Source organism: Nycticebus coucang, chromosome 7 (assembly GCF_027406575.1).
Source record: "Nycticebus coucang isolate mNycCou1 chromosome 7, mNycCou1.pri, whole genome shotgun sequence".
In the NCBI taxonomy this organism is placed as follows: Eukaryota; Metazoa; Chordata; class Mammalia; order Primates; family Lorisidae; genus Nycticebus; species Nycticebus coucang.
The window spans coordinates 67,548,869-67,805,673 of record NC_069786.1 but is presented as its reverse complement, the minus strand read 5'-3'; the positions used below and the strand labels follow the sequence as shown (position 1 = coordinate 67,805,673).

General features: G+C 39.9%; 4 protein-coding genes, 1 long non-coding RNA gene and 2 pseudogenes across 12 annotated transcripts; 4 read left to right on the top strand and 3 right to left on the bottom strand.

Annotated features, from left to right (window-relative positions):
- Positions 1-8,912: 8,912 nt before the first annotated feature.
- On the bottom strand, positions 8,913-13,327 carry LOC128590686 (uncharacterized). The gene is made up of 3 exons (XR_008381310.1): positions 12,070-13,327; positions 10,231-11,268; positions 8,913-9,811 (listed from the first exon to the last, which is right to left on the bottom strand). It is a non-coding gene; the product is annotated as an uncharacterized LOC128590686 (long non-coding RNA).
- Positions 13,328-30,753: 17,426 nt separating this feature from the next.
- On the top strand, positions 30,754-32,617 carry LOC128589720 (ras-related protein Rab-14-like; annotated as a pseudogene).
- Positions 32,618-44,122: 11,505 nt separating this feature from the next.
- Positions 44,123-92,946, bottom strand: DCAF17 (DDB1 and CUL4 associated factor 17). The gene is made up of 14 exons (XM_053598074.1): positions 92,613-92,946; positions 92,097-92,200; positions 82,372-82,462; positions 77,431-77,567; positions 76,420-76,498; positions 73,181-73,270; positions 70,038-70,142; positions 69,641-69,746; positions 58,252-58,394; positions 52,642-52,751; positions 49,369-49,459; positions 48,518-48,601; positions 45,977-46,132; positions 44,123-45,205 (listed from the first exon to the last, which is right to left on the bottom strand). Exons 1-14 carry the CDS (start codon positions 92,835-92,837, stop codon positions 45,065-45,067), a joined length of 1,662 nt encoding a protein of 553 aa, XP_053454049.1. The 5' UTR covers positions 92,838-92,946; the 3' UTR covers positions 44,123-45,064.
- On the top strand, positions 61,080-61,673 carry LOC128590685 (thymosin beta-15A-like). Its single transcript, XM_053598084.1, has one exon. It carries the CDS (start codon positions 61,148-61,150, stop codon positions 61,283-61,285), a length of 138 nt encoding a protein of 45 aa, XP_053454059.1. The 5' UTR covers positions 61,080-61,147; the 3' UTR covers positions 61,286-61,673.
- Positions 92,947-93,228: 282 nt separating the features above from the next.
- Positions 93,229-218,457, top strand: METTL8 (methyltransferase 8, methylcytidine). 7 transcript variants are annotated; one of them, XR_008381308.1, is made up of 13 exons: positions 93,229-93,460; positions 94,524-94,566; positions 143,373-143,527; positions 148,120-148,182; positions 178,899-178,990; positions 193,433-193,779; positions 195,744-195,793; positions 203,048-203,111; positions 203,708-203,847; positions 209,502-209,608; positions 209,749-209,814; positions 211,132-211,426; positions 218,348-218,457. XR_008381308.1 is itself a non-coding variant. In XM_053598079.1 (13 exons), exons 2-13 carry the CDS (start codon positions 94,540-94,542, stop codon positions 214,120-214,122), a joined length of 1,236 nt encoding a protein of 411 aa, XP_053454054.1. In that variant the 5' UTR covers positions 93,229-93,460; positions 94,524-94,539; the 3' UTR covers positions 214,123-214,303. The 7 variants fall into 7 exon arrangements, 6 of the variants coding, with proteins under 6 accessions (XP_053454054.1, XP_053454051.1, XP_053454052.1 ...); XM_053598079.1 differs by lacking the exons at positions 211,132-211,426; positions 218,348-218,457 and adding exons at positions 213,648-213,746; positions 214,097-214,303; XM_053598076.1 differs by lacking the exon at positions 218,348-218,457 and having other exon boundaries at positions 211,132-212,439.
- On the bottom strand, positions 107,084-108,661 carry LOC128590680 (tubulin beta-4B chain-like). Its single transcript, XM_053598075.1, has one exon. The coding sequence runs from the start codon at positions 108,592-108,594 to the stop codon at positions 107,257-107,259; it is 1,338 nt and encodes a 445-aa protein (XP_053454050.1). The 5' UTR covers positions 108,595-108,661; the 3' UTR covers positions 107,084-107,256.
- A 5,363-nt stretch (positions 218,458-223,820) lies between the features above and the next one.
- On the top strand, positions 223,821-225,205 carry LOC128590684 (serine/arginine-rich splicing factor 3-like; annotated as a pseudogene). Its single transcript, XR_008381309.1, has one exon. The product of XR_008381309.1 is annotated as a serine/arginine-rich splicing factor 3-like (transcript).
- The last annotated feature ends 31,600 nt before the right edge of the window (positions 225,206-256,805 follow it).

The following is a 256,805-nucleotide window of genomic DNA, read 5'->3' as shown; positions in this document are numbered from 1 at the left end:
CATAGTGGTTCTGTTTCTCTGATCAAACCCTAACTAACATACAGTCATAATTCTTTCCTTTGGATAAGTTCCTAAAAGTACAAAAGCTGGGTAATGATGGTTCATTTTTGTGCTTCCTTAAATATTTCTTTTTTTTGTTGATGTTTTGTATTTAGTAAAATCTTTTTTGGAAAAATGTCAGCTTATTTCTACTCTTTTAAGAAGAACCCAAAGAGGGTATTCTTACCCACACTTGTGCTATAATTTTAATGGCAGTCATGCACTACTGGGGCATGGGGCCTGTGGCAATAGCAAGAGCCTAGAGGAGATGAAATTCAAGGGGACATTTTCAGACTTACTTATTGAATCACTCCTTGAAGACACCTCAAGTGAGAAAACCTTGTAAGATTCGATTTTCTGTTAAAGACAGAAACATCTCCTTTAGGGTCCATCTTCTTAGGCTACAGCCCTGTCTCTCAGTCTTTGACCACTGGTAGTCTTTTTCTATTCCAACTTTCTAAATATTCTTATTCAAACAACTATTTATTTATTATTCCTGCCTTCCTAACCTAGGTTTGGTCCATCTGTCAGGCACAGTCTGTAAATGGCATCATCTAGGGTTGTGAGGTGTGTGATCTGAACAAACATATGTGGTAGCCTGGACCAGTTTTCTGATACCCCAGGTTGCATTTTTCTGTTACTAACTTGGTCTTTCTAATCATTATTTGTGGACATAGCTTTTGGATACCATATTCTGTCTGCAGGGTTGGAAGTTCACTCAAAGTCGTCATCAGCTGGGTCTATCCTCTCAGTGTCTTCCTCAACCAGATCATTGCAATTAGCCAGACTGAGTTCAAGTACAGCTGTATTCCAAGGTATGGCAAACCCCACTTCCAGAAATTCCTCCAAGCCCTCCTTCCCATCTCTCAGGTAATAAATTTGCATTTGAGATGTGTCAAGTCAATTACTTACGTCTAAAGTGCTAAGATAAAGTCTTAGTAACCTCTTGACTCTTCTGTGACATCACAAAGGCTTTCTTTAATATTTAATCAAATATAATTCCATCGGTGGCTCAAGCATAGAAAATATAAGGACACATTCTGCTTATGTAAGTTATCAGGTCCTGAAGACATTGAAGTAATGTGAGCATGAATTTGCTCTACTTAGAAGACATTCTGCATTAGATAACCCTCATGTTCTAAATTGGAAAACTTGAAAGACATAAAAATCCTTTTTCCTTATTTGCTTCCAAAGGACTTACTTCATTACTATAATTTCAAAGCAAGAGATGATGCTCAGTTCAACTAATAACGTACTGAGTTAATGATTATTTTTTATATTCTTAAGGTTTAGATTTAAGTTTATGAAGCTGGGCTAATTTTCTACCATAAAAATACCATTGGAAAGTGCTATTAACTTTTCAGTGCAAAGGAAATAAGATAATAGAATCTGTTGCCTATTTTAGCTGTGTACCTTCAATTCCAAAACCTCTAATCTTTTATAGGACTTCAGACTCTCATGCCTATTTAAATTACTTTCAAATAAATGATTCACATATTTATTGACTAGATTAAATGTTTAACATTAATAAATCTTTGTAAAGATTGATCCTTAACAGGGAAAGAAAAATAAGATGTCATTAATATATAAAGAATAGCATTCCAGACACTCATGAAGTACTGAACATGCTTTATAGTCCAGCAATTGATCAATATTGATTAATATTCCATGTGTACTTGGGAAGTACTACTTTTTCTCCAAATCTCATAAAATCTTCTTTTTAACATGTTCAGTGAAATATCCAAAATGTAACACTGCATCAATACTCTGTCAAAAGACAATGTAGTATATATTTTTTAAATTGCATAAAGCAAATGTACAATACACATTTAAGTGTATGTGTGTGTGTATATATATATATATATATATATTTTTTTTTTTTTTTTTTTTTTTTGAGACAGAGTCTCAAGTTATTGCCCTGGGTAGAGGGCCATGGCATCATCATAGCTCATAGCAACCTCCAACTCTTGGACTTAAGTGATCCTCTTGCCCCAGTTTTTTGTATTTTTTGTAGAGACAGGGTCTCTTGCTCAAGGTGGTCTCGAACCCATGAGCTCAAGCAATCCACCCACCTCATCCTCCCAGAGTGCTAGGATTATAGGCATGAGCCACTGTGCCCAGCCAACATTTCAATATTTCTAAAGAACATAAAATGATAAATTGACACAATATTTATGGGGGAAATGGGATCCAATAATTCTTTGTAGGAATTTATAATACAGATACGCAGATAGGAAATGATGCTGCAACATTGCTTGTAAAATAGTAAATGATTAGATAGAATCTAACAGTGAATCATGGGGAAACTGGTTACATTCATTCCATAAAATAAATGATTAGTGAAGCCTTGTAAAAGAATGAAGAAGGTCTGTTTATAATGATCTAGAGCAATATGTAAAATATAGTATTAGAGACCTCCAAATATCATTTTATGTCTGACTAGGTATGTTGAGGCATCCTTCTGCTAAGGAACAATTAGATTTTGGATAGGACTCCTTCCTCTGAGGTATTCTTGGTCTCTTAAGAGGAAGGGGAGGGCAGCGCCTGTGGCTCAAGGAGTAGGGCGCTGGTCCCATATGCCGGAGGTGGTGGGTTCAAACCCAGCCCCGGCCTAAAAAAAAAAACCACAAAAAAAAAAAAAAAGAGGAAGGGGAGATCTCTAAAGACCATTCCCTTCCAAAAAAGAAAACAAAACCAGAGTTTCCCTGCATAAAATGCTGATAGTAGTAGCACTGCTATCAGGATACTGAAGTTTTGGCAAACACAAGCTTGGGAAGGATGAGCTGAACCAAGTCACTAAAGTGGTCCTGGAGGCCAGGTGTGGTGGCTCACACCTGTAATCCTAGCACTCTGGGAGGCCGGGGCTGGTGGGTTGCCTGAGCTCAGGAGTTCAAGACCAGCTTGAGCAAGAGTGAGACCCCCAGCTCTAAAAATAGCCAGTGTTGTGGTGGGCACCTGTAGTCTCAACTACTCAGGAGGCTGAAGCAAGAGAATCAGTCGAGCAGAAGAGTTTGAGCTTGCTGGGATGCCACGGCACAACTACCAATAAATAAATAAATAAAATTAAGAACTTCTGTTCCTCAATGAAACAGCATTATTATTAGGCATTATTATAGTTAAAAAAAAAAACAAAAAAACAAAGAAAAGATGGCAGATGATATTTGCAATACACGTAATCAAAAAAGCCTAACAAGCATTACTATTAAACTGATAAAACAAATGTTAGCCAAAAATAAAAGCTGGTGAAAGACTTTAATGGCTATTTTACAAAAGGTGATACCCAAATGACCAATAAACAAAGAAGAGCTCTACCTTTAGTACCAGAGAAGTATAAATTAAAAGCAAAATGAAACACACAACTATCAGATTGGAAAAAAATTAAAAACATAACCATTGAGAAAATGGAACACAACAATTCTCTTTTCTTTTTCTTTTTTCCTTTCGACAATTCCCAAACATTGCTGAGAGAATTACAAATTTGTACAGTCTTTTTGAAAAATAGTGTGCCTCGGTAAGGCGCCAGCCCCATATACCGAGGGTGGCGGGTTCAAACCCGGCCCCAGCCAAACTGCATCTAAAAATTAGCCGGGCATTGTGGCGGGTGCCTGTAGTCCCAGCTACTCGGGAGGCTGAGGCAAGAGAATCGCTTAAGCCCAGGAGTTGGAGGTTCCTGTGAGCTGTGTGAGGCCACGGCACTCTACCAAGGGCCATAAAGTGAGACTCTGTCTCTATAAAAAAAAAAAAAAAAGAAAAGAAAAATAGTGTGCCATCCAATAAAGTTGAACATATGTGTAACTCCCGACTCAACAATTTATTTCAGGATATAGACCTTAAAGAAACACGTGTCCAAGCACATCTTGTTTTATTGTGCTTTACGGATATTGTTTTTACAAATTGTTTGTGGTAACCCTGTGTCTGACCAAGTCCAATAGCATGTACTCACTTTGTGCCTTGGACACCTGCTGGTAATTCTCAATAATATTTCAGATTTTTTCATTATTATTGTATCTATTATGGTGATCTATGATCAGTGATCTTTGATCTTATTACTATAATTACGTTGGGGTGCCATGAGCCACATCCAATAGAGTGGCAAACTTAATAAATGTTGTATGTGTTCTGAATGTTCCACTGACCGACGTTCCCATCTCCCTCCCACTTCTTGGCCTCCCTATTCTCTGAGAGACAACAATACTGAAATTGGCCAATTAATAATCCTTACTGGCCTCTAAGTGCTCCAGAGAAAGGAAGAATCACATGTCTTTCACTTTAAGTCAAAAGCTAGAAATGATTAAACTTAGTGAGGAAGGCATGTTGAAAGCCAAGCTAGGCTAAAAGCCAGGCCTCTTAGGCCAAAAGTGAGGCCTCGTGCACCAAACAGTTGGGCAAGTTATAAATGTAAAGGAAAAGTTTTCGAAAGAAATGAAAATGCTTCTCCAATGAACACGAATATTAGGAAAATAAGATAGCTTTATTGCTCATATGGAGAAAGTTTCAGTGGTCTGAAGAAAGGATCAAGATGGTTAACTTGGTCTCTCTCATGTTCTCTCCATCATGAGAGGGACCCACTCCCACCTCTCTTTGGAAGTGCTCTAAACTTTCTCTTTGTTCTTCCTAAATAAAATCCCTCTTTGTTACACTAAAACTTGTGCAGGTTACTTTGCTCTCTTTGCACACTGCCTGTGCTGCTCCAGTTTTATTTTCAGTTTCCATTCATTTTACTTTCAATTACTACCATGCCTCGGTTGGACATTCTAGCTCAGCCGAGTAATCTAACCGTGTCAACTGGGTTTCGGGAACCAGGACCACGATCCCCATCTTTTCTGGTGCCACAAAACCTGGGAGCAAAAGCACCAGGAAAAAGACTCCCAAAGGACCCCTGCATTCCCCATATTCCACATCAGATCCCAGAGGACAATGGGACAAGGAGCCTTGATACCCTCTAACTCACCTCTGGGATGCTTCTTAAAGAATTGGAAGACCCGGGCTGTGCCTGTGGCTCAGTCGGTAAGGCGCCGGCCCCATATACCAAGGGTGGCGGGTTCAAACCCGGCCCCGGCTAAACTGCAACCAAAAAATAGCCGGGCGTTGTGGCGGGTGCCTGTAGTCCCAGCTACTCGGGAGGCTGAGGCAAGAGAATTGCTTAAGCCCAGGAGTTGGAGGTTGCTGTGAGCTGTGTGATGCCATGGCACTCTACTGAGGGCCATAAAGTGAGACTCTGTCTCTACAAAAAAAAAAAAAAAAAAAAAAAGAATTGGAAGACCCTTGGATTTGACAGCCTCCCAAAGTCTAAGGGAGAAGACTTAGACTCCCCTATTTTGTAACATGGTTTAGCATCACTATCAGTTACCAGATGGAGAAGTTGGGCCTGTAGATGGGAATTTAAATTATAACATTGTTTTACAGCTGGGTCTCTTTTGTAGACATGAGGAGACGTCCCCTATGTGCACGCTTTCGTGTACTTAATGGATAACCCTCAATATTGTAAGTTCTGTGTAGAAAAATGTCAACTGGGAAGAAAGAGACTGATGGAATCCTTTGACCAAGTGACCAGAAACTTCTGACCCCTGAAACTCCTTTAGAGTAGGGAACCTAAGGAGAGTCCTCAATAGGTAGATCAATGGCCTTTTTTGATGGCAGAAAGTAGCTAAGAGCTGTCTTTGTCAATTTTCCCTTCAAGATTTCAGGACCATATCTCCTCATGGGGGAATGAGAAGGGACACTAAGAACGGGGCTTCAAAGGGGATGGGAGGAAAGTCTGGCCTGCTGTACCAGAGGTAACCTAGGTAACCAGTGACCAATAGAAACAATAATCCATGACCAATAGAAAAGGGCAATACTGCCTGGAGGCACAGAGAGGCCAATGAAAGACTTGTAACCAATTTCAAATGAGGGGGTATTTAGACTCCTGCAAAGTCTTTGCATTTCTGTCTCTCTCACCTTCTCTCCGTCATGAGAGGGACTCACTTCCAGCTTGCTTTGGAAGTACTCTAAACGTTCTCTTTGTCCTTCCTAAATAAAATTTCTTTTTGTTACACTGAAAAAAAAAAAGATGGTTAACTAGACTCAGGTAGTGAGTGCCTCCTCCATGGAGAAGAACCAGAATAGTAACCAGATTCTCACATTCCAAACAGATAATCTAGGAGAGAATGCTCGGATTCACCAGGGAAGCAATGGGAAGAAACAAGTGGGGCAAAACAGTAAGAGAGGAACCCCCAGGCTTCCTCTCACCAAGATGAGCTTTTACAATCTCGGCTCTGAGAGAATTCCCCTGACACGCACAGGGGTTGGGCGTAACATACTCTACGGAGACTGCACAGAGACACTGTTTCAGAAAGGGAGCTGATAGGGAAACCCACAGGCATCCCAGGTTAGTGCAGCTTGAGCCGGTGCCATTTGAGAGCCCAGATAATGGGAAACTGTGGGTGCATCTACAGTCACCGTGAGGCTCTGAGGAGGGACAGAGGACTCCAGGCACTCCTAGGTAACCCCTGCTCCTATGTACCACTCTGCTGGGGGCAGCTTGTAGGACTGAGACAGGGGTAGACAGCATTTCCACAGTGTTTCGCCCATGCTGCCTGCCTCGGTAGGGCCCTAGCTATTCAGGCTCCAGAGGACAATGGGACAAGGAACCTTGATACCCTCAGCCTTGATACCCTCATTGGGCTGTATCCTGGCCTCAGGTTGGCTTTGGGCTTGATGCCACTGCAGCCCCTACCTGACTGGGGAGGGGCAGAGAAACCAGGCTTTCCAGCACACAGCTGGGACAGCACCCACAATCCTGCAGGCAGCTGCTCTAGGAGCAGGCCTTGAGCAAACCATACCCCCTGTCCCCCCCCCCCCTAAGTTTTCTGCCAGCACAGCCTGCTTGAGAAGGGACCCAGCCTCTCTGGTCATAGGCCTAAGGTGTTATTTTGGGGGTCTGAACCTGGACAGCACTCTTCCCTCAGGCTGAGCTGCAACCCTGCCCAGCTGAGAAGGGACATAGGAGCCCAAACTCTCCTACCTAAGTCTAGTACAATCCCCACTACCCTGCTGTAAGCTGCAGCAACACCAAGATGGGATCAGACAACACTCCACCCAGCATCTTGCCTTAGCTGCTTGCTTGGAAGAGGCTCCACTTTCTCAGGTCACATGCCCAAGGCACCACAGAGTTTAAAGCGGGACAGTCCAGGAGGGGGCATGGAGATGGAGACCTCCCTCCCCTCTTCCAATCACCCAATACTGTATATACAGCCACCTCTGCTCCCAACCCAGGGCTTTTGGTGCAAGCGAACTGCAAGACAGCCAATTCTAGGCTTGCAGGGAGATGCACCCCCAATAACACTCTGTTTACTGTGCCCAAGTTCTGTATGAAGGTGTGGCTGATTTCCCTCCCTTCATAGACAGGCAGGGTATTTGCAGCTGTCTTGATTTGAGAATCTCTGTGCCCGGGTCTCTACACCCTGGGATCCACAGCCAACACCAACACCAACACCTGCCAGCACCCACTCAGACCGCTGCAGCCTTGGAGGATGATCAAGTCATCTCTTGGAACTTGGGCATTCAGAGCAGGCTGCTTCCAGCTGAAAAAAGAGTGCAGCACACCACAGGGCCCATCAGGACACAGGGGACCAGCTCCCCTCCATTTGAGGCCTTCTCCTTTCTGCCTCCCACTGCTTCCAAGACACCTGTAATTGTTTTCATTTGGGACAGGTGAGGTTCCACAGGGGCTGATTAAGCAAAGGCACTTTCAAGCAGCTCTCTAACAGATCACCTATTACAGCCAGGATTCCACAGAGCTCGGGGCTCACTCCTTTCCCTCTACAAAGCTGCAACAACTGCTTTTGTGTGCCACAAAGATAAAAGCTACCACCTCCCCTGAGTGAGGGAGGGGCTAGCAACCCTATATTTAAGCTGCCTGTCTCTTCTCAGAGGAGCCTGTTCTCCCTGAAGAGGAGTCCCTGGCACAACACCCCTCCCCCTCATGCAGCATTTCAGCCACACCCTATAGGCATCTGGTAGTCCTGCACACAGTGGGTTGAGCTGTCTCTACCACCTCTGCTTCAGCCAGATCAGGGTGGGAATGGGAAATTTGGGCACTTTTATGCCCCCAGAGGACAGAGACTGCTGCTATTGCCAAGAGAGGAGACATGAGTGGCTTTTGCCTCCCACAGCTGCTTAAAGGGCCTCCTCTTCCTGCCCCAGGATCACAACACATCCACCCTTCTCCTGTAGGAACATTCCTCTGAAGAAACCCACCCCTCTCCATCACAGTCATCACCTGAACTCAAGGAGCTTTTTAAAAATTATTATTTCAGATTAATCTGAGAGTACAAATGATTAGGTTACATAATTTGTGTTTGTTAGGTAAAGTCCAAGTGGTAGTCTTGCCCTTTACCCAGGAGGTGTGCCATATACCTGTCAATTATGCTCATTAGGTGAGCGCACACCAATCCTCCAAACTCAAGGAGCTTGAGGGCAATTTTCCCAGCCCAGTCTCAGTCTGAGGCCCCAAGGACTCAAGCATGCCATCTAGGGACTTGGGGACTGAAGATTACCTAACTTAATCCACCACCGCTAGTACCTAAACACACTTCCAGGAGTCTGAGGTTCAGCTGACCCAAATTGCCAGTGACACCACAGGGAGACTTACTTGTACAAGTCAAATGGCAGTGTATCTCTCTCTATTTATATACAGCAACAGATTTCAAGCAAAGAACAGGTGAGCCACAGAGCTATCTGTTTAAGCTGAGAGAAGAGGTTCCAGATGAGAAGGAATCAACATAAGAACTCTGGTACTATGAACAGACTCTTTGACACCCTCAAAGGATCATACTTGCTCTCCAGGAACAGAATCCAAACAAAGGGGACTTTTTTTTCTTGTTCAATATCACATTTTATTTTCATTTCATTGGGTTTGGGGAAGAGAAGGAGTTATAAGTATGTAGAAGACAACATTTGTGTCTCTCGTGTACAGTCAGGATCCACATCCATTGCCACTGGAGTCTGAGGACTGCCATGGAAAAGGTAGGAAACGGGCATTGAGCTGACTCTGGTGTGCTTATGGCCCAGGAGTTCCATTCAGGTAACTTCGGATTCTGCATGAAGATCACAGATTAGGGAGGCCACAACATCTCCGGAGGGGGTACAAGGATGCCACCTGCCTAGAGCTGGTACTGGGGAGGTGGAAGATTGGCTATTTCTGCAGAGGGAAGACCTGAGACATGATTGTGCTCCCTATTATATCCAAAGTAGAAGGTCTCTCCATAGGACATGGCAAGGGTTCACTCCTAGGTTTCTGGTTGCCTTCATGAATAGTCCACTACAGATCTTGTAAATTTATCATCATCTGGAGACACTGTTGCCGGCTTTTCTTTATGTTTCTCTCCTTGAGATGCTAGGCAATTGCTTTTGCCAGCTTCTGATTTTTCTTGTTCCTCCTAAAGAGCACTTCATGTTCAAGGAATTCCCATTCTTCCAGGAAAGTCTGGATGTCATGGTTACATCATGCCTCCATGGTCTCCATGGTCTCCAACATGTAACTAACTGGCCTGAGAGCCTTTTTGGTCCTCGGGTTTCTTTTTTCTCCTTTATATTCTGAGGACTTTGGTTACTTTTACTTTGAAGTGTCAACGTCTCCATTTTTATTCCTGGTTTTTCTCCCATGATACTCTTCTCTGCCGCTGTAGAACCTAGTCTGTGGTTGGCTTTCACTCCGAGTTTCTGGAATCCCAATGAGTAAAAAGGTCCCAGAGTGAAATATGTTTGTTTCTCTTTGCTTCTGCAGTCTCTGTAAAGGGAAATTTTTGAAATATCAGATATGGAATTCAAAATATGGATCACAAGCAAGCTCAATGGAATCAATGCAAAGCTGAAAACCAACACAAAGAAACGAAAAATAATTCAGAATGTGAATGAAAAATTCACCAAAGGTATAGATGGTTTTAAAAAAAATAACAGAATTTTTGGAAATGAAAGGATCATTTAGGAAAGTACAAAATACAGTGGGAAATGTTTACGACAGTCTAGTCTAAGAATAAGAAAGGATTTAGAGCATGAAGACAAGGCTTTTGAATTAACACAGTCAAAAATAAAGAAAAAAAGAACAAACAAAGTTTTCAAAAATTATGTGACTATGTAAGATGACTGAACATAAAAATTATAGGTGTTCCTGAGGAAGGAGAAAAAGCAAAGAGCATGGCAACCTACTTGAGTGAATAATGGAGGAAAACTTCCCTAGTCTTGCTAGAGACTTAGACATCCAATTACAAGAAAGTCATTGAAGAGGGCAGCACCTGTGGCTCAAGGAGTAGGGTGCTGGCCCCATATACCTGAGGTGGCAGGTTCAAGCCCGGCCCCGGCCAAAAACTGCAAAAAAAAGAAAGAAAGTCATTGAAGAATCATTGCAAATAGGACATCTCCAAGGCACATAGTCATCAGACTAGCCAAAGTCAAAATGAAGGAGGAAAGGCCAGGCACAGTGGCTCATGCCTGTAATCCTAGCACTCTGGAAGGCCGAGGGAGGTGGATTGCCTGAGCTCACGAGTTTGAGACCAGTCTGAACCAGAGCAAGACCTGGTCTCTAAACATAGCTTGGCCTTGTGGCAGGTGCCTGTAGTCACAGCTACTTGGGAAAATGAGGCAAGAGAATTCAAGCCCAAGAATTTGAGATTGCTGTGAGCTGTGATGTCATGCCACTCTACCAAGGACAACAAAGTGAAATTCAAAAAAAAAAAAAAAAACAAATGAAGGAGAAAATCTTACAAGCTGCAAGACAAAATAATCAAGTAATTTATAAAGGAAAATCTATCAGACCAACAGCAATGTTTCTTCTCAGAGGGAACCTTACAGGCCAGAAAGAATCAGGGCCCTATCTTTAACTCAATAACTGTCAGCCAAGAATTTTGTATCCTACAAAACTCAGCTTCATAAATGAAAGAGAAAAAAAGTCTTTTCCAGACAAGCAAACAGGGGATTTGACATCATTAGGCCTGCCTTACAAGAAATCCTTAAAAGTGTTCTACACATCGTACAGAACAATTGATATCCACCAGTGTGAAAACAGCTAAAAGTAACAACTCATGGCTTTTACAAAATAGTAACACAAGGGAGAATTCAAAACAAGTAGGTAGTAATCAACATGATGACTGGTAGCATATCTCACATATCAATATTAACATTGAACATAAATGGTCTAAATGCCCAACTTAAAAGATTTAGATTGGTGGAGTGGACAAAAAACACAACCTAATGGTTGATGCATTGTTAACACAAAGGATGAAATGTCCGGGTGTGTGTGGGGGGGTGTTGTAGCCTCTGCGCAGTGAGTGACCGGCATGTACACCCGTACATTCCTCCGCTTTCCCTGAGTTGCACTGGGTAGGTTGTGTCTTAAGTCCCAAGCTGTCATCCCTCAGTGGTCAGTGAAAGACGGAGGTTTAGTTAAAGACAGTGTAGGATGGCGGAGCACTCATGCTCGACAGGAAGGTCTGAGGATGAATGAATTTTAATTCTCCGCTAAGGTAATGTCATCACCTATTTACAAATACTGCCATGCAAGCAAACTGCTTATTTAGGTCTGGGGCTTAAGCTTTGAGCATATTAAAACACGAGGTTGTGAAGATGTTATACGTAGGTGGGTATAACATAAGGAACCTAAATAATACATAAGTCACCTGTTCATAGTCCACCTTCTACTGATGTCAGATCTTCACGTGGACTTCAGGTACTGAGCATCTGAATAGTGGGTGGTAATGGTGGGCAAGGAGTCACAAGTACTTTACATTCAATAACTTAGAGGGCCCCAAATTGACAGGATTACTAGGGACTAAGGCTGTGAACTTTAACTGGACCTAGGATGTGCAAGGTTATGGTCAAGACTGCCTTGCATCTTTAAGAGGAGTAGGCCACTGATCACTTAGTAAATAAAAGCTATTGCCAGGTGAGGGCCCAAGTGTTCGGTACTGTTTACTTTGTCCATGTTTATCTGAAAAGAATTCCATAGAAATAAATTAGATGCTTAACTAGAAAAAAAAAAAAAAACACAACCTAAGTATATGATATCTCCAAGAAACCCTTTAAGTAGTGAAGATTCTCATAGACTCAAGGAGAAGGGGTTAAAAAAAATATTCCACACAAATGGAAATCAAAAGTGAGCAGGAAATATCTTATAGCAGATAAAATAGTAAAAAACAAAAAAGAAAATGATAAAGGTCATTATATAAGATGAAGAGATCAACTGAACAAGAAGATATAACAATCCTAAATATGTATGGACCTAACATAGGAGCTCCTACTACTAGACTTAAGGAAAGAAATGAACAGCAACATCATAATAGCTGATGACTTTAATACTCCACTAACAGAACTAGATAGATCATCAAGGCAGAAAATCAGCAAACACTGATTTAAATGGAACTCCAGAATAAATAGACCCAACAGAAATTTATAAAACATTCTACCCTCAAACTATAGAATATATATTCTTATCACTACATGGAACAGTTCCCAAGATAGGTCATATATTAGGTCATAAAACAAGCCTCAACAAATTTTTAAAAATCAAAATCAAAATCATAACATGTGTCTTCTCAGACCACAGTTGAATAAAACGAGAAATAAAACTAGAAATTCCAAGAGGAAGTCTCAAAACTACACAAACACACAGAAATTAAACAAAATGCTGCTGAATGATCTTTAGATCAATGAAAAAGTTAAGATGGAAATAAGGAAAAAATTCCAAATTGAATAATAGGAATGACCAGGTTTTCAAAATCTCTGGGGTACAACAAAGCAGTGCTAACGGGAAATTTCATAGCTCTAAATACCTACATCAAAAATACAGAAAGATCATAAATTAACAACTTAATGTCACACCTCAAGGAACTAAAAAAATAAAAACAAACCAAAACTAGCAGAAGAAAAGAGATAACAAAGGTTGGCACAGAACTAAACAAAATTGAAACCAACAGAACAATACCAAGGATCAATGAAATGAAAAGTTGTTCTTGGAAAGATAAACAGAATTTATAGACCACTAGCTAAATTAGTCAAGAGTAGAAGACCAAGGATTGAAATAAGCTCACTCAGAAATGAAAAGGGAGACATTACAACTGTTACCACAGAAATACAAAATATCACCCAAGACTGCTATGAACTGCATACAAATCTAGGGAAATGAATACATTTTGGGGAACACAACCTCCCAAGCTTGAATCAGGTAGAAATAGAAATTCTGAAAGACCAATAACAAGTAGGAAGATTAAAACAGCAACAAAAAATCCCCCAACAACAAAAACATTTCCAGGACCAGAAAGATTCATCGCCAAATTCTACCAAGTGTACAAACAAAAACTAAAACTGAAACTGTTCCATAACATCAAGAAAGAGGGAATCGGTTCAGCGCCTGTGGCTCAAGCACCAGCCATATACACCTGAGCTGGCAGGTTCGAATCCAGCCTGGGGCCCACCAAACAACAGTGACGGCTGCAACCAAAAAATAGCCAGGTGTTGTGGCAGGCACCTGTAATCCCAGCTACTTGGGAGGCAGAGGCAGGAGAATCACTTGAGCCCAGGAGTTGGAGGTTACTGTGAGCTATGATGCCACAACACTCTACCCAGGGCGACAGCTTGAGGCTCTGTCTCAAAAAAAAAAAAAAAAAAAAGAAAAGAAAAGAAAAAAAAGAAAGAAAGAAAGAGGGAATCCTTTCTAACTCATCTATGACACCATTATCACCCTCATACCAAAACCAGGAAAAGCCACAACAAAAACTCTACAGACAAATATCCCTCATTAACATAGATGCAAAAATCCTTAACAAAATATTAGCAAACCAAATACAACAGCACATCAAAAAAATAATTTGCTGTGGTCAAGTAGGTTTCATCCTATGAATGCAAGGATGGTTCAACATAAGCAAATCAATAAATGTGATTCACCACATAAACAGAATTAAAAACAAAAACCATACAATCATCTCAATAGATGTAGTGAAAACATTTGATCAAATTTGGCAATTTATGGTAAAACTCTCAACAAACAGGTATAGAAGTAACATAATCTCAAAATAATAGAAGCCATATATGACAAACCCACATATCGAATGAGGAAAGTTGACGGCTTTACCCCTAAGAACTGGAACAAGACAAGGATGTCCACTGTTATCACTTCTATCCAATATACTAATGATACTGAAAGTCCCAGCCAGAGCAATTAGGCATGAGAAAGAAATAAATCTAAATTGGAGCACCTGAAAAAAGATGGCAGCCAAGTAACAGCTTCTGGACAACCAGGTGCAGTGAGAGTGGCGAGAGAAGACTCCAGGCATCTCTGGCCGGTGGGTTTTGCCCAGAGGCTTCCCTTTGGTGACACAGCAGCTGGTGAGAGACTTCTGGACCCCACAAGGAGGACAGAATTGGTGGAAAACTGGCAATTGGTAGGTGTGTTTGTTCAGTCAGAGGCTGCCCACAGCTGTACCCATAGCAACAGCGAGACTATAAGCAGGAAACGCCTTACCTGTGGGTTGTTTTGATTTTCTTGGACTTGGGCACTTAATTGAACTGCATTGGGAGATCTTGGGCCGGTGTGTGCAGATGACATGGGTCTGGGGCCCAGGTCTGAGCTGCTGAGCCGGAAAGGAGCTAATATAGTTTAGCTGTGGGCTGCCCGCACAGCTGCTGTGGGAGAGCTGCCCCTGTGTGTTGCAGCACGGAGATCAGCCAGGAGACCTTGGGTGAGCAATCTAGTGACTGAGCTGCCCTAAGGTGGGGACTGAGACGCTGGGGAAGTGCGGAGATCCAAGTGTGGCAGATAAACAGTCTTGGCCCTCAGGGGCATAGTGCGAGTCTGGACTTGGCACACTGGATCAGTAGGCAGCCACACCAGGAGAGATCCCAGGGTTAAGTGCTTTCCTTGGAAAGCTTCTACTTGGCCAAGGTTCATAGTTTGGAGTGTCTTTTAAGTGGGCTGAGGAGACTTTTGGGCTCCCAAGCCTGCAGGGTCTGAGAGATCAGCAGAGGCCTCCAGTCTGCACCTCGAAGAGCTGTATCAACATTGTAATTAACATCCTATGCCTCAGAAGATCACCTGTTGCCCATACAATATTCAGCAAGATATATATACTGTTTGGTTCTTTTTTTTTTTTTTTTAATTTCAACATTTTTCCTTGGCATTTTTCATTGTTTTTCTTTCTTTCTTTTTTTCCTCTCTCTCTCTCTCTTTTCTTTTTTTACCATTCTAGTTTAAATAGAATTTTCCATTTTTGCCTTATTTAACAATTAGAATTTCATTTTTGCCAGTATTTCTGCCCCTATTATTTGTTTCACCCCCCCTTCCCCCCAATGTTATCCCATAAGGGTTCTTGCTTGTTTGTTTTGGTTTGATTTATAGTATTTTTGGCTTTCCTCTCTACCTGGTGGGAGGTGGGTACTGTGTCTGATCTGGCTGGCAGGGAATCGGCCAACCCAGCACCCCCAGAGGTTGGGGGTCTTCAAGGTTGGGTCATAGTACCCTACTATACACCTATATTACCCCTGTTTCTTTCTTTTGGTGCCTTTCTTCTTTTTGTCATTTTTTCCTTTTATTCACCCTCTCTTCTTTCTCTTTTTTCTTTCTTCTTTAAATCTTTTTTCCCTTCTTCTTTTTCAATTTTCTCATCCTCTGGTCCCATACCAAAAGAACTCATTAAAACTTTAAAGAGCAGGGTGGTGCCTGTGGCTCAATGGAGTAAGGCACCAGTCCCATATGCCGGAGGTGGCAGGATCAAACCCAGCCCTGGCCAAAAACTGCAAAAAAAAAAACCCAAAAACTTTAAAGAGCAAGAAGTGAAAGGATAATTAGGGTAAGAAAACAGATACAAGAAAGCACTCATGAAGAAGAATCAGCAGAAAAATCCTGGTAACATGAAATACCAGTCCAGAGTAACCCCTTCTAGGGATTGCGAGGTAGCTACAGCAGAGGACTCCTCTTATAAAGAAATGTTAGAAATGACAGAAGGGGAATTTAAAATACAGATGATGAAAACAATGAAGGAAATTGCTGAGAAAGTGGAAAATACCCAAAAGAAAATCCAAAAACAGAATCAAATAAGAGATGAACAATACGAAGAATATAGAAAGGACATAGCAGAGCTGAAGGAACCGAAGCAGTCAATTAGGGAACTTAAGGATGCAATAGAAAGTACAAACAACAGATTAGATCATGCAGAAGAAAGAATCTCAGAGGTAGAGGATAAAGCTCTTGAAATAACTCAGATAGTTAAAGAGGCAGAAAAGAAGAGAGAAAGCAGAATGTTCACTGACGGAATTATGGGACTCTATGAAGCATGCAAACATGCGAGTTATAAGTATCCCAGAAGGGGAAGAAGAATGCCCTGGAGGAATGGAAGCCATTCTAGAGAATATTATAAATGAAGATTTCCCAAATATCACTAAAGATTCTGACATACTCCTTTCAGAAGGATATCAGTCCCCTCTTGCCTCAATTCAAATATAGCTTCACCAAGGCACATTGTGGTGAATCTATCTAAAATCAAGACAAAAGTAAAGATTTTGCAAGCTGCCAGGAGTAAGCGCCAAGTGACCTACAGGGACAAATCCATGAGGGTGACCGCAGACTTCTCTAATGAAACTTTTCAAGCCAGAAGACAATGGTCATCTGTCTTTAATTTACTTAAACAGAACAACTTCCAGCCCAGAATTCTATATCCTGCTAAGCTAAGCTTTAAAATTGACAGAGAAATCAAATCTTTTATTGATATGCAAACATTGAGGAAATTTGCCACAACAAGACCAGTTTTACCAGAAATATTTCAACCTGTTCTACACACTGACCATCACAATGGACCTTCAACAAAGTAAACACCCAGAAATTAAAGGACAGAACCTAGTTTCCATGATGATGCAAAAGACAAAACTAAGCAATGGACTTTTACAAAATAAGTTGAATAGAATGCTACTACACTTATCAATTACCTCCATAAATGTTAATGGTTTGCATTCCCCACTGAAGAGGCATAGATTGGCTTATTGGATTAAAGAACACAAGCCATCTATTTGCTGACTGCAGGAAACACACCTCACATCAAAGGACAAATTAAAACTCAGGGTTAAAGGTTGGAAGTCAATTTTTCAGGCAAACAGAATTCAGAAGAAAAGAGGGGTTGCAATCTTGTTTTCAGATACATGTAGCTTTAAAGCAACTAAAGTGAAAAAAGACAATGATGGTCACTTCATATTGGTCAATGGAAAAATACAACAAGAAGACATTTCAGTTCTAAATATTTATGCACCCAATTTAAATGAGTCCAGATTCTTGAAACAGACCTTGCTTAGTTTGAGCAATATGATATCCTATAACACCACAATAACAGGGGACTTCAACACCCCTCTCTCAGAGCTGGACAGATCCTCTAAACAGAAATTAAACAAAGATGTTAGAGATGTAAATGAGACCCTAGAACAACTGTGCTCAATAGATGTATATAGAACACTCCATCCCAAAGATAAAGAATATACATTCTTCTCATCGTCCCATGGAACTTTCTTCAAAATTGATCATATCCCAGGACACAAAACTAACCTCAACAGAATCAAAAGAATTGAAATTCTACCTTGCATCTTCTCAGACCACAAGGCACTAAAAGTGGAACTCAACTCCAACAAAATTACTCAACCTCACACAAAGGCATGGAAGTTAAACAACCTTATACTGAATGACAGTTGGGTGTGGGAAGAAATAAAAAAGGAAATCATTAACTTCATTGAATATAACAACAATGAAGATACAAGTTATCAAAACCTATGGGATGGGGTGGCGCCTGTGGCTCAGTCAGTAAGGCGCCGGCCCCATATACCGAGGGTGACGGGTTCAAACCCGGCCCCAGCCAAACTGCAACCAAAACCTATGAGATACAGCAAAAGCAGTCCTGAGAGGAAAATTTATCTCTTTAGATTTATCTCTTTTCTCATTTGAAAAACAGAAAGAAAGCACATCAACAAACTCACAAGCCATCTGATGGAATTGGAAAAAGAAGAACAATCTAAGTCTAAACCCAACAGAAGAAAAGAAATATCCAAAATTAAATCAGAGATTAAGAAATTGAAAACAAAAAAATCATTCAGAAAATTAATGAAACAAGGAGTTGGTTTTTTGAAAAAATAAATAAAATAGACAAACCTTTGGCTAGACTAACTAGAAATAAAAAAGTAAAATGTCTAGTAACTTCAATCAGAAATGATTGAAGGATTGTTCCCTGTGAATTCGAATAGTGACTAATTCTCACATAAATTGGATTTAATTTTGACCAAAGTACATTATTTAAACATTAACTTTTAATTCAACTTGTTAATATGTTGTTTAGGATATTGCATCTGCATTTATAAATGACATGTGTTTGTAATTTCCCCTTTATAATAATAATAATATATTTTCTTTAATTTTAATATCAGGTGTACCCAGACCAAGTAGAATAATTTTGAAGCATTTCTTCTTTTTCTATTGTCTATAAGACTTGGCATGATCTGTTTTTTGAAATTATCTTTTACTTTTATTTATAAACATTAGTTGTCTATTTTTTGAGACTTAAAAAAAATAATAAGAAGAAGTTAACTGATGACTCCATACTGCACCTCAGAGTCAAAGCATTCTATGATAGACATACTCTTTTTTTTGAGACAGAGCTTCAAGCTGTCACCCTGGGTAGAGTGCCATGGCATCTTAGCTCACAGAAACCTCCAACTCCTGGGCTTAAGTGATTCTCTTGCCTCAGTCTCCCAAGTAGCTGGGACTACAGGTGCCTGCCACAACGCCCGGCTATTTTTTTTTGGTTACAGCCGTCATTGTTGTTTGGCAGGCCCCAGGCTGGATTCAAACCCGCCAGCTCGGGTGTATGTGGCTGGCGCTTTAGCCGCTTGAGCCACAGGCACTGAGCCGATATACATACTCTTATTTGACAATGTGAATGTTACTTTCTTTGCATTATTATTATTATTATTGCTTAATATTTCGATGTAGCAATTGTCTAATTTCTTTTCTGAATGTATTTATGTTTATTCGTTCTTTATGAGGTTTTTGTTTCTAGTCCTTATTTTTAACATTGTTATTGTTATTAAAATTTAAGCCTTTTTAATTTTATGAAGGCAAAAAAATGGAAACCTAATAAACACATGTATATGTAAAAATAAAAAAAAATATTTGGAGACCAGTGCAAAAAGAAAAAAAAAAAGAAATCTAAATTGGAAAAGAGAAAGCCAAACTAGCTCTATATGCTGATAATATGATTTTATCTCTAGAAAACCCTAAAGACTCCTCCAAAAGAATCCTAAAACTGATAAATAAATTCAGTAAATTCCCAGGTTACAAAATTAATGTACATAAATTGGTAGCATTTCTTTTTGTTTTAATTTTTAATTTTTTTAGAGACAAAAGTCTCACTTTATTGCCCTCGGTAGAGTGCCGGGGAGTCACAGCTCACTGCAACCTCCAACTCCTGGACTTAGGTGATTCTCTTGCCTCAGCCTCCCAAGCAGCTGGGACTATGTATGCCCAGCACAATGCCCAGCTTTTCTTGTTGTTGTTGTTGCAGTTTGGCTGGGGCTGGATTTCGTATACCCTTGGATATGGGGCCAGCGCCTTACCCACTGAGTGTCAGGCGCAGCCCAGCATTTCTTTTTTTTTTTTTTTGTAGAGACAGAGTCTCATCCTATGGCCCTCGGTAGAGTGCCGTGGCCTCACACAGCTCACAGCAACCTCCAACTCCTGGGCTTAGGCGATTCTCTTGCCTCAGCCTCCCGAGTAGCTGGGACTACAGGCGCCCACCACAACGCCCGGCTATTTTTTGGTTGCAGTCTGGCCGGGGCTGGGCTTGAACCCGCCACCCTCGGTATATGGGGCCGGCACCCTACCGACTGAGCCACAGGCGCCGCCCTAGCCCAGCATTTCTTATACAAATAATAGTCAAGCTAAGATCTTAATACTATTTATAATAGCTGTCAAGAAAATACCTAGGAATATACTTAACCAAGGAGGTAAAAGATCTCTAGAAGGAAAACTACAAAATACTGATGAAAAAAATCTTAGACAATCCAAACAAATGGAAAAACACCCCAGGCTCATGGATTAGAAGGATCAACATTATTAAAATGTCCACACTGCCCAAAGTGATTTACAATTTCAATGTAATTTCCATCAAAATACCAATATCACTTTCCCCAGATCTAGAAAAAAACAATCCTAAACTTCATATGATACCAAAAAAGAGCCCAAATAGCCAAAGTAATCTTTAGCAAAAAGAACAAATCTGGAGGTATCATATTACCAGACTTCAAATTATACTACAAGGCTACAGTAGCCAAAGCAGCATGGTACCTGTAGAAAGGCAGACACATAGATCAATGGAACAGAATAGAGAACCCAGAAATAAAACCATATAGCTACAACCAACCAATTTTCAACCAAGAAGACAAAAACGTACACTAAGGAAAGGACACCCTATTCAATAAATAATGTAAGGAAAATTAGAGAGGCATGTGTAGAAGAATGAAACTAAAAAACCTATTCAGTAAGTCTCCACATACAAAAATTAACTCAAGATGAATTGATGACTTAAATGTAAAACCTGAAACCTGAAAATATAGGAAAAACTCTTCTGGACATTTGCCTAGGTAAAGAATTTATGAATAAGACCCCCAGAGCAAATATAGCAACAACAAAAATAAGTGGGACTTAAACTAAAGAAAGAAATTAATCAATAGAATAGACAGCTAACAGAATGGGAGAAAATATTTTCACAAACTACATATTCCACAAAGGACTAATATCCAGAATACACAAAGAACTCAAATCAGCAAGAAAAAATATAATCCCATCAAAAAGTGGGAAAAAGACATGAACAGATTTTTTTCAAAAGAACATATGCAAATGACTAGCAAGCATATGAAAAAATGTTCAACATCACTAATCATCAGGAAAATCCAAATTAAAAACACAATTAAAGATTGCCTTGCCCTTGTCAGAATGGTCATTATTAATAATGACCAAAAAATAATGGTCAAAAAATAAGAGATGTTGGTGTGGATATAGATGTGGTAAAAAGGGAACACTTGTGCGCTATTGGTAGGAATGTAAATTAGCACAACCTCTATGGAAAACAGTATAGAGATTCCTCAAAGAACTAAAAGTAGACTTACCATTAGATCCAGAAATTTTGCTACTGGGTATCTATCTACTCAAAGGAAAAGAAATCATTACATCAAAAAGACACCTGCACCCAAATGTTTATCAAAGCACAATTCACAATTGCAAATATGTGGAATCAACTAAAGTGCCCAGAAATTGATGAGAGGATAAAAACATTCTACTCCCTACATCTCCTGAAATAATAATAATAATAATAATGTCAATCACAAGTTTTATTGAAGTCAGCTGAAAGGCCAGCTGCTAACAATGACGGCACAGAAAAAAATGATTATCCATGATATCTAGCTCTTAAGTTTGTGTTGTAGAAACAGGGGAGGGATAACACCAAGACCAGGGTCGATGACTTTCAGAATGAAAGGACAAGGAGAACACATTTTTATGGGCTGCTAGTTGACTTTGTGCAGAAATCTTTTGTTGCTTCCAGATGACAATTTGAAAAGGTAAATCTGGGGCGAACAACAAAGCCTGGATGACAGCATATCTGTTTACAGCATGGTTTACTAAATATTTTAAGCCTACTCTTAAAATCTATTGCTCAAAAAAATAGATTTCTTTCAAAACATTACAGGTCATTGACAATGTATTTTAGTCACCTAAGAGCTCTTATGAAGATACACAAAGAGAAAAGTCTTTTTTTCATGCCAGCTAGCGCAACACCTATTCTACAGCCTATGGATCAAGGAGTTATTTCCAATTTCAAGTCTTATTATTTAAGAACCATATTTGGGGGCAGCATCTGTGGCTCAGTGGGTAGGGCGCCAGCCCCATATACCGAGGGTGGCAGGTTCAAACCCAGCCCTGGCCAAACTGCAACAAAAAAATAGTGGGGCGCCTGTAGTCCCAGCTACTTGGGAGGCTGATGCAAGAGAATCGCCTAAGCCCAGGAGTTGGAGGTTGCTGTGAGCTGTGTGACACCACGGCACTCTACTGAGGGCGATAAATGAGACTCTGTCTCTACCAAAAAAAAAAGAACCATATTTTGTATGGCCGTAGCTGCTGTAGATAGTGATTCCTTGTTGGATCTGGGCGAAGTCAATTGAACATCATCTTGAAAGGGCACACCATTCTAGATGCCATTAAAAACATTTATGATTTGTGGCAGGAGGTCAAGATATTAACATTAAACGTTTTTTTTTTTCTAGTGTGGCAGTCAATGTGTTAATAGGAGTTTGGAAGAAGTTGATTATAATCTTCATGGATGACTGTGTGGGGTTTAAGACTTCACTGGAGGAAATAACTGCAAATGCAGTAGAAATAGCAAGAGAACTGGAATTAGAAATGGAGCCCGAAGACGTGACTTCAATAAAATTGAAGTCTTTCAATAAAGTGTAATGATTTTTGAGGAGTTGCTTGTGATAGATGAGCAAAGAAAGTAATCTCTCCTTCTCCTTCTTTGCCCGGGCTAGAGTGCCATGGCCTTAACCTAACTCGATCAAGCAATCTCCTCGCTGGGACTACAGGGGGCTACCACAACACCCACCTGACTAATTTTTCTACTTTTAGTAGAGCCTGGGTCTTGGTCTTATTCAGGCTGGTCTCAAACTCCTGAGCTCAAAGAATCCTCCTGCTTCAGCCTCCCAGAGTGCTAGGATTACAGGCATAAGAGAAGTAGTTTCTTGAGATGGAAATGCTGTGAATATTTTTTGAAATTACAACAAAGGATCTAGAATATTACATGAATTTTGTTGATAAAGCAGTAACAAGTTTTGAGAGGATTGACTCCAATTTTGAAAGAAGTTGTTCTGTGGATAGAATGCTACCAAACAGCACTGCATGCTACAGAGAAATCTTTAATGAAAGGAAGAGTCAATTGATAGGGCAGACTTCACTATTGTCTTATTTTAAGACATATTATCACAGATACCCCAGCCTTTAGCAACCACTACCCCCATCAGTCAGTAGCCACCAAGATCAAGGCAAGACCCTATACTAGCAAAAAAGATTAAAACTCACCGAAGGCTCAGATAATCCCTCATATTTTTTTAGCAATTAAGTGTTTTTTTATGTATGTGCATTTTTATTTAGACACGATAGCATTGTGTATTTACTAGACTGCAGTGCAGCATAAACACAACTTTTGCATGCAATGAGAAATGAAAAGGTTTGTGTGATTCACTTTATTGCAATATTTTCTTTTGGATGGTGGTCTGGAACTAAACCTGTAATATTGCTGAGGCTTGTCTGTATGTTCAGGAATGTTCATGGAGTATTGTTAATTGGCCCAACTGGAAGCAAGTAAAATGTCTACCACCAGTAGAATATCTAAATAAATTTGTTACAATCGAATATTATACCATATTAGAAATCACCTAAAATTCAATGGAAAGAAACAAGCTAGACATATAACAACATAAATGAATTTTATATACCTAATGTTGGGTAAAAAAGTAGCACACAAAACAGCATATATGATATAATTACATTTACATAAAGTCTAAACTATTTTGTTTAGAGATGCATACACAGATGGTAAATTTATAAAGAAAAGCAGGAAAATTACTATAATAGAATTCAAGATAATGGCTACATCCTGGGGGAAGGAAAGAATTGTGACCAAAAAGGCACATATGTGCAGTTTCTAGGGTGCTGATAATATTCTATTCCTTGTTCTGGGGGATGGACTATGTGGTTATTTATCAAGAGTCAAACCGTAAGAGAGGAATAGTAATAAAGGGGAAATTTGGGGGAGGAAAGGAGAACTTTTTAAGTACACATAGAAAATTAACAAATTTAATCAAATGCTGAACCACAAAACAAGTTCCAACAGATTTTAAAGAAATGAAATGATACAGAGCGTATTTTCTGCCCGTAGTGGAACTAAGTTAGAAATAAATAGTAAAATTATAAGTAGAAAATTAGCACATTTGTAAATTAAGGAATATATTTCTTGGTACCCATTAAGCAATTTATTTATAAATATAGAATTGTTCAAAAAATCATTGATAACATTAGAAAACACTTTATACTATTAATATGGAAAGTACAATCTGTTATAACTCGTGAGATGCAGCAAAAGCCATGCTGAAAGGAAAATTTATAGGATATAAAATTTATAGGATATAAAGTACATTTATCAGGAAGGAAGGAAGACTGAAAAACTAATGATGTACATATCTATCTCATGAAACTAGTAAAAGAGCAGAAACAAAACTCAAATATAGTGTGTGTGGGGGGGAAGGCTAAAATAAAGCAGAAAGTAGATGTCCATGCAACAAAAACATACACACAATGGAGAAAATCAACACAGTCAAAAGATAGTTCTTGTGGAAAAAAAATAATAAACATGATAAACTCTGGTCAGACTCATCAGGTAAAGAGGAGAAAATACCCCAGATTATCACAGCTTGGACCATCTGTAAACTGAATTTTCAAGTGCTTCATGTCTGCTACCCATTGTTACAAAGACCACAGTGTTAAGTTAATAAAAGGATATTATAAATAACTGATGGTACGTTTGAAAATTTAGATGAAAGAGACAAATTTCTAGCAAGACCTTATTCTCCAAAATTGACACTAGAAGAGAAAACCAGATGAATTCAGTAACTCTTAAATACATTTCATTTAATTTGTAATTAAAAATTGGGGGGAAATGGGGAGAAGGAAAGGGTCAACAGCCTACCTAACAGATACAATGAACCCTTTTTGGGTGATGGGGACACTTACAGTCATGACTCAAGTATTACAAAATGATTCATGCAACCAAAAATATTTATACCCTCTTAATATTTTGAAATTAAAAATAAAACACTCCAGGGGCAGCACCTGTGGCTCAAAGGAGTAGGGCGCTAGCCCTATATGCTGGAGGTAGTGGGTTCAAACCCAGCCCTGGCAAAAAACAAAACAAAACAAACAAACAAAAAAAATAAAAACGCAAAAATAAAATAAAATAAAATGAGATAAATAAAACACTCCCTTTTCGCAAATTCTAGGAATGTAAACAACAATAATAAAAAACCTTCTCAATGAGTGGAAAGACAAATGAAACAGTTCTAGGACAGGGTAGTCACATGAAAAAGAGAACCTTGACCTGTGCAAACAGATTACTACATGATTCACTCCCCAGGTCAAAAAATAGATTATTGTACCCTAAAAGCCACATGTATATGTCTTTCTGATCATAATTCATGATGTTATAATTATCCCGACTTTTATTAGAGTAATTACCCCTTTCTTTATAAATTTACTGTGTATATATCTCTAAGCAAAAGAATTTAGTTTTGCCCTTTCTTTTTCTTTTCTTTTTTTTTTTTTTTTTGAGACAGGGTCTTACTATGTCGTCCTCAGTAGAGTGCTATGCTGTCACAGCTCACAGCAACCTCAAACTCTTGGACTTAAGCCATTCTCTTGCCTCAGCCTCCCAACTATGTGGGACTACAGGTGCTGCTACAATGCCCGGCTATTTTTTTGTTGTAGTTGTCATTGTTGTTTAGCAGGCCTGGGCCGGGTTCGAACCTGCCAGACCTGGTGCCCTATCCACTGAGCTATGGGCACTGAGCCTAGTTTTGCCTTTTCATTAACTTTATAATTCCCTCAGTATACAAAATATAATTTGTGATAGATTGTGGACTTCAATGGACTTAAATGTGAAAGCAACGACCATAAAGTTTTTAGAGGGAACACAGAAGAGAGTAGGGAAGGGCCTTCATGAAAGGGCCATTAGATAAGACACAAAAAGCAATAACCCTATAAGAAAAAATGAAAATCTTCATCAAAACCAAAAGGCACCATTGAAAATAAATATAGGTAAGCCACAGACTGGGAGAACATATTTGCAAAATACATACTAGAAAGCAGTTTGACATAAGGAAATCAATCAATGGAGTATACCACATTAATAGAATGAAGCAAAATTGTTTGAATCGATAAGGAAAAAGCATTTGACAAAATCCAACACCCTTTTGTGGTTAAAAAATATTCAGAAAATTAGGAAAAAAGGGAACTTCCCCCAACAGGATAAAAGGCACACCACCACCCCCGCCCCATACACACACATAAGCTTTCCCTTTAGGATCAAAAACAAGACAAAGAAGCTTGCTTTCACTGCAGTTTTTCAACATTGGACTAGAAGTTTTAGGTAAAGGAGGCAAGAAAGAGAAAAGGCATCTGAATTAGAAAGGAAGTTCACATGATCCTATAGAATTCCCAAAGAATACACACAAATTCAGATACCATCACCACCACTACACCACCAACAAAACTATAAGAGTTAATAAGTTCAAATTTTCAGAATACAAAATCAACAGATGAAAGTCAGTAGTGTTTCTGTACATTAGCAAGGAGCAATCTGAATAGAAAATAAACAAGTGCATTTATAATAACATCCAAAAGAAAAAAATCCTAGGAATAAGTTTAACCACAGAGGTAGATCTTGTACACTAAAAAGTATAAAATAGTGCTGAAAGACATTAAAGAAGACCTAAATAAAGACATCTATGTTCATGGATTGGAAGACTTAGTGAAGATGGCAGTTCTACCCAAGCAATCTACAGATTTGACGTAATCCCTATCAAAATATCAATGACCTAGGCCAGGTGCGGTGGCTCACACCTGTAATCCCAGCACTCTGGGAGGCTGAGGTGGATGAATTGCCTGAGTTCACGGGTTTGAGACCAACCTGAGCCAGAGTGAGACCCTGTCTCTAAAAAACAGCCGGGTATTGTGGCAGGTACATGTAGTCCCAGCTATTTGGAAGGCTGAGGCAGGAGGATCACTTGAACCCAAGAGTTTGAGGTTGCTATGAGCTAAGACGAGTAATCCGATTTTAAAATAGGCAAATGACTTGAAAAAACATTTTCTCAAAGAAGATACACAAATGGCCAACAAGCACATGAAAAGGTAATCAGTATCATTAGTCATCTGGGACATGCAAAGCAAAACCAGATACCATTTCATACCCAGTAGAATAGCTACAATTTTGTAATACAAAGAAAATAATGGGTGTTGGTGAGGATTTGAAGAAATAAGAGTCTTCATATATTACTTGTAAAGTGTGTGTGACTACTTTGGAAAACAGTGTGATGGTTTCTCAAAAAATTAAACACAGAATTACCATATAACCCACCAATTCTAAATCCAGGAATTATCCCCAAATAATTGAAAACAGGTATCAAAGACATAGTTTACATTCTTATTCATAGAAACACTAGTCACAACACTTTAAAGGTGGAAAACAACCCAAATGTCCATCAATGAATGAATAGATAAGTTGTGACGTACTCATATGATGTTAATGAGCCTTGAAAGGAATGAAGTATTGATACATTCTACAACATGGATGAACCTTGAAAACACTATACTAAGTGAAAGAAGCCAGACACAAAAAAGTCACATATTGTAAGAATTTATTTATAGTAAACATCCAGAATCAGCAAATTCATAGAGAAAGAACACGGATTGTTGTGGCCAAGAGCAGCCGAGAGGTGAAAAATGGAGATTAATTGCTTGATCACTATCGGATTTCCTTTTGAGATAATAAAAATGTTTCACAACTAGACAGTGGTTGTACAACATCATGAATGTACTTAAATGCCACGAAATTGTTCACTTTTAAATGGTTAATTTTCTTATATGAACTTCAATTAAAAAAAAAAACTATTTGAAGACATGAGAAAAAAATCTATATATGCTTGGAAAAGTTTTGGTCTCCAGGGTACATAAAGAATAACTACAACTCAATAATACAAGAGCAAACAACTTTTTTTTTTTTTGGAGAGAGAGTCTCACTCTGTTACCCAAGCCAGAAAAGGCTGTGGTGTCAGCCTAGCTAACAGCAACCTCAAACTCCTGGGTTCAAGCAATCCTCCTGCCTCAGACTCCCAAGTAGCTGGGACTATAGGGGCCTATCATTTTCAAACAATGTATTTCTTTAAAATGGGCAAGAGATTTGAATAGATACTTCACCAAAAAAGATATAGGAGTGGCCAGTAAACATATGACTAATGCTTATCATCATCAGTTGTCAGGAAAATGAAAATTAAAACACAATAATATGCCAGAAATAACAGAATTAAGGGACAGAAGAAGTAATAAAATTGAATTCTTTGTATTCCTAGTTGAGCATCAAACGATTAAAAGGTGAAAATTAAAAAAAGATTCCCTCTATAATAGCATCAAAACATATCAAATATCTAAATCTCAAGAAAGATGCATGATACAGAAAATATAAAAATATTTTTAGATTGAGAATTACCAAAATTAATGGAGGGATATGCTATGTTTATGTATTGTTGGAATAGTAAAGACATCGTTTCTCCCTACGCTGGTCAATAGAGTTGATGCAATTCCAATGAAAAGTTTTGTAGAACTGACAAGTGGATTCAAAAATGTATATGTTAGGGTCAAGAATAGTCATGAAACTCTTGAGACAGAAGAATGTGTGAGGACTAAACTAGATGTTAAGACATGTTATAAATCTGCAGGAATTGAGACAGTTCGATGCTGGTGAGAATATTGATAAATAAACCAATGGAACAGAAGAGTCCCCGTGCAGAGAACTGATTTATGACAAAGGTAGCATCTGTGGTGCTGAGCTAATGGGAATTTTTTATGAAAGGGTTAGGGGAAGAGAGTTAGCTCCCAGCCCACACCATAAATAAAAATCAGTTCTAGGTGGATTGTAGTTCTAAACGTAAAAGATGAGAATCAGAAACAGACCCACAAAGGGGGTGAGAGGGTGATTTAATTTTCACTTTGAACATTCTGAATTTTGTAACTACATCGAATTGTGCAGTTCCCTGCCTATCTAAGAGACACTGAGACAAGCTGGCACAGTAACTCTGGGCACTTTAAAGAGATTTTAGATCAGGTAGGGGTTGAGGCTGGGAAATCTTTTAACTCTTAACTGGCTTTGCTCTTTATAGTAAAGAGAGGGAAACAGATTACAGATTTTTAAAAAGTATTAGAATGGCCTTCAAACTGTAAGTAACTATTTTAATATGCTTTAACCAGTCTTGTTGCTCTTACAAATAAAGCTTGAAAAGCTGTGTCTTTGGAGGTTGTGCTTTTCAAAGAAACAAATGGTATTCAAAATAAGATGTGAAAATGATTTTTCCATTTCAATAGATGCCATTCTAAGAGAAAATAAAAATCCTTATTGAGCCATAAAACATTTTTTGTTAAAAGAATTGACAAACAATTTATCAGTTACTATTTTTTGTTTCATTTGTGGCTGGATGTGGTGGCTCACACTGTAATCCTAGCAGTCTGGGAGGCTGAGGCAGGCGGATTGCTTAAGAGAGAGATCCCGTCTCTACTAAAAATAGAAAAACTAGTAAGGCATCCTGGCAGGTGCTTGTAGTCCCAGCCGCTCTGGAGGCTGAGCCAGGAGGATTGCTTGAGCCCCAGAGTTTGAGGTTGTTGTCAGCTATGAGGCCATAGCACTCTCCCTAGTGTGACAGAGTGACACTTTGTTCCCCTGCAAAAGAAAAGTTTCAGCTCTGTGCCCGTAGCATAGTGGTTATGGAGCTGTCCACCTGCACCGAGGCTGGTGGATTTGAACCCTGCCCAGGCCAGCTAAACAACAATGATAACTGCAATAAAAAAAATAGCTGGGCGTTGTGGCGGGCACCTGTAGTCCCAGCTACTTGGAAGGCTGAGGCAAGAGAATGGCTTAAGCCCAAGAGTTTGAGGTTGCTGTGAGCTGTGATGCCATGGTACTCTACCGAGGGTGACAGCTTGAGACTCTGTCAAAAAAAAAAAAAAAAGTTTCATTTGAGAGGTCTATTTGTAGATGTACACTATTTTACCTGGATAGGTAAAGTGTTCTAAATGTGGATACTGTCACTGATAGTATCTTTATTAATTTAGTTAACTATACATTATATCACTTCCGTGGTGATCCAAAGTTTCAAAGTATATTGGGTTCAAGGCATTAACTAGGGTTACAGCAGGTAATAACTGGCATTAGATATAATTTAGACATAGAACTCCAGATACGAGGTATCTATTTTAGATATTTTATGTAGTACATGATCCTATTGAACTGAGATAAGACAGGGAGAGGTTGGCAGTATGCCCAGAGCTTCTCCAATGTTATAAGTCCTGGGAAGAAAAGAATTTGAAGTCTGTTAAGATTCCTGCCTCTGGCCGTGGCTCCTGAAACTTAACCTACCTGCCTTCCACTGCACTTGCAGCCTCCTCTAAGTGCTATGGAAGATAAAAATAGTGTTGGAAAAGGGGGTGGTGGTATAAAATGAAAAATATGAACTGAAGGAAAATCTATTATATTTGAAAAAGTTATTGAAGTTAGCAAACTCTCAGGAGCTCAAGAACTAGGAACACAGGAAAGGAGCAGAAAGCGTGAAAACACCGGCTGGGAGCTGATGGGCAGGCCCCTGCACTTCCTGAACCTACGGAAGCTGAAGAGCAGTCAGAAAGACAGGGAGGAAATATGGGAAATATGGGAAACAGAGGTTGTGTTGCCTAAATGCAGGTGTCAACTGAACATGCAAATGTGAATATTCTGGTACACCAACTCCAAAACAGGGTTAATCTGAAGCTATTCAATTTCCTAAATAGTCTGCTGACTCTGGTCCCAACAGAAAGCCCAGTCCTGGTTATCTTCATGGGACACTGCTAAAACAATGTGTTATACTTGCAGATTTCACTGTTCAGCCTGACCCTCCATCCACCTGATTTCCCTAAAGAAAGCAACTGTTCCTTGTGGTAATCATTTAGCTCTCAATACAACACAACACAATATTGAGACACATGTTTCAATCCATGCAAAAATGTAATGTTTGCACTAAAATGTTTATAACTAACTTCCTACCTTCTGTTTATATGTTCCTGACAAAGAGACGAAAATGTCTGAAAACCATTTGTAAAGGCGAAAAGTCATCTAAATGTAATGAACTGGAAACTATCAATGTGATGGTAAATTTCATGAATTTGTTATTGTGAAAATGACACCATGTGGAAAGAGTGGAACTGCAGAAATTGTCTCACTTTAAATACTGAGAAATCTGGAGGTTGGCACCGAAGAGAGGTGCAAGGAGTGGTAGGGGCAGTCTCTGCTGCCACCACCACTGTCCCTACTGGCCACTCTCTCCCCTCTCCAGCCGCACTCTTCTTCCTCATCCTGAACCTACCTCCCACCCAGCCACCAGCAAACCCCCCAGCGCCACCATGGCAACTGCACCATACCACTGCTGCTACATCTTTAAATATCTTACTACTGGGGACACAGCGGTAGAAAAGTTTTGTTTGCTTCATCAATTTACAGAAAAAAAAAATTACGACTGATTGTCCTTACACAATTGGTGTTGAATTTGGCATGTGAATCCAGGTTAGTGGCTAAAAAATCAAGCAACAGATTTGGGATAGAGTGAGACAGGAGCAGTTTCGCACAATGTCATCACAGAAGAGCTACAGGAGCTCTTAGGGTATATGAAATCACCGGAAGAAATACATACAACAGGTAAGCAGCTGGTTGGCAGATGCAAGGAATCTCACAAATCCAGATACTGTACTAATTCTCAAAGGAAATAAAGCAGATTTGGAAGCACAGAGAACTGTGACCTATGAAGAAGCCACACAGTTTGCTGAAGAAAATGGCTTGCTACTTTGAAGCAAGTGCAAAAGCAGGACAGAACTTACCAAATTCCTTCCACAAGGATGTCAAGAAAATGTATCAGAACATTCCAGATGGAAACCTGGATCTAAATGCTGCTGAGTCTGCACAAAACAACCCCTCAGCTCTGGCGGCACCTGTGGCTCAAGGAGTAGGGTGCTGGTCCCATATGCCAGAGGCAGTGGGTTCAAAACCCAAAACAAACAAACAAACCAAAAAAAAAACAAAAAACAACCCCTCAGCTCCACAGGGAAGCTGGCTCACCAGTGAACCCCACCCCAGAGAGAAGGCTTAGGCTGTCGTGACCTCTTTGCCATGGTTCCCCATTTGACCTTTCACCTTTCTGTCAGAAGTGGTAAGTTTTATTAGGTTTAATTAACAAAAAGAAAAAAGAAACTTTTGTAAAAACAGTTTAACACGGGCGGCGCCTGTGGCTCAGTGAGTAGGGCGCCGGCCCCATATGCCGAGGGTGGCGGGTTCAAACCCAGCCCCGGCCAAACTGCAACCGAAAAATAGCCGGGTGTTGTGGCGGGCGCCTGTAGTCCCAGCTACTCAGGAGGCTGAGGCAAGAGAATCGTGTAAGCCCAAGAGTTAGAGGTTGCTGTGAGCCGTGTGACGCCACGGCACTCTACCCGAGGGCGGTACAGTGAGACTCTGTTTCTACAAAAAAAAAAACAAAAAAACAGTTTAACACAACAGTAAACTGCTAAACAATTACATGTAATCAGCTTATCAAAGGTGGGTAGAACAGTTCCTCCTGCAAGGTAAATTTAGACTTGTCCCTTCTTGTCCCTGTAATAGGTATGTCACCAGTGTGTGATTTAAATTGAACTGGATTTCATGATTTTTACTTTCTCTCTTTTTTCTTTTACAGAGTCTCAATTTATTGCCCTCTGTAGAGTGCTATAGCATCATAGCTCACAGCAACCTCCATCTCCTGGGCTTAGGCGATTCTCTTGCCTCAGCCTCCCGAGTAGCTGGGACTACAGGTGCCCACCACAACGCCCGGCTATTTTTTTGTTGCAGTTTGGCTGGGGCTGGGTTCGAACCCACCACCCTCAGTTTATGGGGCCGGTGCCCTACTCACTGAGCCACAGGCACTGCCCCACCTTCTCTCTTTGATAAGGCCTTATCTCACTACAGTTTAACTTGATACCTGAAGCTTTCTCCCCACCTTTATCTGTTCAAGTATGTCTGTTGTATTCCATATGTTTATTGCCATGAAATGACTTCTGATGGCAGGGCAGAGGTTCAATGACTGTTTTTTTTTGTTTTGTTGGATAAATTCCCTGTTGTGTAGGTGGTATTTTTTTTTTTTTTTGGTAGAGACAGTCTTACTTTATCGCTCTCAGTAGAGTGCTGTATTATCACAGCTCACAGCAACCTCCAACTCTTGGGCTTAGGCGATTCTCTTGCTTCAGCCTCCTGAGTAGCTGGGACTACAGGTGCCTGCCACAATGCCTGGCTATTTTTTTGTTGCAGTTTTGCAGGGGCCGAGCTTGAACCCTCAGTATATGGGGCTGGTGCCCTACCCATGAGCCATAGGCGCCGCCCGGTGGTATTTTTCTTGATGAGATTTGCTTCTGCCTTAGCTTTAGAGAAGGAAGATATACATTTATCTTGTCATTGTTGAAATCACCAAGGGGATTTTGGTGTAGATCTAGCCACTTTTGTCTCAAGGATCCAATTATCAAGACAATGAGGATGCCAAGGAAGAAAGGAATCTTTAGTGCAAAAGATGTCTTGTCCCAGAGAGCTGGCAAAGCTCCCTAAAATCCATCTTTCTGACTAACAGAGAACATAGGCTTTTAAAGGAAGGGCCATGTGCTTTGGGCAGGCTGTGGTGTGAGCATTGGGGCAGACCAAACATTGAGGTTTGGGAATGGTGATTGTTGGCAACAGAAATCTTGCTCAAAGGTCTTCAGAATCTCCACTCCTATGTCTTGCAGAACATCACCATTTCTGGAAAAACACTCAAAAAGTTCAAGTAGTTAGGCTAGAGGATTATATACAGGGGTCACTGAAATTGTTCAAATAGTTAGGCTAGAGGATTATATATAGGGGTCACTGAAATTTGTTCAATGTGCATATACTCTCTTGTACTAAATAAATATCTTTATCCTTTTTTAGTACTATCTTATCCTTTGATTTTTATTCTTCTCCCTTCCCCCCGTTTTGTTTGAAACAGTCTTGCTCGGTAGCCCTGGGTAGAGTGCAGTGGCATCATCACAGCTCACCTCAAACTCCTGGGCTCAAGTGATCCCCCTTGCTCAGCCTCCAGAGTACCTGGGACTACAGGTGTGCACAAGCATGCCTGGTTAATTTCTCTATTTTTAGTAGAGGTGGGGGTCTTGCTCTTCCTCAGGCTGGTCTTGCACTCCTAAGCTCTAGCAATCCTTCCACCTCCCAGAGTGCCAGGATTACAAGCGTGAGCCACCATACCCACTCTATCCTTTTCTCTTCAACAGAAAGTAAATACTAGGTATAAAATTTGAAAGAACCAAAGTAACAATACATTTAGTGAATTTTAATGAAGAAAATAAATTGATTACTGGCATTGAAACAGTATAAAATACCAATTTGTACAGTATGACTTATGTGTGACCATGTTGCTCCCTCCCATTTCACACCAAAAAACAGACACAGCTGCAGTTCACAGGTAGTAGTGGCTTCACTCCTTGGAGCTGGCAGTGTTTGGGGACACTTTTGCTGAAAAGAGCTTGTAGGGTGGTGTTTTTAAACCTGTTTATTTTTTGAGACAGAGCCTCACTCTATTACCTGGGTATAGTGACGTGGTGCCACAGCTCACAACAACCTCAAACTCTTGGGCTTGAGCAATCCTCTTGCCTCAGCCTCCTAAGTAGCTGGGACTACAGATGTATGCCACTATGTTCAGCTAGTTTTTTTTTTTTTTTTCTCTATTTTTAGTTGAGACAGGGTCTTGTTCTTGCTGAGGGTGGTCTTGAACTTCTGAGCTCAGATGATCCACCCTGCCTCAGCCTCCCAAAGTGCTAGAATTACAGTGCTCAGCCACCACGCCCAGCCCTTTTCAACCATTTTTTTTAATTTCACAGCACACTTGAACCAATAGTTAAACTTATATGGCACACTTAAATAACATGGATCAAAAAAAAAAAAAAAGAAGAAAGAAAGAATATATTTCCTGTGCTTTGAAACTTCTTTCAAAAATAGTCTGATTGATGATCTTTAAAAGTTTTCAAGGCACACTTAAGACCCTCTCATGGCACATCAGTGTGCCAAGGTGCACAGGCTGAAAAGCACTGTCCTAGCATCAGAGGAGTAACACTAGCATATTCTGTTTCTTCTCTGCACTCTTGCTTACCTGCTGATTTTCTTAACTGTTTTTGCACAATTGACAATGTGCTAACCTTTTCCCCCCTCTTTTTGTAAAGGTTTTGTAATATAAGCCTCATTCTTGCCCTATTGCATAGAAAAAAAAAAGGTTTAGTTTGATATTATATATTTTAAACTTTTATACCTTTATTTTCTTGGAATGGTTAGATCCTGACCTAAAGAGCCAGAACCACAGGTCTGCTGTTAAGGGATTTTAAGTTGTGCATTTTAAACATTACAGTCAAATAATTTAAAATATCCCTTATGCTCATAGTATAAGGGGCTATTTCATGTTGTGTCAGTGTAAATTATTTTGTAAAACGAAAATTATTTCTAATGGTGATTCAGTGCTTGTTCTGATATCAAGTAAGTTAATTACTTTGCACTAGGTGGTTTGGTTACTGAAAGAATATTATATTGCAAGAAAACCATCTTATTTTTTTAGGCAACAAACTTATGTTTTACCAAGTTCTTCACTTCTTCTTCTTTTTTTTTTTTTCGCAGCTTTTGGCCGGGGCTGGGTTTGAACCCGCCACCTCCGGCGTATGAGGCCAGCGCCCTACCCCTTTGAGCCACAGGCACCACCCAAGTTCTTCACTTCTGTTGATTGACTTCCAATCAAGTTCATGGTTCAGTGGCCGGGCATTGACAAGTTATTTGAAGTAGGATAAGTAAACCTTGGCATATTATATGAAATGCAGTTAGTTCAGCTGCTGTGTTTAAAATACACGTTTTAAACCCCTCTTTACAGACGCTAACTAAAAGTTCATCTTTGGCTCATCCACAGGCAGTGAGTTATCTCACGGGACTGTTCACAGTGAGTTACAGATTGAACTCCTTGTTCTACACTTTCCTCTGTCTCACTACTGCCTAGTCTGTAAATCAGTAAATAAATATTCATCTTTCTGCATTGTAAACATGTGTTAGTACCAGAGTATTATATAATCAACATGAAATAAAAGCCAAAATTGGAATATACAAAAAATAGGATTTGGTTAATCTATAGTCTCATCTTTATTTTTGTCTTTGTTTAACTTTAAAAAAGATCCTAGAGTAGACTGATACATTCTGCTAAAGAATTCATTCTGTTAAAGTGATCCATTTTACTTACGTTGTTGCATCACAAGAGGTTTGGCCAGGGACCACTGCAAAACAAAATCAACCAACCATTGGGATATAAGGCAGCACTTACAAACTACCTCATAGTTTAAGTGTAATACCCTGACCCCCAAAGTTAGTTACAGTGGGTCTTAGTGTTTTTGTAATAGAATGATTTACTTGGACTGCTGTACTCTTCACTTGATGTAACAACATGCTGTTAATCTAAATCTTTGTAAATAAAGTACCTTTATCTAGCTTAAAAAAAAAAGAGGGCGGCGCCTGTGGCTCAGTGAGTGGGGCCGCAGCCTCATATACCAAGGGTGGTGGGTTGAAACCTGGCCCCGGCCAAATTGCAACAAAAAATAGCTGGGCGTGTGGCAGGTGCCGGGTGACAGAGTGAATCTCTGTGTCCCCCTCCCCCCCAAAAAAAGAAACCTAGAGGTCTGAGGTAGGTTAATCCCACGAATGTTGGTCTAACATTAAAAAAAATCAATGTAATTGGTTCGGCACCTGTAGCTCAGCGGCTAGGGCGTCAGCCACATACACTGGAGCTGGCAGGTTCAAATCCAGCCCGGGCCTGCCAAACAATGACAATTACAACCAAAAAATAGCCGGGCATTGTGGTGGGCACTTATAGTCCCAGCTACTTGGGAGGCTGAGGCAAGAGAATGGCTTAAGCCCAAGAGTTTGAGGTTGCTGTGAGCTGTGATGCTATAGCACTCTACCCAGGGTGACACAGTAAGACTCTGTCTCAAAAAAAAAAGAAAAGAAAAGAAAAAGAAATCAATGTAACTTACCACATTAACAGACTAAAACCGAAAAACGATATGATCATTTCAATAGATGTAAAAACACTTCTGGCAAACTCCAGCATCTATACCCAATAAAAACTAAGTGAACTAGGATTAAAAGGGACCTTCTTCAAATTGATAAAGACCATCTATGAAAAGCCTATAGCTAATATCATATAGGTGGTGAAAAACTGAATGCTGTCCCCAATGCACTAGATATCCACATACAAAAAAGAAAGAACTTTGATTCATACCTTGTACCATAGGAAAAAGTTAAAAATTGGGTCATATAATAGATCTAACATAAATCCTAACACTATAAAATTTCTTAGAGACAAGAGTAAAAAGTCTTTGTGAACTTGCTTCAGTCCTGGATAGCTCAACCTTGCCCCTAGTGCCATTTTAGGCTGGGTAATTCTTTCTTGTTGTTGTTGGTGGTGTATAGAGGGTTCCTGTACAGTGTAGGATGTTTACCAGCATCCTCAGTCACTACACACTAATCATCAGCAACATCACAGCTGTGAAACCAAAAATGTCCCCAAACATTGCCAAATCCTCCGTTAGGTGCAAAGTCACCCTCAGTTGAGAACTACTGCATTAGGCAAAAATTTCTTAGATAAAATATCTAAAGTGTAATCCACAAAAAAATGATATATTGAACTTTATCAAAATTCAGAACTTCTCTTCAAACCACACACTAGCAGGAAATATTTGCAATCCATAAAGGACTTGTATCTAGATATATAAGTAACTTTTACAATCAAAATTCAGAACTTCTCTTCAAACCACACACTAGCAGGAAATATTTGCAATCCATAAAGGACTTGTACCTAGATATATAAATAACTTTTATAATTCAATAAGAAGAAAACAAACTCGCTTTATTAAAAGTGCAAAAGACTTTACTATGTCACCAAAAATAATACACACATGACAAATAAACATGAAAATATGCTTACCATCACTAGTCAAGAGGTAAATATAAATTAAAAACACATTGAGGGGCAGTGCCTGTGGCTCAGTAAGTAGGACACCAGCCCCATATACCAAGGGTGGTGGGTTCAAACCCGGCCCTGGCCAAACTGCAACAACAACAACAAAAAATTAAAAACACATTGAGACGTGTGGCGCCTCTGAATAAGGCACTGGCCCCATATACTACAGGTGGTGGGTTCAAACCCGGCCCCAGCCAAAAACAAACAAACAAACAACAATAACAACAACAACAAAAAAAACACAATGAGACAACCACTACTCAACTATTAGAATGTCTACAATTAAAGAGACTCACTACACTGAGTGCTGGCGAGGATAAAGAATAACTGGAACTCTCTTACACTGATAATGGAAATAAAAAATGGGACAGACATTTTGGAAAAACAGTTTGGAAGCTTCTTAAAAAGTTAAGCATACACTATGACTCAGCCATTCCCTCCTAGTATTCACCTAACATAAAGCTTAGGTCCATACAAAGAACTATGCACAAATGTACATAGCAGCTTCTTTTGTAGTAGCCCAAACTGGGAACAACCCAGATGTCCATCAAAAGGTGACTGTACAAACTGTGGTTATCCATACAATGGAGTCCTATTCCACAATAAAAAAGAATGAACTATCAATACATGCAATACACATGAATCTCAAATTAACTGTGCAGAAAGAAGCCAACAAGAGTACTCACTGTACTCTATTTTTAAAAAATTCTAGAAAATGCAACCAAGTTACAGAAACAGATCAGAAGTTGCCTTGGGAAGAGGAAAAAGGGGCAAGAGGAAAGGACTACAAAGAATCAGGAGGAAACCTTTTGGGGTGATGGGTATATTATCTTGACGGTGGCAATGATTCTATGGCAAAACTTATCAAATTGTACACTTTATTTTAATTTTCTTATCCAGGCTGGACTGCAGTGGCATGATCATAGCTCACTATAACCTCAAACTCCTGGACTCAATTGATCCTTCTCTTTGTCTCCTGAGTAGTTACAGCAATAGAAGCATGCCACCACCTGGCTAATTTTTAATTTTTTTTTTTTTATAGAGATGAGGTCTTGCTAAGTTGCCCAGGCTGGCCTTGAACTGCTGGCCTCGAACTGCTGGCCTCAAGCAATCCTCCCACCTCAGCCTTCCAAAGTGCTGGGAATAAAGAAGTGAGCCAGCATGCCCAGCCTCCAAATTGTACACTTAGAACCTCTGTAAGTTGACTGCCCAGGGGACTGTAATAAACCAGTCAACATACAGAGGTGGTCAGCTGTATTGATATGACATGTCTGATCTATGAAAATTAAGTCAATTTAAGGAGGTGGTCATCCCTAGGTGTTTATCCCAAAGAAATATAGACATGTTCACAAAACATTTTTACATGAGTGTTCAAGGAAGCTTTATTCATAACAGTAAAAAAAGTAGGAAAAACAGCCCAGGTGTCCTTCAACAGGAAGATGGTAAAACAAACTGCAACATAGTTACACAAAAGAATACTGGCAATATTAACAAAAAAAAAAGAATACCGGCAATAAAAAGAAATGAACTGCTAATACATGCAAAGCATGAATAAATCTGAAACATGGCATGCTGAGTGAAATGAAGAGGTACATTTGTATCATTTCACTTATATGCAGTTTTTATTATTTATTTATTTGAGACAGAATCTTACTCTGTTGCCCAGGCTAGAGTGTGGTGGTGTCAGCCTAGCTCACAGCAACCTCAAACTCTTGGATTCAAATGATCCTTGTGACTCAGTCTTCTGAGTGACTGGGACTATATGTGCTGGCCACAACAGCCAGCTGATTTTTCTATTATTAATAGAGACGGTGTTTTACTTTATCAGGCTGGTCTCAAACTCCTGAGTTCAAGTGATCCTCCGGCCTCGGCCTCCCAGAATGCTAGGATTGTAAGTGTAAGCCACCACACCTGGCCTATATGCAGTTTTAGAATAGGCAAGTGTAACTTGTGATACAAAAGAATCAGAAGAGTAGTTATGCCTGAGGAGTGGGGAGGGGAGAAAGTTGGAAGGGGAATTGGAAAACATTCTAGGAAGATTATAATGTTCTAAATTTTGAAAAGAGCTTCTGCAAAGACTCAGCAAATTTATAATTAAGATTTGTGAATTTCACTTCATGTAAATATTAAATCAAAAAATTAAAACACTAAATATTAAACTGCAGTTAATGATATGCAGCTGAAATATTAGGAGAAAAATTCTTTCAACTTTACTGTATGTTAAAAATATTTCATAATAGGGAAAAGCTGTCAGTTGAACTTATCTTCTTTTTTTTTTTTTTGAGATAGAGTCTTGCTCTGTTGTCCTGGGTCAAGTGCAGTTGCATCATCATAACTCACTGCAACCTCAAATTCCTGGGCTCAAGCAATCCTCCTGCCTCAACCTCCTACGTAGCTGGGACTACTGGTGAGCGCCACCATGCCCAACTAATTATTTTTCTACTTTTAGTAGAGCTGGGTTCCTGCTCTGGCTCAGGCTGGTCTTCAACTCCTGACTTCAAGCAATCCTCCTGTCTTGGCCTCCCAGAGTGCTAGATAGGATTATGGGCATGAGCCAATATGCCCAGCCAGTCTTATCTATTAGGCATCCTTTGCTTGAAATAAATTATTTTTTTCTTGTCTTTTTTTAAATTTTTTTTTTTTCAGTGACAGAGTCAGTGCAGTGGTGTGATCATAGATCACTACAACCTCCAACTCCTAAGCTCAAGTCATCCTCCTGCCTCAGGCTCCCAAGTGTCTGGTACTACAGGCCTGGGCCACCATGTCTGACTATTTTTGTTTATTTTTTGTAGATCCAGGATCTCACTGTGCTGCCCAGTCTGGTCTTGAACTCCTGGCCTCAAGTGATCCTCCCACCTAAGCCTCCCCAAATGCTAAGATTACAGGCATGATCCACCATCTTATTCTTTCTGTAAGACAGAGATTCTATAGCAACAGAGGGCCTAGACATTAGTACCTGAATTTTCCCTGGAATTCTAAAAGGTAAATGATATATGTAAACCTGGTAAGAAAGAGAATATAAAAATTATTGAACAAGGGGTGGCGCCTGTGGCTCAAAGTAGTGGAGGTGGTGGGTTCAAACCCAGCCCTTGCCAAAAACTGAAAAAAAAAAAAAAATTATTAACAGGAAGATGAATTACATTAAGAGTAATAACTAATCCTGTTTTTATTATGCATATTTAATCATTTAAAAAAATACTTATGCACTTTGCTATGTACCTAATATAATTATGGGATAAAATAATATCCACTGCTTTTTGAGAAGTTTGGAGGAAATTTGGCATAAGTTTTTGTCAAATAAATTTGGATGTGTTTCCCATTTCTGCACTTATTAGTTGTGGGACGCTGGGAAAATTAATTTTGTAAGCCTTACTTTCCTCATTTATACAAAGGAGAAAAATAATGGTGATTCGTCTCTTACTTGTTTTGAATATTAAATGAGACAATGCATTTTACATGTATTATTTTACGATGACTGATAAATAAAGTAATCAATAAATACAAGTTATTAATAGAAAAAGAAGTGTGTATAAGGCACCAAACATTCAATTAGCAGAAGAACATGAAGTGGCTTAATTTTATCATCTCCTCAGAGGTAGTTCAAATAGGAGATGTGATCGATTTGTTTAGTTTTCTCCTAGAGTTGTGAGAAATATTGTAGAAAGTCAAAGAATGGACAGCTTGCTGCACTGATACAGTCGGAACACAGAAACTGAGGTCAAGGAGTCCAATGCAGAAATACACCTCTCTCAGCTTAATGCCTGCACTTGCTGAGAAGCTATTCTGCCACAGCTCAGAAATGTTACACATAATGTTTTGTACCTGTCACTAGCACCAGTCAACTAGGTGGGCACATAGCTGGAGTCTCTGAAATAGTCAGGTGAAGAGGGGGTTTAAGGTAGGTGAGAGGGTATTAAGTACCACTCTCCTCCTCCCCTAAGAGAATAGCAAGAATGTCTGGCAGGTGACAGAAGGAGCGGCCGTGTGACACTGGGGAGCTGGGAAGCCTATACCTTTTGGAGAAGCATGCTGCCCTGTGTCCTTCATGTGTGGTATCTAAACCTCCCGCCTTCTGTGCTATCTTCCATACCTTTTGGTATCTTTTTATCAGCCATCTTACTAATAATCATGCAGCTACATTCCCATCCACTGTCACCACTGGTTTGAAACTAAGCAGTGGTAGTTTACCCTTGTATTTGAAGCTTAGCTCTCTAGTTCGATACGTGCCCACAAGTCCCTGTTGTCTTTCACACCAGGTGTATTTCCTGCCTGGCCAGTATGGGATTTGAACTCTGTCTGGCATTGGTAACACATTGACAGCTTCTTAGTGGTCAGTTCACATATATAGAAGTATTCCATCCCTTAGCCCCACTGAAAAAGCTGTCAAGAAGTTCAGATATTTCTCAAATGCCTATTGTAGTTGATGAGTTTCTATCATTTCATCCAAAGAATAAGATGACTTAAAGGAGAGGGAGAAACTCAAGAACCAAATGTAAAAAAAATCTCTACCAGGATTGAAGTCTAAAAATACCCTATTTTCATTGAAACACTCTTGGAAATGGAGAATAAACATTCTGCTTTTACATAATACTGCATCTGCTCTGAAACCCACACAACATTGGTTTCTTTTTTTCTGGTATTGTCACTTTCCTCTTACTGATCTTGTTTTTTTCAAGATGTAAATTTACTGGGCAGGACTGTTCAGATACAGCTAGCGTCTAATCAAAAGCTTGGGGAAATAGCTTGCACACTGTAACTATTCAAGTGCTTTGTAATCATAATCATGTACCCAAAATGGTCTTAAAGCCTCTGATATTATATTAAATAGCATTATTAAGTATGCATAAGATGAGAATGGATTTTTCAATGAGTAGATATAAAAGTATTAGAATTTACTATATGAATATAGTTTTCTCATCTTGCACACAAAGTAATCACTTCTACTTCCTAAATGGTTATTATACAAAGGATCAGACTCAGAAAGATTTATTTTTAGCCCATATAAAAATATTTTCCCTTATTTTTTCCCAATAATTTTTTCTATTGCACAAAATAGTTTTAGGTTTATTCCCTTTATTTCTTTTAAATTTATAGATTCTGCAATGAAGTCCTTGACTTTTGGAACAAACAGTACCTCAAATGTGAAATTTGTTTGCAAATTTTCAAGGGCAGAATTCACATCATTCTTAACATGGGATCAAGCCAAAACTGAAGGAAAAAACTCTATTTTTAAACTTTATCAAACTTTATTTTTTTTTATTTTTAGAACTAAAAAAAGGATTATGTTTATTGAGGGCAAGCGGATGCAAACAATGTAAAAAACAAAAGCTCATCTAGCATTTAATTAACTTTTTCTTCTCTGCTTGACAAATGGGAGTTGGATTTTATTTGTATATATTCTAAGGATCCTGATCTGCTCATGAAATCCTTATATAGGGAGAAGCTGTGGGGCAGATGTTGAAGCAATCCTTTGAGAGAACACTTTTCAGGGTAGAGTAATTGCTCGGTTCTGCCTACTTTTTTCCCTTCTGCTGCATGTGTACTACAAAATAGTCATTGCACGCAATGGTGAGGGCCCGCAATTAGGGAAAAGAAGCTCTGAAAGCCCACTTTGTCATCTCGGCACTGGTCCAGGTCCTTCATTATTTTGTCTAAGGCCAGAGGGTCTTTTTGATTTTCCCAAAATCCCAGGAACTCCTTTTCCATGAGCACTCTGAGGTCCTCCTTTGTTAAGTAGCCTTTATCCCCGGCAAATTTGTGAAATGTGAACATCATGGTTTCCATGATGTGCTCCATCTGAGATGGCATTTTGGTGAGATCTACTGGGCCGAGAGGGGCGGCAGCCACTAGCTGGCTAGGGCGTGGGGCGTGAAGGACTTTACTGTAAACCATCAAAGCTAAAAATTCCATATTTTAACCTTAAACTTGAATCAGGAATGATTTTTACTGCTGTTTCCTTTCAATCTTTTTTTTTTCTTCTTTTTTAAATTTAATCATTGCTGTGTACTTTTTTTAACTAGTTAATCTTTTGAGGTTGAATCACAGAAATGTACTGAACATGTGTACTGCTTACAAACAACTGGATTTCTCAAACAAGAAGCACAAAAAAACACTTTATCCCATTACTTAGGTAGCCTTTATTTAACAGTCTGAAGAATGATTATTGAAGTTCAAGGACCATATACATATTAAGATCTTTTCTAACAAAAAAGAAAAATATTCATTTCATAACTAAGATAGCCCAAATTTTTCTTTTGGCTAATCAGGTAACTCCCAAACTAGTAAGAACTCCTCCTGGGACTTCATCTAGTCTTCTTCAGGGAACAGAACTGGTGCAGGCAAGGGTACCTTTATCTTACTGCATAGGTATGAAAATATTGCTTAAAAAATTTGGCAGATTGACTTAATAAATGGAATGATGAGAAAACATCCTTAGACATACTAAGAGTTAAATAGGATACATATCTAAAAAAGTTTCATTTACGGTTTCCTTGGAATCCTAAGTTTATAAGTTATGTTTTTAAGCACATATAAGTTTATTTTTTTAAATAAAACTGTGATTATATATTTTGGCTCAAAAGTATGCTTTCACATTATGTATTTCATTTCTCATCCTTAAGCAACGTTTGGTATAGAGGATTTGGGATTTCTTTCTGTAGCTTTCCTATCTTTATTTTTGTTTCTTCTAGCCTTATCAATTAAAATTCCACCTTCCCATCATTGACTCTCTCTTCAACAATTGGAATTAACCTTTCCTTTTCTGTTACCCAGCAAATATTTACCTTATGACCTAGCTCAAAGCTCCAAAACACTAGACTTCATGGGCCAGCATTCTAAAAAAACCTTTACATAAAATGAAGTCCTCATAACCTTCTACAGCAAGAGCTTAAAGAAGTTACAGTCATCTGAAGTCAACATAAGACCTTTTCTGGAAAATACTGGCAAATACGCCATGCAGACAACACAAAGAAGGACTGGACACAGTTGTTAGGGCATTTGGCTAAAAGTCTCTTAAGTTACAGTTATCTCACTCTTTTTAACAATTTCTGTCTATGGTTTCTTCTTCTTCCCCAGTGTCACATACCATCTGGTAAACATAGCAGCTGAAGACCCTGTTGGGTTTCTGTTCTATGTGCAGCACCAAGTCTCTGTCAAAGTAGACTTCATGGCTATATGTCTGTAATAAAAGTACAATCACTTGGACTCTCCTTTTCATATAAGCATATCCACCACTGTGTCACTAAAATGTCACATTATCTATGCTAGTAATCTTCAAACATAAACTTAAAGGTAAAACAGCTGCCAGAAATAGTTATATTTTTCATTATTTGTAAATATGCAGATTACTAATGAAAAAAAATACTATAGAAAATGGAAAATAAAAAGAACTCTGGATTCAGGATCCTAAATACCCAGGTCTTACTGCCAACACTGTTAACTATCTACCTCACTGTGTGATCACATCCAAGTTGCTAAACCTCTCATGTTTTCCATTGATAAAACAAGGCTGGATAAAACAATGTCTACTATTCCTTATAACTTTTATATTCTGTAATAGTAAAGATCAAGTATTTCCAAGAGTACCTGGAAACCCTACATGCCTAGGTACAGTCTCTATTTGTAACTGTGGAGATTTATTACTGTATACTTCCATTTTTTTTAAATGCTACCAAACTTGGGAGAGAATCAAAGACCAGAGTAAGGAAACAGCATGTTTCAGAAAACATACAAGGCTTTATCTTTAAGGCCACTGGTAAGGAGATATCCCCTCATGCCAAGCAAAGGAAGGCACAGGTACTAATTTTGTTCTGTGTATAGGGTAATAAACTGTTCACATGGCCACTGGCATATGTGAATCTGAACCGACATGAACACAGTAATATCTGTTCTAATAAATGGTACCTATAAAGAAAACTCTTAAATTGTATTCTATGAGAACACTACTTACCACATCCCATGACTCTACTAGTGGAATGCTTTTAAGTAAAGTTCCATATTCATTACAGTGAAAGTCCAGGTGAGCTTTTCCTTCAGCATCTATCTGAGTAACAGCTACCACAGAAAGCAAATCCAACTCATCTTCATAATCCACAATTTTAAAAGTCTAGGGGACAGATGGGTAAGATGGAGGGAATGAGGGGAAATTTTTATTCAGTTAGGATTATGCCTACGTTTGTAGTTTAACTATTCTACTACTTACAAAAATATGGGAGGAGGAAGAATGAGTGGGGTAATAGGTAGAGACGTGTCTTTACATATATGCTTAGTAAAACATCAGTCTGAATTTTTAAGAGGTAAGTACTATCCTACAGTTTCAGAACCAAATCTATATAGATCTCAGCCCAAGTATAACTGAATTCTCTACAGTGATAACAAACCAGAACTTCTCCAAATTAAAAAGATATTCAACAGCTGCCTCTGACATGTGTGTTTGCTGATTCCCACGTTAGACAGGATATATAGAGCTCAGTCAGTTCTGAAACCTGAAGAGGTTTCACTGAACTCTAAAAGTTCTCATATAGAAAAAAACAACCAAAAAACTCCAGTCATTTCAATAAGGACTGCCGACCTCTAACATACTATTTATGAGTTTATTTTCCAACTTTTCTTTTGCTTCTTGAGACAGAGTCTCACTCTGTTGCCCAGGCTCACAGCAACCTCAAATTCCTGGGTTCAAATAATCTTCTGCCTTAGCCTCCCGAGTAGCTGCGACTACAGCTGCCCACCACTACGCCCAACTAATTTTTCTTTTTTTAGTAGATGAGGTCTCACTCTTGCTCAGGTTGATTTCAAACTCCAAAGTTTCAAGGGATTCTCCTACCTGAGCTTTCCAGAGTGCTAGGATTACAGGCATGAGCCACTGTGCCTGGCCTCATCCTTTTGGTTTTTATAATAAACCTTTTTCTTATACTTGAGGGAGAATATCAGAAACTGAACTCCAACCCACAGAATAGGACTGGGACAAGAGGAGATTAGCTATGATAAAGTGAAAAACCACAGAACTCTGTCTCAAGGAAGAAAATCTGTAACTTTAAAAACCTCAGGGGAAGTGGATCAGCATCCAGCCATACAGGAATGAACCACAGGAGAGTATACATTGGCTGAATGCCTGGCATAAAAGACACGCATAGCAAGTTTCTTTTAATCACCAAGCACTAATCCTCCATTTACCTCTGGTCAAACTGCTCTTTAATCCATTGACATTTTCTGCCTTTACCACTTTTATTACCTGTGTGTGCTTCCTTTTTATTTACTTTTTTCCCTTCATCTTACCATGGTCAAACTTCAAAGGGTGATTTCCTGCCTGGGTGCCAGTGATTTTACATAAGTAGATTTAAGACACAACTCCTTTCAACTTTTCCTTTATGGGCTAAAAGACTTTGTATTTTAATCTCATGATATCAATCATCTCTCTTTTTGCTATCACCTTTTCCCTCTTAATTATTCATGCTACCTGTTGGTAATTTAGTACATCTTTCTTGAATATAGTTTTATATAAAGATTAGGGAGCTTTCTGTTTTATTCTCAATAGGTTTCCATGGTACAAAAGAATATATATATATATATATTTTTTTTTTTTTTTGAGTTTTAAGGGCAACCATATACTGGGCCACCTCCAGCCTATTTTAAAATATTTCTATCTAAAAATGGTCACACACACAAACAATATAGTTAAGTGCTCTACACGGATTTAGTATTTATGCAATGGTTATATGCTTCAGCATGATCACTGTCAGTTGATTTCGTAAGTACTTCCACTGCCTCTTTAAAGGAAAGAGATAAAAAATAGGCAAAGCTGGGCGGCACCTGTGGCTCAGTGAGTAGGGCGCCGGCCCCATATACCGAGGGTGGCGGGTTCAAACCCAGCCACAGCCAAACTGCAACAAAAAAATAGCTGGGCATTGTGGCAGGCGCGTGTAGTCCCAGCTGCTCAGGAGGCTGAGGCAAGAGAATCGCGTAAGCCCAAGAGCTGGAGGTTGCTGTGAGCCGTGTGACGCCACGGCACTCTACCAAGGGCAGTAAAGTGAGATTCTGTCTCTACAAAAAAAAAAAAAAAAAAAAAATAGGCAAAGCCAAGTGAGGACTCTCCCCTCACACCCTTCTCCTCTGGCTCATGAACATTAACAAACATATCCATGTCCAGTAAGTAAAAAATAAGGCAACAGGCACAAAGTCATTAGGATATAACCCAAGAATTTTCTAATAAGAGATTTCCCTAGAAAGTGTATACATTAACAAAACAAAACAATAAGCTGACAGTGTTTTCCAATTATTTTAGTCCTACAAACAAAATTTTATAAATAATTCCAATATGAAAAGAGAGGACAGTGGGGCTAACTATGTTTAAATAGTATACATAATCGTAATCACTCTGCCTGTATGAAACCCCTGACCCCAACATCTACTCTCAGCTCTGAGAAGCACTAATTTGAAATGCACAATGCAAGTTCACACTGGTTTGGTTTATTATATTTGGCTAAAGTAATACCTCCTGTTCTGGGTCGTCATCCAGAAGGTGAAAACTTTTTTTTACCACTCGTCCGGAAGCTGTAACAGTGATTAAGTTTTCATTCTATCATATGGAGAGAAATAAAAAGATATGACAAGTTCTCTTATATGCAGTAACAAGCAAAATTGTATTAACAAATTAGGTGACGCTAACCAACCCTTCTCCAACATCCATAATTCTTTTCTCAAATGAGATAATTCTGAATCAGACTTCTGATCCTCCACTTAGTAAAAATACTCTACTAAGAAAAGTTTAAATGAATAAAATGCCAGAGTAGGCAAAAATTAAAAAGTTATAGATTTGCTGCTTCTTTTTCTTTCTGACTTTTGCCTTAGTAAAGTACAGCAAATTTAAAAAATTTCCCTCCCCATTTTTTCTGTTCTTAATTTATACACTAAAGGAAAAGTACCATATAGACTTAGAAGTATGGTACGTAAATTTTAAAGATTTATACATACCCCAACTAAACCTAAGTCTGTACAATTAGTTAAACCTAAAGGTTGATAATTCATCAATAAAAACTTAAAGAGAAATCCAGAAAGGAAAGAGAAATAAGATAAACTCAATATAATCAACTTTCTTCAATCCCATGTACACGGCTAACACTGGCTACCAAGTAGATGACATGAACAGACTTTTGTAAGGGTTGTGCTATTGTTTTCAGCCATATTCATTTTTAAAAATTTTAATTTAATTGTATTTGTTTTTACACAGGAAAGGTACAGTAAAATGTTTTTAGCCACATTTAAAGGCAAATACATTTGCTTATTATATTGTCATATAGAAAAAAACAATGACATATGACATATTTTAAAGTATTCCTGACTTACTTTGTTTTTCTCCCTGTTGGCCAAAATGACAAAATCTTCAGAGATCTGATGCTGAGAACTATTATTTTCTATTTCAGTTAGCTTTAAAACTCTAAAAAGGAAAAAAGAATTTTGAGAACCTAAACTTTCAAAACACCATCAAAGTGTCAAAGTTGAACTACTGAAATGAAACTCAACGAATAAAACTTAATAGTAGCAATATTGAGTTAGTTCTATTCTCCTAGTGGTTAGTTTGCAGTACTACTGTATGATCACTCCTTCAAATTCAGATATTTTGCTAAACAGAAAAACATAGTAACTGTAACAACAGGTGCAACTCAGGTAATCAAACAGCTTGCTCAGGGCTAAGCCAGCTTCTAAACTGGCTCAATGACAGTTACTCTGAAGAAACTCACTTCTGCCACCCTACAATAGGTCTTTAACATTTCAGCTTTCACAATGACATTGTAACAATATTTGCATTTTTATTTCTGAACACAGAATAAGATATTTATGAACAACACTTAGAGTTAACTATGAGAGTGAATTAGCAACTAAATCTAAACTAGGAGTTTTCATGATAGAGTAATATTTAAAAACTGCAAATGACAATACTTTTTCTTAAGATTAGTTATAGTTAAAGATTTGGATTTTCGGGCGGCGCCTGTGGCTCAGTGAGTAGGGCGCCGGCCCCATATGCCGAGGGTGGCGGGTTCAAACCCAGCCCCAGCCAAACTGCAACAAAAAAAAATAGCCGGGCGTTGTGGCGGGCGCCTGTAGTCCCAGCTGCTCGGGAGGCTGAGGCAAGAGAATCGTGTAAGCCCAGGAGTTAGAGGTTGCTGTGAGCCGTGTGACGCCACGGCACTCTACCCGAGGGCGGTACAGTGAGACTCTGTCTCTACAAAAAAAAAAAAAAAAAAAAAAAAAAGATTTGGATTTTCTCAGTGCAAACAGACTCATGGATCAAGCTTATTAAGAGAAAGCACAATAATTTTCTCACCACCCACACAAATCCATTCACATCATTAAAAGCTTCAAAAGTACAATATTTTCTAAGCCGGTAGTCTCAGGCACAGGCAAAGAAAATAGTGGAGGGGAGCAGCTACTGTGCCCAACAGGGGCTAGAGGCCTCAGAGTTACCAGACACAAAAAATTTAGACAATCTCTTAAATCACTCAATTAGTTATCTTAATTAGTGCCAATATTTAAAAATACCTATCTTTTAAAACCTGGCAAAAGGGCATATACGCTTTGTATGCCTTATTTTCTTAAGTTCAAACTAACATGGGTGGTAACAAAGATTAAAAGGATAAAGCAATAAACATTTAAAGTAAAGCTTACTAAAGCTGAATCATAGTTTATGATGTTTTGTAAAAGTTAATCATCTTACTTAATTAAATCCTTTCATCCTCTTTCATAACAGATTCAGAGAGTAGAAAGCATACTGATTCATGAAGTATAAAGAATAAAGAAAAGGTACATAACTACAACTTGGACTGTACCTAACAAATGCATACAATGTAACTTAATCATCTGACCCTCATATTAATCTGAAATTAAAAAAAAAAAAAAGAAAGAAACACTTTTCCTTCTACTCTACTGTGTCAAGCATTATGCTCAGCACTGGGGTTCCAAGTCTCAGCCAACCAGACCCTTTCTCTGTCATTATGGAGCTTATGATATTAAACTTAGATATTGAAACAGATGACCACATAAATAATTAACATTACTCTAAGTGCTATAGAGGAAGATCTTACAGTGGGTGTTATGAAAATACTATGGGCAAGCAAATCTAAGAAGGTCTCCGTGAAAAAGTGACATTTAAGCTGGGCCATAAATTATGAATAAAAATTAGGCAGAAGATTGAGTAGGAGAAACAGAATCCAAAAAGATAGAACAAGTCCCTGAGCTTTCTGAAAAACAGTATGACTAAAGTTAATTGCATGGGAGAAGGATCTTTCAGACCTTGCTAACTATGATGGTCTTTATCCTAAGAGCAAGGAAAAGCAATAAAAAGGTTAACGCAATAGAATCCACTTGCTTAGGTTTTTGTATTCATTTTTTCATTCTAGCAGCTGTGAAGAAAAACCAAGAGTACGAAAGTGGATTCTGGAAGTCCTGGAAGGAGGCAAGGACTATAGTCAGCTAATGATGACAGAGGCCAAGAACAGAAATAGACAGATGTAAGAAATATTTAGTAACAAAATAAATTCAATTGATATGGTATATATGTGTGAGAGAGAGAGAGAAAAAGAGAAGGCATATGAGTGTTTAAATGTCTGTATAGATGAAAGGCAAGCTGTAAGAAGGTGTAAAGAATGATTTGACTTCTAGCATGACCTTACATAAAAAGTTCGGGCTAGTATATGGACTTTGGAGTTTTGGCCCATACATGATTTTTGAAGTTAAAGAAATAAATAGAATCATGCAGAAAGGGAATGCTGAGTGCAAAGAGGACCTAAGTCCTGAGGACATCCAATTCTGGGAAGAGGAGTAAGAACATGAAAGGATACGAAAAGAGACAGTTGAGAGAGGGAGGGAAATATTCAAGAGAACTGTGGTGTCAGGGAAGCCAAATGAGTGTTTCAAGGAAGGTCAATTTGCAGGAGATGTGTGTGCCCTGGAAAAAAAGTAAAACAAGGTTTACTTCAAACAATCCACTACCTTTCCTCTGGTAAAGCTGTCTTTCAGAATAAAGTCACATCATCTTTAGTATTAATCCTAGATAATCAAGACCTGATGAAGAAGGACCAATTTCTAATCCCTTTTGCTTACATATCATCCATCAAAGAACTTATTCAATGTAATTTTTATAAACAGTAATGATGAAGCTGAAAGAATAAAGCCAGGTTTTCTAGTTGTCAGTCTCTAAGGAAGCATTGTATAACAAACTTACTATTATTATTTTGAGACAGAGTCTCATTTTGTTGCCCTTGGTAGAGTGTCATGGGGTAATAGCTCACAGCAACCTCAAATGCTTGGGCTTAAGCGAGCCATCCTCTTGCCTCAGCCTCTTGAATAGCTGGGACTATAGGCGCCCACCACAATGCCTGCCTAGTTTTTTCTACTTTTAGTAGAGATGGAGTCTTGCTCTTGCTCAGGCTGGTCTCCTGAGCTCAAACAATCCAGCCACCTGGGCCTCCCAGAGTGCTAGGATTACAGGAGTGAGCCACCACGCCCAGCCCAACAAGCTTCTTATTAATACTTCCATAACTGGCTCATTAGTTAGGCAGCAAAAATAAAGATGCCAATAAATGCTACCTTTAACTTTAAAGTGTTAATGAAATTACTCACTTGACTTGATTTGGGCCAACATGTATTATTCTACCAGAAGCATCAGGATGGAAATAGATCCAGTCAGATTCTAAAGAACAACACTCCATTTCTTGGATCCCATTTTTTGCCTGAAGTGGAAAAAAAAAAAAGAACAAAACTCAAGATTAAAGGAAAATAAAATAATTTTTAAAACCTAACACAGTTATAGATCAGTAAGTCAAACATCCAAGGAAGATAATTGGGATGAACTGGGATGTACGTGAGGGCTGAATGAGGATATTCAAATTCAAGAAATTTAGAACAAATTCAGAAATTTCATGGATTTACTTTTACTATACATTATATTTCACAAATAATATAACATAAGAGTTACTATATCTCAAGCACCTACTTTGTGTCAGAACTGCAACAAATGGTTTACAGTCACTATTTCATTTGATCTTAATAATACTCACAGCAAATATTGTTATCTGCATTGTATGGATAAGGAAACTAACACACAAAGAGAGTAAGTCATTTGCCCAATGTTTTGAACCTACTAAATAGCAGACCTGAATCCAAAGTCTGTGGACTTTCCATTATAAAACTCTGCCACAATTAAGCACGTGTAGCTCCCTACAACTTCTTCCTGCCTTGCCCATTCTCAGCAACCTGTCAATCAGAAGAGCAGGTAACAGTAAAATAAACATGTAACCAAACCTATAATCTCAGACATGGATCATATAATTTCCTGGGATAAGTCCAATGTTAAACTCGAATGTCTGAGGAAGCAGTCTAACATTACTTAGCATTTAAAGCAAGAAGAGAGATCTCACTGTAGTATATTTCAATACTAAATTGAATAAACCTTCTATGATATGTAACCACATATGTACCCAAATGTTTTATTTTGTACACAGGAGCACTGGGAACTAATATCAGCTTGGATATATTAACTTCACTGGCTTTATTCATGCCATTTAATTCCCTTGATTTCTCCAATGTAAAATGAAATTATACCATTTTTCCTATTAAATATTCTCAAAAAGTTTGATATGTTAAGGTTTATTTTTAAGTTTAATTTATGTGTAAGTAAAACATATAGATAGAACAGGTACATTTACCTACCTGCAATAGCCCCCATTCGTAAGTGTGAGTTGTACATAAGTTGGATGTTTGTAACTCAGGGACTGCCTACAGTGACAGGCTACTATGTTCTAGGTATCACACTAGGCATTCATAACTGACATGAATTAAACATAATATTGCCATCAAGAATCTTGTAGTCTGGGGGAGGGAGAAATATAAACAGAAAATAGTAAGGCAGTGTGGAAAACAAAGTGACTGAGCCAGGTACAGGATATTGTCAAGCACCCAAACTCAAGTAAGCAGAATTTTGGGAGTAAAAAAAAGCTTGGACGAGGCTAAGCAGAAAATAGTCAGGAAGAAAAGATGACAAAACTCAAAACACAGAAGTGTTAATTCATAGCATGTACATATACGAGTACCAGATAAAACCAAATTGAGAAGTATATAGTGTCTAGCTGTGAGACTGGAGAAGTAGGCTGGGGTTACAACACAAGTGCTCTATAGAACATGACCTAAAACATTTTGGAAAACATTTTATGTATTGAATTAGTGAGTGAGTTTTAATTTGTCAAGAATTTTTAAGTATCCTAATTATTTCTAATAGGAATGGTGATTTTACATTTTATTAATGCAATTAAACATCTTGACTGTAACCATTGAAATTGGGTACAATCAAGATGTGTCCTGGGGGCATCAGCATACCAAATTTTAGTCTGCACTACAAAGCCATAGTGGTCAAGACAGCATGGTACTGGAACAAAAATAGAGACATAGAGACTTGGAATCCAATAGAAAACAAGGAAATGAAACTAACATCTTACAACCACCTAATCTTTGATAAACCAAACAAGAACATATCTTGGGGGAAGACTCACTATTCAATAAACGGTGTTGGGAGAACTGGATATCTACATGTAAAAGACTGAAACTGGACCCACACCTTTCCCCACTCACAAAAATTGATTCAAGATGGATAAAGGACTTAAATTTAAGGCACAAAACAATAAAAATCCTCAAAGAGGGCGGCGCCTGTGGCTCAGTGAGTAGGGCGCCGGCCCCATATGCCGAGGGTGGCGGGTTCAAACCCAGCCCCTGCCAAACTGCAACAAAAAAAAATAGCGGGGCATTGTGGCGGGCGCCTGTAGTCCCAGCTGCTCAGGAGGCTGAGGCAAGAGAATTGTGTAAGCCCAAGAGTTAGAGGTTGCTGTGAGCCATGTGATGCCATGGCACTCTACCGAGGGCGGTGCAGTGAGACTCTGCCTCTACAAAAAAAAAAAAAGAAAAGAAAAATCCTCAAAGAAAACATAGGAAAAACACTGGAGGATATTGGCCTGGGGAAAGACTTCATGAAGAAGACTGCCATGGCAATTGCAACAACAAAAAAAATAAACAAATGGGACTTCATTAAACTGAAAAGCTTCTGTACAGCTAAGGAGACGACAACCAAAGCAAAGAGACAACCTACACAATGGGAAAGGATATTTGTACGTTTTGAATCAGACGAAAGCTTGATAACTAGGATCTATAGAGAACTCAAATTAACCCACATGAAAAAAGCCAACAATCCCATATATCAATGGGCAAGAGACATGAATAGAACCTTCTCTAAAGAAGACAGACGAATGGCTAACAAACATGAAAAAATGTTCATCATCCCTATATATTAGAGAAATGCAAATCAAAACCACCCTGAGATACCATCTAACCCCAGTGAGAATGGCCCACATCACAAAATCTCAAAACTGCAGATGCTGGCATTGATGTGGAGAGAAGGGAACACTTTTTTTTTTTTTTTGTAGAGACAGAGTCTCACTTTATGGCCCTTGGTAGAGTGCCATGGCATCACACAGCTCACAGCAACCTCCAACTCCTGGGCTTAAGCGATTCTCTTGCCTCAGGCTCCTGAATAGCTGGGACTACAGGCGCCCGCCACAACACCCCACTATTTTTTGGTTGCAGTTCAGCCGGGGCTGGGTTTGAACCCGCCACCCTCAGTATATGGGGCCGGTGCCTTACCAACTGAGCCACAGGCGCCGCCCGAGAAGGGAACACTTTTACATTGCTGGTGGGACTGCAAACTAGTACAACCTTTCTGGAAGGAAGTATGGAGAAACCTCAAAGCACTCAAGCTAGACCTCCCATTTGATCCTGCAATCCCATTACTGGGCATCTACCCAGAAGGAAAAAAATCCTCTTATCATAAGGACACTTGTACTAGACTGTTTATTTCAGCTCAATTTACAATCACCAAAATGTGGAAACAGCCTAAATGCCCACCAACCCAGGAATGGATTAACAAGCTGTGGTAGATGTACACCATACTATTCAGCTATTAAAAAAAATGGAGACTTTACATCCTTCGTATTAACCTGGATGGAAGTGGAAGACATTATTCTTAGTAAAGCATCACAAGAATGGAGAAGCATGAATCCTATGTACTCAATTTTGATATGAGGACAATTAATGACAATTATGGTCATGGGGGGGGAAGGAAAAGCAGAGAGAGGGAAGGAGGGAGGGGATGGGGCCTTGGTGCGTGCCACACCTTCTGGGGGAAAGACATGATTGCAAGAGGGACTTTACCTAACAAATGCAATCAGTGTAACCTGGCTTATTGTACCCTCAATGAATCCCCAACAATAAAAAAAAAAAAAAAAAAAAAAAAAAGATGTGTCCATGATAGCATTAGTTCCAGCTAACTTCTTTAATATAAGACATATACACACTATACATATCTTTCTTCTGGAGATTGTTCTCTTTATTATCTCTAAATAGAACACATACACAAAAATTATCTCTCTTTATGCTAAATATAGGCAGCTTTATTATCAGTTCCTATAGTTTTTATTATTTGCTCAAATGCTAGATTTTAAAGCTCAGTTTAATAAAGAAAGCCACGAGGTTGCCACATGTGACAAGCAAATGAGAAAATGGAAAGGAACAATGCTCCTGCAAAAGAAAACTGAAATTCACTATAGATACTGTGCATGACAATGAGGGAATAATAAACCCAAGACTGTGCTGATCTTCAACAAAGTGAAAGGTGATCTGGGACTCTAAAAGCCACTGGAGTCACAGTGACCGAGCAAGGACCAAGAAAAGACGGGTGTGGAATAAGCTAAGCCTGCCTTAAAAATAGTTTATCTGTTATATCAAGAGGTTGAAAAACTAATCAGCAACACAAAGCAAAAATAGAACCCCACTTCTCTATGGACTCATTTTTGCATAATTCCAACCACTGTACTTAATACACAGCACCTTTTGTTTCTATATGTCGCTTTCTTTAGAGAGTTTAAGCAACTTCAGGGAAGGGAATGTGTCCCCAGCCATGTCTGACATGTGGTGGGCCCTCAATAAATGTTTATTAAATAAAAAACCAATGTTTAAATCGCTTATAAGAAGAAAATGAATTCAAGGGATAAAAATTTCCATTTTCCTATTTTATTTTCTATTTTATCTTGTACCATTTCTCCCTACTCTGCTATAAATAACATAAGAATACCCTTGAAAATTCAAAGTGTTTGAATGCCTACACTGTGACCACCAGAGTTCTATCTGGTTCTGCTCCAGAAGGCAAATAGCAACTATCATGTAGAAGCAAAACAAACAATACATTCCACCAGCACTTTCAGAGGCAGCTTAAACATATTCCATCAAGGATTCTTGCTGTGGAGCTTCAGAGATCTCCCTTGCTGGGAGATTGGTAAGAAAACAAAAACTGAAATATTCTTGGCACTCCAAGAATTTTCAAATGTTAATGTTTTAAAATTATGGGTAATATGACGGGCGCGGTGGCTCACGCCTGTAATCCCAGCACTGTGGGAGGCTGAGGAGGGAGAATCGCTTGAGCTCAGGAGTTCGAGACTCGCCTGAGCGACAGTGAGACCCCGACTCGAGAAAAAAATGGAAAAACCCAGCCGGGCGCCACGGCGAGCGCCTGTAATCCCAGCGGCTTCCGAAGGCTGAGGCAGCGGGGTGCCCGCAGCCCGAGTCTGAGGTTGTGGTGAGCTACCACGCCCACTGCACTCTGCTCAGGGGCATAGGGTGGGACCCTGTCTCAACAACAACAACAAAAAAATTATGGGTAATATACACACGTTTGCAATTCTCTGTATTTGTCTATATTTTAAATTGTTCACAAATTATTTTTTTCCTTTTCTCATTTTCTCTTTTGTTGTTCACAAATTATTAAAACAAATAAAGTATCTTAGAAATGTGGACCTATTAGAGAGGTACAGAATAAGGAACTCTTTTTTTTTTTTAGAAACAAGAGTTTCATTTTGTTGCCCTTGGTAGGGTACCATGGCATCACAGCTCAACAGCAACCTCCAGCTCTTGGGCTCAGGCTATTTATTCTCTTGCCTCAGCCTCCAGAGTAGCTGGGACTACAAGCACCCGCCACAGCGCCTGGCTATGTTTTTGTTGCCGTTTGGCCAGGGCCGGGTTCGAACCGGCCACCCTTGGTACATGGGGCGGGTGCCCTACTCACTGAGCCACAGGTGCCACCCAGGAATTTCTAATACAAATTTACTATTAGAAAGTCTGATTCTTCAGATTTACCAAAGAATTGTCTTTTAGGGCACAAATATGGAAAACTCCTCTTTGTTTCTTCTTATTGGGTGTGATGATATAGTGCCAAGGATGGCCTCCAATCTGAAAAGCATTCTCCAGTGATGACACCTCAAACAGCAGTGGTGGTGGGTCTGCAGAGATGGGAGAAGGAATTTATTAGCTTGTCTATTCTGGTGGCCTTGGACCATTCATTCACTGAATTTCAACCTTTACTTTGCATGCATCAGATATGAATTTCTAATAATGAAAATATTACTTTGTCCAAGAAAATAAAATACAATCAAGAAAGGCTTATTTGTTTTTTTTTTTTTGTAGAGACAGAGTCTCACTGTACCGCCCTCGGGTAGAGTGCCGTGGCGTCACATCGCTCACAGCAACCTCTTAACTCTTGGGCTTACGCGATTCTCTTGCCTCAGCCTCCCGAGCAGCTGGGACTACAGGCGCCCGCCACAACGCCCGGCTATTTTTTGGTTGCAGTTTGGCAGGGGCTGGGTTTGAACCCACCACCCTCGGCATATGGGGCTGGCGCCCTACTCGCTGAGCCACAGGCGCCGCCCAAGAAAGGCTTATTTGTAAGAAGAGAGAAAGCTAGTAGAAAACAAGTATTAGGCTATGTGTCAACTTTCTAGACAGATATCTGTTTTTAGGTAACCTATGTGTGGCCCACAGGCAAGCAGAGATAAAAAGTGGGCTAAAGGTGCTTATGAGGGCAAAAAATGACAAAGTACACTTAACAAAAGCAGCTACCATTTTCTGAGCATCTACTATATACAGGACATTGGGTTAGATACTATTTCCAACTTTCATAACAATATGAAACAAGGTAATTAGGTCTAATAATTTCTTCGAATGGGAGGAAGGGATCTTCTATACCCTACTAACAGGTATACCCAGCAAATTTTATGAGATTTGTCTTGCTTAAGATTTGTAGTACAGAAGTGACAGTAGTCATAATGAATGTACCCACACACAATAGGGCATGTCACAATGGAAGCTTTATTAAAGGGTAGCCATTACTACTGGTATTACCACCAGACAAGTTAACTTTAAAGTGGTTGGTTTGCATATAAGAAATCTGTTGGTGCTTGGTGCTTTTATTCTTCTCCGATGACAGTTTTGTTTTTTTTAGAGTTACGGTCTCACGCTCCATTGCCCTGAGTAGAATGCAGTGGTATCATCATAGCTCACTGCAGCCTCAAACTCCTGGGCTCAAGCAATCCTCCTGACCCAGCCTCTGGACTAGATGGGACCACAAGTACACACCACCCGGCTGGACTAATCTTTGTATTTTTTGTAGAGATGGGCTCTCACTTTCACTTGGGCTGGTTTTAAACTCGTGACCTCATGCAATCCTCCTACCTTAGCCTCCAAAAGTGCTAAGATTACAAGCATGAGCCACTGCGCCCAGCCTTTGATCACAATTTTAAGTAGAGTATAAAAGTTCTACTCTTAGACAAACAAATGGAAGGTACTACAACTTTCAAAGACCAGAATTCCTTTTGGGCAACCCTTAGGAAACACCACATGGTCTGTTTGGGAAGGCCTAATCTATGACTCCCTTATTTACCCCTCTATCTTGAGAGTTTAATTTCTGACGTATGAGGCCACTACTATTAGTGATGGAGTTTATCTTAGGAAGACTATCCATGTAAGAGTCACAGCTTTATTATATCTCTTCATAAAGACAATTTACTATTTAGAGCTATATACACACAAAAAAAATAAGTACAGTTGACCCTTAAACAATAGGAGTGAGGGTTAAGGTCAATAACAAATACCCCACACAGATGAAAATTCACATATAGCTTTTGACTCCTTCAAAACTTAACTACTAAGAGCCTACTGTTGACTGGGGCCTTTTACCAACAATATAATTAACACATAAATAGACTAGTAAATATATATATTTTACACATTCATGACATACTTAACTTCTTTTACTAATTTTTTTTTTTGAGACAGTCTCATTTTAACATCCATGGTAGAGTGCCGTGGCATCATAGCTCACAGCAACCTCCAACTTTTGGACTCAGGTGGTTCTCTTGCCTCAGCCTCCCAAGTAGCTGGGACATACTTAACTTCTTAACTTTTTTGACACTTTTAGACTATGCAATTCATCTGCAAGTTTTTTCAAATTTTGGCAAATCTCCAAAAAATTTTCCAATACATATATTGAAAAAAATTGCATATGACTAAACTCGTGCAGTTCAAACCTGTTTTGTCCAAAAGTCAACTGTAGTATAAACAGATATACAAATCGATAATCTTAGTTGAGGAAAAAATTAAAGATATAAACACATCACATATAGTATTTAAAGTGCTTCCTTTTTCTGGCCAGGTATGGTGGCTCACGCCTGTAATCCTAGTACTCTGGGAGGCCAAGGCGGGTGGATTGTTTAAGCTCACAGGTTTGAGACCAGCCTGAGCAAAAGCGAGACCCCATCTTTACTAAAAATAGAAAAACTGAGGCAAGAAGATCACTTGAGCCCAAGAGTTGGAGGTTGCTGTAAGCTATGACACCACAGCACTCTACCCAGGGCAATAGCTTGAAACTCTGTCTCAAAAAAATAAATAAAGTGCTTACTTTTCTTTGTCTTTTAAGATAAGGGTTATATCTTTACTATACAAAGGTCTTTTTAGGCAATAAGAAAAACAGAAACACCCCAACAGAAAAATGCACAAAGGACATGAGTTGGTAAATTAGAAAGAAAAATCTATCACTAGAGTTTGAATTTGGGGTTAAAATTTAATTATGTATATAATAGAGAATGTAAAATAGAGATTCAAAATAGAAAAATCGAAGCGGTCCAGAGCAAGTGGAGGCCTTATCGACGTAGTCGGTATTTCGCGAGTCTTCAAGCGTTAAGTCTTTCTCTAAGTCAAGATGAGTGATAAGCCAGATTTGTCGGAAGTGGAGAAGTTTGACAAGTCAAAATTGAAGAAAACTAATACTGAAGAAAAAAATACTCTCCCTTCTCAGGAAACTATTCAGCAGGAGAAAGAGGCTGTCCACAAATCATAAAATGGAGATCCTCTCTCAAGAAAAATTTCAACATTGCCTGAGAGCCTTGGTTTTAGGCTTGTTTTTTGTAAACCTGTGTGTTTAGAGATTTTAGGCTTCTTGTGATGTCTTCTTACCTATAGTTCTTGGCTAATAAGTTATGGGTAACCAATGTTTTAAGTTCATTTTAAAATGCCCATTGGTACATAAATTCTAGGTGGCAGATGCTGTCAGTCTCATCATTGAAGACCTTAGTGTGTGTAGTCCTTACACCACCTACTAGATGAGCCGATTTTAACCTTCTACAATGGGTGCCTCCATTGCTTCATAATCTTCATGAGATTTCATGCTTTTGCAGCTTCTTATAGTTTATTTTCATTTTTAATGTAGCAATAAAATATGAATGTGAAGTGCAAAAAAAAAAAAAAACAAAAAAAAACAAAATAGAAAAATCAATATAAACAGATGTATTTAAAAATAAATACTTTTTCTACTATCTGTTTAAAATGACCCAAAGTAATAGTGAGACTGCCCACAACTCTGATGTGTCCTGCCAAAGCTGCCAAGAGCCCAATTTTTTTTTTTTTTGAGACAGTTTCACTTGGTTGCCCTGGGTAGAGTGCTGTGGTGTCATAGCTCACAGCAACCTCAGACTCTTAGGCTCAAGCGATTCTCTTGCCTCAGCCTCTCAAGTAGCTGGGACTACAAGTGGCTGCCATACCCCCCGGCTATTTTTAGAGACAGATGGGGTCTTGCTCTAGCTCAGGCTTGTCTCGAACCTGTGAGCTCAGACAATCCACCTGCCTCGGCCTCCCAGAGTGCTGGGATTACAGGTTTGAGCCACTGCGCCTGGCCCCCGAAGAGCCCAAATTTTGATCTCTAATACTATTCTCAATGAAAAAGGCCTAGAAATTCTTAGAATGTAGCTGATTCCAGTCTTGTGTTAAGAATATTTTAGGATGAATCTGGACCATCCTGTTATTGTTGGAAAGAAAAGATGTTTACAAAGCCTTGAGAGGACAGTGTTAAAAGAATAGGATAACAATTATGATTAGAATACTCTGTGAATGTTCAGACAGTAACATACTTCAAAAGAGTTTTAACATAAAGCATACAAAATGATTATTGTATTGTTTATCAAAGAAGGGCTATGAAATAGGATATGATTTTTCTATAATTTTGATTACATGATTAATGATTTTTCTATAATGTAGGAGATAATTAACCTTATATATTTCCTTTCTTCTTTTAAGACAAAGTCTCACTCTGTCGCCCTGGATAGAGTGTCATGGTATCATAGCTTGCAGCAACCTCAAACTCTTGGGCTCAAGTGGTCCTCTTGTCTCAGCCTTCCAAATAGATGGAACTATAGGTGCCTGCCATAATGTCTGGCTAGTTTTTCTATTTTTAGTAGAGAAAGGGGTCTTGCTCTTGCTTAGGCTGGTCTCAAACTCCTGAGCTCAGGAGATCCATCTACCTTGGCCTCCCAGAGTGCTAGAATTATAGGTGTGAGCCACTATGCCTTGCCAACCTTACCTATTTTTTCTTCTTCTTCTTCTTTTTTTTTTACAGAGACAGAGTGTCACTTTATCACCCTTAGTAGAGTGCTGTAGCATTACAGCTCACAGCAACCTTCAACTCCTGGGCTTAAGCGATTCTCTTGCTTCAGCCTCCCGAGTAGCTGGGACTACAGGCGCCCGCCACAATGCCTGGAAATTTTTTGTTGCAGTTTGGCCAGGGCCAGGTTTGAACCTACCACCCTCGGTGTATGGGGCCGGCGCCCTACTCATTGAGCCACAGGCGCTGCCCACCTTATCTATTTTTTCTACTAAATGTTTCCTGAAAAAATTTAGGTGTGTTTAGTAAAATTATAAGGTATAGAACAGAATATACAATACACCACATTTAGTATAAGAAAGAAAACAATATTTCAAGTTTATATACATATACATTTGCTTATTTTTGCAAGAAAAACAACAGAAAAATGAACCAGAAACTAAAAATAATGGTTACTTATGGGGGCAGATGTGAGATGAAGAGAGGGAAGTAACAGGATATAAGAGTTAGACTTGCAATCAAAATTTCCGAGTATATTTTTTTATATAGTTGTGACCTTTCAATTACATACATATTTCACAACTTCAAGAATAAAATCAAAGGAAGTATCACAAAAATGGAAAAGCAAGAATCCAATGTACTTAATACTAATATGAAATCAAGAGGTCAACAAATACACACCCATACAAGAGAAAAACACAACTAAACTCACATGGAGAAAGAGGGGAGAAGAAGTGGGAGGGGAGAGGGGCGATGGAAGGAAGGAGGGGGGTTACTGTACTCTCACCCAACAGGCACAACTGGGGGAGGGGCACAACTACAACTTGGACTTTACCTAACAAAGGCAAGTAATGTAACCTCATCATCTGTACTTCATACTAATCTGAAATTAAAAGGAATGAAATTGAAAGGAAAAAAATGAACCTCCAAATTAAAAACAAATTGAAACAAATGAGCCTAATTATATCACACTGGTAACCTAATCTACAGAAAAAAATGATTTAAATTACCTTCAAACACATAATTCTGTGTATACATTTACTGGGCTGTACACTAAGGAGAAACAGAACTACAGAGAAATACTAACCTTGGTAAAGTATCTCAGGAATGGAAAAAAAAAAAAGTATCCAATGTACTCAATACAACTATGAAATCAATATATAATCACATTCATATGAATGGCAAAACATCACTATAGCCCAGAAAGTAGCAGGGAAGAGGAGAGAAAGGGGAGGGGAGATAAGGGAGGAGGGAGAGTATTTGGGGGACCTCCCCTAATGTGCATGATGCAATGGTACATTTCAAACTATTAAGAAATGAGTATAATTGTGATGGATGTGTTACTTAGTTCAATGTAAGCATTTCACACTGTATATCAAAGCAGTACACTGAACTCCATAAATGCATCAATGTACAAAAATATGATTTAATAAAAAATAATAATTAAAAAAAAAAACAGAAATACTAACCTTGAGTCTCCATACTTTACTACTTTCAGTAGCAACACCAGTACTGCAATTTTAAGACTATGATACATATACAATAAATAAAGAATAAAGCTTATTAGAAAGCAAGAAGTTCAGTGTGAGTTGAAAGAAATGTAAAATCAGGCTTGGTGCCTGTAGCTCTGAGGCTAGGGTACCAGCCGCATACACTGGAGCACATACAAGTGCCCACCACAATGTCCAGCTAGTTTTTCTATTTTTAATACACACGAGGTCTCATTCTTGCTCAGGCTGGTCTCAAACTCCTGAGCTCAAGCAATCCACCTGCCTCAGTCTCCCAGAGTGCTAGGATTACAGGCATGAGCGCCCAGCTATACCCTTTTCTTTTTCACTTAATACAGCTTGGAGGGCGGCGCCTGTGGCTCAGTCGGTAAGGCGCCGGCCCCATATACCGAGGGTGGTGGGTTCAAACCCGGCCCCTGCCGAACTGCAACCAAAAAATAGCTGGGCGTTGTGGCAGGCGCCTGTAGTCCCAGGTACTCGGGAGGCTGAGGCAAGAGAATCGCTTAAGCCCAGGAGTTGGAGGTTGCTGTGAGCTGTGTGATGCCACGGCACTCTACCGAGGGCCATAAAGTGAGACTCTGTCTCCAAAAAAAAAAAAAAAAAAAATACAGCTTGGAAACTGTTCTATATAATGCAAAAAAATTTCTTCTTTCTTTTTAATAATTTAAAAATTAAACTTTATGATACAGGCTTACAAGGAAATGATACTAGTATAATTTACCAAAGTACGTGTTGTTTCCAAACTTTTGGTATTAGAAACACTGTTTTAATTTTACATTTATCAGTTTCTACATATGAATAAATCTGCGATAAATATCTAGTAGTGATATTTCTGGGCTCAAGGAATTTATGCATTTAAAATTTTGATATGTACTGACAAAATACCATATTAAAAAATTGTTGGGGACTATAAGGGATCTGCCAAATAAATGAAAGTACCTTTTTTACACTTTCACCAAACTGTGTTATATCAAAAGTTCTGAACAGCCTAAGCAACAGAGAGAGACCTCCATCTCTACAAAAAAATTTTAAAAATTAGCTGGGCATTGTGGTGCATCCCTGTAGACTCAGCTAGTCAGGAGGCTGAGGGAGATTTGTGTAAGCCCAGGAGTTTGAGGTTGCCACTGTAGCTTAGCCCAGGTGACAGAGTGAGGCCTAATCTCCCAAAAAGAAAAAAAAAAAAAAAGCCATTTACACTTCCTTTTCTTTTGAACATTAATATCTTTTGATTATTTTTTAACTGTGTTGTCATTCTTTTTCTTACTGATCTGTAGAACCCTTTACATATCAAGGAAATTATCCCTATGTAGTATTTTTATAAATATGTCTCCTGTTGGTTACTTGATATGCTTATGTTGTGCATGTCTATTTTTGGGTTTTGCCATGCCCCCAAAATTTGATTACCTAAGAATTTTATTTTTAGGTAATCAAATTTATCAATTTCTTCTTTTATGGCTTTGGGTTTTGTGTCATACTTAGAAGGGCCTTTCCCACTCTGAAATAAAAAGATTCTCCCAAGTTTTTTTCTAGACTTTTAAATCTTTTATCTACCTATTTATTACTCATTTTGATGGAAATAACATTAAAATGACATGCGACAATATAAATCTCAAAAATAATATCCTGAAGAAGCCAGATGAAAAGGTACATACCATATAATTCTACTAATAATAAAACTCTAAAATATATAATCTATAATGAAAAAAAGTAGATCACTGGTTGGCTAGGTTGGGGGTGAGCGGAGAATTGACTAGGAACAGCAAAGAACTTTTTGGGATAATGAAAAGATTCTAAATATTGATTGTGGAGTGTCCATAGTATACATTTGATAAAACAAACCATATAGTTAAAATGGGTGCATCTAATTACATGAAATTATAGCTCAATTGAGTGGATTTTTTAAAAAGTTAGCTATTAAAAAGGATTTATTGAATTATTCTTTTTTGGTTTTAAATTTACAGAAATATATACATGAAAGGATTAGGAAAAAACTTACAAGGTGGTAATAGGTAACTCATGTAAGAGAAGTGTAAGTATTTTAAATGTTCTCCTTTGCTTACCTTTATTCCCTAATTTTTCTATAATGAAAAGGAGCTACTTTTATATTAAGAAAAAAGTTAAAGTGAATATAGATATTATTTTGTATGGATCTTAATCACACTGAAAAACAAATTTGGAGACAAATAAAATTTCAGTCTCTACAGTATGAAATAAACACTCAATGCTTCCAATACAACATGCTACTTTTCTTAGCCAAACATCCCCTAATCACTGAATTATTATTATTTTATAATTATTCTTTTACAATGACAAATTATTTCAGAGATTGTGTTCTCAAACATTATTATTATTTTATTTTTTTCAGACAGTCTTATTTTATCGCCCTCGGTACAGTGCTGTGGCATCACAGCTCACCGCAACCTCCAACTCCTGGGCTTAGGTGATTCCCTTGCCTCAGCCTCCTGAGTAGCTGGGACTACAGGCGCCTGCCACAACGCCCGGCTATTTTTTTGTTGCAGTTTTGGCCGGAGCCCAGTTTGAACCTGCCACCCTCAGTATATGGGGCCGGCGCCCTACTCACTGAGCCACAAGCACCACCCCCAAACATTATTATTTTAAAGATAAAAAAAAGTGGGGCCCAGAGAGGTTAAGTAATTTGCCCACTAGCATACCACCAGTCAGTAGTGGAGTTTCACTTTTACTAGTATCCAAAATCCTGTCTTCTTTCTTTTTTCCAGCAGTTTTTGGCCAGGGCCAGGTTTGAATCCACCACCTCCTGTTTATGGGGCCAGCGCCCTACTCCTTTGAGAGCTACAGGTGCCGCCTAATCCTATCTTCTTTCTATAAACAGGGACCAAAACCATAGCACAACCCTTCAGGCTCGAGGTGCTTTTTCTTTATCACCTTTGTGCTTTGTTTTACTCACATATCCTCTACATTTTAACAAGATTAATGCTATCATTTTGGGGAACTCTTTTCAAAATACCCATTCTAGTTACTACTGAAGTCTATAGTATTAAAATTTTTAACAGATTCCTGCTAGTATATCTGTATTGAATATAGAAGGTATTGCAGGGGCTGTGTTTTCATAAAACTGCCTAATTCAGCTTCTCTCAAGGCACTGAAACTTGAGTAATTTAAAAAATATTTAGTTTCAACTGCATGGATAATAATTCTTATGTTAAACTCTCTCAGTACTTGGCATTTACTAGTAAAAACATTTTTTCCCTTTCCAACAATTATATCTTTCATTTCTGAAAGAATAATGACAGATAGTTGGGCGTTGTGGCGGGCGCCTGTAGTCCCAGCTACTCAGGAGGCTGAGGCAAGAGAATCGCCTAAGCCCAGGAGTTGGAGGTTGCTGTGAGCTGTGACACCACAGCATTCTACTGAGGGCAACAAAGTGAGGGTCTGTCTCAAAAAAAAGAATAATGACAGAAAAAATTCTCATCTTATTCTGAGTATATTAGAAAAATTTATTGAGTTTGATCAAAAAAATACAATGCTTATTGGCTAGAAATTAAAGGATATGTCCTCAACAGGATAAAGAAGATAGATATTAGGATAACAAAATATATTTTCACTTTTAATTTACTCATGTAATTTTTTCCTACATTTTCTCTTTTAATTTACTTGTGTAAATTTAATATCTACAGTGTCTCTTTTTTTTTTTTTGAGACAGAGTCTCAAGCTATTGCACTGGAATGTCATGGCCACAGCTCACAGCAACCTCAAACTCTTGGGCTTAAGCGATTCTCTTGCCTCAGCCTCCCAAGTAGCTGGGACTACAGGCGCCCACCACAATGCCTGGCTATTTTTTGTTTTTGTTGCTGTTGTTGTTGTTGTTGTTGTCATTATTGTTTAGCTGGCCCAGGTCAGGTTTGATCCCCCCAGCCTTGGTGTATATGGCCAGTACCCTACCCACTGAGCTATGGGAGCCACCCTACATTTTCTCTTTTAATTTACTCATGTAATTTTTATATCTACTATATTTGCAAACATTAAACCATCCTGGATTCCTGAGATGAACTCTGAATAGTCATGGTTTATTTCTTTTAATGTACGCTGTTGACTTTAAGTAGTGTTTGATTTCTTTTTTAATAAATTGAATTTGATAAGCTCGTTAAATATAGAACATCTTTTTTCTTTTAATGTACGCTGTTGACTTTAAGTAGTGTTTGATTTCTTTTTTAATAAATTGAATTTGATAAGCTCGTTAAATATAGAACATCTTTTACCTTACTTATAGAATTGTGTGTAATTTTCTTTTTTGTGCTTTATCAATATTTCAGTATATAGGGAAGTTCTCTCTCTCTTAGTTCTGTCTATGTTCAGATGGTATGGTAATAGCATTTTCCTTGGAAAACGTCTTTCTCAGAGATGGATAAATTTCACAGAATTGTAAAATATTAAGTTATATGAGAACAAAGATGGTATCATTTGCTATAACTCCTCACTAAAGATAAGGAAATCAGGAATCAGAAGGGGAAAGTGACCTGCCAAAGATCTCTGGCCAGGGCGGCGCCTGTGGCTCAGTGAGTAGGGCACCAGTCCCATATACCGAGGGTGGTGGGTTCAAACCCAGCCCCAGTCAAACTGTAACAACAACAACAACAAAATAACCGGGTGTTGGCTCAGCGCCTGTGGCTCAAGTGGCTAAGGCGCCAGCCACATACACCTGAGCTGGTGGGTTCAAATCCAGCCCGGGCCCGCCAAACAACAATGACGGCTGCAACCAAAAAATAGCCGGGCGTTGTGGTGGGCGCCTGTAGTCCCAGCTACTTAGGAGGCGGAAACAGAAGAATGGCTTGAACCCAGGAGGTTGCTATGAGCTATGATGCCACAGCACTCTACCCAGGGCGACAGCTTGAGGCTCTGTCTCAAAAAACAAACAAACAACTGGGCGTTGTGGTACTCAGGAGGCTGAGGCAAGAGAATCACCTAAGCCCAGGAGGTGGAGGTTGCTGTGAGCTGTGTGACGCCATGGCACTCTACCAAGTGCGATAAAGTGAGATTCTGTCTCTACACAAAAAACAAACAAACAAACAAAAACACAAAGATCTCTTGCCAAACAAGGCTCAGCATTCTCAGGCCTTTAGTTCAATAACTGATAGATTTTTTTTCTTGACACTTACTCAATAGCAAGAAATATGCTGTATAGGATATTTCCTACACAGATAGAAATATGCTGTATAGGAATAAAATGAATTGAGTTTATAAATAAATAAGTAAAACATTTGGATGATTATAGTAACTATTTAAATGACTGCTTATTTTTTTAAGGTGAAAAAATACTATAGAATAGCCATACCTGTGATTTTAATATTACAAGGAATGCCAAAAGGAGCCTCTCCTACAGTTCCAGTAGTCCCACCCCATCTGCATGCACACCCTAAGTCAAGTTTCTGTTGCATGAACTAAAAACAAAACAAAACAAAAATGGTGGCTTTAGCACCCATTTATTTGCTGTGTAGAAAGAAAAAAAATAAAATTCACATATATATGACAGAGAACATGTCCTTATTCAAGGGCCTTTTTGTTTATCTTCCTCACCTGTTTTAAAGATTATCTTGTCTTTCTGTGTTTCTACAGTTTTATAGAATTGAAATCTAGACAAATGTACTCTAAATACTGCTCATTAAAAACAAATCATATTTCAGTCCAAACATTATATTAATTATAACACAGCATGTTTCAGTTTTCTTTACCTGTTCAGTGATGGCTTGGAAACTATAGAGTCTGACCAGTCCCGAGCTGTACATCACAATTAGTATTCCATGAGACAAGGTAGCATCGGTTACATTCCCGAAAATCTGGGGGGAAAGGCATATATCACCTGAGAAAAGACCATAAGGCCAATATTCTGAGCATTCACGGAAGTTTGTATTCTTGCTTTATATTCAGTTTACCACTATAGCATTGATGCCTAGTATTAAAATTCAATTATAATTTAACAACTTGAGGCTCACTTTAGGGGTGAGCAGTAAACCTCTGGATTCTCAGACTGCAACACTAATGAAAGTTTAGCATATAACCTTCAAAATGATGCACCAGCATTCATTTGCTTCATAGCTTTGTCAATCAATATCCATTAATAACAAATCCTACTCCTGACGGCATACATTGAGGCCATGCAATTGTAAATGAATATTTAATTTACCATGCATATCTTGTTAGGGACTCATTCATTATGCTAGCCTTTTCTTTATCAAGAGACAACTTTTTTAGCTAATCAGAAGTATAAAAATTGGTTCTAGAAAAATAATTATAAGATGAACAGCCAAATCTAAAATTTCACCATAACTTTGTTCTTTAAATCTCTAGTACTGTTTGCTGTTTTAGTCATGTAAAAACTACACATGTTCAATGATCAGACACCTATACAAAGACATTTATTGGCTCACTGTTTAAACCATCCCCCCCTTTTTTTGTTTGGTTGTTTGGAGATTGGGTCTTGCTCTATCACCTAGGCTAGAGTGTAGTGGCATCATCGCAGTTCAATTCTGCAACCTCAAATTCCTGGGCTCAAATGATCCTCCTGCCTCAGTCTCCAGAGTAGCTTGCACTACAAGTGCATGCCACCATGCCCAGCAATTTTTTGTAGAGATGTGGTCTCACTCTTGCTCAGGCTGGTCTCCAACTCCTGGCCTCAAGCAATCCTCCCACTTCAGTGTCCCAGAGTGCCAGGATTGCAGGTGTGAGTCACTGTGACTGGCCATGTTTCCCCTTTCTGTTTCTGTTCTAGGCACTAGATCCTGTTATGATTCTCTATACAACTATAATAAAGAATTTGATTCTCTGCCTATTTTAATATTTAACAAAAGCCAATGTAAGCAAATATCAGCAATAAAAAGACAACTAGACATAAGGTGAAAACCCAGTTTATTTCTACTAAAGACAGATTACTTAGTGAAGATTTACCACCTCAGTTACTAGTTTAAAGTACATTCTGAGTCTGGCTCATGTTTAATCTTTTTATGGACAGTAAGTGAAAAGTGTATTTCAATCCCAAGTAACCATAATCAAAACCTAATCTCAGGTAATTACCTTGGCCATATTCAAATAAACAGAAAAAATTTACAACTTTGCTAAGTGCTCATTACTGATGTAAACTGAAATAATCACAAATAATTATTCTATAAGCACAAAGAAGATGATTAAATTATGAGTTGTAAATTAAAGTAGCCATTGTGTTTTAAAGTTTGGTTAATGTACCTAATATTACTCTTGAGCCTTTATGCAGTTTAATATATTATTTTACATAATATATAGTTTTAATATATTTACCTCGGTTGTTAATTAATATTAGTGAACCCTCAAGATCTTGTCCTCTATAATACTTCAGGTACTTAATTAAAGACTGGTAGGGCGCAGTGGCTCACACCTGTAATCCTAGCACTCTGGGAGACCAGATCAGGTGGGTAGATCACCTGATCTCATGAGTAGGAGACCAGTCTGAGCCAGAGCAAGACCAGATCTCTAAAAATAGCCAGGCGTTGTGGCAGGTGCCTGTAGTCCCAGCTGCTCCAGAGGCTGAGGCAAGAGAATTGCTTGAGCACAAGAGTTTGAAGTTGTGAGCTGTGATGCCATAGTACTCTATGGAGGGAGACAAAATGAGACTCTGTCTTAAAAAAAAAAAAAAAAGACTAGTAGAATAGCCCAATAAATAACTAATCACTCAAAGTAACATTTTTTTTTTTAAAGTAGAAGGTTACTAATTCTTTTACTCAAGGGATATTTGTCCTTCTTTCTTCCCATGTAACTGTTACACACATCAAGAACAATGGCAAAAACAAAACCCAAAACTAAATGAGTTTATATTTAGCTATAAGGCTTGTTTACATATCATAAAGCAAGTTTTAGAACAACAGTTGTCAATTAAAACAAGACATTTTGTTGGAACCTTTCACCCCCTTTTTTTTTTTTTGAGACTGAGTCTCACCATGTGGCCCTCGGTAGAGTGCCATTGCATCACAATTCACAGCAACCTCAAACACTTGGGTTCAAGGGATTCTCTTGCTTCAGCCTCCCAGGTAGGTACGAATACAGGTGCCTGCCACAATGTCCAGCTATTTTTTGTTGTAGTTATCATTGTTTGTTAGCTGGCCCAGGCTGGGTTTAAACCTGCCAAATTCGGTGTATGTGGCTGGCACCGTAACCACTGTGCTAAGGGCACCGAGCCTTACTTTTCTTTAATGATCATTTTTAATAAGTTTTGAAATATTCTTTCTAAAAAAAAACTTTACTCATTTTATAATTTTATAAAATAATAGTTTGTTAATGACCACAGGCATCCAATAATATCCACTTAAGAGGCATAAAAACATGTAGACATTGATTGCATTATTGTACACAACTATGATTTAATAAAAAAAAAGAAAAAAGCAAACATGTAGACAATTTAGGGATAATTAGGCTCTCTGCCCTAGTCAAATGTGATTTTTTTGTTTGTTTGTTTTTGAGACAGAATCTTACTCTGTCACTCTGGGTAGAGGGCCATGGTGTCATAGCTCATAGCAACCTCAAACTCCTGGACTTGAATGATCTTCTTCCCTCCGTTTTTCTATTTTCAGTAGAGATGGGGTCTCACTGTTGCTAAGACTGGTTTCAAACTCCTGAACTCAATTTATCCACCCACCTCAGCCTCCTAGAGTGCTAGGATTATAGGCATGAGCCACAGCACCTGGCCCTTAGTCAATTGTTCTAACCTATTTTGTTATGAAATAAACCAGGTCAGTGAACCTTTTACAGTTAAGGGAAGATTCCTGCTCAAAAAATTTAATTAAAATTAGATGATGACATTACATCTTACTGTCAATAAAATTCACATTGCAATTAAATGTGTTCGTACCTTTTTGTTGATTTCCAGAATCCCTACAAGGGAAAAAGGTAGAACTCGAAACACTGCAAGATACAGCAAAACAGGTTGTTGAACGCCTGCCTACAAGGAAAGATAGTAAAGTTACTTAAAGAGAAAGGCAAACATATTTAAATTATGTACACTAGACCATCAGTCCTTTAGACACACACAAATACAAAAATCTATGAAAGTAAACTAAATGGTAAACATTTCTTAGCCACAAAATACCACCTGTTTATATTATAAACTGGAGTTCTAACAATAAAGAGCCTAACTGAAAGACACGTAGTTATTATTATGGTAATATTATTTGAAACTAGTATTGCACTGACACTTCTATATGAAATGAGAAACAAGTATCAGCAGTGAAAGCCTGAGTGATTTCTCTTCTTGAAGAGGATAGCTCCTTTACTTTGAAGAACAAGGTCCAGTCAGTTTCTTTCCACTATGAAATGTAAAATAATCTTTTGCACTTCCTCCCCAGTACAAGCTTAAAGAGAATTTTCTACATCTGTGGTAGGCAAAGGAGTCTGTCTGCCCCGTCACAGCCGGGCTCTGTTTCAACAGAAACTTAAAGGCTGGGGCACCAGACAAAACTACCATAATGAAAAGTTAGAAAACAAATAAATAACAAATAAAAAATAGATTGTAATGTTTGAAGGCCAAAGGATTCTCCTTTTGAAAAGGAAAAATTTTACGCCTGTAGTCCCAGTGCTGTGGGAGGCCGAGACGGGTGGATTGTCTGAGCTCAGAAGTTCAAAACCAGTATGAGCAGCAGTGAGCCAGAGTAAGACCCCGTCTCTACTAACAACATCAAAAACAGCCAGCACCGCCAGAGGAAGAAGAAAATGAACAAAAAAGGAGTACTTCAAACAAAGAAGAATGAACAAGCAAACTGAAATTAAAATTTTTTTTTTTTTTTTGGTAGAGACAGAGTCTCACTGTACCGCCCTCGGGTAGAGTGCTGTGGCGTCACACGGCTCACAGCAACCTCTAACTCTTGGGCTTACGCGATTCTCTTGCCTCAGCCTCCCGAGAAGCTGGGACTACAGGCATGCGCCACAACGCCCGGCTATTTTTCTGTTGCACTTTGGCCGGGGCTGGGTCCGAACCCGCCACCCTCGGCATATGGGGCCGGCGCCCTACTCACTGAGCCACAGGCGCCGCCCTGAAATTAAAAATTAAAAAAAAAGGAAAAATTTTTATTAAAATAAGATCTTCAAGGTATAAATCAGACTCCCTCCTTATTCCGTAAAACCCCAAAGAAAGGTATAGTTTATATATCCTAATCAAGAGCTGCTAGTTGTTGGCTGGAGATTGTGGGAAAGTAGTCTAGAATGCAGAAATACTGATAAAATTTTTATTAACATTATTAGACGATGATAAATGAAAAATGATAATAGATGGTACTGTGTAGAATTAAGAGTTAAATTCTTGCTCTTCAGAAATATAAATTCTTGGCTCAGCACCTGTAGCTCAGTGGCTAGGGCACCAGCCACATACACCAGAGGTGATGTGTTGGAACCCGGCCTGGGCCTACCAAACAACAATGACGACTACAACTAAAAAATAGTTGGGCACTGTGGAAGGCGCCTGTAGTCCCAGCTACTTGGGAGGTTGAGGCAAGAGAATCACTTAAGCCCAGTAGTTTGAGGTTACTATGAGCTGTGATGCCACAGCACACTACCGAGGCAACATTATAAGACTCTCAAAAAAAAGAAATATAAATTCTTGAAAAAGTCATGTTAGACAAGATACTGTAATTACAGGTGTAAGCCCCCACATATGGCCTTCATAAAATGTTTTGCTACTTTGCTATACTACTTCACTTTTGTGAATTTTCCATTACCAAAGTGCAGAGGGCAATATAGTGAGTGAGAATATAAGGATAAAAGAGAGATAGCATCTCTTTTTCTTAGATTGTCATACTCAATACATCAAGAAAAGCGTGAGGAAATGCCAATAAAAAGTATGCAGTTACATTATTAATGTGGCTAGACAGGATATAGGAAAAGAGCAGAAAAACATTTAGATAACCATGTTAAAAAGTAAGTAGAAATAACCAAAAAATAGTTTACTTGGCTTCAGGAGTATACAAAAAGAGCAGAGAAGGGAGCGGAAAGAAGAATGAAAAGCCACTGGCCCAGAGTCGATCAGAATATACTAGTGGGTTAACAAAGGAATGCTTTCTGTGTTTATCTAAATAAGGTAAAATGAGAGGATCTACTTAATTTTTCTTTTAAAAAGGCACCCTAGAATTTTATATAAACTTTACCTGCCAGTCGGTGTAACAGAAATTTCAAGAAAAGGTAGTATAATGTAGTAAGACTACCTGAATTGGTGTCTAGGTTCTACCACTTAGCAGCATTATGACTTTGGGCAAGTTATTTAACCAATCTAGGTCTCATTCTCCTCATCTATAAAATGGGATAACAATACTAAGTACCATAAGGGGCATGCTGAAGATTAAATGAGTTAATACATGCATGGGACTCAGAATAGTGTTTGGCTGTTTTCTAACAGTGCAAAAAAGCTAAAAGGATAAACCTAAAAGATTAGCTAAAAATATAAAGAACTAGAACATAGGTTCTGCCAAGAGGAGACAGAAAATAAGCATTTTCTAGATGTCCTAGAATATAAGGAAACAGAAAACAGAAAACCTGTGATAGCAGTTCTTTCGCCCAAGCTGGAGCATAGCAGCATCATTGTAGCTCACTGCAACTCAAACTCCTGGGCTCAAGTGATCCTTCTGTCTCAGCCTCCCAACGAGTTGGGACAACAGGTATGGATCATCATATCTAACTAAAATAAGTTTCTTGATATAAATTTATAGGCTTTACTTTATAAAGTCTAGTAAATCTTGGGTAATTCTTTTAAAAAAATAAAAATAAAAGAAGAGAAAAATAATCTTTGTGTGTGTGTGTTTGTTTTATTTTTTAGATGGAGTCTCGCTATATTGCCCGGGCTGGTCTTGATCTTCTGGCCTCAAAGAATTCTCCTATCTTGGCTTCCCAAGCAACAATTCACACTGGGACTACCAGTGTGAATTGCTACACACAGTGAAAATCATTTTAATAGTGTGCTTTAGGGAAAAAAAAAAAAAATCTACCAATCAATTTTCATAGCATGATTCAGAAATCAAATCACTAATTTGTTCTTTCATAAAAAACTCGCAGACAAGTTGTATGGAAATATATTCTTCATTTTGTTGAATGTTTAAAGACATATACCTGCCGGGCCACTGCTGAGCCTTTGTTCAGAGCTGATTTGACTGCAATGACTTCTTGAGGAGTGTCCCAGCTCAGGTATCTTTTAAAAGAATGAAGAGACATTTATTCATTTGGGTTAGTTTCATTATACTTAAAATCAAAATATCATTGATATTGAAACAGTACACAGTTCTTTCAGTTAAATTATAAAAGCAAAGCAATCTATTAATAAAAACAAATAAATAGCTAAAATAATTTTCCCCATATCCTTCTATGGATATATCCCTATTTTTAAAAATATATATACATATAAAAATTGTAATCTTTCTAGAATCTTTTTTCTTTTTAGAATATAAAAGTGTAAGCTTATATTAGAGAAAGGGAAGAGAGTGGGGGGGAAAGATGAGAAAGAGAGGGCAGAGCAGAGAAAAGGGAGTGAGAGAAGGGAAGATTGGGGGGTGAGGAGAGATGGTGTGGCATCCCAAAGAAAGAAAGGAAGAAGGCCAGCCTCTTTCTAGAGTCTTGGTGAATAAAAATTGTTCCTGATCTAAGACTTCAAAACTTAGAAAATAAAATAACCATTTCTACTTTAAAATGAAAGCTGGAAGCTCTAAAAAGCTCTAAAAATGCTACTTTCCCACTTTCTATGCACGTGCTCAGTTCAAACATTTACATCTAATTTAGTTAAAATGGCAGATAACTGAAACAGACTAACCTTCAGGAAAACCTAACATAAAGTTTATCCTATACAGAAAATACTAATTGTAGAAGTCATAACACAGGGAAATTTTTTAGAAAAAGTTTATCTGCCAACTGCTATAGTTTAGCTACTTATTAGGGATATAAAGATAAACAATACAGGGTCTGTTCTCAGATCTTCAAATGTAGTGATGAAAAGAGAAAAAGAGAATAGGTTTATAAATTTAGATCTGTGTATATATACTAGAAAATTGGAGAGGGGGAAACTTGAAATTTCCTCGGCCACAAATCTCAAATTTTTATAAGATCTTGAATAATAAACTCAGTCAATACCTGAATTTGCAATAAGAAGCAAGATATATTTTCTCAAGGATTTTTCCTGTAGTTGCAGATATACAAAGTAGCCAATTATGAGCAGTCAGTGCTATGAGTGAAGACTTATAATCTGACAGATTGGGAAGTATGTCCCCCTAAAAAAAGAAATGAGATATGAAAATGAAACTGTCCAGGCATGAATAATTTATATTAATCAATGTCCAAAGAAAACAGCTAAATACTTCAAGAAATTGTCAAATAAGTAAACCAAAGAAGAAATACTAAATGTACAAATAAAGAATTAACATAAGCAAAGATAAGATCGTAGATAATTATTTTCATACTAACTTACTGAGTTTATTCACATACAGCACTTAGTGCGTAAAATAATTTATTAGTTATTACTTTTAAGTATTAAAATACTAGTCAATCATAACTATAATAGTAGGAGTATTAATAGTGATTTTGCTTCTAATGGTAATTATAACAATAACAACTCTTAAAATCATCTATAATACATGTAGCATTGTAATTAAGAGTCCTCAGCTAGAAAAGACAGTCTTTTTTCTTTACTACAGGACTTGTTTTCCATTAGATGGAAGTCAAAATGAAAATTATTCCATCATTCATTGGGTTCTGACTTAACCTCAAATGAAAAGCTAACTCTAGAATCAAAGAAACTAAAGAAGAACAGAAGATGGACCCAGTTTTAAAGATGACCTCTGTCATTAATAAATTACCCTTAGCTACTTGGGAGGCTGAGGCAAGAGAATCACTTAAGCCCAGGAGCTGGAGGTTGCTGTGAGCTGTGTGATGCCATGGCACTCTACCAAGGGCCATAAAGTGAGACTCTGTCTCTACAAAAAAAAAAAAATAAAAAAAAAATAAATAAATTACCCTAGAAAAGATAGAGGATGACTGCTTGGGTGCTTCTGTCACTATGGAGTTATCACAAGGCAGAAGTTTAATGCAGTTAAGAAGAAAAAACAAAGGTTTCTACTTTGACTTGTGGAATAAGAAGGTAGTTCTTAGAAAAAGTTAATAGAGAAGTTAAAATTAATCTAGTATTTGTTAAGTCAAAAGGTGAATAGAAAAAAGTGAAGGCATAGTTATTTTATAAATGCTCCCTAAAGATTTATCTTCCCTTTCAAATCTTAGGGGAAAAATAAATTTTTTTTTTAAAGCTTATTACCTCTGGAAGTCTTACACTGAATTCACAGGCAATGATATAAATACTTTTATTCTATGATTTTTTTTTTTTTTTTTTAAAGAGACAGAGGTCTTACTCTGTTGCCCAGGCTGGAGAACAATGCACCATTATAGCTCATTGTAACCTTAAACTCTTGGGCTTGAGCGCTCCTCCTGCCTCAGCTTCCCTAGCAGTTGGGACTACATACACACACCATCACACTTGCCTAATTTTTAAACTTTCTGGAGAGATGGGGTCTTGCTATGTTGCTCAGGCTGGTCTTGATCTCCTGCCCTCAAGCAGTCCTCCTGCCTCAGCCTCCCACAGCCCTGGGATTAAATGTATGTGCCACCATGCCAGGCCTCTTATGTAAGAATCATTTCATGGATATTTTAAAGTTTTAAAAATATGAATACCTTATCTTTCAAAAACTTTTAAGCAGTATATATAATAAGTTTGAACTATTTTCTTAAAAAGTTGTGTTTCATGTACTATTTTGGAAAAGAAGAGCACTAAGTTAAGAGTCGTTTCGCATCACTATTTTTTTTTTAATGACAACTCTAACAGCTTTATTTCTAAAGGTTAAATACCACTCTGGGCTTATGACAGGACAGACGCCTTCGGCCCAAGCAGCAGAGCCATGCAGGACGGGGTGGACAGGAATGGGCAGCTGGCCCAGAAGGCCAGTACAATATGCTTCTTAACTTTTCTTACTGGAAAATTTTGCTTCACTTCAAATGAGAAAAAATGTTGAAAGAGAAGTGAGGATAGGAATTAGGTTACTACAAACTTTATTTTTTGTAAGACTGCTGTAAATTTTGGGAGTTACCAGTGAATTAAAAACTTTCTCAATTAAGAAATCTGTCTAGCTGGGCATTGTGGCGGGCGCTTATAGTCCCAGATACTTGGGAGGCTGAGGCAAGAGAATCACTTAAGCCCAAGAGTTTGAGGTTGCTGGGAGCTGTGACACTACAGCACTCTACTGAGGGTGACATAGTGAGACCCTGTCTCAAAAAAAAAAAGAATTCTATCATTTTCTCCTCCATGCACACACATGAAAATGGATTAAAAGGCTTTAAATTGCTAGAAGTACAACAATTTTTAGCTTTCAATAAGGAGTTGAGGAAGAATAAACAGACTTAAAGTTTTCTAGGTTTTAAAAAGGAGCCCTCTGTGAGCAGACAGAAGCAGTAAGGGAAAAAAGAAAACAGCAGCTCCTGAAAACTATAATTTTATGTAAAATAACAGCCTGAAAGGGGAAAAAAAAGAATTTTAACAATAAATTGAGTATAGGGCGGCGCCTGTGGCTCAGCGGGTAGGGCGCCGGTCCCATATGCCGGAGGTGGCGGGTTCAAACCCAGTCCCGGCCAAATTAAAAAAAAAAAAAAATAATAAATTGAGTATAACCTCCTATCCTTTAAACATTATTTTTGGTCGAATATTTTGAGTTGTATTTTTCCTAAAGAACAACCAACTAGATAGCCTCAAAAACCTGTTTAGTTTTAGTATTTCCTAAGTGGATTTCTTAGAACACTGATGACATAAAAAACTCACACAGGTTGCGTGTCCTTTATCTGAAATGCTTGGGACCCAAAGTGTTTTAGGTTTCAGATATTTTCAGATTTGAAAATATTTTCATATACAAAGGGCACCATAAAAAATGCATACACATTTTAAGAAAGGAAAAACTATTAAAATTGAGTCATGTTTAACTTCTGCAATTATAAGAGATACAAGATACAATATGTAACAAATGTTATTTGATATATATTGAATATTACAATTTTAGTAGTTTTTTCTTTCTTAAAATGTGTATACTTTTTTTGGCACCCTTCGTATATTATTAGATATCTTATGAAGGGGACCCAGGTCTAAGCACAAAATTCATTTATATTTATGTGCACTTTATTCACATAGCCCAAGGGCAATTTTACATAGTATTTTAAATAATTTTGTGCATGGAAAAAAAAACTTTGTTTTAACCCAACACATTATATGAGGTCATGTGTGGAATTTTCCACATGTGGTGTCATGTCAGTGTTGAAAAAGTTTTGGATTTTGGAAAATTCTAGATTTCAGATTTTCACATTAGAGATGCTCAACCTATATTTAGAAATCTTCTTCAAAAAAGTTCTATGATCAAGAGGGTTTGAGAAAATGGTTTGACAGTTATCATGGACATTAGTATTATTGTACTATTAGTATAAAAGGTTCTGGGAAGTAACTAAACATTTAACCTTTTATTTTTATTTATTTATTACTTTTTTGAGACAGAGTCTCATTTTATTGTCCTCAGTAGACTACTATGACGTCATAGCTCACAGCAACCTCAAACTCCTGAGCTCAAGTGATCCTCTTGCCTGTGCCTCCCAAGTAGCTGGGACTATAGGTGCCTGCCACAACACTTACCCAGCTAGTTTTAGAGACCACCCTTGCTCAGGCTGGTCTCAAACTTTTGAGCTCAAGCAATCCACCCACCTTGGCCTCCCAGAATGCTAGGATTACAGGTGTGAACTACTGCCCTTGGCCTATATTTAACCTTTTAAACTCAGAATGTCTGAAACATATTTCTGCACAGCCCAATTCCTCCCAACTTCTCTGGCATCTATATATCCGTTAAAATCCTATTAAAATAATGTCGGTGCCTGTGACTTAGTTGGTAAGGCGCCGGCCCCATATACCGAGGGTGGCGGGTTCAAACCCGGCCCCGGCTGAACTGCAACCAAAAAAAAATAGCCGGGCGTTGTGGCGGGTGCCTGTAGTCCCAGCTACTCGGGAGGCTGAGGCAAGAGAATCGCTTAAGCCCAGGAGTTGGAGGTTGCTGTGAGCTATGTGAGGCCACGGCACTCTACCCAGGGCCATAAAGTGAGACTCTGTCTCTACAAAAAAAAAATAAATAATGTTCTGAAAAATTCATACTAGTGTAATGCTGATCTGATGAAATGAACTAATCCTATTATTTTATTTTTTATCTTATTATTTTCTTAACAACATGCATGGAGGAAACTCCTAAGAATTTGCTTTTCAAAGACCCATGTAACATAGCTGTTGCTCTAAATATTTTATTCAGTATATTAAGTGGAATGATCTCTTAAACACTAAAAGTAGTTTGTATTGTTCATAAAAGTTTTAATCAATTTATAACTTTTTCTATTTTTAAAAATTTAAAAATTGTATCTAATTTTAAAAACACATTCTAGTATTAATTTTTTTTTTTTTTTTGCAGTTTTTGGCCAGGGCTGGGTTTGAACCCGCCACCTCTGGTATATGGGGCCGGCATCCTACTCCTTTGAGCCACAGGCACCGCCCTTAGTATTAATTTTTTGTTTTGTTTTTTTGTAGAGACAGAGTGTCACCACTGTACCACCCTCGGGTAGAGTGCCGTGGCGTCAGCAACCTCTAACTCTTGGGCTTACGCAATTCTCTTGCCTCAGCCTCCCGAGCAGCTGGGACTACAGGCGCCCGCCACAACGCCCGGCTATTTTTCTGTTGCAGTTTGGCTGGGGCTGGGTTTGAACCCACCACCCTCGGCATATGGGGCCGGCGCCCTACTCACTGAGCCATAGGCGCCTCCCAGTATTAATTTTTTAAGACATAAATTATTTCAGGAGAAAAATAATAATCAAAAGACAAACATTCTCATCTTGATTGCTTTCAAGATTCAGGAATCACTATAATTAGTTCTATTTCTTTATACATGATATTAACAATAAACAATTGTTTTAGGCTAAAAATGCTTTGAAAACAAATGCTCTAAAAACAAATCTTACCACTGGGCATTCCCACAATAAAGCATCCTCTATTTTTTCTGACTTGGAACATTTTGGCATTTCATAAAGCTTTCTTGGCTCTGATGCAACACTGGGAAAAAAGAAAATAATTTTTCTCAATAACTGAGACAGTATTTATTCAGGTTTGAGAGATTTTTTTATTGAGAGATCTGGAATTCCAAAATATAATTTCTTCTTTGCTTTCTTCTTCTTAACTGCTAACATTTTTTTTTCCTGACCACATAATGCATAATATACATGAATAGAAAAAAATCTGAAAAATATAAGACTAAAATAATTTATAAAACCATAAACTGCCAAAAATAACTATTATTAACATTTTGATTCATTTCCTTTTAGTTTTTCTATATATATACCTATCTGGACAATGTTTTCCAAAACTGGATCATATTGAATTCTTTCTTTTCCCATGAACATTTATACTATAAATATATCTGTTGAATTCCATCAAATTCATAAACCATCAATTCTGATATTTAAAATTAAAATTAGATAAAAAGGCTCCCATTATTTTAGAATGAAAATTAATGAAGAAAAAAAAAAAAAAAGAAATACCCTTAATGGTTTTCTTACTCCCAAATTACTTTTCAGAACTGTTGAATAAGTTTATACTTCTGTCAATACTAAATACTGTATCATCAATGTGAAAAACAGTCTCTTAATTTATACTTCCTTAATTATCACTTAGATGTGATCACAAATGTTTCCATTTTCTTTTTAGCCTGTAGTCATAGGCTACATACTTGGAAGGCTGATGGAAGAGGATCTCTTGAGCCCAGGAGTCTGAGGTAACAGGGAGCTATGATGGAACTATGCTGTGGGTAAGAGAGCAAGATTATCTCCAAACAGATATCATTTTTTAAAAAATTTTTTTTGACTGACGAATTTTTACATTAAAACTACTGTTGAAAAAAGAAGCAATTTTTCAGGGTGACAATTCTATTCACTTTTGATGTACCCTTATCGATTCAAAGGTTTAAACCAAATAGAACTTGACAGGAATGAATGCAACTTCATGTGATTCTAACCTGTGGCAAAGCACCCCTGGATGTTAAAGAACTCCAAATACTATTTTATAACTGTAACACTAATTAATGTCACTTCTCTAATAAAAAAAACAAACAAACAACATTTAATTAAAGTAGGTATCTCCAAACTGGGGACTCTACAAACCGGATATTAAATGATACCCAAAAATTATTGCTGAGACAAGCCTGGGCAACATGCTGAGACCTTGTCTCAAAAAAACAAAGAAAGGGTGGCGCCTGTGGCTCAGTTGGTAAGGCGCCGGCCCCATACCGAGGGTGGCGGGTTCAAACCCGGGCCCCGGCTGAATTGTAACAACAACAAAAAAAAAATAGCCGGGCGTTGTGGCAGGCGCCTGTAGTCCCAGCTACTTGGGAGACTGAGGCAAAAGAATCACTTAAGCCCAGGAGTTGGAGGTTGCTGTGAGCTGTGTGATGCCATGGCACTCTACCCAGGGCCATAAAGTGAGACTCTGTCTCTACCAAAAAAAAAAAAAGACAAAGAAATAAAAATAAAAAAAAGAATTACTGCTATTTTTGCTAGGTGTGACATAACAACAACATAAGAAAATGTCCACATTTCCGCTTCTAGTATGGCAGCATAAAAAGCTCTGTAAACATACTTTTTAGAAAAACCAGTGAAAATTATAAAAGGACAACCATTTAAACTCTCTGAAAATAGTCCTGGAGACATATAGCACGTGAGAAAACATTTATTCAAGAAAACCTACTATAGCTCAGTAAAAATAGTGAGAATCTCTGGTGTTTGACCAGGGCTTGCTCCCTCTCTGCCTATTCCTAGCTCAGCAAGACGAAAATACCACTCAAGGCTTGGTGCCTGTAGCTCAGCGGCTAGGGCACCAGCCACATACACTGGAGCTGGCAGGTTCAAACCCAGCCTGGGCCTGCCAAAAACAAGAACTGCAACCAAAATATAGCTGGGTGTCGGGGTGGGCGTCTGTAGTCCCAGCTACTCAGGAGGCTTAGGCAAAAGAATCCCTTGAGCCCAAGAGTTGGAGGTTGCTGTGAGCTATGACGCCAGAGCATTCTACAGAGGATAACAAAGTGAAACTGTCTCAAAAAAAAAAAAAGAAAAGAAAATACTGCTCCAGACTGGTGCAACTCCCTTTCTGTACAGCTTTCACTTGGAACGCATCTTGGGGTTGCTCAAGCTGAGCACTGGGTGAGTGTGATCAAAAGGTGGAATTGGCTCGGCACCCATAGCTCAGTGAGCAGGGTTCCATCTACATACACCAAAGCTGGCGGTTAGAGCCCAGCACGGGCCAGCTAAACATTAGTGATAGCTGCAACCAAAAAACAGCCGGGTGTTGTGGCAGGCGCCTATAGTCCCAGCTACTCGGGAGGCTAAGGCAAGAGTATTGCTTAAGCCCAAGAGTTGGAGGTTGCTGTGAGTTGTGACAGCACAGCACTCTACCAAGGGCAACATAGTGAGACTCTGTCTCAAAAAAAAAAAAAAAGAGTGGAATTCTCTACTTCCTCCCAGCCCCCATTCATGAGATGAAGGCTCTACCTTGGATGTGGCACAGTTGAAAAGACTGGGGCCCTGATTTGCCCTGCCCCTCCTTATAAAGCAATGGTCCACCCTGAGAGAGGCAAATTGAGATCTGAGACCAGCATTTCCTCAATCCCAAGTGCTCAGCTTTTAGAATAGAGAAGTAAACTTCCACCACCAGCTCCATAGCCTTGGCTCAAAGATTTTGCCTAAAGAGAGAAGCAAGCCATAATGAATGTGAAGAAGTTCAGGCCTAAAGAGCACTCTCAAAACCTATGGTGGTTGATGAAAGGCAAATTGGTAATTCACTGGAGATGCATGCTAAACCAAAGGCTGGCAAATATGTCAGGGAAAAATCATAAAAAGATAATTGGGAGGAGCCCTCCTGGAGTCAGAACAAACCTCAAATGCTGATTATACTCTCTAAATGCTGGTTTCTGGTCTAATATGCAAAGAACTTGGAAGTTGTCACTCACAATAAGAAAAAGGTTCAACAGGGGCAGCACCTGTGGCTCAAAGGAGTAGGGCGCCTGCCCCATATGCTGGACGTGGCAGTTTCAAACTCAGCCCCGGCCAAAAACTGCAAAAAAAAAAAAATAATAATAAAATAAAAAGAAAAGAAAAAGGTTGAACAAACCAAAGATCACCAATTCTTCTTAGATCCATCAGAGAATTGAAGCAAACTGCTGCTCCCCCCAAACTGGAAAGAGGTAGACAATCATAGCTTACCAGGAACAAGCCACTGGAACCAGTAATGGGAAGACAAAAACAAAGACACATGAGGAATTTTAATCTCTGATACCTACAACTACAGCAAACAATAATCACAGCCTAATTCTATCCAGATAATCTTAAAATCTCATTCCAAACGCTTATTTACCTCAATTCTCTCTATCCAACATATCATAGATAGCTCTAGGTAACATAACAAAAAGAATAACAAGGCATACTAAAAGGCAAAATACAAAGTTTAAAGAGACAAAGCAAACATCAAAACTAGACTCAGATATGACAGATTTTGGAATTATTAGATCGGGAACTTAAAATAACTATTATTAAGGACAGTGCAGTGGTGTACACCTGTAGTGCCGGCTACTCAAGAGGCTTAGGTGGGAGGAACACTTGACCCCTGGAATTTGGGCAGGGAGTGTACTATGACTGTGCCTGTGAATAGCCACTGCATTCTAGCTGGGGCAAGAGAGCAAGACCCCATCTCTAAACAAAAGTAAATAAAATAATTAGTATGCCAAGGGCTCTGATGGAAAAAGTAGACAATAAGTAAGAAAGAATGGGTAAATTATGCAGAGAGATAAAAATTCTAAGAAATAGGGTGGCACCTGTGGCTCAGTCGGTAGGGCGCCAGCCCCATATACTGAGGGTGGCGGGTTCAAACCCGGCCCCGGCCAAACTGCAACCAAAAAATAGCTGGGCGTTGTGGCGGGTGCCTTTAGTCCCAGCTACTCGGGAGGCTGGGGCAAGAGAATCGCTTGAGCCCAGGAGTTGGAGGTTGCTGTGAGCTGTGTGAGGTCATGGCACTCTACCGAGGGCCATAAAGTGAGACTCTGTCTCTACACACACACAAAAAAAAAAATTCTAAGAAATAAATTCAAAAAGTAATGCTAGAAATCAAGAACACAATAAGGGAAACGAAGAATGCCTCTGATGTGTTCATCAGTATATTGAAACTGGACACAGCTGAAGAAAGAATCAGTGAGTTTGAAGATACATATCTCAACAGAAACTTCCCAAACTGGGGGATGGAGGGAAAAGAGGGGAAAAAAAGAAAAAAGTATGACATTAATATTCAAGAACTATGTGACAATTATAGAAGGTATAATATACACATGATGAGAATATTAGAAGGAGGGGAAAAAAGAGAAAAGGAAATTATTTGAATAATAATGGCTGAGATTTTTCCAAAATTAATGAGAAACACCAAACCACAAAAACACCAAACAGGAAAAATAACAAAAAAATCTGTACCTAGGCATATCATGATCAAACTGCAGAAAATCAAAAATGAAGAGAAAATCTTAAAGGATGCCAGACTAAAAAAAAGCACCTTAACTATAGAAGAACAAGGAAAAGAATTATCAAAAATTATGTAAGCAAACAGAGTGGAGTGAAATATCTAAAATGTTGAAAGAAAAAAAAAAAAAAAAAAACTCCACCAATCTAGAATTCTGTGTCCAGAGAAATAATTCAGAAGTGAAGAAAAAATGCCCTTCTTAGATAAACATAAATTGAGGCAATGTGTTGTCAGTAGACTGCCTTGCAAAAAATGTTAAAAGAATTTTTCCAAAGAAGAAAAATGATATGTACGTGTCAGAAACTTAGATCTACATAAACAATGAAAAGTATTAGAGAAGGAATAAGTGAAAATAAAACAAAATCTCTTAATTTTTCATTCTTTACTAATTTAACAGATTAAATTTTGTCCAAAATAATGAAAGTAATAACGTATTTAGTGATTATAGTATAGAGTAAGTAAAATGAATGACAGCTATGTTATAAAAGATGAGAGGGAGGAATTAGGAATACTCTGTTATAAAAGCACCTGCACTACCTATGAAGAGGTATAGTGTTTATTGGAAGGTAGATTTAGATTAGTTGTAAATGCATATTGCAAGCCATAAGGTACCCACTAAAATTCTTTTTAAAGTATAATTGTTATGTTAAAGTGGAAAGAAAATGGAATCATATAAAATACTCAGTTAAAACCAAAGAAGGTTGAAAAAAAGACAAAAACAAAAAACAAAAAACAAAAGAACAAGAGTAAAAGGGGTGTTCAACCTTTTTGCTTTTCTGCTACACCTTAGAATTAGAGTTGTTTTAGGCCACACATTAATACATAAGCACTAAGGAAAGCTGACTACCAAAAGAAAAGGTTCATGCAGACTTTTCCTGATATCTAACACTACAGATAAGCAAACTGTCCTCAAATAATCTATATGTGGCTGGGTCACAGGTTGGGAACCCCTGGGATAGAAAATAGTTACAAATACGGTAGCTATTAAATGAGCTACATCAATTATCACTTTAAATGTGAATGGTCTAAATACATCTAAAAAAAGACAGAGACTATCAGAGTGAATAAAACAAGAAGATCAACTATATGTTACCTGTAAGAAATCCACTTTAAATATAAGTTAAATATAAAGACACAGATAGATTAAAAGTAAAGGAATGGAGAAAGGTAACATCATGCAAACATTAAACAAACAAAAACACCGAAGTAGCCATATTCATTTCAGACAAAGTAGAATTCAACAATGAAAATTATCAGGGGCTCAGCACTGATAGCTCAGCAGTTAGGGAACCAGCCACATACAACAAGGCTGGCGAGTTCAAACCTATCCTGGGCCTGCCAAACAACAATGACAACTAGGACAAAAAAATAGCTGGGCTTTGTGGCTGGAGCCTGTAGTCCCAGGTACTTGGGAGGCTGAGGCAAGAGAATCGCTTAAGCCCAAGAGTTTGAGGTTGCTGTGTGCTGTTACACCACTTCACTTTACCAAGGGTGACACAGTGAAACTCTGTCTCAAAAAAAAAAAAAAAAAGAAAAGAAAATTACCTGTGATAAATAGGGGCATTACAAATGATAAAGGGGTCAATTCTCCAAGAAGACATAATAATTGTTAATGTGTATGATTTAACAACAGGTTATCAAAATGTGATAAGGTAAAAATTGATAGAAATGCAAGGAGAAATAGGCACTATTATAGTTGCAATAATTACTTTGTCAGTAATTGACAGATTCTTTAGGCTGAAAATAAAGATATACTTGAACTAAGCAGTGTTATACCAACCAGATCTAATTGGCATGTATAGAATACTTCAACAATAGCAGAATACATTCTTCTCAAGCTTACATAAAACATTCACCAAGATAGACCATGTTCTGAGCCATAAAACAAACATTACACAAATCTGAAAGACTAGAAATAATATAAAGTATGCTCTCACATCACAATGGAATCAAACTAGAAATTAATACCAGAATGATAACTGGAAATCTCCCCCAAAACCGTTACTGAACAACATACTTTTATATAACACACAGGTCAAAGAGAAAACCTCAAGAAAAATTGAAAAATATTTTCAACTAAATGAAAATGAATACACAACATACTAACATTTGTGGGATGCAACAAAAGCTGTATTTAGCAGAAAATGTATTGCGTTAAGTACAGATTTTAGAAAAAGAGAAAGGCCTAAAATTACTAATCTAAGCTTCTACTTTAGGAAACTAAAGAAGGAAGAACAAATTAAATCCAAAGTAAGCAAGAGAAGAAATAATAAAAAATAGGTCAGAAACAGTAACAAAATTGAAAACCGAAAATTAAAAAAAAGAAAGCATTAATGTACACAGCTATGATTTAATAAATAAAAAATAAAAGAAATAAAAGAAAACCAAAAATCAATAGAGAAATATCAATAAAACCAAAAGCTTTTTTAAAAATAAAGATCAATTAATTGGTAACCTCTACCTAGGCTAAGAAAAAAAGAACACAAATTACTGTAATAGGAGACATTAAAGAGGGGCAATCATTACTGATCCCATGGATATTAAAAGGATAATCAGGAAATATTACAAACAATTCTATGATCACGAATTTGATAATGCAGATGAAATGGGCAATTCCTTGAAAGACACAACCCATCAAAATATACCCAAGGAGAAATGGATAACCTGAATAAGCTGTATCTATTAAAGAAAGGAGAATAATGAATAACCTTCCAAAACAGAAATGCCAGGCCCAGATGATTTCAATGGTATGTTCTACTAGACATTTAAGGAAGAAATGATACCAATACATAACAAATGTAATTAAGTAATTAATAGCAATAATAATTAAGACATTGTGGTATTGACATGAGGACAGACGTACAGATCAATGAAATAGACTTGAGCATCCAGAAGTAGGCCCATGTATTTAAGATCAACTTATTTTTGGGCAGCGCCTGTGGCTCAAAGGAGTAGGGCACCAGCCCCATATACTAGAGGTGGCGGGTTCAAACCCAGCCCCAGCCAAAAACTGTAAAAAAAAAAAAAACCTATGTATGGTGCCCCATGATTGCATTAATGTACACAGCTATGATTTAATAAAAAAAAAAGAACAAAAAAACAACTTATTTTCAATGAGGGTGGCAAAGCCTTGCAATGAAGAAAGAATAATTTTTCAACAACTGGTGCTGGGACAACTGGATAGCCATGTTCAATAAAATAGAGTTGAATCCTTACCTTACAGCATGTATAAAATTTAACTGAAAATAGATCAACTACATAAATATAATAACTAGAACCATTACCTTGTAAAAGAAAACTTAGGGACAAATTTTCATGACCCCAGATTTTGCAGTGGATTTTTTTAAATTCTTTAAGTGATAGGGTCTCACTTTGTCACCTAGGCTGGAGTGCAGTGCAGTGTCATGATCATAGCTCATTGCAATCTCAAACTCCTGGGCTTCAAGCAATCCTCCCACCTCAGCCTCCTTAGCAGCTAAGACTACAAGTACATACCAGTATGTGTGGCTAATTTTTTTTTTTTAATTTTTTTTGGCCAAGCACGGTGGCTTAACCTGTAATCCTAGCAATCTGGGAGGCCAATGCAGGTGGATCACCTGAGCTCAGGAGTTTGAGACCAGCCTGAGGCAAGAGCAAGACCCTGGCTCTACTAAAAATAGAAAAACTAGCTAGGCATGGTGGAAGAGCGGCTATAGTCCCAGCTACTCAGGCAGCTGAGGTAAGAGGATAGCTGGAACCCACAGCACTCTACTCAGTGTGACAGACTGAGACTCTGTCCCTAAATAAATAAGGTCTTACTTTGTCACTCAGGCTGCTGGAGTGGTGGCCCAATCATGGCTCACTGTAACCTCAAATTCCTAGGCTCAGGCAAAAGAAGGTTCATGCCACTACATCAGGCTTTTTTTTCCCCCACAAAGCTGGTCTCAAACTCCTGGACTCAAGAGATCTTCCCACCTCAGCCTCCCAAAGTGGGTATATTCACACAATGGAGTATTAGTTGACTATAAAAAGGAACATTGGTACATGCTATCACATGGATGAACCCAGAAAACATGCTAAGTGGAAAAACCAGTCACAAAATACCACATACACTACAACTCCGTTTATGTGAAATGTCCAGATCAATATACAAATAAAGAAAGTAGACTGATGGTTGCTTAAGGCCAGAGGTAATGGTGGTATTAGGGTAAAAACTAAAGAGTACAGGGTTTCTTTTGAGGTGATGAAAATGTTCAAAAAGTAACTCTGGTTATAACTGTGAACATATTAAAAGTTATTTAAATTGGTAAATAGCATGGTATGTGAAGGGCTCTTAAAAAGAAAATGCCTATATTTTTCAAAGATGCAAAGCAATCTTATTTATGTTTAGAATATGCTTTAAAATACCTAGTGAAGAGGTAAAGGAAAAGGGAGGGAGAAATGGGTTAGATAAAGCAAGTGTGGCGAATCTTGATAGCTTCTGACTCTAGGTAATGGGTATGTGGGGGTTTGCTGTGGCTTTTCTCTCAGGCTCAGATTGGACAATTGTGGATGAGGGTAACTGTTAAATGTTTTGGATCTATGCTATGCATTTGTTTTAAATTTTTTCTCTTAAAAAAACAAAAAAGGCAAGTATTTCAAAAACAAAATAAAGAAATTCTCCTAGCCAGGTGTTGTGGTGGGCGTCTGTAGTCCCAGCTACTCGGGAGGCTGAGGCAAGAGAATCACCTAAGCCCAAGGATTTGGAAGTTGCTGTGAGCTGTGACGCCATAGCACTCTACCAAGGGTTAATAAGTGAGACTCTGTCTCCAAAAAAAAAAAGTAAGAAATTCTTCTCCAAAGCATCATCTAATTGGTAACTGGCTTTCTTGACTTTGATCAATCTTTTAAATAGAGTGAATACTAAATAGTACTTTGAGCAATCATTTTGCCTTAACTATAAAGTAGTTTTGCTTTAAATTGGTATTTACAAAGATGAAACCTGCAACTTTAGATTTAACAGAATTTTTTTAAACAGGCATTTTCCCACAGTCTTATTCTGGATCCATTTTTCCATTCTTTTGTTTCACGAAAGTCTAATGAAGCTATGTGGTTCCATATGAATTATAGTTGAGATGAACAGTGAGTGTATTACAGCAAAATTTATCACTAAAGTTACCTGCTGACACAATACCGATAATTGTCAAAATATATTCTTCCTCTTTCATAGGTTATAGGTGACTTGGAATGAGTTGTCCAAACATTCTTAAATTTAGTACTTTCCTGAAAGACACAAGTAATTTCGGTTTAGGAAAGAACTCATAAGCTTCCACTGTGTACCAATTTGAAGCTGGATAGTTAAACTTAGTTTTCAAAGTAACTTCACACGTTATTTTAAAACATTATTTTGAAGTCTTCCTCACTCTGCTCTCACGTTTTAGTTTAATGGGATGGCCATCTTTTAAAATGTTTGTAGGAAGACATAAGAAGCCTAAAACTAAAAGCATCTGGCAGCCCTGCTAACACAAGTTTACTAATCACCTATGTTCAGGGCTAAAATCATCCTTCTATCACACAAGACCCTTAAAAAGGGGGTGGAGGGGAGGCCTAGCACAGTCAAACTGCATCCCAACAGGAGGCGTGGCTGCAGGAGCCCCGCTGCCCTTCCTCCTGCCCCTGGCCGGCGGGCGATCACCTGGCACACCAACGCCCGCAGGATGCTTAAGTTCGTCCTCTGCACCACGCCTGCGTCGCGGGAGAAGCAGCCCAGTGCCCGACGACTCAGCCGGTGGCACACATTGGGCTTCCGGGTCGAGCCCATGGAGGCACAGGCCGGGTGCTGGGTAGGCTGGGCCGAAGGGGCGCGCCCCACACTCCGATGCCGGGTAGCAGCTGCTCCCTTCGTACGTCGAGGCCTCATCTTTACCAGCGGGCACCCGACGGCGGAGCGAGCAGCACAGAGAAGAAGGAGAAGGAAAAAACACCCCCTTCCCAGACTGCCCTTCAAACCCTCTCTGGCCGGTGACAGTACGACGTAGCGGCCACGCGGCTTGCTGGAGCCACTCCCTCACCGGGAAATGTAGTTCCCAGTGCCTCCTGAGCAAGCAGGTCGTCTTCCCAGAACTACAATTCCCGTCAGGCGGCGGGGAGCGTGGGTTTGCCTCAGTCCCGCCTCAAGTGCTGCGCAGCCCCTCCTCTAGCCCCGCCTCCTTCCTGCCCGGCACTGTCGCCCCGCCTCCTCTCTGTCCCGGCACCGTGGCCCCGCCTCCTCCGGTCCGGCTGAGGCTGCACCTTCCGGCTGGTGTGCCTTTCCGGGTCTGCTAGTGGCACGCGAAGGGGAGTCGTGGTGGCGCTGTGCTGCAGTCTCCTGGTCTCCGATCCTTGTGCGCGCTGTGCACTTGGGGATCGGTCTATTACCTCCCTGCTACCCCCAAGTCTCTCAGTCCCTGACTTTGGCCCTGGAAGGCTCTAGCCAGGAGCTGGGCGCGGCGCCTTGTCAATTGCAAAACCCTCTCTCGGCTAAAGCGGCGTCCTGTGCTGAAGGTACGCCCGGCGGCTTTCCTTTCAGCCGCAAGTTGGACTTTGTGGATTAGGATGATGGTTAAACATTTGGGTGTCTAACACTATGCTTTTATGTTGTGAGTTGGTGTTGGAAGATGCTGCCTTCCAGTCCAACCCTCATTTGGCAATTCAAGCCTAGTTTGGTTTACCAAACTAAGATCGAATTACTCTTTCCTAGAGGCCCACCCTTGTGTGGCCTGCAAGGACAGTAGCTAGTTTGGAAACAATTGCTGCATTTTCCATCCTCTCGCCTCCACCGTTTTTTTTTTTTTTTTCTTTATAGGAAAGTACGAAATGCTTGTATTCTTATTGGACTGCCTAAAATATTCCTCACTGATTCCTATAGGCAAAAGATACAGTTTGTTAACTAGCGCTTCCTGTATATACAAAGAACCAGGACACTAATTTTTCAACAATTATGCACCATTTGTGTCTTCTTGCTTTTCAATTAAATTCCTTGAGGGTAGTGTCTTTGCGTGTTTACATGAGGATGTAACATGCTACCTCTAGTGCTCAAGGAAAATGAGCGATCCCAAAACAAAAAGTATAGTACAAGAGGTCCTCGAATATCCTCAAATAATGTCCTTTTATTATTTGATGAGAAACAAGTTCAATTCCAAATTGGGCTGCTGTTTGTGTAGCGTTTGCATATTCTCCCCACATCTGCCTGCGTTTTCTCTCATTACTTGGTTTCCTACTATATTCAGAGATTTGAATGTGAGTGTGCGAAGGAATAATACCCTATCCAGGATTGGTTCCTACCCTGTGCCCTGAACTGGAGGGATAGACTCTGGCCATCCTCCATCCTAAACAGGAGTAATTGAGTAAATAATTATCTTGTTTTTATTAATCTTTCACATGTTAAATGTATATACAGCTCACATTTATGTCACTGTTTAATATTTCAAGTGTTTTGGTATTTGCTTAGAAGTTTGATGAAGATTTTGTGACCAGAAACAGGCCATAGGAACTTAACTCTTATTTATATCAATTAGCCTACAGTAAAATTGATTTTTATTGTATGTCATTTTGCTTAAAATTGCAGTTTCCAAGGGCTATCAATGACAAATGAGGACTTACTGTACTGGGTAAGTTTGTTGGGTCACAATTTTAGTGCTTAGTAAAAATGTTCAGTATCTCTTTCTAATACTGCTGAATTTTCTTCAGGGCCTGAGCTTTTGCTGATTTTTCATGACTTATTTACAGCATACGGTAGAGTGGTTTGTATATTTTTGGAGAGCCCTACGATAGTTAATTTGGTAATTCATATGAATGCAGCTGTCACTGAGAAAACTGGAACCCAGAAAAGACAACTGGGTTTTCTTTGGCTGAAATGAAATTCAAATCATTGCTGAACTGAATTCATCATCTCTCTCTTTTTCTCCTTCCTCTTCAACTCTGCTTATCTTCCTTCCTGTGTTATCTCACCACCAAGTTACCCAAGGGAGAGTCATCCTAGGTGCCCCGCTTTCCCTCACACACAGCCAAGTCCTTTTGATGCTCTTATCCATCTCATCTTGATTTCATCTGGGTAACTTAGGACCTCACCATTTTTATCACATGATTAAATAGCTTCCTAACTACTCTTTCTGCCTGACTTGGGTATATTCAATTCCAACAACCCCTGCTGCTGCCAGAGTGATTTTTCTAAAGCACAAGCTGTCACTTGCCTGTTATAATCCTCAGTGGCTCCCAGTCACCGATAGCAGAATTTCCCAAACCTGAGTAGAATACCCAGAATCCTCCATCGTTAACTTGAAATATTTTTGGTGTGTCATATATATGAAAATATAAAACTAGGTATTTCTTATGTCATATCTTTTATACAGCTATAACACCCCAACATTTCTAAATTAAATGAAGCCAAACTATAAAACCAATATATTCAAATGAATTCTTACTCATTGTGACCCATGAGATTGTTTTCCTTGACCTAAAGAGCTCTAAAAGTGGACGTACCCTGTTTTCTTCATGGTTTACATTCCTTACAGAAAGGCATGTCCATGTTGCCCGTGTGTTGAGAGATTACTTCATGCCTTCACCTCTTTTCTTTGTTTAAATCACTAGAGAACCTTCCTTTGTCCTATGTGTCATGGCTTCATTTGACCTTGACCTGACAAACAACATAATTTACATATAGTCGTCACCATTTATTTCTTGGTTTATTTGTACCAGTGATAAATGGTACGACTTGTTTAGTGTCCCCCTAACCTTAAATGTTTGAACTGAAATCTTATGACAGGACTCAATTTTAAAAGGTGGTCAGTCACATGATCCAGTGCCCTTTTGTTAATATTTTTTTCCCCATATTTTTATCAAATTGAAAATAAAAAGTTTTCTTTGAGAAATCTCATAGTCTTTATGCACATGTACAAATCTCTAGCCTGTAAATTTCCTTATAGAACAAAATCTGAATCTCTTGGGGTGAGATACAGGGCACTTCATGGTCTTCATCTTGCCCACATTTTCAGTTCATCTCTTTGGCCATCCCTCATGTTTGCTTTTTGTGGTTCTGACATGTTTGCCCAGTTTCTTAACCATTGTGCCCTTCCACTTGAGATTTTCTTTATCTGGAGCCCCCTTTCTCTCCTTTTCTTATCTATTTTTTTTTTTTTTAATTGAGCCAGAGTCTCACTTTGTCACCTTCTATAGAGTGCTATGGCATCATAGCTCACAGCAACCTCAAACTCTCGGGCTCAAGCGATTCTCTTGCCTCAGTCTCCCAAGTAGCTGGGACTACAGGTGCCCGCCACAATGCCCAGCTATTTTTGTTGTTGTTTTTTTGTTTAGCAGGCCCGGGCTGGGTTCGAACCCACCAACCCTGGTGCATGTGGCCAGCGCCCTACCCACTGAGCTACAGTCACCCCTCTTTTCTTATCTATTGATCTCAAGATTCATCTCAGGTATCAAAACCTGACTCCTCTGGCTTTGTTAATAGCCTTGTATGTATTTCATGTCACTTTGCAAACAGTTGTACACTATATTAGAATTGTCCTTTGTCTCCCATCTAATCTGAGCAGTAATATCATTCTGCATCCTTAGTATACTGTCCAAAGTGTGGTTAATGCGTGTGTATGTTAAGGAATGAATGGACTATAAAAAATAATTTGTATAGACTCTATTATTAACAACTAAATACTTTTAGCAAAGATGCAGATTTAGTCTTCTTTTATTCTTTAAGTCAATAGGAAGTCACAGTATTAATAAAAGTACATAACTTTCAAAAAACTTAAATCTTTTTAGTTCTACCTGTAAAGTAGATATTTTCCATTTGTTGAAGGTAAAATGGCCCAAACAGGTGCAATTTTATGATTAGAAAATGATTTGTTTAGTTCGATGCACAAAACAAATATAGGCTCTTTTTTTTTCCTTCTTTGTGTTGTGTTTACAGAATACTTAACCATCCCAGCCATGATATTTTAAAGATAAGGAAGAGGAAATCATGAATTCAGAAGTTAATAAAATGCTTTCTGTTTGTGTGCTTTGTTTAAAGAATCATAATATAGACCAGTGGTTCTCAACCTGTGGGTTGTGACCCCTTTTTAATAATGAAAATACATTGCAGCGATCGGAAGGTTGAGAACCACTGGTATAGACAAATATGTAAAATACTAAGGTTAGGGCTTGGCGCCTGTAGCTCAAGCAGCTAAGGCGCCAGCCACATACACCACAGCTGGCAGGTTGGAATCCAGCCCAGGCCTGCCAAACAACAATGACAACTACAACCACAAAATAGCCAGACATTGTGGTGGATGCCTATAGTCCTAGCTACTTGGGAGGCTGAGGCAAGAGAATCTCTTAAGCCCAGGAGTTGGAGGTTGCTGTGAGCTGTGATACCACAGCACTCTACCCAGGGCGACAGCTTGAGGCCCTGTCTCAAAAAAAAAAAAAGTTAAGGTAGTGCCTGTGGCTCAAGGAGAAGGGTGCTGGCCCCATATACCTGAGGTGGCTGTTCAAACCCGGCCCCGGCCAAAAATTGCAAAAACAAAAACAAAAAAAAAACTAAAGTTATTTAACTTAAACCATTTGTTCAGAGACAAAGAAATTAGAACCAAGGCCATATCATTCATTCAACATGTAATTATTTTTCTTTTTTTGAGACAGAGTCTCACTATGTTGCCCTTGGTAGAGTGCTGTGGCGTCACAGCTCACAGCAACCTCAAACTCTTGTGCTTAAGCAATTCTCTTGCCTCAGCTTCCCAAGTAACTGGGACTACAGGCGCCCGCCCCAATGCCTGGTTATTTGCTGTTGTTGTTGTTGTTGTAGTTGTCATTGTTTGGCAGGCCTGAGCTGGATTCGAACCCACCAGCTCCGGTGTATGTGGCTGGCACCCTAGCTGCTGAGCTACAAGCACCAAGTCAACATGTAATTATTTTTCATTCACAATGTGCTGAGGACAGTTTGGCATAGAGTATAAAAATGAACAGGATAGACAAGGTTCCTACACGTGGGGGGAGACAGACAATAAAAAGAAATAGATAAAAAGTAGGATTTTCAGGTGGCGATAAGTGCTGTGAAGAAAATAAAATAAGGTAATGTGCTAGAGAGTGGCTGGGAGCCCTGCTGTAGCCAAGAGTGGTCAGGGAAGGCCTCTCGGAAGAGCAGATTTTCTAGCTGAGCAGTGAGGAGGAGCCCATCTGCAGCGATGTAAGGTGAGAGTAGTAGTCTGGGCAAGGGGATATTCAGGTACAGCATCTTCAAGGCTTATGATAACAAGCTTGGCTTATTCTAAAACTGTCAGAAGGGCAGTGTGGCTCTTGAAGTGTACAGGAGGGAGATAAAGTTGGAGCTGTGGGCTGGGGCCAAGTCATGTAGGGCTTTGTAGGCCATGGTACAATTGACAATGTACATGTAGTTCATCTGTTTTTACTGCTGAATATTTCATTGTATTAATTGTCTACAATTTATCCATAGTCTACTGGCTGGGCTTTTGTTTCTTTCAGGTTTTTTATTCTTAAAAAAGTGTTGCTATAGATATTCTTGTACCTATATCTTAGAACACACGTTAAAGAATGTATTAGTTTTCCTTTGCCGTGTAACAAATTACCACAAATTTAGAAGCTGTAACCAAACTTGTTATCACACAGTCATGCATATTAGACATCCTGACACAGCATATCCTGGTTCTCTGCTCAGGGTATCACTAGGCTGAAATCTCATCTGTGGTTCACAGTCCTTTTCCACCCTCACTGGTTATTGACAGAATTTGATTCCTTGCAGCTATAGGACTGAGGCCTGCACCTCCTAGAGGTTGCCTACTCTTCCCTGCCACCTGTCCCTTTTCTCAATATGGCAGTTTGCTTCTTTAAGGCCAATGAGAGAATGTTCTGGCTTTATTTAAGACAGAATCTTAAATAGAAGTAAACTATCAAGGACGTGGATTAACCATCAAAGACTATATAGAATGTGAACAAAGCTGGGAGGGTAGGGGGCCAGGAATCTTGGAAAGCATCTTATTATGTAATTCTGCCTTCCACAAAGAGTCCAGGATACATACCTAGGTACTGAGTTACTGGATTATATGATCTATGCATTTTCAACTTTATTAGGCAATCCTATGTTGAGTTTTTATGTAATTATAGCAATTTATACTCTCACCAGCAAAATACGACTTCCTATTACTTTACATCCTTCCCTGCACATGTGTTTTCTGGCTTTCAAGTTTTTGCTGATCTAGTGAATATAAAGTTATATCTCATTGTGATGTGCATTTTTGACATTACAGATACAGTCCAGCATTTTCTTTAGTGTTACTAGCCATTCATATTTTTGCTCCAGTGCAAAGCTTGAACATAACTTTTGCCCATTTTCTACTAGATTGTTTATCTTTTTCTTTTTGATTTGTAGACTGCTTCTGCTGTTTCTGCATACCAGTCTTTCATCATAATGAATGTAATAATAATATGTGTTGCAAATATCTTTTCCCAATTTGCAGCTTACTTTATACTATAAAGAAAAGAAGTTCTTAACTTAAATGTGGTAAAATTAATCAGTATTTCCCTTTATAGTTAGAATTTTTGACTCTTGTCTAAAAAATTCTTAACTTGAGGTCATAAAAATACCTTCTTAATTTTTTCTAAAGTTTTAACTTTTCCACTTAAGTATTTTTAAAAGAATGGAATTGATGTTTAGGAATGATTGAAATTAGGGAATCCTGTTACATTTTTCATACATGAATAATCTCTTGTCCCAGAGCCATTTATTGAATAGTCTCCCATTTCTTCACAGATCTTGCTCTGTTGTAGATCAAGTTACATACATGTAACTTTCTTTTTTTTCTTTCTCTCTCTCTCTTCTGCTTTTGCTTAGGCTGGTCTTTTTTTTTTTTTTTTTGAGACAGAGCCTCAAGCTGTTGCCCTGAGTAGAGTGCTGTGACATCACAGCTCATAGCAACCTCCAACTCCTGGGCTCAAGCGATTCTCCTGCCTCCGCCTCCCAAGTAGCTAGGACTACAGGTGCCCGCCTCTACGCCCGGCTGTTTTTTGGTTGTAGCTGTCATTGTTGTTTGGTGGGACTGGGCTGGATTTGAACCTGCCAGCTCAGGTGTATGTGGCTGGCGCCTTAGCTGCTTAAGCCATAGGCACCGAGCCTCAGGCTGGTCTTTAAGTCCTGGCCTCAGCCTCTCAAAATACAAGGATTACAGGCATGAGCCACTGCACCCAGCCTAAGATATTTTAAAAACTGTAGTTATCTAGTAATTTAGCAGCAGTATATAGCAGAAAGGTTTTGAGGGGTCAAGTACACCCAATTTCTAGGACTAAAATTCCCCTTTTTCATATTTTTAGTGTAAAATCTTCTATTGGTGTAGATGGTTTGAATGATCCCTTACCACTAGTCCTTCCTTCTCATCTTCTTGTGTCTCTGCACAACCACGCTCCTTCCTGCTGAAAAGAGGGAAGAATTGTGTAGTGGAAAGAGCATCACACCAGGAGTCCAAAGGCATAAGTTCTAGTATCAGCACTACCACTTACTGAGATCTCGACCAAGCCGCTTACTCTGAGTTTCATTCAATCATCTGCTAAGTGGGAACACTTAGGATTGAAGTGAGATCACATGTCTTTATAAATCTGAACTTGTTGTGTGGAAAAACTATGAGAAGCAATGATATCGAGTACATTCTTTGTTAGGAAAATGGAACAAATAGGAACTCTGGGAGGTGGAACAGGTTGATTAGTCACACGGATTTTTTTTTTTTTTTTTTTTTAGGGTGATGAAATTATTTTGTATGTACTCTAATGGTAGGTGTATGACATTATGTATTTGTTAAACCCGTAGAGCTTTATAGCACAGAGAATGAAAATTAATGTATCCAACATTTTTAAACCATTGAGAAAGAGTGGGGATTCCAGGATGGAATGCAGCATCTAACTGTATTGCAAATGTATGCAATAACCTCACTGAAAGGGGCTAGGGAAAAGGTGCTGACCTGAGCAACTTTGGAAATGAGACGTTTAAGACTAAAGGCAATAAGAACTATGCATGAACACTGAACTGGAGCTGATAAAGTTTCTCACAGAAGGTAGGTCAACAATTCTGAAACCACCGTTCAAGTATACTGGAAGTGAATAACTAATAACTGGATGATGGTAACAGGAACCAATGTCTTACTGGAGGAGTGGAAGGCGATAGATAAGCAAGAGGTGAAGTCTAAAGGGATCCATGTGGTAAAGGATTAAGGGTGAAGATGTTAAATGACCTCTAGTTTAGAGTGCACCATGAAAGGGGGTGTGACTTTATAGTGAGAAACCTGTCAAGCCCTATGTCAGCCAGCTGATCAAGGTTAACATCAACAGGGATAGTCATGTTGATAGCAAGGACCCTTGATATGGTGTGATAAGAATAGCACTGTACCTCTGTGGTTTTCCTCCATAGAACCCATAACCTTAATCTAATCATGAGGGGACCATCTGATAAGTATTAATTGAGAGATATTTTCTAAGATACCTAACCAGTATCCCTCAAAACTGTCAAGGTCCTCAAAAACAAAGAAAGTCTAAGAAACTGTCAGAACCCGGAGGAACCTAAGAAAACATGGTGACTAAATGTAATGTGGGATCCTGGCAGAAAAAAAGGATATTAGGTAAAAATGAAGGAAATCTGAATAAAGTGAACTTAGATTTATAATATACTACCACAGAGTTGTTAATTATAATAAATATGCCATGATAACATAAAATTTTAAAAGTAGGGAAACTACCTTAGATATGGGAACTTGGTACTATCTACAACTTTTCTATAAATTTAAAACTTATTTGAAATTTAAAATTTACTTTGAAACTCTAAAAATGCAACAGGAATATAGTATTAATAAATATCACCATCTAGGGATAGCACAGATGAACTCAGATGCCAGCCTTCCTGGGTTCAGATCTCAGCCTCACTACTTACTAGCTGTGTAACTCTGGTTACCTTGAGAGAATTACTTAACCTCTCCATGCCTTAGTTCCCTTATCTGGGTTCTTGAGAGGACTAAATGAGGTAATATAGGTCTTAGAGCAATTCCTGGCACAACGCAAACACCATGTAATTGTTTGATTCTATTTATTTTTACTACTTTTCTCTTTAGTTTTGGGGATCTCTATGATGATAGTTCAGTGTTTTCAACTGTTCTTACCACACGGCACACTTGCACCTATAGTTAAACTTCCCCGGCACACTTAAATTATGTTGATAAAAAAAAAAGAGTAAAAATGAATATACTTACTGTGCTTTGAACTTATTTCAAAAATAATTTAATTCTTGATCTTTAAAAATTTTTGTAGCACCCCTGTTGAAAATCAGTGTTTAGTTGAATTTCACTACATCTCTCTTCTCATTTGGTATGCTGATTTTTAGCTTGGCACTCAAACAAAACCGTATCCATAAGGCTTTGTTCATAAGGAGAAATCATCAAAGATTTTAAAGATTCAAGGAGAAATAGGACCAGAACTTAAAAATTCCCAGCCCAGTTTCATGCTTCATGTAGGATAGGACTGACTGACTGAATGCAGACGCTTCAGAGCCTGAGAGGATCTACTTTTTTGTGGTCAGAGTCATGCCATACATTGAAATTCTGAGGTTGCGGTGAGAGGATAGCTTGCGCTCAGGAGTTGGAGACCAGCCTGAACAAGAATGAGAGCCTATCTCTACAAAAAAGACGGAAAAATTAACTGGGTGTGGTGGTGCACTCCTATAATCTCAGCAACTTGGAAAGCTGAGGCAAGAGGACCACTTGAGCTCAGCGGTTGGAAGTCACAGTGAGCTAGGCTGATACCACTGCTAGCCAGGGCAATGGAGTAAGACTCTTGTTATCCCCTCCCCCCTCCAAAAAAAAGAAAGAAAAAAAGAAATTCTGAGCTTAACTTTATTTGGTCTTCAGTAAGTTCCTTTTTAAGATATCCACTTCCACTTCCTTTATTAAATAGCTGTTCTTTTGGGGAAAAGCACTGCCCACAGTGTAAGCCCCTCAGATGTAGGATTTGGCATCTAAAATTTAAGCGATACTTGACACAGAAGTGGGATGTATTATAGAAACATGTATTTTAGGTCCTTTATCCCTCTGCCTAAAACACATAACACCTCTTTGGAAAACTTCTATGGATCAGCGGCTCAGATAGAATCGTGTACTGGGTAGAACTTAGAATTTGGTGTCGGGAGCCTGCTTGGATAGAAGGCTCTCGTGGCTATGTGCCCAAGTTACCTCTGTAAACCCTTTAAGCCTTAGGTCTTTCATCTGTACAGTGGTGATGTTGCAGGGAAACAGTGAATTAAAACCAACAACAGCAACAATATAGAGGAAGGAACCTTTAATTGCCGGTGAGAACTGAGTGCCTCAAGGTGTGAAATGCTGAGTTCCAGGGAAAAGTTTTGGCCCCAAATTCTTTTATGTCTTTTTTTCCTTCAGTTCAATAATTAAAGGTTCCTTCGTCTATATTGTTAATGTAAGTGTCTGTCTGTTTTAATTCGCCATTTTCCTGCCACAGTGGTAATGGAAGTGCTTTTCCTGCCTTCTTCCCTTGCTTACAGGATTGTTGTGAGGACGAGGCATGAAAATGAATGTCATAATTCTGTAAGTTATAAAATCTATACAGGGCGGTGCCTGTGGCTCAGTCGGTAAGGCGCCAGCCCCATATACCGAGGGTGGCGGGTTCATAACCCGGCCCCGGCTGAACTGCAAACCAAAAAATAGCCGGGCGTTGTGGCGGATGCCTGTAGTCCCAGCTACTCGGGAGGCTGAGGCAAGAGAATCGCAGAAGCCCAGGAGTTGGAGGTTGCTGTGAGCCGTGTGACGCCACGGCACTCTACCGAGGGCCATAAAGTGAGACTCTGTCTCTACAAAAAAAAATAAAAATAAAAATAAAAATCTATACAAATATTATCTGTTTTAGTGATTCTCAGATTTTCAACCAGATTAAACTCTAACAGAGCTTTATAGTCATATTAAATGTTGTAGTCATCTGAACATCTTTAATTGTTAAGAAATAAGGTGAAATCATTTGAACTTAAAATGCTTTCAATGGAATATTTTCTCACTGTCTTTAGTTTCCATGCTGTTTTTCTTTGGTGTAACAAAGGAAGTCATTGTTTTAGTCTGAAATTGCCTCCTGTAGCTGGCAATTTGAGGAAATGGTTTCCAAACTCCACTGAAATTAGCTGGAGAACACAAAGATGAATCCCTGTGGTTTAAGAAGTTGTGTCCTTTGGACACAGACCCTCTTGTCCTGGTGTTGAGCTGACCAGCAGAGGGTGCACAAGCTTTCCTAGGAGCTGGCTCCAGCTTCAGCAGCAAGGCTGGGCAGATCTGACTGGTGCCATCTGTGTTTGCTGTCTGATGATTAACAAGTACTATAAATGAAAAGATCCTGGTGCATTAGAAACGCAGCTACCAAATGGAAAGAGGAGCAGCCATGATGTCAAATTGCAGTGTAGCAAAGACCTGCCATAGTTGGTAAATAGGAAGTTTCTCAATAACTGGAATTTGGCCTTCTAGCATGAGCTGTTTCTCTGTTTCCTACCTCCTCCTGCTACTCTTTCCCTTTCCTAATAATTTCTTCCTACTTCATGGTTCTTTGCCCCACTTTCATCAGTATCCACCATCATCTGCCTTACATGCTCTATTGGGGTCTTTTAAGTAACCTTACCCTGGACTTCTTTGGGCCTCAGGTATTTGGGTCTTGAATCCAACTTTCTATTAACTGGGCTCTTACAGATTCAACAGCATCTTTTCCTCCATGTAAATGGGTAACCACCAGATAATTCTAGTGATACTGCCACCTACTGTCCATACTATTTTCACCCTGCCTCCTTAGCATAGATCTCCTACTATGTAGAATGTATATACTTGTGATTTTTAAAATATTTTTATGTGTTGTGGTTATAAAGTTAATTAGACATTACTTAAAAAGAAAGAATATTTTGATTTGTATTAGGAAATTAGAAGGATCATCTGTGACCCTTTCAATCAGCAATAACTACTATAAATTCTTTCAGACTTTGGATATGTATGTTTCTTGATATAAAGTAGAATCTCTGTAAGTTCATAACCCAAGGGGCTATAGCAAACTAGTCAGCATATGGAGTGGTAAGGAACTAGGCCTACTGTACTGACATGCTCATTTGGTATATATCTAGTCTATAAAAATTAGGTTAACTTAAGGAGGCAGTCAGTGTTCAACTCTAGAGGTTCTACTGTACATAGAAATTTAAAAAATTAGACCAATTTTTGGGGTGGCGCCTGTGGCTCAAGGAGTACGGCGCTGGTCCCATATGCCGGAGGTGGCGGGTTCAAACCCAGCCCCGGCCAAAAACCACAAAAAAAAAAAAAAAAAATTAGATCATACTATAGATACTCTTTTTTTTTTTTTTTTATTAAATCATAGCTGTCTACATTGATATATTCATAGGGTATCATTCACTAGCTTCACAGACCGTTTACCAAGTTTCACATATACCCTTGTAAGATGCACCGCTGGTGTAATCCCACCAATCCCCTTCCCTCTACCCACCTCCCCCCTCCCTCCCCTCTCTTTCCCCCTTCCACCTATTCTTAGGTTGTAACTGGGTTATAGCTTTCATGTGAAAACCCTAAATTAGTTTCATAGTAGGGCTGAGTACATTGGGTACTTTTTCTTCCATTCTTGAGATACTTCACTAAGAAGAATATATTCCAGCTCCATCCATGTAAACATGAAAGAGGTAAAGTCTCCATCTTTCTTTAAGGCTGCATAATATTCCATGGTGTACATATACCATTAATCCATTCGTGGATCGATGGGCACTTGGGCTTCTTCCATGACTTAGCAATTATGAATTGGGCTGCAATAAACATTCTGGTACAAATATCTTTGTTATGATGTGATTTTTGGTCTTCTGGGTATATGCCCAGTAGAGGGACTACAGGATTGAATGGCAGATCTATTTTTAGATCTCTAAGTGTTCTCCATATCTCTTTCCAAAAGGAATGTATTAATTTGCATTCCCACCAGCAGTGCAAAAGTGTTCCCTTTTCTCCACATCCGCGCCAACATCTCTGGTCTTGGGATTTTGTGATGTAGGCTAGTCTCACTGGAGTTAGATGGTATCTCAAAGTAGTTTTGATTTGCATTTCTCTGATGATTAAAGATGATGAGCATTTTTTCATATGTCTGAAGGCCGCACGCCTGTCTTCTTCAGAGAAGTTTCTCTTCAAATCCCTTGCCCAGCCTTGGCAAGGGGATCCCTTGTTTTATTCTTGCTAATGCGTTTGAGTTCTCTGTGGATTCTGGTTATTAAACCTTTGTCGAAGACATAACCTGCAAATATCTTCTCCCATTCTGAGGGCTGTTTGCTTGCTTTACTTACTGTGTTCTTGGCTGTGCAGAAGCTTTTTAGTTTGATCAATTCCCAGTAGTGTATTTTTGAAGCTGCTTCAATTGCCTGGGGGGTCCTCCTCATAAAATACTCGCCCAGACCGATTTCTTCAAGGGTTTTCCCTGCACTCTCCTCTAGTATCTTTATAGTTTCATGTCTTAAGTTTAAATCTTTGATCCAGTGAGAGTCTATCTTAGTTAATGGTGAAAGGTGTGGGTCCAGTTTCAGTCTTCTACAGGTTGCCAGCCAGTTCACCCAGCACCATTTGTTAAATAGGGAATCTTTTCCCCACTGAATGTTTTTAATTGGCTTGTCAAAGATTAAATAACGGTAAGTAGCTGGGTTCATCTCTTGGTTCTCTATTCTGTTCCAGACATCTACTTCTCTGATTTTGTGCCAATACCATGCTGTTTTGATCACTATCGATTTGTAGTATAGTTTGAGGTCTGGTAGCGTAATTCCTCCTGCTTTGTTTTTATTTCTGAGTAATGTCTTGGCTATTCGAGGTTTTTTCTGATTCCATATAAAACGAAGTATTGTTTTTTCAAGATCTTTAAAGTATGACAGTGGAGCTTTAATAGGGATTGCATTGAAATTATATATTGCTTTGGGTAGTATGGACATTTTAACAATGTTGATTCTTCCCAGCCATGAGCATGGTATGTTTTTTGTTAACATTTTCAGCTATTTCTTTTCTTAGAGTTTCATAGTTCTCTTTATAGAGATCTTTCACGTTCTTTGTTAGATAAATTCCCAAATATTTCATCTTCTTTTTTTTTTTTTTTTCACTATGAAAATGCTTTAATGGTGATGTCTGTACAGCATATGATGTTGAGACAGAAAGGACAACAAGGGTGCACACAGTGAGACGCAGCTATCAGGGAACAGGTTGTGAGTGAATAAAGAGTTCACACCAATTCCACGCTTTACCTGGTTGCGGGGGCTGGCTCTATGCCACCTCCTCCTCAGCTTCCTCCTCAAACTTGCCCTCCTCCTCAGCTGTGGCATCCTGGTACTGCTGGTACTCAGACACCAGGTCATTCATGTTGCTCTCAGCCTCAGTGAACTCCATCTCGTCCATGCCCTCACCAGTGTACCAGTGCAGGAAGGCCTTGCGCCGGAACATGGCTGTGAATTGCTCCGAGATGCGCTTGAACAGCTCCTGGATGGCTGTGCTGTTGCCAATGAAGGTGGCAGACATTTTTAAACCCCGGGGTGGGATGTCACAGACAGCTGTTTTCACATTGTTGGGGATCCACTGAACAAAATAGCTGCTGTTCTTGTTTTGGACATTAAGCATTTGCTCATCCACCTCCTTCATGGACATGCGGCCCCTGAACACAGCAGCCACTGTTAGGTAGCGGCCATGGCGGGGGTCGCAAGCGGCCATCATGTTCTTGGCGTCAAACATCTGTTGGGTGAGCTCAGGTACCGTCAGAGCCCTGTATTGCTGGCTGCCCCGGCTGGTCAGTGGGGCAAAACCAGGCATGAAGAAATGCAGGCGGGGAAAAGGGACCATGTTAACAGCCAGCTTCCGCAGGTCAGCATTAAGCTGGCCTGGGAAGCGCAGGCAAGTGGTAACCCCACTCATGGTGGCAGACACCAGGTGGTTCAGGTCACCATACGTGGGCGTAGTCAACTTTAGGGTTCTGAAGCAGATGTCATAGAGGGCTTCGTTATCAATGCAATAGGTCTCGTCTGTGTTTTCTACAAGCTGATGGACTGAGAGGGTGGCATTGTAGGGTTCAACCACCATGTCCGACACCTTGGGTGAGGGCACCACACTGAACGTGTTCATGATTCTGTCTGGGTACTCCTGCCGGATCTTACTGATGAGAAGGGTGCCCATCCCAGATCCAGTCCCCCCACCCAGGGAATGGGTCAACTGGAAGCCCTGCAGGCAGTCACAGCTCTCAGCCTCTTTCCTCACAACATCCAGCACTGAGTCCACCAGCTCTGCGCCTTCTGTGTAGTGCCCCTTGGCCCAGTTGTTTCCGGCACCACTCTGACCGAAGACGAAGTTGTCCGGCCTGAAGATCTGCCCGAAGGGGCCGGAGCGCACTGAGTCCATAGTGCCAGGCTCTAGATCCACGAGCACGGCACGGGGCACGTACTTGCCACCGGTAGCCTCGTTATAGTACACATTGATGCGCTCCAGCTGCAGGTCGCTGTCCCCATGGTAAGTGCCAGTAGGGTCGATGCCATGCTCATCGCTGATCACCTCCCAGAACTTGGCGCCGATCTGGTTGCCGCACTGCCCGGCCTGCAGGTGCACGATCTCCCTCATGGCGGCGGCGGCAGGGAAGTAGGCTGCAGGAAGAGGCAGGAGCAGAGGAGCAGGCGCACAGAATGCTCAAATATTTCATCTTCTTTGGCACTACTGTGAATGGGATAGAGTCCTTAATTGTTTTTTCAACTTGACTATTGTTGGTATATATAAAGGCTACTGATTTATGAATGTTGATTTTGTAACCCGAGACGCTGCTGTATTCCTTGATCACTTCTAAGAGTTTTGTAGTAGAGTCCCTAGTGTTTTCCAGATATACAATCATATCATCTGCAAAGAGCGAAAGTTTGATCTCTTCTGACCCTATATGAATACCCTTAATCGCCTTTTCTTCCCTAATTGCGGTGGCTAAAACTTCCATTACAATGTTAAAAAGCAATGGAGACAATGGGCAACCTTGTCTGGTTCCTGATCTGAGTGGAAATGATTCCAGTTTAACTCCATTCAATATGATATTGGCTGTGGGTTTGCTGTAGATGGTCTCCATCAGTTTAAGAAATGTCCCTTCTATACCGATTTTCTTAAGTGTTCTGATCATGAAGGGATGCTGGATATTATCAAAAGCTTTTTCTGCATCAATTGAGAGAATCATATGGTCTTTGTTTTTTAATTTGTTTATGTGCTGGATTATACTTATAGATTTACGTATATTGAACCAGCCTTGAGACCCTGGGATAAAACCGACTTGGTCATGATGTATAATTTGTTTGATGTGTTGCTGGATTCTGTTTGTTAGGATCTTGTTGAATATTTTTGCATCTATATTCATTAGTGATATTGGTCTATAATTTTCTTTTCTTGTTTGGTCTTTTCCTGGTTTGGGGATCAGGGTGATGTTTGCTTCATAGAACATGTTAGGTAGTCTTCCTTCTTCTTCTATCTTTTGGAACAGGTTGAGTAATATAGGTACTAATTCTTCTTTAAAAGTTTGGTAGAATTCTGACGTGAAACCGTCTGGTCCCGAGCTTTTCTTTTTAGGGAGGTTTTGTATGGTTGATGCTATTTCCGAACTTGATATGGGCCTGTTCAACACTTCCACTCGATTCTGGCTAAGTCTTGGAAGGTGATGTGCTTCCAAGTATTGGTCAATTTCCTTCAGATTTTCATATTTCTGAGAATACAGTTTCTTGTAATATTCATTAAGGATTTTTTGGATTTCTGAGGAGACTGTTGTTATTTTGTCTTTGTTGTTTCTGATTGATGAGATTAGAGATTTTACTCTTTTTTTCCTGATTAGATTGGCCAAAGGTTTATCTATTTTATTGACCTTTTCGAAAAACCAGCTTTTTGATTTATTGATCTATTGTATTATTCTTTTGTTTTCAATTTCATTTAATTCTGCTCTAATTTTGGTTATTTCTTTTTTTCTACTGGGTTTGGGGTTGGAATGTTCTTCCTTTTCCAGTTGCTTGAGATGTCCCATTAAGTTATTAACTTCCTCTCTTTCCGTTCTCTTGAGGAAGGCTTGCAGTGTTATAAATTTCCCTCTTAGAACTGCCTTTGCGGTGTCCCAGAGGTTCTGATAGTTCGTGTCTTCAGTGTTATAAATTTCCCTCTTAGAACTGCCTTTGCGGTGTCCCAGAGGTTCTGATAGTTCGTGTCTTCATGGTTGTTTTGTTCCAAAAAGTTGGTGATTTTTTTCTTAATCTCATCTCTGACCCAGCTATCATTCAGCATAAGGTTATTTAACTTCCATGTTTTTGTATGAGTATGCAGATTCCTGTTGTTACTCAGCTCAAGTTTTATTCCATGGTGGTCCGAGAAGATGCATGGAATAATTTCTATTCCTTTAAATTTACTGAGGTTAGACTTGTGACCTAAGATGTGATCGATTTTGGAGTAAGTTCCGTGGGCTGATGAGAAGTATGTGTATTCATTTTTGTTGGGATGAAATGTTCTGTAGATGTCTGCTAAATCCAAACGTTGGATGGTTAGGTTTAAATCTAAGATTTCTTTGCTCAGCTTCTTGTTGGAGGATTGATCCAACACTGCCAAGGGAGTGTTGAAATCTCCGACTATTATGGAGCTGGAGGAAATCAAGTTGCTCATGTCTGTTAGAGTTTCTCTTATAATTTGAGGTGTATTCTGGTTGGGTGCATAGATATTAATAATTGAGATCCCTTCATATTGAGTATTACCCTTAACAAATATGAAGTGACCATTCTTGTCCTTCCTTACTTTTGTTGGTTTAAAGCCTATTGTATCTGCCAATAAAATTGCAACACCTGCTTTTTTCTGATTACCATTTGCCTGAAATATGGATGACCATCCTTTCACCCTGAGTCTGTATTTGTCTTTTAGGTTAAGATGTGATTCTTGTATGCAACAGATATCTGGCCTGAGTTTTTGTATCCAGTCAGCTAACCTATGCCTCTTTAGAGGACAGTTTAAGCCATTCACATTAATGGAGAATATTGATAAGTCTGGTGAATTTTTGGGTATCAAGTTTTTCAAAAGTCCAGTGGGCATTTTTAATCCTTTCGCCAGTGTGGAAATTGGAGTTTGATCCGAAGTTTCTGAGTGAGTTTGCTTTTGTGGTATAGGATTGTGTTGGTCATTATGGAGGATAGGTCTGAGAACATCCTGAAGAGCTGGTTTGGTTATGGCAAATTTCTTCAACATATGAATGTCATTAAAGTATTTAATTTCTCCATCATAAATGAAACTCAGTTTAGCTGGATACAAGATCCGGGGTTGAAAGTTATTTTGCTTTGGGAGATTAAAAGTTGGTGACCACCCTCTTCTGGCTTGAAAATTTTCAGCAGAGAGATCTGCAGTCATTCTAATATTCTTCCCTTTGAAGGTAATGGTTTTCTTTCTCCTGGAAGCTTTGAGGATTTTCTCCTTCATATTAACTTTAGTGAAGTTAATTATGATATGCCTGGGGGATGTCTTATTGGGGTTGAGTTGTGCTGGGGTTCTGAAGCTGTCTGCTATCTGAATTTCAGAATCTCTAAGCATGTCTGGAAAATTCTCTTTCATAATTTCATGCAGAAGGGCCTCTGTGCCCAGCGAGGCCACTTCATCTGTTTCTGGAACTCCTATGATTCGGATATTCGCCTTCTTCGAATTATCCTAGAGCTCTCTGAGAGAATGATCCGTTTTTACTCTCCATTTCTCTTCCTCTGAGAGTTTGGGAGCGTTCAAAGGCTTTATCTTCGATGTCAGAAATCCTTTCTTCTGCTTGCTCCATTCTGTTGCTGAGGGATTCTACTGTATTTTTCATATCTTTGAGGGCTGCAAATTCTTGCTTCAGTGTGTCTAAATCTTTGGTGGTTTTGTCTTTAAATTCGTTAAATTCTTGAGACAACTTTTGAATTTCTCCTCGAATTCCTAATTCCACTTTGTTAATCTTGTCTGCAATCCAAATTCTGAATTCGATTTCTGACATCTCAGCCAGTTGTTTATGAATGGGATCTTCAATTGCATCTGTCATATCTTTCCTTGGGGGGGTTGATCTATTCTGGTTATTCATGTTACCAGAGTTTTTCCGCTGGTACCACCCCATGGTTGTTTTACTCCCTCTGATTTTTTTCCCCTGAGGCTTTGTCGAGGGCCTGTACAGTGTTGTGGCCTGAGAAACTGGGCCCCTGTCTGGTGTGGTGGGGCTAAGTGGTTCTGTCTTGTTTTCAGCTGGTTTCTGTTCCACCCTAGTGAAACAGATACTCTGGATTGAAGTCTCAGCTATGGAGAAATATCAGCAATTAAGTCACCCCACCCTCCACCGGCAAACAATTGGAAAAGAAAAATCAAAGCTTCCTACCATCGTGCACCCAGGGCACCACCTGATTTGTCCTCAGGCGATTGGTTCAGTTCAAAAAGTCCAAATCAATTGTCTCAGTCTGCACCTGTCTTGGGTGAGAGAGTTTAAGAGGTCTCTGGGAACTGGATCAGAGGAGTCTGGTGACTACTCTGGTGTGGCTTGCTCCAGTGCTGCGTGGAGTCATGAGGAGCCACCCAGCCAATAGATCAGTCTGGGAAGGTTGATGCCTCCTTCCCCACCTTGCACCACTGTCACACCCAGTCACTGATAGCCCTGCAGTTGGCTGACCCAGTTGCCTGTAGTGAATGGGTACTCCAGAAGTTTGCACCTGCCTGAATCACAAGAAAGTCTGCCAGGCCGCTGCGCTCTGCGTCTCTCTAGCAGGAGGAGGTGAGACCTGACAACCTCGGGCGCTTGATGAAGGTTGGGGGGTTTTCACTCCGGTCCAGTCTCGCCCCTGATTAATGTTACTGACAGAACAGAACAGAACAACTCTGCGGTTCCCCTGCAGAAGAGAAGCTGAATTAAGTTCCAAATCAGCTTGTCTTTGCTCTTGTATTGTCTATAGGCTGACGATCCTGAGGGCCAGGTGCGTCTTAGGTTTTGTAAAGCGGACCTCTGGGTCAGCCCCGCCCTGGGAGTTTTCCCCTGGTTTGCAAGTTGGAGTAGCCTCAGGCAAATCCTATACTCAGAGTCTCTGGTTGCCCAGGGAGACATGGGGTGTGGCTTCAGAATATTCGGTAGTAAGCGGTATTGCCAGCAAAAGAGGGCTGCTGTTTCATGGCTCAGGCAACTGCTGCTCCGGTGCAGCTCCCTTCCGGCCAACCGTCCTCTCTCCGCTCCTGTACCCCAGAGTCTGCACCAACCGGCTGCAGCCCAGCACTGTCTACACCCCTCGAGCAATCGCCCAAGAGTCTGGACCCCTGGGGGACAGGCCTCCAGACCTTGGAGCGAGAGCAGCGGGGAGTGCGGGGAGCGCTGGGAGCCTGGGGTTGCAGGCAGAGAACACACACAGCTTTACACAGTTTTATGCCTGGCCGTATTGTCACCAAAAGATGGCTGTTGCACTATGCCTCAGTGAACTGCCACTCCGGTGCGGTCCCCTGTCTGCCAACCGGGACTGGCCTCCAGACCTCAGTGTGAGTAAAGGGGAGCGCTGGGAGCTCAGAATTCCAGGTAGAGACTATATACAGTTTTATGCCTGGCAGGAGGACGCCGTGGCACCCTAGTAGGGGAGGTAAGTCCAATTTTTAGAGGGTCTCTCCCGTGGAGTGTAGTGGGAGGAACTTTGAACTCTGCCCGATTGTTTGTGGGGCACTCTGAGTCGTTCTCATGGGGGAGGGGACTCCCATCCGCTTGGTGATGGATTTTGTACCTTTTGTTTGTATCCTTGTGGTTGCAGCTCACCTCAGTGGGGTTGACATGTGTTCTTCAACCTTCTCTCTTAGTACAGCTCAAATCCACCAGGTTACTTGCTGAATTTTTGTCCTTTAACTCTCCTACTGGACGGGAGCCTCTGTGGAAAGCTGGCTTCAGTCAGCCATCTTGTCTCCTCCCCGCAAACTCTGGGACCCAGCTGTGAGCAGACTAGCAGCCATTCCTTCCTCTTCTGTGCTCTCCTCTTGCAGAAGGGCAGTGTCTGAAGAAGGCAGTACTCCTTCCTCCAGCATTTGAGTCCAACCTCGCACCACCTCCTCCCGGCAGTTCTCTGGGTGTCAGCTTAGCTCCACAAAGGTTTTCGCCGGGTTTGCGGAGCTGCTCCAACAGCTCCCAGGCTGAACGCCTCTTCTGCGGCCTCTCCCTTCAGAAGCCCCGTCTCACATCCACAGAGACCAGGTTTCTGTAGTTCTCTAACATCATATCCCTATACAAATTCCGCTGAGCAGGATCCAAGCATTCCCACTCTTCCGGAGTAAATTCTATGGTGACATCCCTGAACGTCAGCAGTTCCATTTCACAGCTTCCACGTTGTCCCAGCTTCCTCCTTTCAGATTTTTCAGTACTTGCAGGTCACAAGGATACAGAGGATGTGGCAGCACATTCAGAATTTCCACAGTGAAAGAGAACAAGAAACGAACACGATTCTAGATACTCTTTTTTTTCTACCTAATAAATCGTGGGCATATTTCCATACCGGTAAATTTAGGTTTTTCACAACATTTCACAGTGGGTACGTTGTTTTCCTTTCCGTGGATGTACAATAATTTAGTCCTCTAAAAAGTATGAATATTTGGACTGTTTGCAGTCTTTCAGTATAATGTACAAACAATGTTGTGACAAACCCTTAATATATTCTTCTGATTACATTCTTAGGATATACTGCATATTTGTAGAATGAAATTTTCTATCACATTCTTTGTCTAAAAATTTTCATACGCATCATCCAAGTCCCCTTAGGAAAAGTCTATTGGTGTATTCTCTCCTCAGTGTGTGAGGATGCCTGTTTCTGCACACTACTGATCATGTTTCACCTTTGCCAAAACGATAGTGAGAAAATTGTATTTCTTAGGACATACTTTCCAGTATCCGTATCACCCCAGAAAAGTAACCTGAGGCAATGGTTCTCAAGCTTTTTGGTCTCAAGACCTCTTGACACTGAAAACTTACAGAGGCCCCAAAGACCTTTTGTTGATGTGAATCATGGCTATAGAAACTAAACCTAAGAAAAAACTAAATTTAAGTAATTAAATATTTCTCAAGTCATTAAAATAGCAATAGTATACCCATTGCATATTAGCATGAATAAAATATATAAAAAATATTTTTCAAAAGAAAAAATAGAGTGGCATTGTCTTATGTTTTTGCAAATCTCTGTAATGTCTGGCTTAAGAGATGACTGGATTCTTTTTTCTGTTTCTGCATTAAGTCTGTTATGATATGTGGTTCTGGTTGATATATGTGAAGAAATCTGATCTTACAGATCTAAGGGGTTAGAAAGGGAAGGGGTACTTTAATAGTCTCTTTAGATGAGTGTGGGTATTCTACTTTCATATTACACCAAATCCCAGTAAGTAGTAATTTCTTAAAGGTTAATTGCAATATAAAATTTGAAGCCGTATCAGTGAACTTTTCATATTTTGCTACATTAACATCCACTGGTCTATCTTGTACTTTGAATGAATCTTTCACCCATGCATGACTTTGTAACATCATATGTTGGTCATCTGGAAAATATTGGTTCAGTGAGTTGTGCATATGTCAAAAATGTTGACATATTTCATTAAATAGTATCAAATATCAGAACAGAGTTTAAGTATTAGAACACTGTTAAACTTACAATAGTAAACACAGGTTTTCCAGAATTCTAATTTTTACTTAAAATTTTGAGTTTTATCAAAGGTAACAAATGGTATTGGTTGTTTTCCTGAGAGGCTTTCTTTATTTTTGATAAAATGCCAAAGTATAAATGGTGTTCAGTGAAAACCACTTTTCTTGCTTCATCAAGGAAATGCTAAATACAAGTATCTTTTTCTTTTTTTTAAGTCCATGGTTGGTGAAAAAGACAGTGACCTTCAGTACAGTTTGGTTCAATTGCTCTGATTCAGGCTAAAGTGCTAACATTTTTATCCACATTGCCTGTGCATCATCAGTGCACAGCCACCACTATTTTTTAAAAAGAGCGAGCCTATAATGGTAGCACTCTAGGAGGCCAATGTGGGTGGACTGCCTGAGTCAGGAATTTGAGACCAGCCTGAGCTTGAGTGAGACCCTGTCTCTAAAAATAACTGAGTGTTGTGGTGGGCTACAGCTACACCCAGCTACTCGGGAGGCTGAGGCAAGAAAATGGCTTGAGCCCAAGAGTTTGAGGTTACCGTGAGCTATGACACCACGTCACTCAACCGAGGGCAGCAGATTGAAACTGTCTCAAAAAATAAAATAATTAAAAATTTTTTAAAAGGCAAATAATGGGCTTGGCACCTGTGGCTCAAGCAGCTAAGGCGCACACCTGAGCTGGCGGGTTCGAATCCAGCCTGGGCCCACCAAACAACAATGATGGCTGCAACCAAAAAAAAAAAAAAAAAAAAAAATAGCCGAGCTTTGTGGCAGGCGCCTTTAGTCCCAGCTACTTGGGAGGTGGAGGCAGGAGAATCTCTTGAGCCCAGGAGTTGGAGGTTGCTGTGAGCTGTGATGCCACAGCACTCTACCCAGGGTGACAGCTTGAAGCTCTGTCACAAAAAAAAAGGCAAATAATGGATTTATATTATCATAAAAATAATTCTGAAAAGCAGAAAATTACAACTGTAATCCCAGCACTTGGGAGGCTGAGGTAAGTGGATTGCCCGAGTTCACAGGTTTGAGACCAGCCTGAGCAAGACCCCCGTCTCTAAACAAAATAGCCAGGCATTGTGGGGTGCCTGTAGTTCAGCCACTTGGGAGGCTGAGGCAAGAGAATCGCTTGAGCCCAAGAGTTTGAGGTTGCTGTGAGCTGTGACAGCACAGCACTCTACCAAGTACCAAGGGCAACACAGTGAGACTCTGTCTCAAAAAAAAAAAAAGTAGTAATAATTCTGACCTTTTAAAGATCCCCTGAAAGGGTCTTGGGAGCCCCCAAAGATCATGGACTACACTGTGAGAACCACTAGCCTAAGGTAATCATAGTAATATATTCCCTCCCCAGAGACTAGTTTGGGAACAGTCTGTGACCTAGTCCTGTCACGTGAACTCTGAGAGCAAGCCTGCTTCAGAGCCTGTGAGAAAGTTAGAAAGAGATGATCCATTTCTTTCCCTGGATGATGCCTTATCAGTGTAATGCTTGAAACTACTGGTGCCATGTTGCACCTGGCAGAGGGACCCAGGCACAGGATGAACATGACGCTGTGGAGAGCAGGATGAAGAGGAGCCAGGGACCTGGATCCTTGATGTTAGAGAACTGCAGATGATCCCTTTCCTGGAACTTGTGCAACATCTAGGCTTCCAGTTATGAGAGAGATTATTCCCTTATTATATAAGGCAGGTGTAGTAGTGCCTTCTTTTTTTTTTTTTTTTTTTTTTTTTTTTTTTTGGTGCCTTCTATTACTTGTAGTCAAAAGAATTCTAAAAAGCCATTAATTATTAGTGTGGCAAACATTTTCAAGTGTTTAATGGTCATTTGCATTTCTTTTGTAAATGCTTGTTCATGGCATTAGCACATTTTTTACCACTATCATTTCTACTTACTATTTTCTAACATCCCTTATATGTTAATAGTATTAACATATTGTAGTATCTTTGGCGGCAATTCCACCAGTGTCTTTTACAGTGCATTTTCCCATACATTTTAATGTAAGCAATTTATTTGTCTTTTTCTCTCTTTTTATATTTTATGGCTTGGGATCATGTTTAAAAGAGTCATTTAGGCTTGGCGCCTGTAGCTCAGTGGTTAATGGCGCCAGCCACATACACCAAGGCTGGAGGGTTCAAGCCCTGCCTAGGCCTACTAAACAACGACAACTACAATAAAAAAAGAAAATAGCCGGGCATTGTGGTGGGCACCTATAGTCCCAGCGACTCGGGAGGCTGAGGCCAGAGAATCACTGAAGCCCAAGAGTTTGAGGTTGCTGTGAGCTATGACGCCATGGCACTCTACCGAGGGCGACATAATGAAACTCTGTCTCAAATAAATAAATAAATGAAAGAGTCATTTATATCCACATTTTAGTAAGTATTCAACTTACATTTTTCTAAGCCTGTTAAGATGTAATTTTTTTACATTTAAAATAAAAAATTTATCAATTTATCTAGAATTCATTAGAATTTATTTTGATATTACATATGAACTTGGGATGTAACTTTTTTTCAAATGAGTAGCATATTTTCTTAATATACTTCTTTGAATAGACCAGTTCTAACTCACTGATTAGAAAGTTTAGTTTTATTACAAATCGAATTCTTATATATGTTTTGACTAATTTCTGGACTTCCTATTCTGTTCCATTTGCTTTGACTTGGATATTCCGGCATTAGAGGCGTGGCCAGAATTTATTTGTTTTAAAGTGTGTTGTAATATCTGGAAGGGCAAGTACCACAGCCCACCCCAACCCCACCCTACCACAACCAAACATCATTCTTTTCTCCTTTAGTATTTTCCTGGCACTTTCTTGCAAGCTTGTTTTTCCAGATGAACTTTTAAATTACTTGTTCAAGTTCCCCAAAAACATTTTTGGAATTACGTTAATTGTAAAGTAAGAGTTTACATTTTTACGGTATTGGATCTTCAGCTCCAGAAATCTGTGTACTGTCTTCTGTTTATTAAAGTTATCAACATGTCCCTCTGCCAAGTTGTATAGGACCTTCACTTAGGTCCTGTACATTGCTGGCTAATTTTATTTCCAAGTATCTCACATTATTTTTTGTTGCATTTGTAAGGGGATCTTTTTCCCTCTGTATATTTTCTTTCTTTTTTCCTTTTTTTTTTTTTCAAAGAGACAAAGTCTTGCTATGTTCCTCAGGCTGGAGTGTAGTAGCTATTCAGAGGTATAACCATAGGGCAGTATAGCCTTGAACTCCGGGCCTCAAGTGATCCTTCCACCTCAGCATTAGCCTCAGCCTCCCAAGTAGCTAGATCTACAGGCATGCACCTCTGTGTGTCTTTTATATTAAAATAAAAACACTTTTTCAAAACATCCAGCTCATATTTCCGGATAGTTTTGGCTTTTAAAAAAAGTGTGCACTAAGGATGCTATCGTTTATGGTGTTACAGTATGTACTATGTGAACTTGACGTATGAGGTATGACTGTTTAAGGGAATAGAATATACCAGCAGCTTTTACCTTATTGAATATGATCTGTTCAAGCTGGTTAAGTCGGAAGTTTATACATTTATGGCAACAAGAAAAGCAGCTTACTCTGAAAGTAAAAGATAACTATTCTAAAGCAAAGAGTTTGCCATCATTGAGGATATGAAAAAGATTAATAGCTTGCTATGAGGGCATTATGTGAAAATAGAATTTCAAAAATGTTTTGCTATTATTGGAGTAAATACTGATCTCTTAAGTTGACTTATCTGAAGGGACAACACTTACTTTGAGGTACAGATCTAATTCTTAAACAATATTACCTTCTAGATACACCTTATGTTGTCAGGTGGCAAGGAGATAGCTGGCGGTTTTTATGTGTTTTGTTGTTGTTTAAAAGAATAATTTAATCATTAACTGGCTTGGTGCCTGTATCTCAAGCGGCTAAGGCACCAGCTACATACACCAGAGCTGGCAGGTTCGAATCCAGCCGGGGCCTGCCAAACAACGACAACTACAACCAAAAACTAGCCAGGCATGTGGCAGGTGCCTGTAGTCCCACCTTCCTGGGAGGCTGAGGCCCAGGAGTTGGAGGCTGCTATGAACTGTGATGCCATGGCACTGTATCTAGGGCGACAGCTTGCTGTCTCAAAAAAAAAAAAAAGGCGTAACTAATTCTATATCCCATACTATGCCATAAACTCTGTATTGATTTGATATTATATTGAAATACACTAATTAAAAGCAAATTCAGACAAACTTCCAAAAAAAAAAAAAAGAATCATTTAATCAGTCTGTTTTTGCATTAAATAAGATTCAAGTCGCCCCAGCAATATGGATTGGTAACGTTTCAACTATTTGGGAAAATGGAATTTGCCAGTTTTCTAAGACCATTTAAAATGTACATACACATTTCTTTTCATGGATTTTAAAAGCATGTGTAGACTAGCCTGATATATTAATCACCATTTAAAATGCTCCTATAGAAAATGTGGTTTTAAGCTGTTAAAAATTATCTTAATGATCAAAGGAGTAAGACCTTTCATAGATTGAAGATTACTAAGGTTTCTCTACATGATGTGTTCCTTGGAGATTAAGAATATAATTAATATTCTCAGTTATTCCTTTTTTTTAGACAGAGTCTCTCTATGTCACCCTCAGTAGAGTGCTATGATGTCACAGCTCACAGCAACCTCAAACTCATGGGCTTAAGCAATTCTCTTGTCTCAGCCTCCCAAGTATCTGGGACTACAGGTGCCCACCACAGCACCCAGCCATCTTTTTTTTTTTGCAGTTGTCGGTGTTGTTTAGCTGGCCTAGGCCAGGTTCGAACCCATCCGCCTCAGTGCATGTGGCCCAGTGCTACAGCCACTATGCTGCGGGCGCTGAGCCTTCTCAGTTATTCTTAAACAGCTTGCTGTGACACTGTTATTCATGGGCTTTTCTAAACTGTTCTTAAATTTATTGTTTTCTTTTTAAGTTTGTATAGTTTCTTGAGATAAGGTTTATTATGTGTTGGGTAAAGAAGGACTGTATTCTTTTTCTTCCTTTGGTGAATAGCATCTGGCTGCATTCAAATCCTATATGTGGTCTTTCAGGCTGACCATAGGCAATTACAAAGCTTTGCCTAGAAGGCCTTGTGGAGAGAAATGGTACACTTTTCTGGAGGGATTGCAGTCCAGACTCAGTCCCCTGCATTCCTAGCCCCAGGGTCTCCATTCGGCACTCTTTCTACTCCAAGATCCTCTTCCTTCCCATTCCCCCCTCTATTTCCACCACAGGGGTCAATAAAAAGGGCAGGAGACTTGCCCCCACCTCCTCGCTGTGTTTACTTGATCTTCAGCCAATGCTGTCCTTCAGTGAGAAGTTGGGACCCTGGGGGTCAGGTACCCCTCTTTGCCTCCTGCTTGCACTTTTGTAGAAAGTGAGACTTAGGTGTTCCTTACAGTTCGGCTTGCGGTCCTAATTGACCACTTCAACACCTGATCCTAGGCAGTGGTGGTGAGGATGGTTTTTCCAATTATTTATTAGTTTTATTCTAATTTTTTTCCCCTTTCAAGGTTTTAAAAGTACCCTTTAGACTCGACACCTGTGGCTCAAGCGGCTGAGGCGCCAGCCACATACACCTGAGCTGGCGGTTCGAATCCAGCCCGGGTCTGCTGAACAACAATGACGGCTGCAACCGAAAAATAGCCAGGCGTTGTGGGAGGCACCTGTAGTCCCAGCTACTTGGGAGACGGAGGTAGAAGAATCGCTTGAGCCCAGGAATTGGAGTTTGCTGTGAGCTATGATGCCATGGCACTCTGCCCAGGGTGACAGCTTGAGGCTCTGTCTCAAAAAAAAAAAGGTACCCTTTAAATGGCTCAGCGCCCATAGCTCAGTGGTTACAGCGCCAGCCACATAGCCACATACACTGGGGCTGGTGGGTTCAAGACCAGCCCGGGCCTGCTAAACAATGACAACTACAATAAAAAAAAAAAAATAGCCAGGCGTTGTGGCGGGTACCTGTAGTCCCAGCTACTTGGGAGCGAAGGCAGCAAGAGAATGGCTTGAGCCCAAGAGTTTGAGATTGCTGTGAACTGTGATGCCACAGCACTCCACCGAGGGTGACATAAACTCCATCTCAAAAAAAAGTACCCTTTAAAAATGTTTCTGGAATTTATTGAATAATAATTCAACTTTACGTTTGTGAAACGCTACATAGCTTTTAATGTTCTTTGTAAGAACTTTGTGACTTAGTAATTATCTTCATTTTACGAATGGAGCCTATAGGCCTAGAAATAGTAAGTGACTTTCCTAAAACTTCAAAATAATAGGTGGCTGAGCCAAGTCTTGAACTTGAGACTTACTCTATTCTTGGTTCAGCACTCCTTCTAAAAATATGACCTCATTGGTAAATTAGTCTTTTACCTTCTTGGGAAGTTGGGACTACTTAGGGATGCTTAAACTAAGAAGCATTTTAGTTTGATTCTGTGGTATTCACAAAGCCCTGTGAAAATTGTAGAGACTGACTAATGATAATAATGGCAATATCAGCTACCATTTATTGAATGCTTTCTATGCAATGAGCATTATACTATAATAAATGACCTCCTTTTGAAGCTTCCTATATTTTAAAATGCTCTTAATAGCCATATTTTATGGAGAAAGTTGAGATTAACAAAGTATCATGCCAGAGATTGTCAAACTAAGACAGTGGTATTAAGTGGCAGAGGCTGAATTTAGTCCAAATCCATCTCTACCTGTAATTGCTTTCCAAGGAGATTTGAAGTTATTCTGCCCTGGGTCTTTCTGCCGTTGGGGAGGAGTAAGGGTAGGATTCTCGGCAACACAGTCTCCTGCTATTATGTTTCTCAATGTTGAGAAATAAGCCTTCATTTAAAGGAAAAAAATCTGGGTTGACTTAAAATATTGTTATTATGTTGCTTATAAACACAAATCTAGGTAGGAGCTCCTTGTGCATAGAATTCCTATTCAACTACAAGATCAAAATAAGTACAACTACAAAACCAGTGAAACTCATATTAGCAGCATTTTAGTGTGATTGCTGATGTTTTACCAAAACTAAATTGGAATTCATTATAATGAAGATGCTGACCATTGCCACAGAGGTTCTTTCAATTTCAGCCCATCTGTGCTGTGTGTATTCCCAATTCCCTCCCCACTTTTCTCTATTCAAAGACTGCAGAATCGTTTTGCAGGGTGCTGTATACTCAGATGTATCGTTTACATATTACCCTGTTTCCCCGAAAATAAGACAGTGTCTTATATTAATTTTTGCTCCCAAAGATGCACTAGGTCTTATTTTCAGGGGATGTCTTATTTTTCCATGAAGAAGAATATGGTACACATTTATTGTTAAATGGAAATAAAGGAAATTTATTACCTGTATATGGTATGGTAGTACGGTAGTTGTCAACACAAACCAGACAAACTGTGAATCCTACCTTCAGTCATCATGAGGGCGGCCGCGAGCATCAGGCAGTGTCACCAGAGACAGACCAGCACTCACCACCTTCGCCACGTCCTGTCCACTCTGATCCTCCTGTTCTTCTACACGCATCTGCGAAAGTCTCCTCCTCTCTCCGGCCCGGCGTTCACCACTCACTCTGACCTCCGCTCCGCCGTTTATGGTAAATTAATTTTCATTCCGAGACAGAGCCTGGGGGGGCCTTATTTTCAGGGGGATGCCTTATATTTCACCCAGAAGGAAACCTGTAAGTAGGTCTTATTTTCGGAGTATGTTTTATTTTCGGGGAAACACGGTACATCTGTGCTGCTTGTTGCCAACAAGATCATAAATGCAAACATAGACAGTGAAATCAAGTAGCAGTTATATGTGTATTCCTAATTTTATTTTTAAGGTAGTAACATAATGAAAATGCAACTTAAGTTATCATAGGATCTTAGTTTGATAAACTTTTAGTAGATGTGGCCCGCAGGGAACTGTTTCTGAAGAGTGAGGACTGGAGGTCTATTTAATCTTCAGAAGATTAAAATAAGGTGATAGATAGAAATCCATTTTTTTTTTTTTTTTTTTTTACCTTTTGTCAATGCTGAAATGTTTCTCTTTCATAGGTGTTATGGCCTTGTGGTTTTAGCCACACTGTAAGAGTTCATCATTCAAAGCAGTATTTCTTTCCCATTGCTTCAGTGTTACTGCTTTGTACTAGGTGGCATGGATTAGAAGGCCTAATTTCTAACTAGTACCTCTGGTCTGTCTTCCCCTTCTCTTGCTTCTATCCAGACTTTGGCCACATCGGGTCTGTCAGCTCCCACCCGTAGCCTCTCCTACTCTCTCTCCTCTGCATTATTTTTTTCCCCTGTCAGCATGAGTTTCATGGGTCCCAGTTATTTTTTTCTCAGTTCTACCATCCTGAATCACCATTACTTTCTCTACTTCAAGCCTAGATCGGCCTAATTCAGATCAAACCAAACTGCTAGGTGGTTAGAGGAAATCACCAACTGCTCTATCTGGTTATTTTTGAACACAGATAATAGGAAACTGAGGCTTGTTTAAACAATTAAGGACCGTATTGACCCAGCAACTGGAAAAAACAGAGATGAAACTGGCTTCATATGAAACTTAATCCATCTACTTAACAATGGGACCTAACTTCTTTTTATCTTCTCAGTTCAGTTTTCTTGCCTCATAATTGGCTTCATCCTAAAATTGTTCCATACCATCCTAAGGTCTACTCATGGCTCCAAGATGGCTTTGGTTATAGACTACATTGTGTCCCCCCACACAAATTCTTATGTTGAAGCCCTTACTCCCAATGTGACTGTATGATAGGAACTTTATGAAGGTAATAAAGGTTAAGTGAGGTCATAAGGGTGGGGCCCTAATTCCGTAGGACAGGTGTTCTCATGAAAAGAGGAAGAGATACCAAAGATAGCTAGCTCACTCTCTGCAAATGTGCAGAAGAAAGCCCCTATGAGGACACAATGAGAAGATGGCTGTCTGCAAGCCAGGAAGAGAGCCCTTACCAGGAACCAAGTCAGCTGGGACTTCTAGGCTCCGGACCCAGGACAGAATAAATTTCTGCTGTCCAAGCTACCCAGTGTATGATATTTTGTTATGGCAGCCCACGCTGACCAATACAGCTTTCAACAGCTTCGGGGCTTCATACATCGTATTTCATATGGAGCAGGTAAAAGAAATCATCTTTGTCCCCAGATCTCTAGTGTGAAAGCTAAGAGGTACTCTGTTGGGCAGTTTTGGTCACACACTCCCCTCTGAACCCATCACTATGTTCAGAGGTTTAGAATGTGCTGATTGTCTTAGCATAGTTTGTACAGTTCCCCTCTGGCTTCACTCAGGACCACTCTGGATTCTCTGCCTACCTACAGATTCCAGGTCTATGAGCTATTGGAACCAGGGAATGGATACTGGGGGAGCACCTAAACTCATTTGAGCTGCAACTTTAGCTGAGCCATGTGCATTAATTTTTTTTTATTATTCAAATGTTGTTAGTTTCCTTTCCCATTTTTTTCCCTTTTCTTTCAAGTCCCCTACCTTGCAACCTCTTAATTCATGAAGAAAACAGCATAAAGATTGGACACTCTTAACCATCTTCTCTTCCACTACACACTTTCTTGTTCTCACCCATGAGAGAATAAGATTGTGCTTGATGCTTTGCGTGACCAATGTGTTTTATCTTGCGGGCACTTATTCTCCCTCTCTTCTGCCCTTTTTTCTCAAAACTTGTTTTGTTAGCAGTTCCATCTATTTTCAGTATCTGTCTCTTTCTTTTAAACATTAGCTCTTTTGTTATACTACAAAGATATTCAAAGATTTTTGTACCTTAACAAATACCTTCTTTGAGCTACATAACCCCTCCCCTCTTTCCTCCCTCTGCCTGTCAGAGTCATCCACATTCATTATCCCTTTAGCCCCACTGACCTACATATTCCTCAAACTATACTCTGTTGGCAGAGCAAGATTTAGAGCACTTTGATAACGGTCATCCATCCTTGATCTCTTATATTTCCAAAATCAATTACAGTAGAACCTTGGTAAGTTGACCACCCAAGGGACTGTAACAAACTGGTCAACATATGAAGGTGGTCCTCATAAGGAATTAGGTCTACTGTAGTAATATGTACGTGTAGTGCATGTCTGGTCTACGCAAATTAGGTCAGCTTAAATTAGGGAGGTGGTCAGTGTAGGGAGGGGTCAACTATGGAGGTTCTACTGTATATATTTTTAGCTTCTTGTCTTTTATATTCTTTAGTATGCATTTCCCTGAACTGACTCTTCCTTCTTTACCTGTCTTCTAAATGTCAATATTACATGAGTTTTATCTGTCTCATTTTTTTCTTGACCTATTTCTCTTGACTTTTATCACTATAAAGATGCTTGACTCTCAGATTTACATCTGTGGTACCTATCACTCAAATGAACTCTTTTTTTTTTTTTTTTTTTTTTTGAGACAGAGTCTCACTTGGTCACCCTTGGTAGAGTGCTGTGGCATCTTAGCTCATAACAATCTCAAACTCTTGGGTTCAAGTGATCCTCTTGCCTCAGCCTCCAAGTAGTGGGGACTACAGGCACCCACCACAACGCCCAGCTATTTTTTAGAGACAGGGTCTCACTCTAGCTCAGGCTGATCTTGAACCTGTGAGCTCAGGCAGTCCACCTGCCTTGGCCTCCTAAGGGCTAGGATTGCAGGCGTGAGCCACCTCACCCGGCCACATATGAACTCATTTCTATTGTTAGGGAAGTCCATTTTAACATATTCTGGGATCCTTAAAATTTGTCAAGGGCAAACAGTTCATTATCTTTCCTTCCCTACCTCCAAGCTACCATTAGCTACCTTTTTTCCTGAATTCTCTTGTGAATGTTATCATCATCTACCCAGCTGCCCAAACCAGAATATTTGTCTCATATTTGACTTCAGACTATTTTTACATCTAGTTGTTACAGAAAGTTCATTGATTCTGCCTCTGAAGTATGCCTTCAAATGTACTTCAGACAGGGCGGTACCCATAGCTCAGTGGGTAGGTCGCTGGCCACATAACCCAGGGTAGTCGGTTCATCCAGCCCAAGCCAGCTAAACAACAATGACAACTGCAACAAAGAAATAGCCGGGCATTGTGGCAGGCGCCTGTAGTCCCAGCTACTTGGGAGGCTGAGCCAAGAGAATCACTTGAGCCCAAGAGTTGGAAGTTGCTGTGAGCTATGATGCCCTGGTACTCTACCGAGGGCGACAAACTGAGACTCCATGTCAAAAAAAAAAAAAAGAAAGAAAGAAAGAAAAAATCAAAGGAGTTTGTCCCCTCCTTGATTGTCACGGTCCATCTCTGACAGACTTTTACTTCTTGTAGCCCTGGGTCTCTTCCTGTTCTAATTAATTCTCTAAAATCAGTGATTCTTTTTTTTTTTTTTGCAGTTTTTGGCCAGGGCTGGGTTTGAACCTACCACCTCCGGCATATGGGGCTGGCACCCTATCCCCTTCAGCCGCAGGTGCCACCCAAAATCAGTGATTCTTAAGCCTCAGTTTATACCAAGATCACATGTGAAGATTTCAAAAGCTACAGATGCCCCAGTCCCAGAGCTTTGATTTTCATTAATCTGGTGTAGGGCCATCATAATCTTTATAAATACACATTCCTTCTTATTTCTTCTTATCTAAACGTTCTGCAGTTTCAGGTTATCCATGGCCAGCCATAGTCTGAAAATATTACAAGGAAAATTCCAGAAGTAAACAATTCAGAAGTTTTAAATTACACTGCCCAGGAAGTGAATCAGTCTTTTGTCTAGCATATGCACACCATGTCCACTACTCTCCTGGTAGTCACTGACATTGTCTGCACCTGACATCCAACCGCTAACGTCATCATGGCTCAATGATCCAGAAGCACCCAAAGCAAATGATCCTTCTGATGTATCATAAGGTCAGCAGTAGCCTAACACCAAGTCACAATGCCTGCATCGTTCACCTTACTTCATCTCATCACATAGGCATTTTGTTCTAATAGTATCTCACATTATCATAAGGAAAAGAAAAGTTGATAATGGCACAGTAAGATATTTTGAGAGAGAGAACACATTCGTATAACTTTTATTACAGTGTAATTGCTACTATGTTGTTAGTTCTTAATCTCTTACTGTGACTCATTTATAATTAAATTTTATCAGAGGTATGTACTAGGTCTGACAGTTAATTTCACAAACTCATCCTAGAAAAACTGCTACATACCTTGTTGCTGAATATCACTACAGCCACCTTTGGAAGTACTCTGCTTGGCCATCTGGCAAAAATAGTGATATTCAGCAACAGGGTATGTAGCACTTTTCCTAGGGTGAATTCATGAATTTAATTGTCCAACCTTGTATGTCTAAGAAAAAAACATGGTATATATAGGGTCCAATACTATTCACATTTAAGGCATTTACTTGGGTGGTCTAGAATGTATCCCCTGTCAATAAGGGGGGACTAATGTACAGATTTTGTCATGTTGCTCACTTGCTTAAAACTCTTTGGTTGTTGCCACTGACTATTAAAAAATGTCCAAATTGCTTAATTTAGAGCCCTGGTGAAATGGCTCACACCTGTAAGCCTGGCACTCTGGGAGGCCGAAGTGGGTGGATTGCTTGAGTTCAGGAGGTTGAGACCAGCCTGAGCCAGAGCGAGACCCTGTCTTTAAAAATAGATGGGCATCGTGGCAGGTACCTGTAGTTCCAGCTACTTGGGAGGCTGAGGCAAGAGGATAGTTTGAGACCAAGAATTTGAGGTTGCTGTGAGCTGTGACCTCAAAGCACTCTACCAAGGGCAACAAAGTGAGACTCTGTGTCAAAAAAAAAAAAAAATGTTTAATTTACTATATATAAAGATACCTCATTATCTGGCCCCTGCCTAACTTTCCAGCCTTATAACCACCTCCCCACTCTACCTTCTGCTTCTCACATGTCAAAGGCACTTGGCACATAAAATTAATTCTGTTTTAAATAACTGTTTAGAACAGTTTTAGATTTATAGAAACACTGTGAAGATAGTGTAGAGAGTTTCCATATAGTTCATACCCCGTTTCCCCTATTATTACCATCTTATATTAGTATGTTGTATTTGTCACAATTAATGAACCAATATTAATACATTATTTTTAACTAAAGTCTATAGTTTATTCAGATTTCATTAGTTTTTACTTAGTGCCCTTTTTCAGTTCCAGGATTCTATCCAGGACACCACATTACATTTAGTCATCATGTCTCCTTAGATTTCTCCTGGCTGACGGTTTCTCAGACATTCTTTGTTTTTAATGACCTTGACAGTTGTAGGGAATACTAGTCAGGTATTTTATAGCATGGGGTTTATCTGATTTTTTTTTTCATGAGTAGATTGATGCTATGGAAGTTTGGGAAGAAGAACACAGAGGTAAAGTGCCATTCTTATCATACCATATCAAGAACACATACTACAAACATGACCTATCACTGTTGACCTTAACCTAGATCACCTGCCTGAGGAAGTGTTTGTCAAGCTTCCCCAGTGCAGTTATTTTTCTCCCTTTCCATACTGTATTCTTTAGAAGGAAGTCACTATTTGCAGCCCACAATTTGGAAATGAGGAGTTATGTTCTACCTCCTGGAGGACAAAGTACTCACGTAAATTATTTGGAATTCTTTTGCATAGAAGATTTCTCTTATCCCATTTATTTGTGTATTCAAACATTAATATCAGAATAGATACACAGATATTTTACATTTTGGGTTATAACCCAAAACTATTTTTTATTTTTTTACTCAAAGAATTCTGCTTTGGCCATTGGGAGCTCCTGTAACCTTTTGCCATATCTTCACCATTGTAAGTGTTTTATTAGGATTTTGTTTTTTTTTTGTTTGTTTGTTTTTTGGAGCACTTCTAACTTGTTGACTATAAAATACTCCAGGTTTACTTTATCTTTTCTGCCTCCATCCTAGAATCAGCCATTTCTCCTAGCAGCCCTGGTTCCTTTTTACTAGAGAACAGTATTGAGATCTGAGTGCTATGTATGTTTGTTGCTACTAGGGTGTAGCTGTTTATAGGCCCTTTCAGCTAACAGGGTAAGTAAATATATGTGTATATAGCAACCCATTTATATACACATACCTACAAATTTTTCTATGTGTAACATCTGTATTTACATCAAGCTAAATAGGAGTACATACCAAAGGCTCCAGCCATTACCATATGTGTTGTTCTACCCTTTTTCCCTTGTTTGTAACCTCCCACTCCACCAGTGAGAAACCTGGCTTCTGCCATATACTATTTACTCACTGTTCAATTCCAGTTGTATAGTGGTTTCAGAATTAACTGTTTACCAACTAAAGTATAATGCTTATTACAGTTTCTGTTGTCTTTAGTCCTGTAGACTTTACTTTTATCCATAGTTTGTTTGGTCAGCACCTTTTTCTAGATTACTTGTATTCTGTGAATATCCTATATGCTTTAATACCTCTTTTGTCTTTATTTGCATTAACCCCTCTCTGCTTGAAATGCTCTGGCTTTCACCCTTATATCCTTCGAATATTTTTACTTATTCTTGTATCTAACACAGATATTGCTTCTCTGAGCCAATATCAGAAGACTTAATTGTTCATTCCTCTGTGTTCTAATAACACCTTATACTTATCTTTACTGTACATTGTGTTGGGACTCTATCTCTTTATTCCTCAATTGAGGTAAGTTTCTGGAGAGCAGAGACCAAATGGATTTGTCTCTGAACTTCTAGGATTTAACAATAATGGACATCATACGTTAGAATCCTCTTATATGAAAATAACGGAAAACCTAATAGTGGCCAAAACACATAAGGATTTATTTTTCTCAAATAGCAAGAAGTGCAGAGGTAGATGGTAACTATCATAGGTTTACCTGCTCAACAATGCCATCAAGAATCCAGCTCTTGGGGCGGCGCCTGTAGTTCAGTGGGTAGGGCGCTGGCCCCATATACCCAGGGTGGCAGGTTCAAACCCGCCCCAGCCGAACTGCAACAAAAAAAATAGCCGGATGTTGTGTCAGGCACCTGTAGTCCCAGCTACTCGGGAGGCTGAGGCAAGAGAATCGCCAAAGCCCAGGAGTTGGAGGCTGCTGTGAGCAGTGTGATGCCACAGCACTCTACCAAGGGTGATTAAGTGAGACTCTATCTCTACAAAAAAAAAAAAAAAAAAAAGAATCCAGCTCTTTTCCTCCTGTACAGAGTATCACACCTAAGAAAGAGGCAGGCTGATATGGTGCCAGCAAGCTATTATCCTCTGGCCCCTTTCCCTTCTCTTATATAAGAAAGCAGAGGCTTTAACTCTTCAGCAAGCTCGTATCATTCTGAACATCGTCACACATCTCTTCCAACTTAGAGAAGCTGCAAAGGTGAGTTTTCAGGAAGGCTTATCTTTTGAGAAAGAACAAGATGTTGGAATTCTCTATTCACAACACCACTACACTATGTAGAAATCAGGGAATCAGGGAACTGATTTCTACTGGACAAAATAGGAATCACCAGGGAATGAGGGAACTGTTTCCTATTGGACAAAAGTCCTGAGCATAGAGAAGGACTAGTCCAAGAGCACTCTTCCAGATAGTAGGAAAGTAGGAGTGGCCCCCAACAGAGGGGGCGTGACCTGCATCTGACTGTTCAGACAGAAAGCGCAGATGCGTCTGATGAGGAACCTGACACACACTGGCTACTCTGTCCATAATATTACAAAATTCTGCATTGCTCCCTTGGAAACTTTTAACTTGTCTGTTCTCATGTAGAAACTATCCTTCCTGTGAATTTTATTTTTCCTTCTCTGGAGTATTTTCTGATTGTATTGTACTACTTGTGACATGACAGTCAAAATTTTACCTGATATTCCACAGTGCAGTTTACCTTGCCTTATTTTTTCAAGTTACAACTAATTGTATTTTTTTAAATAGAATTTACATCAAGCTTTATAATATCCACCTACGTGAATCCCATGTTCTTTTAAAGTTATGCAAATACATCCATTTGGACACCTTTATTCACTAATGTTGTAGTCCAAACTTTGTATCTAACATCCACTTATGACTTGAATTTTTTTCTAATATTTCACTCTCTGCCAGGGTACCCTTATGGATACACTAGTCCAAACATAGCTAAGTAAATCCCACAGGTAAGTACGAGCATCTCCTGCCATCTCTAGTGTAGCTGGAGGTAAAGATCTCTGCAATGAATAGGAAAGCAGAAGTCTCAATAAGGGCAGACCTCCATTAATCTCATCCACGTGAGGTTTTTACCACACTTGGAAGGACGGATAATACAGGAGGTGTGGATATAAGGTAATATCCTTTATTAACCCACCAAATTTGGTTGACAACTACAAAAGTTACTGTAGTACAGACAAGTGGGAAATGACAAATGACTTAAAACTAATTTGATTCTGGTCTGGTGTAATGGTTTTGGAGACAACTTGTAAAGTAATTTGAACAGTATATGCTTCATATACCAGGATATACAGATAGAGATGGCTTTGAGATGGCTTATATGAAATCCCTTAAAGAAATAACCTCGGCATCCCAGTAGCCTATTTTTTGTGTGGAAGCACCATGTAGCCACCTTTCAAGGCAGTCCTGGAGAGCAAACACCACGCATGAGATTTCCATCGTGAAGCTGCAGAGTGACAAAGCCACTTGATGTCATAGTGTGATCAAAGTGTTCTGCAAATACTTACTGTAATTATTGTTGTTGTTCTGTTCTTGCTAATGACTTATTTATACCCCAAAATTACAATCATCCAAAGCAAGATTAAAACAAGATGTGTGAGTTGCTGGAGCTGTTTGCCTCGCACAGTCACCCTCAGAGTTCTCTGAAATTGCTGAAGATAATTGAAGCTTCAGTGTAGTTCATACTTAAGTGTTCCTTACCTGTTGGTGTTCACTCTCTAAAAGAATACAGCAATAGCACTTTAATTTGTTCTCATTAATTCTAGCCTCTCAGGTCATGTTGAGTACAACTTTATCTAGATGTTTGCCCCTCCAATTGAAACCTTTGTACCAGCTTCCCAGCTGAGAAGAAAAGCTAAACAGTTACAAAGGTGAAAACATGAATATTTCACTAATTCATTTATTTAAAGGATGCTCAGAACTCAAGAAACATTGAGGGAGAGCTAACTTTTACATGGTGGACAGGAATTTAGTGTATGATTAATAGCAGTTTCCCTGGGTTTCAGCAAGCTAGGACAACTGGGAATCATTCTTGGGGAGTCTTACAGATAGTTTTTCCCAGAGCCAGCAAAGTGCTCCAAGGAAAAGCATTACAGATTCCCACAAACAACGTAATATTTACTGTTTCTCTTTGGTGTTCCTAAGCAGTATTAAAATAAAAGAAAGCAATCTTAAGATCAAACTTAAAAAGCAAAGGAACTAAGAAGCCCTTCCTTGCCTCTGCTTCTCAGCTGTGTAAAAGCAGAAGACCAGTGAAAAGAACTGGGTGTCAAGATGTTATATTGGTTGGGTGAGCCCTTTGCCTGTGTCTTGAGATTTGAGTACTGATAATGATTGAATGACTGTGCTTTCCTAAATCTGGGCACTTGTGCCTCTCCGTGGCATTGCTTGCTCTTTGATTAAGGCCCAAGAGAAGAAATAGGGAGAGCTGAAAGGAGAAAAAGGAGCTGAAAGGAGGTGGGCCTCCTTAAATTAGTTGCAACAAATAGTACAGACTGGCATTAAGGGCCGAGGTGGTGGCTCATGCCTGTAATCCTGGCACTCTAGGAGGCCGAGGCAGGTGGATTGCTTGAGCTTAGGAGTTTGAGACCAGATTGAGCAAGAGCAAGACCCTGTCTCTAAAAAAAAAATTGCCAGATTTTGTGGCAGGCACCTATAGTCCAGCTACTTGGGAGGCTGAGGCAAGAAAATCACGTAAGCCCAAGAGTTTGAGGTTGCTGTGAGCTGTGACCCCATGGCACTCTACCGAGGGTGACAAAATGAAACTCTGTCTCAAAAAAATAAATAAAATTTGATACATTTGTTTTGGCTTATAGGGATGCAAAATAGCTAGAATCATAAAGAATGCATTTAAAAGTTTTATTTAAAAATAGTTAAAATTGGCTCAGCGCCTGTGGCTCAAGCGGCTAAGGTGCCAGCCACATACATCTGAGCTGGCAGGCCAAACAACAATGACGGCTACAACTAAAAAATAGCCGGGCGTTGTGGCAGGTGCCTATAATCCCAGCTACTTGGGAGGCCGAGGCAGGAGAATGGCTTGAGTCCAGGAGTTGGAGGTTGCTGTGAGTTGTGATGCCATGGCACTCTACCCAGGGTGACAGCTTGAAGCTCTGTCTCAAAAAAAAAAAAATAGTTAAAATTTTTAAAGGTACCAAAATAAAAAAATAATAAATAAAGACTGGCATTAGTACCATGATCCTTTTTATATATGTTGTATTCAAAAGTAGAAAGCAATGAGTCATGAATAAATATGTGGTTAACAAGGCTGTTCCAAAAAAAAAAAAAAAAGAAAAATGAAAGAAAGCTACAGAAAGGGTAGAGCATGAGCTCTCCAGTTAGACTGCTTAGATTTGAATCAAAGCCCATCAGCTTTTACTTGGGTGACCTTAAGCACGTAAGTTTACTTCATCCTTTATAGATTTTTTTTCCTAAAATAGGGAAATGAAAACTAAATAAGATTGGGTGATGCCTGTGGCTCAAAGGAGTAGGTGGCGGGTTCAAACCCAGCCCTGGCCAAAAACTGCAAAAAAAAAAGAAAAGATAACCTACTGTATGTAATATAATATAATACATAATATACTGTATGTAAAGTGCTTATTACAGGACCTCACACATGGTAAATTATTTTTTTAATTGAGATTTGCATGAAGGATAAATTGGAATTGGTAGTTTACTTCCTAAAATATTTTTTTCAGTGTACTTTGGAGTATTTTCTTTAACTAAAATCCTCCTTTTATTAATTAAAGTTCTTAAAACTATTGTTCCACAAAACCACAAAATTGAAGGTTGTACAAGCGACCGACAATTATTTAAGAAATCTCCTCTTCCAGGAGATGATGTTACAGTTTGTTGCTAAGGTGAGGCAGATGTACAAATCCTTGTAAAAAGGGCTCTGTTTCAGTGGAAGACAAGGCTTCTAGGCAAAATTTGCATTTGGGGCTGAGATCTGTTCCCCACATGTTGTACTTCTCTATCAAGACTGCTTCTTTTGCTACTAGGCTGATTGTGGTGGTGGTAGTAGTGGTTGGTTCAGAAAACTGGTCAAGTATTAAAACCGTCTTTTCTTTGAAGTCATTTTATACATTTGTTCTTTTCCTTGTCTTATGAAATAGTCATATCCCTACCTACACCTAGAGCTGGTAGGAAGTCTGTTAGTTCTTCATGGTACTACATAATACCTCTTTATGCTTGGTAAAGTAATAAATGCTGTTAATAATGATACTCTGTCAATCTCAGGCTTGTACAACCTTCAGTTCCTCTCTGAGTCTGCTCTTCGTGATTGCTTTTGTCAGCTGACTATTCATGACTGAGTCTTGGCATTGAGATTCTCAGAGGGCCATGGCCCTCAAGTCTTGCTCATTGTGTTTTATTTTGGCCTTTATAGGATTCAAGAGGAAGAATCACCATAGGATGGTGAGTTGACAGTGGGAACCTATGGGCAAAGTAAGTGGAAGAAATGCTGCTTGATGATAATAGAATTTGATGGCAGAATTAGTTTGGGCTAAGTGACTGGTCAAGACCACATTTTCACATTTTTCACACAGTAAATACAAATGTAATCACCTCACCAGGATTTGTGAAGTGGAGTGGTCTGAACTGGAGTAAGGCAAACTAAATATGAGCCCTCATGATTAAAGCACACCAAAACATGCCAAGAAAACTCTTACCCAGGTTTTCCCTTTTAGATGTCCTCAAGTTTTGTTCTTGAAAAACACTTGCTAACTGGAAACTATTAATGGGAATCACTAAGACTGTGGGAAAACTGCAGCGTAATGTGGCCAATATTTAAACCTTTACTTCATACAAATGTACAATTATGACAGTTATACCGGTCTCATAAAACAAGTTGAGAAGAGTCTGCAGAAATTGGTATTGTTGCTTCCTTAAATGTTTGGTATTCACTAGTGAAGACATCTGCACCTGTAGTTTTCTTGGTGAGAAATATACATACCATAAAGTTTACATTTTAATCACTTTTAAGTATAGAGTTCAGTGACATTAAATAATTTATATTGTTAGATACATATCACCACTATTCATCTCCAGAACTTTTTCATCTTCCCCAATGAAACTATACTTTTTTTTTTTTTTTTTTTTGGAGACAGAGTCTTACTACATCACCCTCGGTAGAGTGCTGTGGTGTCACAGCTCACAGCAACCTGCAACTCTTGGGCTTAAGCGATTCTCTTGACTCAGCCTCCCAAGTAGTGGTGACCACAGGTGCCTGCCACAATGCCCGACTACTTTTTTTGTTGCAATTGTCATTGTTGTTTAGCAGGCCCGTGCCAGGTTTGAACCCGCCAGCCCTGGAGCATGTAGCCAGCACCCTACCCACTGAGCTATGGGTGCCAAGCCTGAAACTATACTTTTTAAAAACTTTTTTTGTCTAGCTTCTTTTTTTTTTTTTTTATTGTTGGGGATTCATTGAGGGTACAATAAGCCAGGTGTCTAGCTTCTTTTTAAAATTGTGTACATTTAAGGTGTACAACAAAATGTTTTAATAGACATGCCCAGTGAAACTGTTAATGATAGTCAAGCACATTAACATATACATCATCTCACATAGTTACTCTTTTGTGTATGTGTGTGGCAAGACATATGAAGTCTACTCTTTTAGCAAAACTCCCCAATACAATACAACAAAACTGACCACAGTCCTCATATGGTACATTACATCTGTAGATTTGTTCATCTTACATATCTGCAATTTTGTACCTTTTGACCTATGTGTCCCCATTTCCTCTCCGCTCCCTGGGTACCAATTACATATGCTTAATTTCCCAGTCTCCCCTCTCTCCAGCCTCTGCCAATCACTACGTAATTTTTTTTTTTTTGAGACAGAGTCTAGCTTTGTCTATACCCTCCACCCCCCAGATTAAAGTGGTATTATCATAGCTCATTGCAACTTCAGACTCCTACGAAGCTCCTGTCTCAGACTCTTGAGTAACTGGGACTACTTTGCCAGCTCATTTTTTCTATTTTTAGTAGAGACGAGTCTCACTTTTGGTCAGGCTGGTCTCAAACTCTCGGGCTCAAGTGATCTTCCTACCTCACCTCCCAGAGTGCTAGGATTAGACATGAACCACCACCTTGATCGTTTTTACATTCTGTCTCTATAAATTTGACTATCCTCAGAACCTCTTATAAGAGGAATCATATAATAGTTGCACTTTTTTTTGACTGCTTTATTTCACTTGGCATAATGACTTAAAGATTCAACCATGTTAGCCATACGGGATGCCTTATGCCTATAATCCTAGCACACTGGGAGTCAAGGCAGGAGAATTGCTCAAAAGTTGAAGACCAGCGTGAGCAAGAGTGAGACCCTACGTCTGTATATTAAAAATGGAAAAATTGGCTGGGCATAGGTCATTGTGCGCACCTGTAATCCCAGCTACGAGAGAGGTTGAGGCAGGAGAATCGCTTGAGCCCAGGAGTTTAATGTTACTGTAAGCTATGATGATACCACTGTACTGTAGCCTGAGTGACAGAGTGAGACTCTGTCTCAAAAAAAAAAAAAAAGTCAGAGAAGGACTCAACTATGTTACAGCATGCATCAAAATTTCCTTTCTTTTTAAGGCTGAATAATGTTTCATACATCACATTTTGTTTATCCATTTGTCTTTCGATGGTTTCAACCTTTCCTTTATTGTAAACCAGTGGTTCTCAACCTTCCTAGTGCTGTAGCACTTTAATACACAGTTCCTGTGGGTCTTGACCCACAGGTTGAGAACTGCTTTTGTAAACAGTGATGCTGTGAATGTAGGTGTACAGATATTCTTTGGTCTCTGCTTTCACTTCTGTGTAGTATATACTCAGAAGTAGAATTATTGGCTCTGATGTTAAGTCTGTTTACGTTTTTTTTGAAGATTCCCCTTCCTGTTTCACACAGCAGCTGCATCATTTGACATTTCCACAGTAATGTATAAAGGTTCCAGTTTCTCCACATGCTCACTAATACTTGATATTTTGTTTTTTTAAATTATACCCCTCCTATTGGATGTGATCTTTGTTTTGATAATTATAATTTTAACTTATTTAATAAATATAGGGCTACTTAGATTTTCTCATGTATCATTTTAAGTTATTACTGGTGACTTGTGGTTTTTAAGGAATTTGTCCTTCTAATGAATGTAATAAAATTGCCCATAATACCCCAGTATAAGCTTGCTGATATCTGTAGGGTCTGTGGTGACATCTCCTCTTTCATTCCTATTACCAGAAATTTATCAATCTTACCAAAGGTTAATGGTTTTATTAATCATTTCAAAAAACTAGCTTTTGGATTTGACTTTCTGTTTTTTCCATTTTCTATTTCATTGTTTTCTGCTTTTTATTATCATTATTATTCCCTTTGTCCAGTTACTTTGGGTCTAATTTACTCTTAGTTTTCTAGCTTAAGATAGAAACTGAGATCACAAATTTAAAATCATTTTCCTTTCTAACAGAGGCATTTAACACTAAATTTCCCACTAAAAACTGCTTCATTGGCTTGGTACCTGTACCTCAGTGGTTAAGGCGCCAGCCACATGTACTGCAGCTGGCGGGTTTGAACCCGGCCCAGGCCTACCAAACGACAATGACAACTACAACAACAACAACAACAAAAATAGCAGGGCGTTGTGGTGGGCGCCTATCATCCCAGCTACTCAGGAGGCTGAGGCAAGAGAATCGCTTAAGCCCAAGAGTTTTGAGGTTGCTGTGAGCTGTGACACCATAGGACTTTACTGAGGGCAACATAGTGAGACTGTCTCAAAAAATAAATAAATAAATAAAGACTGCTTTATTTGAATCCTCCAAATTTTGATATTTTGCAATTTCATTATCATTCAGTTCAACATATTTTCTATTTTCCCTTAAGATTTAGTCTTTGGCCCATAAGTTATTTACTAGTGTGTTGCTTAATTTCTCAATATTTGGGAATTTTCTGGATACTATTGTAAGTTTGGATAAAAAAGCAAAGATAACAATATGCTGCATATAAGACAAGTACTTTATTTATTTATTTTGGAGACAGAGTCTCACTGTGTTGCCCTGGGTAGAGTGCCATGGCATCATTGTAGCTCATAGTAACCTCAAACTCTTGGGCTCAAACAATCCTCCTGCCTTAGCCCTCCAGGTAGCTGGGACTACACTTTCAATGTAAACAAATATATAGACTAAAATTTTTTTTTTTTTGTTTTGGTAGAGACAGAGTTTCACTTTATGGCCCTCGGTAGAGTGCCGTGGTCTCACACAGCTCACAGCAACCTCCAACTCCTGGGCTTACGCGATTCTCTTGCCTCAGCCTCCCAAGTAGCTGGGACTACAGGCGCCCACCACAACGCCCGGCTATTTTTTGGTTGCAGTTCAGCCAGGGCCGGGCTTGAACCTGCCACCCTCGGTATATGGGGCCGGCGCCCCACCGACTGAGCCACAGGCGCCACCCTAGACTAAAATTTTTTAAAAGATATGCCATACATAGTATTATATTAGATAGCTGGTAGGGCTATATTAATATTAGACAAAGTGAACTTAATGAGTCAGTTCACCGAAGTATTAACATTTAATATTGTTAAAGTCAGAAAGCATTCTCTTTATGATCTCAATACTTGGGAAATTATGAGACTTGTTTTATAGCCCAGCATATATGTTCTACCTTGCGAAGTTTCACTTGAAAATAAATGTATATTCTACCATTGTTAGGTATAGTTTTCTTTCTATAAATGTCATTTATGTCAAGTTGATAAAGTTCAAATCTTTTGTAACGTCATTGAATTTTTGTTCTATTTAAACTAAAAGAGGGTTTACTATAAATTTGTTAATAATTTCACCCTTCAGAAGGTTCTGACCATTTTTGCTTCATTCATTTTGCAACTTTCTAATTAGGTACATGCCCATTTAAGATTGCTGTACCGTCTTGGTGAATTGGCTCTTATCATTATCAAATGCCCTCTTTATCTCTGCAATAGTCTTTTTCTTGAAGTCTACTTTGTCTATTAATATAGCCCCACCAGTTTTCTCATGCAGTGTTTGTATCTTTTTTAATTCCAGTATATTTGTGTCTTTGCATTTAAAGTGGTTCTCTTGTAGACAGTATATTGTTAGGTCTTGTTTTTTTTCAGTCCCCAAATTGATAATCTATGCCTTTCAATTGATTTCATTTATATTTAATGGAATTATTGCTGTGATTGAGTTTAATTATTCAGTCTTGAAGTTTGTTTCCTATTTGTTCCATCTGTATTTTTTTTTTTTTTTTGAGACATAGTGTCACTATGTTGCCCTCGGTAGAGTGCTGTGACGTCACAGCTCATAGCAACCTTAAACTCTTGGGCTTAAGCGATTCTGTTGCCTCAGCCTCCCAAGTAGCTGGGACTACAGGCTCCCGGCCACAATGCCCGGCTATTTTTTGTTCCAGTTGCCATTGTTGTGTAGCTGGCCCAGGCTGGATTCAAACCTGCCGGCCTTGGTGTATGTGGCTGACGCCATAACCACTGTGCTACAGGTGCTGAGCCGTTCCATCTGTTTTTAATTCCTCTTTTCTTTTTCTGCCTTTTTTTGGGTGAATGGAATATTTTAAACTGTGTTATTTCAAATAAAATTACTACTTATCCACACAATTTCATTATCCAATTAGTATCTTAAACTCATATTCAGTTAGAGTATGACAAAAGAAAGTTAAGATAAAGGGCAGTGGTTCATTCTGGTGGCAGAAACTACCTTTATTTTACCAGAATTCTATTTGGGGCTGGCCCTGCTCTTCTCTTCTCTCCCATCACAAAATGGAACCATGACCTAGTAAACCTTAAGCTAACATGACAGTCATAAAGTGGATATCTATCTGTTAATCATTGTGGTTAGTAATTGGATAGCTCTACGTATACTGTTGCACTCTTCTGTTACTTCCTTATTTCTCCCTGTCCGGGTCTTAGGAGCTTAGCCTGGAAAATATGAAGTAACCTTCTTGCAATTAAATTTAAAACAGACAACTATTGTCATTTTTATGTAACCATTCAAACAATTCATGAGCAACTTGGTGCCACCTGTAGAGAAGCTTGCAATTTAGTTAAGAAGATATTTATATAATTTTATTATGTATTTATGTACATTATATATTCTATTCTGTTTATTATATATTTGTATAATAAAAAAGACGAATAGCAACACAAGATTGTGTGACTATTATAGATAAATAAATGAAAATAGATAAAGATGTCTGTGTGGTTAATTAGAGAAACAGCTGCCTAAACAGGGAACCACATTTTTAGGCCCTGGCCACACAATGCTTTCTCCACAGGCTAGCAGCCTGCAAGGCACAGACTTCTCTGACATTTTCCTAAATTGCCTAATTTCCAGTCTGGTTATGTCTTTTGTCTTTGTCTACAGAGGTTCTTAGTCATTTATAGGAGAGAAACTTTTGCCTTTTTTTCCATCTCTCTTCCTCTTCTATATATAGATAGATAAGTGTCACGTGATTATTCAAAGGATTGAAATTTTATTTTGATTTGGCTTTTCTGGGTGGGAAACATTTACATCATTTCACATTTTACAGCATGAATTGCCTCTCTTTCTAGATGTAATCAGTTTCTACTCTTCAGCATACAGAAGATTTTATGAATTATATTCAGTGCAGAAGGAGCTGTAAAAATAATTTTGCAGATAGGGGTTTAATAGTCTTATGTGGAATGCTGGCAAGGAAAAAGAACAAAGGCACATCAGGGTGAAGATAGTGGTGGGAGGAGCATTTCGTTTCACTTGCCTCCACCCAAAGAGCTGGCGTTTAGTGGAAGAGGGAAAACAAACAAGAAACGGGAGCATCTGCACCAGCTGCTGAGTGTTTCATTTCTCATCACTGTTAGTCACATCTGAACGGAACCATTACAGTATTTTTGGTGTGTATAACTAAGCCCCCTACCCCTTTCTTTTCCAAAAGGAAAATTTTGCATTTTATGTTTCAAAGGACAATGACACATTTTGACATTCCACAGTTCATTTTGAAATTCAGTCTTAAAACCATTCATTTTCAGTAAGGTGGTAAAGGCATTTCTATACCTAATAGCATCTCCAGTTGTCCCTAATGCATATTATGCATACACACCTTTTAGCATCTGTTTCTACCTGACAGCTTACAAGCTTATAGCATTAGGTTGAATGCCGTGATGAACAGCTGAAATGTCAAGCAATATTGTAATCAATTCTTATTGGAAAGAGTAAGCTTATTAAAGTATCTTTTTAATACTTTTCCATAAAGATTTTAAATGACATATTTACTAATACATAATTAAGAGGACTTACTCTTAAAATGTTTAAATTATTCTTCCAGAAATGGAGATGGATTTGGGCTAATCAGCTAGTGATTCTCTATTTGAGCTAGGATTTAAGCACTCATTTTACATAGGGAAATCTATTTTGCAACTGTATTACTGACTGTTCTTAAAAATGTATGGGGAGGGGAGGAAGGGGGGAAGATGGGCAGAGGAAGGGTGATTGGTGGGATTACATCTGCGGTGCATCTTACAAGGGTACATGTGAAACTTAGTAAATGTAGAATATAAATGTCTTAATGCAATAACTAAGAAAATGCCAGGAAGGCTGTTAACCAGTGTGATGAAAATGTATCAAACGGTCTATAAAACCAGTGTATGGTGCCCCATGATCGCATTAATGTACACAGCTATGGTTTAATAATAAAAAAAAAGAAAATTAAAAAGAATGTGTGTATACATGATTGTTAGAATTAAGAATTGCTGTGATTCTGTCTTAATATAGCATTTATTTACTTAATTTGACTGATTTTCATGTTAGTTCAATTTAGCAAGAAGAATGACACTTACAGATTTATTTTCTTATTTTTCTACTATACTTGGGTTTTTGGTCTAGTGGTCACAAAATATTGTTAAGAAATATGTTTGCTTAGAATCCCCAAAAGAAAATAATAAAATCACTTTAAAAAAAGCTGTCCTTAATATGTAAATTTGAGGCTTTGGGCTTATATGTTTTAGCCATGTGCTACAAATTAAATAAACAAATAAGCAAGGTTGATCAAGGCTGTGGAATATAAAGAATGCTAACCAATGTCCCCAACCCTAAATATTCCCTTTTTCTCACTTGGCCAAAAAATACTTCAGGAGAGAAACTATCATGCCTATTTTGTTTTTTTTTTTGAGACAGAGTCTTAACTATGTCTCCCTCAGTAGAGTGCTGTGGCGTCACAGCTCACAGCAACCTCAAACTCTAGGGCTTAAGCCAGTGGTTCTCAACCTTCCTAATGCCACAGCCCTTTAATACAGTTCCTGTGAGCTGCAACCCACAGGTTGAGAACCGCTGTCTTAAGCGATTCTCTTGCCTCAGCCTCCCAAGTAGCTGGGACGACAGGTGCCCACCACAATGCCTGGCTATTTTTTTTTTGTTGCAGTTTTCATTGTTGTTTAGCTGGCCTGGGGCAGGTTTGAGCTGCCAGCCTTGGTGCATGTGGCTGGCTCTGTAACCACTGTGCTTTGGGCGCCAAGCCTATCATGCCTATTTTTCATTTAAAAGTTTTCTGTTTTCATGCCGTTTCTCAGGTTGTAAATCTTAAGGACCAGATTTTGGCTCTCAGGTAAATAATATACCATCTAATCCACAATGAGTAATTAATTGTTTATAACTTTTCAGGTACTGCTTAGGATGAATATTATTTGGAGAAATTCCACTTCCTGTCTAAGGCTAAGAAAGGTGCCACACAGATGCCAAGGTGGGCACCGCCCAGTAGTCCCTCTTGGATCAAGGATTTTAACTGACCCAGCCAAAGTTTTTGAATACAACATGTGGTGAGTTTTCTTTTTAGATCTGATATTATAAATACTTGGTAAATATCCCAATGGCATTGTTTTCATTTAGTACCAACAAAGGATTTTCAAAGCTAATGACATAACTCATGTTGTAGATTTCCAAAAGCCAGGGTGACCAATCCTGCCTTAAGTGTTGCCAATTCTAAACTTCTTTAGAAACAAAATTGGAAAATTGGAATTTTCCAGGAGCTTTTAGTACTTTGGAGTTCTTGCAGGCCCTTCCTGCTCACCTGATTTGCTAGCCTATCACTGGGTAGGTGTGGGGGCCATTTTCTAGATAAGGCCCTCCTATTCCATAGGCCCTTCCTTATTTACAAATACTTGCCAATCAGCAAATGTGTATCCAGTACCTGGTGTTTAGTGAACACCAGAAAGAAACTTTGGTATGACTCTCATCCACAGTTTTAGGAAATCCACACTATTTGGGAAGATAGGTATTAATAGGAAAAGCTGATAATTAGCCATGTACGGCAGCAAGTTGTGAGGGTCCAGGGAGTGTCGTAGACTATATGCTTTATGAGAACCACTCAGTACTGTGAAACCATTTCTGTTGGGCAAAATCAGAAAGATTTTCATTTGTTTTTTCTTGTTTATTCGTTTTTAGAGACGAAGTCCTACTGTGTTGCCCAGGCAAGAGCACAGTGCTACAATCACAGCTCACTGCAGCTTGGAACTCCTGGGCTCAAGTCCTCCCACCTCAGCCTCCTGAGTAGCTGGGACCACAGGTGTGCACCACCACACCTGGCTAATTTTTTTTTTTTTTTTTTTGTAGAGACAGAGTCTCATTTTTTATGGCCCTCGGTAGAGTGCCGTGGCCTCACACAGCTCACAGCAACCTCCAACTCCTGGGCTTAAGCGATTCTCTTGCCTCAGCCTCCCGAGTAGCTGGGACTACAGGCGCCCGCCACAACGCCCGGCTATTTTTTTTTTTTGGTTGCAGTTTGGCCGGGGCCGGGCTCGAACTCGGTATATGGGGCCGGCACCATACGACTGAGCCACAGGCGCCGCCCCACACACCTGGCTAATTTTTAAATTCTTTGTAGAGAGTAAAAATGTTACCTAGGCTAGTATCGAACTCATAGCCTCAAGCGATCCTCCCACCTCAGCTTCCCAAAATGCTGAGATTACATGTATAAGCCACTATGCCTGGCCGAAGATTTCTTAAAGTGGGGGAAAATTGAAATTAGGATCACATATTCCCTATTGGAAATATTTTGGGGTTGGTTTCAGACCACCACAGTAAAGCCAATATTGCAGTACAGGTGTCTTGAACTCTTTTGTCTCTTGGTACATATAAAGGTTATGTTTACAATACTGGTAGTCTATTAAATGAGCAATACCATTGTGTCTAAGAGAACAATGTACAAGCCTTAATTAAAAAATGCTTTATTGCTAAAAATGCCAACAATCATCTGATCCTTCAGCAAGTCATAATCTTTTTGCTGGCAAAGGGTCTTGCCTCAATATTGATGACTACTGACTGATTGGGATGGTAGTTGCTGAAGGGTGAGATAGCTGTGGTAATTTCAGTGAAGTTAGTCTCATCAACTGACTCTTTATTTCACAATTTCTCTATAGCATGCGATGCTATTTGATAACATTTTGCCCACAATAGAACTTCTATCAAAATTGGAGTCTGTCCTCTCAAATCCTGCTATTTTATCCACTAAGTTTATGTAACACTTCAAATCCTTTGTTGTCATTTCAACAGTGTTCACAACATCTTCACCAGGAGTAGATTTCATCTCAGGAAACCACTTTCTTTGGTCATCCATAACAAGCAACTGTTCATCCATTCAAATTTTATCATGAGAGATTATAGCAATTCAATCATATCTTCAGGCTCACTTCTAATTCTAGTTCTCTTGCTATTTCCACATCTATAGTTACATCCTCCACTGAAGTCTTAAATCCCTCAAAGTCATCCATGAGAGCTGGAATCAACTTCTCCTATATTCCAGTTAATGTTGATATTTTGACCTCTTCTCATGAATCACAAATGTTCTTAATGGCATTCTTTCCAAAATGTTTTTAATTGATTCTGCCCAGATCCATCAGAGGAAATGCTACCTGTGACAGCTATAGCCTTACAAAATGTATTTCTTAAATAAGAAGACTTGAAAGTTGAAATGACTCCTTAATCCTTGGGCTGCAGAATAGATGTTAGTTTAGGAGGCATGAAAACAACATTAACCTCCTTGCACATCTTCAACAGAGCTCTTGGGTGACCAGGTGCATTGTTAATGAGCAGTGATATTTTGAAATAATTCTTTTTCCTGAGCAGCGGGTCTCAACAATGGGCTTAAATTATTCAGTAAACTATGCTGTAAACAGATCTGCTGTCATTCAAACTTTGTTATTCCATTTCTAGAGTACAGAGAACATTTAGCATAATTCATAAGGGCCTATGAATTTCAGAATGATAAATGAGCATTAGCTTTAACTTAGAGTTACCAATTGAGTTAATCCCTAATAAGAAAATGACCCTGTTCTTTGAAGCTTTGAAACTAGATTTTTTTCTCTATAACTGAAAGTCCTAGACAGTATGTCTTTCTAATAGAAGGCTTTTTCACTTACATTGAAAATCTGTTTTTAAATGTAGTTAATGTTCATCAATGATCTTAGATAGCTTGTTGCAGCCTCTCCATTAGCACTTGCTGTATCACATGCACTTTTATGTTATGGAGTGGCTTCTCTCCTTAAACATGAACCAACCTCTGCTAACTTCAAAGTTTTCTTCTACAGCTTCCTCACCTTTCTTGGATTTGGAGAGAGCTAGGGCCTTGCTCTAGATTAGGCTTTGGCTTAAGGGAATGTTGTAGCTGGCTTGATCTCCTATCTAGACCACTAAAATTTTCTCTGTATCAGTAAAGCTGTTTCATTTTCTTATCATTCATGTGTTCACAGGACTGAACTTTTCCTTAGCATTCGCAAGTTTGCTATTTGGTGCAAAAGGCCTAGCTTTCAGCTTATCTCAGCTTTCAACGTGCCTTCCTCCCTAAACTTTTTTTTTTTAATTTTTTTTTTTATTAAATCAAAACTTTGTACATTGATGCATTTATGGGGTTGAGGGTACTGCTTTGATATACAATGTGAAATGTTTACACTGAGCTAAGTAACACATCCATCACAATTATACTCATTTCTTAATAGTTTTGAAATGTACCATTGCATCATGCACATTACATGCACCCCCCCCAAAACCCTCCCTCCTCCCATATCTCCCCTTCCCTCCCCTCTCTATAGTTATGTTTTGCCATTCGTATGAGTGTGTAGGTGGTTATATATTGATTTCAAAGTAGTATTGAGAACATTGGATACTTTTTTTTCCCATTCTTGAGATACTTTACTAAGAAGAATATGTTCCAGCTTCATCCAGGTAAACATAAAAGATGTGAAGTCTGGCTCGACACCTGTGGCTCAAGCCGCTAAGGCACCAGCCACATACACCTGAGCTGGCGGGTTCAAATCCAGCCCAGGCCCGCCAAACAACAATGACGGCTGCAACAAAAAAAAAAATAGCTGGGCATTGTGGCAGGTGCCTGTGGTCCCAGCTACTTGGGAGGCAGAGGCAAGAGAATCGCTTGAGCCCAGGAGTTTGAGGTTGCTGTGAGCTGTGATGCCACGGCACTCTACCCAAGGTGACAGCCTGAGGCTGTCTCAAAAAACAAAAAAAAATGTAAAGTCTCCTTTTTTATGGCTGCATAGTATTCCATGGTGTACATATAAGTGCCCATCGACCACTTGGATTAACAAATTGTGGTATATGTACACCTTCCTCCCTAAACTTAATCATGTCTAGCTTTTGAGTTAAAGTGAGAGACGTGACTCTTCCTTTCACTTGAACATTTAGAGGCCATTGTAGGGTTATTAATTGGCCTAATGTCAATATTGTTGTATTCAAGGAATAGGGAGACCTAAAGAAAGGGAGAAAGATATGGGGAACAGTCAGTCAGTAGAAGAGTCAGTACACATACAACATTTATTGATTCAGTTCGCCATTTTATATGGACATGTGTCATGGTGCCCCCAAACAATTGCAATAGTAGCATCAAAGATCACTGATCACAGATCATCGTAACAGATATGACAATAACAAAGCAGTTTGAAATATTGCAAAATGTGACCCAGAGATAAGAAGTGAATACATGCTGTTAGAATAATGGGGAGGACAGACTTGCTATGTGTCTGGTTGCCACAATATGAGGACAATTAATGACAATTAAGGTTATGGGGGGGGAGCAGAAAGAGGGATGGAGGGAGGGGGGTGGGGCCTTAGTGTGTGTCACACTTTATGGGGGCAAGACATGATTGCAAGAGGGACTTTACCTAACAATTGCAATCAGTGTAACTGGCTTATTGTACCCTCAATGAATCCCTAACAATAAAAAAAAAAAAAATAAGAAGTTAACTGATGACTCTATACTGAATCTCAGAGTCAAAGCATTCTATAATAGATATACTCTTGTTTGACAATGTGAATGTTACTTTCTTTGCATTATTATTATTGCTTAATATTTCGATGTAGCAATCATCTGATTCCTTTTCTGTTTTTTTTTATTAAATCATAGCTGTGTAAAAAAAAAAAAAGCAACATCTATGAAGTGTAGTAAAGTGAAGCACAGTGAAATGAGGTATGTCTGCATTTATTCTGCCTCTAGTATTCTGCCTCTGACACATAAATATTTGTTGAATAATGATTTGAATAGGTAAACTGGAGTAAGGACATTCTAGGTGGGTAGACAATCGTAAAACATTAAGATGACGGCTTGGTACCCATAGCTCAGTGATATGGGCACTGGCCACATACACTGAGGCTAGCGGGTTCAAGCCTGGCCCAGACCTGCTAAACAATGACAACTGCAACCAAAAAATAGCTGTAGTCTCAGCTAGTCGGGAGGCTGAGGCAAGAGAATGACTTAAGCCCAAGAGTCTGAGGTTGCTGTGAGCTGTGATGCCACAGTACTCTACCAAGGGCGACATAGTGACACTCTGTTTCAAAAAAAATAAAAACACCGAGATGAGGAAGTATAAAGCATAGCCCATAGGATAATTTGCTCTAAAAAAGTCTATTTAGGAGACAGATAACAGATAAGGTTGGAATGATGTAGGCCAAAAAGTGGGAGTAGGTTGAAGGCTGTGCATGGTCCTGAACTCCTTGTAGAGGAGTAGAAGGCATTATAGAGCTACTGAAGAGAATATGTATGTGTATTAGTGTGCATATTTGGTAACAGTATAGTGGACAGATCAGCAGGGAGAACTGGAAGCAGGAAAAGACCAGTGAGAGAGATATCATGAAGGAAGAATAAATTGAACTTGGTACTTAGGTGGAATAATGGAAAATGAAGAATTTGACCCTCAAAGTTTTGATTTTAAGATGACTGATAGAAATAGGAAAATCAAGAGGTAAATTGAATTTTTTGTTTTGGAAGAAAAGATTTTAAATTTAGTTTTAGACAATTTGAATAGGCTTTGCAAGCAGTACGTTCAGGTGAAAATTTCCAAAGCCCAGATTAAACTGCTGGTTAGCGCTGAACAAGTGAAGTGGAATATGATATCTGCAGACCAAATTCTTACCAGAGTAACCTCTGGAGCAGTGTCTTTAGGGCTGGTAAGGTGATCGTAGAGTTTTTGTTTTTTTTTTTTTTTTTTGAGACAGAGTCTCATTTTGTCACCCTCAGTAGAGTGCTGTGGCCTCATACCTCACAGCAACCTCAAACTCTTGGGTCCAAGAGATTCTCTTGCCTCAGCCTCCTGAGTAGCTGGGACTACAGGTGCCTGCCACAATGCCCCTCTAATTTTAGAGATGAGCTGTTGCTCTGGCTCAGGCTGATCTTGAACCTGTGAGTCACTCCAGCCGGCCAACTTTTTATGTTTTTATTGTGAAGAAGCTAAGGAAATTTCACTCTAAAATATGACTCCTTGATATAAAGAATAATTTGAATTAAAGGCCCTTAGAGATCAGAAAGCGCTGGAAGGGGGGCTTTCCCTCTATTTACATAAATTGGACTAACCCTGTCAAGGGGGGCAATTGACTTCCTTTTCTCTCCTTGTTATCTCAATGAATTATTGGGAAGAGGATCAAGAATGCAGGCAGACTTGGCTCAAATCATTTTAAACACAATACCTCTCTCAAGTTAATGTATAGGGAAGTCAGCCTGTTTTCCCCATCTATTCATCCTTCCTAGCAACCACTTGTTGCAGCTATATTCCACATTTCCCCTCCACCTCCAAGAGGCATGTATGAAAATATCTACCATCAGTGAGATATTGGGTAATCCCTCTTGTGATTCTCCCTATGTTCATGGTATTTGAAAATAAACATTTTTTTTTTATTAATCTGCCTTAATTGTGAGTTAACCTTTCAGTGAATTTTTGGGGGGAAAGGGCAAGTTTCTCCTTGAAGCCAGAAAAGTGGCTTGCAAGATGGAGTCTGAGGGGCGGCACCTGTGGCTCAGTGGGTAGGGCACCGGCCCCATATAAGGAGGGTTGCCAGGTTCAAACCCAGCCCTGCCAAACTGCAACAAAAAAAAGCCAGGCGTTGTGGTGGGCGCCTGTGGTCCCAGCTACTCAGGAGGCTGAAGCAGGAGAATCGCCTGAGCCCAGGAGTTGGAAGTTGGTGTGAGCTGCGTGACACCATGGCACTCTACTGAGGGCAGCAGAGTGAGACTCCGTCTCTACAAAAAAAAAAAAAGATGGAGTCTGAGAAGCTAAGCTGAAGCAGTACAGCTGACCTGGTCTGATCAGTCTTCCCCATACACCTTCCGTGATTATCTAGCTAAGGTTTTACTCTATTTGTAAGGACGTTTGTCTCAGAGATACTGAGGAGGTAGTCACGCACAGACAGTAGGTGTTGTGATAGTGGTAAAGTTTACTTTGATAATGTGATTTTTTTTTTTTTTGATGATTCTCTTAGATATTTTGTTAAGTGAAAAATCACCTTTCTGTTTAAATGTTTTTTACTTTGTTAAAATGAAGACTACTTTGATATTACTCCCTCTCAGATAAAGTTAAAATTTTCTAGATGTGTTTCCTTGTATTTCATTATAAAAGTTAGAAGAGGGTGGTGCCTGTGGCTCAGTGAGTAGGGCGCCGGCCCCATATATCGAGGGTGGTGGGTTCAAACCCAGGCCCGGCTGAACTGCAACCAAAAAAATAGCTGGACATTGTGGCGGGCGCCTGTAGTCCCAGCTACTCGGGAGGCTGAGGCAAGAGAATCGCTTAAGCCCAGGAGTTGGAGGTTGCTGTGAGCTGTGTGAGGCCACGGCACTCTACCGAAGGCAGTAAAGTGAGACTCTGTCTCTACAAAAAAAAAAGTTAGAAGAATCGTAATGGAGGCAAAACAGAATTGCGAGGCTACTCTCAGTATTCTCCAGAATCCTGGCCTTCTGACAAATAAAGCTTGTTTGGACCTATCCTCTTCTCTGCATGTTGGCTGACGGTGACAGGCGGCTAGACCCTCTTCCTCTGGTAACACTCTCACCCCTACAAATGCAACAGCATAGGAATTATTCCTACTAGGAAGAAAATACATTGATTTTTTTAAATTATTAATGTTAGTGCTACACTGTACAGTACAGTAACCACACTTGAAACCTAACTAGTCTGAATTGAGATGTGCTATAAGATTTTGAAGACTTCGTGCAAAAAAACAAGGTAAGGCTGAGTGAGGTGGCTCAGGCCTGTAATTCCAGCATGTTAAGAGGCTGAGGCAGGAAAATTGATTGAGGCCAGGAATTCCAGACCAGGCTGCACAGCAGCAAGACCCATCTCTATAAGGAAATAGAAAAATTATCCAGATGTGGTGGCATTCTCGTGTAGTTGCAGCCTCAGGGGAAGCTGAGACAGGAGGATTGCTTGAGCCCAGGATTTAAGAGAGTGCAGAGAGCTGTGATCAAACCACTGCACTCTAGCCCAGACAAAAGAGACTTCATCTCAGAAAAATAAAAATTAAAATATCAAAAATAATTTTATGTTGAGTTACATATAAAATGAATGAAATTTGGATATTACATTAAATAAAATAGTAAAATTAATTTCATCTATTTTACTTTTTTAAAAATGTGGCTACTAGAAATTTGTATATTACATATCTGGCTCACATTCTTTTTTTTTTGAGCAGCTGCTAAGTAAAGCCAGGAAGACTACCATCACCAGTATGGAGAGTTACTGTAGGGCCCTTTGCCAGGCAGTTAGATCTCCAGAGGAACTTGTGGTCGTAGGCAAGCTCCTCGGTTACCATTTTCCCCCCCATCATTAGACCCTGGTGATTTAGTGGCCTACATTCTCTTTTTCCATCTGCTACCACTTGCTCTTTTACTTGAGATTCTTGCCTATCAATTTTAGTTCTGTTTTGTTATAAACTCTCAGGAAAGCAGGGTCATTTGGTCCAGTGTTTCTCAAACCCCATGGGCTAGCTTTGTGCTGGCTGCATGAAAATCCCTTGAGGAGTTACTGTTTCTCTAGATCTAGAGGTATAGCCCAGGAGTTTTTAATCTGAAAAAGCTCTTTTAGTACTTCTGTTGAGCCAGCCAGATTTGGGAACCCTTGATCCAATCTAATGGTTTTCAAATTTTTCTTTGGGAGCAGAACTTTTCTCAAGTGAAATTTTAAATGGAATCCTAGAAGTTAAAAGATAAAGGCAAACCTGCCCAGAAGAAGGCTGGGGCATCAACAGCTCCACTTCCATTCCTTCCTGCTTCTCCCATACTCTAGCTGTATAGAAAACCTTCAGGGGTCTCCTGTGATCAGTTTGAAAAACCTTGATCTAGTCTTAACAGCCATCTTCCTCCATAGCATACCCCCAAGGGACTGGCCAGCCTGTGCCAGAAAACCCCAGGTGAACTCTAGCAACATGGATACATGGTATAATAACAATAAAAATAATTTCTTTCAAAGGAAGAGGAAGGGAGTTCACATCATCTTTCCACACACTGTTTTTTATTCTTTAAGAGATTTGTAAGTTAAACTAAAACTCGTTTGTTCTCCCCTTCCTTCAAGTCTAGAGTTCTGTCTAAAAGTTCTTCTTTTCTTCATTATTTTCTCCTTGATATTTAAGAATAGTGTTTTCTTGCTTGCTGAATTTGATTCTTTAAAGATGTTTCTAGAAAAGTACATGCCAGTTTTCTCTCAGAGCTGTTGCTTAGAAGTATCTACAGTTTATTTCCCCCTTCAGCCTCTAGTTAGTAAGGATGATTTACTCTCTATATGATCTTCTTTCCAAAAAAATCTGTTTTTAGGGTGGCGCCTGTGGCTCAACGGGTAGGGTGCCGGTCCCATATGCCGGAGGTGGCGGGTTCAAGCCCAGCCCTGGCCAAATAAAAAAATAAATAAATAAATAAATAAATAAAAAAAATCTGTTTTTAGAATCCAGTGTACTCACTACTAATACGAAGCCAGTAGATGATCTAGTACACACCCACATAAGAGAAAAACTCAAATCAGTTCGCAGGGGGCCAGGCAAGGAAGCAAGGGAGAGGGGAGAAAGGAGGGGGACGGGTGTGTTCCCACTTAATGGGCACAATATTAGGGTGTATGGCATACCTCTTGGGGGCGGGACATAACTATAAGAGGGACTCTACCTTACAAATGCAAACATTGTAACCTAATTGTTTGCTTTTTGTTTGTTTGTTTTTTTCTGTTTTATAATTTATTTTCTCTAAACACCATTCTTTATATGGGAAATTACCATTGATATCTTTTTTTTTTTTTTGACAGAGTCTCACTTAGTTGCCTTCGATAGAGTGCTGTGGAGTCACAGCAACCTCAGATTCTCTTGCCTCAGCCTCCCAAGTAACTGGACCTACAGGTACCTGCCACAATGCCTGGCTTTTCTTTTTTTAATTTACCTATACATGTGTTAATTAGGTTTCCTTTTTTTTTTTTCTTTTTTTGCCTTCACAAAATTAAAAAGGCTTAAAATTTAATAACTATAACAATGTTTAAGATAAGGACTAGAAACAAAAACCTTATAAAGAATGAATGAACATAAATACATTCAGAAGAGGAATCAGACAATTGCTAGATTGGAATATTAAGCAATAATAATAATAATAATGCAAAGAAAGTAACATTGTTTGTCAAATAAGAGTATGTCTATTATAGAATGCTTTGACTCTGAGATTCAGTAAGGAGTCATCAGTTAACTTCTTATCATTTTTCTTTAAGTATCAAAAAATAGACAACTAAGGGCGGCGCCTGTGGCTCAGTGAGTAGGGCGCCAGCCCCATATGCTGAGGGTGGCGGGTTCAAACCCAGCCCCGGCCAAACTGCAACCAAAAAATAGCCGGGCGTTGTGGCCGGCGCGTGTAGTCCCAGCTGCTCGGGAGGCTGAGGCAAGAGAATCGCGTAAGCCCAAGAGTTAGAGGTTGCTGTGAGCCGTGTGACGCCACGGCACTCTACCTGAGGGCGGTACAGTGAGACTCTGTCTCTACAAAAAAAAAAAAAAAAGAAAAAAAATAGACAACTAATATTTATAAATAAAAGTAAAAGATAAATTCAAAAAACAGATCATGCTAAATCTTATAGACAATAGAAAAAGAAGAAATACTTCAAAATCATTCTACTTGATCTGGGGACACTTGATACTAAAATTGGAGAAAATATATTGTTATAAAGGGGAAAGTACAAACATATGTCACTTATAAATGAGGATGAACTATCCTAAACAACATATTAACAAGTTGATGTACTTTGGTCAAAATTAAGTCCAATTTATGTAGGAATTCGTCACTATTTTCTTTTTTCTTTTCTTCTTTTCCTCTCCCTCACCCCTTCCTCCTCTCTGTCTGCTCTCCCCTTCCCCCATGCCCCACCATGTCATTAATTGTGATTGTCTTCATATCAGAATTGAGTACATAGGATTCATTCTTCTCCTTTCCTGTGATGCTTCACTAAGAATAATGGGTTTCACCTCCATCCAGGTTAGTACAAATGCTGCAAAATCTCCATTTTTTATGGCTGAATAATATTCCATGGTCTATACCACAGCTTACCAATCCATTCCTGGGTTGAAGGACACTTGGGTTGTTTCCACATTTTAGCAATTATAAATTGGGCTGCGATAAACAGCCTAGTACAAGTGTCTTTATAATAGAAGGGTTTTTTTCCTTCTGGATAGATGCCCAGTAATGGGATTACAGGATCAAATGGGAGGTCTGGCTTGAGTGCTTTGGGGTTTCTCCATACTTCCTTCCAAAAAGGTTGTACTAGTTTGCAGTCCCACCAGCAGCGTAAAAATGTTCTCTTCTCTCCACATCCACGCCAGCATCTGCAGTTTTGAGATTTTGTGATGTGGGCCATTCTCGCTGGGGTTAGATGGTATCTCAGGGTTGTTTTGATTTGCATTTCTCTAATAGATAGGAATGATGAACATTTTTTCATATGATTGCTGGCCATTTGTCTCTAGTACTTAGAGAAGATTCTATTCATCTCTCTTCCCCATTGATGTATGGGATTGTTGGGTTTTTTCTTATGGATTAATTGAAGTTCTGTATAAATCCTGGTTATTAAGTGTTTGTCTGATTCAAAATATGCAAATATCCTTTCCCATTAGGTAGGTTGTCTGTTTGCTTTGGTTATTGTTTCTTTGGCTGTACAGAAGCTTTTCAGTTTAATTAAATCCCATTTGTTTATTATCACTGTTGTTGCTATTGCCATGGCAGTCTTCCTCATAAAATCTTTCCCCAGGCCGATATCTTCCAGTGTTTTTCCTATGCTTTCTTTGAGGATTTTTATTGTTTCATGCCTTAAATTTAAGTCCTTTATCGATCTTGAATCAATTTTTGTGAGTGGAGAAAGATGTGGGTCCAGTTTCAGTCTTTTACATATGGATATCCAATTCTCTCAGCACCATTTATTGAATAGGGAATCTTGCCCCCAGTGTACGCTCTTGTTTGGTTTATCAAAGATTAGGTGACTTTAAGTTGTAGGTTTTATTTCCTGGTTTTCTATTTGATTCCAAATGTCTATGTCTCTATTTTTGTGCCAGTACCATGCTGTCTTGACCACTATGGCCTTGTAATACAGCCTAAAATCTGGTATGGTGATAACCCTGGCCTTGTTTTTATTTACTAAGAACTGCCTTAGCTATATGGGTTTTTTTTCTGGTTCCATACAAAACGAAGCTATCCAAGACAAACCCACAGCTAATATTTTACTGAATGAAGTAAAACTGAAAGCTTTTCCTCTTAGAACTGGAACCAGACAAGGTTGTCATCTGTCACCATTACTATTCAACATAGTCCTGGAAGTTCTAGCCAATACAATTAGACAAGACAAGAAAAGAAAGGGCATCCAAATCGGAGCAGAGGAGGTCAAACTCGCCCTCTTTGCTGATGATATGATCTTATACTTAGAGAACCCTAAAGACTCAACCACAAGACTCTTGGAAGTCATTAAAAAATACAGTAATGCTTCAGGATATAAAATCAATGTCCACAAGTCAGTTGCTTTTGTATATGCCAACAACAGCCAAGATGAGAGGTTAATTAAAGACACAACTCCCTTCACCATAGCCCCAAAGAAAATGAAATACTTAGGAATGTACCTAACAAAAGAGGTGAAGGACCTCTATAAAGAAAACTATGTAACCTTAAGAAAGGAAATAGCAGAGGACTTTAACAAATGGAAGAACATACCATGGCTGGGAAGAATCAACATTGTTAAAATGGCTATACTTCCCAGAGCAATTTATCGATCAACGCCAATCCCTATTAAAATACCAACATCCTATTTTCAAGACTTGGAAAAAATGATTCTGTAACCTAATTCTTTGTACCCTCAAATTAATCTGAAACAATAAAAAATAAATAAATAAATCTGTTTTTAAAGAAACAACAGATACCCCCTTTTATTCAGTTTCTGATATCCTGAGAAAGATTCGTCTTCCAGATTCTGAACACTTTTATTACGAGTGTTTATTTCTAGCTATAGTCTTTTATTTGTTAATAATTTAGTGACTTAAATTAACATAATATAAAATTAACCATTTTAAAGTACACAATTCAGTGGCATTAGAAACAGCCACAATTTTGTGCAGCCAGCAACTTTGTCTAGTTTCAAAACATTTCCATTACTCCAAAGTAAAAACCCCTTATCCATAAAGCAATTTGGAGCACAAAGAAAACTAATGCCTGTCTCTAGCAACCGCCAATATGTGTTCTATCTTTATGGATTTGCCTATTCTGGGTATTTCATAGAAGTGAAATCTTAAAATATGTGACCTTTTTGTGTTATCCTCTTTTACTTGGCATCAAGTCTTGGAGATTCATCCACCTTGTAGCATATATTGATATTTCATTCCTTTTTGTGGCTGAACAATGCTCTATTGTTTAAATACTATTGGTTTATTCATTGACCTACTGATGAACATTTAGGCTGTTTCCATCTTCTGGCTCTTGTGAACAGTGCTGCTATGAACTTGTGTATACATGTTCTTGTTTGAGTCTCTGGTTTCAGTTCCTTGGGGGTACAGTCCTAGGAGTAGAATTGTGGTTCACATAGTAATTCTGTGTTTTTTAGAAATACTGGAACTGTTTTCCATAGCAGGTAAACCATTTTACATTCTGCCTATAGTCTTCTTTTTTTAAATTATACTTAGTACATTTATCAGTTTGGGGGGTTATTGATAGGAAATGATACTCAAAATGCTTTTGAGACATGGCCCAGAAATCTGTCCCAATTGAGCAACTTACACAGATACTTAGAAAACTCACTCCTCATTTCAGACTGTTCGTGGTTTAGGCATGTAGGAAATTTTCAAGGGATCTTTGAAATTTATGAGGAAGCATAATGAACAAATCAGCTAGGCCAATGGCACAATCCACAGTAAGAAATGCAGTGTAGGGCCGCACCTATGGTTCAGTGATTAGGACGCTGGCCCCATATACCGAGGGTGGTGGGTTCAAACCCTACCCTGTCCAAACTACAACCAAAAAAAATAGCTGGGCATTGTGGCGGGCGCCTGTAGTTCCAGCTGTTCAGGAGGCTAAGGCAAGAGAATCACCTTAGCCCAAGAGCTGGAGGTTGCTATGAGCTGTGACACCATGGCACTCTACCAAGGGCGACAAAGTGGGACTCTGTCTCTTAAAATAAAAAAAAAAAGAAAGAAATGCAGTGTACATCCAGGACTAGTACACGATTATGTAACAAATACACACACACGTGTATATATATATATATATATATATATATATATATATATATAACAGGAGCATTATTCCTGTGTATTATTTACCACATGAAATGTGCACCAGTGTTTTCCATTTATTTCATTCTACTCTGTCTCTTTGTGTTGGTTAGACTAACTAAATTGATTTCATGACTCACTAAGGAATTATGACCTTTAGTTTTAAAAACACTGAGCTAAGCCATTCTCTGTAGATCCAAAGTAAGACCCGTGTGTTGCAACTTGACTTCCATTATATAATCCATTTAAAGAATAGACTTTTCCAGGACCCAAATAGGGTTCAGCTACCAAGAATTCTTTCTTATTATATAATCATTATGTTTATCATCTTATTTCTCTTGCTCTATTTTTTTTTTTTTTTTTTTTTGTAGAGACAGAGTCTCACTTTGTCACCCTCGGTACAGTGCCATGGCGTCACACTGCTCACAGCAACCTCCAACTCCTGGGCTTAAGCGATTCTCTTGCCTCAGCCTCCCGAGTAGCTGGGACTACAGGTGCCTGCCACAATGCCCAGCTATTTTTTTGTTGTTGCAGTTTGGCCAGGGCCAGGTTTGAACCCACCACCCTTGGTATATGGGGCTGGTGCCCCACCAACTGAGCCACAGGTGCTGCCCATCTATTTCATACATAGTTCTTTACTGCAGTTAAAAAGTATTTTCTTTGGCTACCTCCATTATGACAGTTGTCAGGAGAGGCAGTATAGTCTATCAAGAGTGTCTAACCTGTGGCCTACCAGGCTGCGCACAGATTTTTTGAAGCCTATTTTACTTATCTGTAGAGTTGAATATCATGAAAAGTATGCTCAGACCTTTTCTTTTGCTCATCAGCTTTCATTAGTGTTGTGTATTTAATGTGTGGCCCAAGGTAACTTATTTTCCCAATGCACAGCAGAAAAAGAGAAAAGACTGGACACCCTTATGACTTTAGATTTTGAGAGCACAGTCTTAATAGTTTCCTAAGCTAGGGGAGTTATCTAATCTCTCTGTGACTCAGTGTCTTCATCTGTAAATGGTATAATAATAGTAATACCTACCTTATATGATGTTGTGAGAATTAAGTGAGTTGATATAATGCAAAGTGTCTACACATAGTAAATAAACAACTGTATAAGAATTAGCTACATTATTGCCATTTTCTAACATGCACTTTAGTTATGTATGTATCTTTTTTATCTTCATTATTAGAAGGTATGATTCCTCAGAGAAGAGCTCATGTCTATTTCATAGCTATCTTCTCTATGAAAAAGGCAATCAATAAACATATTTAAGTAAGTGAATCAATATAGAAAAATAAAAGATCCAGTTCCTGGGCAGCGCCTGTGGCTCAGTTGGTAAGGCGCCGGCCCCATATACCGAGGGTGGCGGGTTCAAACTCGGCCCCGGTTGAACTGCAAACCAAAAAATAGCTGGGCGTTGTGGCGGGCACCTGTAGTCCCAGCTACTCGGGAGGCTGAGGCAAGAGAATCCCTTAAGCCCAGGAGTTGGAGGTTGCTGTGAGCTGTGTGATGCCATGGCACTCTACTGAGGGCCATAAAGTGAGACTCTGTCTCTACAAAAAAAAAAAAAAGATCCCGTTCCTGTTAGAGGCTTAGAACTAGACTGAAAGTTAATATAGTAGCTCAACATGGGCTTCAAAATCCAAAAAATCTGACTTGAAATCCTACTATGCAAACTCGAGTCAGTTCTTTCTTGGAGTTCTTGTGAGTGTTAAAGTAGAAAATACATGTAAAGCTCTCAGTAGTAAGAACTCAGTAAAAACGCATCTTTTTTTTTTTTGAAAAGCATCATTCTTACTATTATTGGATGAGGAATTAAATCTACATCTATGCCTGAATTAACAACATAAAGGAGTGGGCAAGGTTGTAATAAATGACAAAAACTGTGAAGACTGTAAGAATTCAGAATGGGAAGAGATTCCTAAGGTGGGGATGGAAAAGCAGGTAGAATTTAACCTGAGGAATTTGAAGGATGAGGAATATTTAACTGGTGGAGAGAATTCGTTTTAGACAAATGGTAGCATGAGCAAAGATCTAGATTTGAGAGTAGATGTATGAGGTGTACTCCAAAGCATGCAAACCAGCCTCCTTGGGAGAAAAGTTTTATATTTTAGAAGCGTATGAGTGATGTGACAAAAGAAGTATTTGAGAGAATTACCTTGGCTCTATAGCTCAGAATTCTTAGAGTTAACTAGAGTGATATCTTTTATCCCCAGCATTTTTTATATATTGACATAATGTCCATCACTGGGCTGGGTTTTGTGGAGGACCCAAGAGAGGACTAGTCTGTTTCACAAATAAGTCAAAGGCAGGTAAAAAAAAATTTCCAACAAAATTACTAAGGAATAGGAAAAACGAGAAGAACTATACCAACAGCAAACACCTCCCCCCCACCAGCCAAAAACATGGAAAATTAGTGACCAAGAAAAGAGCTTGTAGTTTCTTGTGTGGTTTGGAGTGGCTCCTACTCCCACCTACATCCTTCAGAAGCAATGCTAGGGACAGAAGGTCAGCAGGCAAATCACAAGTCTTCTTACTCATACTCATTAGCCAGCCCTGGCAAAGCTTGAAGAAGAATCCTTGAAAATAAACGTTCTTACCTATCATAACAGAATTTGAAGTCTCCACAGAGCAGGGAAAACCAACTGGCTCCCATTTTCAGGGTATGCTGCCTATCGAAAGAAAGCCCAAGAGAAATTCCTCTTAGGAGTAGAGCATATCCTAACTAGGTAAGTGAGACCTAGTGCAGGATTCAAGGAAGGAAGGGAAAAAAAGGAGGCAGATGCAGTTTTTTTCAGCGTAGAGAAGGCCAAGGTTGTGCAGCTTCCTTCTTTTGTCCCATGTTCAAGTTCAATTAGGTCCAGTTTCTTCTGCCAACTCAAGTTCAACTCTTAAGGATATCAAAGTGGTATGCCTGAGGTACACCAGGGAGGAAATTGGTGCCACATCTGCCTCCCAGATTGTTCCCTCAGGACTGTCTCTAAGAAAAGTCGATGATGCCATCACCAAGGCAGATGATGACTGGAAGGGTCTAAGGACCATTCAGGACAGGCAGGCCCAGATTCAGGTAGTACCTTCTGCCCCTGCCCTGATCAGAAAAGCCCTTCAGGGAGCCACCCAGAGCCAGAAAGAAACAGAAAAACATTAAGCACAGTGGAGGCTGGGAACAGTGGCTTACTCCTATAATCTCAGCTCTTTGGAAGGCTAAGGTGAGAGTATTAAATGAGGCTAGGAGTTTGAAACCAGCCTTAGGCAACAAAGTGGTCCCTGTCTTACAAAAAATAAAGAAAATTGCAGGGCATGGTAGTGCACGCCTGTGGTCCCAGCTACTTAGGAGTCCGAGGCAGAAGGATCTATTGAACCCAAGAATTTGAGGGTATTGCGAGCTATGATCATAACATTGCACTCCAGCCTGAGCAACGGTCTGAGGGTATATCTCCAGGGAGAAAAAAAGCACAGTGGAAATCCTGGGGAGTACCCAATCTGTGAACTGCAATGTCAGTCCCTCGTCTACTACATCTATTGATGTCATCACAGGTGACATCAATATTAGTACAGTGGAATGCTCTGCTACTTAACTACAAAGAAAAATATTTCAGTAAAGGATCATTTGACAAAACAGAAAAGTAGATCCAGACCCTCATAAAGGCGATCCGATACCCAGTGGAGTCCATCAGTACCCTTAATCCCCTCCCCTCCAGGCTACAAAAATAGAGAAAATTTCTAGTCTTTGAACTGGAGCATACAGAGAAAGATGAACAGATCTCTGAAAAAGTGGGGTTTCAAGGAGAATTTACCTGTATTTGTTATTTTTTTTTTTGTAGAGACAGAGTCTCACTTTATGGCCCTCGGTAGAGTGCCGTGGCCTCACACAGCTCACAGCAACCTCCAACTCCTGGGCTTAAGCGATTCTCTTGCCTCAGCCTCCCGAGTAGCTGGGACTACAGGCGCCCGCCACAACGCCCGGCTATTTTTTGGTTGCAGTTTGGCCGGGCCGGGTTTGAACCCGCTACCCTTGGTATATGGGGCCGGCACCTTACCGACTGAGCCACAGGCGCTGCCCTGTATTTGTTATTTTTAACAGAAAGGAAAGGGAAAGGAAGGAGAAAGACCATAGAAGGCACTGTGGATTAGTTTGCATTCTCCACTATTTAATATAAAGGGAATCCTATAATATGGGTTATCTTTCTATCTGGCTTTTTTTGCTCAGCATAGTTATTTTGAGATTTATCCATGTTGTTGCATGTGTCAATCGCTTGTTCCTTTTTATTGCTGATAAAAGAGTCATAATCAGAATATATAAAATATCTCAAAGTTAAAAAATAAGAAAACAACAACAATCAAAATGACCAGAAGATTTTAGCAAACATTTCACCAAAGAAAATATACACAATACAGATGGTAAATAAGCACATGAAAAGATGCTCAAGATCATGAGTCATAAGGAAAGTGCAAATTAAAGTCACAAGGAGATGCCGCTACTTCCCTGTAAGAATATCTAAAATTCAAAATACTGGGCGGCGCCTGTGGCTCAGTCGTATGGTGCCGGCCCCATATACCGAGGGTGGCGGGTTCAGACCCAGCCCCGGCCAAACTGCAACCAAAAATAGCCGGGCGTTGTGGCGGGCGCCTGTAGTCCCAGCTACTCGGGAGGCTGAGGCAGGAGAATCGCCTAAGCCCAGGAGTTGGAGGTTGCTGTGAGCTGTGTGAGGCCACGGCACTCTACCGAGGGCCATAAAGTGAGACTCTGTCTCTACAAAAAAAAAAAAAAGAAAAGAAAAAAATTCAAAATACTAAACATAACAAGTATTGGCAAGGATGTGGCAGAACTGGAACTTTCCTACACTACTAGTGGGAATATAAAATGTTGTAACCATTTTGGAATACAACTTGGCATATTCTTAAAAAGTTAAACACCTACCTGTGGTTGATACATACAACATGGGTGAATTTCAAAATAATTATGAAAATTATTCTTTCAGTAATAATAATAATAAATATTATCATTCTTACACTGAGTGAAAGAAGCTAGAAATAAAGAATATTTACTGTAACTTCTTGTACCGTACTAGGAAATACAAACTAATCTATAGATACAGAAGGCAGAGAAGTGGTTGCTGGTAGGTGGAGAGGAAGATAAGAAGCGGAGCAGCGGGAAGACAGAATGACAAGGGACTAAAGGAAACTTTTGAAGATAATATATATGTTCATTATGTTGATTGGGTGATACTTTCCACATATATCAAATTGTACACATTGCATATGTACAGTTTACTGGGTGTCAGTTGCACCTTAATAAAACTGAAAAAAACATGGTTATATTCATATATTGGAAAATAATGTAGTACTTAATAAAAATGAGAGATCTATGTATACTGATATTAAGAGATGGCTATGGGGTGGCGCCTGTGGCTCAAAGGAGTAGGGCGCTGGCCCCATATGCTGGAGGTGGCGGGTTCAAACTCAGCACTGGCCAAGAACTGCACAAAAAAAAAAACAAAAGGGAGATGGCTATGATATGTCATTAAATGAAGAGAAAGACATCTCCAGGGTGATGTCATTTTTGTTAAGGAATTCTTACAACTGTGTTAAAGGAATATACACATCTTCATATTTATATATGTTGTACATAAAGAAAAGTCTGGATAGGCCCACATCATCCTGATAGTGGTGATGACATGAGAATGGGTGTGAGATGAAAAGTTGAAACATGTTATTTTATACCCATTAGTATTATTTGAATACTAAGAAGAAGAATGTTCCCCCTTATAACTATTCCCACCTTTACTAATAATAAATTTTGTATTTTTTAATACCAATTACAATTTCTCACACCAATCACAATTTTGAGTTCTACCAAATCTTCCTCATCTTGCATCCCCAGCTCACAGCCCTAGTGTCTGATAGGTGTACGTTCCTGGCGAATTTTTAATAAGGGAAATGGGTATCAGTTTCTTCCATTAGCTGTGACCTCCATTGCATTGTGCAGCAGTGGGAAGGCAATGGTTATTTTGTGTTTGTATCTTCTGTTAGTCACTCATTTCTAAGAAACTAATTTACTAATAACAATAATCAACTGAAATATTCAGTATAGCCAAAAAGAGAAGTGAGCATCTAGGAATCAGAAATATAAATTAGCACTGATACTAGAAAAGATGGTTTAATTGAAGTTAGTTCAATTATTTGCTGATATGCCTATAACAGCTATAATTCATCTGTTCTGAAACTCGTTTTTCCACCAATTAAAATCTCTTGAATTATGACAGTTCTTACAATTGATGGCATCTTAACGTTGTAGTTGGAAGTGTTTTTTCTTGCTGGTACAGAAAATAATGTCATCTTTGATGAATGATGGATTTGATGAAATAAGCTAATTATATGAGTACTTAATCTTAATTCATTTATATATATATATATATTTTTTTTTTTTTTTTTGAGACAGAGTCTCAAGCTGTCACTCTGGGGTATAGCGCCATGATGTCATAGCTCACAGCAATCTCAAACTCTTGGGCTTAAGCGATTCTCTTGCCTCAGCCTCCCAAGTGGCTGGGCCCACTATTTTTTTTTGTTGCAATTGTCATCGTTGTTTTAGCTGGCCCAGGCCAGGTTCGAACCTGCCAACCTTGGTGTATATAGCTAGTGCCCTTACCCAGTGAGCTACAGGTGCCACCTTAATTCATATATTATTTTGAAGACCGTTATTCTTATTTTGTTAATAAAAATAAATTAATAAAAAGTGAGAGACAGAAGTTTTAAATGATTTTCTGCTTCAATACATTGAGGTTAACATACAGAGCATCTGTTATATTTTTAGAAAAGCATTATTTGCTATATGGATAAATGGGCAGTGGGCATAGCTAGAAAGTACATGTAAGCATATGAGACAATATTTAACAATAAAATAAATACAAATTAAAACAACAGGTCACTTTTTAGATCTATTAAATGAGTGTAAAAATTAGAAAGAGAAGAAACAGGATAACACCCAATTCAGGTAGTATTATAAATTCATATGGTTTTGTTTGGTTATCTTTCTGTTTATTCCTTTATTTGTCTCATCTGTTCCCTTTTTTGCATTCTTTTGGATAAACAGAATACTTTTTTTAAAATTATGTTTTATTTTCTGTATTGGGTATTTATACATCTTTGCAGTACTTTTTAGGAGTTATTCTAGCACAGTAGTTTCACATATTTTGGTCTCAGGACCCCTTTACCCTCTGAAATTATTGAGGACCCTTAAGACTTGTTATGGATGTGGATTATGCCTATTGATATTTTCTATATTGGAAATTAAAACTGAGACATTAAACATATTTATTAATTTATTTTCAAACAATAGTAAACCCAGTACATGTTAACATAAATTGTATATTTTAATGAAAATACATGTTTTTAAAAATGTAATGCAAAAAAGATAAAAAGAAAAAAAATGTAATGCAAATAGTGTCATTGTTTTCAATGTTTGCAAGTCTTTTTAATGTTTGCCTTAATGGAAGAAGCTGGGTTCTCGTATATGCTTCTGCATTCAATTGTTTTGATGTATTGTTTAGGTTGAATTATTATTATTATTTTGAGGAGGGGAGAGAGTTTCACTATGTCATCCTCGGTAGAGTGCTGTGGCATCACAACTCACAGCAACCTCCAACTCTTGGGCTTAAGTGATTCTCTTGCCCCAGCCTCCAGAGTAACTGGAACTACAGGTGCCCACCACAATGCCCGGCTATTCTTTTGTTGTCATTGCTGTTTAGCAGGCCTGGCCTGGGTTCTAACCCACCAGCCCCAGCACCCTGACCACACAGCTACGGGTGCTGAGCCTTAATTATTTATTTATTTATTTTTTCAGAGACAGAGTCTCACTTTGTTGCCCTCGGTAGAGTGCCATGGCATCATAACTCACAGCAACCTCCAGCTCTTGGGCTTAGGCAATTCTCTTGCCTCAGCCTCCCAAGTAGTTGGGACTACAGGCGCCCGCCACAACGCCCGGCTATTTTTTTTGTTGTTGCATTTTGGCCAGGCTGGGTTTGAACCCGCCACCCTCGATATATGGCACTAGCACCCTACTCACTGAGCCACAGGTGCCACTCTGAGACTGAATTATTTTTTTTTTTAATTGGCCTCACACAGATATCTGCTTGTAAGGGTAAAGAGGTTTTTGTTTGTTTTTGTTTTCCTTTTGAGATGAAAAGAGTCTCATTCTGTCACCCTGGATAGAGTGCTGTTCAATTATTTGCTGATATGCCTATAACAGCTATAATTATTTGAGCATCTGCAAACTCTTGGGCTCAAGAGTTCTTCTTGCTTCAGCCTCCCAAGTAGCTGGGCCTACAGGCTCCTGCCCCAATGCCCAGTTTGTTTTTTCTATTTTTAGTAGAGACAGGGTCATGCTCTTGCCTCAGTCTCCCAAGGTGCTAGGATTACAAGCATGAGACACCACACCTTGCTGTAAGGTGCACAGTTTTTAAATTTAGCCTTTTTAGATAATTATGGATGTTTCTTCTTGGTATTACACCAAAACTCAATAGTGGTAGTTTCTTAGGTGCAATATGGAATATGAAACCGTATCAATGAACTTTTTATATTCTTCCACATTGGGACACCTTGCACTTTGGATGGATCCTTTACCTATGCATCATTTATAATATCATTCGTGGGTAATCTGGAAAAAAATAGGTTCCCTGTTTCATGTAGATTTCCAAATGTTGATACATTTCTTTGTATAATATTTAAAAGTTACATGTATTAATTTCTCCACCAGTCTCATCAGGGAAGTACTCAATCTTGATATGAGGACAATTAATGACAATTAAGTTTATGGGGGGGGGAAGTAGAAAGAGGGATGGAGGGAGGAGGGTGGGGCCTTAGTGTGTGTCACACTTTATGGGGGCAAGACATGATTGCAAGAGGGACTTTACCTAACAATTGCAATCAGTGTAACTGGCTTATTGTACCCTCAATGAATCCCCAACAATAAAAAAAAAAAAAAAAAAAAAAGAAAACTGTCAAACTCGTGGTGGTAGATAAGTTTTCTAAAATTCTAACTTTGCTTAAAAGCACAAAATGTATCTTTGGCAACAAATGTATCATTTGCTTGTCTTGAAATGGCTCATTTTATTTGCTCTCAAAAAAATATATGCCAAGTGGGCAGTGCCTGTGGCTCAAGGAGTAGGGCGCCGGTCCCATATGCCAGAGGTGGCGGGTTCAAACCCAGCCGCAGCCCAAAACCAAAAAAATATATATATATGCCAAGTACCCAAGTCTTTTTTTTTTTTTTTTTTTTTTTTTTGTGGGTTTTGGCCGGGGCTGGGTTTGAACCTGCCACCTTCGGCATATGGGACCGGCGCCCTACCACTTTGAGCCACAGGCACCGCCCCCAAGTCTTAATAACTATAGTTTTATCTACTGTTGCTCTTTCAAGTTAAAATAACATTCCATGAAAAAAGCAGCTGGTTCACTTCACTATTCCTATTGTACAAGTGCTTTTTTTTCAAGTCACTTGTAATCCTTCTGTATGGAGCAGAGGTGTTTTAAGCATACTTTCCATCTTGTCACACAGAATATTAAAAAGATGGAATTCAAGGATCAATGTTTTATAAAACTAACAATTTTTACTATTCAATCAATGAAAATTTTTTTAATTCATTTTTCTTTTTTGGTGTATTCTTTACTACTCACAGATGGTGTTAGAGAATACAACAACTACTAATACATCATAGTGTCACTACCTTGTTTCATTTTAGTGATACAGGACAAGTGGCCTCCCAGCCAGCTTATGGAGCTAGGGATGGACCAGCTGTCTCCGCAGCAGAGGAACCAGGGGGCTGAAGGGTAGGTAGGGGAGCCCTGCAGGAGGCTCCAGTAGCCAGAAGGGCCAGACAACTGCTGGGGAGATACCAGCACCTTAGGCTGAATGAGGAACCCCCATTTTCTAGGCCTGGTCAATTTCATGTAAGTTTCCTAGGCCTGGGAATGAAGGGATTGTAGCCATTCATTTGCAACCTAGACATGTCCCAGACATGTCCCAGATGTGATGTCCCAGACAGGCTAAATGTAACTACCAAGCCCCACTAAATGTAACTACCCAGGGCCCCATGCGATTATATATACCCCTAGACAAAGAGCTCAGAGCAACACAGAGAGAGAGAGAGAGAGAGAGCGCGCGAGCGCTTTTCTCTCTGGACTTAGTTTTTCCCTCTCTGCCAGGAGCTCTGGTGCTTCCGTGTTCTTTTCTGTAAATAAATCCTGTCTTACTACTGATCTGTGGTCCATGGATTCATTTTTCAAATCACCAAGACCAAGAACCTACTGAAGAGCACAATTCTGGAATCACTAAGGCAGTTGTAATTTTACTCATCCTTGTTTTGATACCATCAAATGTCAGTACAAATGTCAACACAGTAAAAGAGCAAAATACAATATTGTTATGAGAATGACTTGTTTTGACTTAGTGGACCACCTAAGAGAGTAGACCACATTTTGATAAGCACAGTTCTCAAGACAATAATATGCTTCCTCAACTTAATACAGTCTACTTAGAAGTAATATTATACCACCCAACATAAAATAAATTGTTTTAAGAACCTTAAAACAATTATGATTCCACTTATCATCCCCCCAGTGTTTGTGCTATTGTTGTCATATAGTTCACCTCTATATATGTCATAAGCAGTATAATCATTGTTAGTATTTTTGCTTATGTATAGTTAGTTAGCTGGATTATTTTACTTTTTTATTTATTTTTTGAGACAGAGCCTCACTCTGTCACCCTGAGTAGAGTGCTATGGCATCGCAGCTCACAGTAACCTCAAACTCCTGGGCTTGAGTGATTCTCTTGCCTCAGCCTTCTGAATAGCTAGGATTATAGGCGTGCACCACTATGCCTGACTAGTTTTTCTGTGTTTAGTAGTGGGGTTAGTGTCTCGCTCTTGCTCAGGATGGTCTCAAACTCCTGAGCTCAAAACCATCCACTCACCTTGGCCTCCTGGAGTGGGATTATAAGGGTGAGCCACCGTGCCTGGCCTGGTTTATTTTTTAAAGAAATGAAGAAAAAGGAAAAAACTGTCTTTTATAGTTATGCACCTATTTGTCACTTCTGCCTCTTTGTTCCACCTTGTAGATCTAAGACTCTATCTGGTACTATTTTCCTTTAACCTGAAGATCTTTAACATTCCTTGTAGTGTAAGTTCTGCCAGTAACAAATTCCCTTAAATTTCATCTGAAAATATCTCTATTTTAAAAATTTGAAAGATCAGCTCAGTGCCTGTGGCTGAAGCAGCTAAGGCAACAGCCACATCTACCTGAGCTGGCGGGTTCGAATCCAACCCGGGTCTGCCAAACAACAATAACAGCTGCAGCCAAAAAAAATAGCCGGATGTTATGGCAGGCACTTGTAGTCCCAGCTACTTGGGAGGCAGAGGCAGGAGATTCGCTTGAGCCCAGGAGTTGGAGGTTGCTGTGAGCTGTGATGCCACAGCACTCTACCTAGGGTGACAGCTTGAGGCTCCGTCTCAAAAAAAAGAAAAAAAATTGAAAGGTCTTTTCACTTCTTCACTTTAAAAATGTCATCGCTTTGTTCTTTTAGCATCCATTATCGTTTCTGATGAAAAATCAGCTATAATGTGCATTTCTTTCTCCATGTATAAAATAGATAACTGTAAAATTTTACCCTTTATCTTTAGTTTTTAGCAGTTTTCTCTGCATTTATATTTTATGGAGTTTACTGTACTTCCTGGATCTGCTGGGTTTCTTCTTTTTTTTAAATCGAATTTGAGTACTGAGCACAGTAGCCCATTCCTGCAACGCCAGCACTTTAGGAAGGCAGAGGCTGGAGGATTACCTGAGCCCAGGAGTTCAAGATTGGCCTGAGCAACATAGCAAGATCCTGTTTCTACAAAAATAAATAAATAAATAAGTTAGCTGGGTGTGGTTGTAGCTAGAGGATTGCTTGAGCTCAAGGCTACAGTGAGCTCTGATCAGCCACTGCACTTCTTCTGTCTCCTCAATGGAGAGACCCTGTCTCTTTTTTTTTTTTCTTTTTTTTTTTTATTAAATCATAACTGTATACATTGATATGATCATGGGGCATCATACACTCGCTTCATAGACCATTTGACACATTTTTATCACAGTGGTTAACATAGCCTTTCCAGCGTTAACTCAGTTACTGTGCCAAAACCTTTACATTCTACAAGTTTCGCAAATACCCCTGTAAGATGCACCACAGGTGTGATCCCACCGATCCCCCTCCCTCTACCCACCCCCCCCTTTCCCACTTCCCCCCTATTGTTAAGTTGTAACTGGGTTATAGCTTTCATGTGAGAGCCCCAAGAATCCAGAGAACTCAAACGCATCAGCAAGAAAAAAACAAGGGATCCCATCGCAGGCTGGGCAAGGGATTTGAAGAGAAACTTCTCTGAAGAAGACAGGCGCGCGGCCTTCAGACATATGAAAAAATACTCATCATCTTTAATCATCAGAGAAATGCAAATCAAAACTACTTTGAGATATCATCTAACTCCAATGAGACTAGCCTATATCACAAAATCTCAAGATCAGAGATGTTGGCGTGGATGTGGAGAAAAGGGAACACTTCTGCACTGCTGGTGGGAATGCAAATTGATACATTCCTTTTGGAAAGATATATGGAGAACACTCAGAGATCTAAAAATAGATCTGCCATTCAATCCTGTAATTCCTCTGCTGGGCGTATACCCAGAAGACCAAAAATCACAACATAACAAAGATATTTGTACCAGAATGTTTATTGCAGCCCAATTCATAATAGCTAAGTCATGGAAAAAGCCCAAGTGCCCATCGATCCACGAATGGATTAATAAATTGTGGTATATGTATACCATGGAATACTATGCAGCCTTAAAGAAAGATGGAGACTTTACCTCTTTCATGTTTACATGGATGGAGCTGGAACATATTCTTCTTAGTAAAGTGTCTCAAGAATGGAAGAAAAAGTAGCCAACGTACTCAGCCCTGTCTCTTAAAAGAAAAAAAAATTTTATGGAAAAATTTTAGCCAGTCTGTCCTTCCTTCCTTCCTTCCTTCCTTCCTTCCTTCCTTCTTTCTCTCTTTCTATCTCTCTTTCTTTCTTTCGACAGTTTCACCATGTCACCCTCGGTAAAGTGCCCTAGTTTCACAGCTCACAGCAACCTCAAATTCTTGGGCTTAAGCAGTTCTCTTGCCTCAAGCTCCCAAGTAGCTGGAACTACAGGCACCCGCCACAACACCCAGCTATTTTTTGGTTGCAGTTGTCATTGTTGTTTGGTGGGCCCGGGCTGGATTCAAACCTGCCAGCTCCCGTGTACGTGGCTGGCGCCCTAGCCACTGAGCTACGGGTACAGAGCCTATTTTCTGGAACTTAATTTATGTGTTTGTTAGACTAACAGGTATTATCCTATAGGTTAGTGAGACTTATATGTTTTTTCAATCTTTTTTCTCTCTATTCTTTAATTTGGATGATTTCTACACCTGTCTTTAAGTTTACTGACCTTTTCTTTGCAGTATCCATCAGCTGTTAAGCCTTCCCTATGCATTCTTTATTTTAGATATTATGTATGGGTTTGCTGTAGAATTTCCTTTTCTAAAAACTAGTTTCCATCCTCTTACTGAATTTATTCCATTTATTCATTAATTCTTTTTTTTTTTTTTTTTTTTAGAGACAGAGTCTCACTTTATCACCCTCCATAGTGTGCCATCACATCACAGCTCACAGCAACCTCCAACTCCTGGGTTTAGGAGGTTGGACCCGTAGGCCCCAGTAACTGGGACTACAGGTGCCTGCCACAACGTCCAGCTATTTTTTTTGTTGCAGTTTGGCCGGGGCTGGGTTGGAACCCACCACCATTGGTATATGGGGCCGGCGCCCTGCTCACTGAGGCACAGGCGTGGCCCTAAATCTTTGAACATATCTTTAAAAGCCTTATGTACTTATTTCAATATTTGGTTTTCCCAAAGTCTATTGATATTGACCACCTTTTCTCTTGTTTCACGTGTCTAATAGTTTTTATTTGTATGATAGACATTGTGGATATCTCATATGGAATCTAGATTATTCTGTCTTCCTTTAAAGATGTTTAGTTTTTTCTAGCAAGATTTTAAATTACTGCCAGATCTTGTTTTAATCCTAGGTATCATTAGGATGGGACTATTTTAACACCATTCCTATGGCATGGCATTTCTACAGTCTTTTTTTTTTTTTGGTAGAGACAGAGTTTCACTTTATTGCCCTCGGTAGAGTGCCATGGCATCACACAGCTCACAGCAACCTCCAACTCCTGGGCTTAGGCAATTCTCCTGCCTCAGCCTCCCAAGTAGCTGGGACTACAGGCGCCCACCACAACGACCGGCTATATTTTTGTTGCAGTTTGGCCAGGGCTGGGTTTGAACCCGTCACCCTCGGTATATGGGGCCGGCGCCCTGCTCACTGAGCCACAGGCGCTGCCCCATTTCTACAGTCTTAACTGAATACCTGAGGTGTTCAGAGAGATCTCTCCATCCTGACTTAGCCAGAACTCTAATATAGCCAAGCATTGCATCACCTATCTCCAGGCAGTTCTCTTTCCTCTAGCCTCATACCCAGAATCCTTTCTCTGTTAGGCCCTATGGAGTCTTTCCCTGTGGATGAGCACCCAGCACTAGGTAAAAAATCCTGGGACAACTCTTGTAGAAGCCTTCAGGGGCCCTCTCCTCTGTCCAGCTCCATCTTCCTCAGTATTCTGCTACACAAACCCTCACCCGTCTCAGCAACTCTGAACTCTGATCTCTACCTTTTCAACTCACAGAACTGCACTTCAGTGAGACAGCCACTCTCTACTTGGGTTCCACCTCTCTGTATGATGATCTAAAATGTGTCCCCAGATGGACTAACTGGGTAGATATGAGGACTCATCTTTTGTGTTTCTCTTAAGGATCATCATTTTGCCCTTTCTGAAGTATAGTCCAGTGTCTGAAAATAGTTGTTTCAAGTATTTTATCCAGTTTTTAAATGTGTATGGTAGGAGGGTAAATTCATTACCAGATGCTCTGTCATGGCCCAAATTACAAGTCCTATACAGTAGTGTTAAGTCATAATTATGATGAAGATTTTGTAGCTATATAGAAAAATGTGTATGTTTAAATAATAAATATGACTTTGTTATAGAGTTAAGAATTTCTGAAATACTTTTAAGCTGAAACTAATGAATCCTTTCTTCCTTTAACCTAAGAATATTTTATTTTTAATTCCTCAATCACCTAATACATTTATCAAATTTGTCTTTATAGTGTGTTCTATACTGAGACCTTTCCATACACAGCAAATAACAAAAACAGTAAAACAGTCTATACACATAGTTTATACGGGGTGCTTTGATGTATATCTGATTATTTTCAAATTACAATAGGAAGCAGCATTATATTCAGTGGAATTTTCTATAGGAAGAATCATCAAAAACTGTAGCACCCAAGCTAAGCAATACATATTTGTGTTTTAACTTTCCCAAACCAAACCAAATGCATGATTATTTAGGTTGCTATTACCATCAACTTAAAGGGAAAGAAAGAACTCATCATTCATTTGTACTATAGATATAGAAAGAGTAGGAAATAAGAATGTAAAGTACGTATACAAACTGAGATTATAGGACTGATGAGTAGTACAAAATTATAACTCTACTAGTCATGTGGTGAAAATTTGCCTTACTGAAAAATCTTTTATTTTCAAGTTTTATTTTTCTCAAATTCAAGTTTTTATGAAAAGTATTCAACATAGTTTATATTTTCTGCTCAATTCCCTTTTTTACTTTTTTTTTTAAAGAAAACGTAACATTTTATTATAAGGATTGTTGATTTTATTTCATCAGGAAGGATGATGTAAAGTTTTTTTTTTTTTTTTTTTTTTGGCCGGGGCTGGGTTTGAACCTGCCACCTCCGGCATATGGGACCGGCGCCCTACTCCTTGAGCCACAGGCGCCGCCCGATGATGTAAAGTTTTAATGATCATTGTTACATGTCTTAAACATACAGTATGGATTTTGCATAACTATAGTTTTAAACAATTATCTTTAGTTGAATTAGCTTTATAATATTAAGGAAATTTTAAGACAATTTTATTGTAATCCTACTATTCTAACAATTGCTTTCATTTCTGTTTAGAATCTTTACCAAGCTTGGTACATGCCATTTTAAACAGTTGTAATTATAATACATATACAATTTGGGGATCTGCTTTTTTTTTTTTTTTTGTAGAGACAGAGTCTCACTGTACCGCCCTTGGGTAGAGTGCCGTGGCGTCACACGGCTCACAGCAACCTCTAACTCTTGGGCTTACGCGATTCTCTTGCCTCAGCCTCCCGAGTAGCTGGGACTACAGGCGCCTGCCACAACGCCCGGCTAGGGATCTGCTTTTTTAACCTTACACTATTTTATAGACCCTGTTCCATATTGTATACATAATAGTCATATTTATTATCTTGAATGTCCATGAATATTCCTTTGAATTACCATAATTTTTTATTCCCCATCACTGAAGTTATTTCCAATTTTCTGCTCTTATATTTAGTGACCATCTTTATATAGATATTTCTATGTACATAAATCCTTTGTTCTTTTGAGTTACTTCATTGCAGTAAGTCCTGAAAGTACAATTTAGAGGCCAAACTTATAAACCAATTTTTCCATTGGTTTTTGTGTTGTTAATTAACATACCTATTTTCAGTTTGTTTATTAGTCTCTATATTTAAAGTATTTATTACTTATGAAAAGTTGAATGATTGTTATTGCTGGCTTTTGGGCTTGGGTATCCATGAATCAGACTCTTCTAAAATAAAGAACTGCCATAAAGCAGCAGGGCAGGAGGAAGTCCATATGAATACAGGAGGGACATTTTATAGGCTTCTGTAGGGATTCTGTAACTGTACAGTGAAAGAAGTTTTTTCTGCAGGAGCTTAGGGCATAAGCAATTAAGAAAATGAAGCAACATAAAGAACAGTGTAAAGGAGGTAGAACAATTCAAGAAATAACAATCTTAAATACTTAAGAAGTAGCAAGTTAGGGCGGTGCCTGTGGCTCAAGGAGTAGGGCGCCGGTCCCATATGCCATAGGTGGCGGGTTCAAACCCAGCCCCGGCCAAAAACCACAAAAAAAAAAAAAAGAAGTAGCAAGTTAAACTAATAGTTTAAAACTTAAAGCAGAAGACCACATACACTGTTATTGACTCACAGGTTGATTTTTTACAGGGAAAGAAGTTGTTCTGCGGCGCCTGTGGCTCAGTGAGTAGGGCGCCGGCCCCATATGCCAAGGGTGGCGGGTTCAAACCCAGCCCCGGCCAAACTGCAACAAAAAAATAGCCGGGTGTTGTGGCGGGCGCCTGTAGTCCCAGCTGCTCGGGAGGCTGAGGCAAGAGAATCGCCTAAGCCCAAGAGTTAGAGGTTGCTGTGAGCCGTGTGACGCCACGGCACTCTACCTGAGGGCAGTACAGTGAGACTCTGTTTCTACAAAAAAAAAGAAACTCATCCCCATGGCTCAGCACCCGTAGCTCAGTGGTTATGGCACCAGCCACATACACCAGGACTGGTGGGTTTGAACCTGTCCTGGGCCTGCTAAACAACAATGACAACAACAACAAAAAATAGCTAGGCATTGTGGCGGGCACCTTTAGTCCCAGCTATTTGGGAGTTTGAGTTTGCTGTGAGCTGTGATGCAATGACACTCTACTGAGGGTGACATAATGAGACTCTGTCTCAAAAAAAAAAAAAAAGAAAGAAAGAAACTCATCCCCAGCCTTAGTGATACTATGTCTTCAATAAATGACTTGTTACCTATAATGTCATCACTCTCATGAAATCGTATTAAAATAAGCCAAAATAAAAATACATTCTAATCTCATTTATTAAAGCAAATGACAGAGCTGCTTAATGATTATGTGGGTTGTAAATGACTAGGTTTTATTTAAAGACTGACAGTTAAATTTTTATGTATGAGACTGCTTTTTATGTTTTCATTCGCTTTTCCTGGAGATTCCTATATACCAATTTTGATCCTTTTTAAAAGAAAACAGTTTCTCCCCTTTCAGTGGTGTATTTATAGTCAGGTCTCTGGAATATATCCTCTCATATCTGCTTGCATAAATGTTACTTAAAATAGGAACAAGCTTATCATCATTCTACCCAAAGCAACTCTATTCTGTCATTCTTATCCCTACTTTTCTTTTTTCTTTCTTTCTTTTTTTTTTTTTTTTGAGATAGCGTCTCAAGCTATGGCCACGGGTAGAGTGCCCTGGTGTCACAACTCATAGCAACCTCCAACTCTTGGGCTTAAGCCATTCTCTTGCCTCAGCCTCCCAAGTAGCTGGGACTACAGGCACCCGCCACAACACCCAGCTATTTTTTGGTTGTGTTTGTCATTGTTGTTTGGCAGGCCTGGGCTGGATTCGAACCTGCCAGCTCCAGTGTACATAGCTGGCACCCTAGCCGCTGAGCTACAGGCACCGAGCCAATCCCTACTTTTCTAGACCTCAGTTTTGTAAGACCTTGGAATCATTCATGACTCTTACTCTTCTCCTCTGGTATCTAGTCCATCTCTAGCTCATAACTACAATTCTTTCAGCGACCACCCTTCCTTTCTGTCTTCCACTGCTGTTACTACCTTCGTCCCGAGGCTCATTTCTTCTAGACCACTGCGGCAGCTCCACTGGTCTCCCTCCCTCCAGTCCTGCCCCAGTTTCTTGTGTCTTGCACACTACTTAACTGTTCAGTCCCAAATTTAAGATGCTTTGAAATGTGACCATTATGTAGCTCCTAACTTCATCTGCATTAACCCAAGAGGTCTAGTCACAATTTTTTTGTTGTTGTTTCTTACATAAGCTGTCCATGTTGCTAGCATCTTAGTGACATGAGAAATCGCTCTACCAGCTTTGCCCCTAACCTGAGCCCAAACCACTTCCTCTTAAGCCTTCCTATTGCCCCAGCTGGCATTAATCGGCTATACTCCCATTCATCAGGTGATAGCTGTACATGTTCCTTTATATTATCATTTACTGTCCATTTATCCACCTGCCTTAGGAAAATATAACCTCGTGATGGGAAAGACTTAAATCTCTCAGTGTCTCCCACTACGTTGGTAGACAGTAATAGCCTAATGATCAAGATGTTGGACTTTGAAGTGACACAAACCTGAGTTTGAATTCTGGTTCTGCCACTTCCTGACCATATGACCTTGAGGAAGTTACTAAATTTCTGTTAGTTAATATGCAAAGTGAACATGACTATTAACTCCCTCACAGTGTTTTTGAAAGTATTAAATAAAACATTGTGTATAATAAATAACACATGGTAGTAATTATTATTGTAGTGGTTGTTATCGTGCTAACTGCTCAGTTAATGTTTAGCAATCACCATAGTGATGCATCACCAAGAATTTTATAATTTACCCCTTTTCATCAGTCAGGTAACTACAAACACCATGTGATAATAGTACTAGGGGGTTTTCTTACAGTTATCAATAGGCTATATGCAGCTTTAATATGGAGCATGTAATTTCTTTTATTGTTGAAAAAGTTGGTTTGTTCCAGGAAATTGCTTCACTTACTTATACATGTAGTCTAACATATTGCAAAAGGAGAAATGTAAACTTTGTAAAAATAAACCAAGAAAGTCACCCTTTTTTGTATATAGTTGTTGCTTCTATTCTGAGAAACACACGTTTGCAATAGAAAATAATATCTTTTCATAAAGGAAGAATAAATTTTGAAACTAAAAATACAGAAATTGCTAGATTTCAGAAAGGTGACCCTTTTATATGCTATATCAAGCACTCAGTCATTGAAATATAAATGAATCCATTAACAGAAATTAAGGTAACAAATAAGAAAAGCAAATCTAAAGAGTTACTTTAAAAATTGCATGGTAAGTACAAAATATTTTAAAACTTGCATCTTTTTTTTTTTTTCAAGAGAACTTGGTGGGTTTATTTTAGGAAGGATAAAGGCTTTTCAATTGTGTTAAGGAGACAAAGGGACCATTTTTATATAAGGGGGCTTAAGAATGTGTCTCTTTGGTGAAAATGGCAAGTTCTCTCAAAGAATTCTTTAATCTCATGATTTCGTGATTCATTAGTATTTTGCTTTGAATAAAAAGTTTCTTGGAGACAGGATCTCAAGCTGTCACCCTGGGTAGAGTGACATGGGGTCATCATAGCTCACAGCAACCTCCAACTCTTGGGTTCAAGTGATCCTCTTGCCTCGGTTTTTCTATTTGTAGTAGAGATGGAGTCTCACTCTTGCTCAGGCTGGTCTTGAACTCCTGAGCTCAAGCAATCTGCCTGCCTCAGCCTCCCAGAGTGCTGGGATTACAGGCATGAGCCACTGTGCCAGGGCAAAAGTTTGACATGTTGACGAGAAAATGTGGAGATGGAACTCACTTCAAACTTAGCAAGTACAGCCTATAAATAATAAACACCACTTTAAAAAACTGCAGTAAAAACTTGCATCTTTTTGACAGCAGAGTCAAATTCAGGTGTTATAAAAGGAGCATCAAAAAAATGTTAAAGAATGCCCAGGGCGGCACCTGTGGCTCATTCGGTAAGGTGCCGGTCCCATATACCGAGGGTGGTGGGTTCAAACCCGGCCCTGGCCAAAATGCAACCAAAAAATAGCTGGGCATTGTGGTGGGCGCCTGTAATCCCAGCTACTCTGGAGGCTGAGGCAAGAGAATTGCTTAAGCCCAGGAGTTGGAGGTTGCTGTGAGCTGTGTGATGCCACGGCACTCTACCGAGGACCATAAAGTGAGACTCTGTCTCTACAAAAAAAAAAAGAATGCCCTGCTCGTAAATTAACAAAAAGGCAAACAAATTGAGCTTAGACTAAAAAACAGCAAACCGTACCAGCACCCAAATAATCATGCACCAGGGTGTTCTGAGGACATTACTTCAGCAACCATTTCCCAAAGGTGGCTGGGACTTGCAGCACAAACAGATTTGAACAGAAGAACCGTAGGAGTTCCAGGATTGTACCAGCACCATCAGTAGGAACATTTGTCACAAAATGTATTCATTCAACATGGAATTAGCTTGTATCATTTGTCTTTGACTAATCTGGAATGAAAGATGTGAGCCTGTGTCACCTTTTTTCTTCTTTCTCCAATAATAAAGCATGTTTTACAATCTTTTAATTTTTTAAATAGGGATCACATGCAGTGGTCTAAAGAAGAAGAAGAAACAGCCAGAAAAAAAGTAAAAGAAAACTCAGCTGTGCGGGTCCTTCTGGAAGAGCAAGGTAGCCAACTGCATGTTGTGGCTCCTGGAACCGGGCTTCTCTGTCTGGGCTTCTAGACGCTTTCAGTTTCCACTTGAATCACTTTTCCTCCTCCTCGTGTCATTGTTTCTGAGAGTTCTTAGCTTCTACCTATCCCAAACCACTCCTTCTATTTGGTACAATTTCCAGTTCTCCCAGCATAGTGAGACCAAAGATAATGAAGTATGTATTCACCCTATAATTGGTCTTTCATTAGTCATATTATTGCTTTTTCTAGGGATACACACATGGGTGGCATTTCAAACAAGATGTGAAAACATATCTTTAAACCTTTGCTATGCTGCTTTTAGTATGTTATTGTGCATTTCACTTGCTAAGAATTTTGAGCAAATTCATGAACTTTGAGTGAAGACGGTAAAGTCATATCAAAATGTTGCTGGGCTTTTAAGAAAAATGTAAAGTTTCGATAAGAATTGAAGATACTCTTCTTGGAGACCTTTATATTTACAGCTTAATTTAGGTAAAGTCTGACCAACCTTCATAACTTGCTGTTTAAAAATTGGCCTTTGCTACTACAAAATAACAGAAAATGTTGATTCCATATTTTGATTTTTGTGAATGGTGCTGCAATAAACAGACAGTTCAGATTATCTCTTGAATAATATATATATATATTTTTTTTTTTTGAGACAGAGTCTCACTATGTCACCACCGGTAGAGTGCTGTGGTGTCATAGCTCACAGCAACCGCAAACTCTTGGGCTCAAGCGATTCTCTTGCGTCAGCCTCCCAAGTAGCTGGGACTACAGGTGCCTGCTACAATGCCCGGCTATTTTGTTGTTGTAGTTGTCGTTGTTTGGCAGGCCCTGGCTGGGTTCAAACCTGCCAGCTCCGGTGTATGTGGCTGGAGCCCTAGCCGCTGAGCTATAGGCACCGAGCCCTCTTGAATATATTGATTTCCTTTTATTTGGATATATACCCAGTACTGGGATAACTGAATTCAATGCTGGTTCTATTTTCAGTTTTTTGAGGGACCTCTATACCATTTTCCATAGTGGCTACACAGATTTACATTCCCACCAACAGTGTACAAGGGTTTCCTGTTCTCCACAAACTCACCGGCATCTGTTTTTTCCTGTCTTTTTGAAGAAACTCATTTTTAACTGGGGTAAGATGTTATCTCATTATGGTTTTGATTTTCATTTTTCAATACCATTTTTCTGTGGTATTGAGCATTTTTTCATATATTTCTTGGCTGTTTGTATGTCTTCTTATGAAAAATGTCTATGTAAGGGCCAGGCATAGTGGCTCATGCCTATAATCCTAGCACTCTGGGAGGCTGAGGCGGGTTGATTGCTTGAGTTCAGGAGTTTGACACCAGCCTGAGCAAGAGCTAGACCCTGTCTCTTAAAAAAAAAAAAGCCAGGTGGGCATTGTGGTAGGCACCTGTAGTTCTAGCTTCTTGGGAGGCTGAGGCAAGAGAATCACTTAAGCCCAAGAGTTTGAGGTTGCTGTGAGCTGTGACACCATGGCACTCTACCAAGGGTGACAAAGTAAGACTCTGTCTCAAAAAGAAAAAAAATGTCTATTTGATCTTTTGCCCATTTCTAAATTAGATTGTTTGGTTGTTTGTTGTTTTTTTTTTTTTGTAGAGACAGAGTCTCACTGTACCGCCCTCAGGTAGAGTGCTATGACATCACAGCTCACAGCAACCTCTAACTCTTGGGCTTACGCGATTCTCTTGCCTCAGCCTCCCGAGAAGCTGGGATTGTTTGGTTTTTTTGCTATTGAGTTGTTTAATATCCTTATGTATTTTGGTTATTAATTCCTTGTCAAATGGATAGTTTGCAAATATTTTCTATCAGTTTGCGGGTTGTCTCTTCAGTTCGTTGATTGATTTCTTTGCTGCACAGAGCATTTTTGTTCAATGTAATCCCATTTGTGTATTCTTGCTTTTGTGGCCTGTGTTTTTGAGGCCCTACACAAAAAATCCCTGAGCAGATCAGTATCCTAGAGCATTTCCCTAGTGTTTTCTTCTAGTAGTTTCATAGTTCCAGGTCTCAGATTTAAGTCTTCATTTTTATTTGATTTATATATATAGTAAAAAGAATCCAATTACATTCTTTTGCATATGGTTATCCAGTTTCCCCAGCACCATTTACTGAAGAGATTTTCCTTTCCCCTTTGTATGTTCTTGGCATGTTTCTTGAAAATGAGTTGGCTAGAAATGTAGGCGTACAGCTGAGTTCTCTGCTCTGTTCCACTGGTGAATGTGTCTGTTTTTATGCCAGTGCCATGCTGATTTGGGTACTATGGCTTTGTAGTATATTTTGAAGTCAGGTAGTGTGATATCTCCAACTTTTTTCTTTTTGCTCAAGATTGCTTTGGCTCTTAGGGATCTTTTGTGGTTCCATATAAATTTTAGAATTGTTTTTTCTATTTCTGTGAAGAATATCATTAGTATTTTGATTGAGATCTGTATATTGCTTTGGATAGTATTACCATCTTAATATTAATTCTTCTTTTTTTGTGTGTGTGTGTGTGATTTTTTTTTTTTTTGGCGGGGGCTGGGTTTGAACCCACCACCTCCGGCATATGGGACCAGCGCCCTACTCCTTGAGCCACAGGCGCCACCCCAATACTAATTCTTTTTATCCATGAGCATATCTTTCCTTTTTTTTTTTTTAATTGTACACTTTATTTATTTATTTTTTGTTGTTGCAGTTTTTGGCCAGGGCTGGGTTTGAACTCACCACCTGTGGTATATGGGGCCAGTGCCCTACTCCTTGAGCCAAAGGCACTGCCCCTTTACTTTTTTTTTTTTTTTTTGTCCTCTTCTATTTCTTTCATCAGTATTTTATAGTTTTCCTTGTATAGATCTTTCAGTATTTTGGTTAAATTGATTCCTAGGTATTTTGTATTCTATGTAGCTATTGTAAATGGGATTACTTTCTTGATTTCCTGTTAAGATTATTTGCTATTGACATCTATAAATGCTACTGACTTTGTAGTTTATTTTGTATCCTGCAACTTTACTGAGTTTGTTTATCAGTTCTATTAGTTTTTTGGTGGAGTATTTAGGTATCTAAGTATAAGATCATGTCATCTGTGGGCAGTGCCTGTGGCTCAGTGAGTGGGGCGCCGGCCCCCTATCCCTATGGTGGTGGGTTCAAACCTGTGCCCAGCCAAACTGCAACCAAAAATAGCTAGGCCTTGTGGCAGGTGCCTGTAGTCCCAGCTACTTGGGAGGCTGAAGCAAGAGAATCGCCTACGTCAGGAACTGGAGGTTGCTGTGAGCTGCGTAATGCCACGGCACTCTACCGAAGGCGATAAAGTGAGCCTTTGTCTCTACAAAAAGTGAGACTGTGTCTCTACAAAAAAAAAAAAATAATAAAGATCATGTCATCTGTGAACAATGCTAATTTGACTTTGACCTTTTCAATTTGGATGCCCTTTATTTATTTCTCTTTGCCTAATTGCTCTAGCCAGGACTTTGAGTAGTATGTTGAATGAAAGTTGTGAAAATGGGCTTCCTTATCTTACTTCATATGGATGAATGGATAAAGAAAATGTGGTACACGTACACAATGGAATTAATATTCAGCCATAAAAAAGAATGAAATTCTGTCATTTGTAGTAACATGGGTGGAGTGGAAGGTCATTATGTTAAATGAAATATGTGAGGCACAGATAGACAAATATCACGTTTTTATTCATATATAGTATGTGGAAGCCAAAAAAGCAGATCTCATAAAGACAAAGGATAGATTGGTGGTTACCAGAGGCTCAGGAGGGTAGGGGAAAGAGGAGACTATAGTTTATAATAATCAGTTGTATAGTTCAAAATAGCTAGAAGAAAATAATTCAAATGTTTCTAGCATAAAGAAAAGACAAATATTAAAGGTGATGGATATCCCAATTACACTTATTTGATCTTTACAAATTGTATGACTATGTTAAATTATCCTGAAAATATGTACATCTATTGTGGGTCAATAAAAATAAATTAGTTAATTAACTTTTAAAAATGACAAGTATTGATTAGGATTTGGAGAAATTGGAGCCCTTGTACTCTATTGCTAGGATTGTAAAACGTTGCAGCCACTATGGAAAATAGTATTGATAATTCCTCAAAAAATTAAAAATAGAACCACCATATGATCCAGCATCCCACTTCTGAGTTATATGCAAAAGAATTGAAAGTAGGATCTAAAAGAGATATTTGCACACCCATGTTTATAGCAGCATTATTCACAATAGGCAAAAAGTAGAAGCAACCCAGATGTTCGTCATTGATTGAATAGGTACATGAAATGGAATATTATGAGCCTTAAAAAGGAAGAAATGCTGTCACATACTATAGCATGGATGAATCTTGAGGACATTATGCTAAGTGAAATAAGCTAGTCACAAAAAGACAAATACCATGTGATTCCACTTATATGAGGTATCTAAAGTAGTCAAATTCATAGAAAATAAGATGGTGGTTGCCAAGTGCTGGGGGAAAGGAAGGAAGCAAAGTTATTATTTTTGTTTATTTTTTTTTTTTGTAGAGACAGAGTCTCACTGTACCGCCCTCAGGTAGAGTGCCGTGGCGTCACACGGCTCACAGCAACCTCCAACTCTTGGGCTTATGCGATTCTCTTGCCTCAGCCTCCCGAGCAGCTGGGACTACAGACGCCCGTTTGTTTATTTATTTATTTTTTTTTACTCTGTTTCTCTGGGTAGAGTGCCTCATAGCTCACAGCAACTTCAGATTCCTGAGCTCAAGAGATCCTCCTGCCTCAGCCTCCTGAATAACTGGGACTATAAGCCCACGCCACTAAGCCTGGCTAGTTTGTTCTATTTTTAGTAAAGATGAGGTCTTGCTCTTGCTCAAGGTGGTGTCAAACTCCTAAGCTCAAGCAGTTCACCCATCTCAGCCTCCCAGATGCTAGGATTGCAGCCATGAGCCACCACGCCCAGCCTTGGAGTTGTTTAAACAGAGGTTCCCTCGAGGGGAACCCACAGACACTTTGCCTATGGGTTCCCAGCTAGGGCTCTCTCTATCTCTCTTTACATAGGCCTGTACTCTCTGTGTAGGATTTTTCATCTGATTTCTCTTAAAATAATTTCTCCTTAAAATATATTGGTTATTTTTTCTTTTTACTTAAAAAATAATTTAAGTAGCAGATAGATGCAGAAATGTATCTAACTCCAACTGAATTCTCACATAGTTCAGTGAATTTTCACAAATTGAATGAATACACCCATGTAAACATCACCCCCATTAAGAAACATTATTACAGGTAACCTAGAAACTTTCTCATGCTTTTTATCAATTATAATACTCCCTCCAACCCCTCACACCCCACAGAGAGCAACCACCATTCTGGCTTCTAATATAATAGATTACTTTTGCCTGAACAGCTTGGTTCTAGTCATCACGATTTCCTGGTCACTCTTATAGCAATGTCAGTATAACATTTAGTGCAAGGATCAGCAAGCTATCACCTATCCAGCCTGCTGCCTGTTTTTTTATAAATAAAGTGTTATTGGAATACAGACATACTTATTTGTTGACATATTGTCTATGGCTGCTTTTGAGCTATAACTACAGAGGGAAGTAGTTGCACAGAGATTGTACATGGCCGACAAAGATTAAAATACTGTCTGGCGGGCAGCGCTTGTGGCTCAGTCGGTAAGGCGCCGGCCCCATATACCGAGGGTGACGGGTTCAAACCCGGCCCCGGCCAAACTGCAACCAAAAAATAGCCGGGCGTTGTGGCGGGCACCTGTAGTCCCAGCTACTCGGGAGGCTGAGGCAAGAGAATCGCTTAAGCCCAGGAGTTGGATGTTGCTGTGAGCTGTGTGACGCCACGGCACTCTACCGAGGGCCATAAAGTGAGACTCTGTCTCTACAAAAAAAATAAAATAAAATACTGTCTGGCCCTTTACAAAAAAGTTGTTCAACCCTGGAGTAGAATTTGTTTCTAAATTGATCATCTGTCCTAAAGTTTTCCAAGGAAAGATGTTTGCATTCCTCTGTGTAAGCCAAGCACAGTGAAAATCACTAATCCCACTAGTGGTTGGTTATGGTTCTATTGACTTTAGTCTACAATTGAGGCCTGAATTTGAAGACAAAGGTAGCTGGGGAAACTGAGCTAATGAGACAGCCCTCATTAGTTGCCCTTAACCAATGAAGGGGGTAAGTTCCTATCTTGTACTCAGGTATCATTTGCTGTTTCTTAGAGCTAGTTCTCCATCTTTGTCCTGAGCATTAATGTGCCCTGGAAGGTGGACAGGAAAGAAGAACACCTGATCCACCATGGAATCATTCTATTTTTATGAGTTCCAGCCCTGCAGTCCCAGGGTGGAATGTGGCCAGGGAGTGTTGGGTTTGGATTTGAGGGTACATACCATTGGCAGCACTGCTTACAAGTCAGCCAACATTGCATTCCTTTGCAGGAACTCTGTCACACTGTTTCTAAGGAAGAATAACTTTGCTTCTTTGCCAGCAGCTGCACAGACATATTTTCCACATTACTCAAACTTCTGCTAGGGGCCACCTGGATGTGACAGAGTCAAGCCTAAACTGAATTAAAAGTTATCAGTCATCTTCATTTATTTCCAGGAAGTTCAAAATTATCCATAGTATATTTCCAGATAATACAAAAACAAAAGATTTTTTTCACCCTATTTTCAATGTTTCTGTTTAGAACAGACATAGATAAACAGTGCTGATAATATTCCCTTAAAGTGCTCTGTATGTGGCTGCCTATTTTGCCCTATTTATGCTAACAATGAACTTGAGTGAAGCTAATGAGAAGGTTATTTTAAGGCCTTGGAAACCGCAGTAAAGGAAAATGACAGTTCCCACAGAACCATAGTGTGACTGAAATAGAAAGGTGGTGACTGGCCTCTCTCTATAGAAGCAGAAAAGGCAGGCGGATGATACCACTTTGAACTATTTGATTTGCTTATTAGTATGTCCAGTCTTTTTCTGAGCAAGTTTTCTGACTGCTGAGGAGATACAGAACAAAAAATTCCATTTCAAGATGATTCAAAGAAGTAGAAGCTTCTGCCAGGTCCCCTCTGCATCCCCCTGTAACACTGCTGTGTGTGATGGGCTTCTTAAGTGTCAGGGGACAGCTGCTCTTGAGCAGTGTTGCACAGAGCAGTAACTGAGGCTGCCTGGAGGGTGACAAAGAAAGAAAACTGTCGTTCTGATCAACTTTGTTGAGTGACAGGACATTACAGTGAGAGCCACCCACGGCAGTTTCTGCTAGGGATTACAGACCTACCAGTCTGCAGAACCCTGGGTGGGGCTTCTCATTGGATATTTAATGCCTCTGATAGATATAGGTCAAAGTGAATCGATTGTTTAAAAGCTCTACATCAAATATGAAGCCAGTAGATAAACTAATACATGCCCACACAGGAGAAAAATTCAATGTGATTCAAGTTGGGGGGAGGGGGGACGGGGACAGGGGAGGTGGGAAGGGGAGGGGTGTGCTCTCACCTAATGAACACAATGTTACACAGTATATGGCACACCTCCTGGGTGTGGGACACGACTACAACAGGGACCTTAACCTGACAAACACAAACATTGTAACCTAATCATTTGTACCCTCATATTAATCTGAAATAAAAACAAATAATAAAAGCTCTACATCCAAAAACTGTGCCATAACCCAAGGGAAGTCTTGACCTGGCTCTTCTGCCAGTGCCTCTGTTAACCACTTTTCTTTTCTCATCCAAGAGAGTCCTAAGTCCTTGCAAGAGCCAGTTTTCTCCCATCACAAAGTATTTCATGTGCATATTATGATACAGTAGGGGTACTGTTTATTGGTCTTCCCTCACTTTATTTTAATGCCATTGGGAGGAAATTCTGGTGGTCCTCCCAAGCTGTCCAACTCTCTGGCACATTTCTTTTGGTCTCTGCGTGTGTCAGGCTCTCCTGTCACTTCCATTTCCCATTTCTTACCTATTGTCTCAGCGGTTGGTGAAAACCGAAGCCAGGAAATACCCTCACAATCTGAAAGTAAGAAATTACGCGTTGCAAATAATAGTCTTTTGCAGCAGGACAGTTGATGTTTCATTTCTCAAATAATAGTCTTTTGCAGCAGGACAGTTGATGTTTCATTTCTGTGATTAAAACGTATAGCATCTAGGCTCTCATTAGTAATATTTCTTTCAATTAGATTTCCCAGATTTATGATTTCTAATTCCACATTTCCTTTTATAATTCCTTTTCAATTTTATTATAGTTCATATTTGTTTTAAAAACAGGTTAATTCAAAGAAATAAGAAAGATACATTTGGCAGTTTTGGAGGTAACATGATTATATTTGATGATTTCCTAAAAACATATCCAGTATGTGATAGCTCATCTGCTTATTTTGCAAATGTAATGGGTTTTTAAAACTTAATAATAAAAGCAGCTGCTATTTTTACTTTAAAATATCCTTGTAAATAACTGTCTACTTAGCGTAAGTTATTTATGTCAAGCAAAATAATAACAGTCTCTCTATACCCTAATTTGTGAATACCTTGACATTAAGAGAATGTTCTGTGTGGAAAAAAATAGATTAGCTAAGTTTCATGCCGATAAATTTAGGGTATTTATAAGATATATATATATATATATATAGGGTGTTTTATATATATAAATTTAGAGTGTTTATATGTTGGCTTTGGTTGTTTAAAATTTTATGCGGTATTCTCAGAAATACACTTTTAATTTCATAACCTTAGAGTTTTCTTTATCAGTGACATGTGGAAATTTCCAACTTTGAGAGCTCAGATATTTGTGTAATTGATGTACAAAAATAATTTTAAGTTGCTTTTTGTTACATGGCAACTTAGAATAAATTTTCATAATTCCTATTAATCATATCCTATATGTTAGATACATAAAGGGCTTAATTCAGTGTCCTGGTTGTGATGTTCAGCGTGATTCAGAGTGAATTTTGAATATTCAGGGATGGTTAGTGTGCCATATTCCTTCTTCTCCTCAGTAGTATTGAATTTAATAAGTGAATAATTGAGAAGTCGTTTGGCTGTGGTGGACAAATCATTATATCCCTTTTACTGCTATTGGCATAGAGCAATTCACTGAAGCACCAACCTAGGAAACAGAAAAAAAAAAAAGTGACCTCCAAGAAAGATTTATCATTAATACACCTGTTTAGGTCAGTTACACAAAATAAAGACAGGGCAGATTTCTCCACACTGCATTCTTTTATCATTACTAACCTGATAATTCATGGTGAGTTAACAGTAGCTTTTTTTTTTTTTTTTGAGATAGAGACTCACTCCGTTGCTCTTGGCAAAAGTGCCCTGGCATCCTAGCTCACAGCAACCTCAAACTCCTAGGCCCAAGCAATCCTTTTGCTTCAGCCTCCCAAGTAACTGGGACTACACGCACCTGCCACAACACCCAGCTAGTTTTTCTATGTTTAGTAGAGAGAGAGTCTTGCTCTTGCTCAGGCTGGTCTTGAACTTCTGAGCTCAAACTGTCCACCCACCGTGGCCTCCCAGACTGCTGGCATTACAGGCATGAGCCCCCACAAGCCAGCAGTAGCTTAAAACTACATTTTTTATTCATGGTCAGAGCAGTAACTCCTCCAATTCCTCTGTTATCATAGATATTCTTGAAGTTCAAGAAATTAAATCATGCACTGAAGGTGTTTCTTGTTTCATAATCATTATTAATGTAAGTGTGAGATTCTGTGGGGTCTCAGAAGTTGTCATGCATTATTGGGAACTATGAAGTTACCAGCATTGATTGGAAACACTTCTCAAAGCACAATTTTAAAAAGCCAAACAAATTCCAGCCAGCTGGAACTGCTTCTTTGTTTTGTTTCTGGTCCACAAACCCATCTAATTCTCACAGAACATTTTACGTTCTATTGCTCTTCCTCATATAACCTTGCATTGTTTATATATATATATATATATATTTTTTTTTTTTTTTTTTGTAGAGACAGAGTCTCACTGTACCGCCCTCGGTAGAGTGCCGTGGCGTCACACGGCTCACAGCAACCTCTAACTCTTGGGCTTACGCGATTCTATTGCCTCAGCCTCCCGAGCAGCCGGGACTACAGGCGCCCGCCACAACGCCCGGCTATTTTTTTGTTGTTGTGGTTTGGCCGGGGCTGGGTTTGAACCCTCCGCCCTCAGCATATGGGGCCAGCGCCCTACTCACTGAGCCACAGGCGCCGCCCAGCATTGTTTATATTTTATATAATTCAATAAAGGTTAACTTTATTTTATTTTATTTATTTATTTATTTTGAGGCAGAGTCTCACTCTGTCACCCTCAGTAGAGTGCTGTGGCGTCACAGCTCACAGCAACCTCAAACTCTTGGGCTTAAGCGATTCTCTTGCCTCAGCCTCCCAAGTAGCTGGGACTACAGGCACCTGCCACAACGCCCAGCTATTTTTTTGTTGCAGTTGTCATTGTTTAGCTGGCCTGGGCCAGGTTCAAACCCGCTAGCCTGGATGTATGTGGCCAGCGCCATAACCACTGTGATATAGCTGCCAAGCCTAAAGGTTAACTTCAATCAGCATTATTTTTACAACTTATTTAGACTAATTGTAAGCCACGCTGAGGTTTTAATTTGAACTTGATGCTTCATAATTGAGAGGAAAGTAATAATCAGGAGAGCAGAGATTATTTTCAGAGAGATATTGGAGAGCGTTCATATTGACTCTGTGTTAGGGAGGCAGTGTAGTGTAATGGTTAACAATGTGAGTGTTAAGAGTTTGATGGACTTGGTCCAGGTCTTGACTCTGCTCTTTCTAGCTGAGTAATCTGGAGAAATGTTTTTTTTCCCCTCTGACCTAGAATTTCTTTCCCTACAAATTGGAAATAATTTATAAAGACATTGTTAGGATTAAATGAGAAAAAAGAAAAACAACAAATAAAGCTGGCTCAGCACCTGTGTCTCAAGCGGCTAAGGCACTAGCTATATACGTCTGAGCTGGCGGGTTCGAATCCAGGCCGAGCCCGCCAAACAACGACAGCTGCAACCAAAAAACAGCTGGGCATTGTGGCAGGCGCCTGTAGTCCCACCTACTTGGAAGGGGGAGGCAGGAGAATCTCTTGAGCCTAGGAGTTGGAGGTTGCTGTGAGCTGTGATGCTACAGCATTCTACCCAGGGTGACAGCTTGATGCTCCGTCTCAAAAAAATAAATAAATAAAACATTTAATATACTGTGTAGAGCACATACCAAACACCTAGTGTATGTCATTGTTATTATTTTTTAGTATTTTTTAGTAGTACCACTGCGGGTATAATGATTTATATAATTGTTTGATGTTTTTCTCCTAATTTCTGACTGGGAAATACTTGAACAAGGCTTGAAAGTGTATATATTAAGAACTTGACTATTGTCATCTAATAATCATCAAGTTCTTTTTACAGACTGCAGAGGCTAGAGTTGATTTAGATGCTTGATAGGTTTGGTATCTGAACTAGATTGCAGTCACATTACTACAGATTCATTTTCTTTTTACACTTTAAAAATTGAAACAGTAGTACAGACTCATGTTTAAAACAGCAGTCTGATCCAAGATTTGATAATGTTTAATGTTCTCCCTAAATTCATGTAACTTAATAGGAAAGCCCATAGAATTTTTAGAGCTCACACAGGCCTCAGCGATGCTGCTCTATTTCAGTCCCCTCGTCAAATGAGGAAACTCTGTAGGCAAGTTGAGTGAAGAACTCTTTATCTTTGTGTAAGAGGTAGATATTATTATGCAACTTTCCAAAAGAGAGAGCTGCCTAATAATCATTAAATTGTTCCCATTGCTCCAAGCTTTCATCTGCTTGTTGTGAATGAATTTTAAATAAATTTTAGAGCCGCCATCACTGCATATACTATTCTGTGTGTTTTCTTTTAACATTGTTATCTTTCATTTTTAAATTTGCCCTGTTTTGACCTGCGTGGTTTGCTTGTTCTCTCCCATGTTGTTGGGCATTTGAGTTATTTCTCACCTTTTCCTAACACAAGTAGAACAGCTATGTGCATCTTTTTGTCAGGTTACTCCCCTGCACACCCCGGACCCCAGTTAATTCCTAAAAGAATATTCCCACAAACTAATCCAGGTATTGCATCGCAGTACATTCTAGTTACTGGTTATTAGGCTCAAACTCTCTTCACAAGAGGCTTGATATTGGGAACTCAAATACTAGAGATTTGACTAAATGTAGGTCTTCCTAGGTGGCTTCTTTTGTTAGGCAGAAAATTTTTTACCTGCATGAAGTGAATTTATTATACAAAAACAAGTTATTTTTTCTTTGTTTGTTTGTTTGTTTTGTAGAGACAGAGTCTCACTTTACCGCCCTCGGTAGCGTGCTGTGAAGTCACAGCTCACAGCAACCTCCAACTCCTGGGCTTACACAATTCTCCTGCCTCAGCCTCCTGAGCATCTGGGACTGCAGGCACCCGCCACAACGCCCAGCTATTTTTTTGTTGCAGTTTGGCCGGGGCTGGGCCTGAACCCACAACCCTCGGTATATGGGGCTGGCGCCCTACTCACTGAGCCACAGGCGCCGCCCTGACAAGTTTTTAAGGCAGCCATTCTCAACCTGTGGGTCGCGACCCCTCTGTAACAATGAAAATACATCTCCGGCATTAGGAAGGTTGAGAACCACTGTTTTAAGGGAAGGTTTAAGAAGACCTCAGGCAAATTTGTCAGTTTTATAATTTCTCTTGACTCTGATATTCACAATGTCATTTTGTTTTCATACACAGTATATCAAATAGAACTATTTTAAAGATAAACATACATTTTTGGATTGACCATAAATAGATTTCCTTCCATTTGTCCAGAAGTGAGCATGTTTTGGACTTAACATCACATAATGCTTTTGTTACAGAGATCCACTTTCATTCCTGAGACCTTAAATACAGATGGAAATTTCTGTCTTTATAGCAGTCCTGCTGCCAGATACAATTCATCCGCCATGGGAAGGAAGTCTTGTGGCCAGATGGGTAGAGATTCATGGTGTAAGGCCAGAAAGATAAAATTGCAAAGAAGAAAAGGAAACCTATAAAGGACCTCAGGACAGGGCCCCGTAATAAAGATGAACCTGCCTTCAGCAACTGCTTGTTCTAAGGGTAGGGGCTTCTTTAAAATCATGAAGGAAATGAGTCTCTTAACTTTATTTTTGGTTTAATTTATTTTTGGAATAGATGTTAAATTCACATGGATTAAAATTTAAATGAAAATTCTTCTTCATACTGTGCTCCCCAGCCACTCCCTTCCCTGCCTTAGAGGCAACCAGTATTACTAATTATGTGATTATCCTTCGAAAAGTATTTTGTACCTATACCAGTAAAGGTATGTTTATATGCACATATGTTTCTGTATGTGCACACACATGTATTTTTCTTCTTCTTTTTTTATAACGGTTCCATAATATATGCATTATATACCTAGCACTTTTACCTAACATTTTATCTTGGAAATTGTTCTGTATCCCTAGAAAGCAAGCCCTGGCGTTTTTTGAAAGCACTTTAGAAATGTCATGTGTTTTGGACAGGCACAGTAGCTCAAGTTCATAATCCTAACACTCTGGGAGGCTGAGGCCAGAGGACTGCTTGAGCTCAGGAGTTTAGGACCAGCCCCAGTAAGAAATGGAAAAAAATTAGTCAGATGTTGTGGAGGCATCTATAGTCCCAACTATTCAGGATGCTGAAACAGGAGGATTGCTTGAGCCCAGGACTTTGAGGTTGCTGTGAGCTGTGATAACACCACTGCACTCTACTCAGGGTGATAGAGTGAGACTCTATCTCAAAAAAAAAAAAAAAAAAAAACAGTAGGGCGGCGCCTGTGGCTCAGTCCGTAGGGTGCCGGCCCCATATGCCGAGGATGGCGGGTTCAAACCCGGCCCGGCCAAACTGCAACCAAAAAATAGCCGGGCGTTGTGGCGGGCACCTGTAGTCCCAGCTACTTGGGAGGCTGAGGCAAGAGAATCGCTTAAGCCCAGGAGTTGGAGGTTGCTGTGAGCTGTGTGATGCCACGGCACTCTACCTAGGGCCATAAAGTGAGACTCTGTCTCTACAAAAAAAAAAAAAAAGTAATGTGTTGCCAGGTGTGGTGGTGCATGCCCAGAGTCCCAGCTGCTCAGGAGGCTGAGATAGGATTGCTTGAGTCTAGCCTGAGCAACATAGCAGGACTGCTTCTGTAAAACAAAATAAAAATGAATAAATTATTGTTCAAACTGTTAAGACAGAAGCAGATTTATAATGGTAGGACTAAATACTTCATACACTGACATATTTTGAGAGAATTAAAGCTCTGTAATTTTAACCTTTTATTGGATAAATTAAAATTATTCAATAGTAAATATAATTGATATAAATGATAAGTAATACATATTCATATGTAATTTATATGTATTTATTAAAATAGTATCTAATAGTAAATATAATTCATTATGATATAAATTTTTTTCTCTTTATTTTAGTTAAGTATGAGAATGACGCTAGTAAATACTGGGACACATTTTACAAAATTCATAAGAATAAGTTTTTCAAAGATCGCAATTGGCTGTTGAGAGAATTTCCTGAAATTCTTCCAGTTGATCAAGAAACTAAAGAGAAGGTGGGAGAATCATCATGGGATCATTTAGAAACTAAGACTGCATATTGTTCCTCAAGAATGCACTGCTCTACTATGCCTGAAGAAAAATATCATTGTAAGAAAAGTTCTGGCCCTTCAGATGGTAAAAGCAACTTAGACTCTGAACACAGAAAAGGAGCTCTGAAGACTGAATTGTTTCCTGGTAGCAATGCCACTTTCAGAATACTAGAGGTACTGTACTCAAGGGACAAACATGGGAAGTGACAAATAATTTGAAAATGTATATTCCATGTTATTTTATTAACAATTTAGATGTTGGGCGGCGCCTGTGGCTCAGTCGGTAAGGCGCCGGCCCCATATACTGAGGGTAGCGGGTTCAAACCCGGCCCCGGCCAAACTGTAACTGAAAAATAGCCGGGCGTTGTGGCGGGCGCCTGTAGTCCCAGCTGCTCGGGAGGCTGAGGCAAGAGAATCGCTTGGGCCCAGGAGTTGGAGGTTGCTGTGAGCTGTGTGAGGCCGCTGCACTCTACCGAGGGCCATAAAGTGAGACTCTGTCTCTACAAAAAAAAAATAAATAAATAAATAAAAACAATTTAGATGTTATAGGTGGAAAATGATCAAATCTCAATTAAGTGTTCAGTATCCGTTTGTGCATAAATAATATATATGTATATATATATATACATATATATATATGTTTTTATTGAGAGATCCTCTTATCTCAGCCTCCTGAGTAGCTGGGACAATAGGCACTCAGCCATTTTTAAAGACGGGGTACCGCTATAGCTCAGGCTGGTCTCAAACTCCTGATCTCAGGCAATCCACTGACCTCAGACTCTCAGAGTGCTAGGATTACAGGCATGAGCCACGGTGCCTGGCCTTAAAAGACATCTTTAATCACTGAAGTTTAAGTTTATGGATTTAATTTCATTTTGGTTGTTTTTTTTTTTTTAAATCATCTGTTTTCATTTTAACTTAAGGGCAGTTTCAAATACTAATAAAGCTTTGCTCTTAAATTTACTGTCTCTGTTATTACCCCTTTTTAGGTAAAATACAAATAAACGAGATACATAATTTGCTATAATCTGGTTTTCTATTTTTAAAACTAACCCCCACCTTTATGATTATAGAGGTAACACATATTGATTACAGAGAACTTGCTTAAGAGTAAATAGAGAAATGAAATTATCCACAATCCCACACACAAGGGATTTAACCACTTTTAACATTTTATTGACTTTTTTGTTCTTTTGTTTATATTATACATGTATTTTAGGGTTTTGCTTTGTTTCTAATTAACACTGTATCATAAGCAGTTTTCCCTATCTTAAAATAAGTCTTGGTTTAGATTTGCTAGTTTATAATGTATGAAAAATTTTAATGCACCTAAAACATACTGCCAGATTGCTTTTAAAGAAGTTGTACTAATACCAATTCCATGACAGCGTATATATCATCACATCCTCATTGGTTGGAATATTCTCTTCTTTTTTTTTAAGACAGAGTCTCACTATGTTGTCCTCAGTAGAGTACTATGGCATCACAGTTCACAGCAACCTCCAACTCTTGGGCTTAAGTGATTCTCTTGCCTCAGCCTCCCAAATAGCTGGGACTACAGGCCCCTGCCACAATGCCTGGCTATTTTTTGGTCGCAGTTGTCATTGTTGTTTGGCAGGTCTGGGCCGGGTTCGAACCCACCAGCCTCAGTGTACGTGACTGACGCTGTAACCACTGTGCTACGGGTGCCGAGCCTGGAATATTCTTATTTTAGTGTTTTACACTTTGTTAGACAAAAATTGTACCTTCTTTTAACTTGCACTTCTTTGATTATTAAATAGGTCGAAATGCTTAGAAGGTATTTGTACTTCTTTTACGTTCTATTTTTTGCTTATCTGTTTTTGTTAATGACCACTACCTTTTATCATATTTATTGCAAATATTTTTTTCTCATAGTATGTTGGTCACCTTCTAATTTGGTTTGTTTGGGTTTTGGTGTGTAAAAAATTTAAATGTCTTCATGGTTACATTTCTCAGTGTTATTCATGTCACTTGCTTTTGAGTTTAGAAAACTCTGCCATACCCAGAGATCCAGTAAGTTTCTTTTTGGTTTCATTTTTTTAATAATAGAAAAGCTGACATTGGTGATGAAAATTTAATCTTGTTTTCATGATATGTGTTTATCCTTTTGATTTCAGGTCGGCTGTGGGGCTGGAAATAGTGTTTTTCCAATTCTGAACACCTTGCGGTGAGTTAGAGTTTTCTTAGATAGACTTTTACATATTTATGGAATGTTAAGAAATTCTGGAAAAACATTATCATGTATATGCCAGTGGTTTTCTTAATTCTTATACAAACAATGACTACAGCAAATTTCAAAAGAAACGTCTTAGTCTTAGTGTCTACTTTCATGTGACCTGGAATTATTCTGAAAATAGTTTTTCCCGGCCCTGGGTTTTCCACCGGGTTGAAGCCATTTTTTAAGCTTTTGTTTATATGGACCAGAAAATAAGTATAGAGGAAGAGCTGCGAATCACTAAACTTCAAGATTATTTTCTTCTCCTCCTGGGTACTTAGGTGTCATTTTACACATAGAGAAGTGAGTTTAAAGCTTAAACCTTGGGCAGTGCCTGTGGCTCAGTGAGTAGGGCACCATCCCCATGGTGGCTGAGGGTGGCAGGTTCAAACCCAGCCCCGGCCAAACTGCAACAAAAAATAGCTGGGTATTGTGGTGGGTGCCTGTAGTCCCAGCTACTCAGGAGGCTGAGGCAAGAGAATCGCCTAAGCCCAAGAGCAGGAGGTTGCTGTGAGCTGTGATGCTACGGCACTCTACCGAGGGCGACAAAGTAGGACTCTGTCTCTAAAAAGGAAAAAAAAAACAACTTAAACCTTAATCCTCATTTCATTTTGTCATCACTTTTGGAGCAATACCTATATAAGATCTTTATACTTCAGATCGCTGTGTCTAGGCTTGAAATCATTTGGCAGTAGCAGCAACTAACCCTACAACTCAAAAAAGCAGAAGCAGATGACTGGGACAGAGATGTTCTCCTGGCTCGTCCTTCCTGTTCAACCATGTAACCTTCATGTTTTAATATTTCTGTGGTGAAAAAGACGCGTCTCACAAAACATTTCAAACACCTTTTATCTGTGGCTGGTCTGACAAGTTCTAATTTTTGAAGTTTACACATCAGTGTTTTTCCATCATAAAATCAGCATAAGCACACTGCAAAACATTTCCATTAGAGGAAAAGGGGGGAGGGGGGAATCACTCACCACCCCACCATCCTAACATAGCCACTGACCAAGTTTTATTATGTTTTAATTCCTTTTGGTCTTCTCTCTATGCATGTTTTTTAATTTAATGATGTGATCTTTTAAACTTTTCATTATGAAAATGTAAAAGCACTACACAGCTATGGTTTAATAAAAATAAATAAATATAAAAAAAAGAAAATGTAAAAGCACTCAGAAAAGCAAAGAGTAGTACAATGAATTTCCATATACCCATCACCTCCATTCAACAATTACTAACATAATGCCAACATCATGACACTTTATTTTTGATTATTTAGGATTTAGCTCTCCGAATACTGTTATAAAACCTGATGTTGTGAATAGTGAGTGATTTCCCAATGTCATCTGATAACCAGTTAAAGTGGCCAGGCACAGGTGATGCTGACAAACTTACAGTTCTGGGGTTTTGTTGTTGTTGTTGTTTGGAGACAGAATCTCACTTTGTCCCCTGGGTACAGTGCCATGGCATCACAGCAACCTCACACTTTTGGGCTCAAGCAATCCTGTTGCCTCAGCCTTCCAAGTAGCTGGGAGCTCAGGCACCCTCCACAATGCTTGGCTATTTTTTTTAGAGGTGGGGTCTCGCTCTTGAACTCATGGGCTGGTCTTAAACTCATGGGCTCAAGCAATCTGCCCACCATGGCCTCCCAGCATGGGAGGATTACAGGCATGAGCCACCACGCCCGGCCTAAACTTACAGTTCTGAATGGCCTTTCTCTATTTGTATTTATTATCTTTGTTTTCCCTCTTCAAGTTTCTGGGCTGAAATTTCTGTTTCTTTATACTATATAGCCAGGTTCCTTTACCCCCGTGATCTCTTAGGTGTGTGAAATTGTAATACACATGCTGATTAAATATACTATATTGCCAGTTAATTAAGTGTGACTTTATGACTGATCTCAAGGTATTATTTAGTTTTCTTTTCTTTATGCCTTGTCTTTCTAACTGCTTTTTTTTTTTGGCCGGGGCTGGGTTTGAACCCACCACCTCCGGCATATGGGACTGGCACCCTACTCCTTGAGCCACAGGCGCCGCCCTCTAACTGCTTTTTATATTCCTTAAAGTAGAGAGCATATTTTATCTTGATCTCATTTCCCAGGTTGCCTAACAGTACGATAAAGATAACTAAAGCTCAGGACGTACTGACTGATTAATATCTCAGATTGCCCCCTTGTTCACTATATTTTTCCCTCTCTACTTCTCCCTCCGACTTATAATTGCAAGCTCTTGACTCCTCCCTCCCCAACTCTTTCTTCTTGGCTGTGTCTTTCTTTTCCTCATACTCATGTTTTGGAAATCATTATAGCTCAATAACCTGAGATAATTCATTCTTTAAAAGGCAGCCAGTGATTAGCTTTCCAAAGGGAGGATTAGACTTTTTTTCCATCTAAGAAATTATGTTTTATTACTTTTGGAGAGCATAGGATTAATGTTTTACATTTTTAGAATATTTTACCATAAGTAGATCTGTGGAATTAAGAGGTCATGTCATTCTCCAAGGATCGTTTAATTCTTAAACCCCCTGCCAAGAGAGCGCTTGGTGGTATGGTGGTGGTAGTGATATTTACACCTTGCTGGGAGAAGGGCCAAGGCAGTCAGCTGATTTTACAGAAAGGCTCTGGAAAGTCATGGGTGGTCACAAGACTTCAACTTGGGCTGCTGATGCAGTGGGAATTTAGTCTCAAAGGTCATGCTGCCACCCTGGTAGCATACATGGCAAATGCCATGTTCTTTCTTTTAGCTCCCAGACTGTTCTATATCTTTGGGTATTCAGTAACTACTGCCCAAAGGTAGGTTGCAGACCCTTCGTAATGAGCTAGATGTACCAGTGTCCAGAAAATCATTTTAAGTTGTATAGATGTCTTTAGAGGACCACGTTAGTTTTCAAGTTCCTAGAAGGCAGAGGCAAATCTCCTTTAAAAATAATAATAGGAGGGTGGTGCCTGTGTCTCAGTGAGTAGGGTGCTGGCCCCATATACAGAGGGTGGTGAGTTCAAACCCAACCCTGGCCAAACTGCAACAATAAAAAAAATTAAAAAAAAAAGAAAAAGAATAATAGCGGTAATAATAGCAACAACAGTTATTAATAATGATTAACATTTACTGAGTGCTTACTCTGAGTCAGGTGCCTTTTTACGAACTTCACCTATAAGAATCCATGCAGCCCTCCCAACCATTCTAGATGTGATGTTTATCTCTATTTTAAAGATGAGGAGACTAGCTCTGCGCCCGTAACACAGTGGTTATGGCCCTGGCCACATGCACCAAAGCTGGTGGGTTCAAGCCCAGCCGGGCCAGCTAAACAACGACATCTGCAACAAAAAATAGCTGGGTGTTGTGGCAGGTGCCTTTAGTCCAGCTACTACTCAGGAGGCTGAGGCAAGAGAATCACTTAAGCCCAAGAGTTTGAGGTTGATATGAGCTGTGACACCAGAGCACTCTACCGAGGGTGACATAATAAGACTCTATCTCAAAAAATAAAAAAAAAAAAGAAGAGAAAGGGAAAAGAAAGAAAAGGAAAGAAAAGGAAACTGAGTCTTAAAGAGAGATTGTATCGCTAGCCTAAGGTCATATGCTAAGTGATAGAACCAGTAGTTAGGCAGTCTGATTCCAGAGCCCTTGTCTTTAACCATTATTCCTCATAGTGTTCTGTGCATCTGAAAATTAACTGAAAACATTTTACATGTACCCAGACAGCAAATTTCAAGTCACAATTACGTGGATTTCATCGGAAATAACAGGGGTACGTGCTGAAATAATATACTGTTTTATATAAGGCAGATGAGAAAAGACCAGAACAGTACAAGTTTTAACTTTGATTCAGTACTGGTTAACTTTTTATAACCAACTTCTATTTATCATACTTTAACTTATTTAGATGAATCTTAAATTTAATGCAAATCTCTAATTCCATTAAATGAGTGATTATATGTGAACACAGTTATTCATCAATGAATACCCTTTAGAGTGTAATCTGGCCCAGCGTGGTGGATCACACCTATAATCCTAGCACTTTGGGGGGCTAAGGTAAGAGGACTGCTTGAGGACAGTAGTTTAAGACCAGCCAAAGCAAAAATAAGACCTCCTCTCTACAAAAAATAGAAAAATTAGCTAGGATGTTGGCCCATATTAGCCAAATACTTGTAGTCCAGCTACTTAGGAGATTAAGGCAGGAGAATGGCTTCAGCCCAGGAGTTTGAAGTTCCAGTTAGCCACATTATGCCATTCATTATTATTCATTATGCCTGGGCAATAGCAAGAGACCATATGCTTAAAAAAAAAATGTGATATGAGCTTCAGTGAGCTTTTGCTAAATGCATATTTGTGCTTATATTCCATATTTATTCAGAGGTACTTCTTGCTTGAAATGCCTCCTGAATCAATTAGAAGTCCTCATTTTGTGTCAAGGCCTATCTTTGTAACCTGTCATATACAAGTTTAGGCTCTCAAAATCAGTCTTGTCCCTGCCTTGAGATTCCCGCCTCTAAACCCTTATACCATTTCTTCTTCTCCTCACTTAACAAGGCCATCCTCCTCCTTCAAAAGTTTTAAAACTTTAACACTTCACATGCCAGCCCTCTCTACACCCCATAGAAGTTGCATAAAACCATTTATGTCCCTAACCAGACTATACAATCCATGAGACCCAGGACTATACTTAGGGTTAATTACTATTTAATGACTTATTAACCTCTTTCTGTAATGCAGACATGGTACTAAGCAATATGATGCCAGGATTATGTGATACCAAGAAGGGTACTGGCCTACAAAATTTAGGATTTACATGTGCACATGGATAATCATGGTCCAGGTATCATTACTGGATTTCTTTTTTTTGCGGGGAGAAAGCTATTTTATTGAAGAATACAAGAGTATATACTATTCTGTCAGAGAATGTATATGTATTATAAAGTAAAACAGATGTTACATGTACAACTCCATGAATTTTTACATAGTAAACACAACTATGTAGCAATCACCCCGAGGAAAACATGGAATATTAGTGGTACCTCAGCAGTTGCCCTCATATTTTCTTTCTTTCTTTTTTTTTATTAAATCATAGCTGTGATTTACATTGCATTACATTAATGCAATTATGAGGTACAGTGTGCTGGTTTATATACAATTTGAAATACTTTCATCAAACTGGTTAACATGGCCTTCACCACATTTTCTTAGTTATTGTGTTAAGCCATTTATATTCTACACTTGTAGACTTAACATGAACCCTTGTAAAACACACCATAGGTGTGGTCCCACCAATTACCCTCCCTCCACCCATCCTCCCTCCCTCCTTGTCTCCCTCTCCTCTTTCCCCTTCATCTTGGGCCACAGTTGGGTTATAGGTTTCATATGGAAGTGTGGGTGCTTTAAATTAGTTTCAAAGTAAGGCTGAGTACATTGGATACTTTTTCTTCCATTCTTGAGATACTTTGCTAAGAAGAATATGTTCCAGCTCCATCCATGTAAACATGAACGAGGTAAAGTCTCCACATTACTGAATTTCAAATAAAGGCCATACGGAACATGTTTGAGTTCAGAGGAGGCCAATTAAAAATGACATAGGTAAATTTACTTTATTCACAAATTATAAATAAAGCAACTGAGCCTTAGAGAAATTAAGTCCACAGAGTTAATAAGGGACAAATTCAGGATTCAGACTCAGTCAATTTGGCTCAAAAATCTTATCATTTTACTGGATATTTTCATACACTACTTTGTATTCTAATGCTTGGTACATATATGAAACTCAGTAAAAGTTGACATAATTTGAAAAGATAACTGAGTTAATATATTAGTGTTTTATTACTTTTTAGAAGTATTTGCATGCTATTTAAATACATCTCTCTATGTAGGTATGTATATCTATCTATCTGCATATATATCTATATGTGTATATATTAGGGCATCAGAACTTCTGGGGGGTGGGTTCAAACCCACCCCAGCCAAACTACAACAACAACAACAAAAAATAGCCGGGTGTTGTGGCAGGTGCCTGTAGTCCCAGCTACTAGGGAGGCTGAGACAAGAAAATCGCCTAAGCCCAAGAGCTGGAGGTTGCTGCGAGCTGTGTTGCCATGGCACTCTACCAAGGGCAACAGAGTAAGACTCTGACTCTAAAAAAAAAGGGGGGGGGCGGTGCCTGTGGCTCAGTGAGTAGGGTGCCAGCCCTATATGCCGAGGGTGGCGGGTTCGGACCCAGCCCCGGCCAAACTGCAACAGAAAAATAGCCGAGTGTTGTGGCAGGCGCCTGTAGTCCCAGCTGCTCTGGAGGCTGAGGCAAGAGAATCACGTAAGCCCAAGAGTTAGAGGTTGCTGTGAGCCGTGTAACGCCACAGCACTCTACCGAGGGCAGTACAGTGAGACTCTGTCTCTACAAAAAAAAAAAAAAAGGGGTGGGGGGGAACAGGAGTTTGACGGAGACCCTGTATATGAAAAATGTTTGAGATAGTGCTGGTTTATAGGAAACACCAAGACACCCATACGCCAACACAGACAATAATACTTAAAAAGAAGTGACAAGCCCAGTGTCATCCAAAATTCTTTTAAAGAAATATTGCTTTTCAGCCAGGGGCTCTGTCTTCTAGTAATTCACCAAAATGATGAACACAAAGGTTAAGAGGAAAGACACCTGAGAAGTGTTCTCTAGGCCTTTTAGAAAACGTGGAGTTGTTCCTTTGGCCACATATATGTGAATATACAAGAAGGGTGATATTACAGACATCCAGGGAATGGATATGTTCAAAAAGCTGTGCCCTGCATGCTTGCTTCCATGGAAAAACGGGAAGAATCTACAGCTTCACCCAGCATGCTGTTGGCATTGTTGTGAACAAACAAGTTAAGGGCAAGATTCTTACCACGAGGAGGATTAATGTGGGTATTGAGCATATTAAGCACTCTAAGAGCCAAGATAGATTCCTGAAACGTGTGAAGGGAAAAGATCAGATAAAGAAGGAAGCCAAAGCGCAAGATACCTGGGTTCAACTGTAGTGCGACCTTCTCCACCAAGAGAAGCCCACTCTGAGAACCAGCGGAAAGGAGCCTGAGGTGCTGGAACCTAGGCCCTGTGACTTCATGGCATACTAGGTGTAAAAAATAAGAGACTACTGTAAAAAAAGAAAGAACGAAAAACAAGTATTACAAGTCACTTTCTTTCTACACTTTCCTTTCTTCTCTGGTTTAAATATTTTTTTCATTTTCATAGGAACATTCCGGAGTCCTTTCTTTATTGTTGTGATTTTGCTTCAGGAGCTGTGGAGCTGGTTAAGGTATGCCTTATGTTTTCTTTAAAGAGAGCCCATGTAAAGGTCTCATTTATTTGCTTTTGAAGTGATTCCTTTGAAATGTTTCTGGATCATATGTTACCTGTGACCATTCTTAACTGACCTTTTACTATTTCCAGTAATGACATAAGCTAATGTCTAAGATACTACCCTAAAAAAATAAAAGTCGTTTGTACATCTCAAACAACTAGAAAGGCCAGAAACCAAGAGGGATAGTTAGGAAGGATACTAACATATCAAAGTTAGAGAATACACTTGCTCCAGACAGAACTTATTTAAGTTCAGAAACAACACAGGGGAGGCCTTTAACAATACCGTCTACTGCCTCCTAAAGTCTGCCCTCCTCCACTTTTAAATTTAAAGAGGAATGGTGAATATTTGTTATAAAAGTCTAAGTGCTAGCCTTAATTTTTTAGGGTAGCTTGAAATAAGCTAACAATACCAAACTAGAAATAAAGTACCTTCAGATTTACAGAAGAAAGGCTCCTGGGAGAAAAGGTAGAAAATCTGACCTTTGTATTTTTAAAAAAATCCCAGAAGTCTACTAACCGCTTTTGCTTTTTATTCCTTTATCATGACAGTCGCACTCGTCCTACAGAGCAGCCCAGTGCTCTGCCTTTGTTCATGATATATGTGACGGCGGCCTACCCTACCCCTTTCCAGATGGCACCCTGGATGTCATTCTCCTGGTCTTTGTGCTCTCTGCTATTCATCCTGACAGGTAAATGAAGACGAAAGGGCAAAGCAAATGTGCAAAGCTCCTTCATCAGTAGTGGTTTGCAGAACTATCAAAACAAAAATGACAATTCTTGAAATTATTATTTGGTGAACCACATTGTGTATTCCATGAAGACTTTCAGATGCAGTCTTTCCCTTCTTCAGGCTTTTTCGGAGGAAACTGGTCAAACTACTTCATTAGTGAACTTTCTGTCACTGTCAAAATGAAGTGAGCATATTCTGGCAAGACACATACCTATTAAAAATGACAGTTCTTCAAGGAAATTACAAATTCAGAACAACTAATAGACTCCCAAGAGGGAAATTGTACTTGGTGATCAGAAACAAACATCTTTGATTTAGCATCTTTCTGAATGTTCATGAATAGGTGGGATCTGACTTCACACAGGTCTATAGAGCGGCTTTAAAAAATTTGTTTTAAAGAAGCTTACCAGGTCCAAATTAGCCTTGGCCCTATACGATCTAATGTTATCCTAGTACCCTCATTTATATATACATATATATGACTTAAATGTTTATATTTATAGAATTTTAAACTACAAATATAGCTCTTCTCCAGAGAGAAAATATAAAGAGATATTATCACCAATTAAAATGATTATCTTTCTTAAAATCTTGCCACCTTCCGTGTATTAAAGCATGTGTACGGTAAGGGTCAGGGCTTATGCATTTATAAGGTTTCTTAAAACTGGGTTTTCACGGGCGGTGCCTATGGCTCAGTCAGTAAGGCGCCGGCCCCATATACTGAGGGTAGCGGGTTCAAACCCGGCCCCGGCTGAACTGCAACCAAAAAATAGCCGGGCGTTGTGGCGGGCGCCTGTAGTCCCAGCTACTCGGGAGGCTGAGGCAAGAGAATCGCTTAAGCCCAGGAGTTGGAGGTTGCTGTGAGCTGTGTGAGGCCACGGCACTCTACCGAGGGCCATAAAGTGAGACTCTGTCTCTACAAAAAAAAAAAAAAAAAATTGGGTTTTCACAGTTTCCTGGTAAGAGATACAGATTTGGGATCAACCACTTCTTATCTGGTAAGTGTGACCCACAGAAACAGAGTCACCATGTGCTTCTTTCTTTGCAATTACAAGGCCACTAGGACCCTTTATAGTTCTTTTACTTTCCATTTAGAGATAGCACTTTGGCTACTTAAGAAAGAACAAATTATATTTCTGTATAAATCCAAAAGAAAGATACATTTGTGCCTGGTGAGATGTATCACTTTTTCCTCCCAGTTTCTATAACCTATTTCTTTTTGCTAATCTGTGCAGATTATTGTCATTGTTCAGGTACTAGTAGGGTGACGTCATCTGTATTTTGTTTCCTTATGTGAATAGTTAAAAGGATGGAGTAGGTGGATAGGGAATAAGATTTCCTATTTAACACCCATAAAAGGAAACATTTAAATTCTAAGTATGATCACAAAAAGACTATTTGAAATTAGTTTATATAATGTATTTTCTCATTATTTGAATTGAATGTTAAAGAGCAGGGGAAACTGATTATCTTAGGAAGATTGCTTTTATAATACAGTATTTCATGATATTTATTATAAAATAAATTCAGAGGTATCATGTCAGTACCCACTTTCTTACCTACATGGAAATAATCTAAAAACAAGGTGAATGAATAACAAGGGGGGGTGGTAGTAAGTGAAAAGGCAAAGCAATGTCTTTAGGGTCATTTAGGACTCTAGTAATAGATTCAACCTCAGGAAAATTCTAGAAAAGTAGCATCTAGGCTGGTTGGAAAATTCAGGCACAAATAAATGGCAACCAGTTCTTAGTCTGGGGGAATCCCAGCTTAAATGGGAATAAATTGTAGGAGGCTGCAAGAGAAGAGCCAACTGTCCTTATCATTGAAAGAAAAGAAAGTATAAAATACAGATCCGAGCATAGAGTAGGCAGTCAATAAATACCATTTTTTTATCTTTTGTTTTCCGACTCCTCGCCCTCAATCCAGAGATAGGTGAGGACAGCAAAGTCAGCCCCCGTGGGATAAGGAAAGAACAGGGCTTTGTCCCAATCTTGTTTCCTCTGTCTCATTCCCAGGCTGCTCCCCCATGATGTTCTGAGGAACTAAGTCTGGAACTGCATTATGAACCAAGATGAGGTGATCAAGAAAAGTAGCTGCCACTCCCTGCCTTTATCTACAACCTCAGACATTAAAGGATAGTTGGGAGGAAAGGTTTTGCAGGAGGAGGTGGCTACATTTTAAAGTATTTGGTTCTTTGTTTCTCTGCATTTTAGTTCCATGCTTGTTTTACTAATAATTACAGAAAGAGAGTTTGCTCTGTACATAAAACATTTATCCTGGAAGTAAATATTTTAAGGTTTAGATACAGTTTTCTTTTATTGCGAAAGCCTCCGGATAAAAGCACAGTGTAACAATACCTGTAATAAAGTAAACAAAAATACTTTTCTTTTTCCCTTTCATGTACTGGTGTTCCAGTTTCTTAAAAGAGCTATTTACTTAATCATGCCACCTCTTGTGTCATATTTCTCTTGTTTCATAGTTGTCTCACTGTTTGCATATGTCAGAACATGACATAATCTGACTTTCACCCCACTATTCCACTGAACACTTTTTGGTGTTGTTGTTTGAGACAGAGTCTCATTCTGTCATTCTGGGTAGAATGCCGTACTGCCATCATAGTTCACAGCAAACTCACACTCTTGGGCTCACGTGATCTTGTTGCCTCAGCCTCCTGAGGACAGGAATGCCTGTCCAAGGCACCTGCCAAGAAGCCCTGGCTAGTTGTTTTCTATTTTTAGTAAAGAGGGGATCTTGCTTTTGCTCAGGCTGGTCTTAAACTCCTGAGCACAAGTGATCCACCTGCTTTGGCCTCTCAGAGTGCTAGGATTATAGGCATGAGCCACTATGCCTGTCTTGAACAATGTTTTAATTGAAAGAATTTACATATTCCCCATTTTTTCAAATAAGAAGGCCTCAGCAACTTTGGATACCCCGGTACCTTGGATGAAGCAGAGATGTCATGGACTTAGCACACAACCTACCATTTACTATTCCCTGCTGATGGCAGACATTGAATTGATTTTGTACTCTTGTTTGACATTCCTGTTGAGCTCTGTGAATCCTTTTCTTTTCTTTTTTCTTTTTCTTTTGAGACAGAGCCTCAAGCTGTTGCCCTGGGTAGAGTGCTGTGACATCACAGCTCACAGCAACCTCCAACTCCTGGGCTTAAGCGATTGATTCTCTTGCCTCAGCCTCCCAAGTAGGGAGGACTACAGGCACCCGCCACAGCACCTGCTATTTTTTGGTTGGAGTTGTCATTGTTGTTTGGCAGGCCCAGGCTGGATTCAAACCCGCCAGCTCTGGTGTATGTGGCTGGGGCCTTAGCCACTTGAGCTACAGGTGCCCAGCCTCTTTTTTTTTTTTTTTTTTTGATACTGAGTCTCACTTTGTTGCCCTGGGTAGAGTGCCGTGGTATGACATCATAGCTCACAGCAACCTCCAACTCCTGGGCTTAAATGAGTCTCTTGCCTCAGCCTCCCAAGTAGCTGGGACTACAGGCACCCGCCACAACACCTGGCTATTTTTTTTTAGAGACAAGGTCTCACTCTGGGTCAGGTTAATCTTAAACCTGTGAGCTCAGGCAATCCACCTACCTTGTCGTCCCAAGTGCTGGGATGATAGGCGTGAGCCACTATGCCGGGCCTGAATCCTTTTCAATATAGCTCTGTAGGCAGCTAATTGATCTCTCAGCAATGATACAAGATTTGAAGTCTTTGGCTCCGTACCTGTAGCTCAGCGGCCATGGCACCAGCCACATACACCAAAGCTGGCGGGTTTGAATCCAGCCCAGGTCTGCCAAACAACGACGACTGCAACAAAAAATAGCCAGGCACTGTGGTGGGCACCCGTAGTCCCAGCTACTTGGGAGGCTGAGGCAAGAGAATCGCTTAAGCCCAAGAGTTCGAGGTTGCTGTGAGCTGTGATATCATGGCACTCTATTCAGGGCAACAGCTTGAGACTTTGTCTCAAAAAAACAAAAACAAAAAAAGGATTTGAAATCTTTGCCATTCCTGGCCCATAATCACACACAAGGCCATGAGCACATGATTAACTGACGAAATCAAGAGCAGTTACAAGGGCTCATATTTGATTGGAAGCTAGGTAAGTAGAATAAATAGTAAAGGGAAGAGAGCAAAGGCTTCTCCTGAGCTGGGGCTTAGAGAATGAGTAAAGTTTAAATAAGCAGAGTAAGGAGAAAATTCTTTGAGGGAAAATCATAGGAGCAAAAGTATAGGCTGCTCAGAGCCAACTATGGAATAGTTAGATGAGGAGAGATGCTGCAGGTTGGAAAGCTGTTGGAAAGATGAACTGGGGTCAGTAGTAGATCTTAAGAATTCAACTAAGAAATTAAAGTTTTACCCTGTGGGCTCAGTGCCCATAGTTCAGCGGTTAGGGCCAGCCACGTACATCAGGGCTGGCCAGTTCAAACCTGGCCCCGGCCTGCTAAACAACATTGACAATTGCAACAAAAAAATTGCCGGGCAGTGTGGTGGGTGCCTGTAGTCTCAGCTACTTGGGAAGCTGAGATAAGAGAATTACTTAAGCCCAAGAGTTTGACGTTGCTGTGAGCTGTGCTGCTACAGCACTCTACCGAGGGCGACAAAGTAAGACTCTGTCTCAAACAATAAATAAATAAAAATAAAGTTTTATCCTGTGGATTAAAATCATGAGTTTTAAGCAAGAGGGTGACGTGACAAAACCATCATTGTAAGCAGAGTTAACTCACTGACAATATGCTAGAACAGTGGTTCTCAACCTTCCTAATGCCACAGTGTATTTTTATTGTTAAAAAGGGCTCGCGAGCCACAGGTCGAGAACAGCTATAAAAAATTGACAGAATAATAATAAAGCATGTTAGGAAATGGATTTGTTTCTACGCTTAAGGAGAAAGAGGAAAAGGAGAATGATCTAGTTTTGGAGGGAAGGACATTCCCTGTTTATTTATATACAAATTGGGATGGCTCTGGCTTACATTTTACCTTGCAGAGAAAATGAAGCACACTCATTTTGTTTGTCTACCTCAGAACTTTCTTAATTGCTGTAAATAGCAGGAAACATCTGTGGTTCAGTTTTGCATTTTACATTAAGCTCTGTGAAGTTACCACCCTGGTCACTGGGCTGATTTCTTTTCTCTAAGCCTCTTGTATCTGGTCATTTAACAAGTTGGTATTCTTTTATTTCCTGTTTACAAAATATTTTTGGTTTTGTTGCCCTTATGTCTGTGGTTTAGATCTCTTTGCCCTTGCTGAGCATTTTTTGTCTTCAAAAAAGTTAAATCTGGCTCAGCACCTGTGGCTTAAGCAGTGAAGGTGCCAGCCACATACACCTGAGCTGGCGGGTTTGAATCTAACCTGGGCCTGCCAAACAATGATGGCTGCAACAAAAAATAGCCGGCGTTGTGGCAGGCGCCTGTAGTCCCAGCTAGTTGGGAGGTGGAAGCAGGAGAATTGCTTGAGCCCAGAAGTTGGAGGTTGCTGTGAGCTGTGATGCCAAGGCACTCTACCCAGGGCGACTGCTTGAGGCTCTGTCTCAAAAAAAAAGAAAGAAAGAAAGTTAAATCTGGTAGATAAAACAAGATTTCTACAAATAGGGTATCTCACTTTGTTTTCAAAGGATGCAGGGTGTTGTAAACCGACTGTCCAAATTACTGAAACCTGGAGGAATGCTGTTATTTCGGGACTATGGAAGATATGATAAGACTCAGCTTCGTTTTAAAAAAGGTAATAATATATTTAGTTTGGGGTGATTTTCACATATTTGAAAGAATGCTTTGTTCCTATTTCATGTCAAGTTATTTTGTTGGTGGTTTTAGTTTTTGTTTTAAAGAATACTAAGTTTCTCTTTATACAATTTTCTTTAGGACATTGTTTATCTGAAAATTTTTACGTTCGAGGAGATGGTACCAGAGCATATTTCTTCACAAAAGGTACGCTAATCTACAAAAGGAAATAGTTAGCTATGAATACTCTCATTGGTTATAGTTCAAAAGCTCTAATAGTTGATTAAACACTGGATATCTTCATACTTTTGTGCCTATAACTAACTATTCTGCATAACTGCTGAAAATGGCCTTTTTGCCTTTTAATGTTTTTCCAGTTAAAACTGTTTTTTCTTCTTTTGTTAGAAAGAGTCTCACTCAGTTACCCTAGGCTAGAATGCTGTGGAGTCAGGCTGGCTCCCATTAACCTCAAACTCCTGGGTTTAGATGATCCTCCTGCCTCAGCCTCTTGAGTAGCTGGGGCTACAGACACCTGCCAGGACACCTGGCTCGGTGTTTCTAATTTTAGCAGAGAGTCTCGCTCTTGCTCAGGGTTGTCTAAAACTCCTGACCTCAAGCGATCCTCCCACCTCGCCTCACAGGGTACTAGGATTACGGGCGTGAGCCACTGTGCCCAGCTAGTTAAAACTGCTTTCAAGAGTCACTGTTGGGCGGCACCTGTGGCTCAAGGAGTAGGGTGCCGGTCCCATATGCCGGAAGTGGCGGGTTCAAACCCAGCCCCAGCCAAAAACCAAAAATCAAAAAAAAAAAAAAGAGTCACTGTTTCACCCTCATATGCAAATGAAGGTGTAGTTTGTTCCGTTTTGGAAATACTGTTGCCCAGATATGAAAAATATTGATGAGATGCCACACTTTATTTCATAAGTCTATGGAAAATTACTTTACCCCCTATCAATTTCTCATTTTAAAGAAGCATTTCTGACATTATCAAATGAATCCTGAATTTAAGGATTTCCCCCAAATTTATGTGAGTGCTTTTATAATCTACCATTTTGGGTCTCTGTAAACCAACAGGAACTCAGAAACAGAGCACCTTTCAAAATATTGAGAGCTGCAACCAGTAGATGTGTACATCTGTTTATGCCTGGTGCATTAGCATGTTTACACCAGGTGTATTTTTGTGAAGTAGAAGAAACCCACTTGGTTTCACAGGTTTCCTTCACAAATTGTACCAGAGATTATTTCTTGGTATAAATGAAATTCCTTTATTCTTCCCTCATTCTTTTTTGGAGCTGATCTCTCTCTTTGGAACTACTACTTCTATTGCTTCCACCAATATATGATGTGTTGGTTGTGATTGGGCATCATCCTTCCCTGCTATTTGGACCATGATTTTTAAATTTTGTATAAATGAAGTTCATTTATACCAAGATCATCAGTCATTCTATCAATGTTGCAATGTTCCTGACCTCCCTCTGTTCCCAATCACATGTCATATCTCTGACTGCCATTTTTGTCTCACAGGGGAAGTCCACGATATGTTCTGCAAGGCCGGTTTAGATGAAAAGCAAAATCTGGTTGATCGTCGCTTACAAGTTAATAGGAAAAAACAAGTGAAAATGCACCGAGTGTGGGTTCAAGGCAAATTCCAGAAACCACTGCACTGGACTCAAAATAGCTCCAAATTGGCATTTTCACTCCTTTCTCATAATTGAACTGTGTACCATGTTAAAGTGCAAAACCAGAGGACTACGTTATTCAAAAACTCCTACAAAATCTTTCATTTCCCTAAAGACAGTAACAAGAAAAGTATTCATGGGTGAGCTCTTTTGTACATTTTAATCACATGTAAGCGATTTGGTAGAGTATACCATTTTCTGTGTTTTGAAATTTTGATATGCCCAAGCTTATTTGGATTTATTACATCTAACCATTTTGCTTATTCCTTGGATTTTATGATATAATTATTCAATTAAATTGCTGGTATAAGTCAATTTTGAGAAAACATACCTCGCAAATTTTTACAAGTAGAAAAAATTATCTACTTTATTTTTACATTAGGCTTAGTAAACCAGTTCCCAAACACAGTCAGACTCTCCCCATTGTCATCTGATAGCAGAGAGGCACCACAGCTTGTTTCTAGGGAAAGCTTCAACAGTCTAGGGTCAAGATATATCATTTTTTGTTTTGTTGTTGTCTGTTTTCCCCACGGTTTTGTTGGAGTTTTGTTTGTTTTGTGTTTTCTTTTTGAGTCGGGTCTTGCTCTGTTGCCCCTGCTCATGCATAGTGCACCATAACCTCAAGTCACTATCTTCAAGTGATCCTCCTGCTTTGGCCTCCCAAAGTGCTGGACTTAGAGGCATGTTCCTCTGTACCTGGCCTTTTTTTCTTTTAAATTCAGAACATATATCTGATGTCTGAAATTTAATTTTAGTTTCTCTTTCCTTTCCTACAATTGGGGAAGTATGGCTCATTCTAACATTATTTTCAGGCTGTTCTTAAATGTACAATTTGTTGTAAATTCTCTTTAAGACAACTAACATACCTAAGAAAATTCTTGCAGCTGAAAATGTATTTGCCCCTTGCCTTAAAAAGGACACGAGTTGGGGGCAGTGCCTGTGGCTCAAGGAGTAGGGCACCGGTCCCATATGCCGGAGGTGGCGGGTTCAAACCCAGCCCCGGCCACAAACCAAAAAAAAAAAGGACACGAGTTGGCTTACACATTGCACCTTGTAAAAAGAGAGTTTTTAAGACTGGTCTCTCATTCATTACACAATACTTATTGAGTACTTACATTGTACATGGAATAAAACAATCGATAAAGAATTAACCCTGTCGAGGGCGGTGCTTGTGGCTCAGTTGGTAAGGCGCCAGCCCCATATACTGAGGGTGGTGGGTTCAAACCCAGCCCCGGCCGAACTGCAACCAAAAAATAGCTGGGCGTTGTGGCGGGCGCCTGTAGTCCCAGCTACTCGGGAGGCTGAGGCAAGAGAATCGCTTAAGCCCAGGAGTTGGAGGTTGCTGTGAGCTGTGTGAGGCCACGGCACTCTACCAAGGGCCATAAAAGTGAGACTCTGTCTCTACAAAAAAAAAGAATTAACCCTGTCGGGCAGCGCCTGTGGCTCAGTGAGTAGGGCGCCGGCCCCATATGCCAAGGGTGGCGGGTTCAAACCCAGCCCCCGCCAAACCGCAACAAAAAAATAGCCGGGCATTGTGGCGGGCGCCTGTAGTCCCAGCTGCTCGGGAGTCTGAGGCAAGAGAATCGCGTGAGCCCGAGTTAGAGGTTGCTGTGAGCCGTGTGACGCCACGGCACTCTACCCAAGGGTGGTACAGTGAGACTCTGTCTCTACCAAAAAAAAGAATTAACCCTGTCTACAGGGAGCATAGGATCTAAATAGGAAAACAAAATGTGCATATCCCAAACCTCTAAGTCAGGGGTCCTCAAACTGCAGCCCGCGGGCCACATGAGGCGGTGTGATTATATTCGTTCCCGTTTTGTTTTTTTTTACTTCAAAATAAGATATGTGCAGTGTGCATAGGAATTTGTTTATAGTTTTGTTTTTTTTTTTTTAAACTATAGTCCGGCCCTCCAATGGTCTGAGGGACAGTGAATTGGCCCCCTGTTTAAAAAGTTTGAGGACACCTGCTCTAAGTCATAATCTAAGATAAGATACAATCAGGTATTCAAACAGAGAACGTACCAGCTAGTGGACTTGATTATGAACAACAGAAACCTGAAAAAAAATCAATAATCTCTTGAAAGAACCACCATTAGAATAATTCAGTCCACCTGTAGTCCCAGCTACTCGGGAGGCTGAGGCAAGAGAATCGCTTAAGCCAAGGAGTTGGAGGTTGCTGTGAGCTGTGTGATGCCATGGCACTCTACCAAGGGCCATAAAGTGAGACTCTGTCTCTACAAAAAAAAAAAAAAAAAGAATAATTCAGTCCAATTATTTTTTTCTTTTTGAATTCACCTAAAATTAAATTTTCTGGAAGAATATAATCAGTCCACCTTGGGTCATGGATTCATCTCTTCATAGGCTGGGGGCAGGGCAGCCTAATTGATGGTGTCACCAAAATGTATGGAATAGAAAACGTTCTTCAAAGGAAAATCAAGACATTACTATCAAAAATAGCAGGTAAGGATGATGCCCAATCACAACCAACACATCATAAAGTGGTGGAAGCGATAGGAATAGTAGATCCAAAGAGAGAGATCAGCTGTGAAAAGATCAGCTGTGAACAAGAATGAGGGAATAATCAGGCTTCTTGCTGGGGGAGGGAGGACCTGGGGCTAGCCCTGGGACACACCTTTTTCAGAAGACAGTGAGAGAAGACAAGTCTTTTGGTGTGTAACATTAAGGATGAAGAAAAGTGGAGAAAAGATAGAGGAAGGGTCAGCTTGTGGACAGCCTGGAGTAGCAGGTATCTTGACTTACTGCCTCTGAACTGAACAATCTGTGCTCAATTTGTTTCTGTTTTCTCCTAGCCAGGATGTATTACAATTGTGTTTAGATAGATCGATAAAGGAGTTGTCCATAGAATGGAGTGAAGTCAGATATCAGTGGCCAGGAAGACTACGTGAAAGTTTTTGCACAAACTTGCCTTGGTAGCAAGTCCTCAGAAGTAAAATTATCAAGGTTTCTGTTTAAACATGCATAAGTCAGTAAATGTAAAAGTTAAAATTTGCCTGAGACTCAACTCAGTTGTATTTCATAACTAAAAAATACATTTAAAAGCCAGACTAGTAAAGAAAGTATTACATACAACCAGGGCAGTTTTGATAAGTTAATGTTGCTATGGGAACCCCAGCAGATCTCTTTGTGTCTCAATTTAAAAATCATGGCCCAAGGTGGTTTTAAAAACAACAGAAGGTAAAATTATTCTCACATTCTCACACATGTAAATTGTACTGTCTCTCTCAGTTCTAAATAGCAGATTCAAACCAGCCTCTTGACTAGCACAGTAAAATTCAGCTTCGTGTCTTTCTATAATATATTACAGCATGTGAGTTAACCTTTAGAAGCTTCAAAAATACATTAACCAAATTTGGACTGTGAGACACAAACTGGTCTCTTTTGGGCTCTGTCCAGCACAGCCCTCCCATTCCACATGGCCACGCACCAGGACCATCTCCACCAGTCTCTTCTGCTGGTCTGGTCACTTTGCTCTCTTAGCCTACCTGAATTAACCTTTCAAGGGTTTGCTGCTGGACAAAAATGTAGATTTTGGCAGAGAAAGAAAATAGAAAGACCTATTTGTACTTTTGCCTGTAGGTGTTAAGAAATCACACAGTGTGGCAAACATATCTGCTTGGGTATTAGTTTAAAATATTTGATAACTGCTTGAAATTCTAGTTTTTTTCCCTCACACCCATAAAGCTAGAACCAGTTGGTTAAGCAGAGTTTGATATTTAAAAATTCATCTTCTGAGAGAGGTAAATTTCATAAGGATCATTTTCTTTCTAACAGAAAAAAGTATATTCCTTTATCTTTTTACAATATAGAAACATGAAACATGTGAAAAATGCACTCCATTTCTGAAAATTTACTTTTGAGCATTAAATGTAAAAATTCTCACATGAATAACTGTTTCAGAAGGTTGTGGGAAAGTCAAGATGACAGTTTCTATTATTGTTTTACATTCAGTGTGATACATTTGTCTGTATTGAAGCACTCATTAAACACTGACTTCTGATAAGAGGATACCCAGAAAAAGTAAGGTCTAAGAGAACAGAGGTCTTCTCAAGGAGACCTCTTGAGAGGTCCTGCGAGGTGCAGGACCGCCTCATGATGACTCAGCTCTTAGGAATTTGTAAAAACTTAACTTCCTGAGACCTGGAAACTAATGCTTGCTTCCACTTTTATAAAAGCCCACGGTTCTGTGAAAGCCAGACCCTGCTTCTCCAGCTTGATTCAAACTAACCAATGAGAAAGGTACCCGTGGGCTGGAACTTTTGGACTGGAGATAAAAAGGAGAAGACTGAGCCAGTGGGGGAGCGTGGCCATTTTGAATTCTTCTGTGCCTTCACTCCCCTGGATGAAATAAAGCTCTTTAAACGCAGTTTTGGGGTGTTTGCTCTCTCCATTGGGCCTTGTCTTTCTGTAACACTGAGAACTTGTTTGCTTTGCCTGTCTCCATTCCATATTGTGAACACATCCTGGTTTCAACCAAGTCGTGGCTTTACTTCGTACCTGAAAATTCACCCATATGCAAATCGCTGACCTCTGAGGGCAAAACCTAAAGCCATCAGAAACCCTCTGGATTGTTAAACTTCTAACAAGTTAAATTCTTCCCCTAAAACTCTAACGCTATACTCCTGCAGTTTTCCAACTCCTCAAAGTTCTGAAGCCTGGATACAACATGCATTGTTACTCTAACTGGGTTGGATGTTTATTATGCTTCTCACAAGTGCAGATAACTTCACATTTGCATCGCTAATAGACCTCTTTCAAAGCCTCTGCTCCTACTAACTGCCTCTGTTAGTCATCAGTAGACTACGTATTGGCGTGGGGATTTTACCCACTTATGAAAGTGCCTTGTAAATTCTAGAGCATTCAACATAAGTGAGGTATTGTTACTGACGACAGTGTTTACAGTCTACAGGGCAGCACACAGTACTCCAGCCACAGACACTTTTTCACTGGTTTTATGAGACATTCTGAGAAAGACAGCATCATACCATGGGAAGTATTGCCTCGGAGTCAGACAGGAAGCATGGGTCCTACTTTGTAGCTACTCGCTCTGAGTGCTAAGTCTTGTATGTATCATATAGGTTACTTCATTTACTCCTCAAACTCCTATTCGTTTTTATGCTGAACACTTAGCCGATGAGACTAGGACTCTGAGTCCTTGGTAACTTGCCCAAGGACATCACAGCTACTAAGTGGCAGGGCCAGAATTTGGACCTAGAACTGATCTTAAAACCTCTACTCTACTAACTGCATGTTTTAATTGATAAGCTCAAGTGCTGCTGGGAAAGGTACTAGAGAAGAAAGAGAACTCCCTGGATCAAGTGGAAACTACAGCAGGGGGATCAGACGACCTTCAAGGTTATGGCTCATTCTAGATCCATTCTGTGAAATAAATAAGTTCCACTTGTCCACAGTTATAAATTGGAAAGGAAGAGAAGGAAAGGAACGGAGAGGAATGACAAAGCAAAAAGCTTTCAATCAGTTCTTTGCAGCATTCTGCCTTTGCCTGGTTCTGCTTTGCCCCACCCCCTCCAGGCTTCGCCTTCCACTTGGCGTCCCTCCAGCCAGAGCCTCCTCACTTGCATGCTCCTTTCTGAAAAAAAAATTCTGTACTGCAAGGGTGGGGGTGGGGACAAAGCCCTGAAAATGTCTTCAAAAGGATTCAGTTCTAACATAATCTAAAATACTGTATGTGAAATCAGGAGGTGTCAATAATATGAGTGAAAACGTCTCTATTTAAAATTTTGTGTGTACATTAATGTCACATCAATACCAATTCAAGCATGAAATGGTGAGCATTTCTTGGAATATGGTTTGGGATTTGATCGGCACAAAGGTACCTGGCGTTCGTGTAGTTATAAATAGAAGTAAAATAACAGTTGGATCTTCATTTGCAATGAGTCTATATTGTGGCCTCAGAGCTACAGAGGAGAGTGGATGCCAAAATCTGTCTTTCATTAACATATGCCTTAAATGACAGGGAAGAGGTGTTGAAGACAAAATTACTTTTTCCTTTGAGTATGAATCAGCAACATGCAGTAACAAGCAAGTAATAATAGTTCTGCATGTGAGTTCCTACAGAGGGTAAGAAAAATAGCATCATATTCAAAAAGCAAGTGCACCTGCAGGAGGGGCCCAGAGGGCCACTGTGCACAGCTTTCTTGAGCATCATCTCAGAACACAATGAGCCAAGTCTGGAAGTCAGGTTGGCATGAGATGGATGGAGCCCATCAAAACCCCCAGATAGTCAAAGAGCCCACTGTCACCTGCCCTTGAGCTTGTCAGAGGTTAACTACCAGGCACCACTACTTTGCCCAAAGTTTAAAACAACAACTTTTGATTCTACAGTGCCTGTGGTTTCACAACCACTTAACCTTTAGTAAGGAACAGCTAGAGGCAGCTGAATGAATAAATACACATTAACCTTACATAAAGAGGAAAAAAAATCAATAAGAGTACATTGACTTCAAATAGTCACAAGTAGGGTCCAGGTAGCTGTGTCAATGGCATCCCAGTGATCTCAGTCTTTATCTTTGATTTTCTCCAGCAGGTAAACTCGGAACTAAAATGCTGCTCTATCAGATGCACCTATCACATAAAATGAGCCTTTGATTGCCTACTAAACCCCCCCAAGCATCCATCTCTCCTACTTGGGCTGATGAAGTTTAGTTCAGGAAAACTGAATTTTGTTAGGCTTTCAAACATTCTTTGGCAATTTTTTCAATCCATTGCTCCTTTTTGTAACACTTCCTAGTTCATTGCAGAAAAATTTCGTCCTCAGTTATCTTTATATTTCTTGGTTGTTTCAAGAAAAAAAAAGTTAGGGAGGGGCTGTCACCCTTTGGGCGTTTAGGGCTTTTTCACTGGGGGGGGGGGAACAACACTTCAACGGTGTGACTTCCAAAAATTAATGATGAGACCATTAGAAGGTGCAGTCCATTGCATTAGAAGATTTTTAAAGAGTCTTTTCTTTTTTCAATGCTATGTACTTAGCCCAAGCAGCACCATCTAATTGCTGCCTCATTTCTCTCACCTTCTGCCTCCAGAGAGTAACGTGGCTTCCTCCTGAGGCTATCCTGCTGAACAGAATGCTGGGGTAAAGAACGTGATAGCTCTTCATACCTCTTTGGTTGTGCCCTGCTCCCTTAGGTGAGCTGAGACAGCATCCCCCCCCAAGCAGCATTTGGAACTCATGCTGAAAATCACCTGAAAGAGAATGGCTGAAATTGCTGGCATCGCAGGCTGCATTGAAGCAAGAAAGAAATTTCTGCCTCCAGGGATAATTGCTTCTCTCATGGTTCATACTTCTTCCTTCACGGCCCTCATTTATTTTAATATTTATATTTTACTTTGACTTCCTAGAAGATATTTTTAAAGGTTTTTTAGAAATCCAAATGAAAGATGAAATTCAGGATTCAGAGAAGTATTTATTCTGTTTATCCCTTCCATGAATGTACTCTTAATCAACCAGTCTCTCTGAGTATCTCCTCATTTGCAGCTTGGTTTCCTAATAGAACACCTGGGCTCTGGAGATTAGTTAGACAAAGCCTCATTATAACTATCCTTGTTTTACTCCCATTTCTTATATGCTTTCTCTTCCTAACTCACTCTCCAGGTGCTTCTTTTTCTTGCCAAATAGTGCAAGGAAATACTTCTGCAGATCTTTTGTTTACTTTAGAAGAAAACATTGATCCAGTCTTTCCCATTCAGGAGTGCTGTTCATTTCCTGACTGGCCTTTAAAGTTTGGCTCAGTAGCATCTCAAGGACTTGTTTTCTACCCAGAGCTGGGTGCCCCACAGCTCCATGCTAGAATGAAAATTAGTTTGGCTCATTCCCTGGGGTAATAAGCTGATGTTTTCCTTATAGATTTTTCTCCCATTCCTCAGATTTTTTTTTTTTTTTTTTGAGACAGAGCCTCAAGCTGTGGCCCTGGGTTACAGTGATGTGGCATCACAGCTCACAGCAACCTCCAACTCCTGGGCTCAAGCAAGTCTTCTGCCTCCACCTCCCATGTAGCTAGGACAATAGGCACCTGCCACAACACCTGGCTATTTTTTGGTTGCAGCCATCATTGTTGTTTGGCGGGCCTGGGCTGGATTCGAACCTGCCAGATCAGGTGTATGTGGCTAGCGCCTTAGCCACTTGAGCCAGAGGTGCCGAGCCCATTCCTCAGAATTTTAATGCATAGTCATATGCCTTGGAACTTTTTAAACACTTTAAAAAAAAAATTGTTTATTTTTCACAATAAACTGAAAATACAATGGTTATTCAGAAAATGATTGATTGTTGTAACTGTCCACTCAGGTAGGAAGTGTAACTGCTTTTCCATCCATTGGTTTTCATTGGGCATGTGTTACTACCAGAAGCAACATAAATTTACATTTAAAATAAAAAAAAATTTTTTTGTTTATTTTATTTTTTTAGAGATTGGGGTTTCGCCATGTTACCCAGGCTGGTCTTAAACTCCTGAACTCAAAAGATCCTCCCACCCCAGGGTTGCACCACACTTGAAAAGACTTAAAAGACATTTTAGGAGCTGGTGGCTCATGCATATAATCCCAGTGACTGGAGAGGATCACTTGAGCCCAGGGGTTAGAAGCTGCAGTGAGCTATGATCATGCCATTATACTCAGCTTGGGCAACAGATCATGATGACTCTGTCTTTAAATAAATAAGTAAAGACATTTTAATAGGGTTGTTTCTCCTCCAGCTGTATGCAGAAGATGGTCTCTAACTCCTGCAGAAGCTGATCACCAGAGTGAGATCCTGTCTGTACCAAAAAAATAAAAAATAAAAAAGCTGAGAGCATAAGAAAGCTCTCAAAAATAAAGAATTACCTGGGCGGTGCCTGTGGCTCAGTGGTAGGGCACTGAGGGTAGCAGTTTTGAACCCAGCCCCAGCCAAGCTGCAACAAAAACATAGCCAAGTGTTAATGGAGCGTGCCTGTAGTCCCAGCAACTGGGGAGGCTGAGGCAAGAGAATCCCCTGAGCCCAGGAGTTGGAGGTTGCTGTGAGCTGTGACACCACAGCACTCTACTGAGGGTGATAAAGTGAGACTCTGTCTCTGAAAAAGAAAGGAAGAGAAAAGAAAAAATAAAGAATTACCTCTTTGCTTATCTGACAGACTACATAAGATATGCAGGGTTTACACCGACCCCAAGTTCACTGCTAATGGCCTGCCCTGATGGAGGAGGAACTGTGACTCTAAAGGAATTTGGCTTGGGCGCCCTCATTTTCTAGATTCCCAAGACTGCCATGTTAAAGAAGCTTTGGTCACTATGTATTACATAGTTGAACGTTTTCTTGTTGGCTGTAAATTTTATAAATCTATGATTTTTTTTCTCTTTGGTACACTTAACATTAAATTTTTTTTGGCAGTTTTTGGCTGGGCTGGGTTTGAACCCGCCACCTCCAGCATATGGGGCCAGTGCCCTACTCCTTTGAGCCACAGGCTCAGCCCTTAACATTAAATTTTATTATAGGGGCAGTGCCAGTGGCTCAGTCTGTAGGGCGCCGGCCCCATATACTGATGGGGGCGGGTTCAAACCCAGCCCCCGGCCAGTTAAAACAGCAGTGACAACTGCAACAATAAATAAATTTTACTCTAGTTATGCAACTGTATCTATACTACAATTTAGTTTATATAAAATTACTCTAAGTTCATCCTACTTTGGGGAATTTATTCATAATTTGTTCTGAGGTCAGTAACTTTCCAAAGACAAACTTTCTAAACCTGAAGTCTATGCTATATTAATGCATTTTTTGTTTTATCTTAAAAGATGTATGGACTGGGAAAGTTGAATGGTAAGTGATCGAAAGTAGGAAACACTGACAAAGATCTTAAGTACATCAAGGATGAGTATTGTCTTTCTTAAAGTCTTAATCTCCAGTATAAAATGGTATATATTCAGGCTGGCACACACAGAGAGAAAGCTATCGTCACAGACAAGGTCCAACTGAGGAAGCATGCCTGATAAGAGTCAAATAGAACTGACCTGCCTAGAAAGAACCAACTCACCCAGGAAGAAATAAGTACATGAATGTCCTGCCCAGGAAAGAGTGAATGTGCCAGTCCTGACCCCTCTGACACTTTAAATTTCCATCCACCTTAACCCATGTGCTGATTTCCTTCTCAGCTCACTCGCACCCAGGTAGAAACAAATGCCAATGTTGCCCACACAGAACCTGGACTGTTTCCTTTTGTTCACGTTTCAGAATAATCTTCTATTTTTGATCTTTGACCTCTCAATGCCCTGTCAATGTGGTCACAAGGAATCTAGTACCTTTGAAGCTCAGTCAGGTACAGTCACCAGTAGGAAAGACTCCCAGCAGGAGCAAGCAGCATTCTGGCCTCAGGGAAAGTAGGCAATATTCATAGGCAGGTAGCCAAATAGTGCTCTGGTGACTCAAAGAAAAATGCAAGGTCAGGAAAGATTGAGCAAGAGTAACTAATAACTGAATCTCAGAGAACTAAAATGTAAGCTCCAATGTTCCCTGCCTAAACTCAGGAAAAGAACCAAAAAAGTCCAGGTGAGGTAACTCAAACCTGTAATCTTGGCACTCTGGGTGGGCCCAGGCAGGAGGATTGCTTGAGCTTAGGAATTCCAGGCTAGCCTGGTCCAGAGTGAGACTCGCTCTGTACCAAAAAAAAAAAAAAAATTAGCTGGGCATAGTGGCGGGTGCCTGTAGTCCCAGCTACTTGGGAGGCTGAGGTTAGAGGATCACTTGAGTCCAGGAGTTTGAGGTTGCTGTGACCTAAGACAATACAGCACTTTAGGCTGGAGGAACCTAGTAAGATTCAGTTTCAAAAGAAAAGAGACACAAGCAAAGAGTCTTCTCTGAGCTTTGGAAATAGGAAGGCAACAGAGGCCATGAGCTTTTTTTGCTTACCTGAATTACAGTTATACACAAAAATCGCTTGTATTGGGGCTCAGAAAATGATACCCCAGAGTATAAGTGTTAGAGGCTACCTCAGAACCAAAGACTTTCTTTCTTTCTTTTTTTTTTCCACAGACAGGGTTTTTCTCTGTTGCCCAACCTGGAGTTGAGTGGTACAATCATAGCTCACTGTGCCTCAAACTCCTGGACTTAATGATCTCCCTGCCTTAGCCTTTGTAGTAGCTAGGACTATCTATAGAGTAGCACTACCATGCCCTGCTAATTTTTTTATTCTTAATGTTTTTATAGAAACAGAGTTTAACTGTTTTGCCCAGGCTGGTCTCTAACTCCTGGCCTCAAATGTTCCTCCTGCTGCCCAAACTTTTAGGAATACTGGTGTAAGCCACCACACCTGGCCAAAACCAAGGATTTTCTAACCTTCACTGTTTCCCCACCCCAAGCATAAGCAGGGGCTCTCTCTGGCAGTCTCCTTTTGTGACTGAGGAAACTTCTTTTTTTTTCCTTTGAGACAGAGTCTCACTATGTTGCCCTCAGTAGAGTGCAGTGATGTCATAGCTCACAGCAACCTCAAATTCTTGGTGATTACTGTGGTTGCTTAAGTGATTCTCTTGCCTTAGCCTCCCAAGTAGCTGGGATTACAGGCACCCACCACAACGCCCGGCAGACCTGGACTGGGTTCGAACCCACCAGCTCCAGTGTATGTGGCTAACACCCTAGCCACTGAGCTACAGGTGCTTAGCCAGGAAACTTCTTCCAAAAGAAATGCAATTGGCTTAAAAATCCCCTTCCCCAGGAGTTTCATCAAATAACCAGGAAAGATTCACTACTGTAAAAGAGAAAAGACTAAAGTCACCAAGCCCAGACAGACTTTTCATCTGTTTTTCTGAGGAAAGCTCCAAAAGATTACCTGGGAGAACTTATCTGCATAGTAAGACAACTTTTGTTCACTATTAAGTTCCACCCCTCACATTCCTGAAATTCGTCACCACCTCCCTGACAGCACAGAGGAACTTTGTCCTAAACCATTCAGTTTCCAAAGAGAGTCATTTGGAAACTATTGTCTGCTCTTTGGGCCCATTCAATTCTGAAAATCATTTACCACCCCTCAGAATTGCTTACATTCCTCCCATCCCTCCTTCTGTGGTGAAGGTGCTATTTAAACCTTTTCTAAGGCTGTCAACCACTGTAATCCTAGCACTCCAGGAAGCCAAGGAGGAAGGATTGCTTGAGCTCAGGAGTTCCAGACTAACTTGAGCAAGATGGAGATCTCATTTCTAAAAACAGCTGAGTGTTGTGGCAGGTGCCTGTAATTTCAGCTACTCAGGAGGCTGAGGCAAGAGAATTGCTTGAGCCCAAGAGTTTGAGGTTGCTGTGAGCTATGATGGAACAACACTCTACCGAGGTTGACCAAGTGAGACTCTGTCTCAAAAAAAAAAAAAGGCCTTTATCTGCCCTTACTTGCATCTCATATTTTATGTTTCTCGTGTTTAAGCACATCAATAAATTTGAATACCTTTTCTCCTGTTCATCTCTCTGTTGTCAGTTTATTTTCGCAGAATGACTTACTTATCCTACAGAGAAAAAGTTTAAACTTCTCAACTTCTCCACAAAAGACAATTTGTTCTTGACACTTTTTAGAAGAGTAAAAGGGGCCATTTCGTGGACGCCGGGTAAGGTGGAGCAAACAGTGGGAGTCCGACCTGAAGGGAGCGGGAAGCGGGACGGTCCATCGGAGCGTGAGGACTTGAGCCTCGCACTTCAACTCTAGATTTCGAAATGCATCGTGATTCCTGTCCGTTGGACTGTAAGGTTTATGTAAGTAATCTTGGAAACAATGGCAACAAGACTGAATTGGAACGGGCTTTTGGCTATTATGGACCACTTCCAAGCGTGTGGGTTGCTAGAAACCCTCCCGGCTTTGCTTTTGTTGAATTTGAAGATCCTGGAGACGCAGCTGATTCTGTCCGAGAGCTGGATGGAAGGACACTGTGTGAGAGTGCAACTGTCCAATGGTGAAAAAAGAGTAGAAATCGTGGCTCACCTCCCTCTTGGGGTCGTCGCCCTCGAGATGATTATCGTAGGAGGAGTCCTCCACCCCACTGCAGATCTCCAAGGAGGAGAAGATTCTCTCGCAGCCGGAGCAGGTCCCTTTCCAGAGACAGGATAAGAGAGATCACTGTCTTGGGAGAGAAATCATAAGCCCTCCCCATCCTTCTCTAGGCCTCGAAGCCGATCTAGGTCAAATGAAAGGAAATAGAAGACCAGTTTGCAAGAGAAGTGGTGTACAGGAGATAACTTCATTTGACAGGAGTATGTACAGAAATTTCAAGTTTTGTTTGAGACTTCATAAGCTTGGTGCATTTTTAAGATGTTTTAGCTGTTCAAATTTGTTTGTCTCTTGGAACAGTGACACAAAAAGTATAATTCTCTATGGTTTGAAATGGATCATATGAGGCATGTAATACCAAGAATTGTTACTTTACAGTGTTCCCTTAAGCAAAATTGAATTTGCTTTGAATTTTAGTTTTTCATAGACTGATAATAAACCTCTAAATCCTGCCCACCTAAACTGTGATTTATTTTTTTTATACATAGAAACAAAACTGGCAAATTGAATGAAGATTTACTTTTTCCCCCATGTCTGGGATATTGTATGCAACTATAGTTGAACAAGCAGTCTTTATAAAGCTGCTGTAAAACAAGCCAGCAGCTACATCATTGTTCTAAATTAGAGGTTTATGAAAAATCCAACTAGTTTTCACCCTGGGCAGAGATTGCCTACTACTATAGAATCTGATAAATTCTAAGAAAGTTTTCTTTGCTTTAGGAAAGAAAATAAGTTCCTTATGTAATAGTTATATATCAAAATACCAATGTCCTGCCAGTTTAAGGGTACATTGTAGAGCCGAACTTTGAGTTACTGTGCAAGATATTTTTTTGTATGCTGTCATTTGTAATATGTTTTATGAGAATCCTTCGGATTAAAGTTTTGGTTACAATTGTTGTTTAAAAAAAAAAAAAGAGCAAAAGCTCACCTTTAGCTGATTCTTTTGATTCCAGAGCCTTTGCAATTTCATGTTTGTTTTCCACCAGGACATATTACATATTACATGTTTTCCACTAGGACATATTACATAAGTTTGTTGACCTTTCTTTTTTTTTTTTTTTTTTTTGTAGAGACAGAGTCTCACTTTATGGCCCTCGGTAGAGTGTCGTGGCCTCACACAGCTCACAGCAACCTCCAACTCCTGGGCTTAAGTGATTCTCTTGCCTCAGCCTCCCGAGTAGCTGGGACTACAGGCGCCCGCCACAATGCCCGGCTATTTTTTGGTTGCAGTTTGGCCAGGGCTGGGTTTGAACCCGCCACCCTCAGTATATGGGGCCGGCGCCCTACCAACTGAGCCACAGGCACCGCCCTTATTGACCTTTCTTGAACCTAGAGAGATGGGCCACAGCTTTAGGAGAAGTATACCTGGGGAGGTGCAGAATGAAGGAGACTTTGGCCAGAAAGTCACCCTCATTCTCCAGTGTGAGGAAGAAAGGTCTGATTCCTATTTGAAGAAGGAAACTGATTAGGTATCAATATAATAAAGTCACTAAATTATTCAAGATCTACTATTTCTATGTGAGAGGTCAAAGACTGAAAATAAAAGATTATTTCAAAATGTGAAACAAAAGGAAACAGAGTCCAGGGCAACATCTGGCAACATCTGGGCAACATCTGCCTTTATTCCCACTCAGGGAGCCAGGTGAGCTGAGCTTAAGAAGGAAGTAAGCCTTGTGTTAGGTGAATGGGTTAGGTGAATGGGAATTTCATTTATTTATTTTTTTGAGACAGAGTCTCACTATGTTGCCCTGGGTAGAGTGCCATGGCGTCACAGCTCACAGTAACCTCAAATTCTTGGGCTTAAGTGGTTCTCTTGCCTCAGCCTCCCAAGTAGCTGGGACTACAGATGTCCACCACAATGCCCAGCTTGTGTGGGGGGGGGGGTTGCAATCGTTGTTTTAGCTGACCCGGGTGGGGTTTGAACCCACCAGCCTCAGTGTATGTGGCTGGCACCCTACCCATTGTGCTACAGGCACCTCTCTGGATGGAAATTTTAAAGGGTTGGAAGGGTACAGGTTGGCACATTCCCTTTTTCCTGGGTGGGACATACTATTTGGCCAGGTTGGTTCTATTTGGGTGGGTTCCTCCATTTGACTCTATCACAATGAGGGAATAAACAGAAGGCAAGTAGAGAATAAAGGTCAGAAAAGCCTAATGGAAAAGACCACAATGTGGACTCACCACCATCTGCTGAGGTTTGAGAGATATCCCTATGTTTCCTGCCCAAATGTTTTCCCCCCAATTATTCTAGCTCTCATCTATAAGTTTTAAAGCAATGAAAAAGTTTAAAATGTCAATAGATGAAGATTAAAATGTCAGCTCAATTACTGATGAAGCTAAAACTGGAAAAAATGGCTTTGGATATATGGAAATGACTGTCTCTGTAATACTGAACCCCAGAATTGCTATTAATACCGAAAGGTCAGCACTTGTCCCTGAGTCCACATTAGAAGAAGTGGCTTGAGGAGAAGGAAAGAGAGGTTAATTAATTTGCCAGCAAATGAGGAGGATGGAGACTCACATCTGAAAGTACCATTATCCTATCTATAAGCAGAAATATAGAGCTTTTAAAGGGGAGTTTTCAACTGTAGGCTTTTGCTATTTAACTATAGCTGATGGTCTTGACACACCCCTTTTCTGTCCCGACCCGCGGGACAGCAACGGGGGACACAGGAACCACCTAAAGGAGAAAAACAAGGGGCGCGAGAAAGGGAGACAAGACAGTTTTCTGATCAAGTCTCCAACTTTATTGAAAAAACTTGTGCCTTATAAGCATTACGGGGAAGGTGGGTGGGTCTTGTTGGGAGGTTCAGAGGAGTTGTTAACTGGGAATTGGCTAGAGTAAGTAAGATGGGGCATAAGGTGATTGGTTGGCTAGTTGCCAGGTAAAGTTACCGGGAAAAGGTAAAACTGTTTTTTACTTAAAAAGGAAGTAAGGCCGAGCTGTACCTTATATGGCTTCCGACATCTCCTCCCTTTTTGTTTTAAGGAGGTGGGCATTAACCGAGAGAGGGAGTAGTGACCTGGCTTCTCTCGTGGATTTCCCAGATCCACATTTGTTATTTGTGGTATCTTTTGGAGAGGAGAGGTAAGCGAAATTTTTGATACCAACCTCTATGCAAGCCAGGTTTGCTCTCAGAGAAAAATCAGAGGGGGTCTGATCCTTCATTTGACTTCTCCTTGGGATCGGGAGGTCGAAGGATTGTGGGACCTTCTCTTGCAATGCCTTGCTGTGCACTCAACTCGGTGCCCATACCCTTTTTTCCTTTTATTAGGAATGTGTAAGTGTACCTCTGATCTATACACTGCCCTCATTATGAGGGGAAGCCATGAGAGTCGGTTTCTTGGTCAGACAGAGCCAGGCGATGGTAGTGAATTTGAATTGGTTTTGCTAGGGCAGAGTCTATTTGTTGTTTAATGAAAGTGGTGACCTTTTTGAATAGCCAGGGGCCGAAGGAAAGGACTAATAGAAAACCTAATAGGGGGCCTAGGAGTGGGAGGAGATAAAGAAGAAGTCCATTGAGTCCTGACCAGAGGGGGTTATCACGAAGTTCCTTTCTTCTTTCTTCGAGCTGGTCTTGCAGGTTTTTTATCTTGTCTCGAACAATGCCTGACTTGTTGGCGTAGAAACAGCATTTTTCCTGTAAAGCCAAACAGATACCTCCCTGCTCTGCCGTGAGGAGATCTAAGCCTCTACGGTTTTGTAGGACTACTTCTGGTAGGGAGTCTATTTGACCTTGAAGATCGTGAATTGTTTCAGAAAGAGCTGAGACATCCTCTATTAGTTGATGAGACAGTTTGTGGTAGGAATGTATAGATATTCCTGTTCCGGTAACTCCTGTGGCTACTGCTGTAGTGATGCCTAGTCCTGCTATTAGTGGGATAAGTTGAATAGCTCTTTTAGAGCGTGAATGTCCAGCTATATAATCAAGACTGGGGAGAGGAACAGGTTGATCTCCTAGTATAACAGAGATATCAGGGAGTAGTTGGGCGGTTACACAATAGCCTGTCCAGTTACCTGGTAGGGCCGTGTAGGCCAAATTTCCACCGCATACAAAAACATGTCCTGGAGGGGGGCACCGGTGTGAGGTGATGTTAGAAATGGAGGAGCAGTTTGTGAAGGTGATGCTTCCTAAGTCTACATCATAATCATTGTTCTGGGGAGGTTTGTATATACAAGGGGTTTGTGTAAATTCTATAGGTTGGACTCTAAAAGGTAGACTGTCGCTACAGTTTAGATGTGAGTTGTTTAGATGTGAAGTGGAGGTATTTGTTAGTAGGGCTAGGGGCATAGGTGTGCCAAGAGTTAGACATAGCCAGCAGTTTTCCGCGAGGGTTGGGTTGGAATTATTTAAAGCTTTGAAAGTGGCTTCTAAGGGAGGCGGAGCAAGATGGCAGCCGAGTAACACCTTCCTTGCATCTGGGCACCGTGAGTCTGGGGAGATAGGACTACAGGCATCTCTGGCTGGTGGGAACTGCCTATCATCACTCCTATGAGGATACAGGGAGTCAGCGAGAGACTTCTGGACCCCAAGAGGAGGACTAAAACAGTGGAAAACCGGCAAGTGGTCGCATGTGTTCAATCCATCTAAACCCGCCCACAACTGTAAGTTCAGTAGCAGCGAGACTGCAAACCAGAAAGGCCTTACCTGTGAACTGTTTTGATGTCCTTGGACTTGGCACTGAGTTGAACTGCCTTGGGGAAGGCCTGAGCGGAGTGCGGAGAACTTTGGCCGTTGTCTAGGGCCCCAGTCTGAGCCACTGAGCCAGACGGAGCTAATAGTGTTTGGCAGTGGGTCACACGGATCCATTGTCAGTGATCTGCCCCGGCAAGCTCCGCCCTCAGGGTCGCAGAGCTAGAAACGGGTGGGAGCTGGTAACCCAGCAACCAAGTAGCCTAAGGGTGGGGTCTGAGCCACCTTGCAGCCCTAACCCTCAGGGGCAGAGTGATACCGGTTTTGGCACACTGGGTAAGTGGATAGCCACTTCAGCAGTGATTTCAGCGAGAAAGCTGGGAAAGCTTCTGCTCAGCAAGTTTACAAGTTCAAAGTGCCTTTTAAGTTGGCTGAAGAGAGATTTAGGGTGTCTACCTGCTGGGGTTTGAGAAATCAGCAGCCTCCAGTCGTATCAGAACTGTGACTAACATCTCATACCCCAGAAGACCACGTGTTGCCCAGACAATATTCAATAACATATACAAACTGCTTTGTTTTTGGTTGTGTATTTTTTTCTTTTTTTTTTTTTGTTTGGTTGTTTTTTTTGTTTGTTTATTTTGACGTTGCTGATGTTCTTTTTTTAATTTCAATCTTTTCCACACAGATCCCTTTTTCTTTCTCAATTTCCCTAGTTTAATTATAATTTCCCATTGCTGCCTTTTTTAATAACTTCAACTTCATTTTTGCTAGTGTTTCTACCGATATCATTTGGTTTTTCACCCAATTTTATCCCCATAAAGTTTTCTGTTTGCTTGTTTTGCTTTGATTTATAGCATTTTTGTCTTTCCTCTCTACTTGGTGGAGGTGGGGTACTGTGTCTGATCAGGTTAGCAAAGAGCTGCTGACCTCAGGGGAACCACGCAACTGGGCACCCCCAGAAGGTGGGGTTTTTTAAGGTTGTGTCAAAGTACCCTACTGTACACCTATATTGCCCTGTCTCCCTCTTTCTGTGCCTCTCTTCTTTTTGTCAATATTCCTTATACCCACCCCCTCTCCTTTCTCTTTCTTTTTTTCTTATCACTCGGTCCTCCTTTCTTTCATCCCCCTTTTTTTTGCTCTTCAACCTTCTCACCCTTCTGGTCCTGTAACCCTTAGTCCACAGGCACAAGAACTTAAAGAGCAAGAGGAAGTGAAAGGAAAATTAGGGCAAGGAAACAGATCAAAGAAATCACTCATGAGGAAGAATCAGCAGAAAACTCCAGGCAACATGAAGAACCAGTCCAGAACAACCCCGCCAAGGGACCATGAGGTAGCTACTGCAGATGATTCCACCAGTATAGAAATGTTAGGAATGACAGAAAGGGAATTTAGAATACACATGTTCAAAACAATGAAAGAAATGATGGAAACAATGGAGGAAATTGCTAATAAAGTGGAAAATAACCAAAAGGAAATCCAAAAACAGAATCAAATAAGAGATGAACGATATGAAGAATATAAAAAGGATATAGCAGACCTGAAGGAACTGAAACAGTCAATTAGGGAACTTAAAGATGCAATGGAAAGTATCAGCAACAGGTTAGACCATGCAGAAGAAAGAATTTCAGAGGTAGAAGACAAAGTTCTTGAGATAACTCAGACAGTAAAAGAGGCAGAAAAGAAGAGAGAGAAAGCAGAACGTTCACTGTCAGAATTATGGGACTTTATGAAGCGTTCCAACATACGAGTTATAGGAATTCCAGAAGGGGAAGAAGAATGCCCCAGAGGAATGGAAGCCATACTAGAGAATATTATAAAAGAAAATTTCCCAAACATCACCAAAGATTCTGGCACACTGCTTTCAGAGGGATATCGGACCCCAGGTCGCCTGAACTCTAACCGAGCTTCTCCAAGACACATTGTGATGAACCTGTCCAAAGTCAAGACAAAAGAAAAGATTCTGCAAGCTGCCAGGTGTAAGCGCCAGTTGACCTACAGGGGCAAATCCATCAGTGTTACCGCAGACTTCTCTAATGAAACTTTCCAAGCAAGAAGACAATGGTCATCTACCTTTAATCTACTTAAACAGAACAATTTTCAGCCCAGAATTCTGTACCCTGCTAAGCTAAGCTTCAAAATTGACGGAGAAATCAAATCATTTACGGATATACAAACATTGAGGAAATTTGCCACAACAAGACCAGCTCTACAGGAAATACTTCAACCTGTTCTGCACACTGACCACCACAATGGATCAGCAGCAAAGTAAGAACTCAGAAATCAAAGGACAGAACCTACCCTCCACACTGATGCAAAAGATAAAACTAAGCAATGGACTCTCACCAAATAAGACGAATAGAATACTACCAACTTATCAATTATCTCAATAAATGTTAATGGCTTGAATTCCCCACTGAAGAGACATAGATTGGCTGACTGGATTAAAAAACACAAGCCATCCATTTGCTGTCTGCAAGAAACACACCTGGCTTCAAAAGACAAATTAAAGCTCCGAGTCAAGGGTTGGAAGACAATTTTTCAGGCAAATGGAATTCAGAAGAAAAGAGGAGTTGCAATCTTATTTTCAGATACATGTGGATTTAAAGCAACGAAAGTCAAAAAAGACAAAGATGGTCACTTTATATTGGTCAACGGAAAACTACAACAAGAAGACATTTCAATTCTAAATATTTATGCACCCAATTTAAATGCTCCCAGATTCTTGAAGCAGACCTTACTCAGTCTGAGCAATATGATATCTGATAATACCATCATAACAGGGGACTTTAACACACCTCTTACAGAGCTGGACAGATCCTCTAAACAGAAATTAAACAAAGATGTAAGAGATTTAAATGAGACCCTAGAACAACTATGCTTGATAGACGCATATAGAACACTCCACGCCAAAGATAAAGAATATACATTCTTCTCATCACCCCATGGAACATTCTCCAAAATTGATCATATCCTGGGACACAAAACAAATATCGACAGAATCAAAAGAATTGAAATTTTACCTTGTATCTTCTCAGACCATAAGGCACTAAAGGTGGAACTCAACTCTAACAAAAATGCTCGACCCCACCCAAAGGCATGGAAATTAAACAATCTTCTGTTGAATAACAGATGGGTGAAGGAAGAAATAAAACAGGAAGTCATTAACTTCCTTGAGCATAACAACAATGAAGACACAAGCTACCAAAACCTGTGGGATACTGCAAAAGCAGTTTTGAGAGGAAAATTCATCGCTTTAGATGCCTACATTCGAAAAACAGAAAGAGAGCACATCAACAATCTCACAAGAGATCTTATGGAATTGGAAAAAGAAGTACAATCTAAGCCTAAACTCAGTAGAAGAAAAGAAATATCCAAAATCAAATCAGAGATCAATGAAATTGAAAACAAAAGAATCATTCAGAAAATTAATGAAACAAGGAGTTGGTTTTTTGAAAAAATAAATAAAATAGATAAACCATTGGCCAGACTAACTAGAAATAGAAAAGCAAAATCTCTAATAACCTCAATCAGAAATGATAAAGGGGAAATAACAACTGATCCCACAGTGATACAAGAGATCATCTCTGAATACTACCAGAAACTCTATGCCCAGAAATTTGACAATGTGAAGGAAATGGATCAATATTTGGAATCACACCCTCTCCCTAGACTTAGCCAGGAAGAAATAGACCTCCTGAACAGACCAATTTCAAGCACTGAGATCAAAGAAACAATAAAAAAGCTTCCAACTAAAAAATGCCCTGGTCCAGATGGCTTCACTCCAGAATTCTATCAAACCTTCAAGGAAGAGCTTATTCCTGTACTGCAGAAATTATTCCAAAAAACTGAGGAAGAAGGAATCTTCCCCAACACATTCTATGAAGCAAACATCACCCTGATACCAAAACCAGGAAAAGACCCAAACAAAAAGGAGAATTTCAGACCAATCTCACTCATGAATATAGATGGAAAAATTCTCCACAAAATCCTAGCCAACAGATTACAGCCTATCATCAAAAAAGTCATTCATCATGATCAAGTAGGCTTCATTCCAGGGATGCAAGGCTGGTTTAACATACGCAAGTCCATAAACGTTATCCACCGTATTAACAGAGGCAAAAATAAAGATCACATGATCCTCTCAATAGATGCAGAAAAAGCATTTGATAAAATCCAGCATCCTTTTCTAATTAGAACACTGAAGAGTATAGGCATAGGTGGCACATTTCTAAAACTGATTGAAGCTATCTATGACAAACCCACAGCCAATATTTTACTGAATGGAGTAAAACTGAAAGCTTTTCCTCTTAGAACTGGAAGCAGACAAGGTTGCCCTCTGTCACCTTTACTATTCAACATAGTGCTGGAAGTTCTAGCCAATACAATTAGGCAAGACAAGGAAATAAAGGGAATCCAAATGGGAGCAGAGGAGGTCAAACTCTCCCTCTTTGCTGATGACATGATCTTATACTTAGAGAACCCCAAAGACTCAACCACAAGACTCCTAGAAGTCATCAAAAAATACAGTAATGTTTCAGGATATAAAATCAATGTCCACAAGTCAGTAGCCTTTGTATACACCAATAACAGTCAAGATGAGAAGCTAATTAAGGACACAACTCCCTTCACCACAGTTTCAAAGAAAATGAAATACCTAGGAATATACCTAACGAAGGAGGTGAAGGACCTCTATAAAGAAAACTATGAACTCCTCAGAAAGGAAATAGCAGAGGATATTAACAAATGGAAGAACACACCATGCTCATGGATGGGAAGAATCAACATTGTTAAAATGTCTATACTTCCCAAAGCAATCTACCTATTCAATGCCATTCCTATCCAAGTACCTACATCGTACTTTCAAGATTTGGAAAAAATGATTCTGCGTTTTGTATGGAACTGGAAAAAACCCCGTATAGCTAAGGCAGTTCTTAGTAACAAAAATAAAGCTGGGGGCATCAGCATACCAGATTTTAGTCTGTACTACAAAGCCATAGTGCTCAAGACAGCATGGTACTGGCACAAAAACAGAGACATAGACACTTGGAATCAAATTGAACACCAAGAAATGAAACTAACATCTTACAACCACCTAATCTTTGATAAACCAAACAAGAACTTACCTTGGGGGAAAGACTCCCTATTCAATAAATGGTGTTGGGAGAACTGGATGTCTACATGTAAAAGACTGAAACTGGACCCACACCTTTCCCCACTCACAAAAATTGATTCAAGATGGATAAAGGACTTAAATTTAAGGCATGAAACAATAAAAATCCTCAAAGAAAGCATAGGAAAAACACTGGAAGATATTGGCCTGAGGGAAGACTTCATGAAGAAGACTGCCATGGCAATTGCAACAACAACAAAAATAAACAAATGGGACTTCATTAAACTGAAAAGCTTCTGTACAGCTAAGGACACAATAACCAAAGCAAAGAGACAACCTACACAATGGGAAAGGATATTTGCATATTTTCAGTCAGACAAAAGCTTGATAACCAGGATCTATAGAGAACTCAAATTAATCCACATGAAAAAAGCCAACAATCCCTTATATCAATGGGCAAGAGACATGAATAGAACTTTCTCTAAAGACGACAGACGAATGGCTAACAAACACATGAAAAAATGTTCATCATCTCTATATATTAGAGAAATGCAAATCAAAACAACCCTCAGATATCATCTAACCCCAGTGAGAATGGCCCACATCACAAAATCTCAAAACTGTAGATGCTGGCATGGATGTGGAGAGAAGGGAACACTTTTACACTGCTGGTGGGACTGCAAACTAGTACAACCTTTCTGGAAGGAAGTATGGAGAAACCTCAAAGCACTCAAGCTAGACCTCCCATTTGATCCTGCAATCCCATTACTGGGCATCTACCCAGAAGGAAAAAAATCCTCTTATCATAAGGACACTTGTACTAGACTGTTTATGGCAGCTCAATTTACCATTGCCAAAATGTGGAAACAGCCTAAATGCCCACCAACCCAGGAATGGATTAACAAGCTGTGGTATATGTATACCATGGAATACTATTCAGCCATTAAAAAAAATGGAGACTTTACATCCTTCGTATTAACCTGGATGGAAGTGGAAGACATTATTCTTAGTAAAGCATCACGAAAATGGAGAAGCATGAATCCTATGTACTCAATCTTGATATGAGGACAATTAATGACAATTAAGTTTATGGGGGGGGGAAGCAGAAAGAGGGATGGAGGGAGGAGGGTGGGGCCTTAGTGTGTGTCACACTTTATGGGGGCAAGATATGATTGCAAGAGGGACTTTACCTAACAATTGCAATCAGTGTAACTGGCTTATTGTACCCTCAATGAATCCCCAACAATAAAAAAAAAAAAAAAATGTAGAAAAAAAAAATAAAAAATAAAGCTGGGGGCATCAGCATACCAGATCTTAGTCTGTACTACAAAGCCATAGTGCTCAAGACAGCATGGTACTGGCACAAAAACAGAGACATAGACACTTGGAATCGAATTGAACACCAAGAAATGAAACTAACATCTTACAACCACCTAATCTTTGATAAACCAAACAAGAACTTACCTTGGGGGAAAGACTCCCTATTCAATAAATGGTGTTGGGAGAACTGGATGTCTACATGTAAAAGACTGAAACTGGACCCACACCTTTCCCCACTCACAAAAATTGATTCGAGATGGATAAAGGACTTAAATTTAAGGCATGAAACAATAAAAATCCTCAAAGAAAGCATAGGAAAAACACTGGAAGATATTGGCCTGGGGAAAGACTTCATGAAGAAGACTGCCAATTGCAACAACAACAAAAATAAACAAATGGGACTTCATTAAACTGAAAAGCTTCTGTACAGCTAAGGACACAATAACCAAAGCAAAGAGACAACCTACACAATGGGAAAGGATATTTGCATATTTTGAATCAGACAAAAGCTTGATAACCAGGATCTATAGAGAATTCAAATTAATCCACATGAAAAAAGCCAACAATCCCTTATATCAATGGGCAAGAGACATGAATAGAACTTTCTCTAAAGACGACAGACGAATGGCTAACAAACACATGAAAAAATGTTCATCATCTCTATATATTAGAGAAATGCAAATCAAAACAACCCTCAGATATCATCTAACCCCAGTGAGAATGGCCCACATCACAAAATCTCAAAACTGCAGATGCTGGCGTGGATGTGGAGAGAAGGGAACACTTTTACACTGCTGGTGGGACTGCAAACTAGTACAACCTTTCTGGAAGGAAGTATGGAGAAACCTCAAAGCACTCAAGCTAGACCTCCCATTTGATCCTGCAATCCCATTACTGGGCATCTACCCAGAAGGAAAAAAATCCTCTTATCATAAGGACACTTGTACTAGACTGTTTATGGCAGCTCAATTTACCATTGCCAAAATGTGGAAACAGCCTAAATGCCCACCAACCCAGGAATGGATTAACAAGCTGTGGTATATGTATACCATGGAATACTATTCAGCCATTAAAAAAAATGGAGACTTTACATCCTTCGTATTAACCTGGATGGAAGTGGAAGACATTATTCTTAGTAAAGCATCACAAAAATGGAGAAGCATGAATCCTATGTACTCAATCTTGATATGAGAACAATTAATGACAATTAAGGTTATGGGGGAGGAAGCAGAAAGAGGGATGGAGGGAGGAGGGTGGGGCCTTAGAGTGTGTCACACTTTATGGGGGCAAGACATGATTGCAAGAGGGACTTTACCTAACAATTGCAATCAGTGTAACTGGCTTATTGTACCCTCAATGAATCCCCAACAATAAAAAAAAATAAAAAGAAAAAATAAAATTAAAAAAAAAAAGAAAGTGGCTTCTAAAATATCAGAGGTTTGGATGTCAAGATCTATGTCTCGAGATTTAGGTAAAGCTAAGGGGTGGTATTGTAGGGGAGTATATTTTTCTTTATTTTTTCAATTTGTTTTTGGACCGCATCTTCTCTTACCGTATCTGATGGCCCACTGCCATCAGACGTCTGAATTGGTGGTTTTAGTGGCCAGCAAACATTTTTGCCAATAGTGCCTAAGCAGGAGGCTTGGGCATATTTGGAGTGTCCCAGGTTATGAGTAGAATCAAGCTTACCTCCAAAGGAGCCAGAATAAGTTCTTTGTAAAATGGCTGTTAGATATGTGTTGCCGTTTGTGTGGGTGCACTGTTGGACACTATTGTAGCACATAGAGTGCATTTGATTGGTTATTTCGCACTCCGTGGGACAAGGTCCTGGTTCGTTTTGAACTGGGAGTATTATTTTGGGTGCATTAACACACTGCCAGTTTTGTTTACGTCCTCCTCCTACCTGTGACGTGAAAGTTAAATAGGCGGTTTTGCCGCTGCAATCAACTTGGCTAGTATGGGAGGTGGGTATTATTGTAGTTGTTCCTCCCTTACAGTCACAAGGTGCCCCATATAATTTTTGGAGTAGTTGTTCTGTGGTAATTGGGGGCCCCATGCCACCTAGGGTAGTGTTTAATAAGGTAAAGAATATTATGGTAGGGTAGAAAACCATGGTTTTGATTGATTTTGTTCTAGCAGGAGTAGGAGTTTATTGAGAAGTAGTGTCCTCCTCTAGTAGGAGTTTATTGAGAAGTAGTGTCTTCAGGAAGGTTGTGTTCCAGGGCCGTATCTGTAGGGGAAGATAAAGTTTTCTCAGGGATTTTCCCTGGAACTGATAGTGTTACGGAGGGGTTGATGGGTTTGATTAATCGTTCTGGAAGCCAACGAGGTCCGTCTTCTTTGGTATCATATATACAGGCATGTCCTCGACCCCAAATGAGAACGGGATCGGGGCCATTCCATTTTAAAGTAAAGGGATCTTTCCACATGACTTTAGCATATTGGGTGTTTGTTTCTTGGTGCCAGAGTCTGTCAGCTGCAGACTTTCCATGGTAATCTAATTGTAAGAAGTTTAGGATAAATAGAGCATGGTTAAGGAGGTTACGAGGGGAGCCTTTGGTGGGATTAAAGGAGGTAGTTTTAAGTTTGTTAATTGTGGTTTTTAAGGTTTGATGTGCTCTTTCAACGATCCCATGGCCTTGCGGGTTATAAGGGATCCCGGTAATGTGTTCGATTTCTAATTGATGGCAGAATGATTGAAAGGCTTTGGAAATGTATCCAGGGCCGTTGTCAGTTTTGATTTTTTGAGGTTTATTCATGGTAGTAAGACATTGGAGAATATGGGCTATGACATTTTTTGTGGCTTCACCGCTTTGAAGAGTGGCGAAGATGAATCCACTGAAAGTGTCAATAGTGACATGGACATATTTAAGGGTGCCAAATTCAGGGAGATGGGTAACATCCATTTGCCAAATTTCATTGGGGAGTATACCCCTGGGATTGACTCCTAAGTGAGGAACCGGTAATGAGGTTACACATCCAGGACAGGACTTGACAATTTGTCGAGCTTGTTCTCTGGAAATTTTGAATAGGAGTCGGAGGGTGTGAGCATTAAGATGGTGAGTAGCATGAGTTTGTTGGGCTTTGGTAATAGAGTCTGTAAAGATGGGGTATATAGGTCGGGTATTTTTGTCAGTGATGGCATTGCCCTGGGAAAGGGGTCCTGGTAGTTCTGTATGTGCTCTTAAGTGTCCAATGTAAAAGGGAGTTTGCCTGGTTCTTATTAACTTTTGTAGTTGATAGAATAGAGGTACTGCATTAGTGGTAGGTTTGACATAGGGAATAGTTTCTAACAAAGGGATGGAAAAGGCTAGATAAGAACTATCAGTCTAAAGATTAAAGGGAGAATTGGGTAATTTTGTAAAGACTTGAAGGATGCAAAAAGTTCTACAAGTTGGGCAGATTTGAAAGGGGATTTAATGGAATGTTCTTTATCATTGATAGTAAAGGCAGCCGTGCCATTGGAGAAGTCATCTGTAAATACTAAGAATGCTTGTTTAAGTGGTGTTTTTGAGGTGATTTTGGGGATAACGAAGGGATGTAATTGTGCAAACTGGAGTAATTTGTGGGGAGGGAAATGGTTATCTATTGTTCCTTGGAATGAAGTGAGGGAAATGGTCCAATTGTCATCATGTTGAATAAGCCAATTTAATTGTTCCTTAGTATATGGAAAAATAAGTTGATTGGGATCTCTTCCAAAGTATTGTAAGCTTTTTTCTCTCCCTTGTCGTATGATTTTTGTGACTAATGAGGGTAGGGGGTAAGTACCCGGGAGGGAGAGGAGGGTAGGTGAATCCAAAGAAGGGGATTGTCTTGCCATAAAACTCCGGTTGGTGTGTGAGGTGTAGGGCATATGATAAGAGAGAAAGGTTTATTGTAGGAAAGGAATGTAATTTGTTGTTGTTGAATGGCATTCTCAACGGAGCGAAGGGCTTTCTTTGCTTCAGGGGAGAGGGAGCGCGGGGAGAGAGGATTAGAATCACCCTGTAGGGTGTTAAAAAGGGGCTTAAGTTCCTCGGTTGTAAGTTTTAGGTAGGGTCTTAACCAGTTAATATCGCCGAGGAATTTTTGGAAGTCATTAAGGGTTTGAAGGTGTGAAGTTTTTAGTTGGATTTTTTGAGTTGTAATTTTATTTGAGTTTAATTCGAATCCAAGATAATAATAGGGGTCTTTGAGTTGTATTTTATTGGGAGCTATTTGGAATCCTAAGGTGTTGAGTTGATTTGTTAGTTCTTGGCTGCATTTGAGTACTTTTGAGGCTGAAGGTCCTGCTAGAAGATTATCATCCATATAGTGAATGATATACATAGAGGGCCATAGTGGCCGGAGGGGGTCTATGGCTTGGGTGACAAATTTTTGACATAGGGTGGGACTGTTTGCCATTCCCTGTGGGAGTACTTTCCATTGATAGTGGGGCATAGGCCCTTTGAAGTTGATATCGGGGAGGCTGAAGGCAAAATGCTCCCTGTCCTGAGGGTGTAAAGGAATGGTGAAGAAACAATCTTTAAGATCAATAATAATTTTGAAATAATTGGCTGGAATAGCAATTGGGGAGGGGAGGCCTGGTTGAAGGGCTCCCATGGTATACATGGTTTTATTAATTTCTCTGAGATCTTGGAGAAGTCTCCAGGATCCTGTTTTCTTTTTTATTGTAAATATGGGGGTGTTCCAGGGGGAAGTAGTAGGTTCTAAGTGGCCAGCTGCTAGTTGTTCCTGTACTAACTGAGTAGCCGCTGTAAGTTTTTCATTACTTAGAAGCCATTGATCTACCCACACCGGTGCGTCGGATTTCCATTTTATCTTATCAGCGTGGGGTACAGGAAAGTCAATGGCCATTATGGAAAATGTTCACTCCCTAAACCCGAGCGGTTACTGTTTTGTACTAGGGAAAGGGGCTGTTTTATTCCTTGGCTGTTTTTACCTAATCCTTGCCCTGGTAAAAAGCCCTGCTTAAGCATTTGATGAGTGATTATTTCATTGGGACTGCACATAATGATTTTCATCTGGGATAAGATGTCTCGCCCCCAAAGATGGGCAGTCCTGAAACAATGTAAGGTTGTACTTGTCCGGTATTATCTTCTTCGTCTTTCCATGTTAATATTTTGGAACTTTGTTTAGGGTTGGTGGATTGACCAATACCTTTAAGGTGAGTTATGGAGGCTTCACAGGGCCAACTAGAGGGCCAGTTTTGGGCAGCGATGACTGTAGCATCAGCCCCTGTATCTACTAGGCCTGTAAAGGCTTTGCCATCAAGATGTAAAGTTAACAATGGTCTTTCAGGGGTTATTTCTTGTGCCCAATAAGCATCAGCTGATCTGAGAGCAGCATTTAGTTTGGGGAAGGAGGAACTATTTTTACTGGAGGAATTTATGGGGAGTAATATAAGTTGGGCTATTTTTTTGCCTTTGGGGATGGACACAGGTCCTGATAGTGCTGAGGCTAAGAGTGTTATTTGTCCTGTATAATTATTATCAATAATTCCAGGAGTGATGTGGAGACCGGCCAATGTAATACTTCCTCTGCCTAAGACAAGGCCGAAAGTCTCAGGAGGTAGGGGCCCATATGACTCTGTGGGTATGAGTTGTATTCCTTGGTCAGGAATTAATATTGTATCGGTGGCGGCACAGAGGTCCAATCCTGCGCTACCTGGGATGGGGTGGAGGAGAGATTTGACATCTGAGCTGGGAGAATTTGTTGTTGGTTTTCCTGGGCTTGAGGGATGAACCTGGTGGCCCCTTGGTTCAGTCCCTGAGTTGGGGCCAGGGGCTGGCCCCTCAGGGAGTTTCCCTGGTTGGGGTTTTCCCGCGAAGGGGTAAGGAGTTTACCTTCGATATCAGTTTTGGAGTAGCATTCATTAGCCCAGTGAAGGCCGCGCTTGCAACGTGGGCAACGAGTTTTGGGAGGTGCTCGGGGCTGGGAACATTTAGGCGGGGAATTGGTGGTAGCTGCTGATTGTTTTTCATTAGGGCAGTTACGGGCGAAGTGCCCTGGCTGTTTACAATTATAACAGGTTTTGTGTTGGTTATTTGAGGTGAGGTCTTTTAAGGCTGCCCCAATGGCTAAACCAAGCGTGTGAGAAGTGCCAATGCCTGAGCATAATTTTATGTAGTCGGACAGACTGCCACAACGATGGGGTCTAAGGATTTCCTGGCATGTTAAATTTGCATTTTCATAAGCAAGATGTTTAATGAAGGTGCCCTCGACTTCTGCTTCCCCTAATAATCTTTCGGCAGCGTCAGTGAGGCGGCTGACAAAGTCACTATAGGGTTCATCAGAGCCTTGGCGAACTTTAGCCAAGGAGGTGGTGGCTGAGCCTTTAGGAGGGAGTCGTCGCCAAGCTTTGAGGCCTGCATTCTGAATTTGAGCTAGTAATCCAGGGGGAAATGTTGCTTGGATTTCATTAGTTTCATAGGGACTCCGGCCGAGTAGTTTATCTCGGGTCCAAGAGCGTGTGGTTTTATTTTCACTATTGCGCTGGGCGGTTTCTCAACAATTTTCTACAAAGTCAGTTCGCCAAAGGACATAGTCACCTCCTGATAATGTAGCTCGTGCCAGGGAGAGCCAATCATTAGGTGTTAGCCATCGGTCACTAAGACTGTCAAGGATGGTAAGTGTATAAGGAGCAGTGGGGCCATAATTGGTAACTGCCGCTTTTAGGTCTTTTAAATGTTTAAGGTTTAGGCGGCGGTATTTTTGTCCTTTAACGAGATTTTTTTGGTCAGTGTCTAAATCCTCCGTATCTGAATTATCAGGATCAGGTTTTCTGGAGTTGGGGGGGGTTTCATTTTCATTAGAAGGGTCTTCCTCAATCTCATTGTCTTCAGATTCTGCTATGGCAGGGTTAGAATTTTGGCTATGGGTGACTGGAAATGTAAGAACAGGGGAGTTGTCTTTGGCCCTTTTTGTTTTCCCTATTTTTTGTGGTGGTGAGGGAGATGGATTATTGGTGGTGAGGTTGGGGTTTAGTTTAAAAAGTTCAGTTTCAAGGGCCTGAATTTCTTTAATAAGGTGAAGGTGCTCATGCTTGGTTTGTAATATTTCTTTGAGGGAGGAGACTTCTTGAGTGAGTGTTGTTTTTGCTAGTCGGATGGGGTCAAGTGGGAGATTATTGGGTATAGAGGGAGGTTTTGGAATAACTGAGGTGTTGAGGTTGTAAGAGTGTGGGTTATGGGGGGGGGTTATTGATGACAGGGGCTGTAAGGCCCCAGGGGTTATCATGGTAATGGACAGCCTGATTTTCTAGGGCTTTTTCTTCCTCAGGGTTTAAATGATGTATTTGATTATTAGAAATGAGCGATGGGTAGAGTTTGGGAGATGAAGGTTTTTGAGGGAAAGGGTTGGTAACATTTGGAGTTTTAAGAGCGTTGTTGGGGCTGTTCGGGGTTTTAGGGGAAACTGGGGGGTTGTCAGGAATTTCTACCGTGACAGAGGGGCAGGTGGAAGGAGGGCGAGAAGCCTCTTTAAAGACTTCTTCTCCTACTTTGATGACATCTCGAATGTCAGGATCTAGTGAATGAACTTTTAACATGTCATGAATTAAATTCCAGTAGGAAAAGGCTGTAACTGGGACTTTGTCAGGACCAAAGGTGTGGTAAAAGTCCTGCAAGGCATCTCCTACTCGTTCCCAGTGTTTTTGGCTGATTGTGCCCTCTAAAGGGAACCAGGGGCAGGTGTTATGAATAAAATTAAAAAATTCTTTAAGGTCCTTTCTTTTAACCCTTACTCCTCGCACTCTGAGTGATCCCTTGATCCCCGTCAAGGAACATTTCATGTGTACTAAGCGAATTCCCCATTATGTTGGCTGGATGGCTCTCTCAGGATCTCGGTTCATGCAAGTCTCCAGTCGACTCGGAACTTAAGTTTCTCTGTGACCACTCTCCCTGTGCCTTACGATCTCTGCTCGCGTGTCATAGGTTGGCAGGTATAATCCGCCTGCTCGGACCCTCTCAGGCAGGACAGCTGCCTACCGCCCTCAGGCTTAGCCTTTGGGAGGCAGTGTCCCTGGGAGTGCCCTTGAGGTGGACGACCGTGTAAGACGTAGCGAGCTCAGAGTTTGTTAGAGAGTGTTAGGCAGAAAAACTAGTCCAAGTGTTTTGGAGTTCTCACTGCCGAAATGGGTACCTCTCGTCCTTCCCTGCTTTGGCCCTGTGAGCTTGGTAAGTGAATTAGATCCGAGAGACAATAATAACAGCCAAGACAAAGGGGTGAAATGTTTGAAATCTTGTAAGTTATCGTTTGCCTACCTTCTCTTCTGATCCATCTCACGGCGGGTGAACCGAGGCGATCTGAATGGGGAGTGCACGCGGGTCCTCGCTGCAGCTCCGAAGGGTGCCCAGCCGGGGCTTCCATAGGCAAGTGTTCTCCTCCAGGGGGTCCCGATCACCCCTCGTTGGGCGCCAGGATGTCCCGACCCGCGGGACAGCAACGGGGGACGCAGGAACCACCTAAAGGAGAAAAACAAACAAGGGGCGCGAGAAAGGGAGACAAGACAGTTTTCTGATCAAGTCTCCAACTTTATTGAAAAAACTTGTGCCTTATAAGCATTACGGGGAAGGTGGGTGGGTCTTGTTGGGAGGTTCAGAGGAGTTGTTAACTGGGGATTGGCTAGAGTAAGTAAGATGGGGCATAAGGTGATTGGTTGGCTAGTTGCCAGGTAAAGTTACCGGGAAAAGGTAAAACTGTTTTTTACTTAAAAAGAAAGTAAGGCCGAGCTGTACCTTATATGGCTTCCGACACTTTTCCAGCAAAAACAGTCTGTGACCTCCACTTGGACAATTCCATTGACCTATCTCTTGTGGTGATACAAAGCACAAAGGATACACCCCTTCTGATAGAATCAGGTGTACCTGTACCAAATAAACTTGCCCCACTCAGGCAGGGTCAGTCAGGTTCATGGCCTGCCCAGGAAGGATCAGACTCATGTCTCTCCTAGGAAATAGGAATGACACCAATCCTGGCTGCCCTCACCCTTTAAATCCCTGTCTGCCATAGCCCATGTGTGGATTTCTCCCTAGTCAGGAATCTCACCACACCTGCACTCCATGGGAAATAAAAGCCACTTCAATTGCATGAATTGGATCTCTGTCTTCCTTTCACGTCACATCTCAGAATGATTTTATCCTTGGGTCCTGAACCTTTTGTATGGTGTCTATGACTCCCTGGAGAAAAGCCCCTTTGCGGGGCTGAAAATACTCTCCACTGAACCTAACCAAAGGGACCCTTATTCCCACGAGACAAAGAGAACCGGTGCACTCTCTGACCTTACCTGCCATTTATCCACATCATACTAAGGTGAGTCCTTATCTAAAAACTTTTTTCCACTTCTTTCCTCCTCCTGTCCCTACCCTACCTCCTCCTCTCTCTCCATTTCTCATGCTCTTGCATATTTTTTTTTTTTTTTTTTTTTTTGCAGTTTTTTGCCGGGGCTGGGTTTGAATCCGCCACCTCTGGCATATGGGGCCAGGGCCCTACTCCTTTGAGCCACAGGCGCCGCCCTTCTCTTGCATATTTTTATACAATCTCTCAACACCTTTTACATGCACTCAGAGGCTGAATTCTCTCTTCCCCCATCTTACCCCCTGGTGCCCTACTGTGGGCCCAGGTCCTTCCAGCTGGTTAAGGTCATGTACAGAAACTAAGCCCTCTTTTGACCAAAGTCATAAGTGAAGAATCTGGGTAATCTCCCAATGCCAGCCTTGCCAGCCCTACTGTGGGTCAGGATTGTTTTCGGTCGTTCTGTTCAATGAACCAGGTTCACTCATGTAGAATCTTCTTGAAGGTCTAGATTCAGCTGACAACCATATGCAGAGGGAGCCTCTCTGGTTGCAGTCTTGGTGTTTTTTTCTTTTTCTTTTTTTTTGCAGTTTTTGGCCAGAGTTGGGTTCGAACCCACCAACTCCAGTATATGGGGCTGGCACCCTACTCACTGAGCCACAGGTGCCGCCCACAGTCTCGGTCCTTTTGTTCTTTTTTTTTTCCTTTGAAAGTTCCCTTTATTTTCCGCTCACAGCCTCTTCGTGTTAGCTTTAATCTCATTTACTTTCTTCCTCCAGTTTTTACTATGGGCACCACTCAGTCACGGATTCCCCCTTCTTCACCTCTAAACTCTCTTCTAACTAATCTCAAATCTCTGCATCTTTACCCTGACCTCAAACCTAAACGCCTCATTTTTCTATGTAATCCTGCTGGGCTTACATAAAACTTGGCAATGCTTCATGTTACATACAAACATGGCACCTCTGTTACGGGGCAAGATAAGGACCAGCAACTCAAATTAGGATTTCAAAAAGGAGTCTTTTATTAACCACGGGGCTGTCTCAGCAAAGTCTAAAGCAGACAGGCTAAGTGAGAGAGCATTAAGGGGTCTGAAGTTGGGGTGTTTCTAGAGTGGATGTTGGCAAAGGGCCAAACAGGTGGGCTAAAAGTTAGCAATTAGAAGCAAAAAGAAAGTTGGCAAAAGAAGCAAAAAGCATCAATATAAACATTAAAGTATGTTTCAATGTTGGGTGAATTTTGTTTTTAGACGCCAATAAAACTTACTTGTTTGGAAAAAAAAGAAGCAAAAAGTGAGCACAGGGTCACGACTCCTTTTACAGAAGCCAACCTTGCAATTTAGTGGATTAGCAGATAGGTAACTTAAAGGTCACATAAAGCACATCTGGCAATGAGTGAATCAGTAAAATAATTTGTCACAGCACTTAGCTTGTTGACCCTCATCGTGATGGTACTTGGCTCATTAGTTCTTATCTTGTTCTGTTCTGGCCAGATCCAGACCAATCTAAAAGTAATGGTACGTGGCATCATTTCATTTACCTCTTCTTCCCCTTCTTCCGGCGGGGGTGGGAGGATGATGTGAGGCACCAGCATCCATCTTATGGGGGTGATGAGGCAGCCTGCACCCATCTCACCTTCGATATCTCAATTCTCACTGATCTCAAAATTTACTGTCACAAATGACCCAAATGGTCAGAGATTCCTTATATTCGTGCATTCCTCTCCTCCGAAATATTCCTTCCTTGTGTTTGTCCTGTGAACCCTCTCAAATTCTCCTTGTGCAAATACCTCCAAATTTTTCAGACTCATCTGATTCTCCATTGTCTTCTTTCAATCCAGCAGATAACCACCCCCCTAGACTTCCTCCTCACCGCCTCTCCAACTTCCACCCCTACTCCCCTTCTCCAAATCCCCAACACGCAGTAAAAGAAAAAAAAGATTTAATAAAAAAAGAAAGAAAAAAGAAAAAAATGGTAAACCTGGGACAGAACAAAAACGTGCCAGACCCAGTTTCCTCGCCCCATACTAGGTCTGGCCACACCTTTGTACCTCTCACTTCCAAGATACCACAACCTCTATACCCTCTCCGAGAGATCGAATAGAAGGCACTGTCAGAATTCTGTCCCATTCTCTGTCTCAGACGTCTCCCCCATAAGTCAAAAATTAGGTTCATTCTCTACAGATCCCACAAAATACTCTCAAGAATTTAGATATCTAACTCAATCATATGATTTAACCTGGCGTGATTTATATGGCATCCTCACTTCCACGCTAACTTTAGAGGAAAGAGAGCAAGTCTGGACTCAAGCCCAAATTTGTGCTGAAGACCTACACAGAATAAATCAAAGTCTGCCATAAGGCACTAGGGCTGTTTCCCGGGAGAACCCCAATTGGAATTACCAAACTGATGCTGCTAGGATCTGCCTCCATAACCACATGGTCCAGTGTCTCTTAGAGGGACTTAAAAAAGCAGCCCATAAAGCTGTCAGTTATGATAAGTTAAGAGAAATTACACAAAAATGGAATGAAAATCCTGCCCAGTTTTTAGCTCATCTTGACGAAGCTCTCTGGCGATATACTACCCTATCCCTGGAGAGCTACGAAGGCAGACTCATTGTTAACACGCATTTTATCTCTCAGTTTGCACCTGACATCCGGAAAAAACTCAAAAAAATCCCCCCAAGGCCCTCGAGATTTGGCTTTTAAAGTTTTTAATAATTGTGAGGACGCTTTTTAAAAGGCAGCAGCTCTCAAAATTCCAGTTATTGGCTTCTGCCATTAAATAAAACCCAGCATTTCTCAAGATTCCACAGGATACTCTAAAAAAATGAGATTTCCCCCGGGACTGTGTTTTAAATGCAGCAGGCCAGGTCACTGGGCAAAACTATGCCCAAAGCCCAACCTTCCCCACAAACTGTGTCCAGCCTGCAGAAGGCCTCACTGGAAGTTTAACTGCCCAAGTTCCTCTGAGAATTTGGTTCACAGACACTCCCAGAATGGGGCAGAATTCTGCCCAGGTTCTCCTGGGGACCTGGTTCACAGCTGCACCCAAAATGTGTATGAATTTCCCAACCTTATGGGCCTACCTGTTGAAGATTCACGTTCCCAGAAGATCAGAGTGCCCTCTGGATAATTACAAAGTCTAAACTCCAGAGGATTTTGCTAGTGGAAGGTAAGCCAATTTCTTTTCTAATAGACATGGGAGCAACCTTTTCCAAGCTGCCATCTTATAAAGGCCCTTTAGAACAGACGAGATCTCAATGATGGGTATTGACGGTAATATAATCCACCCCCATGTTACTCCACCTTTATGGTGCACATTTTCTGGGCACTCTTCCTAGCATTCATTCCTTATTATTCCCTCATGTAATGTTCCCCTACTAGGTAGAGATATTCTCTCAAAATTACAAGCAACCTTGACGATTCCCGCTGGTTCCCACCTCTCATTACCCATCCTGCTCCTCTCTAACCCCTCCCCCAACAATCTGACCTTAGATCCTATTGTAACATTGTACCATTTTCCAAATATTTTTTCTTTCTAGGTGGTACCTGTGGCTCAGTGGGTAGGGCGCCGGCCCCATATACCAAGGGTAGCGGGTTCAAACCCGGCCCCAGCCAAGCTGCAACACACAAAAAAGTTCTCTTTTTCCCTTACCTAATCCTGAAGACACCGGTTCTTTTAAGCCCACTGCTGACTCCATTGCCAAGGCAGGTTCTGCTACTGTGTCTTCTTTCCACATTATCACCTCTGTTGCTCAGCCTCCCGGCACTCCCTCGCAACAAGCAGAACTCTTAGCCCTCACTAAAGCCTTACAACTCCACCATGCAGCCATATGGCAAGAAAGGGGATTCATTACCATCCAAGGTTCCTCTATCATCAATGCTACACTCATTAAAGACCTCCTAAATGGAACTACACTTTCAAAAGAAATTGCCATTATTCACTGTAATGGTCACCACATTATTCCTAGATTCAGTCTCCCCAGCTCTATTCAGAGTGACAACAGCCCAGCTTTCATTAGCCACATCACCTCCCAAATCTCACAAGCCCTAGGAATTCAGTGGCGTCTACATGTGCCTTACAGACCCCAATCATCAGGAAAAGTAGAACAGACAAATAGCATCCTTAAACAACACCTCACAAAATTAGTACTCCAACACAAACAAGATTGGATTAAGTTCCTCCCCATCACCTTACTCCGCATTCACTCCACCCCTTGCAAACCCCTCTTTTATAGCCCTTTTGAAATAATGTATGGCAGAACTGTTATTCTAGACCCTGGTTGCCTCCAGACTCCATCATAGGAGACTATTTTCCTGTCCTCCAGGAAACTAGACATGAACTTAGAAAAACAGTCAGCTTTTACCCCAACCCTCAACAGAGGAAGTCACAGACCAACTGGCAAGGCAACAAGTTCTCCTCAAATTTCCCTTGACCCACAGGACTTTATCTCCTCATTGGACAGGCCTTCACCTAGTTCTTTTTTTTTTTGCAGTTTTTGGCTGGGGCTGGGTTTGAACCCGCCACCTCCGGCATATGGGGCCAGCGCCCTACTCCTTTGAGCCACAGGCACCGCCCCTTCACCTAGTTCTTTACAGCACCCCCCAGTTTGGATTCACTGATCCCAAATAAAACTGCGTCCTACAGAAAAACTTCCAACACTGAAGAACTATGGATGGAAGTCGCAAGTACTATCCTCTGCCACCTTAAACTCCAGGATCTCTGAAGACTCTACTTCCTAATAAATGTGTAACATTCCTCCCCAATTTTTAACTTGTCTCCATAACTTTTCTCAGAATGCGTGGCTACTCTCACATGTTCAAGGTTGGAACGACCTCCTTGAGGCCTCTATAAATCTGTGGCACCTTCCAAGACTTTCTCCCTGAAAAAACTCAATTTTCTTCTTCCTTCTTTTTTTCCTTCTGGTTACCCCTCCTTTAATTCTGTCCTTACTCCCCTACCCATCGACCTCAACTGATGATAAAGTCACTAATTATAATCTTTCTCATTCTCAGTTACAGCAATTCTTTGCTTCATCTCTTGATTTATTGAGTAGTCGCCTGAAAACTGCTCACATCCTCGCCCTACAGGGTACCAACCACCTTAGACTGAAAAAACCAAAGAATTCCTGTAAATGCCACTCTCCTCTCCAATCCTCTCCCTCTCCCATTCTTTTAACAGGCAGCCCACGAAGCCCCTGTCCCTCCCCTCATGAAGCAAAGAGATGCCACGCCCATCACTCTATCTTCTTATAATAAACTAAAGAGGCTGATATGATAGAATCAAGCGAACCTGCCCAAATAAACTTGCCCCATCCAGGCAGGGTCAGGTTCATGGCCTGACAAGGAAGGGTCAGACTCATCCCTCACAGGAAATAGGAATGACACCAATTCTGGCTGCTCTAACCCTTTAAATCCCTGTCTGCCATAGCCCACTTGTAGATTTGTCCCTAGTTAGGAACCTCACCCCACCTGGACTCCAGGTGGAATAAAAACCACTTTAATTGCAGGAATTAGATCTCCTTCCTTTCCTCTTGGAATGATTTTATCCTTGGGTCCGGAACCTTTCACCTTCCTTTCTGATTACTGACTTCAGGCAAGGATGCAGGTTTTAAGTTTTCTTTTCTTTCTTTCTTTCTTTTTTTTTTTTTTTTTTGAGACAGAGCCTCAAGCTGTTGCCCCAGGTAGAGTGCTCTACAGCAACTTCCAAATCCTGGGCTCAAGCAATTCTCCTGCCTCCGCTTCCCAAGTAGCTGGGACTACAGGCGCCTGCCACAAAGCCTGGCTATTTTTTGGTTGCAGCCGTCATTGTTTGGATGGCCCCGGCTGGATTCAAACCTGTCAGCTCCAGGTGTATGTGGCTGGCGCCTTAGCGGCTTGAGCCACAGGTGCGGAGCCTTTTCTTTCTTTTTTTTTTTTTTTAGACAGCCTCAAGCTATATTGCCCTGGGCAGCCTGCCTCGGCATCATAGCTCACAGCAATCTCCAACTCTTGGGCTCAAGTGATCCTCTTGCCTCAGTTTTTCTATTTTTAGTACAAACAGGGGCTTGCTTTTGCTCAGGCTGGTCTTGAACTTGTAAACTCAAGCAATCCACCCGCCTCTGCCTCCCAGAGTGCTAGGATTACAGGTGTGAGCCACAGCCAGGCCAGGTTTTAAGTTTTAGAAAGGGGTGAGGGTGATTTAAAGAGACAGAAAACTGTTTTACCCTTTCTCAGCATTCCCTCTGTTACAGAATCAGGACTCGTAGTTGGACAGCCACAGGCCTCTCTACTCATAGGGTCCAGCCCCTGTGAAACCTAGTGTAACATACTTTCCTCTAAGAGAAAGAGTGAAGAAGGGATAGGTTGCACTGGCCAAAGTCACCTCCACATTCATTTATAAGTCACTCCCCTTCTCCCAGGAATGAAGAGGGCGGTACTAAAAAAACTAGGAGTTTTTCTCTGTCCCTGCACAGGGGAGAAAACAACAGGACTAGGAATTATGTACATCATTTGCAATGCTGAATAAAGCATATCCCATATATGCTGAGGCTACAGTAGTGTGGAGTGGGCTCTACACTGTCCCTTTGTTACTTGCTAAGTAGTGGTCCACTCAGAAAGTTTCACTGTCAATGGTTTTTCACCATTTACCTACAAAGCCACAGGCAGCTTTTCTGATCTGTAAACATTTGCCTTCATGATAGATGGAATCTGCAGGGAATGGGCTGGCCTGGCACATGATTAGAATACTGGGAACTGCAAACAAAAGGAAGTTCCAAAGTTATAGCCAGTGACTTATTCTGGGAACCTGACTGATAGATGTGAAAAGCTCAGTTGGTGCTGAGCGTGGGATGAGAAAAGAATTTCTCTAAGCCAAGATTAGGATATATTTTATATGGGGGGGGAGGGATGAGAAAAAGAGAAGAGAATAGAGCAGAGAACAGGGAGTGAGAGAAGGGAGGATGGAAATGAGAGAGAGAAAAGAGCAAGAGAATGGCATGGTGTCCCAAAGAAAGAAAGGAAGGGTGCCCACCCTTGACGTTCAGTGAGTAGCTGAATTTAAAGGGGAAAGACATAAAAGAGTAATTGTAGTCTAATTTACAAGGTATTGTGAAAGTGCATGCTGTGCCCATTGTTTCCCCCTCTGGCAGGGTTGAAGATAGACATTTGTCCAGGTGTTACTGTTCCTCAGGGATGCTTAGGAATCTCTTGAGGCCTCAAGAACAAATTCTAAAAGACAAAAGAGCTGGGGAAGTGTAAAGAGAAAGAATCTACATTTCCTTTTGGTCTGTTGAGTTCCTCAATGGTTTGTGAAAACAGAAATGGGAGTGGGTGGGTGGGGGACACTGGCAAGAGAAAGAAAGCAGGCAGAGAGATAGATTTTGGGCCTTATTGAAAAAATAGGGTTAATAATTTTTCTATGATTTCACTGTAAACACAACCATCCTTACACCAACTACACTTACATCTTTCCTAGACTGCTAATTAAATGGTACAGCAACTCTGCCCAACATCATTTCTACGGTGACTCTGTTTCTGGAGGAAGAGGGTCAGGCTGTCTGTCACTGTCAACTAACATGCAGAGATGGGGATAGATCCACCCCACTTTGTCAGAAGGCCAGCAATTCTGGAGAAAGGTGAGAGTAGCTTTTCCAAGACTGTTTTGTTCCTTTATTTCCAAAACCACAGTTTTATACAGTGGTTCAAAACAAAGACCACATTGACTCTTTTTTTTGAGACAGAGTGTCACTATGTCGCCCTCGGTAGAGTGCTATGGCGTCACAGCTCACAGCAACCTCAAACTCTTGGGCTTAAGCAATTCTCTTGCCTCAGCCTCCCAAGTAGCTGGGACTACAGGCACCTGCCACAATGCCCCGCTATTTTTTTTGTTGTAGTTGTCATTGTTGGGCCAGGCTAGAACCTGCCAGCCTCAGTGCATGTGGCTGAAGCCCTATTCACTGAGCTATAGCACCAAGCCTTACCTCTTAATTTAAATAATAATCAGGACAACTCAGTGACCTATTACAACATTTCCAATTAAAAAGTTAATTTCCTGGGGTGGTGCCTGTGGCTCAGTGAGTAGGATGCTGGCCCCATGTACGGAGGGTGGTAAGTTCAAACCCAACCCTGGCCAAACTGCAACAATAAAAAGAAAATTAAAAAAAAAAAAGTTAATTTCCTAAATCAATCTTCCTAAACTAGTCAAGATGGGTATCTTTAGGATGGGAGCTAAATTTACAAAACAATAAGAATGGGAGACAGGAGGTGAAGATCGCACAAGGACCTAAACCACCAGACCAGGTGTGTCATGTTGGCCCTAGCCTGACTGACTCCATCTTATTTTCACCATATGCTCTCATTTCTATATAAATAGCTGGCTCTAGACCAGTGCTTCTTAAACTATCTAGGAGGTGAAGGATCCATTGTTGCTTTTTGTCTTAATTTCTAGTCCATCACAGACTAACACTTTTCTAAAACACAGTAAAGAGGAATTATTAAAAAATTAAAAAAAGGGCGGCGCCTGTGGCTCAGGGAGTAGGGCGCCAGCCCCATATGCCGAGGGTGGTGGGTTCAAACCCAGCCCCGGCCAAACTGCAACCAAAAAATAGCCGGGCGTTGTGGCGGGCACCTGTAGTCCCAGCTGCTCGGGAGGCTGAGGCAAGACAATCGCGTAAGCCCAAGAGTTAGAGGTTGCTGTGAGCCGTGTGACGCCACGGCACTCTACCCGAGGGCGGTACAGTGAGACTCTGTCTCTACAAAAAAAAAAAAAAAAAAAGGGCAACGCCTGTGGCTCAGTGAGTAAGGCACGGGCCCCATATACCAAGGGTGGCGGGTTCAAACCCAGCCCTGGCCAAACTGCAACAAATAGTCGGGTGTTGTGGCCGGCGCCTATAGTCTCAGCTAGTTGGGAGGCTGAAGCAAAAGAATTGCCTAAGCCCAAGGAGTTGGAGGTTGCTATGAGCTGTGACTCCACAGCACTCTACCGAGGGTTAATAAGTGAGACTCTGTCTCAAAAAATAAATAAATAAAATAAAATTTAAAAAAGAAATGGCTGGGCGCCCATAGCTCAATGTTTAGAGTGCTGGCCCCGTGCACCAGGGGTGGGTGGTGGGTTTGAACCTGGCCAGGGCCTGCTGAACAAAAAATCAAAACAAAAAAATCTTACTACTCTAGGGTGGCGTCTGTAGCTCAGTGGGTAGGGAGCCAACCACATACACCCAGATTGGTGGGTTCGAACTCAGCCTGGGCCAGCTAAACAGCAATGATGACAACTGCAACAACAACAAAATAGCCAGGCTTTGTGGCTGGCACCTGTAGTCCCAGCTACTTGGGAGACTGAGGAAAGAGAATCGCTTAAGCCCAAGAGTTTGAGGTTGGTGGCGCCTGTGGCTCAAAGGAGTAGGGCACCCGCCCCGTATGCCAAGAGATGGCATGTTCAAACCCAGCTCTGGCCAAAAACTGCAAAAAAAAGTTAGAAGAAAATGCTTACCTGGAAACTATTGCAATTCGGCGTGGCCATACAATTAGTATGCAATTTAAAATAGTTGTCTACTTTAAATTGCGCATGAACTTTATGGCCACCTTCTATAGTGCACATGCACATCGAGTGCTAGGTTGATGCCAGGGGATGACTGGTGCTTAATAAATGGTGATTAATATCATTCACAGATTTTTTTTTTTACAAAGAATAGTGTGATAGTTAATTTCAGATGTCAGTTTGACTGAATTAAAGGCTCTCTGGACAGCTGGTAAAGCATTATTTCTGGATGTGTCTATGTCTATAAAGGTGTTTCCAGAGGAGACTGGGCTGTGAGTCAGTGACCTGAGTGGGTGGGGGGGTCCATGCTCAATGTGGTTGGGCACCATCCAGTCACTTGGCTTGGATAGAACAAAAATGGTAGAGGAAAGGTGAATTCTCTCTCTTGGACCTGGGACACCCTTCTTCCCCTGCCGTTGGCATAAGAACTCCAGACTCTTGGGCCTTTGGACTCTGGAACTTACACCAGCAGCTAAGGATCTTAGGTCCTCAGCCTCAGACTGAGAATTATAACATCAGCTTCCCTGGTTTTAAGACAATTGGACTTGTACTGAGCCACATGACCAGCTTTCCTGGTTCTCCAGCTTACATGGGACCTATCATCCTCTGTAATTGTATGAGCCAATTCCCTTAATAAATCCTCTCTCATCCATATATCTACCTGTCTACCTGCCTGTCTATCTCTTATTGGTTCTGTCTGTCTGAAAACCCTGACTTATGCAGATGGGGATCAAGTCTTCGATTCTTCTGAGGAGAGGAAAAAGAGACTGCCTACAGTGTAAATAATTTAAATTAGCCTTAAGAAACTGTTTCCCAGTTGTGAAAAGAAGAGTTTTCTTGTTTCAGAAAGTCATTTCTGCTCCCCTGGCATTTGTTCAATTCAGGTCAAAAACGCTTATTAAGCATCTGTTGTATGCCAGAAAATGTGCCCAACTCATGGAATATTGAAATGAATATGATTTGGCCCCTGCTCTTTAGACCCCTACAATTTAGGATGAGGATGCCCACCTATTGGGGTTGTGGTAAGCGTCTACTGCTTTAATCTTCTGCTTCAGCAGGCCACCAATAGTTTAGCCAACCCCAATATATCAATTGGTATCCTCATTTTTGGTTTTTTGTTTTTTTTTTAGACCTCACTCTGTCGCCTTGGATAGGGCGCCATGATATCATAGCTCACAGAAACCTCAAACTCTTGGGTTCAAGAGATTCTCTTGTATAGAGGAATGGACACCATGCTTGCAAAGGACAGTTACTGATTCTTATCGCATTAAAAGGAGACACTGAGAACAGGACAGTGTTCTGGTTAGCCTAGAGACGTTTTGTGACTTGGGGAGAATCCCCTAAGTAACTCAGTGTTCTGGAATGAGATAAGATCGGTCACTCACTAGTAAGCATGTGTTAAACATTGAGGTTTAGTAGTTCTTCATGAGGGTTGTGGGGAAAGAGCATGTGAGGAAAGAACACGAGGCAATCCTTAGGCATGCAGCCCTCATCTGTAAATACCTTAACTCTCCACACCTGCTGTGTATAACTTTACTAAATAGCCATTGCGGAGGGGGCTCTGTGCTACCTTGCACTTTAGGTTAGCCCTACTCCTGCAAGCTTGTACTTCTAATCCGTGTCATGCCTGTTTCCTTCCTGTGGCGACTGAGACTAGGGCCATAGGGGTTGCGACGCTCTTGTCTCAGCTTCCCAAGTAGCTGGGACTATAGGCAACTGCCACAATGCCTATCTAATTTTTCTGTGTTTAGTAGAGACAGATCTTGGTCTTGCTCAGGCTGATCTCAAACTCCTGAGCACAAGCAATGAACCCACTTAGGACTCCCAGAGTGCTAGGATTACAGGTGTGCGCCACTGCACCTGGCCAGTATCTTCGTTTTTGAGACTCTTTTCAAGGCCTTTCAAGAGCAACTCTAGTCATATGCGACCCAGCAAAAGCCATAAAAGCATGTAAAGTCAGTCCTCAAGGTATGCCTCCTGTACACCTACCTTCTGACATCCAAGGTCACTTTTTGTTTTTGGTAGAGACAGAGTCTCACTGTATCGCCCTCGGTAGAGTACGGTGGCATCACAGCTCACAGCAACCTCCAACTCCTGGGCTTAGGCAATTCCCTTGCCTCAGCCTCCTGAGTAGCTGGGACCACAGGTGCCCACCACAACGCCTGGCTATTTTTTTTGTTGCAGTTTGGCCAGGGCTGGGTTTGAACCCACCACCCTCAGTATATGGGGCCAGCGCCCTGCCTACTGAGCCACAGGTGCTGCCCCCCCCAAGATCACTTTAATAATGCTGCCTGCACCTCTATGGAGATCACCTCCTGATGCAGGGGTCCTCAAACTTTTTAAACGGGGCCAGTTCACTGTCCCTCAGACCGTTGGAGGGCCGGACTATAGTTTAAAAATAAAAACTATGAACAAATTCCTATGCACACTGCACATATCGTATTTTGAAGTAAAAAAACAAAACGGGAACAAATACAATCACACCGCCTCATGTGACCCGCGGGCCGCAGTTTGAGGACCCCTGACGAGGGCTTTGACTCACAATGCCTCTCGGCACCTTTCAGCATCACCATAATCCACCCTACTGGTCACAGTTGAAATGAGATCTGGCTACCTTCAAGAAATCTGCAAAATTCCCCACAA

What these genes read in the sequence shown, in the direction of transcription:
- DCAF17 (XM_053598074.1), bottom strand. Translation starts at nt 92,837, where the DNA reads ATGAGGCCTCGACGTACGAAGGGAGCAGCTGCTACCCGGCATCGGAGT. An exon ending in TGCGGGCGTTGGTGTGCCAG is followed by an intron (nt 92,201 to 92,612) that starts GTGATCGCCCGC and finishes TGTGTCTTTCAG; the next exon opens with GAAAGTACTAAATTTAAGAA. An exon ending in CCCTAAAAGACAATTCTTTG is followed by an intron (nt 52,752 to 58,251) that starts GTAAATCTGAAG and finishes TTTCCACTTCAG; the next exon opens with GCAAAAAATGGGATCCAAGA.
- LOC128590680 (XM_053598075.1), bottom strand. Translation starts at nt 108,594, where the DNA reads ATGAGGGAGATCGTGCACCTGCAGGCCGGGCAGTGCGGCAACCAGATC.
- METTL8 (XM_053598076.1), top strand. Translation starts at nt 94,540, where the DNA reads ATGACAAATGAGGACTTACTGTACTGG. An exon ending in GTGAAGCACAGTGAAATGAG is followed by an intron (nt 148,183 to 178,898) that starts GTATGTCTGCAT and finishes TTTTTTAAATAG; the next exon opens with GGATCACATGCAGTGGTCTA. An exon ending in GGTCCTTCTGGAAGAGCAAG is followed by an intron (nt 178,991 to 193,432) that starts GTAGCCAACTGC and finishes TCTTTATTTTAG; the next exon opens with TTAAGTATGAGAATGACGCT.
- LOC128590685 (XM_053598084.1), top strand. Translation starts at nt 61,148, where the DNA reads ATGAGTGATAAGCCAGATTTGTCGGAAGTGGAGAAGTTTGACAAGTCA.